This window comes from Perna viridis, chromosome 8 (genome assembly GCF_037379345.1).
Source record: "Perna viridis isolate PV_CMFRI_1.1 ecotype Kerala chromosome 8, ASM3737934v1, whole genome shotgun sequence".
NCBI lineage: Eukaryota > Metazoa > Mollusca > Bivalvia > Mytilida > Mytilidae > Perna > Perna viridis.
The window spans coordinates 19,102,018-19,390,375 of NC_142452.1; the positions used below are offsets into that span (position 1 = coordinate 19,102,018).

General features: G+C 32.9%; 6 protein-coding genes and 7 long non-coding RNA genes across 37 annotated transcripts in view; 9 read left to right on the top strand and 4 right to left on the bottom strand.

Moving 5' to 3' along the window:
• Positions 1-18,473: 18,473 nt before the first annotated feature.
• Positions 18,474-34,591, bottom strand: LOC148609656 (uncharacterized). 4 transcript variants are annotated; one of them, XM_088541260.1, is made up of 11 exons: positions 34,501-34,591; positions 32,864-33,202; positions 32,671-32,758; positions 31,804-31,911; positions 31,036-31,143; positions 29,723-29,833; positions 28,995-29,105; positions 26,516-26,623; positions 25,353-25,457; positions 23,760-23,908; positions 18,474-20,676 (listed from the first exon to the last, which is right to left on the bottom strand). In XM_088541260.1, the coding sequence occupies exons 2-11, from the start codon at positions 33,185-33,187 to the stop codon at positions 20,512-20,514; spliced, it is 1,377 nt and encodes a 458-aa protein (XP_088397386.1). In that variant the 5' UTR covers positions 33,188-33,202; positions 34,501-34,591; the 3' UTR covers positions 18,474-20,511. The 4 variants fall into 4 exon arrangements, with proteins under 4 accessions (XP_088397386.1, XP_088397385.1, XP_088397384.1 ...); XM_088541259.1 differs by having other exon boundaries at positions 34,489-34,538; XM_088541258.1 differs by lacking the exon at positions 34,501-34,591 and adding an exon at positions 34,196-34,480.
• Positions 34,592-37,923: 3,332 nt separating this feature from the next.
• On the top strand, positions 37,924-123,709 carry LOC148609657 (peroxidase-like protein). Its single transcript, XM_088540894.1, has 13 exons — positions 37,924-38,016; positions 105,470-105,618; positions 107,119-107,305; positions 110,382-110,590; positions 111,381-111,569; positions 114,906-114,957; positions 115,181-115,281; positions 115,482-115,580; positions 116,147-116,245; positions 116,731-117,424; positions 120,232-120,404; positions 121,214-121,316; positions 123,608-123,709. The coding sequence occupies exons 2-13, from the start codon at positions 105,477-105,479 to the stop codon at positions 123,672-123,674; spliced, it is 2,115 nt and encodes a 704-aa protein (XP_088397020.1). The 5' UTR covers positions 37,924-38,016; positions 105,470-105,476; the 3' UTR covers positions 123,675-123,709.
• On the top strand, positions 38,653-41,029 carry LOC148609658 (uncharacterized). The gene is made up of 2 exons (XR_015914605.1): positions 38,653-39,502; positions 40,663-41,029. It is a non-coding gene; the product is annotated as an uncharacterized LOC148609658 (long non-coding RNA).
• On the bottom strand, positions 84,355-88,632 carry LOC148609659 (uncharacterized). Its single transcript, XR_015914458.1, has 3 exons — positions 88,469-88,632; positions 86,787-86,873; positions 84,355-85,440 (listed from the first exon to the last, which is right to left on the bottom strand). It is a non-coding gene; the product is annotated as an uncharacterized LOC148609659 (long non-coding RNA).
• Positions 123,710-146,917: 23,208 nt separating the features above from the next.
• LOC148609660 (uncharacterized) lies at positions 146,918-149,608 on the top strand. The gene is made up of 3 exons (XR_015914460.1): positions 146,918-146,951; positions 147,211-147,309; positions 148,322-149,608. It is a non-coding gene; the product is annotated as an uncharacterized LOC148609660 (long non-coding RNA).
• A 1,612-nt stretch (positions 149,609-151,220) lies between these two features.
• On the top strand, positions 151,221-157,918 carry LOC148609661 (uncharacterized). The gene is made up of 3 exons (XR_015914503.1): positions 151,221-151,766; positions 155,386-155,522; positions 156,501-157,918. It is a non-coding gene; the product is annotated as an uncharacterized LOC148609661 (long non-coding RNA).
• Positions 157,919-163,462: 5,544 nt separating this feature from the next.
• Positions 163,463-167,419, top strand: LOC148609662 (uncharacterized). Its single transcript, XR_015914468.1, has 2 exons — positions 163,463-164,097; positions 164,379-167,419. It is a non-coding gene; the product is annotated as an uncharacterized LOC148609662 (long non-coding RNA).
• A 4,188-nt stretch (positions 167,420-171,607) lies between these two features.
• Positions 171,608-174,519, top strand: LOC148609663 (uncharacterized). The gene is made up of 3 exons (XR_015914469.1): positions 171,608-171,739; positions 171,999-172,091; positions 172,950-174,519. It is a non-coding gene; the product is annotated as an uncharacterized LOC148609663 (long non-coding RNA).
• A 15,591-nt stretch (positions 174,520-190,110) lies between these two features.
• LOC148609664 (uncharacterized) lies at positions 190,111-193,540 on the top strand. The gene is made up of 3 exons (XR_015914446.1): positions 190,111-190,863; positions 191,213-192,081; positions 192,363-193,540. It is a non-coding gene; the product is annotated as an uncharacterized LOC148609664 (long non-coding RNA).
• Positions 193,541-211,505: 17,965 nt separating this feature from the next.
• Positions 211,506-215,109, bottom strand: LOC148609665 (vitelline membrane outer layer protein 1 homolog). The gene is made up of 4 exons (XM_088543137.1): positions 214,965-215,109; positions 213,461-213,567; positions 212,217-212,408; positions 211,506-211,864 (listed from the first exon to the last, which is right to left on the bottom strand). Exons 1-4 carry the CDS (start codon positions 215,104-215,106, stop codon positions 211,622-211,624), a joined length of 684 nt encoding a protein of 227 aa, XP_088399263.1. The 5' UTR covers positions 215,107-215,109; the 3' UTR covers positions 211,506-211,621.
• Positions 215,110-225,888: 10,779 nt separating this feature from the next.
• Positions 225,889-254,949, bottom strand: LOC148609666 (ATP-dependent RNA helicase DHX29-like). Of its 2 annotated transcripts, XM_088540745.1 has the most exons (29): positions 254,807-254,949; positions 250,944-251,002; positions 248,413-248,526; positions 246,572-246,701; positions 244,734-244,873; positions 244,162-244,269; positions 243,191-243,317; positions 242,735-242,968; positions 241,988-242,156; positions 241,165-241,288; positions 240,626-240,727; positions 239,995-240,129; positions 238,838-239,098; positions 237,947-238,216; positions 237,539-237,715; positions 236,896-236,985; positions 236,513-236,608; positions 234,639-234,728; positions 234,154-234,293; positions 233,674-233,847; positions 233,196-233,324; positions 232,561-232,636; positions 232,006-232,227; positions 231,623-231,759; positions 230,768-230,858; positions 229,595-229,945; positions 228,430-228,561; positions 227,202-227,298; positions 225,889-226,606 (listed from the first exon to the last, which is right to left on the bottom strand). In XM_088540745.1, the coding sequence occupies exons 1-29, from the start codon at positions 254,883-254,885 to the stop codon at positions 226,557-226,559; spliced, it is 4,104 nt and encodes a 1,367-aa protein (XP_088396871.1). In that variant the 5' UTR covers positions 254,886-254,949; the 3' UTR covers positions 225,889-226,556. The 2 variants fall into 2 exon arrangements, with proteins under 2 accessions (XP_088396871.1, XP_088396873.1); XM_088540747.1 differs by lacking the exons at positions 244,734-244,873; positions 246,572-246,701; positions 248,413-248,526; positions 250,944-251,002; positions 254,807-254,949 and adding an exon at positions 244,576-244,713 and having other exon boundaries at positions 226,514-226,606.
• A 253-nt stretch (positions 254,950-255,202) lies between these two features.
• Positions 255,203-277,267, top strand: LOC148609667 (nucleosome assembly protein 1-like 1). 19 transcript variants are annotated; one of them, XM_088540749.1, is made up of 18 exons: positions 255,234-255,254; positions 257,464-257,614; positions 258,009-258,038; positions 258,402-258,466; positions 260,450-260,576; positions 262,134-262,275; positions 262,675-262,773; positions 263,020-263,101; positions 263,550-263,609; positions 264,745-264,827; positions 265,127-265,195; positions 267,169-267,308; positions 267,972-268,140; positions 269,497-269,616; positions 270,548-270,568; positions 271,388-271,441; positions 271,940-272,006; positions 273,548-277,267. In XM_088540749.1, exons 3-18 carry the CDS (start codon positions 258,022-258,024, stop codon positions 273,550-273,552), a joined length of 1,320 nt encoding a protein of 439 aa, XP_088396875.1. In that variant the 5' UTR covers positions 255,234-255,254; positions 257,464-257,614; positions 258,009-258,021; the 3' UTR covers positions 273,553-277,267. The 19 variants fall into 19 exon arrangements, with proteins under 19 accessions (XP_088396877.1, XP_088396883.1, XP_088396887.1 ...); XM_088540751.1 differs by lacking the exon at positions 257,464-257,614 and having other exon boundaries at positions 255,203-255,254; positions 263,565-263,609; XM_088540760.1 differs by lacking the exons at positions 257,464-257,614; positions 271,940-272,006 and adding an exon at positions 272,246-272,268 and having other exon boundaries at positions 255,208-255,254.
• Positions 277,268-286,213: 8,946 nt separating this feature from the next.
• Positions 286,214-288,358, top strand: part of LOC148609668 (kynurenine aminotransferase-like) — a 17,904-nt gene continuing 15,759 nt past the window's right edge. For all 3 annotated transcript variants that reach the window (XR_015914481.1, XR_015914482.1, XR_015914480.1), the window contains exons 1-2: positions 286,214-286,301; positions 287,508-288,358. The exon at positions 287,508-288,358 is cut by the window's right edge. The gene's annotated coding sequence lies outside the window, so the exon portion shown is untranslated. The remainder of the gene's footprint in view (positions 286,302-287,507) is intronic.

The window sequence follows — 288,358 nt, forward strand, 5'->3', positions numbered from 1 at the left end:
ATATGACAATGTCAGAATTTCATGTCTTATGTAGACACATGTCTGCAAACTTCGTCGCTTTGGGTATTACATGTTTCTATTTGAAGTGAATACCCAGTCAGTGCATATGTACTTTCTCCACGCTTTACTGATGCCATGGTCTCACCAACCACGTTTAATTGTGAATTCCAGGAGGATAAACACTAAAAGTGCAACCATTGCAAAGCTTTCAAAAGATATGTTTCAAAATCATATAATTCATGAGATGACGATTGAGTTTATCATAAAAATTGCTTGAAAAAATAATACTGAAAATCCATATTTTATATTTTCTACAAATTAACAGCAAATTATCGTTTACAATATTCATACAGTTTTGTAGTAAATTACAAATATGATTTTAAAGTAAACTGCTTTATATTGACTTCTCAAGTGGTAAGTGAAAACGTAATCAAGGGAACCAAAATTCTAGTGAAAATCAAAAGATGTAACTCAGGGACAAAGACCAAGCATGGAAAGCAGGCAAACATAACAAAGAACATAAAGTAACTACAAATTTGGAGCGTGGACCAAGTGCAAAGACAACTTTAACACGTTGAACAAATCAGTTTTCATTGTGCAGATGGATACACTGTAACGATCCACGAGTTCATGATGACTACAATAAAACGTCTGTAGTGATGACAATCTTGTAGCAAGATAACACTGTTCCAGAAGCCTATTTGTAAGAAATACATCACGATACAAAAAGTCTGCGAAGCTACGGAAGCTTTGGCATAACGTATGAGTTGTAATATGAAAATTCCATACGCATGTGCTGAGGGTATGTTGCCACAGATGAAAGGAAGGTTCTGAATTCTAAATGAAAAAATCATCACATTTGTCGTAAAGTTTGTTCAAAAGTTTTCCTCAACCCTCAATCTTGGTGTAGGTCAAGATATGAGGCTGACTTTACAGTGCCTGCAGTATCCTTTATCTCAAGTTCTTTGGGGTAGATGCAATTTATCAAATCCCCGAAAATAGGATTGTCTAACGATAATACGTCATCTATATAGCGGAAACTGAAATTAAAGGATCTAGCCAAACGATGTTCTTTCTTTGTTTTGGATCAGATCAGTCATAAAGTCAGCCTCACAAGAGTGAAGGAATAGGTCAGCAAGTAGAGGAGCACAATTTGTTCCCATTGGAATGTCGTCCGTTTGTTGCAAAACGCGTCCACCACACTTCAGAAATATGTCGTCGATAAAAAATTTCAGCGTCTTGAAAATATCTTGCTCTGTATATTTGGAAGATAATTTGGAATAATTTTTAGAAAGAATGAGGAATCCCTACCAAGAACTATATACTTGTATCTATGTGTACTATCTTTTTTGGAGCAACAACGATGTATAATGTTTTTGAGTCGGGATTTTAACTGAGTATGGGGAATAGAAGTATACATTGTTGAAAAGTCATAGGTTTGAATGATGTTATATTCTGATAATAATCTTGAATTGAGGGTATCCAAAAAAAGATCTTTCGAATTTTTCAGGATCCACATCGAATTAGTACCACTACGGGAGTAACAAGTGTTGTGGTAAGACTTGATACCCTCTCTGACAACTGTGAATATATAGGTTAAATCTGAGAGGTTCGTTGGTGCATTTTGCAGATCCAGCTATGAAACTTTGTTTTTATGGATTGATGTGGAGTAGGGGAATCCAGTTTATAGACAGTAAATCACAATCATCGTCCTCGGTACAGAGACCAAAAGAGGAAACCAATGTTACTTACTTGCTATTTATAGATGAAATAAGTTCTAACCTTTCCCAATACTATCATAAATTTTGAATAGCTGGTGCAACATCCCTATATCCAATTATATAAGAACCAATAAAATAAAGGGTAACCACTTAAAAACGCGTAAGGATAGGGGAAACAAAAGAAATAAGAAAGACCAAATTATGCATAAAACAGATATGGAGACGCGGAAAACAATATAAAAGTTACCTATACACCCTCAAATTCTGGATTGTAGATCATATTTGTTTGTGACTTAAGCTTTATCTATTTGTTTCCTGTTACAGACATATCAGGTCATGCTCTGGAGTATTTGGTAAAAGGGTGCTCCGAAAATAGTTATGCTTTTCTTGGGTGTATGGTGTAATGGTAATTGTTTTTCATTTTAGATGTTTTTGACTCTCAGACAGTAAATGGGGAAGTAGTGTATGCAGAATGGGGAACATGCAGAACATTGAATTGTTCTCTTAATCAAGTGAACAATACAAATATCAGATCTATCATATGGACTTTTCGTTTTTTGTAGTCGATTTACGTCACTAGAAAATTATGTTTAGAGACATTTCAGAACGGATGGATCAATGACGGACATATGGATTCCCTGTCGTCGTATACCCTTCATGTACTATATTTTATTACTAATGGTATAAATGAATGCAAGGTGGAGAAAAATGACAGTACCTGGTCCAATGCCGCGTATATAATCTCTGGTTTGTAATTTAGCTAGTATCTATACTTATATTAGTCCGATAAAAAAACATTTCCTCCATTGTGGGAGATTAAGACGGAATTACAAAGACGACTATTCATGTGGAGTCAGCATCAATGTGATACCAAAAATGTTCTTGCTGTTAACGGTTGTATTTTCTACATTGTATACCTCCTAAAGTTGTCGTTCTTTCTTCAATATCTTAAGCATTAAATAGGATATAGAATTATTAACCTTTCTTGATACTTGTATATAGAACTTCCTTCAAGAGTTGAAGTACAATGTCTCAATATAGAATACAGATTGTTTCACTTGCAAATCGTAGGTCATAACAGTGATTAGTTCTAGTTGCGCAATTTAAGGGTTTAAAACTCTTGTGATATTACCGTTAAAAGTTTGGACAGCATTATGATTCATGAATAAGAGGTTGTAGGATTATTGAAATTGTTGATAGATGTATTAAAAATAAAGAGCTAGTCAATGATTAAATGCCTATAAGTAGAAAAAAAAACAAGTCTATTCCAATCAGTCATCAAATTTTAAAAATATCATAATCGTAATATAGGTATTGTCTTTCTTTATTGTTATTTGTCATAGAAAAATCAAGCTGATTGATTTACATTTTTGAATGACGTTCCTCATTTGATAAAACTTTTCCAAATTCATGTTTGGTCTTTATCCCTGGATTACATTCTTTTGATAACGGCTAAAACCTTGCTTCCCTCGATTACTCTTTCAATTAAATTATACAGATTACAGAAAAAATTACCTAATTTGTATAATAATGGAAACATGAACATTTTTTCTTAAATCGATATAGTAAAAAAGCAGTCTGATTTTTTTCTAGAACCCATAATAGGCCATGTTGGCCTGAAATTGACACTTCGGTCTTCTCAGTGCAGAGGTATCAAACTTGCTAGATTAATAGATCACTCGAATGTTGATTTTTTTCTGTCACTTACAAACGGTACTATAAGTACCTATTTTTTACCTACTAACACTACTTTGGCTAATTTTAGACCGTATTTTATCTCTATTAATATTTTTCCTGAAATTTTGGTGGATACTTAAAAAAAAAGAACATCTCAGCATGAACAATACTTCGGCTTTCATAATAGATGTACTAATAAAATTATTGAAACTGGGGTAAAGTGGATGACCGTAACGGCCATTTCGGTCATCCCAAGATGGAAGAGTAATCAAGGGAACCGAGGTTATAGCGATAATCAAAAAATGTAATCAAAGGAACGAAGACCAGACATGGAAAACACACATGTACAACGGAGAACATAAAGTAACTAAAATCATACATACAAAGTAACGAAGGCAAATGAGAAACTCGGACTCCACTAAAAACTGGGAACATGGACCAGGTGCACCGGTAGGGTAAGCGTCCTCTGCTTTTCTAAAAACACCCGCCGAGTTGCTCATAAAAAGTCAAGTCTAGGGTAGAGAAACGAGGAAAGGAAAAATATGACCCGTTGAATAAATCAGTAATGATCCACGAGTTCGTGATGACGACCACAAAACTTCTGTTCTGATGACTTCAATCTTGTAGCAACATAACCCTGTTCCAGAAGCCTATTTGTTAGAGTTCTAGTGCGATACAAAAATTCTGCGTACTTTCAGCAAGCTCTTGCATAACCTATGAGTTGTGATATGAACACTCCATACACAGGTGATGAAGGGATGTTGTCACAGATGAAAGGAAAGTTGACAATCCTGAATAAAAACTCATCACGTTTGTTGTAATGTTTGGTCAATAGTTTTCCTTTACCATCGATTTCTAAGTGTAGGGCAAGATATGAGGCTGACCTTACAGTGTCTGTAGTATTCTTTATCTCAAGTTCTTTGGGGTAGATGCGATGTATCAAATCCCCGAAATTAGGATTGTTTAAAGATAATACGTCATCTATATAGCGAAAACTGAAATTGAAGGATCTAGCCAAACGATATTCTTTCTTTCGGATCAAATCAGCTATAAAGTCAGCCTCATAAGAGTGAATGAATAGGTCAGCAAGTAAAAGAGCAAAATTTGTTCCCATTAGAATATGAAAAATGAATTAAATGAATTAAACCGACGCAAATATATACGCAAACTTATATTTGGCAGCTTATTCAAGTGAATGGTTCGCGATTGAAGCCTCTTCTCATTGCACATAAGTAATATTCAACTTTAAGGCCAATAAAAAAAGCATCTTTGTTTAAGGTTTCATATAGAAATATGTTATAGGCAGGTAAAATCGTTTTATTTTTTTATTTTTCAATTATTTTTATCATGCATTTATATGTTTTTATAGTTCGTGTATTTATGGGAGTTTTTTTAACTTTAATAATGCTCAATTTTTATAGTATATTTTGTGACATGCATTCTGACACTTTTGCAATTTCACTTACTTAAAAAAATAGATTTGTAGCAAGTAAATTTACAACATGTGTCTGCTGAAACACAAAAAAACTCTACTACTTAATGTTCTCATATCACTTGATATGAACAAATGTTTACCTCTTGTGTCTATTTTATTATCATAGCTGTTTCTCATTTCTCTTATACATGTATGATCATATTCATAACAGTTCAGATCTCACACAAAAATATATTACGAAATTTGAAATTGTATGCCAGACATGCACTCTTTGCCGTATGCAAGCCAAAAATATTGTCATACATGTAAATTATCAGGATGTTTCTGCATTACTTAACACGGAGGTACATTTTTTACTTTGTTGTTCGGCTGTTGCGTGTAGGATTTTTGCTCCACGGAAAGATCAGGAAATTCGTCAAAGATGGGGTCGCCGAATTCATTGATTTAATGTGCTTAATTGTTTTCAGTATTATATACAAAATACCGCTTGTAGTAGAAGCCAATAAGAATGAATTTATCACGTATATCAATTTTAACATACTTCAGTGAAATGTTTTGCCATTCAACATTTGTCATTATGCTAAAGTAGAACTCTCATCACGAAATATTTTTGTTTCTAATGTTACGGACATCTGTTGTCGAATGCTAGGAATCCTTAGAAAAAGAAAAATTTTCGTTACGGTCATCCAGCCGATGTGTTTCCCTGGTAATTTCTTATAAAATCTAAATTTTACCCATATGCTTCCCGCTATAAATATCAAGTATAGGTGAATATAGCATATTTTTTTTGTTGAATAATTTGAATAGACAACTTTACTAAAGAAAAATATTACGATCCCGAATTTCCAACCTCAATCTAAGGATGACCGCTTTACCACAGTTATGGTATAAAATTCAATATATTCACTGTATCTAAGATATGGGATACAGAAAGGGAATACAGAGCTTAAATCTTATAGTGACTGGTATGTATGTGTGTCGATTTATGTTTAAATGATTATTGAATTATAAATAACAGGCGTGTGTTTATTCATGAATTAAAATGCTGATAATATCTATTTGATTTGTTTAAATACACACATAATATTAAAGATGCACTGACTCGGCATATTTATCGTTCTTGTACTATACTCGGTTAAGCTTATAATGTATCAATAAAAAGAGAAATGAAGAAGAGGTGTTTCTGGCCATGTTATATAGTGCAGATTTAAGGGAAAAAAATGATTAATCAAGCCTTAAATTAATAACAGCTTTTGCGTCATTAACTGAATTTATTTCAACAGTTGCTATTTTTGCTGATTTCAAACTAAAATATTCGCAGGTTTTTTTCACATTTTATAAAAAAACAAGATAAGTGTTTTTGAAGGGTAAGAAGGCAATTTCGCTATTTCCTGTTCATCGCAAAATAGCAAAAAAAATATTGAACACTGTGAAAACTTTATACGTTTACGATATTAGTTATTAGTACTAGTAATCATGATATTTGTTTGGTAAATGCGTTGGTATTGCTGTGCGTGTGTGAAGTTGGTCAATTTGACTCAATTAATTTTAATATTTACGATTGGTAAACTATTTTTTAATGTTCATATTCCAAAAAATAATCATGAAAGTCATGAAAATAAACATGTATTACAATATACAAAATTAGCATTTACTTTCAGAATAGATTTCCTGTCCTCAGAACAAATCTTGGAAAACTTCTACCTATATAGCATTGCACAATATATATTTAATAACAATAGGTATAAGCTGGAATATGATAAAAAAAAATGTCAGTGCACTGCGAATGTGAAAACTCGCATATTCGTTTAGTGTATTTCAAATATTCGTTTTGGGTCTAATCTGGCCAGTCCAGTACTAGCTGTTAGTTTTTATCTAGATTAACAGACGGATGTTACGATTAATTATGAAATGCCGACCACGTTTGCCATTCATACTAAAATGTTTTTCAATCCAAAACCTCTTTTTGAAAGAACATGGGAAATACAAAGGGCATAAAAATGGTATCTACAAATATTTCTTTGGAATACTGGATTTGGAGGTAGCAGATGCAGGCATTTACACTTGCTGTACTAAATATTCTTTAGCAGAACCGTCAGCCTCTGCATAGTTAAAAATAAGTCGTAGATTTATTTCCTTTTTTACATTTAGGTACAATATTGTATGTAACTAGTACTATTCCTATCATAAATGATTTTCAGTAATGGCAGAAACATACATGGAATAAAATCTTACGCAAGTATAACAGAAAGGGAATTAATAAAAACAAAATGTGATAAATAAAAATGCAAGACTTAAAACAACTTAAAATAGAATAAAATGCAAAATATCAGTGTACAAACATTTCAGGTTAGTTTGTTTAAGTTTATTAGATGTTAAAATATGACATTAACTACTTTATACTTTTACTAAAAAGGTAATCACCATTACAAAAAGTTTTGAGAACTTACTTGCCGGACTACTCAGTCTTATTTATAACTTGGGCCGAAAACAACGATTAAAAATGTGAAAAGCTTACAAAGCATATTATTTTGCACAGATCTGAAGCAAGTTAGGGACACAACGTACCTATATTGATATATTGATACATACAATGTTCCTTAACTGTTGAGGAGAAAACATTGTTATTTAGACAAAACATTCAGTAAAATGTCTTTTTACTATTTTCTATGATATCACATATATAAGAAAGATTTTATTGATGCAATTCAGCTATTTAAATCATGAAAGAAAATTTCTTTCTATAAATAAATGATAACTGTAACATAAGCAGCAACAATTGGTTTAGATGTGACTTGCATCCATCAAAATACAAATATTAATTACATTCATTACCATCTATTATTCAGCAAACATTATATTAAATAATGTTATAAAGTTAGTGATACAAACAAGCATATGCTTGTTCCGTTGCATGTAGTGCTAATATGCTAATTAGATGTTTAATACGACTATTTTTTGTTTGTTTGACCTGTGTGTGTTTTAATTATTCCAGAAACAAACATATGATGACATGCAAATTCATTTTATACATCTCGTCATCATGCAATTTCCATATCATTTGAGTAATCAAATATAAAGTAAAACTAAGAAATATTCGGACATCATATGAAGGAGTAATCAAGGAAACCCAGGTTACAGCAGTAATCAAAAGAATGTAATCCAGGGACAAATACTAGACTTTGAAAACAGACATATACAACAAAGAACATAAAGTAACTAAATTCATAAAAAAAACAAAGTAGCAAGATCAATAGTGTAACTCGGACTCCACTAAAAACTGGGAGCATAGACCAGGTACACTGGTAGGGTAAGCGTCCTATGCTTTTCTAGAAACACCCACCGAGTTGCTCATAAAAAGTCAAATCTGGGGTAGACAAACAAGGAAAGGAAAACTATGACCCGTTGAATAAATCAGTTTTCATGGTGCATATAGATACACCATAAAGATCCACGAGTTCATGATGACGACCATAAAACTTCTGTAGTGATGACTTCAATCTTGTAGCAACATAACTCTGTTCCAGAAGCCTATTTGTTGGAGTTCTAGCGCGATACAAAAATGTGCGTAGTTTCGGCAAGCTTTCGACTAACGTATGAGTTGTGATAAAAGCACTCCATACGCAGGTGCTGAAGGAATGTTGCCGCAGATGAAAGGAAAGTTCTGAATTATACAATGGCATGTATATAGAGTCAACAAACAATGCTGGAACGTCATAAACCTCCTTAATGACGTTACCCATAACGAAGTCAATTCAGTTATCCTGAAGAGTCCCTACAGGAGGATGAAATAGATAGAACTATAATATTGTTTTCTTATCTTACTACTAGTTTTATGAATATATATATATATATATATATATATATATATATATATATATATATATATATATATATATATATATATATATATATATATATATATATATATATATATATATATATATATATATAAATTGAATATTTCGGATAACAGATATCCTTCCTCGGCATAAAACTCATAAAACTATATGAGCATAAAACTCACAAAACTTAACGAGCATAAAACTCACAAAGTTCAAGATCAAAACAGATTCAGAAGCTGAATAGCGTGCGCTGTGGGTGATTGTACCTTTATCAAAGGCTCACATAAGCAACTGATGAGGAGCCTGAATGAAAATAACAAAGAGGGTATTTTTATCAAAGTTTCAATTAACTGTGGAAAGCAATTTAAAAAAATAAAAAGTCCAAATATAGTAGTAAGGCGTATTGGTGTATAGCAAGTAGTGCTGTACCAGCATTAGATCCAGGACCTAAAAATGAATTATTTTTTTTCTCGTTAATTCCATCTGGAGAAGTTGTTTGCAATTTCTTCATCCAAAAGCTTTCCCGAGATACTCTTTTACATTTTGACCAGTTTTTATTATGTTCTATGATCGTCACAACAATGTTGTTGAGATCCTCCTGGGTGTGTCCGGCAGATCTAAGGTGGTGACTCAGAGGGAGATCTGGTTTGCATTTGTAATCACTGCGATGACCATTCATACGCCTGTTGAAAGGTTGTTCTGTTTCGCCAACGTACTGCATACCACATCGGCACTGGAGAAGGTATATGGTATTTTCGGTTTTGCAAGTTACGTCCCAAAAAATGGCAAATTCCTTTCCAGTGCAGTAGCTTTTAAAAGTTTTGGTGTGCAGCATCTGGGTACAGGTCTTATATCTCTTATCTCCACAAGGTCGACACTGGCCCGTTGTATTTTGTTTAGACTGAGATGAAATTTCTGCCCTTACTAGGGCATCTCTTAGGCTCCTCGGTCTACGGAATGCCAGGACCGGGGCCCCCGGAAAGAGCTTGGATAGCTTGGGATGTTTTTGAATGCCTTTCCAATTTGAATGCAGTAACTGCGAGAGTTTCCCAAAGGCTGGATGGTACGTAAGTACAACAGGGACCCTTTTGTTCTTTTTCTTAGGTTTGTACTCGAGGAGATCTTTACGGCTGATTTTGTTAGCACGTTCAAATCCCCGATCTATATCTGTTGATTTATAGCCACGCGATAACAAATGACCACGGAGGTCATCTAGACGTTTGTTGGTGGTATCGTCAGAAGAACAAATACGCCGAATTCGAAGTGCCTGACTGTATGGGATGCTTTTAGTACAATGTTTTGGATAACAAATATCGGGAGATAAGTATTGGTGACTATCAGTTGGTTTGCTGTGAAGATCCATGGACACTTCCACGTCTTTTACAAACGTAGTAGTATCCAAAAATGTGATTTTAGTGTCAGAAATTTCATGGGTGAATTTGATTGATGGATGAACATTATTGGCATGTGTGATAAAATTGTCTAAATTTTGTTTCGACGCAGTCCATTTCATGTCAACATCATCGATGAATCGAAACCAAGAGAGGAGTTTCGATTAAGATGTTGAAATTATATGATTTTCTAATTTACCCATGAAGATGTTAGCATACGAAGGAGCCATTTTCGTTCCCATAGCTGTACCATTGATTTAAAGGTAGTGTTCGTCGTTGAAAGTGAAGTTGTTACACTTCAAAACTGAAGTGAGTAAATTAACTAGGCAGTCGGTATGGGGGTCCAAGATATATCGTGATTCCCAAGCTTCTCTGCAGGCTTCTATACCGTCATCGTGTGGGATATTAGTATAGAGTGAAGTGACATCAAGGGAGACCAGAAGTGTTTCGGGAGGTAAAGGATTCATTGATTCCATTTTCCTCAGATAGTCCGTGGTGTCTTTTAAATATGACGGGAGCTTTTGAACAAGGGGTAGGAGATGGTAATCCACAAATTCAGAAATTTTTTCGGTTGGGTGACTTTTAGCAGAAACTATGGGTCGTCCAGGGATATCTTTTTTGTGAATTTTAGGTAGAAGGTAAAAACGTCCGGGTCTTGGATCCTCTGGTTTTAAGTATTCGAACTGTTGTTCTGTAATGCTGCCGTCCTTGAACATTTTGTTCAGTTCTGAAGTGATTTTTCACTGAAAGATTAAGTAGAGTCACCGGGTAGCTTTTTATAAAATCTTTCATCAGAAAGTTGACGCGTAGCGTCTGAGATGTAGTTATTTTTATCCATAACTACTATGGCGCTGCCTTTGTCTGCTGGTTTTATAACTATATCGTCACGGTTTTTCAACGACTGTATTGCTTTTTTTTCATCGGGCGTAATGTTAAAGAAAGATGGAATGTAGTTGTTGGATAAGTGTTTGATATTTGATTTTATTTTGACAATGACATTTTCTAGCGTGCCACATTTATTTGATTTAGGAGCCCATTGATTTTTCTTTTTGAATTTTCGAGTGTATATATCACTTTCGTCATGGTCGGGGTCAGAACTGTCAGGGTCCATATCTTGGTCTTCATGTTTGTTAGCAAAATGTTCTTTGAGCCTGAGAGATCTATATATATACATATATACAACGTCTCAGAATGTGACGACTCTATTCTCTACACTGCTCCATCGGATCAAATTGATACAGGAAAGATAACGTAAACTTATAGAAGGGTCTGAAAAATTCCCAACGATGTTAGAACTGTCAAATTTACGAAGCATATAGTATATAGCATACTCAAGTTCATTCTGATATATGTTAAGGTATGATTTGATAGGTTTTTATTTGGATGGACGTAAATGCCACTGCCTTCTAGAAATTCATTGGTAAATTGTCTACGATATATCTTGTATATATTACTATATTTTTTTAACTTAACCCTACAAAGTTCTAGATATTCTATTTTTCTAGTCCAAAAGTCGTTTGCCTTTTTCATTATATTGAAGCTACACAGGTTTGTCTCATCTCGTCTAGTATTATACATCACTGAAGACAGCCAGAAAGCCAAAAATTTTATTCTACCTTTTGTTTTTCTTTTTAACACGCTTTACTTGTATTGTATACTATCTGATATTTTTATATTTGTAATTTGACTAATTTGAACATGTAATTATTCGCAATGGGTTTACATGAACCCCTGCTCGATACATGTTACATTTTAACGGCAACCTTTAAAATAGAATGAATACGTTTGTACACCTAAATAAAGATCGTACTTTGGTAAGTATCATGAAACGATTCGTTTTATTAAAAGCGCTTCTTCGTTATGAATATACACGAGAGTCCAAGTGGCTTAAAGCAATGCAGAAGGTTTGATATCAACATCATTCAGTATATTATCTCAATTACATCTTACATGCGTATATGAATAAATATCAAACTGTTTACTTAATACATGATAAAAAAATACAGATCTCATAAAACATCATAAAAGAGTAATCAAGGGAACCAAGGTTATAACGGTAATCAAAAGAATGTAATCAAGGGACAAATACCAGACATGGAAAACAGACATACACAACAAAAAGTAACTAAAATCATATATGCAAAGATACAAAAGCAAATGAGCAACTCGGACTCCACTAAAAACTTTGATCACTTGTTTTAGTTTACGTTTTACTTATAAATTAGTGATGCCTGTGGAGAATATTGTCAAAATGATTTAAAAAACGGATTCCAGACACTTCGATGCATTTCGTGCTTTTAATTTTATTTGTTTGTTTTCTTGTAGTCCTGACCGTATCGTGTAGCTTGATATATGGCTACCAGAATATACATGGAATACTCTACTTTAAATGTCGAGAGACAATATGTGGTGATTGTCCGCCACATCAGTATTTACCCTTGAGAAAATGCATAAATGTTATTCGAAAAAATTGAGTATGTATTTCATATTATCTTTTTTCACATGATCAGGAATAAATGAAACTGTTATTCTTGTATCATACTCGAGTATCATTTGAAGTGTTCTTACAAAGTATGAGGAGTCTCTACCAAGAACTATATATTTGTATCTAGGTGTACCACCTTTTTGGAAAAACAACGATGTATAATGTTTTTAAGTCGGGATTTTAACTGAGTATGGGGAATAGAAGTATACAGTGTTGAAAAATCATAGGTTTTAATGCTATATTCAGATAATAGTCTTGAACTAATTGTCTCCAAAAGATCTTTCTAATTTTTCAGGATCCACATTGAATTAATACCACTACCGGAGTAACAAAGGTTACTCCCGTAGAGGTATTAACAAGAATCAAAACTTCATGGATTTGATACATCGCTTCTACCCCCAAAGAACTTGAGATAAAGGATACTACAGACACTGTGAGGCCAGCCTCATGTCTTGACCTAAACTTAGAAATCGATGGCAAAGGAAAAATTTTGACCAAACTTTACGACAAACGTGATGACTTTTTTATGAACAACTCGGCGGGTGTTTCTAGAAAACCTACAGGTGCACCTGGTCCATGCTCCCAGTTTTTTAGTTGAGTCCAAATTGCTCGTATGCGTTTGTTACTTTGTATGTATAATTTTAGTGTTATGTATGTCCGTTTTCCATGTCTGGTCTTTGTTCCTGGTTTACATTATTTTTGACTACCGCTATAACATTGGTTCCATTGATTACTCTTTGACTATCGCTATAACCTTGGTTCCCTTGATTACTGTTTGATTACCGCTATAACCTTGATTCCATTGATTACTCTTTGACTACCGCTATAACCTTGGTTCCATTGATTACTCTTTGACTACCGCTATAACCTTGGTTCCATTGATTACTCTTTGACTACCGCTATAACCTTGGTTCCATTGATTACTCTTTGACTACCGCTATAACCTTGGTTCCATTGATTACTGTTTGATTACCGCTATAACCTTGGTTCCCTTGATTACTGTTTGACTACCGCTATAACCTTGGTTCCCTTGATTACTGTTTGATTACCGCTATAACCTTGGTTCCCTTGATTACTGTTTGACTACCGCTATAACCTTGGTTCCCTTGATTACTGTTTGATTACCGCTATAACCTTGATTCCATTGATTACTCTTTCACTACCGCTATAACTTTGGTTCCATTGATTATTCTTTGACTACCGCTATAACCTTGGTTCCATTGATTATTCTTTGACTACCGCTATAACCTTGGTTCCATTGATTACTGTTTGACTACCGCTATAACCTTGGTTCCCTTGATTACTGTTTGACTACCGCTATAACCTTGGTTCCCTTGATTACTGTTTGATTACCGCTATAACCTTGGTTCCCTTGATTACTGTTTGATTACCGCTATAACCTTGGTTCCCTTGATTACTGTTTGACTACCGCTATAACTTTGGTTCCATTGATTACTGTTTGACTACCGCTATAACCTTGGTTCCATTGATTACTGTTTGACTACCGCTATAACTTTGGTTCCATTGATTACTCTTTCTAATAGCAATATTATTTGAATTTGTTGATTCCTTTGTTTCAGGAACAGATTCCAAACAAGATTTACACAAGATAAGATAAATAAAAACAAACACACGCGCATGCAAATCATTTTATTTGATTACCATTTTACTTTTTAGGTTTAAATATAGGAGTAATTCAACATTCAAAATATATTGTAAATATTTTGTACAATAAAATATTTACCCATTCCTCGTTTCGAAATCCTTAAACTTACCAACATCCGACATCATGGTTGACGGTCTCATTTTGAAAAGGGAAAAAAGCAACTTTCTTTGAAACTTTCAACTATTTTCTCTTCGGTTAGTACCGTAATGATTTGAAATAAGTTATTTAAATATACCCAAGTAATTTACTCTTATAAATTGAATTTTGAAGTCTACTGCTGTCCAGTGGTCCAATACACAGTAAAACAGTCAGTTGGATGGCAAATTTGTAGAAAGGTACTCCCCTGTGATTTAAGTCTTTAAACAAAGTCAAGGTCCGGAATATGAAAAAGGACTATTGTAATTGGTGCATCCTTTGTCCTCACGAGTCCGTACATGTTATACTGATGTTTCTAGCATCAATATCCTTTATTGTGAAATATTATATGTAAGGGCAGTAGGTAATGTAGTTAATGTCAGAATTTATTTATATGATATGGTCAAAATTCCTGGTAAAATTTTTGTAAAATTTGTTTTGTCTCCTTGGGGCAACAGTGGTAAAACGCTTAATAAAGAATTTATCAAGCTCTTGAGTAACTGTAGTAATTTCCCGCTTAATATTTTTGACAATCTCGGGAACATTTATTTATCTACAGTGATTTTTGCCATATCCTGTGTGCAAATGGAGTGGTTTTTCTTTTTTTAACTTATGTGATATCACAGCAGTAAAACGTAAAAAAAAAACGTTAAAAGTACATATCATTATGATCTTATTTCAAAATAGTTTATCCATTGCTTTCTCTTAGACAAAAGCGTTTGAAATGCTCAGGGATTGTGATATTGAAGTAATACAGCAACCAACATGTCAAGAAAACATCTGGGCGACATATGAGAAGGGCAGGCGGAGTTTTCAAGATTCGGCCATCAAATACCTCAATGCATCCTGCCCAATAGATATCGTTGGTAGATTTATATGGTTGAAATTAAGACACAATCAATATCTCTGTCTTTGCGAGATTGGAGTCTATGGTCACATTTTTAACCAGCAGAACGATAAGACCTATAAGGATAATATATTATATTGTCTATGAGTTGTTAAGTTTTTTAATCGTTTATCTGATATTTTGATGAGAAGCTGGTAACAATGCAGCTCTAGTGTCAAAGCTGACATTTTGTTAAACAAATATGTAATAAGCAAATGTCACTCGCTCATACATAAAAGTAAATAGCGTATAAAATTGAGTCTGATATTATATTGGCTTCATTTGCAATTGTAGAAATTCTTGGTATCTTAAAAGTATTGATATGAAATTTTATTGGGTTTATTAATTCATAAACCTACTAGAATGTCTCTTTCCCATCAAATTTATAACCGACAGCAATCAATATTTTAATGTAATTGGTTTATTTATATGTATTTTTCAAAGACCTTTGATAATTGTTGAGGAACGTTCTTTTTTCCTTCAATTTATAATCGATAACAAAATGCTCGTAAACTTCTTCTACACGAAGATTTCAATTTGAAATAACTGTTTTGTTTGTTTGTTTGTGTTTGTTTTTGTTTTTGTTCTCAGTTTTTTAGAAGGAAAAACATTCTTTGACAAATGTAATCTTCTGAGGAACAAAGCATAAATATATATATATTAGCTATTGTCATATGCATTAAATAGGCTTCATAACAAATCCTTATCACATTTATCGAATATGTCCGGATGTAATACAGCAATTGGTGACTCCTGTGAACAATATTTGCACAAATAATCCGGAAGATGACAAACAAAATGCAAGTCTTCCATGCTGCGTCCATACGAGATATACGAGAAAAAAAGTGAATGAAAAAAATAATAAACAATAGTGATTTATATTTTGAATGAAGGAGCGACTAAGTAATATGATAATAGATACATCAAAAGAAAGTACTTACTAGATTTATTGTGCTGAAATTAATGGCCCCAAATCTATTGTCGTTCGGTCAACATTTTGAAAGGTGCTCAAAGTAAGTAGTGAATTCGCAAAAATATAATAAATATGAATTATATCCCTATCTTAAGACTTTTCTATTATTATGATACAGAAAAGAAAAGAATGCTTCAGGGAATACCTACCCCCTTTTTAGCTCACCAAAGTGAGATATGAGTTTTGCCATCACTTTGTGTCTGTCGTTGTCTGTTAACATGTCTTCAGACACCTTTTTCTCTTAAACTACCTGAGATTTTCATGTATTGGTATCAATATTTCTTAGGGTATCCGGCACAAAAATGCTATTGCATTTTGGATCAGTTAAAAAATGGTGCCATGGAACTTAGGAGTAAAGCCACTTATTTTAATGCATGTATCCAACTGCTCCATAAAAAATGAAGTATTCAAAGTGTCATAGTTTTCCTTTCCTCGTTTGAGTCTACCTCAGACTTGACTTTTTATTAGCAACTTGGCGAGTGTGTCTAGAGAAGCAGACGACGCTTATCCTACCGGTATACTTGGTCCATGCTCCCAGTTTTTAGTGGAGTCCGAGTTGCTCATTGACCTTTGTTACATTGTATGTATGATTTTAGTTACTTCATGTTCTTTGTTGTGTCTGTTGTTCATGTCTCGTCTTTGTCCCTGGATCACATTCTTTTGATTATCGCTACAACCTTGGTTCCCTTGATTATTCTTTATAACGGTATTACGAAAAGATAATAATAAAGTTGTCTTTACTCATACTGAAGTTTCTGTAAAGGGTTTCGTTTGGGTCAAAGTTGTAGAATGATTTCTTGTAGCGTTATTGCTCTTAAAATACAAAAAAAAATAAGATTCTGTAGTTGTAAGCAAATATCTTGAAAACTTTATTAGAAAGAACAATATTTCAATCAGTGATTATATTCTTACAAAACGGCAGTTGTAAAACAACTTCTGTTTAGAGTAATGTTCCTGTTTAATGTCATTTTCCTCTTGAAGCCAAAATCGTATATAAATGATTATATTAAGTCAGTGTACTGTTTTTATCTTTACACTGCAGCAACATAAATTTAAAAGAAAAGTACGTTTTAACAAAAACAAAAACAAAAACAAAAAAATAACAATTTTCTTCAAGGCGGACGATTACTTTGGCAACGTGACATTTGATGTATTTTTTTCTTGTCTGCTGAAATAGAACGATAAACTTTTGCAGTTTCAATATATATAGCGTGTCAATACGACTTCAAAGCTACATACAGATACCTTTGTTGAATAACTTTGTAAATAGTTGATAAATTGATGGATTATGATTTAAAATCCTATAGTAGATATTTCAGGACGATAACATTTGACCAATCCAACAGACTCTGCTTTGTGCTACACTTGTTTGACACTTTGAGTAAGCTTTTGTTTTGTCTGGCTAACATAAGCTTCAGTTGGAAGGTAGGCATGCCTACCCTCTCGGATACATTAATTATTGCCCGAGCCGACCTTTAGCCACCTTTTTCTTCGAAATACCTAGTGTGTATCACACTTGGGACAAGCACGCAGCCTTGAGACTGCCAATGAATTTAATATCATAAATAGCCGTGATGTTACACTACAAGCTGTATCTGTAGTAGGTGATTTTTTTTATTGCTTTGTATATTCCCAATGTTAGTCGAGGCCATAGGTTATTATTGATTATTTTGTTTTATGTTTATTTCTGCCAATTACTATTTATAAGAGTAGTTGTTCTCGTGTAGCTTATGATAATGTTTAACCCCACAGAATAGTGTTGCTTTCATTACTGATCATATCCTAATCATGTTATAGAAGATCATCTCATCACTGCAGTGCAAATGTCAAGACCACTTGTGGTTTTGGTGGGAAGAAATATGTTGGAAACACATTAAAGACAATTAATGCCAAAGGATGGATTGAGTGCATCAGTTGAAGCGTATTTCGTCTAGAGACTGGCATAGATTCTTTCTTGTTTTGAAGGTAAACTGTATTGTATCTGATGTATTTAATTGAATGCTTTAGTAATACGCCATTTATAAATAAAATATCTAAAATTTCCACCAGTTTGTGTTTTACTAAAATTAGCACACACTCATAATTACATACATCAAAACCAGATTACCTCAGTTCTTGGTTTATGGCATTTTATAGATGTATATAATATGCATGTCAACTCAAATAAATACCTTCCTTTCATGTCTCTGTTTTTCAGATATTAAACAAATTACATTAAATCAGTCGAACATATTTCAATATTTTTATTTTGTAATTGAAATAAACAAACCTTATAACATAACTCAGAATAACAAAACACATTCAAAACAACAAATAGGACACAATTGTATACAATTGTTTGTCTCTTCTATATGCAGTAACAACGAAAGTATGTCGTTCAATATTCCAATAAGGATATCATACTATACATTTGTAATAGTTTTTTATAGGAGACAGCAAAATGACTAGAATTTGAAATAAAAAGAAACCAAGAACCTATATAAGGGATAACAAAGACAACTGCAATATTTTAATATCTAAAATGTATGTAAAAAATACAACCACAAAAATTAACCAGTGCTTTTTCGGAGACACCAATTTGGCCAACTTTGTCATTGTAATGACTGTGCAATTGCTATGAATTTTATCTAAACATAATGTAATAGCTGCTAAAATTCGCATTAGGCAATGAGTGCATTAGATAGCTTTCTTCTTTTTTTTTAATCTAGATGATGTCCAGGATAAGAAATAAAGTACTTGTCAATGGAAGGCAAAGGGTGGTTTATACATTTTCATCCGAGATTTCATACTCATGTTTTCTAGCAATTGAATGTTGGTTTTATCTCATTAAAATGTTAAAAATGAAATATATACCATTATATATATACTAAAAATTAAGAATGAAAAAATACTTTGATTTTTTCATTATTTAGGTGATTTGTGATCTTTTAGGGAATTGTGAACATAAATTTAGAGTTATTCATATTTACCATATTAACCTGTACTCTTTGATGTCATACATGTAATGATTCTAACCAAATAAAAATGAAATAAAAATGATGGAATAAAAGTTACTCTTTGCCGCCTTTATCAAAGGAATTGCCTGGTTTCTATATGAGCAGTCTTTTTGTATGTGTAGTGTTCTTAATTGTTAGCCTTTTCGAATAGAGGTAGTCACTAAATCTATGACATTGCATGTGTATATTGGTTAAAAAGCATAACAGAAAACTAAAAATAAAGAGCTATACTAACTTGTTATTTTAAGGAGTAATCAAGGGAACCAGGGTTATAGCGGTAATCAAAAGAATGCAATCCAGGGACAAAGACCAGACATGGAAAAAAAGACATTCACAACAAAGAACATAAAGTAACTAAACTCATACATACAAAGTAAAAAAAGCAAATGAGCAACTCGGACTCCACTAAAAACTGGGCAAGGTTTAATTGTGACACACGTTTGTCGGTAAAGTCGGCAAATAGACAATTGGTGCTCGTCGTGCATGGAATATAATTGTTTGTTAAAACGCTTATCGACCCAACTGGGCTAGCATGTTGTTTCAAAACAGTGAACAAAGACTAATGTTTATATTTAGGTCTAAAAATGAATGTTTGAAGGGTAGAAAATGACTTTTTTTTCATTAAAAAATATAAGTGGCCATAAAACCCTGAACAATAGGCAATATTAAGATTTTTTTTTCAATTGCAATGAAACGGTATACTTTGTGTGTTATGCCACTAAATGTTTTTATCATTCCTTACAATGATAAAAAAAGCATAAATTGCACAACAATATTTTAAATATACATATATATTATAAAAATTACATATTTCATCAAATAATCGACTAATATATAATTTCAGAGAAAAAAGTTGCTCGAATTGCATACGTTTTACCGATCTTTTGTGGAATTTGAGTAGATTATGATGTTAATTTTTTATGGGAATTCATATTTAGCTACTGAACAATCAAAAACTTTAGTTTTCATTTATTTCAAATATGAAGTCTTCATATCGTCGAATAGTATATGTCGGTACAAGCCAATATACCCATAAAAAAATTTCAAATTAGTTTTAAGGGCATATCGAACAAACAAAATCGTTTTCTATTTAAAGGTCCAATGAAAATACACGCTATAACTACACTTATCGGAAATAGATTTATATTCGCTAAATTAGTAAATGAATGATATATTACCCATTTTCTTTTATAGTTCTGTCACAGGAGTATATGTGTATTCAAATTAATATTCAAATTTACCAATAACCTGGACAAAACATACGAAATACAATATTAAAAAAAACATACTTATTTAATTTTCTATATGAACCTAAATATTATAATGTCAAACCCTGTTTTTATCACGGAACCATCTGTTGTCCAGTGCAGAGTTACGTACTGACCACTGGTTACAATATCACCTCCTAAACTAGTTCCAGTTTTTGTCGCAAGCAATGGAGCATTTACATTACTTCCATCGTATATCTAAAAATGATACATGTACATGTTTTTATATGGTACTTTAAAATTTTATTCAATGTAAAATTCGCATTCTGTTTTAAATAGCAGTCTTTCTAACAATCAGACCGAAGGTGATTCATGCATGTCAAAAACCCAACCGAATTCAGTTTTATTTCTTGTTCAGAAATAGTTACTAATCACATAAAAGGTCTTAGTTTTTCATTTGGTTGTTGCGCTTTTGTGGTAAAAACTATATGGATTTTACATGAAATTGGTACTTTGCATGCATTATCGTTCTTGATTTGTTTCCATTCGGTTGATTTTGATGGGAGAGGAATGTGTGATTTTCTCAAAAGTGCAGATCTGAATACTGATATGATTATTGTTTTGTAAATATATAGCATATGTAACCTGAACTGAATAACCATCATTTGTTTGTTTTCTACACCATGAATCACTTCACCATTGTCAGTGTCTGAATACAGACTTGTACTTAAGTTTTTGGGTAATACAGATATCAAAAATGACAATTACCGCTGAATAAATGTTATGCTTATGACAAGACACAATGAAAACTTATGGTTTGAGTAAAGTAGACTCAGATATGTACGCCAATGGAATAAAAGCAAAATTGAACATTCACTTGAATAAAAGTGTGTCACTAAAGTTCCAAGGCAAACAATGCGAATACCGTAGTATTGACTAGATAAACAGGTAGAACATGCAACTAGTGATTGAGATTTATTTGTGTATAAATATCAACCGTCGTCAAGGTTGTTCATGTTTCGTTTGCTATAAAATGGAAAAAGGAACGGATATGGTAAAATGCCTCACACATGCACCAGCGTATAAACTAGACAGAAATTGTTAATTTATTCAGAAATCACAAAAAGTTCTTCAATTAGTGTTAACACACATTCAAGCTCTGAAAGTCCTCGGCAACAAAAGTTATAAAATTCACGGTAACAAAACGATGACACTGCTTCAGAATCAGTTAAAATTACAAAATAAGACATATTAATGACCAACATCTCCTGATTTAGACAGGTGCATGCATGTGAATATACGGTTGGGTTAAACCAGATTCATAAGTCATTAACCACCCCTCTTTTTAAACAATTACACCACAAAATTTATTTAATTACATCCAATTATCTTCATGGAGTACCTCAACATACACAATATATACAAAAGGAAATATCCACTTAAAGAACGCTCACAGTTACTGAAAACTTGCTCAGAATATATCGAAGAGTGACAATACCATGTACTCTACCAGCATTAGAAATAACCGTTCTCTACAATTCCAGTGGACTTGATTTGAAGTAGTAACTTCATGTACTGAATAGCAAAGGGTTTGATGCAGTGCAATTCTAAACAAGAGGTTTCCAGGAGCCCAAATCGCTCACCTAGTTCCTTTTTTTTGCCTTTAAGGGAAATACCTCTAACAAGGAGTTTTCCGAAAATTTTAAATGAAGAGAATTTGATAGAAATTAAAATAATGATCATTTAAGTATAAGACAGTTTCTAATTATCTAATTTAGTTTACCAGATATTGGCTGATAACTGTAAAAGAAAGAAGTCATTTTTCACCTTTCAAAGGCAATAACTCTAACAATGAGTCGTCCGACAAATTTGATCCAATGCAGACTTCTATAAGCCTAATAATAATAATAATTATCTTGTCCATTAAAAGAATTTGGCTAAACCTAATGGTTTTGTAATATATGACAAAAACTTCTGACCATACCTCTTTGTTCTATTCTTAGTACCAGCTGCCACGTTTTTCATGGCATGGAATAAAAAAATCCCCACATCAGATATATGCAGAATACTCGAAGAAATGCTCATGCTGAGTTTGGTTATAAATGGTCAGACAGTTTCAGAGGAGAATATTTTTGAAAGAAAAAAAATAGGAAAAATATTGAAAAACGCCAATATCGCCAACCTGGCTTAACAGATCAAAACGAATACAGATAGGTTTCATCATGCTGAACGCTTTTATTTTGATAGAATCAAGCTAAATCTAATGGTTTTGGAGGTATGATTGAAAAATTTCTGTCTGACCCCTACATTCCTTTTTAGTAACCACAGCAACGTTTTATCGACGAATCAAAAGTTCTATGCCGAGTACCCTAGGGAAGATTGAAACCAAATTTGGTTCTGATTGGTCTAGTAATTTCAGACGGGAAGAGTTTTGAAATATTGTTAGTGACGTCGACGGACGCAAAATGATGGCCAAACTTCACATGGCCTTTTGAGTCAGTTGAGCTGAAAATGACTTGGTTTTTACGTAAGGTGCAATTGGGGTCGAATATCTTTATTTGTGAAAACAAGGTTCAGTGATAGACAATAATTTGAATATTTTTACGAAGAAATCAACTTAAGACATTTGATAAATACATTTCCTCTGAAACAATGTGCATTCTGGACGATATAACCGTAAAAATAGGAGTGAACAATACCATTTTTAAATAAGTACCTGCAAATGCTATCATATTTTTTTGTAAAAGGAATATTGCTTTATTGTTTAATAAGTTACTACAACCCAGTAGTCAGAATTGTATCATATTTATTCTCCCTATTTATGAAATCTTGCATTGCATGTGGTAGAACCTCTCGGTGATAGATTTGGCTTTCTCTTTCGATAGTTTCGGTTTTGAATACTTCTTGTATGCAACTAATATTTTGATTATTATTTTCCTACATATTTGATTTTAATACTGCTGATGAGAGGTTACTCCTTATAACATGTGTACATCTTATCGAAATTTACAATATATAAAAGTGGTATTTTTGTATTGAATATGTTCTCAAAATGAAGCTAGACCAGGCTAACCATAAGACTTTAATATCAAAGTTTGAATACACGGATTCACAAACGCCAATTGGAAAAATAAAGGTGCATCTTTTCTCTTTCAACTGAAAAAATAATGACTTCACAATGTAAAATTATATTGTTTCTCAGACGTTAATGATCAGTTCAGAGAAAATTCTGGGTACCTTTGGAACAAAATGGCGTAATATAATCCATGTATTAGAAATTTAAAAAAAAAACCTTGTTTATACATACATATTTTTAGATTAAACATTTTAAGCGTTCTTACCTTCAAATAGTCATAATTTGATTCTGTGTCCATTCGTGTGAACCGTAGCGACGCCTTGTATCCTGTTCCTACATTATATGGGCCAAAAAGTCTGTCGGCATTGTTCGTATACCCACTGTATGTAAGTGATACCGTGGTAAATGTCTGCACTGAATGTAAAGAATAATTTTGTTATAATGATGATTCTTACAAGGATGCTGTGTCAGCTCGTAGTCGTGCAGACAAATTATGTTCATTTTTTTATGACTGGAATTTGTGAACATGGTTGTTTTTGGGGGTGATAAATGATAATGTTATGGCGGAACTTAGTCGGCGTAAATGTTTGTTTGTTTGTTGGGGTTTAACGTCCGAGCAGCAATATTTCAGCTATAATCAGACAATGAACATGAAATTGATGATAAAATGAACATGAAATGAAAAAGGGGTGGGTCGACAAATTTTGATTGCCACTGGAAATGGGGAGAGGTGGGTAGGGTCGGGCAATTTAGCCTCCTGTGGCGGAGCCCTATGGTTCCTACTCCGGGAGAATATCACAGGAGGGTTCTTTGACGTGCGAGGAACGTGGCATCTTTCCCAACACGGTCCACCACTATGGTTTTCGGTCAGGTTTTCTGTATTATAGCCTGACAACCCCAGCATGTAACACACCAGGGGTACCCCCATTCCACCACCTGGGGCACACATCCCAGTTGCTCTGTGGGCAGAGCGTCCTATCCCCCGGCTAGGGTTCTGAGCAATATTTAGTCGCCTTTTACGACAAGCTTAGCGCTGCTGCAGGCCAATTCTTTTAACACCCGGACCTGCACGGGGTTCGGCGTAAATGAAGAATTTTACTACCATATAGTAATTTCTTTTAAAGCCAGCACAACTTTAGCTTAATAGCAACGTATATGTACGTTTCACGAAATGATCTTAATTGATAATTCATAATAATGGCCATATTTTTGTCTTAAAACTAATATCAAACTAAAATCCGAACTTGATCTGTATTTCATAATATTCAATAAGCAAAGATAAAAATGGTCCTTCAATATCATCCGAAGTAATCATACGGAAACCGTCTGAGAACGAAAAACCGGACGGCTAGACAAACTTTTCTTAGTGTATCACATAATAGCTCGACACTACGTGTGACGGTTTATAAAAAACAATTTAGTAAACTTATACATCGTAACATTTTATAGTAATAAACATGGAGAGCCATTCGTCTTAATGGGATCCATGAGCAGTTAATAATGTGTTCGATTTTTGTAATGGTTTTAATAAAGAGCAAACTATGTAAATGTATTTCACATAAATCAATTGGAATAATTCTTTTATTTTAATATATGTAATTTTATTTTACTTTATGATAGTCGTGTTCCTTTGCTTGTCTCTGTTTCTTTTTATAAATATCTGTATTAATTCTTTTGGCATGATAATAAAGTTTTCTACGTAATTTAGTTGTTTTCAGTTGCCATTTAAAATGATATCGTGAAAGGTCAGAACAGGTTGCCCTAGCAGGGCTTATTTATTTATGCACATTGCATGCTTCCATTTTTTTAATAGTTGATAAAATTACAAACTTTCTAGTAGACACAAATTATACTTTACATTGACAGTTTGTTCCTGAGTATCCACTGGGACAAGCGCAGGTATAAGTTGAACCAGAAATGTGACAGGTCCCATAGTAACAAGGCCCAGAGGAACATGGAGTTACTGAAACAATCGAAGTAATCGCATTCATTCTATCAAAGAGTGCAGCCAAACAGTATTCAATTGACAGACAAAAATGTGAGTTTAAGGAAAATGCAATCTGCTTATCCTTTAGCGATTCACAATGTTAACCATATGAAAAAAAGCATTCTGAATTTTTTACTTTATGCAACAAAAAAACAAACTTTCCAACATCATCAAAATGGTGCAATTAACTTGATAAACTGATAAACCAATGTGTAAACAAGGACATTTCGAAATCCTACAATTTGTTTCATCTTGTAGTGAGCTTTACAATTATCTAAAATAAAATGACTATTTACCTACCAATGGTACAAAAGCTCAAAACTCTGAATTCAACAGAAACAGCTATAAAACTTTTAAATAATTACCTTTAATTAGAATTGGACATCAATAATATCATTTAACACTTATTAAAAAATAGCACAGGAGATTACTTTTACCGAGTATTTTAGTGAAATGCGCTTTTAAAGTGCAACAAGTAATGGATAACTTCGATATAGCAAATACCGACAACCCAAGAAAAGTACTTAGTATTAAAATAATATGCTAGCGTATATACCAAAAGAACGGCCGAGACACATCAGGTTTAGTTTTCCCTTGTCTTATATGTATTGAACATTAGTGACAATGTAATCAATGTAATTTAAACGTTTTTCTTTTCTTCTTTAAAAGCGTAATATACTTGAACTAACTAAGCAGGCATGTTTAAAACGTTACATTGCTTTAAATGTTAAAACAGGTATAAAAGCCTAAGAGTCATACATGTAAGTACACACACCAAGGGATGTTTAAATTGCAAAAGGAAAATGAGTAAATCAATAGCAAAGTGATACAATTGCTTAGTCGGAATTAAAGTAAACATGTCTATTGTAATTGACAAATTGATCAAATGAAATATTTGAACGCAACTTATTATATGAAATGGTTGTAGAAAAATGCACTTCTTGATACAAATCTCTATTTTCTAAAACGATATCGTTCCAACAGATATTTAATTTAAAATGTGATATGCGACGCGTTTAAAAAATAAATTATACTTTGGCAGTTAGTTCCGGAAAATCCTGATGCACAGGAACATTGGTAATTAGTTCCTGCTATAGAACACTTTCCTCCATATTGACAAGGCCCTGTACTACACGGTGTCACTACAAAATATAAAAGTGTATTAATCGGTGTCATTATAAAAAGGTATATTAGTTTTTAACAAAGTCGACCCTGAAATTTTTTTTCAGTCAAATCAGTATGGATATTCTTAATAATTAGGAGAAAATGTGATTAATTTGAGAGCAAAATTGATTGATTAATTGTTGGGATTTAACTCCTAGGCAGCAACGTTTCAGCTTATATTCATCTTTCCCAACACAGTACACCACTATGGTTTGCGGTCAGGTTTTCCGTATTATGTACTGAAGAAACCAGCATGTAGCATACATGTATCAGGGGTACCCCATTCCACCTCCCTGGCGAACACAACCCAGTTGTTCTGTAGTCAGAGCGCTCTGTCCCAACCAAGGCTTCTGAATACTATTTATTTGCTTTTTACGAAAAGCTTAGCGCTGCTGCGGGACTATTCTTTTGACACCTGGAAAACGGTTTGTTATTTATCTATGCAAATCTTGAACCTTAGTTCAAAATAGAGCCAAACTATGTAAATTCTGCCAAATTGTTGAAAAACACTTTATTACATTTCTTAGATAATAAGATATAAGGAGGTACTGACCACGTGCATCGACAACTTATACATTTCCGCCATGCAAGACAATTGCTTCATGAGATTTTGTAACAAAACATTTAGTTTGGCGATGCATGTTACCAATATGTCAAGATAAAAAAAAATCCCAACTATATTCATACTGCGTTAAGGAAACAATACTTTAAAACGTTGGTGATGTAACAACTCGGAAAAATTGTGTCTGGCTTAGGTCATATTTTAGCACAAAAGTATGCCAATAAGTCTTTCCAGTTGCAAGCTAAGTTTTCCCAAAGTAACAGAATAAGAAAATGGTATAAACGCAAATCTCTTGGTGTTTCTTTCCTTGTCTTTGTTTGTTTGTTTGTTTGTTTTTGTTTTGTTTTGTTTTGTGATTTTTTCTTTGTTTGTTTTCCTCAATGTCTTGCATTGTTTTCCAGTTATTAAACTTACGTCTATTTCAACGAAAGGTTGATGTATGACGTAAAATATATAACAAGAACATGTAGGTTTCTTTTTAGAAATAAAGGCCCGACATTATTTAAATATGCAAATCACTAATATTTGTTTTTTTTCTGCTGTAAACAATTTAATCACATTAAGGAAAACAAGGCCTTATTAGCAGGATGTATAGTCGAAAGAGTAATCAAGGGAACCAAGGTTATAGCGGTAATCAAAAGAATGCAATCCAGGGGCAAAGACCAGACATGGAAAGCAGACATACACAACAAAGAACATAAAGAAACCAAAATCATACATACAATGTAACAAAAGCAAATGAGCAACTCGGACTCCACTAAAAACTGGGACCATTGACCAGGTGCAGGGTAGGGTAGGGTAACAACCATTGATAGACAAGAAAACGACGGAACAATATTAATAAACAAAACACTATAGAAAACACATTTGATTGGCCTATCGATAAAGATACATTTTGTTTAAAGTAATTATGAATTAGTCAACCTAGTATGTTTGTATGCAACTGTTTGTTTGTGTTTTGATAATTTATTTTTTTTTAAAAACGCCAAATAGCAATATGATGTAATTTAGGTCTGAAAGTTTATTAAACATTAGGGCATGTATATTCGAAATGTATCGTGGCTGTGTTAAGTAATTAAAGAGAAAACTGTTACGAAAATTTGATATTTAAACCATATGGTCAAAATACTTTAAAATTCGTCACACAGTGGAAGTTGAAAACATTCGATTCTGTAATTTAATCTAACGATATGGCATACCATTATAAAACTGTTGTCAACATTTCACATGGATGTATTAAAGTGTGCAGGGAAAACTGTGTGGACTGACGAAAAAAAAAGACAGACATCATGATAACTATAAAGCTCGTGTTTCAAAAAACGAGGAGTATAAAACAGAAAGGATGATCACAACAAAATAATCACAATATCATCGTAAGCTAATGATAAATGAAAACACAAAATGTGTCTAATAGATCATTCATTTTCCATGATTTGGGACTAGTGTTTTTACATCCACGGCAACGAAGTAAAACGCATGCTCCAAAGATACATCTTTTTAGTCAATGACAAAATCTGAGAAATACTTAGGGTAAATAAAAAATCTGCAGGGATCAAAAATCAAAATAGTAGTTGCAGAATGGCATTATCTATTTTCATTCTCTGAAAATTTATTAAGCAGCATTAGAAGAGGTTTAGGGTAATACGCATTGACGGGTGTATTGGAAAGCGAAAAAAACAACACTAATCATCACCATATATATTATGCTTTAATTGTGTAAGTGTATAAAAGGTCAAAAGAATTGCATGTGATCAGGCTCTTCATTGTATGAATTGCAACAAATTTACCCTGACATTGTGTTCCTGAAAACCCCGAGGCACATGCACAACTGTAGGTGGTAGCCGACAAAGGAGTACAAGTTCCAGTATACATGCATGGAGCAGTATCACAAATAGATTCTGAAAACAATAGTACATATAGAAAGCGCTTTTAATGAACATGATCAATACGACAGTTCTTGCATAAATATTTGTAACGCTTTTAGCTCTACCTATCATGTTATACAGGGTAGGTTTGAAAACGTTATTGTTATCAAGGTGTATTCTCCACGAAAGACACTAGAAGTTCAAGTTTAGAAACCGTACATAAGTGCCATATGCCGAACTTTTGGAACAAGGATTATCCTGTGTTTAGCAATGTAAGATTTCTATTTCTCGCTTATCAATGAAAGGAAATCTCGTGACGCTTGTGATGTCATAATAACAGAACTTTAGCGTGTTGTAAATGCAAAACAATAACGACAATCGGGGTTAACTTAACTTAACTGATATAAAAACTAAAAAACATAAATAATGCAATATCTAAAAAATGAAAGACTAGGCGATTGCCGATGCCTTCTTGTCATTTTATATATCATTTCAATGTCCTCTTACTCAACAAAAAAAATGATAAAAACACTTTCTCATGGTCTCCTGAGATTTCATAGTCTAACCCTCCCAGTGTTACTAAACTTCTAATACCACTTTTTACATTGACTAAGAATGAAAAGTTTAAAAACATTGTAAATGATTTTTACCTGTACATGTTGTTCCTGACCATTGCGTTGGACATGTGCATTGAAAATGTCCTCCTCCAGTTATAGCACATGTTCCAGAGTTCAAGCAAGGATTTGGTGTGCACACGTTTACTGTTAAAGTTACAAATGTACATATTTATCACATAATTAGTACAATTATCTCGACTGCAGGTTTTGATGAGTTTTATTTTAATTGAACAATTTAGCATGTCTTTATTGCAACTACTGCTTAAATAGTAAATCGATGATTAAATTGTCAGCAAAGTTATAATGTCAAACGCACCATAAATCTCTTTTATATTTAATATCAAATTTGTTTCTAGAAAAGCAGAGGACGCTAACACTACCAGTGCACCTGGTCCATGCTCCAAGTGTTTAGTGGAGTCCGAGGTGTTCATTTATTTTTGTTATTTTGTATGTACTAATTTAGTTACTTTATATTCATTGTTGTGTATGTCTTTTTTTCATGTCTGGTCTTTTTCCCTGGATTACATTCTGTTGATTACCATTTATTTTGTTTACCCTTGGTTTGTTTTATTTATTACTCTTTTTTTGTTATTATTTTGTTATAGTTTTTTGTTAGTTCATTCATTTTTTAAAATTTTGTTTTGTTTTGTTTTTTGTTTTGTTTTTGTTTTTTGTGTTTTTTGGTCTTTAAATGCGTAATCGCATGTTTTACAATAAACATTATTTTTTATGGAAGGATGATAAGTGAAATACTTTAAAATTCTCCTTAAAAAAAATGTTTTTAGTACAGGACAAAAACAAATCTTAAATCCTGGTTTCGGGATTGCAAACATTGCAAATCTACCCCTAAAGAGCTGGAGATAATGGATACTACAGACACTGTGAAGTCAGCCTCAAAATGTTGCTACAAGATTAAAGTCATCACTACAGAAGTCTTATGATCGTCATCATGAACTTGCGGATCGTTCTGGTGTATCCATCTGCACCATGAAAACAAATTTGTTCAACGTGTCATAGTTTTCTATTTTTCTTTTGTCTTCCTCAGACTTGACTTATTATGAGCAACTCGGCAGATGTTTCTTGAAAAGCAGAGGACGCTTACTCAACCGGTGCACCTGGTCCATTCTCCCAGTTTTTAGTGGAGTCCGAGTTACTCATTTATCATTTACCTTTGTTACCGTGTATGTATTTTTTTTAATTACTTTATGTTCTTTGCTTGTCTGTTTTCCATGTCTGGCTTTTATCCCTGTATTACATTCTTTTAATTTTCACTAGCATATTGGTTCCCTTGATTACTCTTTAATACTCGTTTGAAAATCTTTTAATACGTTCCTCCAATTACTTACATTCACAGTTTGTACCAAAGTACCCCGAAGCACATGCACATGAATATTGGTCGCCAGAGAAACTGCAAGTACCACCATTTATACAAGGAGCAGGGGTGCATGGTGTTGCTAGAACATAACTTATCGATTACAATTTAGTAACACGAAAGGTCCGGGCTATATTATGTTACTGTGAAATGAAGTACTGTTGATTACAGTAGTAAAAATCATAAAAATGTTTAAAGATAAAACATATGCAATCAATTCACAATACTATATCCTTCGCAAAAGACAATAGATATATTATCATACTTATTTGTTCAAAACCACATTGATATGGTTTAAAATTTAAGAGATAGGTTTATAAGTAATTAGTTGATAATGTGATCAGATCAAAATCAGGACAAAGAAATGAGAATACAACATATTCACGAAAAAAATAAAACCCGCGTAAAATTTTGAAAAAAAAGATCTTTGACCGTAGCATTTACCCCAACTATAAATATCGCACCCAGCAAATGTAAACAATATCCTCCCCACCCAATTTCGACAATGTTCTTGTTAATACTAAGCAAGTAATGATTCTTGGAAAAAGCATGTGTGATTTCTCACATGTAGTAACGATTCATTTTTGAATTTAGATTCAGAGACAATGCAGTTAATGCAATAAATTTATTAGACCTATACTGCGGAATACTATCTTTCATCAGAATAATAGCATCATATCACAAATTTAAGAAAGCAGGTAAGTATGGAATATGATAGAACATTTTAAAAAAAGATAAATACTTTCGCAAAAGGTTCCGGACGTTCCAAAAGTGCAGAAACATTCAAAGGATGAAATTCTATTTGTACAGGTTCCTCCATGCTGACAATCAATATGGTCACAAGGCGTGGCTAAAATGTCAGAAAAAAATGATTGTACCTACGTACATGTACATAGACAGGCCGAAAATAAAAGAGTTATAGATACATGTATGTAACAATGAAGCAGATAAACAGTAGCAATCTTTATAAAATTCAGACAGGAGGTGATTCATGCATATCAAAAACCAACCAAATTCAGTTTTATTTATTATTCAGAATCAGTTACTCACCACATAACCAGTCATAGTTTTTTTCATTTTGGTGTTGCGCTTATAAGACATAATTTATATAGATTGTACATGAAATTAGCACTTTGTAAGAGTCATCGTTCTTGATTTTGGTCGATTTGGTTAATTTTAGTGAGAGATAAATATATAAATGTATGATATACAGATCTGAATATGGAAAGGACAAACTCTTTTGTCAAAATATAGCATACGCAGATTGAAAAAAGCATTGTTTGTTCGGTGGGTTTTTCGATTATTGAAAGAAATGAAATGTTTAATCTTTGAGAACAATAGGGAGCAACGATTTTTTTTAGATTATAGTTACATTTTGAACATTTGAACATTTTTTAACTTGTCACAGCCTTTGAATCATTTCCGCTACCCTAAAATGTAAACATAATTGATCAACCAGTTTGGGTTATTGTTAAGTGAATTTGCCATTTATTATCTAGTTGTCTTTGATTGAGAGTTATATGATTCATTTTTGTTTATTGGAAAAATGAATACTTAAGGAAAACCTATGGCATTATTATCGGATGATAGTAGGTATCATTGAACTTACTTATGGTTTGACAAAAATACCCGTTACTGGCTGACTTCAGACACTTCTGTTTTTCTGTGCATGGGTTAGGATGACACGAGTCTTTATCCTGTAGAGATATATATCGACGAATGAGTAATGGATCATATTTATGTTATACTTTCATAGAACAGATATCTTAGACATGTGATTTCAACAGAATGCATATACTTACCATTGTCCATGTATTGATAGGAGAAAATAAAAATTCAGTTACAGACTCCGATGTTCCTCCTGTTTCAAGTAATTCACATACAAGTGCCTCGGGGTTAAAGTTGACAGCTGAACATTTATCTTGGTATAGACAATTTCTTCCGCACATTTTTAATCCAGTTTTATCGCGCGCTATTATTGCCATTGCTTTTTGGTATGTTTGTTCTGTAATAGCTCCCAATTCCAAACTAGTAACAGGAACAAAGATGACTAACACATGTACAAAGAATCTAAACATCATCATTGGAATAATGTTGTTGTATATTATTCCGAAAATATCAGCCATTAAGGGACCTTTTCGCTATGATATAAAATATTTTTTTGTTATATAGATTAGCAATACCACCCCGTCACAATGTCAAGCGAAAAAATGAACTTGAACTAATCGATAATATAAGTCAGGTTTTGCAGCTTGATCGTAAATGGAAGATGTTATGGATCGTGGATAGCAACTAAATGATAGGTCACACATCAGTCACAAAGTAGAATTATAAGTCTGTAAAAATGAATTTAAATATACTTTATTTCGCAATAATAGCCGACGCTCGAAACCGCAGAATGTTCACATATTCGCTTAAGGTATGTTGCAACACGCGCGTTCAACAAATCACGTATTTTTTAATGCAAACAAAATAAGTATTTCGTTTTTTTTTATACTGAATGTAATCACATAACATATTTATCATTGACCCTTAATTCTAAGTCATAAATGGACATGTCCAATTAGTTTATTGAAACCATTTTTTATTAATCAGACAAAATAACACTCTGATGATCATAAAGAAGGAGGCAATGAAATTTGTAGATATGGAATATTACCGTGAATATTAAAAACAATATATATTCTCAGTACCAAAAACATACATTTACTTATCCACAAGAACTGAATACATTTCATGAAATGAATATCAAATTAATTTAAAGAATTCCTACAAACCTCTATGGCTGCAATTAAGTGTCATCATGACTTGCTGGATTTGTTTTACAAAAGTTTTTTTTAATGTTAAGTATTGTATTGTCTTTTGTTGTCCTATTTTTCACTACATTTTGATTGTAAACAAATACGTGGTTCACGAACCTTAACGTTCTACATTTCAAGCTGTAGTACTGTACTCATATTATCGATCTGTACTCTTCATTTTTCTCGCTTGACAATGTGACGGGAATAAAACATCAATCACAACAAATACAGAATTCAGAATCGACCATAGTCGATATTCGATATTCCTATTTATGCAAAAAAAATAATAATTTGCTGTAACTAAATTATTCCAACTCCTGAGCTAGCAAATACCGTGTCACAGGATTCTAATTATCCACGCGAACACTCGTCACTATAGTTGTATTTTTATTCGAAAAAGAAACATTTAGACGGATATATAAACTTTAATCTTCTTTTTACGAAAATGTCTAGAACTTTGAACTAAATTGATTCCATCTCTGTCGTCCTATCTAATATCATAACTTTCAATTTTCCGACCCAATAATCACTCTCAAAGGCAAAAAAAATAGCACATAAAATATTCAAGGCATAGTTCTTTAGCCTTCATCAACAGAGAAAATTAATTCATATTGAATATCTGTCACCTTAATAATTACTTATGTTCAACTATTGTTTTCTTGTTGTTTATGGTTATATGAATAATGGTAAACTAATCACTTTAACATGATTATATAATTAAGTCCCTTCAGTACGTTTAAAAGTGTATTTCATCAGCCGAACATTCTTTAAAATGTTTTGTCAAAAATGATATTTACCTAAATCGTTCATTTTGTAATCATACGTCATGAAGAATTCAACTTTTAATAACATTTGCCCGTAGTAAGTGATCTTTATCAATGCATTTCTACCATGATCATATATTATGTGACATAACTAATTAATTTTTTGTGTCTAATGTTTATATAAATTACTAAAACCCATCTAAGCTCAAAGCATATATAAGCATTCCCTAATAATGAGCTTGAAATCAACGAATCGAGATGTTCAAAAACAAGACGCTACCAGGAATCAGATTCGCTCATTTGGTTCAATATTTGCCTTTCAAGGGCAATAACTATAACTAGGTTGCCTGTCAATTCGGACTCAAAAGAAGACTCAGGTAGGATATATCATAAGGATCATTTTATCAATTAAAAATCAATTAAAATTATCTATTTCAGTTTTGAAGATACTAACTGAAAACTGCTAAAACATACTGTTTCACATTTCAAGGACAATAACTCAAACAAGGAGTCGTTTGACAACTTTTATCCAATAAACACTTTTGTAGGCCTTAAGGATCACTCCGGCAAATAAAAACAAGTTGGCTAAGCCTAACGACTTTGGAGATATATGAGGAAAAAAACTTTCGTCTAACCCATATGTTCTAATTGTTTTTTGTAACTGTGGCCAAAAATCGACTTATCAAAAGTACCCACATCGGATATATGCAAAATACCCTAAGAAACATTCATTCCAAATTTGTTTCTAATTGGTAAAATAGTTTTAGAGAAGAGTTTTGAAAGAAAAAACTCCAACATGGCTTCATAGATCAAGACAAAACTTTGACCACAAATAGATCTCATCGTGGTGTACACTTTTATCCCGTCGGAATTTGGTTAAACGATTATGAAGATATATGCAAAAAAACGTCTGTCTGACCCCTATGCTCTATAGCAAGTTGAGCTAATAAGATTCGTTTAAACTTATAACAATACGGTCATATAAGGTTATCTATGATCATTTAAATAATGAAACGGTACCCATGTAACAATTGAAATAGTACATTATTTAAACTTAATGTAACCGTCAACAAAGTAAGTCATTAAATAACTACTCCTCAGTTAGAAAATTGTTCATGCAGAAAATTAAACTCCACCACTCCATTTACTGACAATCCCTTATGACATACAGGCAAAGTCATTCCTGTCATGTATTGTAAGATAAACACATTCTAAAGTAGTGACGCACACTATATAAATTAGTGATTTAGTGAAATCTACATAACAATCAACTTGTTTTTGAATAATTTATAATTTTCATTTAGGAAACGAACTGCAGAGAGATAGAGTTCTTCTAAATTTCATATCATCAGGATATACAATTAATTATAACTGAAGTGTCTAGTTCGTATTCACAAGCAACTTCAACATGATTCTATAATATATAGTTCATAATTTAGGTTTGTAGCACCTGTGTCAAACGAAAACAGAAAGACAGCCTGTCAGTTAAATACACTGATATAATATAGATTATTTGATAAGGATATATATTTTTGTTAGTTTCAGTCTGACACTATTTAACTAACACCAAGTCAAAACACTTTTAACTTTCATGTCATGAAACGAAGTCAAAATGTTAAGGGGGATGTGTAAAAAGACGTTACTTAAGGAATAACTGTTGTACATTGTATTTTTTTTCGGTCTGTGAAGAAATAACCTCAATCTCGTAGTGTACACTAAATAACCTGCGTAGCACGTTATTTGAAAGTGTGCATCATGGACATTGAGGTTATTTCAAATAGGCCGAAAAATATAACAGCTATTCCTTATAATTCAGTTTAAGTACAAAAATGCAACGAGTAAATCATTTGATGATGTCACAGTCATTGCAAAAATTAGTCTATTAGATGTTAAAAGATATTTTTGTATCCAATCACAAACCGTGTTACTTCTGAAATTGAATAATTTATTGATGATGTTGAAATGACACTCTCTCCATTTTTTCCCTTTCACACGTCTTTTGAAGTGTGTGATATGTTGTTCGTCTCTCTGTCTATCGATAACATCATCCATCATTGCAGTTTAACACAACTTTAAACGGCCGCTTGGAATCAACATTTTATACAAAGTTTATCTTTTTGGAAGCACAAACTGGCAATTGGTAACGATGTTAAATATGATGACCTGCATTGCAATAATATTTTCCTTAATTTCAGAGTGCACACTTATATATGGTGTTGTCGTATTTTTTTTTTAAATAATGGAAAGAAGTTTATTACATGTAAGTCCATATGAAATCAAATGCAATTTTTTTTAAATTTTTTTATCTTTATTTTTATTTTTTTATCTTTATTTTTTATTTTTTATTTATGGTGTATCATTTTTTTTTGCATGTACTATATTTCTTTTCGGAAGAATAAAAAAAATTAATTTACGGTATTTTTATCATTTTTCCATCATTTTACAGATGCTAAATATGTGCTCAGTGCGTTTTCTCAAATGATGAAAGCTTTAGAAACAAAGCATTTCAGAAATTAATAATGCAAAAATTATATCGACGGAAAATCTAAGAACCAACAAACTTGACAAAAGGTCGGCTAAACTAGTGAACACAGTATAGTAATTTTCTGCATTTTTTAGCCTCATCCACACCTGTTATAAGACAAATTAGTGCATTGTCAATACGTTTAGCAAATTTCTAAATAAGAATTTATCAATAGGTCGTATCAACATACACGAAGATGGATTATAGTGCTATCACACAGGAATCGTGGTTTTTACTGATTGAAAACCATACACACTACTGTACACGTAAAAAACGTGGACTAGTTCCATAACAAACCTCACAATTATGTTGCCCACACAATGTTTGTGGGTAGGTTATAGACTTCTTACTTTTATCCCCATAAATATTTCATTATTCATTGAATCATAATAATGTACAGCCTAAATCGGCAGTTACCTATTCAACCTAACTTACGATTATGCTCTAAACAACTAAGCGACATGCCTTTATATAAATTTCAAAACACCAGGAACCATACTATAAATATGCCCGACCGTAGGATTTTTTAAGACATATTTCTAAATTCAAATAATGGACAAAACACCAAATGGATAAAATCCATGGTCTTATTCCCAATTTATCCAATGAAATTAATTGGGACTACGACCATTAATTTTCGCCCACTTGGTGTTTTATCCATTGCCAATAGAAAACTGAATCGCTATATTACACTAAACATTCAATACAATGCAATATTCTACGAAAATAGAGCATTTCATGGTCTTTTTCCAATGACTTATTCTGTAAGATACACTTACCGATAATCGATAATGTAGTGTTGAACTTGCACATGTTACTTGTATCTCGCTAGAAATATACAGATTTGGATTGTAAGCTGAATAAAGGTTCGTTTGATTTTAAATATGATATGTAATCAACATGAAAGTTTTCAAAACAGGTAACAGGTCATTATGTAGGCGTCTAAAACCATTTTTTTTACTTTTAATTTAACTTTATGTTTTAACTAACTATACAATTGTAAAAGTCTGAATTCATTCTTAATACCGGACACTAGAAAGGAACATCTATTGTTGTGAAATGCATTAATAAAGTTTCTTTTTGTACTCGTGTACTCCGACTACTAGAACAATACATGTTTTTTTAAGCGCATTTCAACTTTACGTTACACGAAGTGGTGAAGTATCAAAAGATCAGTTGCATGTACGTCGTCTTTCCGTCCTCCGACGGTTTCTATATGAAAACTTTAAAAGCTCTTGGAAGAATTTATTTTAATCTTTGTATAATAACCGAAAATCATAAATTCACATCAAGTTCGAATTTCAGTTTGGTCGGAATTTTTACACAGTTTGGACATTTTAAGATGTTTCTACCAAACAAAATTTGCAGTGCGGGGTTAATGTTCCATTAGACGCCAGATTTTTAACGTAAAAATTAAATTTACTAGCTTAATGAAAAAAGAGAGGATGATCATCTTACAATTTAGGTTATTACCCTTTATTATCTGCATGGATATATATATATATATATATATATATATATATATATATATATACTCGCCCTTGCCATTTTGGGCGAATACAAAATTTTTCCAACGTTAGGAGAATTGATTTGGTCGAAATTTTCCATCAAGTTATAAAGCATTTTTTGAATATCGGAGGTTGTATAGTATTAATTTTTGCTGGTCAATCGATTGGTCAGTTGTATTTTTTTAAAAACGTTATAAATAAGAAATTCCCCCGATCAAATTTCGCCCTTAAAATATAATACTCAAGTAAAAAAAGATGTTTTGAAAAATGAATAGGTCGGGGGAACCAGGAAAAGAGGTCCATTTTAAGGATAAGTGCAACTCATTCATCAACACCAGCATTTTCATTAGGATTTTACTATCATTTCAATGAAGAGAGACATTTACTTAAATGATTGAAGAGCTAAAATTTCTAATGAAAAATTCTGCGATTATTTGGGAACTTCAATGTTCCACAACAGAACCTCAAAAGAACAGCCACGCCCGAAAAGGATTTTTTTCTGACTGTTATCCGAACATAGTCGTTCCAAACAGGTAACCATCCTTTGCTATTAGGAATTTATCGGACCTTGTCATTATCGAGGACGATTAGACCTGAGACTATTTGTATGTGCAATGGCTGTACAAGTGGTAGTTCCAGGGGACTCAATCTTTCGGTTGCCGCCATGTTAAAATTTTCTGTATGACTTCAAGATTTTAAACACAACTTTTTCAAAATGTAATTTCTAGCGATCGAATGGACAGATTTACGTGAAATTATAATATATCGATTCAGAAAGTTGTAAATTTTGGATTTATCATAAGGAGATACACAAATTCGGTAGATATAAAAAGAAATTAACCAGGTTAGTGGAAAAGCCATGTTTATTATTGTCCTGGTAAAACCGAGCCTTGGTTTTATGAAAAAACTTGATTTTGCCCATTTGAACCTAATGTTTTCATAATTATGATAAGGTTTTACAATGATTTATCATCATTTATGATATTAATTTGCATTTTAGAGAAATCTTATTGATCTAGCTCACATTTACAGCTCATTCTACACATGCCTAGTTTGTAGTTCATATTTTGCTAGTCCGCCATTTCTTATGTTTGTTCTTAGGAACCTCCCATTAAAATACATAATGTATGAGATGCTGCGATCGTAAAAAAGATTAATTTCATCAACGATAAAAATTTGCTTATTATTGATGCAGTCACTAAGATAGAAATTTGATCATGAAAGGCAGTATTATGAAATTAACCTTCGTTTACAAAATGTACATTTATTTCAAACACATTACCAGTCAAGTTGTCTTAATTACAGTATTAAAAATATGCTTAGAAACTACAGTACTACAAACCAAAAATAACAGACAACAGTAAGTCAGAAATACATTGTAACAATTGCACTTTACATGTATGTGTATGCGTATGTGTGTGTGTTTTTTTGTGGGGGGGGGGAGGTATGCTTAAAAATGAAATAAAAAAGAAATATTGAAATATTCACTTTATGAAACAAAACAAAAACAAAAAAAAAACGGATCAATGATTGTCCTAATAAAATTGTTAAAATAATAAAGGCAGGACCTTTTTTTTCACAAAATAATAAGGCAGGATAGTTTACAAATGTAGCTCTTCCCATAAAGATCAAATGGTTGTTCCTTTTTCATTTTAATTTATTTCATTTAACCATTCAATTTTAAAATTATTTACAGAACAAGAGGAATCGAACCTCCTACTCATTGCTAAATATGACATGAGTCCACCAGGGAACTGTCATTAAACATGTATTTTCTACTTAACAATGTATTGAATACATACTGAAGTTGCATTATAAAACACAATCAAGTGCGGTATCACAGCTGTTACCATCCTTTTCAATCAGGTCTTAACAAAATAGTACAAGTACAATGTACATGCAATTTATAATCATATATAGATATTAAAAGCTTACAATTATGAAAAGCTTTCAATTTTTATATGTATTACATGTATATTGATACTGGTTTGTTTTAATTTTCAGCATCCTAAGCAGTGTGAATTGAATTAATAGACAATGCACATGTATATGAAGCAGAAGGAAACATGACTTGCATGTCAATTATTCAACTGATTTGACCCATTTCAACAGCATATTGGACACACAATGACTTAAATTCAGTAAATGTTTAGTATGGGAGAATCAACACATTATATTTTGAGCATGAGGAAGGCGCAGATTAAATATTAGATGTATTTACCTATTTCCAGTTATCTGTTCAAGACTGACTCTTAATATAAAAATGTAAAACAATACAGTTGCAAACGTTTTCAGTATCTGGTATAAGACATATTGTGGTAAAATGTGATATAACTGTACATGTATAATTAAAGAAAATTGAATACATTAAGTATGTTCTTGTTTCTTATATGTGGCAAAGCCCAGTGGAAATTTCATTATTCTGATATCGGGTACATTTACTATATACATTTGTGCATGCATATACAGTATGCATTAAGTTGTCTATCTCTTTTTTTCCACTTGTGTTTACACATGAAGCCAACACAATGGACAGTCCAATTAAACCATACTTTTAAATTTAAACTTAACCATTACTGTGAACAAGGATTTATATATAACTCTGTGCTGTGAACACAAATTTTGCATAACCAACCAGTTTATTACTTAAAGCAGTCTTCTAGGATTCCTATTCCTGTTACCCAGGGCAAGTGAAATTTGGGTCAGGGAAAGTTAGGTACTTAGTTACATTTACCCATGGCAAGTTAAAAACTTCATATGCTGTAAGGATTCGTTTTGTGCACCAAGAGGAATGAAGGAAAAATAGTAGCTTAGTATATTTTTTACAGGTATCATGATACATTTGTACTAGATAATAGTGTAATGATAATTGTTGAAAGTATTTGTATTCCTTGTATTTTAAATAAATGAAACAATAAATATATGTTGCCATTCTCCAGTCTTTTACCTTTACTTTGGGACATCAAAATCTATTGACTGTTGAAATTCTTCACAAAATTTACTTGATTAAATAATAATGAAAATCCATAATTTTACCCTTTCTGCTTACTGACAACATGGAGGCAAATTACCCACACATGTAAACAATATTCATACACTTTTATAGTATATTACATGTATGATTTTAAAGTACACATTCTCGGCTTTATTTTGACTAATTTTAATCAGAAAACACACAAATAATGCACTTACAATGCATAGGTCTAGGTTCATTGTGTTTTGGTACTACATAGAGGGGGTGGGGTGGCCATTTAACTCAGATGTGGTTAGTGAGTCCCAAAGTACTTGAAATATCATTTTCCTACCCATTTAACCATTTTACAATTCCAAAGATAACAATACTATGTTAAATATCATTTTTAAAACCAAATCATCCATGCTAATCACATATGATATGGACTGAACTCTGAACATGGTCATACTTCTTGAAATTGGACATTCGTACCAGAATCATACACGCTTATCACATGTGAATTGGTATATACCCTTGATATCGCAATACTACGTGAAAAAGCACTTTCCTACCTACATCATACATGCTCATCATATTTGATTCGTACTGTGTTCTATGTATAACCTCACGACTTGAAATAGCATGTTCCTTCCCAAAACATACATGTTCATCGCATATGTCGATAATTGTACTATAAACATGGCCATTCTACATGAAAGATCATTTTTCTACCCAAAATCATTCATGCTCATGGTAAGTAATACCCTCTCGTCCCTCTAAAATGACCATTTTATGATTTCAAAGATAGCAATACCATGCGAAATACCATTTTTGTATCCAAATTATCCATGCGAATCACATACCATGTGGATTGAACTCTGAACACAGTCATACTACCTGAAAAAACACATTGGTACTAGAATCATACCTGTTTATCACATCTGATTTGGTATGTACCCTTAATATTGCTATACTACGCGAAATAGCACTTTCCTACCTAAATCATATATGCTCATCAAATTTGACGCAAACCATATTATAAACATGACTATACCACTTTAAACATAAGCTTTATCAAACAAACATACATGCTCTTCACATCTAGTGTGAAATGTACACCTGACATAGTCATGCTACGTAAAATAGCAATTTCATACCTAAAATGTACTTGCTCATTACATGTGATGCCAGACTACTTTGAATAGCACTTTCTTACCTAAATTCATTCATTTTCATCACACCCGATTCGATGCCTACTCTACAAATGACCACCTTACTTGAAATTACACTTTTCAAACCATAGTACACTCATCACATCTGATCACAAATGTGCTGTTTCAAGTAGTATGGTTGTGTTCAGAGTAGAGTCTATTTCAGATGTGAAGAGGGTATATGTTTGATTTGGAAAGTGATACTGCAAGAAGTATGGCCATATGAAGAGTACAATTCAAATCAGATAGTTTCGTTTTAGTAGAAATTACTAGTCTCAGTAGTAAGCCAATTTATGCCAACACTCCGTATTATATGTGATGACTTCGTACTTTCCATTTCAAGTAGTATGGTCATGTTAAGAGTATGGCACAATCAGATGTAATGAGCATGTTTGATTTTGGTAGGAAAGTGCTTTTTCAAGTGGTATGGCTATATTAATAATAGGGTTTGAATAACATATGATGGGTATGTATGATTTTGGTTAGGAATTGCACTTTGAAGTAGTATGGCAATAGTTATAGTACAGTCCGCGTCAAATAAGATGAACATGTATATTTTGAGTAGGAAAATGCTATGATAGGTATTATGGCAGTGCTAAGAATACGGTACAAATGTGATGTGATGAGTCTGAATGTTTTGGGTAGGAAAGCGCCAGTTCATATAGTACCGATACATTATGAGCACATACGAAAAAGATGGAATCAACAAGTACACTTTTTGTATGAAAACCCGTTCTTACGTTGTCAATCAATGTTTAGAGTACATTAGGTATGGTTGGCTATATCAAGATCACAGTACAAATCAGATATAAGAACATGTATGAATATGTGTGAATCTGGTAGGAAAGTACTAGTTTTAGTTATATGCCCATATCAGCAGTAGGAGTCGGAGAAAATGTAATGACTATGAATATTTTGGGGTAGGAAAATGCTATTTCAAGTTCTTTGGCTATATTGAGATAGAAGTCGGCAACTGATGCGACAACCACATATGTGTTTGGTAGTTAAGTGCTATCTCAAGTGATTTGGCCATATGATGGGTACTGTCCACATCAGATGTGATGTTTTCGGTGGGAAAGTGCTATTTCACAGAGTATGACAATGTTATCAATAGGGTTCGAAACAGATGTGATGAGCATATACGATTAGGTACAAATGTATCAAATATAATGAGCATATATATTTATGTTGGAATGTGCTGTTTCAAGTAGTTTTGCTATATATTAGGAGTGCTGCTGGCGTCTTATGTGATGGGCATGTACAATTTTGTGAGGAAAATGCTGTTTCAAGTAGTATGGTTGTGTTCAGAGTAGAGTCTATTTCAGATGTGAAGAGGGTATATGTCTGATTTGGAAAGTGATACTGCAAGAAGTATGGCCATATGAAGAGTACAATTCAAATCAGATAGTTTCGTTTTAGTAGTAATTACTAGTCTCAGTAGTAAGCCAATTTATGCCAACACTCCGTATTATATGTGATGACTTCGTACTTTCCATTTCAAGTAGTATGGTCATGTTAAGAGTATGGCACAATCAGATGTAATGAGCATGTTTGATTTTGGTAGGAAAGTGCTTTTTCAAGTGGTATGGCTATATTAATAATAGGGTTTGAATAACATATGATGGGTATGTATGATTTTGGTTAGGAAATGCACTTAGAAGTAGTATGGCAAAAGTTATAGTACAGTCGGCGTCAAGTAAGATGAACATGTATATTTTGAGTAGGAAAATGCTATGATAGGTATTATGGCAATGTTAAGAATACGGTACAAATGTGATGTGATGAGTCTGAATATTTTGGGTAGGAAAGCGCTAGTTCATATAGTACCGATACATTATGAGCACATACGAAAAAGATGGAATCAACAAGTACACTTTTTGTATGAAAACCCGTTCTTACGTTGTCAATCAATGTTTAGAGTACATTAGGTATGGTTGGCTATATCAAGAGCACAGTACAAATCAGATATAAGAACATGTATGAATATGTGTGAATCTGGTAGGAAAGTACTAGTTTTAGTTATATGCCCATGTCAGCAGTAGGGGTCGGAGAAAATGTAATGACTATGAATATTTTGGGGTAAGAAAATGCTATTTCAAGTTCCTTGGCTATATTGAGATAGAAGTCGGCAACTGATGCGAGAACCACATATGTGTTTGGTAGTTAAGTGCTATCTCAAGTGATTTGGCCATATGATGGGTACTGTCCACATCAGATGTGATGTTTTCGGTGGGAAAGTGCTATTTCACAGAGTATGACAATGTTATCAATAGGGTTCGAAACAGATGTGATGAGCGTATACGATTAGGTACAAATGTATCAAATATAATGAGCATATATATTTATGTTGGAAAGTGCTGTTTCAAGTAGTTTTGCTATATATTAGGAGTGCTGCTGGCGTCTTATGTGATGGGCATGTACAATTTTGTGAGGAAAATGCTGTTTCAAGTAGTATGGTTGTGTTCAGAGTAGAGTCTATTTCAGATGTGAAGAGGGTATATGTTTGATTTGGAAAGTGATACTCCAAGAAGTATGGCCATATGAAGAGTACAATTCACATCAGATAGTTTCGTTTTAGTAGAAATTACTAGTCTCAGTAGTAAGCCAATTTATGCCAACACTCCATATTATATGTGATGACTTCGCACTTTCCATTTCAAGTAGTATGGTCATGTTAAGAGTATGGCACAATCAGATGTAATGAGCATGTTTGATTTTGGTAGGAAAGTGCTTTTTCAAGTGGTATGGCTATATTAATAATAGGGTTTGAATAACATATGATGGGTATGTATGATTTTGGTTAGGAAATGCACTTAGAAGTAGTATGGCAAAAGTTATAGTACAGTCGGCGTCAAGTAAGATGAACATGTATATTTTGAGTAGGAAAATGCTATGATAGGTGTTATGGCAATGTTAAGAATACGGTACAAATGTGATGTGATGAGTCTGAATATTTTGGGTAGGAAAGCGCTAGTTCATATAGTACCGATACATTATGAGCACATACGAAAAAGATGGAATCAACAAGTACACTTTTTGTATGAAAACCCGTTCTTACGTTGTCAATCAATGTTTAGAGTACATTAGGTATGGTTGGCTATATCAAGATCACAGTACAAATCAGATATAAGAACATGTATGAATATGTGTGAATCTGGTAGGAAAGTACTAGTTTTAGTTATATGCCCATGTCAGCAGTAGGGGTCGGAGAAAATGTAATGACTATGAATATTTTGGGGTAGGAAAATGCTATTTCAAGTTCCTTGGCTATATTGAGAAAGAAGTCGGCAACTGATGCGAGAACCACATATGTGTTTGGTAGTTAAGTGCTATCTCAAGTGATTTGGCCATATGATGGGTACTGTCCACATCAGATGTGATGTTTTCGGTTTGAAAGTGCTATTTCACAGAGTATGACAATGTTATCAATAGGGTTCGAAACAGATGTGATGAGCATATACGATTAGGTACAAATGTATCAAATATAATGAGCATATATATTTATGTTGGAATGTGCTGTTTCAAGTAGTTTTGCTATATATTAGGAGTGCTGCTGGCGTCTTATGTGATGGGCATGTACAATTTTGTGAGGAAAATGCTGTTTCAAGTAGTATGGTTGTGTTCAGAGTAGAGTCTATTTCAGATGTGAAGAGGGTATATGTTTGATTTGGAAAGTGATACTGCAAGTAGTATGGCCATATGAAGAGTACAATTCACATCAGATAGTTTCGTTTTAGTAGAAATTACTAGTCTTAGTAGTAAGCCAATTTATGCCAACACTCCGTATTATATGTGATGACTTCGTACTTTCCATTTCAAGTAGTATGGTCATGTTAAGAGTATGGCACAATCAGATGTAATGAGAATGATTGATTTTGGTAGGAAAGTGTTTTTTCAAGTGGTATGGCTATATCAATAATAGGGTTTGAGTAACATATGATGTGTATGTATGATTTTGGTTAGGAATTGCACTTTGAAGTAGTATGGCAATAGTTATAGCACAGTCCGCGTCAAATAAGATGAACATGTATATTTTGAGTAGGAAAATGCTATGATAGGTATTATGGCAATGCTAAGAATACGGTACAAATGTGATGTGATGAGTCTGAATGTTTTGGGTAGGAAAGCGCTAGTTCATATAGTACCGATACATTATGAGCACATACGAAAAAGATGGAATCAACAAGTACACTTTTTGTATGAAAACCCGTTCTTACGTTGTCAATCAATGTTTAGAGTACATTAGGTATGGTTGGCTATATCAAGAGCACAGTACAAATCAGATATAAGAACATGTATGAATATGTGTGAATCTGGTAGGAAAGTACTAGTTTTAGTTATATGCCCATGTCAGCAATAGGGGTCGGAGAAAATGTAATGACTATGAATATTTTGGGGCAGGAAAATGCTATTTCAAGTTCTTTGGCTATATTGAGAGAGAAGTCGGCAACTGATGCAAGAATCACATATGTGTTTGGTAGTTAAGTGCTATCTCAAGTGATTTGGGCATATGATGGGTACTGTCAACATCAGGTGTGATATTTTCGGTGGTAAGGTGCTATTTCATAGAGTATGACAATGTTATCAATAGGGTTCGAAACAGATGTGATGAGCATATACGATTAGGTACAAATGTATCAAATATAATGAGCATATATATTTATGTTGGAATGTGCTGTTTCAAATAGTTTTGCTATATATTAGGAGTGCTGCTGGCGTCTTATGTGATGGGCATGTACAATTTTGTGAGGAAAATGCTGTTTCAAGTAGTATGGTTGTGTTCAGAGTAGAGTCTATTTCAGATGTGAAGAGGGTATATGTCTGATTTGGAAAGTGATACTGCAAGTAGTATGGCCATATGAAGAGTACAATTCAAATCAGATAGTTTCGTTTTAGTAGAAATTACTAGTCTCAGTAGTAAGCCAATTTATGCCAACACTCCATATTATATGTGATGACTTCGTACTTTCCATTTCAAGTAGTATGGTCATGTTAAGAGTATGGCACAATCAGATGTAATGAGCATGTTTGATTTTGGTAGGAAAAGGCTTTTTCAAGTGGTATCGCTATATTAATAATAGGGTTTGAATAACATATGATGGGTATGTATGATTTTGGTTAGGAAATGCACTTAGAAGTAGTATGGCAAAAGTTATAGTACAGTCGGCGTCAAGTAAGATGAACATGTATATTTTGAGTAGGAAAATGCTATGATAGGTATTATGGCAATGCTAAGAATACCGTACAAATGTGATGTGATGAGTCTGAATGTTTTGGGTAGGAAAGCGCTAGTTCATATAGTACCGATACATTATGAGCACATACGAAAAAGATGGAATCAACAAGTACACTTTTTGTATGAAAACCCGTTCTTACGTTGTCAATCAATGTTTAGAGTACATTAGGTATGGTTGGCTATATCAAGAGCACAGTACAAATCAGATATAAGAACATGTATGAATATGTGTGAATCTGGTAGGAAAGTACTAGTTTTAGTTATATGCCCATGTCAGCAATAGGGGTCGGAGAAAATGTAATGACTATGAATATTTTGGGGCAGGAAAATGCTATTTCAAGTTCTTTGGCTATATTGAGAGAGAAGTCGGCAACTGATGCAAGAATCACATATGTGTTTGGTAGTTAAGTGCTATCTCAAGTGATTTGGGCATATGATGGGTACTGTCAACATCAGATGTGATGTTTTCGGTGGGAAAGTGCTATTTCACAGAGTATGACAATGTTATCAATAGGGTTCGAAACAGATGTGATGAGCATATACGATTAGGTACAAATGTATCAAATATAATGAGCATATATATTTATGTTGGAATGTGCTGTTTCAAGTAGTTTTGCTATATATTAGGAGTGCTGCTGGCGTCTTATGTGATGGGCATGTACAATTTTGTGAGGAAAATGCTGTTTCAAGTAGTATGGTTGTGTTCAGAGTAGAGTCTATTTCAGATGTGAAGAGGGTATATGTTTGATTTGGAAAGTGATACTCCAAGAAGTATGGCCATATGAAGAGTACAATTCACATCAGATAGTTTCGTTTTAGTAGAAATTACTAGTCTCAGTAGTAAGCCAATTTATGCCAACACTCCATATTATATGTGATGACTTCGCACTTTCCATTTCAAGTAGTATGGTCATGTTAAGAGTATGGCACAATCAGATGTAATGAGCATGTTTGATTTTGGTAGGAAAGTGCTTTTTCAAGTGGTATGGCTATATTAATAATAGGGTTTGAATAACATATGATGGGTATGTATGATTTTGGTTAGGAAATGCACTTAGAAGTAGTATGGCAAAAGTTATAGTACAGTCGGCGTCAAGTAAGATGAACATGTATATTTTGAGTAGGAAAATGCTATGATAGGTGTTATGGCAATGTTAAGAATACGGTACAAATGTGATGTGATGAGTCTGAATATTTTGGGTAGGAAAGCGCTAGTTCATATAGTACCGATACATTATGAGCACATACGAAAAAGATGGAATCAACAAGTACACTTTTTGTATGAAAACCCGTTCTTACGTTGTCAATCAATGTTTAGAGTACATTAGGTATGGTTGGCTATATCAAGAGCACAGTACAAATCAGATATAAGAACATGTATGAATATGTGTGAATCTGGTAGGAAAGTACTAGTTTTAGTTATATGCCCATGTCAGCAGTAGGGGTCGGAGAAAATGTAATGACTATGAATATTTTGGGGTAGGAAAATGCTATTTCAAGTTCCTTGGCTATATTGAGAAAGAAGTCGGCAACTGATGCGAGAACCACATATGTGTTTGGTAGTTAAGTGCTATCTCAAGTGATTTGGCCATATGATGGGTACTGTCCACATCAGATGTGATGTTTTCGGTTTGAAAGTGCTATTTCACAGAGTATGACAATGTTATCAATAGGGTTCGAAACAGATGTGATGAGCATATACGATTAGGTACAAATGTATCAAATATAATGAGCATATATATTTATGTTGGAATGTGCTGTTTCAAGTAGTTTTGCTATATATTAGGAGTGCTGCTGGCGTCTTATGTGATGGGCATGTACAATTTTGTGAGGAAAATGCTGTTTCAAGTAGTATGGTTGTGTTCAGAGTAGAGTCTATTTCAGATGTGAAGAGGGTATATGTTTGATTTGGAAAGTGATACTGCAAGTAGTATGGCCATATGAAGAGTACAATTCACATCAGATAGTTTCGTTTTAGTAGAAATTACTAGTCTTAGTAGTAAGCCAATTTATGCCAACACTCCGTATTATATGTGATGACTTCGTACTTTCCATTTCAAGTAGTATGGTCATGTTAAGAGTATGGCACAATCAGATGTAATGAGAATGATTGATTTTGGTAGGAAAGTGTTTTTTCAAGTGGTATGGCTATATCAATAATAGGGTTTGAGTAACATATGATGTGTATGTATGATTTTGGTTAGGAATTGCACTTTGAAGTAGTATGGCAATAGTTATAGCACAGTCCGCGTCAAATAAGATGAACATGTATATTTTGAGTAGGAAAATGCTATGATAGGTATTATGGCAATGCTAAGAATACGGTACAAATGTGATGTGATGAGTCTGAATGTTTTGGGTAGGAAAGCGCTAGTTCATATAGTACCGATACATTATGAGCACATACGAAAAAGATGGAATCAACAAGTACACTTTTTGTATGAAAACCCGTTCTTACGTTGTCAATCAATGTTTAGAGTACATTAGGTATGGTTGGCTATATCAAGAGCACAGTACAAATCAGATATAAGAACATGTATGAATATGTGTGAATCTGGTAGGAAAGTACTAGTTTTAGTTATATGCCCATGTCAGCAATAGGGGTCGGAGAAAATGTAATGACTATGAATATTTTGGGGCAGGAAAATGCTATTTCAAGTTCTTTGGCTATATTGAGAGAGAAGTCGGCAACTGATGCAAGAATCACATATGTGTTTGGTAGTTAAGTGCTATCTCAAGTGATTTGGGCATATGATGGGTACTGTCAACATCAGGTGTGATATTTTCGGTGGTAAGGTGCTATTTCATAGAGTATGACAATGTTATCAATAGGGTTCGAAACAGATGTGATGAGCATATACGATTAGGTACAAATGTATCAAATATAATGAGCATATATATTTATGTTGGAATGTGCTGTTTCAAATAGTTTTGCTATATATTAGGAGTGCTGCTGGCGTCTTATGTGATGGGCATGTACAATTTTGTGAGGAAAATGCTGTTTCAAGTAGTATGGTTGTGTTCAGAGTAGAGTCTATTTCAGATGTGAAGAGGGTATATGTCTGATTTGGAAAGTGATACTGCAAGTAGTATGGCCATATGAAGAGTACAATTCAAATCAGATAGTTTCGTTTTAGTAGAAATTACTAGTCTCAGTAGTAAGCCAATTTATGCCAACACTCCGTATTATATGTGATGACTTCGTACTTTCCATTTCAAGTAGTATGGTCATGTTAAGAGTATGGCACAATCAGATGTAATGAGCATGTTTGATTTTGGTAGGAAAAGGCTTTTTCAAGTGGTATCGCTATATTAATAATAGGGTTTGAATAACATATGATGGGTATGTATGATTTTGGTTAGGAAATGCACTTAGAAGTAGTATGGCAAAAGTTATAGTACAGTCGGCGTCAAGTAAGATGAACATGTATATTTTGAGTAGGAAAATGCTATGATAGGTATTATGGCAATGCTAAGAATACCGTACAAATGTGATGTGATGAGTCTGAATGTTTTGGGTAGGAAAGCGCTAGTTCATATAGTACCGATACATTATGAGCACATACGAAAAAGATGGAATCAACAAGTACACTTTTTGTATGAAAACCCGTTCTTACGTTGTCAATCAATGTTTAGAGTACATTAGGTATGGTTGGCTATATCAAGAGCACAGTACAAATCAGATATAAGAACATGTATGAATATGTGTGAATCTGGTAGGAAAGTACTAGTTTTAGTTATATGCCCATGTCAGCAATAGGGGTCGGAGAAAATGTAATGACTATGAATATTTTGGGGCAGGAAAATGCTATTTCAAGTTCTTTGGCTATATTGAGAGAGAAGTCGGCAACTGATGCAAGAATCACATATGTGTTTGGTAGTTAAGTGCTATCTCAAGTGATTTGGGCATATGATGGGTACTGTCAACATCAGATGTGATGTTTTCGGTGGGAAAGTGCTATTTCACAGAGTATGACAATGTTATCAATAGGGTTCGAAACAGATGTGATGAGCATATACGATTAGGTACAAATGTATCAAATATAATGAGCATATATATTTATGTTGGAATGTGCTGTTTCAAGTAGTTTTGCTATATATTAGGAGTGCTGCTGGCGTCTTATGTGATGGGCATGTACAATTTTGTGAGGAAAATGCTGTTTCAAGTAGTATGGTTGTGTTCAGAGTAGAGTCTATTTCAGATGTGAAGAGGGTATATGTCTGATTTGGAAAGTGATACTGCAAGAAGTATGGCCATATGAAGAGTACAATTCAAATCAGATAGTTTCGTTTTAGTAGAAATTACTAGTCTCAGTAGTAAGCCAATTTATGCCAACACTCCGTATTATATGTGATGACTTCGTACTTTCCATTTCAAGTAGTATGGTCATGTTAAGAGTATGGCACAATCAGATGTAATGAGCATGTTTGATTTTGGTAGGAAAGTGCTTTTTCAAGTGGTATGGCTATATTAATAATAGGGTTTGAATAACATATGATGGGTATGTATGATTTTGGTTAGGAAATGCACTTAGAAGTAGTATGGCAAAAGTTATAGTACAGTCGGCGTCAAGTAAGATGAACATGTATATTTTGAGTATGAAAATGCTATGATAGGTATTATGGCAATGTTAAGAATACGGTACAAATGTGATGTGATGAGTCTGAATATTTTGGGTAGGAAAGCGCTAGTTCATATAGTACCGATACATTATGAGCACATACGAAAAAGATGGAATCAACAAGTACACTTTTTGTATGAAAACCCGTTCTTACGTTGTCAATCAATGTTTAGAGTACATTAGGTATGGTTGGCTATATCAAGAGCACAGTACAAATCAGATATAAGAACATGTATGAATATGTGTGAATCTGGTAGGAAAGTACTAGTTTTAGTTATATGCCCATGTCAGCAGTAGGGGTCGGAGAAAATGTAATGACTATGAATATTTTGGGGTAAGAAAATGCTATTTCAAGTTCCTTGGCTATATTGAGATAGAAGTCGGCAACTGATGCGAGAACCACATATGTGTTTGGTAGTTAAGTGCTATCTCAAGTGATTTGGCCATATGATGGGTACTGTCCACATCAGATGTGATGTTTTCGGTGGTAAAGTGCTATTTCACAGAGTATGACAATGTTATCAATAGGGTTCGAAACAAATGTGATGAGCGTATACGATTAGGTACAAATGTATCAAATATAATGAGCATATATATTTATGTTGGAAAGTGCTGTTTCAAGTAGTTTTGCTATATATTAGGAGTGCTGCTGGCGTCTTATGTGATGGGCATGTACAATTTTGTGAGGAAAATGCTGTTTCAAGTAGTATGGTTGTGTTCAGAGTAGAGTCTATTTCAGATGTGAAGAGGGTATATGTTTGATTTGGAAAGTGATACTCCAAGAAGTATGGCCATATGAAGAGTACAATTCACATCAGATAGTTTCGTTTTAGTAGAAATTACTAGTCTCAGTAGTAAGCCAATTTATGCCAACACTCCATATTATATGTGATGACTTCGCACTTTCCATTTCAAGTAGTATGGTCATGTTAAGAGTATGGCACAATCAGATGTAATGAGAATGATTGATTTTGGTAGGAAAGTGTTTTTTCAAGTGGTATGGCTATATCAATAATAGGGTTTGAGTAACATATGATGTGTATGTATGATTTTTGGTTAGGAATTGCACTTTGAAGTAGTATGGCAATAGTTATAGCACAGTCCGCGTCAAATAAGATGAACATGTATATTTTGAGTAGGAAAATGCTATGATAGGTATTATGGCAATGCTAAGAATACGGTACAAATGTGATGTGATGAGTCTGAATGTTTTGGGTAGGAAAGCGCTAGTTCATATAGTACCGATACATTATGAGCACATACGAAAAAGATGGAATCAACAAGTACACTTTTTGTATGAAAACCCGTTCTTACGTTGTCAATCAATGTTTAGAGTACATTAGGTATGGTTGGCTATATCAAGAGCACAGTACAAATCAGATATAAGAACATGTATGAATATGTGTGAATCTGGTAGGAAAGTACTAGTTTTAGTTATATGCCCATGTCAGCAATAGGGGTCGGAGAAAATGTAATGACTATGAATATTTTGGGGCAGGAAAATGCTATTTCAAGTTCTTTGGCTATATTGAGAGAGAAGTCGGCAACTGATGCAAGAATCACATATGTGTTTGGTAGTTAAGTGCTATCTCAAGTGATTTGGCCATATGATGGGTACTGTCAACATCAGGTGTGATATTTTCGGTGGTAAGGTGCTATTTCATAGAGTATGACAATGTTATCAATAGGGTTCGAAACAGATGTGATGAGCATATACGATTAGGTACAAATGTATCAAATATAATGAGCATATATATTTATGTTGGAATGTGCTGTTTCAAATAGTTTTGCTATATATTAGGAGTGCTGCTGGCGTCTTATGTGATGGGCATGTACAATTTTGTGAGGAAAATGCTGTTTCAAGTAGTATGGTTGTGTTCAGAGTAGAGTCTATTTCAGATGTGAAGAGGGTATATGTCTGATTTGGAAAGTGATACTGCAAGTAGTATGGCCATATGAAGAGTACAATTCAAATCAGATAGTTTCGTTTTAGTAGAAATTACTAGTCTCAGTAGTAAGCCAATTTATGCCAACACTCCGTATTATATGTGATGACTTCGTACTTTCCATTTCAAGTAGTATGGTCATGTTAAGAGTATGGCACAATCAGATGTAATGAGCATGTTTGATTTTGGTAGGAAAAGGCTTTTTCAAGTGGTATCGCTATATTAATAATAGGGTTTGAATAACATATGATGTGTATGTATGATTTTGGTTAGGAAATGCACTTAGAAGTAGTATGGCAAAAGTTATAGTACAGTCGGCGTCAAGTAAGATGAACATGTATATTTTGAGTAGGAAAATGCTATGATAGGTATTATGGCAATGCTAAGAATACCGTACAAATGTGATGTGATGAGTCTGAATGTTTTGGGTAGGAAAGCGCTAGTTCATATAGTGCCGATACATTATGAGCACATACGAAAAAGATGGAATCAACAAGTACACTTTTTGTATGAAAACCCGTTCTTACGTTGTCAATCAATGTTTAGAGTACATTAGGTATGGTTGGCTATATCAAGAGCACAGTACAAATCAGATATAAGAACATGTATGAATATGTGTGAATCTGGTAGGAAAGTACTAGTTTTAGTTATATGCCCATGTCAGCAATAGGGGTCGGAGAAAATGTAATGACTATGAATATTTTGGGGCAGGAAAATGCTATTTCAAGTTCTTTGGCTATATTGAGAGAGAAGTCGGCAACTGATGCAAGAATCACATATGTGTTTGGTAGTTAAGTGCTATCTCAAGTGATTTGGGCATATGATGGGTACTGTCAACATCAGGTGTGATATTTTCGGTGGTAAGGTGCTATTTCATAGAGTATGACAATGTTATGAATAGGGTTCGAAACAGATGTGATGAGCATATACGATTAGGTACAAATGTATCAAATATAATGAGCATATATATGTATGTTGGAATGTGCTGTTTCAAGTAGTTTTGCTATATATTAGGAGTGCTGCTGGCGTCTTATGTGATGGGCATGTACAATTTTGTGAGGAAAATGCTGTTTCAAGTAGTATGGTTGTGTTCAGAGTAGAGTCTATTTCAGATGTGAAGAGGGTATATGTCTGATTTGGAAAGTGATACTGCAAGTAGTATGGCCATATGAAGAGTACAATTCAAATCAGATAGTTTCGTTTTAGTAGAAATTACTAGTCTCAGTAGTAAGCCAATTTATGCCAACACTCCGTATTATATGTGATGACTTCGTACTTTCCATTTCAAGTAGTATGGTCATGTTAAGAGTATGGCACAATCAGATGTAATGAGCATGTTTGATTTTGGTAGGAAAGTGCTTTTTCAAGTGGTATCGCTATATTAATAATAGGGTTTGAATAACATATGATGTGTATGTATGATTTTGGTTAGGAATTGCACTTTGAAGTAGTATGGCAATAGTTATAGCACAGTCCGCGTCAAATAAGATGAACATGTATATTTTGAGTAGGAAAATGCTATGATAGGTATTATGGCAATGCTAAGAATACTGTACAAATGTGATGTGATGAGTCTGAATGTTTTGGGTAGGAAAGCGCTAGTTCATATAGTACCGATACATTATGAGAACATACGAAAAAGATGGAATCAACAAGTACACTTTTTGTATGAAAACCCGTTCTTACGTTGTCAATCAATGTTTAGAGTACATTAGGTATGGTTGGCTATATCAAGAGCACAGTACAAATCAGATATAAGAACATGTATGAATATGTGTGAATCTGGTAGGAAAGTACTAGTTTTAGTTATATGCCCATGTCAGCAATAGGGGTCGGAGAAAATGTAATGACTATGAATATTTTGGGGCAGGAAAATGCTATTTCAAGTTCTTTGGCTATATTGAGATAGAAGTCGGCAACTGATGCGAGAACCACATATGTGTTTGGTAGTTAAGTGCTATCTCAAGTGATTCGGCCATATGATGGGTACTGTCCACATCAGATGTGATATTTTCGGTGGGAAAGTGCTATTTCACAGAGTATGACAATGTTATCAATAGGGTTCGAAACAGATGTGATGAGCATGTACGATTAGGTACAAATGTATCAAATATAATGAGCATATATATTTATGTTGGAAAGTGCTGTTTCAAGTAGTTTTGCTATATATTAGGAGTGCTGCTGGCGTCTTATGTGATGGGCATGTACAATTTTGTGAGGAAAATGCTGTTTCAAGTAGTATGGTTGTGTTCAGAGTAGAGTCTATTTCAGATGTGAAGAGGGTATATGTTTGATTTGGAAAGTGATACTGCAAGTAGTATGGCCATATGAAGAGTACAATTCACATCAGATAGTTTCGTTTAAGTAGAAATTACTAGTCTTAGTAGTAAGCCAATTTATGCCAACACTCCATATTATATGTGATGACTTCGTACTTTCCATTTCAAGTAGTATGGTCATGTTAAGAGTATGGCACAATCAGATGTAATGAGCATGATTGACTTTGGTAGGAAAGTGCTTTTTCAAGTGGTATGGCTATATCAATAATATGGTTTGAGTAACATATGATGTGTATGTATGATTTTGGTTAGGAATTGCACTTTGAAGTAGTATGGCAATAGTTATAGTACAGTCCGCGTCAAATAAGATGAACATGTATATTTTGAGTAGGAAAATGCTATGATAGGTATTATGGCAATGCTAAAAATACGGTACAAATGTGATGTGATGAGTCTGAATGTTTTGGGTAGGAAAGCGCTAGTTCATATAGTACCGATACATTATGAGCACATACGAAAAAGATGGAATCAACAAGTACACTTTTTGTATGAAAACCCGTTCTTACGTTGTCAATCAATGTTTAGAGTACATTAGGTATGGTTGGCTATATCAAGAGCACAGTACAAATCAGATATAAGAACATGTATGAATATGTGTGAATCTGGTAGGAAAGTACTAGTTTTAGTTATATGCCCATATCAGCAGTAGGAGTCGTAGAAAATGTAATGACTATGAATATTTTGGGGTAGGAAAATGCTATTTCAAGTTCTTTGGCTATATTGAGATAGAAGTCGGCAACTGATGCGAGAACCACATATGTGTTTGGTAGTTAAGTGCTATCTCAAGTGATTCGGCCATATGATGGGTACTGTCCACATCAGATGTGATATTTTCGGTGGGAAAGTGCTATTTCACAGAGTATGACAATGTTATCAATAGGGTTCGAAACAGATGTGATGAGCATGTACGATTAGGTACAAATGTATCAAATATAATGAGCATATATATTTATGTTGGAAAGTGCTGTTTCAAGTAGTTTTGCTATATATTAGGAGTGCTGCTGGCGTCTTATGTGATGGGCATGTACAATTTTGTGAGGAAAATGCTGTTTCAAGTAGTATGGTTGTGTTCAGAGTAGAGTCTATTTCAGATATGAAGAGGGTATATGTTTGATTTGGAAAGTGATACTGCAAGTAGTATGGCCATATGAAGAGTACAATTCACATCAGATAGTTTCGTTTTAGTAGAAATTACTAGTCTTAGTAGTAAGCCAATTTATGCCAACACTCCGTATTATATGTGATGACTTCGTACTTTCCATTTCAAGTAGTATGGTCATGTTAAGGGTATGGCACAATCAGATGTAATGAGCATGATTGATTTTGGTAGGAAAGTGCTTTTTCAAGTGGTATGGCTATATCAATAATATGGTTTGAGTAACATATGATGTGTATGTATGATTTTGGTTAGGAATTGCACTTTGAAGTAGTATGGCAATAGTTATAGTACAGTCCGCGTCAAATAAGATGAACATGTATATTTTGAGTAGGAAAATGCTATGATAGGTATTATGGCAATGCTAAAAATACGGTACAAATGTGATGTGATGAGTCTGAATGTTTTGGGTAGGAAAGCGCTAGTTCATATAGTACCGATACATTATGAGCACATACGAAAAAGATGGAATCAACAAGTACACTTTTTGTATGAAAACCCGTTCTTACGTTGTCAATCAATGTTTAGAGTACATTAGGTATGGTTGGCTATATCAAGAGCACAGTACAAATCAGATATAAGAACATGTATGAATATGTGTGAATCTGGTAGGAAAGTACTAGTTTTAGTTATATGCCCATATCAGCAGTAGGAGTCGTAGAAAATGTAATGACTATGAATATTTTGGGGTAGGAAAATGCTATTTCAAGTTCTTTGGCTATATTGAGATAGAAGTCGGCAACTGATGCGAGAACCACATATGTGTTTGGTAGTTAAGTGCTATCTCAAGTGATTCGGCCATATGATGGGTAATGTCCACATCAGATGTGATATTTTCGGTGGGAAAGTGCTATTTCACAGAGTATGACAATGTTATCAATAGGGTTCGAAACAGATGTGATGAGCATGTACGATTAGGTACAAATGTATCAAATATAATGAGCATATATATTTATGTTGGAAAGTGCTGTTTCAAGTAGTTTTGCTATATCTTAGGAGTGCTGCTGGCGTCTTATGTGATGGGCATGTACAATTTTGTGAGGAAAATGCTGTTTCAAGTAGTATGGTTGTGTTTAGAGTAGAGTCTATTTCAGATATGAAGAGGGTATATGTTTGATTTGGAAAGTGATACTGCAAGTAGTATGGCCATATGAAGAGTACAATTCACATCAGATAGTTTCGTTTTAGTAGAAATTACTAGTCTTAGTAGTAAGCCAATTTATGCCAACACTCCGTATTATATGTGATGACTTCGTACTTTCCATTTCAAGTAGTATGGTCATGTTAAGGGTATGGCACAATCAGATGTAATGAGCATGATTGATTTTGGTAGGAAAGTGCTTTTTCAAGTGGTATGGCTATATCAATAATATGGTTTGAGTAACATATGATGTGTATGTATGATTTTGGTTAGGAATTGCACTTTGAAGTAGTATGGCAATAGTTATAGTATAGTCCGCGTCAAATAAGATGAACATGTATATTTTGAGTAGGAAAATGCTATGATAGGTATTATGGCAATGCTAAAAATACGGTACAAATGTGATGTGATGAGTCTGAATGTTTTGGGTAGGAAAGCGCTAGTTCATATAGTACCGATACATTATGAGCACATACGAAAAAGATGGAATCAACAAGTACACTTTTTGTATGAAAACCCGTTCTTACGTTGTCAATCAATGTTTAGAGTACATTAGGTATGGTTGGCTATATCAAGAGCACAGTACAAATCAGATATAAGAACATGTATGAATATGTGTGAATCTGGTAGGAAAGTACTAGTTTTAGTTATATGACCATGTCGGCAGTAGGGGTCGGAGAAAATGTAATGACTATGAATATTTTGGGGCAGGAAAATGCTATTTCAAGTTCTTTGGCTATATTGAGAGAGAAGTCGGCAACTGATGCAAGAATCACATATGTGTTTGGTAGTTAAGTGCTATCTCAAGTGATTTGGCCATATGATGGGTACTGTCCACATCAGATGTGATGTTTTCGGTGGGAAAGTGCTATTTCACAGAGTATGACAATGTTATCAATAGGGTTCGAAACAGATGTGATGAGCATATACGATTAGGTACAAATGTATCAAATATAATGAGCATATATATTTATGTTGGAAAGTAAAGTGCTGTTTCAAGTAGTTTTGCTATATCTTAGGAGTGCTGCTGGCGTCTTATGTGATGGGCATGTACAATTTTGTGAGGAAAATGCTGTTTCAAGTAGTATGGTTGTGTTCAGAGTAGAGTCTATTTCAGATGTGAAGACGGTATATGTTTGATTTGGAAAGTGATACTGCAAGTAGTATGGCCATATGAAGAGTACAATTCACATCAGATAGTTTCGTTTTAGTAGAAATTACTAGTCTCAGTAGTAAGCCAATTTATGCCAACACTCCGTATTATATGTGATGACTTCGTACTTTCCATTTCAATTAGTATGGTCATGTTAAGAGTATGGCACAATCAGATGTAATGAGCATGATTGATTTTGGTAGGAAAGTGCTTTTTCAAGTGGTATGGCTATATCAATAAAAGAGTTTGAATAACATATGATGGGTATGTATGATTTTGGTTAGGAATTGCACTTTGAAGTAGTATGGCAATAGTTATAGTACAGTCCGCGTCAAATAAGATGAACATGTATATTTTGAGTAGGAAAATGTAATGATTGGTATTATGACAATGCTAAGAATACGGTACAAATGTAATGTGATGAGTCTGAATATCTTGGGTAGGAAAGCGCTAGTTCATATAGTACCGATACATTATGAGCACATACGAAAAAGATGGAATCAACAAGTACACTTTTTGTATGAAAACCCGTTCTTACGTTGTCAATCAATGTTTAGAGTACATTAGGTATGGTTGGCTATATCAAGAGCACAGTACAAATCAGATATAAGAACATGTATGAATATGTGTGAATCTGGTAGGAAAGTACTAGTTTTAGTTATATGCCCATATCAGCAGTAGGAGTCGTAGAAAATGTAATGACTATGAATATTTTGGGGTAGGAAAATGCTATTTCAAGTTCTTTGGCTATATTGAGATAGAAGTCGGCAACTGATGCGAGAACCACATATGTGTTTGGTAGTTAAGTGCTATCTCAAGTGATTCGGCCATATGATGGGTAATGTCCACATCAGATGTGATATTTTCGGTGGGAAAGTGCTATTTCACAGAGTATGACAATGTTATCAATAGGGTTCGAAACAGATGTGATGAGCATGTACGATTAGGTACAAATGTATCAAATATAATGAGCATATATATTTATGTTGGAAAGTGCTGTTTCAAGTAGTTTTGCTATATCTTAGGAGTGCTGCTGGCGTCTTATGTGATGGGCATGTACAATTTTGTGAGGAAAATGCTGTTTCAAGTAGTATGGTTGTGTTTAGAGTAGAGTCTATTTCAGATATGAAGAGGGTATATGTTTGATTTGGAAAGTGATACTGCAAGTAGTATGGCCATATGAAGAGTACAATTCACATCAGATAGTTTCGTTTTAGTAGAAATTACTAGTCTTAGTAGTAAGCCAATTTATGCCAACACTCCGTATTATATGTGATGACTTCGTACTTTCCATTTCAAGTAGTATGGTCATGTTAAGGGTATGGCACAATCAGATGTAATGAGCATGATTGATTTTGGTAGGAAAGTGCTTTTTCAAGTGGTATGGCTATATCAATAATATGGTTTGAGTAACATATGATGTGTATGTATGATTTTGGTTAGGAATTGCACTTTGAAGTAGTATGGCAATAGTTATAGTATAGTCCGCGTCAAATAAGATGAACATGTATATTTTGAGTAGGAAAATGCTATGATAGGTATTATGGCAATGCTAAAAATACGGTACAAATGTGATGTGATGAGTCTGAATGTTTTGGGTAGGAAAGCGCTAGTTCATATAGTACCGATACATTATGAGCACATACGAAAAAGATGGAATCAACAAGTACACTTTTTGTATGAAAACCCGTTCTTACGTTGTCAATCAATGTTTAGAGTACATTAGGTATGGTTGGCTATATCAAGAGCACAGTACAAATCAGATATAAGAACATGTATGAATATGTGTGAATCTGGTAGGAAAGTACTAGTTTTAGTTATATGACCATGTCAGCAGTAGGGGTCGGAGAAAATGTAATGACTATGAATATTTTGGGGCAGGAAAATGCTATTTCAAGTTCTTTGGCTATATTGAGAGAGAAGTCGGCAACTGATGCAAGAATCACATATGTGTTTGGTAGTTAAGTGCTATCTCAAGTGATTTGGCCATATGATGGGTACTGTCCACATCAGATGTGATGTTTTCGGTGGGAAAGTGCTATTTCACAGAGTATGACAATGTTATCAATAGGGTTCGAAACAGATGTGATGAGCATATACGATTAGGTACAAATGTATCAAATATAATGAGCATATATATTTATGTTGGAAAGTAAAGTGCTGTTTCAAGTAGTTTTGCTATATATTAGGAGTGCTGCTGGCGTCTTATGTGATGGGCATGTACAATTTTGTGAGGAAAATGCTGTTTCAAGTAGTATGGTTGTGTTCAGAGTAGAGTCTATTTCAGATGTGAAGACGGTATATGTTTGATTTGGAAAGTGATACTGCAAGTAGTATGGCCATATGAAGAGTACAATTCACATCAGATAGTTTCGTTTTAGTAGAAATTACTAGTCTCAGTAGTAAGCCAATTTATGCCAACACTCCGTATTATATGTGATGACTTCGTACTTTCCATTTCAATTAGTATGGTCATGTTAAGAGTATGGCACAATCAGATGTAATGAGCATGATTGATTTTGGTAGGAAAGTGCTTTTTCAAGTGGTATGGCTATATCAATAAAAGAGTTTGAATAACATATGATGGGTATGTATGATTTTGGTTAGGAATTGCACTTTGAAGTAGTATGGCAATAGTTATAGTACAGTCCGCGTCAAATAAGATGAACATGTATATTTTGAGTAGGAAAATGTAATGATTGGTATTATGACAATGCTAAGAATACGGTACAAATGTAATGTGATGAGTCTGAATATCTTGGGTAGGAAAGCGCTAGTTCATATAGTACCGATACATTATGAGCACATACGAAAAAGATGGAATCAACAAGTACACTTTTTGTACGAAAACCCGTTCTTACGTTGTCAATCAATGTTTAGTGTACATTAGGTATGGTTGGCTATATCAAGAGCACAGTACAAATCCGATATAAGAACATGTATGAATATGTGCGAATCTGTTAGGAAAGTACTATTTTTAGTTATATGCCCATATCAGCAATAGGGGTCGGAGAAAATGTAATGACTATGAATATTTTGGGGTAGGAAAATGCTATTTCAAGTTCTTTGGCTATATTGAGAGAGAAGTCGGCAACTGAAGCAAGAATCACATATGTGTTTGGTAGTTAAATGCTATCTCAAGTGATTTGGCCATATGATGGGTACTGTCCACATCAGATGTGATATTTTCGGTGGGAAAGTGCTATTTCACAGAGTATGACAATGTTATCAATAGGTTCGAAACAGATGTGATGAGCATATACGATTAGGTACAAAAGTATCAAATATAATGAGCATATATATTTATGTTGGAAAGTAAAGTGCTGTTTCAAGTAGTTTTGCTATATATTAGGAGTGCTGCTGGCGTCTTATGTGATGGGCATGTACAATTTTGTGAGGAAAATGCTGTTTCAAGTAGTATGGTTGTGTTCAGAGTATAGTCTATTTCAGATGTGAAGACGGTATATGTTTGATTTGGAAAGTGATACTGCAAGTAGTATGGCCATATCAAGAGTACAATTCACATCAGATAGTTTCGTTTTAGTAGAAAATACTAGTCTCAGTAGTAAGCCAATTTATGCCAACACTCCGTATTATATGTGATGACTTCGTACTTTCCATTTCAATTAGTATGGTCATGTTAAGAGTATGGCACAATCAGATGTAATGAGCATGATTGATTTTGGTAGGAAAGTGCTTTTTCAAGTGGTATCGCTATATTAATAATAGGGTTTGAATAACATATGATGGGTATGTATGATTTTGGTTAGGAAATGCACTTAGAAGTAGTATGGCAAAAGTTATAGTACAGTCGGCGTCAAGTAAGATGAACATGTATATTTTGAGTAGGAAAATGCTATGATAGGTATTATGGCAATGTTAAGAATACGGTACAAATGTGATGTGATGAGTCTGAATATTTTGGGTAGGAAAGCGCTAGTTCATATAGTACCGATACATTATGAGCACATACGAAAAAGATGGAATCAACAAGTACACTTTTTGTATGAAAACCCGTTCTTACGTTGTCAATCAATGTTTAGAGTACATTAGGTATGGTTGGCTATATCAAGAGCACAGTACAAATCAGATATAAGAACATGTATGAATATGTGTGAATCTGGTAGGAAAGTACTAGTTTTAGTTATATGCCCATGTCAGCAGTAGTGGTCGGAGAAAATGTAATGACTATGAATATTTTGGGGTAGGAAAATGCTATTTCAAGTTCCTTGGCTATATTGAGATAGAAGTCGGCAACTGATGCGAGAACCACATATGTGTTTGGTAGTTAAGTGCTATCTCAAGTGATTTGGCCATATGATGGGTACTGTCCACATCAGATGTGATGTTTTCGGTGGGAAAGTGCTATTTCACAGAGTATGACAATGTTATCAATAGGGTTCGAAACAGATGTGATGAGCATATACGATTAGGTACAAATGTATCAAATATAATGAGCATATATATTTATGTTGGAATGTGCTGTTTCAAGTAGTTTTGCTATATATTAGGAGTGCTGCTGGCGTCTTATGTGATGGGCATGTACAATTTTGTGAGGAAAATGCTGTTTCAAGTAGTATGGTTGTGTTCAGAGTAGAGTCTATTTCAGATGTGAAGAGGGTATATGTCTGATTTGGAAAGTGATACTGCAAGTAGTATGGCCATATGAAGAGTACAATTCAAATCAGATAGTTTCGTTTTAGTAGAAATTACTAGTCTCAGTAGTAAGCCAATTTATGCCAACACTCCGTATTATATGTGATGACTTCGTACTTTCCATTTCAAGTAGTATGGTCATGTTAAGAGTATGGCACAATCAGATGTAATGAGCATGTTTGATTTTGGTAGGAAAGTGCTTTTTCAAGTGGTATCGCTATATTAATAATAAGGTTTGAATAACATATGATGGGTATGTATGATTTTGGTTAGGAAATGCACTTAGAAGTAGTATGGCAAAAGTTATAGTACAGTCGGCGTCAAGTAAGATGAACATGTATATTTTGAGTAGGAAAATGCTATGATAGGTATTATGGCAATGTTAAGAATACGGTACAAATGTGATGTGAATATTTTGGGTAGGAAAGCGCTAGTTCATATAGTACCGATACATTATGAGCACATACGAAAAAGATGGAATCAACAAGTACACTTTTTGTATGAAAACCCGTTCTTACGTTGTCAATCAATGTTTAGAGTACATTAGGTATGGTTGGCTATATCAAGAGCACAGTACAAATCAGATATAAGAACATGTATGAATATGTGTGAATCTGGTAGGAAAGTACTAGTTTTAGTTATATGCCCATGTCAGCAGTAGTGGTCGGAGAAAATGTAATGACTGTGAATATTTTGGGGTAGGAAAATGCTATTTCAAGTTCCTTGGCTATATTGAGATAGAAGTCGGCAACTGATGCGAGAACCACATATGTGTTTGGTAGTTAAGTGCTATCTCAAGTGATTCGGCCATATGATGGGTACTGTCCACATCAGATGTGATGTTTTCGGTGGGAAAGTGCTATTTCACAGAGTATGACAATGTTATCAATAGGGTTCGAAACAGATGTGATGAGCGTATACGATTAGGTACAAATGTATCAAATATAATGAGCATATATATTTATGTTGGAAAGTGCTGTTTCAAGTAGTTTTGCTATATATTAGGAGTGCTGCTGGCGTCTTATGTGATGGGCATGTACAATTTTGTGAGGAAAATGCTGTTTCAAGTAGTATGGTTGTGTTCAGAGTAGAGTCTATTTCAGATGTGAAGAGGGTATATGTTTGATTTGGAAAGTGATACTGCAAGTAGTATGGCCATATGAAGAGTACAATTCACATCAGATAGTTTCGTTTTAGTAGAAATTACTAGTCTTAGTAGTAAGCCAATTTATGCCAACACTCCGTATTATATGTGATGACTTCGTACTTTCCATTTCAAGTAGTATGGTCATGTTAAGAGTATGGCACAATCAGATGTAATGAGAATGATTGATTTTGGTAGGAAAGTGCTTTTTCAAGTGGTATGGCTATATCAATAATAGGGTTTGAGTAACATATGATGTGTATGTATGATTTTGGTTAGGAATTGCACTTCGAAGTAGTATGGCAATAGTTATAGCACAGTCCGCGTCAAATAAGATGAACATGTATATTTTGAGTAGGAAAATGCTATGATAGGTATTATGGCAATGCTAAGAATACGGTACAAATGTGATGTGATGAGTCTGAATGTTTTGGGTAGGAAAGCGCTAGTTCATATAGTACCGATACATTATGAGCACATACGAAAAAGATGGAATCAACAAGTACACTTTTTGTATGAAAACCGGTTCTTACGTTGTCAATCAATGTTTAGAGTATATTAGGTATGGTTGGCTATATCAAGAGCACAGTACAAATCAGATATAAGAACATGTATGAATATGTGTGAATCTGGTAGGAAAGTACTAGTTTTAGTTATATGCCCATGTCATGTCAGCAGTAGGGGTCGGAGAAAATGTAATGACTATGAATATTTTGGGGTAGGAAAATGCTATTTCAAGTTCCTTGGCTATATTGAGATAGAAGTCGGCAACTGATGCGAGAACCACATATGTGTTTGGTAGTTAAGTGCTATCTCAAGTGATTTGGGCATATGATGGGTACTGTCCACATCAGATGTGATGTTTTCGGTGGGAAAGTGCTATTTCACAGAGTATGACAATGTTATCAATAGGGTTCGAAACAGATGTGATGAGCGTATACGATTAGGTACAAATGTATCAAATATAATGAGCATATATATTTATGTTGGAAAGTGCTGTTTCAAGTAGTTTTGCTATATATTAGGAGTGCTGCTGGCGTCTTATGTGATTGGCATGTACAATTTTGTGAGGAAAATGCTGTTTCAAGTAGTATGGTTGTGTTCAGAGTAGAGCCTATTTCAGATGTGAAGAGGGTATATGTTTGATTTGGAAAGTGATACTGCAAGTAGTATGGCCATATGAAGAGTACAATTCACATCAGATAGTTTCGTTTTAGTAGAAATTACTAGTCTCAGTAGTAAGCCAATTTATGCCAACACTCCGTATTATATGTGATGACTTCGTACTTTCCATTTCAAGTAGTATGGTCATGTTAAGAGTATGGCACAATCAGATGTAATGAGCATGTTTGATTTTGGTAGGAAAGTGCTTTTTCAAGTGGTATGGCTATATTAATAATAGGGTTTGAATAACATATGATGGGTATGTATAATTTTGGTTAGGAAGTGCACTTTGAAGTAGTATGGCAATAGTTATAGCACAGTCCGCGTCAAATAAGATGAACATGTATATTTTGAGTAGGAAAATGCTATGATAGGTATTATGGCAATGCTAAGAATACTGTACAAATGTGATGTGATGAGTCTGAATGTTTTGGGTAGGAAAGCGCTAGTTCATATAGTACCGATACATTATGAGCACATACGAAAGAGATGGAATCAACAAGTACACTTTTTGTATGAAAACCGGTTCTTACGTTGTCAATCAATGTTTAGAGTACATTAGGTATGGTTGGCTATATCAAGAGCACAGTACAAATCAGATATAAGAACATGTATGAATATGTGTGAATCTGGTAGGAAAGTACTAGTTTTAGTTATATGACCATGTCAGCAATAGGGGTCGGAGAAAATGTAATGACTATGAATATTTTGGGGCAGGAAAATGCTATTTCAAGTTCTTTGGCTATATTGAGAGAGAAGTCGGCAACTGATGCAAGAATCACATATGTGTTTGGTAGTTAAGTGCTATCTCAAGTGATTTGGGCATATGATGGGTACTGTCAACATCAGATGTGATATTTTCGGTGGTAAGGTGCTATTTCATAGAGTATGACAATGTTATGAATAGGGTTCGAAACAGATGTGATGAGCATATACGATTAGGTACAAATGTATCAAATATAATGAGCATATATATTTATGTTGGAAAGTAAAGTGCTGTTTCAAGTAGTTTTGCTATATATTAGGAATGCTGCTGGCGTCTTATGTGATGGGCATGTACAATTTTGTGAGGAAAATGCTGTTTCAAGTAGTATGGTTGTGTTCAGAGTAGAGTCTATTTCAGATGTGAAGAGGGTATATGTTTGATTTGGAAAGTGATAATGCAAGTAGTATGGCCATATGAAGAGTACAATTTACATCAGATAGTTTCGTTTTAGTAGAAATTACTAGTCTCAGTAGTAAGCCAATTTATGCCAACACTCCGTATTATATGTGATGACTTCGTACTTTCCATTTCAAGTAGTATGGTCATGTTAAGAGTATGGCACAATCAGATGTAATGAGAATGATTGATTTTGGTAGGAAAGTGCTTTTTCAAGTGGTATGGCTATATTAATAATAGGGTTTGAATAACATATGATGGGTATGTATGATTTTGGTTAGGAATTGCACTTTGAAGTAGTATGGCAATAGATATAGTACAGTCCGCGTCAAATAAGATGAACATGTATATTTTGAGTAGGAAAATGCAATGATAGGTATTATGGCAATGCTAAGAATACTGTACAAATGTGATGTGATGAGTCTGAATGTTTTGGGTAGGAAAGCGCTAGTTCATATAGTACCGATACATTATGAGCACATACGAAAAAGATGGAATCAACAAGTACACTTTTTGTATGAAAACCCGTTCTTACGTTGTCAATCAATGTTCATAGTACATTAGGTATGGTTGGCTATATCAAGAGCACAGTACAAATCAGATATAAGAACATGTATGAATATGTGTGAATCTGTTAGGAAAGTACTATTTTTAGTTATATGCCCATGTCAGAAGTAGGAGTCGGAGAAAATGTAATGACTATGAATATTTTGGGGTAGGAAAATGCTATTTCAAGTTCTTTGGCTATATTGAGAGAGAAGTCGGCAACTGATGCGAGAATCAAATACGTGTTTGGTAGTTAAGTGCTATCTCAAGTGATTTGGCCATATGATGTGTACTGTCCACATCAGATGTGATATTTTCGGTGGTAAGGTGCTATTTCATAGAGTATGACAATGTTATCAATAGGGTTCGAAATAGATGTGATGAGCATGTACGATTAGGTACAAATGTATCATATATAATGAGAATATATATTTATGTTGGAAAGTGTTGTTTCAAGTAGTTTTGCTATATATTAGGAATGCTGCTGGCATCTTATGTGATGGGCATGTACAATTTTGTGAGGAAAAAACTGTTTCAAGTAGTATGGTTGTGTTCAGAGTAGAGTCTATTTCAGATATGAAAAGGTTATATGTTTGATTTGGAAAGAGTATGGCACAATCAGATGTAATGAGCATGATTGATTTTGGTAGGAATGTGCTTTTTCAAGTGGTATGGCTATATCAATAAAAGGGTTTGAATAACATATGACGGGTATGTATGATTTTGGTTAGGAATTGCACTTTGAAGTAGTATGGCAATAGTTATAGTACAGTCCGCGTCAAATAAGATGAACATGTATATTTTGAGTAGGAAAATGCAATGATAGGTATTATGGCAATGCTAAGAATACGGTACAAATGTAATGTGATGATTCTGAATGTCTTGGGTAGGAAAGCGCTAGTTCATATACTACCGATACATTATGAGCACATACGAAAAAGATGGAATCAACAAGTACACTTTTTGTATGAAAACCCGTTCTTACGTTGTCAATCAATGTTTAGTGTACATTAGGTATGGTTGGCTATATCAAGAGCACAGTACAAATCAGATATAAGAACATGTGTGAATATGTGTGAATCTGTTAGGAAAGAACTATTTTTAGTTCTATGCCCATGTCAGAAGTAGGAGTCGGAGAAAATGTAATGACTATGAATATTTTGGGGTAGGAAAATGCTATTTCAAGTTCTTTGGCTATATTGAGAGAGAAGTTGGCAACTCATGCGAGAATCACATATGTGTTTGGTAGTTAAGTGCTATCTCAAGTGATTTGGCCATATGATGTGTCAAATAAGATGAACATGTATATTTTGAGTAGGAAAATGCTATGATAGGTATTATGGCAATGCTAAGAATACGGTACAAATGTGACGTGATGAGTCTGAATGTTTTGGGTAGGAAAGCGCTAGTTCATATAGTACCGATACATTATGAGCACATACGAAATAGTTGGAATCAACAAGTACACTTTTTGTATGAAAACCCGTTCTTACGTTGACACTCAATGTTTACAGTGCATCACGTATGGTTGGCTATATCAAGAGCACAGTACAAATCAGATATAAGAACATGTATGAATATGTGTGATTCTGGTAGGAAAGTACTATTTTTAGTTATATGCCCATGTCAGCAGTAGGGGTCGGAGAAAATGTAATGACTATATATTTTTTGGGGCAGGAAAATGCTATTTCAAGTTCTTTGGCTATATTAAGAGAGAAGTCGGCAACTGATGCAAGAATCACATATGTGTTTGGTAGTTAAGTGCTATCTCAAGTGATTTGGCCATATGATGTGTACTGTCCACATCAGATGTGATATTTTCGGTGGTAAGGTGCTATTTTATAGAGTATGACAATGTTATGAATAGGGTTCGAAACAGATGTGATGAGCATGTACGATTAGGTACAAATGTATCAAATATAATGAGCATATATATTTATGTTGGAAAGTGCTGTTTCAAGTAGTTCTGCTATATATTAGGAGTGCTGCGGGCGTTTTATGTGATGGGCATGTACAATTTTGTGAGGAAAATGCTGTTTCAAGTAGTATGGTTGTGTTCAGAGTAGAGTCTATTTCAGATGTGAAGATGGTATATGTTTGATTTGGAAAGTGATACTGCAAGAGGTATGGCCATATGAAGAGTACAATTCCCATCAGATAGTTTCGTTTTAATAGAAATTACTAGTCTCAGTAGTAAGCCAATTTATGCCAACACTCCGTATTATATGTGATGACTTCATACTTTCCATTTCAAGTAGTATGGTCATGTTAAGAGTATGGCACCATCAGATGTAATGAGCATGTTTGATTTTGGTAGGAAAGTGCTTTTTCAAGTGGTATGGCTATTTTAATAATAGAGTTTGAATAACATATGATGGGTATGTATGATTTTGGTTAGGAATTGCACTTTGAAGTAGTATGGCAATAGTTATAGCACAGTCGGCGTCAAATAAGATGAACATGTATATTTTGAGTAGGAAAATGCTATGATAGGTATTATGGCAATGCGAAGAATACGGTACAAATGTGATGTGATGAGTTTGAATGTTTTGGGTAGGAAAGCGCTAGTTCAGATAGTACCAATACGTTATGAGCACATACGAAAACGATGGAATCAACAAGTACACTTTTTGTATGAAAACCCGTTCTTACGTTGTCAATCAATGTTTAGAGTACATTAGGTATGGTTGGCTATATCAAGAGCACAGTACAAATCAGATATAAGAACATGTATGAATATGTGTGAATATGGTAGGAAAGTACTATTTTTAGTTATATGACCATGTCAGCAGTAGGAGTCGGAGAAAATGTAATGACTATGAATATTTTGGGGTAGGAAAATGCTATTTCAAGTTCTTTGGCTATATTGAGAGAGAAGTTGGCAACTCATGCGATAATCACATATGTGTTTGGTAGTTAAGTGCTATCTCAAGTGATTTGGCCATATGATGGGTCAAATAAGATGAACATGTATATTTTGAGTAGGAAAATACTATGATAGGTATTATGGCAATGCGAAGAATACGGTACAAATGTGATGTGATGAGTTTGAATGTTTTGGGTAGGAAAGCGCTAGTTCAGATAGTACCAATACATTATGAGCACATACGAAAAAGATGGAATCAACAAGTACACGTTTTGTATGAAAACCCGTTCTTACGTTGACACTCAATGTTTACAGTGCATCACGTATGGTTGGCTATATCAAGAGCACAGTACAAATCAGATATAAGAACATGTATGAATATGTGTGAATATGGTAGGAAAGTACTATTTTTAGTTATATGACCATGTCAGCAGTAGGAGTCGGAGAAAATGTAATGACTATGAATATTTTGGGGTAGGAAAATGCTATTTCAAGTTCTTTGGCTATATTGAGAGAGAAATCGGCAACTGATGCAAGAATCACATATGTGTTTGGTAATTAAGTGCTATCTCAAGTAATTTGGCCATATGATGGGTACTGTCCAAATCAGATGTGATATTTTCGGTGGTAAGGTGCTATTTCACAGAGTATAACAATGTTATGAATAGGGTTCGAAACAGATGTGATGAGCATGTACGAATAGGTACAAATGTTTCAAATACAATGAGCATATATATTTATGTTGGAAAGTGCTGTTTCAAGTAGTTTTGCTATATATTAGGAGTGCTGCTGGCGTCTTATGTGATGGGCATGTACAATTTTGTGAGGAAAATGCTGTTTCAAGTAGTATGGTTGTGTTCAGAGTAGAGTCTATTTCAGATGTGAAGAGGGTATATGTTTGATTTGGAAAGTGATACTGCAAGTAGTATGGCCATATGAAGAGTACAATTCAAATCAGATAGTTTCGTTTTAGTAGAAATTACTAGTCTCAGTGGTAAGCCAATTTATGCCAACACTCCGTATTATATGTGATGACTTCATACTTTCCATTTCAAGTAGTATTGTCATATAAAGAGTATGGCACAATCAGATGTAATGAGCATGTTTGATTTTGGTAGGAAAGTGCTTTTTCAAGTGGTATGTCTATATTAATAATAGGGTTTGAATACCATATGATGGGTATGTATGATTTTGGTTAGGAATTGCACTTTGAAGTAGTATGGCAATAGTTATAGTACAGTCCGCGTCTAATAAGATGAACATGTATATTTAGAGTAGGAAAATGCAATGATAGGTATTATGGCAATGCTAAGAATACGGTACAAATGTGGTGTGATGAGTCTGAATGTTTTGGGTAGGAAAGCGCTAGTTGATATAGTACCGATACATTATGAGCACATACGAAAAAGATGGAATCAACAAGAACACTTTTTGTATGAAAACCCGTTCTTACGTTGTCAATCAATGTTTAGAGTACATTAGGTATGGTTGGCTATATCAAGAGCACAGTACAAATCAGATATAAGAACATGTATGAATATGTGTGAATCTGTTAGGAAAGTACTAATTTTAGTTATATGCCCATGTCAGCAGTAGGAGTCGGAGAAAATGTAATGACTATGAATATTTTGGGGTAGGAAAATGCTATTTCAAGTTCTTTGGCTATATTGAGAGAGAAGTTAGCAACTCATGCGAGAATCACATATGTGTTTGGTAGTTAAGTGCTATCTCTAGTGATTTGGCCATATGATGTGTCAAATAAGATGAACATGTATATTTTGAGTAGGAAAATGCTATGATAGGTATTATGGCAATGCTAAGAATACTGTACAAATATGATGTGATGAGTCTGAATGTTTTGGGTAGGAAAGCGCTAGTTCATATATTACCGATACATTATGAGCACATACGAAAAAGATGGAATCAACAAGTACACTTTTTGTATGAAAACCCGTTCTTACGTTGTCAATCAATGTCTAAAGTACATTAGGTATGGTTGGCTATATCAAGAGCACAGTACAAATCAGATATAAGAACATGTATGAATATGTGTGAATCTGTTAGGAAAGTACTAATTTTAGTTATATGCCCATGTCAGCAGTAGGAGTCGGAGAAAATGTAATGACTATGAATATTTTGGTGTAGAAAAATGCTATTTCAAGTTCTTTGGATATATTGAGAGAGAAGTCGGCAACTGATGCGAGAATCACATATGTGTTTGGTAGTTAAGTGTTATTTCAAGTGATTTGGGCATATGATGGGTACTGTCCACATCAGATGTGATGTTTTCGGTGGAAAAGTGCTATTTCACAGAGTATGACAATGTTATGAATAGGGTTCGAAACAGATGTGATGAGCATGTACGATTAGGTACAAATGTATCAAATATAATAAGCATATTTATTTATGTTGGAAAGTGCTGTTTCAAGTAGTTTTGCTATATCAATATTAGGGTTTGAATAACATATGATGGGTATGTATGATTTTGGTTAGGAATTGCACTTTGAAGTAGTATGGCAATAGTTATAGTACAGTCCGCGTCAAATAAGATGAACATGTATATTTTGAGTAGGAAAATGCTACGATAGGTACTATGGCAATGCTAAGAATACGGTACAAATGTAATGTGATGAGTCTGAATGTTTTGGGTAGGAAAGCGCTAGTTCATATACTACCGATACATTATGAGCACATACGAAAAAGATGGAATCAACAAGTACACTTTTTGTATGAAAACCCGTTCTTACGTTGTCAATCAATGTTTAAAGTACATTAGGTATGGTTGGCTATATCAAGAGCACAGTACAAATCAGATATAAGAACATGTATGAATATGTGTGAATCTGTTAGGAAAGTACTATTTTTAGTTATATGCCCATGTCAGCAGTAGGAGTCGGAGAAAATGAAATGACTATGAATATTTTGGGGTAGGAAAATGCTATTTCAAGTCCTTTGGCTATATTGAGAGAGAAGTTGGCAACTCATGCGAGAATCACATATGCGTTTGGTAGTTAAGTGCTATCTCAAGTGATTTGGCCATATGATGTGTACTGTCCACATCAGATGTGATGTTTTCGGTGGGAAAGTGCTATTTCATAGAGTATGACAATGTTATGAATAGGGTTCGAAACAGATGTGATGAGCATGTACGATTAGGTACAAATGTATCAAATATAATGAGGATATATATTTATGTTGGAAAGTGCTGTTTCAAGTTGTTTCGCTATATATTAGGAGTGATGCTGGCGTCCTATGTGATGGGCATGTACAATTTTGTGAGGAAAATGCTGTTTCAAGTAGTTTGGTTATGTTCAGAGTAGAGTATATTTCAGATGTGAAGAGGGTATATGTTTGATTTGGAAAGTGATACTGCAAGTAGTATGGCCATATGAAGAGTACAATTCACATCAGATAGTTTCGTTTTAGTTTAAATTACCAGTCTCAATAGTACGCCAATTTATGCCAACACTCCGTATTATATGTGATGACTTCGTACTTTCCACTTCATGTAGTATGGTCATGTTAAGAGTATGGCACAATCAGATGTAATGAGCATGATTGATTTTGGTAGGAAAGTGCTTTTTCAAGTGGTATGGCTATATCAATAAAAGGGTTTGAATAACATATGATGGGTATGTATGATTTTGGTTAGGAATTGCACTTTGAAGTAGTATGGCAATAGTTATGGTACAGTCCGCGTCAAATAAGATGAACATGTATATTTTGAGTAGGAAAATGCAATGATAGGTATTATGGCAATGCTAAGAATACGGTACAAATGTAACGTGATGAGTCTGAATGTTTTGGGTAGGAAAGCGCTAGTTCATATACTACCGATACATTATGAGCACATACGAAAAAGATGGGCTCAACAAGTACACTTTTTGTATGAAAACCCGTTCTTACGTTGTCAATCAATGTTTAGAGTACATTAGGTATGGTTGGCTATATCAAGAGCACAGTACAAATCCGATATAAGAACATGTATGAATATGTGTGAATCTGTTAGGAAAGTACTATTTTTAGTTATATGCCCATGTCAGTAGTAGGAGTCGGAGAAAATGTAATGACTGAATATTTTGGTGTAGGAAAATGCTATTTCAAGTTCTTTGGCTATATTGAGAGAGAAGTTGGCAACTGATGCGAGAATCACATATGTGTTTGGTAGTTAAGTGCTATCTCAAGTGAGTTTGCCATATGATGTGTACTGTCCACATCAGATGTGATGTTTTCGGTGGAAAAGTGCTATTTCACAGAGTATGACAATGTTATCAATAGGGTTCGAAACAGATGTGATGAGCATGTACGATTAGGTACAAATGTATCAAATATAATGAGCATATATATTTATGTTGGAAAGTGCTGTTTCAAGTAGTTTTGCTATATATTAGGAGTGCTGCTGGCGTCTTATGTGATGGGCATGTACAATTTTGTGAGGAAAATGCTGTTTCAAGTAGTATGGTTGTGTTCAGAGTAGAGTCTATTTCAGATGTGAAGAGGGTATATGTTTGATTTGGAAAGTGATACTGCAAGTAGTATGGCCATATGAAGAGTACAATTCACATCAGATAGTTTCGTTTCAGTAGAAATTACTAGTCTCAGTAGTAAGCCAATTTATGCCAACACTCCGTATTATATGTGATGACTTCATACTTTCCATTTCAAGTAGTATGGTCATGTTAAGAGTATGGCACAATCAGATGTAATGAGCATGTTTGATTTTGGTTGGAAAGTGCTTTTTCAAGTGGTATGGCTATATTAATAATAGGGTTTGAATAACATATGATGTGTATGTATGATTTTGGTTAGGAATTGCACTTTGAGGTAGTATGGCAATAGTTATAGTACAGTCCGCGTCAAATAAGATGAACATGTATATTTTGAGTAGGAAAATGCTATGATATGTATTATGGCTATGCTAAAATAAGATACAAATGTGATGTGATAAGTCTGAATGTTTTGGGTAGGAAAGCGCTAGTTCATATGGTACCGATACATTATGAGCACATACGAACAAGATTGAATCAACAAGTACATTTTTTGTATGACAACCCGTTCTTACGTTGTCAATCAATGTTTAGAGTACATTAGGTATGGTTGGCTATATCAAGAGCACAGTACAAATCAGATATAAGAACATGTATGAATATGTGTGAATCTGTTAGGAAAGTACTATTTTTAGTTATATGCCCATGTCAGCAGTAGGAGTCGGAGAAAATGAAATGACTATGAATATTTTGGTTTAGGAAAATGCTATTTCAAGTTCTTTGGCTATATTGAGAGAGAAGTTGGCAACTGATGCGAGAATCACATATGTGTTTGGTAGTTAAGTGCTATCTCAAGTGATTTGGCCATATGATGTGTACTGTCCACATCAGATGTGATGTTTTCGGTGGGAAAGTGCTATTTCATAGAGTATGACAATGTTATGAATAGGGTTCGAAACAGATGTGATGAGCATGTACGATTAGGTACAAATGTATCAAATATAATAAGCATATTTATTTATGTTGGAAAGTGCTGTTTCAAGTAGTTTTGCTATATATTAAGAGTGCTGCTGTTGTCTTATGTGATGGGCATGTACAATTTTATGAGGAAAATGCTGTTTCAAGTAGTATGGTTGTGTTCAGAGTAGAGTCTATTTCAGATGTGAAGAGGGTATATGTTTGATTTGGAAAGTGATACTGCAAGTAGTATGGCCATATGAAGAGTACAATTCACATCAGATAGGTTCGTTTCAGTAGAAATTACTAGTCTTAGTAGTAAGCCAATTTATGCAAACACTCCGTATTATATGTGATGACTTCGTACTTTCCATTTCAAGTAGGATGGTCATGTTAAGAGTATGGCACAATCAGATGTAATGAGCATGATTGATTTTGGTAGGAAAGTGCTTTTTCAAGTGGTATGGCTATATCAATAATAGGGTTTGAATAACATATGATGGGTATGTATGATTTTGGTTAGGAATTGCACTTTGAAGTAGTATGGCAATAGTTATAGTACAGTCCGCGTCAAATAAGATGAACATGTATATTTTGAGTAGGAAAATGCTATGATAGGTATTATGGCAATGCTAAGAATACGGTACAAATGTGATGTGATGAGTCTGAATGTTTTGGGTAGGAAAGCGCTAGTTCATATAGTACCGATACATTATGAGCACATACGAAAAAGATGGACTCAACAAGTACACGTTTTGTATGAAAACCCGTTCTTACGTCGTCAATCAATGTTTAGAGTACATTAGGTATGGTTGGCTATATCAAGAGCACAGTACAAATCCGATATAAGAACATGTATGAATATGTGTGAATCTGTTAGGAAAGTACTATTTTTAGTTATATGCCCATGTCAGTAGTAGGAGTCGGAGAAAATGTAATGACTATGAATATTTTGGTGTAGGAAAATGCTATTTCAAGTTCTTTGGCTATATTGAGAGAGAAGTTGGCAACTGATGCGAGAATCACATATGTGTTTGGTAGTTAAGTGCTATCTCAAGTGAGTTTGCCATATGATGTGTACTGTCCACATCAGATGTGATGTTTTCGGTGGAAAAGTGCTATTTCACAGAGTATGACAATGTTATCAATAGGGTTCGAAACAGATGTGATGAGCATGTACGATTAGGTACAAATGTATCAAATATAATGAGCATATATATTTATATTGGAAAGTGCTGTTTCAAGTAGTTTTGCTATATATTAGGAGTGCTGCTGGCGTCTTATGTGATGGGCATGTACAATTTTGTGAGGAAAATGCTGTTTCAAGTAGTATGGTTGTGTTCAGAGTAGAGTCTATTTCAGATGTGAAGAGGGTATATGTTTGATTTGGAAAGTGATACTGCAAGTAGTATGGCCATATGAAGAGTACAATTCACATCAGATAGTTTCGTTTCAGTAGAAATTACTAGTCTCAGTAGTAAGGCAATTTATGCCAACACTCCGTATTATATGTGATGACTTCGTACTTTCCATTTCAAGTAGTATGGTCATTTTAAGAGTATGGCACAATCAGATGTAATGAGCATGTTTGATTTTGGTAGGAAAGTGCTTTTTCAAGTGGTATGGCTATATAAATAATAGGGTTTGAATAACATATGATGTGTATGTATGATTTTGGTTAGGAATTGCACTTTGAAGTAGTATGGCAATAGTAATAGTACAGTCCGCGTCAAATAAGATGAACATGTATATTTTGAGTAGGAAAATGCTATGATAGGTATTATGGCTATGCTAAAATAAGGTACAAATGTGATGTGATAAGTCTGAATGTTTTGGGTAGGAAAGCGCTAGTTCATATGGTACCGATACATTATGAGCACATACGAAAAAGATTGAATCAACAAGTACATTTTTTGTATGACAACCCGTTCTTACGTTGTCAATCAATGTTTAGAGTACATTAGGTATGGTTGGGTATATCAAGAGCACAGTACAAATCAGACATAAGAACATGTATGATTATGTGTGAATCTGTTAGGAAAGTACTATTTTTAGTATATACCCATGTCAGCAGTAGGAGTCGGAGAAAATGTAATGACTATGAATATTTTGGGGTAGGAAAATGCTATTTCAAGTTCTTTGGCTATATTGAGAGAGAAGTCGGCAGCTGATGCGAGAATCACATGTGTTTGGTAGTTAAGTGCTATCTCAAGCGATTTGGCCATATGATGTGTATTGTCCACATCAGATGTGATGTTTTCGGTGGGAAAGTGCTATTTCATATAGTATGACAATGTTATCAATGGGAGTGTTATTTCAAGTAATATGGTCATGTTGAATCAGATCATATCGGATAACCAGCTTTAAATAGGGTTATAACCTTCTTTTTTGCATTGTTAGGTCGTGTTAAGTGGATGTTCGAATTAGATTTTACGAGCATGAATAATTTGGGTAGGGAAGTACTACTCCAAGTAGTATAGCTATGTAAAGAGTATATAATAAACATGTTGAATTGGATTAAATTGATATTTGAAGCAGAATGACTATGCTAAGAATGCGATTAAAATATAATGTGATGATATGGAAAGAAATGTGTTTTCAGTAGTATGGATGTGTTGAGAGATCGGTCATCATTAGATATGATGTGATATTATGATTTTAATAAGAAAGAGCTCTGTCAAGTAGTATGGCCATATTTAAAGTACAACCCACATAAGATGAAATTAGGATGGACGTTTGAGTAGGAACGTGCTATTGTTATGTTAATAATATGGTATTAGCCTTATGTTTTGGGTTGAAAAGTGCTAGTTTACGGTAAAGCTATGATAAGAGAAGAGTTCAAATCAGTTTGATGAACATGAATGATTCTGAGTTAGAAAGTGCTCTTTCAAAGAGTGTGGTCATGTCAGGAATGTAGTTCACTTTACGTCAGATTTAATAATTATGTATGTTTTGAGTTTGAAAGTGCTATTGCAATATTTAGATTAAAGTTTTAATCTGCTGCAATTATCATGTGTACAAAAACTTTATCTCACCAAGTATGTGGTACGGTTTGCAACAGATATAATAGGCATGTACTATTAAGATAGGAACGTGCTATTTAAAGTTGTTTGGTCATGTTAAGAGTAGGTTTCGAAGCAGATGTAATAAGCATGGATGCTTTTTGTAAGAAAGTGTTGCTTCAAGTAGTATGACCATACTAAAAGTACGGTTAAAATCAGGTGATTTTATGTGTAAACATGCTATATAATAAGAACGTGTTAAGAGTACAATACGCGACAGATGTGATAAGCATGCACATTAGGGGGTAGAAATTTGCTCTGTCAATTAGTGTCGCTACATCAAGAATATAGTCTTCATCAAACTTAATGAGCATATATGTTTTGGGTAGGATAGTTTTTTTTTTCAAGTGAAATTAACATGTTCAATGTAATATTCGAATAAAATATCATGAGCATGAATAATTATGCGTATGAAATTGTTATTTTAAAACGTAAGGCCATATGCAATAATCATGCAAATTAAGGGTATGAAATTGCTTTCCAAATAGAGTGACCATTTTAAGAGTAGCGTTTGAATCGGATCTGATGTAGGAAGATCATATTAAGAGTATCAAATATGGTTAGCATGTATAATTTAGGTAGAAAAGGACGTTCGTAAGGTGATTGGCCAAATTCAGAGTACATTCGATCAGATGTGATGAGCATGCATTTATTTGGTAGGAAAACGCCATTGCACATAATGTTGCCATATACCGTCATTATCATATGTAATTATCATTTATACTTTTGGGTAGGAAGTGCTATTTCACGCGAAATGGCCATGTTTATAGTATGTTTCCAGTAAGATGCGATGTACGAATATTACTTGGGCAGGAAAGTACTATGAACATTTCAGAAGTACTGTCTGTATCAGGTATGATGAAAATGTATGTTTTGGATAGGAATTTTTTTTCAAGTAGCATTGAATATTGCGGATACAAACCGCCTCTGATCAAAAAAGCATGTTTGTTTTCAGTGGTATTATGTTGGTTTTTTTTTCATGTGGTATATGTATTTCATTGTAAAGAAAAAGGTTTGCAACAGATGTCATAAGAATGCACGTTATTATGGTCATGTTAATTGTACGGTTTGCAACAGCTGTGATGTTTTGGGTAGAAAGCGCAATTTCATGGAAAGAGCACGGTACGAATCGAGTGTGAAGAGCATGTATGATAGGTAAACGCTACTTCATGAAGTATAGCTATCTTAAGATTGATTGATTGATTGATTGATTGATTGATAGATTTAATGTTGGAGTCTAACCACTGAGCAGCGACATTTTAGGTATATCCAGGCGATGAACATGAAATGAAGAATGGGACGGGACACAAGGATGATAGGGTCGGCAAAGTTTGATTTCCTCTGGAAATAGGGAGAGGAGGGTAGGGTTGGGCAATTCATCCTCATGTGGAGGAGCTCAATATTTCCTATCCCGATAGAATGCCATAGAAGGGTTCTTTAACATGCGAGGAACAAGGCATTTTTTTCAAACACGTCGCACCACTATGGTTTGTGGCCAGGTTTTCCGTATTATTGGCTGACGACTCCAGCATGTGGCATGCCTAGGGTACACCATTCCATCAATCGGGCTCCACTTTAGACTTCATACAATTATGCCTCTTGAACAAGGGTATGTTGCTACAAAATACTCCAATGTCAGATTATTTAAAAGTAAACATTATAAAGATGCTAGCAATGTTCCGCGTTAGTGATCATAACTTGGAACTGGAACATGGTAGATATAAAAAATATACACCGTTAAAAGAGAAGTTGACAAATATGCAAAGTTTTAGATGAGTTTTCAATTGCAAAATAAATGAGGGGTTAAGGGCAAATTATAAAAAAGTTTTGTCAGATAAATTCCCAGATTTTCGCAAGCTCTTGACTCTTTTGATAAACTTATTCTTATTCTAAATTAAGATATGGGTGAATTACCCATTATTGTAGATTTAATGAAGCAGTCTTTAGAAGTGTGAAAATGAGGTCCACATTGGTTAAGTGCATACGTATTTAATCATTTTTCATTTCATTTCTATGTTTCAATAGCTTAATATGATTTAGTGTTTCTTCTTATATTGTATTTGTTTCTTTACTTATCCTATAAGGGTTTATATTCAATAAAAATACTATAAAATTAACTAAATCAATAAAATGATAATTTAAATATACATTTTATTCAGTTATATGAAATGCTCTTTTGTAGAAACTCTTTTGAATTCTGAACAAGATTAATCTAATATTGGTCTGAATTGAAACTTGTAATATTAATATTACAGTGCAAGGCAAAATATACTTAACTCCCCATAGTGCTTATTATTACCAGATATCCTCTTTTGTAACCTACTAGGTGTTTTACTATTTTACAATTTGACCTTCATATGAATGATGAGTGATTTCATATCATTGCAAGCCTCGTTATTTTTATTTTTGGAAGGAAATAGCTGTCAATCAACATTTAAGCTTTGAATTTCAGTTCAACAATGAACGTATGTGTTTGATTTACTACCACCCTAAATAATAGTTGACTGGTGTGTCGTAATTCATAGTTGTAGGTAGAATTTTACTATCTCGTTACTACCAATACATGTGAGTTCAAAATTTGTCATTCATTCAATTGCTTGCTTTACTTGAGACTGTTAATCACATCTTCTTATCAATTGCTTAGACATGAAAATCAGTTCAATATTTGGTCTGGTACACAAGTTACAGAAAAATCATTTCGTAAAAAGGTTAACAGTTATTGACTCTTGAAACGCACACAAGGGCCGATTGCAGTGTAAGTTTTATAATTCAACAAGGACATCACAATTTGCAAGTATACTTGCAATCTTGGTCGGCCGAAGATTTGGACAAAACTGGCATAACGACATGTATCTGCAAATGGTGTTTCAAAATGTGAAAACAAATACTATGTGTGTTAACAACAAGTGGGTTAAGCAGGGTCTTCTGCAAAACTTTGTATTGTACACCCAAGGAAACCACAATTTAATATCCATTGGAGGATGTTGCTACAAATTTGAAATAAAAGACAGGATTGAAATTATCGGACAATAAAACGTCATGACAGTCATAAAATAAAGGAAGGCAGGACGGATTATTGTTAATATACATTTTTGTCTATATTTAAAAATTTATTCATTTAAGAGCCAACGTAACATGTAAGTTTGACTGTACGATTCATGCAAAATGGTATAATTTCCGTGTGCGAAATGTAATTTAGTAATCTGGTGAGAAGTGCACGAAATATCGCAGATTGTTCAAAAGTTTTACAATATTGTTTGATGTTAATGATTTGAATCGTTTCGTTTAACAACCACTTTCACATTGAAAATACACATTTATTTTTATAGTTAAAGTAAAATCAAAATCAAGGCAGATATGATATATTGAAAATGTAAATATAAACAAGCTTAATTTCACCTCTGTTTTGTCCCAGATTTTGGGTTAATAAAAAGTAGCACGGATGGTTCGATTGATTGTAGCACAGTTCGTATGCTTGTACTACCTGATACAAAGATACATTTATTAAGATCCTTCAAAACATCATTAATAATTCTCTTAATGTTAGTGGTGCGTTTTTTTTTATATTAAATTGCATGATTTTATACTAAAACAAACCGTCTGATATCTCACAAGCTGTCTTTGTAAATGACACTTGTATATAGCTTTTTAGCAGGTCGAATGCACTGACAAAATGTGCAATACCAATACTATCAGTGTGGTCGTCTTTTATAGGGAATGAGGTTATGAGTTAAACTTTGAAAGAAAGTTAACCGCACAAAACACCCTAAAAATGCAAACGGTCTTATTAGGTTTAGGGAGCTTCATTCACTGGTACTTGGCCCAATAATATAATTTTTATAGCATATATTAAATCTCTATTCGCACGACTTCCAGCTATAAAGAACAGCCAGTATGATGTTGCTGTTTTATTAAAACAACATCAACATTATGGCAAGCAGCTATCTTAACAAAATCTGGCGCACATGCATGTTTCAAAATTTCAAAGATGGGTCTCATTCAAAATTGTAACACTTATAGTGCAGACGAGCTTTGCTATGTGCAAAAGAAATAATTTCAAGTATCTAATCAACATATGGTCTGTTGGGGAGCGTTCAGTCATCTGCCATCAGTAATTACATTAAGGTTGTATTTACAGAGGCCAGTTATTCATTCCTTAAATTATAGTGTAGACATGTTGTGATTAGAATGACAAGTGAAATGTCATCAAATACTTCAGCACGTTTGTTTTTAATGATGTTTTTACAGGGTGTTAAATGTTAAATTCTAACCCATTGATTTCTCATTATATAAATGGAATACCACATAGTTAAATTTTTAGTAAATGTCAAAATGTTCAGTCAACAAGCGAAAAATTACGATTTCAATCATTTAAATAAAACGTTACAAATTCCATTATTTAACTATAATTGAAAATGTAAATATCCATCGAGTCCAATGTACTATTCAACACTTAATTCAAGGTACAAATGTTTGTACAGAAGTCTAGTATTTAAAGAATTAAAGCACTTTTATAAAATAGTTAAAAAAAAAACACTGATGAGTCGATTAAATTAATTTGAGTGTAAGAAACCTAGCATTTAAGTACAAAGTCAAAAATATTCTAAAAATACTACGATTGTTCTGGACCAATTTACAAAGCAATGCATCATTAAAGAGTCGCGAAAAAGAGTACTTGTTTGGTTATAAAGTCTAGAAAAAATCATATATTAAAATAATATGTTTACAATATTACTACTTTTATATTTAGCAATAATAATCAAACAAGTATAATAGTAGCTAGAACATATTCACCTTGAATGTAATAAGCATATATAGCATTCTAACACCCCCTAAATACAAATCAAAATACTATAAAGCTTATAAAATTGTAAAACATGCTTTTTCAATATTAATTTCTACCTATAATATGGAATTGGTTGGTCAACAAGATCTGGCTTCTCCTTGCACAGGACAGCTCCAACTTAAACGTCGCTTGCGTCTACAAAAAGTATGAAAACATTTTCTTAATCTGGAGATATTAGGACCGGAAAACTAGTCAACAGTGATTTTATATTTTCAACAGTTATCTTGCATTTGCCATTCGACCGAAAGATGGGATTCTCCCTAAGACTAAGACGTTGTGTTAAATGTTCAACGGCAGTAGCAAAATTAGAAAACAAATTTCTAGAGAAATTAAACATGACCATATACCTCATTATTTGCGTTGGAGTAACGAACTGAACAATTGCTTCAACTTTAGCAATAAGGGTTAGACATGTTCTTGACATCTGCACCATGAAAACTGATTTATTCAACGGGTCATAGTTTTCCTTTCCTCGTTTTTCTACCCCGGACTTGACTTTTTATGAGCAAGTAAGCGGGTGTTTCTAGAAAAGCAGAGGACGCTTACCCTACCGGTACATCTGGTCCATGCTCCCAGTTTTTAGTGGAGTCCGAGTTGCTCATTTGTTTTTGTTACTTTGTATGTATGATTTTAGTTACTTTATGTTCTTTGTTGTGTATGTCTGTTTTCCATGTCTGGTCTTTGTCCCTGCATTACTTTATTTTGATTACCGCTATAACCTTGGTTCCCTTTATTACTCCTTGACCTATAGTATGCATTAAGTAGTCAACTGTTGATTTTCAAATTTCGAGATTAACAGTGAGATTAGCAGTTGATAACTTATCAGAAGTTCCATCTAAATATTTGATGGGATCAGACCACCTATAACCACATACAATTAAATCATCAATATACATGGTAACTTACACACTGTGCATCAAACAGTTACATGTGACGTGCTATTAGTATCTAATATTTCCAATAGTCCAATGACCATAAAGGGACGACAAAAGATTTTCTCCAACTAGTCAAAAAGGAAAGATAATAGTTGACCGACGCAGAACATAACATAGTTCTATCAGATGCTCTTGTTTCCGTTAAAAAGGTGATTTATTGTCATTAAACAGTCCTAGTTTGGGGAATTTTATACATCGCATCTTCCCATAAGAACTTGAGATAAAGAATACTACAGACACTGTTGATTCGGCCTTATATCTTGACTTACACTTACAAATCGATGGTAAAGGAAACTATTGACAAAGAATACGACAAACGCGATGACTTTTCTTTCCGTATTGGTGTTTTTAGAAAAGAAGAGGATGCCTACCCTACCAGTACACCTGGTCAATGCTCCCAGTTTTAAGTGTAATCGATAACATTCTTTTGATTTCCGCTGGAATCCTGGTTCAGTTGATTACTCTTTATAAGCATTTAAACAGTAGAAACCGTATTTCAATTGATTACAGAAGAGCTCACTGAATGTGTATTAATCTGATACTTACGATGTTTTATACTAGCAGTTACAAAACCTTATGAAACCATAATTCAACTCAAAAAAGTATAATTTGAGGATTTCTTTCGCCAAAGTCCTGAAAAAAATTCGATATTTATATAATGCCGTTCTATTCCAGAATTTATTGAAAAGGAAATTCATAATCATTCTGATAAAAGTTTAAGCACTGTGTTAACAAGATGAGTTTATGTTTAATATCTAGCTAAGAATGACATACAGTAAAAAGAAACAATGATTAACCCGAAATGACTGAAAGGTGAGATAAAAATGCAGTCACAAAATACTTTTTTGTTTATAACAACACCTTGATTCTGCACATCTAGAGCAAGTACATGTTTTTATATCAGTTTCTCCCAAGAAGGTATAGTGTGAATGCAACATTTTATTTTCAAAAGCACTTAACAATAATTTATTTACTACCGGTCAGATGCCATTTTTAAATACAAATAAGGAATGTCGGATAACTTTTATGAAATCATGTATACAGAGGAAGATGCTCCTTTACTTGTTGACCTATTCCGTCACTCTTATGAGGCTGACTTTATAGCTGATCTGATCAGAAAGAAAGAATATAGTTTGGCGAGATCCTTCAATCTCAGTTTCCGCTATATAGATGACGTATTATCTTTAAACAATCCTAATTTCGGGGATTTGATACATCGCATATACCAAAAAGAACTTGAGATAAAGGATACTACAGACACTGTGAAGTCAGCCTCATATCTTGACCTACACTTAGAAATCGATGATAAAAGAAAACTATTGACCAAACTTTACGACAAACGTGATGCCATTTCGTTCAGAATTGTCAACTTTCCTTTCATCTGTGGCAACATCCCTTAGGCTCCTGGGTATGGAGTGTTCAAATCACAACTCATACGTTATGCCAGAGCTTGCCGAAACTACGCAGACTTTTTGTATCGCGCTAGAACTCTAACAAATAGGCTTCTGGAACAGGGTTATGTTGCTACAAGATTGAAGTTATCACTACAGAAGTTTTATGGTCGTCATCATGAACTCGTGGATCGTAATGGTGGAGCCATCAGCACCATGAAAACTGATTTATTCAACGGGTCATAGGTTTCTTTTCCTCGTCTGTCTACCCCGTACTTGACTTTTTATGAGCAACTCGGAGGGTGTTTCTAGAAAAGGAGAGGACGCTTATCCTACCGGTGCACCTGGTCCATGCTCCCAGTTTTTAGTGCAGTCCGAGTTGCTCATGCACTTTTGTTACTTTGTATGTATGATTTTAGTTTCTTTATGTTCTTTGTTGTGTATGTCTGTTTTCCATGTCTGGTCTTTATCCCTGGATTAAATTATTTTGATTACCGCTATAACCTTGGTTCCCTTAATTACTCTTTCATAACGAATCTTTGGCTTTAGTAGAAAACAAAGAAAATAAATAGTCAAAGAATTGTCCCTAACTCTTAGCAATAACACTTTCAAATAAACTCATATTTGCCAATGTAGAAAACAGCTTTTTCGTTTTCTTATAAACTTGCTATTATATAATGATGTTATAACATACAGTGCAAAAAAATTTATACATATATGTTGGCGATTCAGAACATCTCAAACTGTCATGAATATGCCTTTTTTCTGTTCAATAACACATCAGAATAAAGGAGGTTGCAGTTGATTTCTGCTGTAGTGTAAAAGACGGATACTTACGTTTTGATACAAGGGTTGTAAAAACATTCATGCTCATCTTTGTTTCGCCCGAAAGAGTCTATTTTGAGGAACGATTTCGTCCAAGTCCTTAAAAAATACAGGATATTCATATAATGCCTTCACTATCCGATACTTGTTTTGAGAGAAATTTTGTATACACTGATAGAGCTGCCCGCTGTAAAATGATTTGTTTTTACCTTAATAATATGGCAACGAACGATGATTCTCTCTATGATATGTTTAAAATTTAAAGTAAATACATGTATGCAATTAATCTTACGAAACTATGTTTCACCTAAAAGGGCACATTTTGAGTATTTGTTTCGCCCAAGCTCTGAGAAAAAATACAGGATATTTTCATAAGGCCGTTGTATTCAAGAATAATTTGAAATGAAAAATATACTAATTATGATATAAAGTTAAACATTGCATTAAAAACATGAGTTTGCGTTTAATATCTAGCTAAGAATGACCTCCAGTAGAAAGAGACAATGATTAACCCTTCAGTGGCTGAAAAGTAAGATAAATACGCAGTGACAAAATACTTTTTTGTTAAAAAGAACATCGAGATTCTACACATATAGAGAAAGTCCATATTTTTTCTTGATATCAGTTTCTCGAAAGTAAAGATATAGTGTGAATATAGTATTCTATTTTAAAAAGCGCTAAACAAAGATTTATTAACTACCCGTCAGATGCTATCTTGAACTACAAATTAGGAATGTCGGATAACTTTTATAAAAAAAAGTGTTTTCATTACGAATCCAGGGCTTTAATAAAAAAAGAAAATAAATAGTGGAAGAACTGTCCCTAACTCTTAGCAACTACTCTATCAAATAAACTCATATTTGCCAATGTAAAAACAGCTTTTTCATTTTCGTATGAACTTACCATTATATAATGATGTTATTACATACAGTGCACAAATTTTATACATTTATGTTGGCGATTCAGAGCATCTCAAACTGTCATGAACACATATTCCTTAATAAAGTGCTTTGCAGTTAATTTCTGCTGTAGTGTAAAAGACGGATACTTACGTTTTAATACAAGGGTTGTTGAAATTTTTATGCGCATCTTTGTTTCGCCCAAAAGAGTCTATTCTGAGGAAAGATTTCGCCCAAGTCCTAAAAAATACAGGATATTCATATCATGCCTTCGCTTTCCGATACTTATTTTGACAAAAAATATTGTATTTACTGATAGAGCTTCCCGCTGTAAATTGATTTTTTTCTTTGATCTTAATCAAGTAGAAATTATCATATGGTAACGAACGATGATTCTCCATAAGATATAATTAAAATGTAAAGTATGCAATCAAGTTAAAATACTTTCTTCTGCAATATTGAAATTCTATACATAGTGTATACATTCTTGCTACTTTCATTTCAAAATTTAGAAAATTGCTTCGAAGCCAATAATCGATAATTACCTACTCATAACAGATGAAAGTTTGAATTCCTCATTACACACACATATCGGGATAATGTAAATTTAAAGAAAGTCTAATTATCTCTACGGCTTGTGATTATTCATTTCTACAAAGAAATTTAGCAATAGAATTTTCTTAAATTCTAAAACATTCACCATTACATGCCCGGACAATTATGTATTCATCAACCTCATATCTTTCAGCATCCGTCAACAACTCAATTCATAACTTCTAGTACAAGCTATACTTGAAATTTAACGCCTATTGTTTTGTTATAAAACCTACAAAAACTAATGCACAGATATGGGATCTTCTAAGAGAAGTCACTCGGATCAAAGAAATATTTTTTTATCATTACATGTATGTCATCTCCAAGAATCATGAGCTCGAACGAATCGATACAAAACCAACATTTTATTGATCAAACACATATTGTCGTTAACGGTTTCGGCCATTCTTAACATCTCAAATTTTTATGAGAACGCAATGTTTCTGTGCATTAAAGCATTAGAAGTCATCTAAAATAATATGTGCATTGCAGTTGATCTGTGCTGAATTGTGTATATGTATGATACTTATGCTTACATTTAAAAGCTGTTCAGATATATTGTAAAAATATGTTTCGTCCGAAAGAGCGTATTTTAAGGAGAGGATTCTCCTAACTCATGAAAATGATACAATATATTTTTTTTTTATAATTTCATGAAAACGCAATGTTTTTGTGCAATCAAGCATTAGATACCATCTTTAAATTAATTGCAGTTGAATTTGACGAATGTGTAATATTAGGATACTTATAGTTTAAAACTCACAGTTCACTGGGAAGATTGTTCCATAAAGTGGCAGCTGCCTTGTCGAACCTACGATCACCGTACGATTTCGTTTTCACTCTTGGCGTTTCAAGTGTCACAGAGTTCTGGGAGCGTAGTGATCTTGATGGGCGGTATAGACTCAGAAGTTTTTGGAGATATGCTGGAGCTATACCATGCAGTGCTATAAAAAAGCATAAGATAAGTTTGCATTGACATCGGTATTCAACAGGTAACCAGTGTAGGTCAATTAAACCAAGTGCTATGTGGTTATATTTTCTGCGCCGTGATATCAATTTGGCGGTAGCATTCTGAACTCTTTGAAGCTTGTTCAAGCCACTAGATTTCATGCCATATATAAGGGAGTTGCCGTATTTCAATCTCGATGTTAGAGTTTTGCAAGCACTGTCCGTAATGTAACAACGAATTCGGCCAATCTTTCTGATTGAAATGAAACATGACTTGGATACCGTGGAAATATGGTGTTCCATGTTTAATGACTTGTCCAAGTGTATCCGATAGGCTAAGAAAATATACAATAAACTCTGGACCCAAAAACCAGTCCATGCGGAACGCCAAAGTTTAATTTGATCAAGTTGGATTGGATGGCTCCCACGGATACTTGTTGAGTCCTTCTTTCTAAATACGAGAGAAACCATGAAAGAGCAGAATTTGCCGTAACGTCGTAATGTGCACGTATTAATAATGGGTTAATCATTGTTTCTTTTTTACTGTACGTCATCCTCAGCTAGATATATAATAAACATAAACTCATGTTGCTAATGCAATGCTAAACTTTATATCAGAATTAATATACTTTACATATCAGTAAATTCTGGAATACAACGGCATGATATAAACATCCTGCATTTTATTTCTCAGGATAAGGGCGTAATAAATCCTCAAATTGTGCTCTTTTAGTCGAAACGTAGTTTCGCAGGGTTTTGTATCTGTTAGAATACGAGTTTATTGATCTATTCTATCACTGGCATTTTTAACGCAGTAATGTTATGTTTTGAATTTTCATTTTTCAATGGAAATATTTTTTATTGTTTTTAATTCTTATTTCATTCAAATGATAAATATATCAATTTCTAGATATTTTTACTTTTGCTATAATTTTTAGATTCAGTAATTCATTCTAATCTTGGTTTAGCTTTAACAGATTGCTCGTCATCCATGAGCTGATGTCCTCAACACAAGCTTCAAGTCGTGTGGATATTTCGGAGCAGTTGTCAATTAGTTCAATTACTAAATATATCTGCGAATCATTAGCGTAACAATGATAAAGCATGTCATGTTGTCTGAAAATTTCTATCTAATATTTTTATACTATTTAAATAATGTTTTAATACTTAATTATGCTTTAATTACATAGTTTATAATTATTTTTTGTTTTTGTTTTTGTTCGTCTTTTCGTTTTTTACTTTACAAATTTCTATATCTTAGATACATAATTACTGTTCTGAAAAATATTTCTCTTTTCACATTCTTTTGTATAATTTTAGGTGTTGATTACTACGTACTTTGTATTGTGCATCATTTATATGCTGTAAAGCGCTTAGAGTAAATGCTGTTTAGATTGGCGCTATACAAATATTGTAAATAATAACTAAAAAAAATGGTGTTGTCATCACCAAGCTAAAAGCTTGGAAGAATGATTTAGTTAGTATGCCTTAGAAGAAAACTCGAATAATAAACAAGAAAAGTCTGATACATTTGATTACAAAGAAATAATTATATCAGTACGAATTTGTGGATAATAATGCATTACAAAACATGATTTATCCTACTTATTTCTCCATTACATTCCTGAAGATTATTAATCAACCTCATAATTCGTTGACATGAATTTGATATTTTTCTGGTACAAAAGGAAGTGTAATCAAGAGAACCAAGATTCTAGCAGAAAAGAAAATAATATATACCAGGGACAACAACAGACATCAGTAACAGACACACACAACGAATGACATGCAATAACCAAAATAATACTTTACCCTTAACGAAATGTTTTATCACATATACTGCAACGACTAATGTAACTGTAGACTTGGTTATAGAATTTAATCAATCATAAATCGAAAAAAAAAATCTGATAAAATTATGTTTGCCATTGTTGAATTGATATCATACTTGATATATTTGTGGAAAACGAATGCTTTATTGATTATACCTATCTGATCAGTATTGCATTTTATTATTCATCAAATAAAAAAGAAATAAATAAGTTTGGAATGCAATAACGGGACAGATTTTTATTCTAACAAAAAAAACTAATTAAACACAAATGCCCATTTACATTTGTATAGGGAGCAGCAGACGATTTGACATTCTTTCAATCAAACTTGTGAAGGATCATTGTCTGATACGTAGTTATCTAAAGAAGAAGCATATACATCCCCGGGTTGTATCAACCATAGTATTGTAAATCGTTTGTTTGACCTCTTATAAGTTACAAGTAATGATAATGCGACAGTAAACGACGCCTACATGATTCAGAAATGCCTCAGTATATCTGCTTGTAACGACACCGAGTCATCGATCTCAAGTTTTTTTTCTCCGTGTTTATTGAGTAAAGTGAGAATTTTCCTACTAAACAATGGATTCCTACAAAGCCCGCAATGTAGCAATTGGTTAAATCTTGCAGTTTATTTATACACCTGTCATCTCTGGTAGCCTTGATGAAGAATAATATGAATTTTTATCTTATATGACAGAAGTAGCTAATATTTTGACAAACATTTCTCCTTAATTACTTCTTCACATACCGACTTTACACGCTATGCAGTTTGATGACTAAACTGTTTAATGACATTACTTTCATTATTAATTATTTCAACAATTCTTTCTGTATCTATTAGAAGGTATAACATATCTGTGACATAACATCCTGTTGTCAGAAAACAAGGACAAAAAGGAAATTATGTGTAAATACAACACGTCAATATTTTATAAATTTTGTTTAACTAGGTCAACATAGTACATTATAGTAAATTTTGTTATTAATGTCTATGTCCAAATAAGGACAAAACGTCATTTGTCTGTTAGATATTTCCAACCAATCAAATTGTGTTGTAATGTATTTTACATCGGTTAACAACTGTCTCTACAATATATATATATATATATATAATAAGAAAGAAATTAATGAATTTGTAAAGTTCGTTCAATGACGATTATTCACGTATTGACGATATAGGCAGGTATCCAGATGAAAGGGCATTAAACCGAAACGGGTGACTAAATCAGTTTCAGGTTAAGATACGTTATAAATTGGCATACTGGGTATTCACATGCAAAAGAAAAAGGAATATAAGTTTCGCCTAAAGTCATATATTTTGAGTGAAATTTTTCTCTCAAATTGACAAAGGCGCATATATATATATTCGCCCTTGGCTTTTTGGGCGAATACGATATTTTCCGATATTGGAAGAATTTGTTTGGTCGAAAATATTTATTAAATTATGAGACATTTTTTTTAATATCGGAGATTAAATAGTGTTATTTTTTGCTGGTCAATCGATTGGTCAGTTGTATTTTTAGTTTAATTTGATAAAAAAAAAGTTCTCCCAATCAAATTTCGCCCTTATTATATAATACTCAAGTGAAAAAAGATGTTTTGAAACATGGATAGGTTGTGGGAACCAGGAAAAGAGGTTCATTTTTAGGGTAAGTGTAACACATTATCAACAACAGCATTTTCGTTGAGATTTTCTCACCATTTCAATAAAGAAAGACACTTATTCAAAGGATTGAAGAGCAAAATTTTCTCATGAAAAATTCTACGATTATTTGGGACTTGAATGTTCCAGAACAGAACCTCGAAAGATGGCCACACCCATACATGCGTTTTTTCTGACTGTTATCCGAACCTAGTCATTCCAAACAGGTAACCATCTTTTGCTATAAGGAATTTATCGGACCTTTTCATAATTGAGGATAATTAGACCCGAGACGATTTGACAATCTTCTTCAATATTAATTTTTACAAAAAAATATGAAATTGGTTGGTCAACAAGATTTGGTGTCTCCTTGCACAGGACAGCTCCTACTTAGTGAAATTAGCACTTGATAACTCATCAGAAGTTTGCTCTAAGTATTGATGGGATCAGACGAGTACTACATACAATTGAATCATCAATATGCATGCTAAACAAACTTACACACTGTGCATCATTTAGTGACGTGCTATTAGTATCTATTATTTCCAATAGTCCAACGAGCATAAAGGGACGAGTAAAGATTTTCACAAACTAGTGAAAAAGGAAGGATAATAGCTGACCGACGCAGAGCATAACATCGTTCACTCAGATCCTTTTGTTTCCGTTATAAAGGTGATTTATATTCATTAAACAATCTAGTTTTATACATCGCATTTACCCATAAGACCTTGAGATAACGAATACTAAATCCACTGTCAATTCGGCCTTATATCTTGACCTACACTAACAGATCAATGGTAAATGACATTATTGACAAGCAATACGACAAACGCGATGACTTTTCTTTCCGTATTGTCCACTTTTCGTCTAAGGCAACATCTCTTCAGTATTTGCGTATAAAGTTCAAAAAGCAAAAGTCATAAGTCAGAGCTTGCCGTAACTACAACGACTTTTTGTATCACGCTAGAATTCTTACAGTAAGGCTTTTGGAACAGGATTACTGATGCTTCAAGATTGAAGTCATCACACAGTTTCATGGTCGTCATCAGGAACTCGTGGATAGTTACTGTGTTATCTGCACCATGATAACCTATTTGTTGAACGTCTCAAATGTCCGTTTTTCTTTTGTCTACCTCGGACTTTTAATGAGCAACCCAATTGATGTTTCTAGAAAAGCAGAGATGCCCATCCTACCAGTGCACCTGGTCAATGCTCCCAGATTTAAGAGTAATCCGAGCTGCTCATTTACCTTGTATGTATTATTTTAGTTACTTTATGTTCTTTGTTGTGTTTGTGTGTTTCCCATGTCTACTCTTCGTGCATTGATAACATTCTTTTGATTTCCGCTGGCATCTTGTTTCTATTGATTACTCTTTCTAAGCATTTAAACGGTAGAAACTGTAATTCAATTGATTACAGAAGAGCTCACTGAATGTATATTTATCTGATACTTACGATGTTTTATACTAGCAGTTACAAAACCTTGTGAAACCATAATTCATCTCATAAAAGCATAATTTGAGGATTTCTTTCGCCCAAGTCCTGAACAAAAAATATAGAATGTTTATGTAATGCCGCTGTATTTCATAATTTATTGAAAGGGAAATTCATACTCATTCTGAAAAAAAAATATTTGCATTGCATTAACAACATGAGATTATGTTCAATATCTATCTGAGAATGACATATTGTAAAAACAACATGAACAATGATTATCTCTAATGATTGATAAGTAAAATAAAATATACATGCAATGAAAAAAAATCTACTTTCTGTTTACAACAAAATCGTGATTCTGCACATAAAGAGCAAGTCCAGGGTTTTTTTCTCCTAACAGTTTCTCCCAAAAACGTATAGTGTAAATGCAACTTTTTTATCTAAAGCACTAAACTACAAATAAGAATGTCGGATAACTTTTATTAGTGGTAACAAAGAAAACAAATAGTCACTTATCCCTAGCTCTTAGTAATTACTCTATCACATTTCCTAACGAGAAGTAAGTATTACATAAATTCATATTTGTCAATGTAAAAACATAGCTCATTCGTATTCGTACAAACTAACCATTATATAATTATGTTATTACATACAGTGCAAAGATTATTCTGCGTATGGAGTGTTCATATTACAACTCATACGTTATGCCTTGGCATTCCGAGACTACGCACACTTTTTGTATCGCGATATAATTCTAACAAATAGGCTTCTGGTGCTACAAGACTGAAGTCATTTCTACAAAAGGTTTATGGTCGTTACCATGAACTCGTGGGTCGTTACGGTGTACCAATCTGCACCATGAACACTGATTTGTTCGACGTGTCGTAGTTTTCCTTTCTTCTTTCTTCTACCTTCACTTGATTTTTTATGAGCAACTCAGCAGGTGTTTTCAGAGAAGCAGAGGACGCTTATCATACCGGTCCATGCTCTCAGTTTTTAGTGGAGTCCGAGTTGCTCATTTGCTTTTGTTACTTTGTATGCATGATTTTAGTTACTCTATGTTCTTTGTTGTGTATGTCTGTTTTCCATGTCTGGTCTTTGTCCCTGGATTACATTCTTTTGTTACCGCCATAACCCTTGGTTACCCTTTCAAATTATATGTAGAAAAGCAATGGAAATGGCCACAAAATGCCGCATGACCCTACGTTTTGAAAGTTATCTTTGTCTCATGAACCTTAAGGGGTGATATATAAAACTGCTTAATTTTTAAAGGTTTATTCACAAGGGGCATCACTTAAAACATGGGTTTGCATTGGAAGCGTTGGGTGTTTTTTACTGAATTTATTCCTACAAAGATAATTAGATATAGAATGATATTAATTGCTAACACGTTCATCATTACCCGCCGACATGATAATGTATTCATCAACCCCATTTCTGTCAACATAAATACAATATGAGATCTTCTAGTACAAGAAATACTTTAAAGTTAACGCCTATTATTTTATTATATATACCGCAAAAAAAACTAATCCACAGATAGGGGATCTTTGAGGAGGATTGTAAGAGGAAAATATATTTTTCATAAGTATTTCATCTCTAAGAATGAGCTTGATTGTATCATTATTAAGATACAAAACCAATAATTCTTTGATCAAACTCATATTGTCGTGAAAGGTTTCGGCCAATCTAACATCTCAAAATTTCATGAGAACGCCATGTTTCTTGCCTTAAAGCATCAAAAGCCTTCTGAAATAACAATTGTATGGCACACGATATGTGTTGAATTGTATAAATGTATGACACTTATGCTTACATTTAAAAGCTGTTCAGATATATTGTGAAATATGTTTTGCACAAAAGAGCGTATTTTGAGGAAAAGATTCGCCTAATTCCTGAACATGGAACGATATATTTTTATAATTTCATTAATACGCAACGTTTTTGTGCAATGATGCATTAGATGCCGTCTTTAAATTTATTGCAGTTGAATTTAACGTATATGTAATAAGATACTCTCAGTTTCATATTCTAGCAGATTCAAAACCTGGCGAAACTATGCTTCACCTAAAAAAGCTTAATTTGAGGATTTGTTTCGCCCATTTCATGAGAAAAAAATACAGGATATTATATATTGCCATTGTATTCCACAATTTACTGATATGAAAAGCATATCAATTCTGATGTAAGGTTAAGCATTGTATTAAAAATATGGATTTATGTAAAATATTTACCTAAGTATGTCATACACTTAAAAGAAACAATCATTAACCCTAAAATGAATAAAGTTAAAATAAATATGCAGTGACAAAATACTTCTTGTTGACTACAACATCGAGATTATGCACATATAAAGCAAATCCATCTTTTTATATCAGTTTCTCCTAAAAAGGTATAGAGTGAATCCAACATATTTTGTTTAAAACACTAAACAATAATCAATTTGCTACCCGTCAGATGTTATCTTGAACTACAAATTATGAATGTCGGATAACTTTTTATAAAATAATATCTTCATTACGAACCGTTGGCTTTAGTAGATAACAACGAAGATAAATATTCAAAGAATTGTCCCTAACTCTTAGTAATTACTCTATCACATAAACTCATATTTATCAATGTAACAAATGGCTTAATCGTTTTTTTTATATATATATTTATCATTATAAAATGATGTTATTACATACAGTACAAGGATTATTATACATATATGTTAGCGATTCAAAACGTATCAAACTTTCATGAAATCGCAATGTTTCTGTTCAATAACGCATAATAATTCCTTAATCACGTACATTGCAGTTGATTTGTACAGTAGTGTAAAAGACGGATACTTACACTTTTATACAAGGGCTGTTTAAATGTTCATGTCATCTTTATTTCGCCCAAAAGAGTCTATTTTGAGGACAGATTTCGCCCAAGTCCTAAAAAATACAGGATATTCATATAATGCCTTCGCTTTCCGATACATACTTGGAGAGAAATCATTGTATACACTGATAGAGCTGTCCGCTGTAAATGAAAGTTTTTCTTTCACCTTAATCATATGGTAACGAAAGATGTTCCCCCTAAGATATAATGAAAATTTAAATTAAATACATGTATGCAATTAAATTAGAATACTTTCTTCGGCGATATTGAAATTATATACTTAGTTTATACGTTCTTGGTACTTTCAATTAAAAATTTATACTATTTCGTTGAAGCCAATAATCAATAATTACTTACTCATAGCAGATGAAAGTTTGAATTTCCCATTACACACAAATGTCGATAATGTACAGAAAATGAAATAGTAAATATCTCTATGGCTCGTGATAATTCATTCCTACATAGAAAATTAGTAATATAATGATCTTAATTTCTAACATAGTTACCATTACACGCCTAGATGTTTATCTTTTCATCAACCTCATATCTGTCAATATCCATCAACAAATCAATTCATAACTTCTAGTACACGATATACTTTAAAGTTAACACCAATTGTTTTATTATGAAAAACACAAAACAAATGCACAAGTATGGGATCTTTCATGAAATTTCATTCAGATCAAACGAAAAACATATTTTATAATTACAGTTGATTTTTGCTGAAATGTGTAAGTGTATGATAATTATGCTTACATTTAAAAGCTGTTCAGATATATTGTAAAACATGTTTTGCCCGAAAGAGCGTATTTTGAGGAAAGCATTCGCCTAATTCCTAAACATGAAATGATATATTTTTATAATTTCATTAATACGCAATGTTCTTGTGCAATGATGCATTAGATGCCGTCTTTAAATTTATTGCAGTTAAGTTAAACGTATATGTAATAATAGGATACTTACAGTTGCATATTCTGGCAGATTCAAAACCTTTCGAAACTATTTTTGACCTAAAATAGCACAATTTGAGGATTTGTTTCGCCCAAATCATGAGAAAAAAATACAGGATATTTATATATTGCCATTGCATTCCAGAATTTACTGAAATGTGAAGCATATCAATTCTGATATAAGGTTAACATTATATTAACAATATGGGTTTATGTATAATATGACATACAGTTAAAAGAAACAATGATTAACCCTAAAATGATTGAAAGGTAAGATAAATATGCAATGACAAAATTCTTTTTTGTTGACATCGTGATGATGCACATAGAGAGCAAGTCCATATTTTTTGACAACGAAAATGAATGAACAAGTATGGGATTTTTTAAGAGAAATTATTCACATCAAACGAAAAATATATATTTTAATTACAGTTAATTTGTGCTGAATTGTGTAAATGTATGATACTTATGCTAACATTTAAGAGCTGTTCAGATATATTGTGAAAATATAATGCACCCGAAACAGCAAATTTTGAGGAAAGGATTCGCCTAACTCCTGAAAATAATATAATATATATATATATTTTTAATTTCATGAATACGCAACATTTTTGTGCAAGTAAGCATTATATATGTCTTTAAATTTAATGCAGTTGAATTTAACGAATGTGCAATAATAGGATTCTTGAGGTTTTATATTCTAGCAGATAAAAAAACCTTGCAAAACTATGTCTGGTCCAAAAGAGCACAATTTGAGGATTTGTTTCGCCCAAGTCCTGAGAAAAAATACAGGATATTTATATAATGTTGTTGTATTTCAGAATTTAAAATAATTTTAAAGTATATTAATTCTGATATAAGGTTTATCATTGCATTAAAACATGAGTTTATATTTAATATCTAGCTAAGAATGACATATAGAATGAAGAAACAATGATTAACCCTAAAATGATTGAAACGTAAGATAAATATGCAGTGAATACTTTTTTGACAACATCGAGATTATTCACGTATTGAGCAAATCCATCTTTTCTATATCAGATTCCCCCAAAAAGGTATAGTGTGAAATGAATATTTTTTTTTCAAAAGCTTTAAACAATAATTTATTTGCTACCCGTCAGATGCTATCTCGAACTACAAATTAGGAATATCGGATAACATTCATAAAATAATGGCGTCATTACTAATTGTTGTTTTATTAGTAACAAAGGAAATAAAAAGAATTGTCAAAACTTGTGAATTTTCAACTCTTTATACTTCTATTCCCCATACTCAATTAAAATCCCGATTTAAAAACATTATGCATATTTGTTTTTCCAAAAAAAAAGATGGTACAAATATATAGTTCTTGGTAGAAATTCCTCACACTTTGTAAGAAATATTTGTCCAGTGTCGTCGACGCATTTTTTCAACAAATGGTCGGTATTCCAATGGGAATAAATTGTGCTTCTCTACTTGCTGAGCTATTACTTCACTCTTATGAGGCTGACTTTATAGCAGATCTGATAAGAAAGAAGGAATATCGTTTACCTAGATCCTTTGATCTCAGTTTCCGCATTATAGAAGATGAATTATCTTTAAACAATCCTAATTTTGGGGATTTGATACATCGCATCTACCCCAAAGAACATGAGATAAAGGATATGACAAACACTGTGAAGTCAGTCTCACATCTTGACCTACACTTAGAAATCGATGGTAAAGGAAAACTATTGACCAAACTTTACGATAATCGTGATGACACTTCATTCAAAACTGTCAACTTTCCTTTCATCTGTGGCAATGTCCATTCAGGACCTGCGTATGGAGTGTTCATATCACATTTCAAAAATTATGCCAGAGCTATCCAGACTTTGTATATCGCGCTAGAATTCTAACAAATAGGCTCCTGGAGCAGCGATTATGTTGTTACAAGATTGAAGTCATCACTACAAAAGTTTTATGGCCATCACCATGAACTCGTGGATCGTTACAGTGTATCAATCTGCGCCATAAAAATGATTTGTTCAACGTGTCATAGCATTCCTTCCCTCTTTCGTCTACCCCGGACTTGACTTTTTGTAAGCAACGCGATGGGTATTTCTAAAGGGGCAAAGGACGTTTGCCCTACCAGTGCACCTTGTCGATGCTCCCTGTTTTTAGTGGAGTCCGAGTTGCTCATTTGCTTTTGTTGCTTTGTATGTATGGTTTTGGTTACTCTATGCTCTTTGTTGTGCATGTCTGTTTTCCATGTCTGGTCTTTGTCCCTGGATTACATTATTTTGATTACCGCTAGAACCTTGGTTCCCTTGATTACTCCCCAACTCCTAGCAAATACTCTATCACATTTCCTAGCGAGAAGTGAGTATTCGTCACAATCATATTTGTCAATGTAAATAATAACTAATTCGTTTTCATGTAATCTTAATTATATAATGATGTTATTACATACAGTGCAAAGGTTATTATAGGTATGTTGGCGATTCAAAACATCTAAACATTACGACAAAACGCCATGTTTCTTTTCACTTACGCATAATGATTCCTAAAAAAAATGAGTATTGCAGTTTATTTGTGCTGTAGTGTAAAAAAAACCTAGTGTGTTCTCCCATAATATCGAGATTGGATTACGGCATCTTCCTTTTATATGGCGTGAAATCTTGTGCCTGTAACAAGCTTCAAAGAGTTTAGAATGCTGTCGCTAGATTGATATCACGACACAGGAAATATGACAACATAACATCTGTGTTAATTGACATACACTAGTTGACTGTTCCATTCCGATGTCAATACAAACTTATCTTATGCGTTTTTTAAAGCACTGCATGGTATAGCTCCAGCATATCTCCAAGAGTTTCTGACTCTATATCGCCCATCAAGATCACTACGCTCCCAGAACTCTGTGACACTTGAAGCGCCAAGAGTGCAAACGAAATCGTACGTTGATCGTGGGTTCGACAAGGTAACTGCCACTTTATGGAATAATCTTCCCGGTGAACTAAGAGTTTTAGACAATGTTAACATTTTTAAATCCAGACTTAAAACTTCATCTTTTTAGGACAGCTTATGGTGCTTTTTTTTTTAAATTTTGACGTTATTATGTTCTATTGATGTTCTATTTTATCAATGGTATTTTTAACACACTATTTTTCAAATGGTAACATTTCTTATTGTTTTTAATTCTTATTCATTTAAATGATAAAGTATTTATATATAAACTATTCTCTAGATATTTTTTTACTTCTGCCATAATATTTAGATTCAGTAATTATCTTATTTTTTTACCATTGAAATAATGTTTTGATACTTAATTATGCTCTAATTACATAGTTTGTAATTTTTTTTTGTTCGCCTTTTCTGTTTTGGTTTTAAAAATTTCTATATCTAAGATAAATGATTACGGTACTGCATAACTGTTTTATTTTTACTTTCTTTTGTATAATTGTAGGTGTTGATTACCACGTACTTTGTATTGTATATCATTTATAAGCTGTGAAGCGCTTAGAGTAAATGTAGTTTAGATTGGGGCTATACAAATATTGCAAATAATAATAAGAATAATAAAAATCAGATCAAAAATGATTTATTTATATTTATGTTTGTCATCACCAAGCCAAAAGCTTCGACGAATGATTTATTAAGTATGCTTCAGAAGATAACTAGAATAATAAACAAGAAAAGTCTGATACATTTGATTACAAAGAAAGTACTATATCAGTACGACTTTGTGGATATAATGCATTACAAAAACATGATCAAGGGATGTATCCTACTAATTACCCCATTACATTCCTAACGATTATTAAACAACCTCATAATTCGTCGACATGTATTATATGTTTTTTTTTCTGGAACAATAGGAAGTGCAATCAAGGGAACCAAGATTCTAGCAGACATCAAAAGAATATACACCAGGGACAAAAGCAGACATCGAAAACAGACACATACAACGAATGACATGAAATAACAAACAAATAATACTTTACTCTTAACGAAATGTTTTACTACGTATACTACAACGACTAGGGTATGTTTAGTCTTAGTTTTAACATTTAATTAATTACTTCTTCACATATCGAGTTTACACGCTATACGGTTTGACGACTAAATTGTTTAATGACATTCCTCTCGTTATTAATTATTTCAACACTTCTTTATCTATTTGAAGATGTAACAAATCTATGACATAATATCATGTTGTCCGAAAAGAAGGACAGAAATCAAATTATGTGTAAACAAAACATGCCAATATTTTATAGATTTGTTTATCTTTAACTAGGTCAACATAGTGCATTATAGTAAATTTTGTTATTAATTTCTATGTCCAAATAAGGACTATACGTCATTTGTCTGTTAGATATTTCCAACCAATCAAATTGTGTTGTAATCCGATACACGCACCAAAAAGTATATGTTACATTTTGAAACTTTATATTTTTAATAAATTTTATTGCTTTTGTGTTTTTTTTGGAAAATCATTACGGAATTGTGATTCTATATTTAACATCCATTAACAACTGTCTCTACAATATATATATATAAAATAAGAAAGAAATTAATGATTTTGTAAGGTTCGCTCAACGACGATTATTCACCTATTGACGATATAAGCAGGTAAGCAGATGGAAGGGCATTAAATCGAAACGGGTGAATACACCAGTTTCAGATTAGTGCATGTTATAAATTGGCATACTGGGTACTCACAAGCAAAAGGAAAAGGCATACAAATATGTAAAAGAAGTTAAATTGTACACTTGAAAATTAGGGCGACACCACTTTTTTCGCCTAAATAAAAGTTTCGCCTAAAATCATATATTTTGAGTAATTTTTTTCCCCCAAATTGGCAAGGGCGAGTATATATATATTTATATATATATATATATATATATACAAAGTCTCAGAATGTAACGACTCTATTCGCTACACCGCTCCATCGGATCAAATCGGGAATGACCCGGCCAGCTATGTTTTTATATAGCCTAGCTGACCGAGTGGTCTAGGGTGCTGGACTTCGTGCAGGCGGTGTTGCCATAGATGTCACAGCAGTACAAGTTCGAGTCCCGCGGAGGGAACGACCAAAAACTTGCATCGCAAATTTGACAGTTCTGACATGGTTGGAAATTTTTCAGACCTTTCTATACGTTTACATATCTTCCCTGTATCAATTTGATCCGATGGAGCAGTGTAGCGAATAGAGTCGTCACATTCTGAGACGTTGTATAATATTGATTTGTTGTGACATGCATCATTAATTTGATCCTCTATCCTACATAATAACACCTAAATGAACTGTCCCGTACTACCATTCATCGTGTACTAAGTTACAACCCTAGATTAATCCTACAAGGAGGAATGACCCGGCCAGCGAAAGGTAATTTTTATACAGCCTAGCTGGCCGAGTGCTCTAGGGCGCTGGACTTCGTGCAGGCGGTGTTGCCATAGATGTCACAGCGGTACGAGTTCGAGTCCCGCGGAGGGAACGACCAAAAACTTGCATCGCAAATTTGACAGTTCTAACATCGTTGGGAATTTTTCAGACCTTCCTATATATATATATATATATATATATATATATATATATATATATATATATATCCAAACGTCTGAAAATGCGACAACTCTATTCGCTACACTGCTCCACCGGATTATATTGATACAGGGAAGGTATATAAACGCATAGAAAGGTCTGAAAAATTCCCAACGACGTTAGAACTGTTAAATTTGCGATGCAAATTTGTGGTTGTTCCTTCCGCGGGACTCGAACTCGTACCGCTGTGACATCTATGGCAACACCGCCTGCAGTAAGTCCAGCGTCCTAGACCATCACATTTATATTGAACAATTAATTATCTTTACAGGTAAAAGATGCCCAACTACTTTAGTATTTGTATCTTATTCTACCTATGGTGCATTTGCTATGGACAAAATCTAGAAGAAGCTGCCAGAAAAGCTGTTACAGATGCTGCAAAGAAAATTCCTTTTGCATCAAAAAGGCAAACTGAAGAAAGTACGTCAATACACATTGTGACCTAGGTAGTTTTAGTATAAAGAAGTGTAATAGGTCGAACAAACGCTTTAGAAGTAAGTTTTCTGCCATTAAACCTAAACCAAACAGGCTTTAATGATAAAACACTGTAGCAAAATATTTCAGTCATGTTTGCTTGTAATCACTCAGATACAAATATGAGAAAAAAAAACATAATTTTAGAAAATATTCAATGCTTATTCTCCTATGAAGGTATTAAAGATTGGTCGTGTAATGCACAACTTGTGATATATTTATCCATGAAAACTTAGACAAATCCTCGATTATGCTTAGTAAAAATATGTTAAACATATAGCAATGTGTTGTTGCAATCTATTCATATATGTATATGGATTTATCGTGTCACTTAAAACTGTTTCATGTGAATTAAACATCGTAATTCTTTTATTATGAATATAATGAAAATGACATGTTTGGCAATATAAATGGATATCTGGTTTCATTTCTAAGTGTACAAATAATTAAGAAGATGATCATCTTACATATAGATACTTCCTTTTACACCAATTAAAAATAATTAATGCAAAGTATATATGAATTCACTACTTTTAGAAAATCAACTTTTTATTAAAAAAATATTCTTTTCCATTATTATTGACCGATTAATTCATCACGGTATCTTTTTTTCAAAACTCTTAAATTGTACGAAGCAGTATTTATATGGCTTTAAATGTCCCTTTATGATTTTGTCTATTTGAAAGGTGAGCTTGGAAAAAGTTCATAAATTAAAGACCCATGGTTGGCCTTGAGCTGACTTTTTTTTTTTATCCCAATGGGGTTGTTGTCTTTTGACATATTCACCATATTCATTCTTGTCATAGTTCATCCTGGATTTAAAAAAAGAAACAATTCACGGACGCCATTATGACCTTTTCGACTTGTCTTGCTTGTCCGTCTATTAAGTTTCTTAATTCAGTAGACTATTTATTTATATAATGCTAATTAACCGTAAAAAGATATCTTGGATTCAGAAAATAATGGGAGATTTATAATAGCGTTGAAGGGAAGAACCATGGTAATACTGAGATAAAGGACGTTTCTTCTCTATGGTGGGGCATTGAAAAACATCGTAGAGTAAGTATGGTTTGATAAAAATGAGATGACCTAATTCAATAATTTAGTATGTATAAAAGATATGACTCATGTGTTACAGTTGTTTTGCCGCAGTATGACAATAAGAAGTCGATGAGGTGTATAAAGGGAAGCAGATAATCTGGGAAATCCCCATCCAATCGACCCATCGGGCTATTGTACTTCATTACAACTGAGTTGGAAATTTAATTGTTTGCATGATTTGCATTAGGTTCTGTGTGTGTGTGTTTTTTTAATGACTTAAATGTATGCATTCCGTACTAAAGGAACGATTTACAACCATTGCTACATGCAATTTCTTTTTTTACATAATCTTCTATTAAAAATTTGAAAGGTTCGCGGATCTTTAGATATATATACATATTTCAGATCTAAAGAACTTCTTTAGAAATAGGGAAGCTCTACAAACAACACAAGGTACAACAAGAAGTACGACAAGAGGATCTACAAGGAAGGCGAACCTATTCGGCAGGTCCCGTCCACGATCAGACAATGCAGTTAGAGCTACACGAGGAGCACAACTGTCAGAAGGAGCAGCTGCAATTTTGCAAAACCAGTTTAGTAATTTTATTATTCTATAATTATTATTTTACCCTTAAACATTTTAACCCTTGAACATTCGAGTCTATGTTATATTTGTATCGCTATTGCTTGAATTCGTATCGTAATGCCAAAATATAAATAACATAAAACTGACAGGACAATAGAGCACTTTGTAAGACCTAAAAATTCGTTGTAATTTCGAGACGTAGCCGAGGGTGACAATGTTTTTTTTCAAGGGTGTAAGAAATTCTCTATCACCCTCTAAGCTATATGTTATTTATGTTATTATCGAATGTTCAATTGTCTTTCTTCTTCAAAGGAAGCCCTTACAATCAGTTGTGTATGATTGTCTATGGTTTTCATTTCCATAATTTAATATTTTTCTTTCTTTTAAGTTTGCATTCATTGGAAACTGTAAATGTAAACTATGCTTCACACCCCTTTTTGTGACCTTAATTCAGCTCATCGGAATGTTTCTCTGCTAACAAAAGACCGTCAAAAGATGATTTTGTTTATTTGTTTACTTGTTTTATTTCTTTTTTATCTGTTACAATGCCTGTAAGGGATAAACTTTCCATTTTATGGGGTATGGGGCAATGGGGCATAGGGCATGGAGTATGGGGCGAGGGGAATGGGGAATGGGATATATGAATGGGACAATGGGGAATGGGGCGAGATAATAATTTTGATTGGTCAATCGAAAACAATGTACCTATAATATTTCTATGACAGCAATAATAAGAGTTTTAAAAAAGATCTTTTAGAATATTGTTTAATCATTACAGGAGTCGCAGTTTATTATTCATTGACATTTTTGTGATATGTTGTATAATATTTAACTTCTGGTCATTATAGATTCAAAATGTTTGTTTTTTTTAAATGTGGGCTGAAACTAACACTAACATGATTTTAATATTAACATATTAAACATATTGAGCAGTAATAACAAAACCATTTTTTGATATTGAAAATATTGTTTCTCTTTACATTGGCAGAAATATATGATTAATGTCGCATCCACGAAATGATACTAATATTGCCATTTTTAAACAATAATTTTGGACAATTATTGAACTAAACCGTTTGCACCCTTACAATCTATAGAAAGAGTGTCATTTTGGAGAAATAAGACTGAAACTAATGTGTCAAAGCCTATGATGCTTATTATGACATTTTGTTTTTAAATTAACCAATATATAAGACTATTAAGGAAGTTTCAAGTATTCGCACTCATTCAATTTGCAAAAATATCTCATTTTTAAGAATTTGGTCTACAATATATGTACCACAGCCATCAACATATACTTAAATTGAAAATTTGAACATTGTGTACACAGGTTTTAGACTGATAGGAATATTGAAAGTGTTCGCACACATTGTAAAAATATGTTATTTTAAAGATTTTGGACTGAAATATGAATTGCGCAACAACTAACCGGATACATGTATTGATATTTTTAATATCCTAAATAATAATTTCGCACCCATACAATTTGCAGAAATATGACATTTTTGTGAAAATTGGACTGAAATAAAAGTTTCGAAGCCACACTTATGATGCTTATTTTGACAATTTCTTACATGTTTTATAACTATAACACAAATCCATTAAGAAAATTTCAGGTGTTCGCATCCATTCAATTTGCAAAAAAAAAACATGTCATTCTTAAAATTTCTGTCTGAATATATGTATCAAATTTACTAACATAATACTTATATTAACAATTTTAACATTTTATACAATAGTTTTAGACTGATAGCTATATTGAAAGTGTTTGCACACATACACTTTGCCGAAATATGTCAGTTTTTAAGATTTTGGACCGCAATTTGAGTGTCGCAAACACCAACTGGGTACTGATATTGCCATTTTTGATATTTCAAAAAAATAATTTTGGACCATTATTGAAATTAAAATTGTTCGCTCCTATACAATATGGACGAAAATGTCATTTTTGAGAAATTGGACTAAAATAAATGTGTTGCAGCCACACATATGATGCATATTTTTACCTCTTTAAAAAACAACAATATAAGACCATCAAGGAGATTTCAAGTGTTGGCCCTCATTCAATTTGCATAAATATCTCATTTAAAAGAATTTATCCGTTATTTCGTTTATTCCCGAACCGGTTTTGAGATTCTAAAATCAATATAGATTGCACAAAACTTTGTGCATCCTTGTGCATTATATATATTTGATAAAACATTTACTTTACTTGTTTTTTTTCTTTTTGGAATGGGGAATAGGCATTGGATAACAGGAATTAATACAATGCAATGGGGGATGGGTCAATGAGGAATGAGGCTATGGGAATTGGGCATTGGATAACAGGAATTAATACAATGCAATGGGGGATGGGTCAATGAGGAATGAGGCTATGGGAATTGGACATTGGGCAATGGGGCAATGGGGTTATGGGACTATGGGGAATGAGGCATGTGACAATGGATGATGGAACAATGGGGAATGGTGTAAGTGGGTAGTTTACCCCATGCAGGGACTTTATACAGTTATTTAATCAAACTGTTACCGTAAGTCTTAAGAAGGCAGAATAATTGACAACAACAAATACAAAAAAAAAAAAACAAAGCAAAAAAGATCAAGAATGCAGTGTATGGAAATTTATCAATAATGGCAGTTCTCCGTTGAACACTTTCGTTTAAAGTTTCAAACTCAGTCACTTTTTTTTAATTTGACAATACAATTAGAAATGTTTGGGTACAGACTTGTAGTAGATTTTGCCTTTTAGCTTAAAATGTACTTAAGTCTGCTGAATTTCATTTATTCATCGATGTTACATCAGTTATTGATATGGACAATGCGCATATTGATTATTGACAACGATTGAACTGGTACCTAATTTTGACAGGAACCAGTTTAGGTTTTCACGAGAGGGGGGTAGAAAAAAAAGCTATCACCCTCTAAGACATGTGATAGAGCACAATATTACCCTCGTAATTAACCAATCAATTAAAATTCAGCAAATTGACTTAAAGTATAATACAAATTATTAATAAAAGAAGAACACAAAATAGGTATATGTGTGTAATGACATATCTAATTTTATTTGCTTTCCGTTTTTAAGATCATTTCCATTAAATGATAAGTTAAGACGGGCAGTATCAGAAGCTGTACAACAAGATAAACAACTTAGAGGGGCACCACGGGTAGCTTTTCTTTGTGGAAACGACAGATACAGAAGACCTGACGGACGATGCAACAACAAGCTGCATCCGTTTATGGGTTCAGCAGGAACACCACAATCACGATTTGTGCAGCCTGAATATGGCGACTGTAAGAATGTTACTAATTAGAGAAAATATTCTGCATTACAATGAAAATTCTTTGCCATTGACATGATTAAGCGATTTATGGAATTATATATGACAAACTTCTGAAATAACGGGTATTTGTTTTCTTCGTTAGTTGTTACTCTAGTAATACAAAAGGGGGGTCAAGACGGGATGTCATCGTCAGATTCTTTATATTGAATGTTCTTATATCGGTTCGCGCTGGATAACTGTAAATTATTTCTTTAAATTCTGCCTTTTCGATGTTGCAAATGAAGACACAGATTCATTTTTTTTGTTGTCCAAAACCATACTATTCAATGAGACGAGTCGACCTGATTCGATTGTACAGTTTGATACTTAATGTATTATATTTTAAAGAAGAAACACCACTGTTTTAAAGAACTGTGCTTTAATTTTTTTAACACTGTGTCTTTGTATGGCATTGGATGTCGTCTTTATTTATGAATATATTAATGAACTTTTGCTATCACACAATGCAGCGATAAGAAATTATCATTCTAAAAATGCACTGAAGTTATAAAGCCTATACATTTAATCGGCACCGTCTGTCCTCAATGTACGAACGAAATTGTTTCAGTTTTTGTGTTAAGATTTTCAATAGAAAGAAACTTGGAAAGCCTAGGTTGCACAGTAAGAAAAAAAATGGAACAGAACATTATATCAATCATATTTCATCCTTAACATAAAAATACAATTTTGTTAACTGAAAATGCAAAAAAGTCCATACAATAGTTTAATAATGGTTTAAGATTTCAATATGTCTTTTTCAGTATGGAATCTTGGATTTTTTCCTCGAATTAAAGGAAAAAATGGGAACATTTTGCCCAGCCCACGTGACATATCTAATGCTGTTTTCAAACCAACTGGGCAATCACCAAAAAGCCAAAAGTTCAACATAGCTCTTACTCATTTTGGACAGTTCATTGATCACGACGTCATAGCCACGCCCATTTTTGCAGGTTACATCTATAAATGATCATTATTAAGAAATATGTTTTGTTTAATTTTATATTAATTAAAGACTCATATTATGCAAATTATTTTTTTTGTGGTAAGTAGATATCAAGTGGTAAACAAAAATAGGATTCAGGTTACAATATAACTATATATTAAATATTTATTGAAAAATTTCATCGGTAATTGATAAATAAAAATAATGACTCACTAACGTTTTATTTTCCAGAATCGAAAACCCAAACCAAAATTTTCATCTTAATATACACTCAACTGCACTCAATGTAAGCTTTTTGGTCATTTGTTCGTTACAATGAAGTGCAACGGTAAACACATTGAGATGTGTGGATCAATTTCATTGACCAATCTAACCACTGATTACTTTCAGTTACTGCAAATTGAAGGTTTTGTAAAAGATTTCCAAGATACTTTATTGGTTAGGTTCTAACTTCAGTGTATGTATTTTAATTTCCACTACATGACTTGTAAAACTAGGTATCTGTCATCCAACTGTACAATCATACAACCTGTCTGCCGGGGCATTTTTGTGTTTGGCTCAATATTGGTTATATAAATTGTATACACTTGTAGTTAATTTGTAGTTTATCGAACATAACTTTTATCGTTTATATTTTTCATAAAATATCTCGAAATTCTTTAAAAAGATAATGTACAAAGATGCAGACTTCATTTGGTACCGCAAGTACAGTAACGTGCAATTAGTATGCTGTCTAGTTTTAATCCTTCTCACTGTTTCCATGTAAATCCTGTTTGACGGTGTGCATTACCAATATTTTGACAGGCAAAACATTTATTGTTTTGTTTCTTATTTGAACACACAATTTTGTCATATTCGATCATATAACGGTATCCGGCCAATTTCAAGATAAACAAACTTTGGCGACGGTTCAATCATTCTATATAACGTTACTATTGCTGGTAAAATGTCTTATCAAAATCTCGTCCACTTCACTATGTATGGACTCGGCATTAAATCGAACTGTGAACTTACAAATTATCGAAAAATAGCTTTTAGTATATGCCTACATAAAGACATACTGGGATACAATTTGTCAAAATGAGGGGGAGGATTCACATTACATTTTTTTTCATTTTGTTGATGTTGTTTTGTTTATTTGTTTTGAATTTGTTTCTTCTTTCGAAATATAGTATCATTGCAAATGCATGAATCGCCGAGATCTTAAACCATATCATAGACCTGTGACCTGTTGTCTGTTTTAAAAGGAGCATTTTGTCTTTTTTTAATTTTTTTCTTTCAAATCGTTCGAGTTTATTTTCTGTATTATTGTTTTCTAATAATACTGTTCCCTTGTAAGATGCAATAGTCCCAAATGTTCAGTAACATACAATACTTATAGCCGTTTAGTTTTGAACTTTCACAATGTTTGTATGCAAGAGTAATCAAGGGGAATAAAAATTGTCGTGGAAATCAAAAGAATGTAATCCCGGGACAAATACCAGATATGGAAAACACGAACACAACAAAGAACTTAACATAATCAGAATAATACATACAAATTAACAAACGTTAATGAGCAACTTGGACTCCACTAAAAACTGAGAGCATGGACCAGGTGCACCAATAGGGTAAGCCTCCTCTGCTTTTTTTTAGAAAAACCTTCCGAGTTGTTCATAAAAAGTCAAGTCCATGGTAGACGAAAGAGGAGAGGAACACAATGACACGTTGAACAGATGAATACGAAGTAACGATCGACGAGTTCATGATAACAACCATGAAACTTCTGTAGTAATGACTTCAATCTTGTAGCAATATAACCCTGTTCCAGAATCCTAATTGTAAGAAGTCTACTGTGATACAACATGTCTGCGTAGTTCCGGCAAGCCCTGACATACCTTATGAATTGTGATATGAACACTCCATACGCAGGTGCGAAAGGAATGTTGCCACAGATAAAAGAAAAGTTGACAATATGGAATGAAAAGTCATCGCGCTTGTCGTATGGTTAGGTCAGCAGTTTTCCTTCACCATCAATCTCTAAGTGTAGGTCAAGATTTGAGGCTGTCTTCACAGTGTCTGTAGTATCCTTTATCTCAAGTTCTTTGGGGTAGATGAGATGTATCAACTCACCGAAACTAGGATTGTTTACGATAATACGTTATCTATATAGCGGAAACTGAGATTAAAGGATCTAGCTAATTATATATAAACGCTGTTCAACTATAAAGTCAGCTTCGTAATAATGAAAGAATAGGTCAGCAAGTAGTGGAGCACAACTTGTTTCCATTGTTCTACCGGCCGTTTGTTGAAAAACGCGTCCTCCGCACTGGAAAATATATTGTCGATAAAAAAATTTCAGCATATTGAAATCATCGTCTTCGATATATTTGGATGATCTGGAATATTTCTTTCAAAGTAGGAGTAATCTGTACCAAGAGCTACATATTTTTATCTAGGTGTACCGTCTTTTTTAGAGTAACAACGATGAATAGTGTTTTTGAGGCGGGATTCTAATTGAGTATGGGAAATGGAAGTATCAAGAGTTGAAAAATCATTGGTTTTAATGTTATTGTATTCTGATAATAATCTTTAATCGAGGGTTTCCAGGAGTTCTTTCGAATTTTTCAGGATCCACATTAAATTAATATCAGTACGAGAGTTACAGGTATCGTATTAGGAGTGGAGACCCTCTTTGGCAACGGTGAGTAATGAAGTTAAACGTAAAGTCAAATTTACGGTGTGCCTGAGCGATAATGTGAAAATTATGTAGTTTCGTTGTTTATTTCATAATAAAATAATGAATTTGTGAAGTTCGATCATATCACGAAATCCGGATAAAAGGAACCAAAATTGGACTATTTCACATTTACACTACATGTACGAATCATCCCTTATTCATACATTTTGTACATAATGACATACATGTTCATGTATTGACCCGTTATGACCATCATAAGGATATCTTAATATCGATGGTCTTAAGGATAGCTTGTTTGGATGACCATAAAACTATTCTTATCAATGTCTTATGTCATGTCTCAGGATATACATGTTAAACAGGTCAATGGTTTACTAAACATGACTTTGACAATACAAGCGATAATCTCCTACCGCTGTCGTTTCTATATTTTGGGTTCCATTTGGGCGATGTTTACTGACGTATGACTTGTTTAATAAGATCCATGTAATTAATAGCCAATGAAACGTTTGTTCATTTGGAAAATGTTAATAAGGTGGTTTTCTTAGGGGAGCTTTCACTAAATTTGACTGCAGTTGATTGTATATATCTTTCTGAAAAGGTGACTTTAAAAATGACCATTCTTGAAGGTAGCAATTTTTTCTTGTCAATTACTTTCTTCAGAGTCTGATGGGAGTGATATTGAATGTTGTAACGGAAACTCTATGATTTTCAGGTACGTCTTATATGTTTGTTTATTACTCAAGTGTTTTACTTATGTACTATGCAGTTTGATCAAACGGTTTAGTGAGTTCCTTTAATATGCATGTTTATAATGCTTTTAATGATAGAGAAATACAAAAGCATTACTGGATGCACGAATTGGCCTACTTTTATTGTTTATATCTAACACTGCTAAATTAATCATTATATTAATTTTCGTTTATTTACGTTTACAGGCCTGAATGTTTCCCATTTAACACACCACCAGGGGATTTCAAATATGCATGCATGAATTTTGTGAGATCTTTACCTGCATCAACGTTCCCGTGGTTTCCAGGTTTGTAAGTTACTTGTTTCGCTAGAGGAGGGGATACTATAGCTCTGTCTTTTTTAATTAATTCAATTCACATGAAAAAATGCAGAAATTCATTTCTTACTTAAGGATGAAATATTTATCAAAACAAAAGAAAAAGATTCATAAATGTTAATCTCTTAAATTTAATTATCACAAGTAAGACTTATATTCTCAATATACAGGCCCAAGGCAACAATTGAATGATATAACTTCATGGCTTGATCTTTCAAGTGTGTACGGAAGCAGTAACGATGAACTGAATCTCTTAAGAGGAAGCAATGGTAAGCTTAGACATAACCAGTAATCTCTATATTAGGCGATTAAATATAGATAAAAAAGGAGATGAACTGTTCAGATATATTAAGTCAATACATTTTCAAAAACAGTGTATACGTATCATTGATTACTTACCTAATATTAGTTATGGCTCTGCCTATGAGGGATGGAGTTATAAATACTCTGATGACTTCGTTTATAATATAAGGAAAATGAATAAACATGTTCATTAGCTTATGTTGGTATATTGTTGATGTCTCTACCAACGGGAATGCGCAATGCTTCATAAACCACAAGTTGTACGTCTGGCTTAAAAGTTAACACAAAATCCCATTACTGCAATAGTCATTTAAAAAAAAATAGTCTGACAGTACTTTTTTGAGATGGTCATATTTCAGAACATTAACATAAAAGGACTTCGCTGATTCTACACCCTTATGATTTGAATTCTTTTTTTTTTTTTTTTTTTTTGTTAACTTAAATAGCATACTTGTTAAGATGTATAAATATGTATCGAAAAGAAGATTTATTTTTATTATTTTTATTGACTGTTATCAAACAATATTTAAAGGAAAATTAAAAGAAGGAAACAACGGCCTCTTACCAAACGAACCTACAGGAATAAATACTTGTGAAAAAGAAGGTGCTCAAAATTTGTGTTTTCTCGCAGGTAAGAGCATATGTATTATTCGTTAGGATAAGAAAAGAAAAAAACACAACACAAAACTTCTCAGTAAAAGAAGTGTATTTTAAATTCAAATTTATTCCAAAAATTGTCAAATTATGTTTCTGTATGTAGTCATGACAATATAGATTATGACCTCTTGCTAGACTTGTCATTATTTCAAAGTATTTTATTCATAATCAGTTGACTAAGCGTATAGTTATAGTCTCTTCCACAGTGAAAATGAATTCAAATTTATAGAACAATTATCGAATTTTTCCTAAGTAGTTTTGTGTTACAGAAATCGAATCATATTATCACTAATCAAATATTTTAAGAAACATTAAAAAATATCTTTTTGTAAGGTGTGAACAAGTAAAAATGATTTCTGATAGACATTGATTTTAATCAAAAATGATGAAGTCTAAATAAACTATAAAAAAGTATAAAAAAAGTAAAAGACATGACACAAAGGCATTGGTTTATTTAAGGTGACCATAGAAACTCAGAAGTTCCCCTTCTGACTGTTTGGCATACAATTTTCATGCGAGAGCACAACAGGATTGCTGATCGTTTGAAGTTTGGAGGGATAAATCAAAAGACGTTTCAAGAAGCTAGAAAAATATTAACTGCAGTTTATCAACATATTGTATATAACGAGTTTCTTCCAGTCCTTCTAGGATTTTCATTCTCAAATGCAATCGGGTTGATTAGCAGACCAGAAGGTCATATTAGTTTTTACTCCCCGTTTCACGATGGATCGACACGAAATGCATTTGGGGCAGCTGCCTTTCGGATGGGACATTCCCTTGTTGGAAATTTTGTAGGCGGTTACAATAATAAACAGGAAAGACTACAGGACACATTTTTTGAAACTGCAACAACACGTGACCAAACTGATTATGGGCCTTCTGGTATTGGAGAATGGATGTCTGAAAACTTTGGTAGACAAATGGACAGATTCATTTCCGACCAACTAAGAAACCACTTATTCGAGACAGCACACGGAGAAGGTCTTGATCTTGGTGCTTTAAATGTTCAGCGTGGTAGAGATCACGGTTTACCTGGATATAATAAGTTCAGAGAATTCTGTGGACTTATTCCTGCAGGTTTCTTTTCCAATACTCCCGGTGGTCTTGTTGATCACAGCGTTGATGCCGTAAACAAATTAAAAAGTGTGTACTCGTAAGTAAATTAAAATGGTTATTCCTCACCCTCAGGACAGATAAGCTGCTTCATCAAACTCCCAAATTTAAATGGCTTCACTTACCACTTTATTAGAAATTCATCCCTTGATCACTGTTGTGAACTTAAAACAGAGTTGACAATATCTGTATCAAAAGCAATTGCACAGAACAAATATTTTTAAAATTAGATAAAATAAAACTATAGTAGACCTTCTATATCTTCTTTAAGAGTAATTTATTGTACCAAAATTCTAGCGGAAATAAAGAAAATGTAATCCAGGGGAAAAGACCAGACATGGATACACAGTAACGACCCAGGAGTTCAAGATGACGACCATAAAACCTCTGTAGTGATGACTTTATTCCTGTAGCAACATATCCCTGTGCCAGAAGCCTAATTGAAAGAAGTCTAGCGCGATAAAAAAAAGTCTGCGTAGTTACGGCAAGCTCTAGTATAACGTATGAGTTATGATATGAAAGCTCAATACGCAGGTGCTGAAGGGACCTTGCCACGAATGAAAGGAAAGTTGACAATTCTGAATGAAAAGTCATTACGTTTGTTGTAAAGTTTATTTAATAGTTTTCCTTTACCATCGATTTCAAGATATGAGGCTGACTTAACAGTGTCTGTAGTATCCTTTATTTCAAGTTCTATGGGGTGGATACAATGTATCAAATCCCCAAACCTCGATTGGTTAACGATAACACGTCATCTATATAGCGGAGACTGAGATCAAAGGATCTAGCTGAACGATGTTCTTTCGTTCGATTAAAAATCTGTACCAAGAACTATATATTTGTATATATGTGTACCATCGTTTTTGAAAAAAAAACAACGATGTATAATGTTTTTGAGTCGGGAGTGTCGGGAATAGAAGTATACAGTGTTGAAAAATCATAGGTTTTAATGCTATTATATTCTGATAATAATCTTGAATTGAGGGTCTCCAAAAGATCTTTCGAATTTTTCAGGATCCACATTAAATTTATACCACTACAGGAATAACAAGCGTTATGATAAGACTGGAGACCCTCTTTGACAGCTCTGAGTATAGAATATAAAAGTTTTGAAAGAGGTTTGGTGGTACATTTTGCAGATCCAGCCAGCTATGTAACGTTGTTTGTTTAGATTCTTGTGGAGTTTAGGAATCCAGTATATAAGCGGTAAATCACAATCATCGTTAGCACAGATTTATGGTTATCCACTATCTCTTCTTTGGAGAGCGTAGTGGCAGTGTAGATCTTATCACTGATATTATTTTCCACGTCTACCTCTGATGATAAACATATGGTGTGATACGTTTTTCAGATAAAAACAATGTTGTTTTGGGCTTTGTCTGCTGGTACGATAACATATTTGTCATGTATGCCTTCTTGTTCTCGTTTTATCCATTTTCTTGCGTAGTCCTCCACAGCATCCATAAGTACTTCAAAGTTATAATTCCAAATTATGGAGCGTGGTTCACGGTACTTGGGACCTTTAGGAAGGACCTTTCATAGCGATTCGTTTCCGATGATGCTTTAATCCCCCGTAACGACGTGACTGGAAGGACAATTTTTGAATGGAGAGTTATTGCAGGAACAGTCGGGTGGTTAGCCTTGAAGTCCTCAATCTCAAAGTTCTGCAATAGCCTTTTATCATTGAACATTTTGGATGCAATAGAAGTATAGGAATATGAAAAAAATCTGTATTTATTTGTCTTTGAAATATAAGGGAATTTTGTTGGTAACGTTTTTGTGATGGAGGATGTTGGCCAAATCAATTGCATTTATACCTTTGTTGACAAAGAAAGTTGATGAAAGAAATGATCGTTTGTCTTTCTCTTGACCTTTTACAAAAACTGATTAAAGAGTCTGTGGAACCAATAATGGCAACATCCATCTAAGGTGACGTATAGTGGCGATGGCCATGACTCCTTTCCAGTCTTGGATTTTTGTCAATTAATCACATTTATGCTATTGTTATATTGGTTTGAAAGCTTTCCTATACTTTTGATGTTTTCATTGCACCCATAATGTATTGCAGTACATAGTCTGCGTATCCAGTATTCCTTTGTTTCCCTACGATAGTTTTTACTTAAGTCGGGACTTTTTGTTGGATGGTAATTTTTTTCAAGAATACGAATTTTCATAGAGAGGATTCAATGATCTTGTTGATTTAAATATTGATAAACTGTCGGGAATTCGGTGGTATTGAATACCAAACGATGACCGCGCATTCGTTTGTTTAATCGTTCTTGTGTTTCACCGGCATATACCAGATCGCATTAGTTACATTCTAATCCATATATTAAGTTAGTCGATTTGCAAACTTAAGTAATTGAAAAACGAACTCATAGCTTGCGTGTATATGTATATTATGTTTTCACGTAGACATATCAATCCATTCCAATTTGGTGGCAATGTCTTAGTGCCTGTTTTTATGCAGTAGATTTGGGAAGCAATAGACCGAAATGAAAGCAGGGTGTTTGGCACGTTATAAAAACTTGTAAACACGCCAGTTCCGACGGAAATGTCTGTAGCAATCAGGGCTACTTCAACGCTGCGGTGTTTGCTTTATTATTGCCATTTGGTATATGGACTTTCTTTATTTTAGTTCGGTAATTTCATCACCCTCTAATGGTAAAGCATGTCTTTCGATAATTTGATGCAATTAACTAAAGTGTCTGCTGGACCATGACCCACTTTTAAACGCTGTGTGTTTACATGTAATAAAAAATAATGCTTCAACAATATTTTATTTCGTTGAAGTGATTGTGTCAGTAACTGTTTTTGACAAAATAGCTCTAAAGTATTTGTCCATAGGAACGTTGACGACATCGACCTTTATGCAGGAGCTATTTCAGAGAGACCAAAGTCACCAGATACTATCCTTGGACCAACGTTTAGATGCCTAATTGCTGTACAGTTTCTTAATTATAAATATGGTGACAGATTTTTCTACGAAAACGATTTTAGCCGCACTGGATTTACTAGAGGTAATCAAAATCTTGATAATTTTAAAATGAAAGATCTTCTACCTTAACTCCAAAAAGACAAAGTATCGTCAAACACGACCAATTTGTTCAGGGTCAGGTAGAGTCAACATACGAACCAAAAAGTTTCAGATGAAAGTCTTAATCGAGATCTATCGTATATTAACATGACCATGTGTTGAAACACACCAGGATTGCCCCCCTTTCACACCAAACATGAATATTGATTAAGTTTGTTTATTATTTCAATAAACGGGAACTCTACAATTAGAAGGAATTTAATACAACCCCGAAACTTTGTATCATGTCTGTTTAAAATTATATTTAGCCCATTTGTATTTGTAACGGAAATAAGAAATATTTTGGCACATCTATATTTTGTAATTAACATTCACGTCTGAAAAGTTCTGAAATAAACCCACAACTATCTATGACAATATGTATCATTCAGCGTGCAGCGGAAACTACTAACTTTTTGCTTAAGCATACTGCATTATAGCTTACACGTTTCTTAATATCTATATTAGTCTCTTTTTACACGTTAAGAAATTACTGTTTTTGTAAAGATAAATAAGTTGTTCACTTTCTTCTGCTTGTATAAAAAACTTTGTTGCAATACATGATTTCAAAAGACGGAAATGCTTGTCTTGAATGAGATACAAACATTAATGCAGCAAAAACACAATTAGATATAACGTATGCAAAAGCTATAACTATAATATTGTGATAAGTTGCGTCCTAGATCTTGCGTTCAGGTGAACCTTTAACACAAGACAGCAACCTATTCACGATTTTTTTCAAATGTTTTACAGAACAATTAGATGATATAAAGAAACAGACACTGGCTGGAATATATTGTAGAACCCTCAAATTAGACAAAATCCAACCAAAGCTGTTTTTGAATCCAGACAACACGTAAGAACAAAAACATCTATTAAAATTAGTGTTGTACATCTTGTTTGGCACACGGATATATAAAAGCTGCAAACATTAACTTCATGGTTTACGAAAGGTAACTGTGGTATATTTGGAAAATCATCAAGAAAAAAAGAATATTGTATGCATAAATCATTTAAATTTTGTTCTTTGCAGTCTACTTCCCGTTAAATTGCAAATGTATGCACGTAAAATGTTCAGAGAGAATGCCTGTAACTTTTTAAGACTCTTTAATTTGTAAATAATTTCTACTAGAAAAAAAACCTTTAAACTTGAAACATATTTTACCTTATCCTTCAAAATTACAAAAATCCTGGCCCCCTTTTGGGCTAATTTTATGTGCCTACTTATGTACAGAACTATAAATATGCATGATTTCATGTATTGATTGAGCAATATATGTGTCATATATTTCGGGGTGATATGACAAGTTCGTAGGCATCCGTAAAAAGTTATGTCTTTAGACAGAATACAGCATTTACATTCGTGGAAATCTAACATAAACAAAATAAGTTTGAGAAAAGGAAAACGAAGAATGTGTTTATGATATATTGTGAGGTTAAGAGTACAAATTCCGAATTAGTAATCAAAGAAACCAAGGTTATAGCGGTAATCAAAAGAATGCAATCCAGAGACAAAGACGATACATGGAAAACAGACATGCACAACAAAGAACATAGGGTAACAAAAATCATGCATACACAGTAACAAAAGCAAATGACCAACTTGGACTCCACTAAAAACTGGGACCATGGACCAGGTGCATCAGCAGGGTAAGCGTCCTCTGCTTTCCTAGAAACACCCGCCGATTTGCTCATAAAAAGTCAAGTCTGGGGTAGACGAAAGAGGAAAGGAATTTAGGATAAAGATTGTAACATTCGTGTACAGCTAAAAAATCTATCTGCATAAATATACTGATTATATGTTTGTATGATATATTTAAAAAAAGGCCAATACACTGTAAGTATGATTGGTTCTTACGTGATAGAAAAATGACCAGATATGGTGAAACGCAACAAAGCACCATCGTATAACCTTTATAAAAGAGTAGGGTGAAGATTAAAGATCGGGTTATCTTTCACGAGTTTCAGAAATTCAAGTTGAGCGTAGCAAAATGAGTGAAAAGACCAGGAATCACTGTAACGAGTGAAAACTTAGCGGATCTTTGATCGTCAACGATTATCTGTTTCGACCGTGAATAAGTATATTTTTATTCGTTTTTCTACTTTTCTAAAAATATAGTAAATTGTAACGTCAAATTGTCTTTTGATTTTGTTTTGAATATATTGTTTAGAGAATGAGTTGACGAGCGCGTGTGACCTCGTCTTACACGGGTCGTCTCAACTCGCAAAGGGCAATGTATAGAAGAATGTATATGTTTTGCTTGATATTTTTTTAAATCATTATCGTGATAATATACCCTAAATGGCAATTGATGGCACATCATAATTCTCCATTTTTGGTCTTTTTGTTTTGAAATGTATTCAGTACATCTAGAAAACAGCACAAAAGCTATTCAAATTTGCCCTGAAGCATCTATGACGTGAATACTTTTTGGCTGCTAATAAAGTGAAAAAGTGGGGGGGATCAATAGCGCATATGTGACCTAGATGTATATCAATATCCTAAAAAGGCAAAGTTGACAAACACTTTGATAGTTATTTCTAGAGGATATGAGGTATAATTACTCGGACATTGCAAAAATATCTCTACTTTTTTATTCATGTGCCACACGTTATACACATTTTGCCTGATTCTTAGTCAGAGAGAAGTACTTAAAAGTATAAAGCTTTCAAGTATCACTGCACCAGTCAAGTGTATCATTAACATATGTGTATGATAGTTGCAATCATCGTCTGAATGAGATTGAACGAAACAAATAGAATGTTTTCATTGATCATGTGTTAAACATATACATATATACAAGTTTATCGGCGGGTGTTTCTAAAAAAGCAGAGGACGCTTACCCTACTGGTGCACTTGGTCCATGGTCCCAGTTTTTAGTGGAGTCCGAGTTGCTCATTTGCTTTTGTTACTTTATATGTATGATTTTAGTTACTTTATGTTTTTTGTTGTGTATGTCTGTTTTCCATGTCTGGTCTTTGTCCTGGATTGCATACTTTTGATTAGCGTTATAACATTGGTTCCCTTGATTACTCTTATCCTCTTATTGTACATGTTTCAAAACATTTTTTTTAATTTCAAGAAAAAAAATATTATTATACGCATCAAACCTAAGACAATCGAGTATTCTTTTTTTTTTTTTTCAGAGAAGAGCCAATAAGCAAAGTTGATTGTACAACCCTACCAGATTTGAACTTTGATCTTTATCAATAATTTGTGTTGGTTATCAATAAAAAGTGCCAAAGTCATGTCAGCGGCTGCTTATTGTGTTTTAATTTTAGTGATTTACATACAGACGGCGAACATCAAGGGCTTGTTAAAGTCATATTGTAACTGACAGATGACAATTATATAACTATAAGCGTTAGAAATAAGCAAAGAGATTTCTCTATAAATTTCATAAATTAAATCTGGGCTCCTTTTTCCCATCACATTCCCGTCAATAGTTTTTTATCAAACCTGATATCTTAGAAGACTTAAGTTCGATTATTTTCTTTGGCTTAATCGATATGTTTAATAAATAATTTAAAGCAATCCCAACAACATTGACACATCAAGTGTTAGTTCCTCGATCCAATCCGATGACTGAACTTGTAACAAATATTTATTACATTTATTTCGTCATCAGTTGATGTTAACGTGCCCTGAATAATGAAACATGATAGGAATAATGAAATAAGGAAAGACAAACCGTTTATTTATACTCGACCATACAATTTTTGTTTTGTTTTGTTTCGTTTTGTTTTGTTGTTTTCATTGAATTGGTTGACTTGCATATTCATACCACAAAATGAATCCTCCGTAGAGTATGGATTGTTCAAATCTGATGACATTTAAATTCAGCATGTAAGTGTTTACATCTTGACAATTGGTCCTGATTTATCACAATCGATTTCAGTTGTAAGGGTTTTGACAATAACCATGTTTTACCTCCTAATCTGGTGTCAAAAATTCATTTAAAGGTCATTGTTCATTCCATATGATCGTTTAGTCTTTAATTAGTACGAAATTACATTTTTGTCAACACAGAAATTGAGAAATACAATAATTAGTATCTTGTCAACAGTCAGCACTTACAATGTAGCAACAGAAATAGCGAATAAAAAGTTAGTTTTGATTAAGCACATGAATCGTGGTTACTGAAACGCATAACAAATAAAAAGAAAGACAAAAAGCTACCTCGTTAATTGAACGTCTGGAGGGGAAATATGGTTAACCAATATGGGGCTTACACCGACATCCCGAATGTTATCATACTGTAGACATACTGTAGACAGAACTAAACTGTCAAGCTGTCAAACTGTTTTTATGATAACAGAACAAATTATGACACGTAAGGATAAGGAGCCTAGCTTTTATTACATCTTCAAAAATCTACAATTTTTCTTATTTATTCTAAATCGAAAAAATAAAATACATATATTTTGCAAAAAGTTTAATTAACTCATGAAATGCAGTGATGTTTTCTGTATGCACAAAGTTGAAATATCTGATGATCCGTTGCCAAGTATATATCAATTATATGATCTAAAAATATGAATGAAGCATACATGGGAAAAACTTGTTTAAACTTAGTCGATTATGGTAAGCAAGCTGTTTTTCTATAAGATAATAAATCTAACATTACAGATCTACAAATATGACTAAATTCGTTTCCCTAGAAATATCTGACATAATTTCTATAGCAAAGGAATTTCTTGTCATTAGGCATAGATTTCCAATCCCTGTAATATTGCCATTTTGCTTCCTTATCTGTAAATTCATTATAAGGTTAAGAAGAACAACTTAGACCCATTTACATTTGTTGTACGTCTTTAAATAGAAACAAAAACAAAACAAACCTAGAAAGTGTTTTCGAGAACTTCCTCACGGGGTTTCGTTAATACCTTGATATCTTTCTTCAATTTTGTTTTTCATGTGATAGTTAATTATTACCAATGACCTTTGATGTTTTTGTATATTATTTCCATAGAGACGATAGTGAGCATTTTAACCTTACTACCAATCAGTTTTTTTATGATAAAAACAATATTCTCTCGATTATTTCATACATGTTTTATTCTAATTACTATTGTAGTGACACATTGTAATTTTGTTTATGGATTGTCCTTGAAATACTTTGATATTGTAATTGTTCTTGGTTTTAACTCGTGCGAGAAGAACCTTAAATTACCAACGGCTTTAACTTTTTAACAAATTAAAAGCGTAAATGGCTGTATTATCATCTGAATCCATTATACTAATGATAAAATAAAGCATCAATGTCCAGTTTGTAACTTCAAATCCAGGAGCTAGAAAAAGCAGCATCTTGTGTATACTCAGTAAATGTGATTTGAATTAAACCAGTCAATGAAAAAATTCGCTTGCTTTGATGATTTAAAAGAAATCGAATCAGTTTTTTTTTCAAGAGACAGCATGGAGATAACTATTTATTCCAGTGAATTACCTTAAAACGAAAGATAAACTTGATTTAGATCATTACAATAGGTTGATTGATTGTTGGGGTTTTACGCCCAAACAGCAATATTTCAGCTATATGCAGGCTACATTATAATTATAGGCGTGTATTAGGACAATTTAAACGTATATCAGGAACAGGTTGGAAGGTTATTTGAATAATAAATCAAGGCTGACAAAATGAGTGGCGGTATTAATTCATGTTTTTCGGAAGCATTTCAAGTTTCACCTGTCTTATATAAAGTCAAAAACACATAAAAAAGGCTGGTTACTCTCATTCTAGATTTGTTTTTTATTCGGAATTTCTACTGTTAAAACTCTAACAAATAGGCCTCTGGAGCAGGGTTATGTGGCTACAAGATTGAAGTCATCATTAGAGAAGTTTTATGGTCGTTATCATGAACTCGTGGATCGTTATGATGTATCCATTAGCACCATGAGAACTGAGTTATTCAACGGGTCATAGTTTTCCTTCCCTCGTTTGTCTACCCCGGACTTGACTTTTTATGAGCAACTCGGCGGGGGTTTCTAGAAAAACAGTTGTTACTTTTTATGTATGATATTAGTTACTTTATGTTCTTTGTTGTGTAAGTCTGTTTTCCATGTCTGTTCTTTGTCCCTGGATTACATTCTTTTGATTACCGCTATAACCTTGGTTCTCTTGATTACTCTTTCAATTGTTTTGAACGTATATAGGATACTTCAGTTTTAAAGGGAAATAACAGTTTATCATTACATTTCCGCTTCCGGAATTAATGATATAAGTATAAGTAAGGTAAGGTAAGATGTTCGTCCTTCTGTCAATACTAATTCTGTTCATCCTATCCGAAAGAAAGAATCAGTTATCCAAACGTTGCATGTTTTGTAACTTTAGATTCCATATTTTGATACTGTACAAACTGGTTTTCAATCATTGTAGAAAGATATATTAAGGTGCAGATGGACACACCATATCGATCCACGAGTTCATGATGACGACCATAAAACTTCTGTAGTGATGACTTCAATCTTGTAGCAACATAACTCTGTTCCAGAAGCCTATTTGTTAGAGTTCTGGAGCGATACAAAAAAGTCTGCGTAGTTTTGAAAATATACAGAATATCAATGTTGAAATTGAAATGCCTTAAATAAATAGTATGATTCTTCATATGCTAATACTTAATATGTGAAAGTAACACCGTGTATCACATAGTAAAGGCAATCAAGGGAACCAAGATTCCAGAGGAAATCAATATATTCCAAGGATAAAGCATAGACAGGAAAATTCGACAAACACTACAAAGAACATGAAGTACACAAAAGTAAACGTTAAGAGAAACAACGTAAATAAGATACTTGGACTGCACTAAAACTTGGACTATGGGCCTGGTTCACCGGTAGGTTAAACATTCTCTGCTTTTCAAAAAACACTCGCAGATTTGCTGAGAAAAAAATATCGTCCGGTGTAGACGAACTTTGATACGGTCAACAAGTCGGGTCTCATAGAGCAGATGTATACGCTGTTAAAATAAAAGAATACGTGATAATGACAAAGAAACCTTTATAGTGAATCTTGAATCTTGTAGAATCAAAGCCTTGTCTTAGAACATTAGTTGTTACACAATGTCTAACGATACAAAAAAAGTCTGCGCAGTTTAGGCAAGCTCTAGTATAACGTATGCGTTGCTATTTGAAAACTCCAATCGTAATTGGTCAAAGATCTAGAAATCAACGGTAAAAGTGTCAAATATATTAGATATAAATTAGTTTTGAAAGTGATTTTGATCTTCCGCATTTGTTTTTGTAATGTTATTCCGCAATTCCAAAATTTGTCTCATGAAAAAATTATTTTAATTGATATTGTACATGTAGGGTTGCTCCGAAGGTTTTACAAAGTGTATCCGTGATATAAATTATTGTCAACTAGATTTTACTCACCTACAATGTGGCGCAAGTCGCGAGCCAAGCAGGACATTCGTACCTTTCCGGAGCAACTGACGTCATTCTCAGTTTTCTTCGTCCGTATTGCAAATGCTTAAGTTCATTATGAACTGTCTAGTTTTGCTAATCGTTTTCTTTGCGAGTGATGGTTAAATAATATTACCGTGATGTGTCCCTTGTCGCCGAAACGGCATAAAAAAAAACAACCAATCAATCAGGTTTTCTTATCAAATGATATTTGCTACATTGTGAATGTAGATCATCTCTGTTTTCTGTGTTCGCGTTTTGGACATGATCTTTGATTTTAGTGTCTCTGTTTTGTCTTTTATTTTCATATTTATTTTTGCCGATATTTACACCGACTCTGTATCCTTAAGCGTTTTGGTCACAATTGCAGTTTTGAGTGTCATGCCAGATTCATGTTGATAACTCATAAATATCAGTCAGAATTAACGATACTGACTCTAAAAATATGCATACATCGACAGTGAGGAAAAATAGGGACATGTACACTGAACAAGATTTTTTACTTTTTATATAAGTGCAAACTCATTTTTTTTCCATTCTACACGTATATTTGCTTGTATCTGGCCTACAACAAAGTGCAAATTATGATGCTGGGTAGCACGCTAATTTGATAAAATGTTATTTTAACTTCAATTTGTACGAAACGGTGAAGTCCCACCAACAAAAATTATTTTATACATGGAGTCCATGTTTTAAGTCAATTCAAGTAAAAATCACAATTATTTCATGTGAAATTTACATATATTTCATGTTAAGCTCATTTTACATGGATTTCACATGTACAAAATTTATCTGTGCAATTGCTATGATATACATACGAATGTGACTGTATAATCTCTGAAGAACATTATGTCCTATAGCAGGTTCTGTTCCAGAAGACAACAGCTCGAAATCCTCATTCGACACACAATCTCTTGATGTCGCATGAGTTATTTCACAACACTCATAAGTCAATTTATTACAATTTATTGAGGCTTTCCCTGGTTGGAAATGTTTTAGGCTGTTACAATTCAAACAGGAAAGATTCCACGACACTTTTTTGAATCTGGAACAGTACATGACCAAACTGATTCTTCTGGTAATGGGGAATGGATGTCGGAAAACTATATTAGACACATAGGCAGATTCATTCCCGATTAATTTAAAAACCAATTATTCCCAACAGCACATAGAGAAAGTCTTGACCCTAGTATTCTAAATGTTCAGCGTGGTAGAGATCAAGGTTTACCTGGATAAAATAAATTCAGAAAATACTGTGGACATAACATTTAGATACCTAATTCCAGAAGATTTTTTTATTCATACATATGGTGTCAGATTTGTCTTCGAAAACAGGTTTAGCCGCACTGGATTTACTAGAGGTAAATTAAAATCCTGATAAATTTGTAACGATAGATCTTAACTAAAAAAAAAGTATCGTCAAACGCGACCCATTTACTTCAGGGTTAGTCAACATACGAACCAAAAATTTGAACGTGAAAGGTTAAATAGAGAATTATCATTTATTGACGTGATGTACGTACCTAACATTATAAACATGTCCATGTGTTGATTGTTCGGTGAAATACACCAGGATTGTCTCGCTTTTACATCAAACATGAATATCGATTTAAGTTCGTTTATTATTTTTAAAATAGTTATTGACTTTGTTTTCTTTGTATAAAAACATTGTTGTAATACATGATTTTTCCCAAAAGATGGACAATACTTGTGTTGAATGAGATGTAAACATTGAAGAAGCAGACACAATTAGATATAACGTATGTAAAATCTATAACTTTAATATTTTGATAAGTAACGTCCTAGATCTTGCGTCCACTAGGGCTTTTTACACGCGATATCAACCTATCCACGAAATATGGTACGTTTCCAATGATTTACAAAACAATTAGATGATATTAAGAAACTGATTGGAATATACTGTAGAACCCTCAAATTAGACAAGATCCAACCAAAGCTGTTATTGAATCGAGAAAACACGTAATAACAAAACATTTATTAAAATTAGTTTTGCAAATCTAGTTTAGCACATGGATAAGTAAAAGCTGCAAATACTTATTTGTGGTATACTTTGACCAATACATAAAAATTCAACTTCCTAAAAGTACCGAATATAGGATGAAATATTGGAAAACTGCCAATACACAGTACGTTTAATTGGTTGTTACATGATAGAATAAGGAACAGCTATGGTGAAACGCAATAAAGAATTATCGTATAATATTTATAAAAAGGAAGGTAAAGATTAAAGCTGAGCGTAGCAAAATGAGTGAAAAGACCAAGAATTTCTCTAACAAGTATAAATAAGATTCTTCTGTATATGGCAACAGGTGGAACATCATAATTTTCCATTTGGTCTTTTTTGCCTCAAATATTTTCATTTCTTCTAGAAAACAACTGAAAAGCTAATCAAATTTACCCTGAAGCATCTGTGACACAATATTTGACTGCTAATATAGGGAAAAAGTACAAGAAAACAATGTCAAAAAAGCAATTCAAATAAATTTGACCTATCAATGAGATTGAACGACAGTAAAAATGTTTTCATTGATCATGCGTTCATAATATGCATGTCTACAGGTTTATCCTGTTATTGTATATGTTTTAAAAGCAATTTACTTAATTTACAAAATCAAAAAAAGCATTTATTATCCGCATTAACTCTAGCACAATCGAGTATTTTTTTTCAGAGGAGAGCCAATAAGCAAAGTTGATTGTACAACCCTACCATATTTGAACTTTGATCTTTATCAATAATTACTTTTGGCTATTAATTACACACTTTTGTCCGCGGTTGCTTATTATTTTTATTTCAACGATTCACATACAGACGGCGAGCATTTAAGGCATGGTGCAATTATATTTTAACTGACAGATGAAAACCATACATCTATATCCAAAACGCCACATATAAAAAAAATTAATGTCATAAGTTAAAGATGGGCTCCCACTTTCCATCTCCTAGTTAATATCTTTTATCATAACTAATGTCCCAAACGAAGTAAGTCTGACCATTGCTGTTAGGCTTATTAGATATATCTGGTAAATATTTCAACAACCTTAAAACATCAAATGTCAGTTCCCCAATGCAATCTAATCACTAAAATAATTGTATAAGTAATGTTTCTTCTTCTTTTTTTTTATTTATTTTTTTTCTCAAACATGTATCAAACAGTTATTGAATTTCTTTCGTCGTCAGTTGATGTCAACATGCAATGATATGAATAATGGCACATGAAAAGACTTACTTATACTCGGCTATATAATTATATTGACACTTACTTAAGGAGAATCATGAGTGATACAAATACATGTACATTTATACAGAAACCTTAAAATTGATCAACAGCTCTGTCAAGTTAAGGTGTCGTTCATGTTTATACTATTTATACTATGTACATGTATTTGATTTCAAAAGCCATTTAAACTTGATCATATAGTACATACCGGATTCAACAAATGTAGACTTGAAGGACCCATTGTATCTGTACAGATTATCCTACATCAACAAAACTAATCCCGACACTTTAGTATTGTATATTGTACAATGATGTGTAGCTTCATCTTATTAGTAACCTTGTCTAATTGTTAAATTCTTAAATTTAAACAAAAACCTGTTGATAAATTGGTGTTGCGCCAGAGCTTCAATATTTCAGATATATACAGGCAATGAACAAACAAAAAATGTTAACTATAATTAGTTACATAGTCATTTATTGACACGGTATGGAATTTACCCTGGCCAATACACTTAATACCTTACGAGGCGTATTTATCCTACATATACAACACATATAAGTTATTGAAATGATTATCTCTTTGACACAATCTGTTTGGTTGCCATATTGTTTTGACTAGAAACGATGAAAAGATAACTCTAGCATTGACCGGTTATCGCTGAATTAGGACTAGGTATAAGAAAATTGACCGGGTAAATGAAATATACCGTAATGATGTGACGCTTCTGTGGGTTGGAGATTTTTTCATAGATGAGGTAAAGTATTGTACTAGATGTTTTGTGGTAAAAATCTTGAAAAGAGTAATATTTTCATGTACATTGTATATGTATGAGGTAGGTTAATATTGTATTTTTATGTACATGTATAATGTGTAAACTTCACTTATTTATTAGGCACAAATTCATAGACAAAAAGTGGGTAAATTAAAAATTGTTTGAAGACTTGTCAGAACTTACTTTCCCTAATCTGCACAAATGGCAAGACTGAAAATCTTTGGACCTTTTCATTAGTGTATTAAAATGTACAATATGTAACTTTACATGTATATACCATGCATAGTATATTGGACAGTTATTGGAAATCAAGGACTCCATTTTACAGTAATGGACAACTAACTTTACAGATTCCTCGATGGCACATGTTGTGCAACAAAACGCAGAAATAACCTACCGTTTATATACATGATATATATGTACCTGTATTGTAAATCAAATCCCAACTATGAAGGAACCAAAGAAGTGTATAAAGGCCCTATTTAACCTTTCGTTGGACTCAACATTTTTCTAAGCAAAAAAGAAGCATGAATCATATTCAAATGTAAAATCCAATTTGAAGAATCTGCCTACCTGCTGGGCTGCTTTCTGTGCATATATTTTCCATTAAAAATATGAAAATAATTCAAAATAAAATATATTACATATCACATAGGGACTTATAAAAGTGATTTTATGCATGATAAACTGATGAAGCGGGCCTCGAGGACGTTAAGAAATCTTTCATATATGTATATCAAATATATATAATGTCACATATGAGTGCAAATCGGATGTAACAGTATCGAGTATATATCTTTGCGAGAAAACGGGAATTATACCAAGTAGAAAAACAGTCAGCTGATGGTCAGCTTCACTCATATCGTGCAATTGGTTAGTTAACAATGCGTTACAAAACATGTGTGGGGGTATTTTGTGTTTATATCCACAAAGAAAGTCAAAGTATATGCTAGATTTTAGATTTGTAATGAACGAAATGAAGTGTGTAACGAATATACAGAAAATGCTATATTTTCAATTTTATTGTTACAGTGTTATTTTATTCAATAATCTGCACATTAATATCACAAAACGAATCCTCCGTAGAGTATGGATTGTTCAAATCAGATGGCATATTAATTCAGCATTTAAGTGTTTACATTGTCAAATCGGCCGTGATTAACCAAGACGATTTCAGTTTTTAGTATATGAGCACAACCATGTTACCATCTAATCTCGTGTCAAACATTCTTTTGAAAGTCGTCTTTCCTTTTCCTTTTCATTTTTTCAATTCGTGAACAATTGACTTTGTTTAAGCACAGATATTGTTAGAATTTTTCAACAATCGGCACTTAGAGACAGAAATGGCAAAAAAATGTTTTATTTAAGCATATGAATCGTGAGTACTGAAACGCATAACAAATAAAAAGAAAGACAGACTGCATTGATAATTGAAAGTCTGAAGGGAAAACATACAACTTATTTCAACATTAATGTCACTTTGACATTTTTAATCGTTTATTTTTTGTGTTTTTTGCGTATACTGTTCAGCTGGATATGATAACGTTGATATCGTACATTTGTTTTATTTGTATATTTCTCCAATGATGAATTTGAATCATATTCTATGGGCATTTATTCACCTGAGAGGAGCCACTCGTATTCTTTCTTTTTTAAAATCAAGATTTCATATATGTATGGTCTAGGGCGCTGGACTTTGTGCTTGTGCAGGCGGTGTTGCCATAGAAGTTACTGCGGTACGAGTTCGAGTCCCGCGGAGTGAACGACCAAATATTAGCATCGCAAATTTGACAGTTCTAACAACGTTGGAAATTTTTCAGACCTTTCTATACGTTTACATATCTTCCCTGTATCAATTTCAACCGATGGAGCAGTGCAGTGAGTAGAGTCCTCATATAAAGGAAAGTTGTCAAACTGTTATGAAATGTAAAGATAAGGAATATAGCTTTCATCACATTAAAAAATTATAATTTATCTTATCAATGTTACATCAAAGAAATAAATTCTATACATTTTGCAAAAAAAAAAATAATTAACTCATGAAATGCAGTGATGTCTTACTTGTTTTCATTGCTATGTAGTACTAATAAATATGGGGAAATATTTAATATGTATTACATTTGTTTTGTTTTTTTCTTCTTCGGGGAGTGTGGTAGCAGTATGGGTCTTATTACTGCTTTTATTTTCTACTTCTACCTCTGATAATAAACATTGGATTTTATACGTTTTGGATACGAAAAAACGTTGTTTTGGCTTTTATCTGCTGGAACGAAAACATACTTGTCATTTTCTGAAACAATGTTTTTGCTTCATCCGGGTCTTTAAAAACTGGTGTAGGACTGACATTCATAGACCTACTTAAAACTGTCCTAGAATACGTTTATATCGGTATGTCGATTTTGAAACGAAATGCTAAGTGTAATCAAAAGAATGTAATCCAGGGACAAAGGCCAGTGTTCATGATGACGACCATAAAACTTTTGTAGTGATGACTTCAATCTTGTAGCAACATAACCCTGTTCCAAAAGCCTATTTGTTAGAGTTCTAGCACGAAAAAGTCTGCGTAGTTTCGGCAAGCTCTGGCATAACGTGGAAGTTGTGATATGAACACTCTATATGCAGGAGCCGAATGGATGTTGCCACAGATGAAAGGAAAGTTGACAATTCTGAATGAAAAGTCATCACGGTTGTCGTAAAGTTTGGTCAATAGGTTTCCTTTACATCGATTTCTAAGTGTAGGTCAAGGTATGAGGCTGACTTCACAGTGTCTGTAGTATCCTTCATCTCAAGTTCTTTTGGGTAGATGCGATGTATCAAATCCCCGAAATTAGGATGGTTTAAAGATAATACGTCATCTATATAGCGGAAACTGAGATTAAAGGATCTAGCCAAACGGTATTCTTTCTTTCTGATCATATCAGCTATAAGGTCAGCCTCATTGGAGTGATGGAATAGGTCAGCAAGTAAGGGAGCACAATTTGGTCCCATTGGAATGCCGACCGTTTGTTGAAAAACACGTCCACCACACTGGACAAATATGTTGTCTATTAAAAATTCCAGCATTTTGTAAACATCTTCCTCTGTATATTTGGAAGAAGATTTGGAATTCCCAAAAATGAAAAATAAAAGTTTTAATCACATTATGTGTATTTTAAAAGTGAGTTTTAATTTCTATCTGCAATCGTAAATCAAAATAGTGACAGAAATATTATAGTTGGTATAATCTTTACATTTAACTATATAGGCTTATATAAATAAATAATTCTATAAATTTTAAATAGCCAAGTGCGCCTAATCAGTGGACACCGGAGTTTTATTATCATAAGGCATAATGCATGTATAATAGCGCAACAATGCGTACTAAAGCAAGTATATAAATGACATCGTAAATAACATATATATGGTCATATTTTGTATTTCACGATACAAATAATGTGTAGCGAAGCATTATTTATCACGGGCAGCCTCGCTGGCCAGGAAAAACCACAAAACACAACTTCTAGGTTGTTAAACTACCTTATATGTAGGTCCTGTGGAAACCTGTGTCCATACCAAATGCAAAAGACCATTCTCAAGAGTCATATATGGACGAAGTATAATTTTAGAATATTGGAAAACATAAAATAGTACCGTTAATACAATAATTTCCTACAATACTATCGAAACGGCGGAAATTGTACCAATATCTAATAGCAAAACTGAAAACTAGAAATTAATTTCCAGCAATTTTTCAAGCTGCTAGCTCTTCTAATGCCCATTGGGATTATTTCGGTTTTAGGGGAATTCGTGCCTGGTATGTGACGCGACTATAAATCGCAGGAACACTATGGTTTACAATAATGTTTATTGATAGCTTATAGTTAAAATTTTTGCTGTTCTGTTTTTTTTCTTTTTTTTCTGCTTCTGTCGCGTATCAAGGCAGTTTTTTGTCTGTGCGTAATCACTAACAAGGCTATTAAGTCGCACTATGTGATCTTGTGAGTTCACAAGAATGGGTCCCAACCTCCCATTCAAAAACACAGGAGAGGTTGTTCATAGATTAATGGTTGCAATTCGGTCACCTCTTATGTATAACTATGGTGATAAAAAATGTAATGCTGAACTATCTTTAAAATATCATAAATTCATTTGATAACTTACTTGACAGTCGGGTAACTCTGCAGCGTATTGTTGTACTCGAGGGTAGCAAACTTAATTCGAGTCGGTCTTAAATGCATGCTTTAAACATGTTTTAAAAGTAGGAATTACGATTAAGAGAACAAATCTAGAACAAGAGTAACCAGCTTTTTTTCTATGTGTTTTCTAACTTAATATGAAACAGATGAAACTTGAAATGCTCCCGAAAAAGCATAGATTCACTCCACCTCTTATTTAGTTAGCCTTGATTTATTATTCAAATAATCTTCGAAACTGTTCCTGATGTACGTTTAACTTGTCCTAATACACGCTTGTAATTATCATGTAGCCTGGAAATAGCTGAAATATGACTGTTTGGGCGTTAAACCCCAACAATTAATCAACGAATTGTTATGATACTAATTAATTGTTTCCATTGGTACAACATATGGAACCTACAAACTGCAAAACGTATCTAAAACTTTCTTCCATTTCATTTCATTCTGTTTCATTCTGTTTCACTTGTTTTGTTTTATATCCATTGTAATTCGAATTGATTCATTTCATAAGTCTCGAAGAATTATGGGATAAAGGTTATTCACTGGAATACAAAGTTATCCAGTCGGTAATCTTTGAACAACCGGGTCCTGTGTGTCATACTGTCTCTTTTTGAAAAAGCTATGATTCGATCTCTTTTAAATTATCGAAGCAAACGAATATTTTCCTAGACTGCTTTGATTCCAATCAAATTTACAAAGTATACACAAAAGAAGCTGTTTTTTTTTCTTTTGAAGATTTGAAGTTACAAACTTGACATTGATGTTTTTTTCTGGCCATTATTATAATGGACTCAGATGATAATACAGCCACTTACGCTTTTAATTTGTTAAAAGTTTAAAGCCGTTGGTAATTTAGTGTTCTTCTCATATGAGTTTAAACCAAGAGAATTTGTTTATTTTAACTTTCAGAACAATTGTAATATCAAAAGATATCAAGGACAAGCCATACAAAAAATTTAATTGAGGGAATAATGTATTCATAATAAACGGATCGGTAATGATGTTAACATGCTCATTATAGTCAATATGGAAATGAAGCAAAATCATCAAAAGTCATTGATAACAATTCATTATCAATTGAATAACAAAATAAAAGAAAGGTGTCAAGGTATCAAAGAGACGGCTTGAGGAAGTTCTTGAGGAAAACATTCTATGTTTTCTTGCTTTTTATTGAAAGACAGGTACTAAATCTAAATGGGTCAAAGATGTCTATCTTAAATTTATAATTAATTTTGAAATAAGGTACGAACCGAACGAAGCAAGTTACAAAATTACAACGATTGGAATATTATACCTAATGGCAACTGATATTCTTGGCTATTGACTTGCAAAACGGCTCATCAAATATATCAATTTTGTTGAAAATCATCAATGAATGCACCGACATAAACACGTGTTTAAGTTTCAAAACCTATGGAACCTACGGACAGATGGTAATATGTTGCTGTCCAATTGTGGTTTTAATGATTCATGCTTGATTTATTGTTAGATCATGATTCGGAAAAGATTTTGTGTCTAGGAAAGCAGGAGATTCTTACCCTACCAGTGGACCTGGTTCATATTCCCAGTTTTTAGTGGAACCGAATTGTTCGTTAACTTTTGTTACTTTGTATGTGTGAGTTTGGTTATTTTATGTTCTTTGGAGTGTCTGTCTGCTTTCCATATTTGGTCTTTGTCCCTGGATTCCATTCTTTTGATTTTGGTTCCCTTAATTACTCTTTGTACATGTTATTTTGTTTTTTTTCTTGTTTTTTTGTTGTGTGTGTCTTTTTTCCTGTCCAGTGCTTATCTTTGGAATAAGTTGTTTAGATTACTGCTGTAAGCCTAGTTTCCTTGATTACTTTTTTTAGGTTACCCCTTGAAACAGCATATCGAAATCTGCATCATATATAATTTGGATTTTTGTATTTTATTTGATTATATATTTCCACATTTCATAGTTTTCCTTTCCTCGTTTGTCTACCCTGGACTTGACTTTTTATGAGCAACTCGGCGGGTGTTTCTAGAAAAGCAGAGGACGTTTACCCTACCGGTGCACCTGGTCCATGTTCCCAGTTTTTAGTGGAGCCCGAGTTGCTCATTTACTTTTGTTACTTTGTATGTATGATTTTAGTTACTTTATGTTCTTTGTTGTGTATGTCTGTTTTCCATGTCTGGTCTTTGCACCTGGATTACATTCTTTTGATTACCGCTATAACCTTGGTTCCCTTGATTACTCTTTTGTATGCTTGTTTGTTTGATTGTTCTTGTTTTTTTTGTTTTTTTATGTTTTTTGTTTTTTGTTTTTTGTTTTTGTTTTTTGGTTATTGTTTGTTTTATATCTTACATAATAAATCTTCGTTTTAACATTTATAGTTTCCCGGTTATAGACAGATTTTCTCGAGCCTTTTAATAACAATTAGTAAAAGATCTATAATTAAATGAAAATTAATGATTTACATTCATGAAAGTACTGTCGACAATTTAGACAACACACTTGAACGCATTAAACCTGAGAAGCTACAAACAAGGTTTGCACGAATAATTTAACATTGGTTTCAATATTGATAAAAAAAATATTCTTCATACGAAACGAGTTCAGTGTAAAAGATAATTGGTTGTGCACTCATAATAAGTAATAATCTGCATGTTTTACTTAAGTTATCGATTTGGGTCTTGTGAATTTTGACTGGACATATTAAAAATATTTTACGAAGACGGGATTTCAATATTTTATACTGGGTATCAATATACTGGATTCGGTTATAGCACTTCATTATTGTCATGCACGAGTCGTTAAGCACGATGGCAGAGAATATAAATTTAAAAAATGTAGGCACTTTAATATATTTAAAACGAAACACCAAAATGGACAAAATTAGAAAAAAATGTCATTATGGCGACAAACAATGTTGTAGACCTGCAATAGAGTCGTATGTACTTCATAAGCATATCAAGTGAACTTTGATTGAGGCACAAAAAGAATAACCGAATATGTTTTAATAGCCAAAAATTCTATTCTTTTTTTCAGTAGGAAAATGATTTCCACGTGTGGAGGAATGATTTAAGCTTTACTATTACTGTACAAGAGTTAAAATTATTGATACGAAGTCGTTGCACCAGATAGAGATGAATGTTTAATTTTGCCTTATATGGGAAGATGAAAAATTGCAAGTAAATGTAGTGGTCCACAGTCGGGGAATAAGAAATAAGCTTCAGATGGATGGTGATAATCCTTACATAATAACGGAAGTATACTTCAGCGTTTAGTAAATAGATTGAATTCCCTTAAGTAATTGAAATTTGAATTGCTAATCATTAATGACATCAATATTCGCGTGTACACCTCACACTTTAAATTCAGAAAACAGATTTCTCTTATCTATATTAAATATTCTAAAACTCAATAACAAAGTTGTCCATCAAAACCTCTCTAATCCCCTAAAACAAATTGAGTACAATGTTAAATAACATATTTGATAAAAATGTCACTCAAGGTCGATTTTCAACGTCAAAATGCGTTGAAATCGTAAATAATTAATTTTAAAAGTTAATCAAGACTATACACTTTTTTGCAAGGTTCTCAGATAAAAAATCTCTTTTCGGTTTCATAGTTAGCATGATTTTTGCCAGTGATGGGCCCATATGCTCTATATTTGTATGTTATATCGCTAATTTACATATATTCAATATTCAACAAAGTATGGCCATGTTTTCGAAGCACAGGAGAAAATAAAAAAGAAATTTTGAACTGCATTTCTTTTATTTTAAGAGTTAACTAAAGTTGTTGTTACATAAAACGAACAAATACATGGGCCGTTATTAAAAAAAGCTAAACCGTATTGAATTTTTCCTATTTAGCGATGGACAGTCAAAACTGATATTAAATACTTTATCACGGGAGTCACAGTTGATACCCGCGAATATGGTCACTTCGAAAATCGACAGTTTACAGTATAACAACTTTGTACCACAATGCAGCCAAAATTAACATTCATATGCAATAATCTATTAACGGTCTTATCGTCATTTTAAATCATATACAAATAACATTTTTATTTATGTTGTTATGTCATTATTATCAAGAACAGACGAGGCTTTAAACATTTTCTTTGGCCGTGTTGGTATATTCCCTTCTTTTGAATTTTCATTCCAATGGCATTTCAAAGGAGGTGAATACAAATCGTGCTTTAAAATGTTTAACTAGGTATGCAGTGTGTGCATTAACCGATTAAATTATTTAAAAGTAGAATTAGGACTTTTCTTGCTTATTATTATCTGTCGGAAATTCCATTCCGATGTTTTGGAAATTTTCAGAACTTCATATAAATGCAATCAGCTAGGATTTGATGAATTGTCTTTTAGAAATCATGTGCGCAAAGGGCGGTAAATAATAATGAGATTTTCGAAAGTCTTACCAGTCAGTGTTAGGGGCAAATTAAGAAAAAGTATTAAGATGTTGCCTTAAAAATATCTTTTTTAATCAGATTCCTTAATAATGCCTATTCTGTCTTTTTCTAATAAAAATAAAAATATGACAAAATCAAGCATTATTTGATATGTCATATCAATGTTTTAATCGAGAGACTTGTGGAACATTATAATATTAACAGACAAACAGGAAAATGTTTACATTGATTGGTTCTGTGGCTTTTATGTATCCCTAACAATACCTCATTGGTTAATACATATGTTAATTATACGCTAGAAAGGAAGAGAATGGTCATTAATTCAAAACCTAATTTCATTTCTTTTGATTGTATAGATTTTACGACTGAATAAAGAATAAAGAAATAACAGAACAATTAGCTATGCTAAAAAGGTAAAAAATAATAATTACGTGGCAATTTTATGCTTACACTTAAGGTAGTTAATACCTAATACATGTATTGTTTATCAGTTACCCTACTCTAGAGTTAAAGATGGTTATATATTAAAACTTTAAGTGAGATTCTTTGTAAGAATCATGCAAATTCTGTAATATGAGATTAAGGTATTTAATGGGTGTGTAAAATAAATGTACATGTATAATCATTCATTCCAGTCTGTCTGTTTTTTAGGATATAATCAACAATGAAAATGTATTAGTCTCTATTGTATTTTAGTGTCATTTACTAAGTTACTTTCTTTTTTATTTTTATATTGCATTCTTAATAAATTATATCTCCGAATATCAATAGCTATATGAAAATCCGCATGTTCATTTCTGTTTAAGATATAATTTTAAACAAAATCTCAAACATAAAAATATGTGGGCTTTCAACCATGTAAGACTGTATAAAGTATACTGGACTTTTCTTCATAAAATTTTCACATCATATCATATTAAAGCCGTTTTCTTGGAGTTTTGAGGTTTATTTTAATAAATGGCATGTTATATTATAACACGATATTTTCTTGCCAATATCAAAAAATATTCGATCATTGAAAACTAATGTTTCTATAAGTATTTCTAAGGTGATAATACATGATGTTTCTTGTAGTAGGTATGAACTACCTTTTACATCCTTCCAAATTATGCTAAAAATAGTTTTCATTGCCTCGACTTACAAAGGAATTTTAACATCCTCAGTATAACGCAGTTAAGCAAAGACCAGGTAGTGGTATTAGATGGCACATGACAAATTTTCTTTTAAAAAAGTTTAATGTTAGTAGTGTTGAAATAATTGCAACGATAAAGCAAAATAAAAGACATTGAAAAGCACTTAGATTAATTGAAAAGGGGAGATAACTCACTGGGTAAAATTTTGTTGTTTTGTTATGGAACTTAAAAGTTATTTTTTGAAACATGCTTTAGCAATTTTGAAAAAAATTCTATACTATTTGATATATAATAAAAACATTACATTTTTACAAACATTCAATGGGATAAAATTGACATTGTGCCACCCATATCGTCAAAATTACCAGAACTTTACATGGATAACCTCTTAAAACGTATATTAAAGGGCGCGTGTGTGTTTTTTTACAGACTTGAACAGTATATACGTGGAGTGACCGTCCACATTATTGAACCATGGTGTTTCATCAGCATTTCTGATCTAGATAGAATCAGTGCAATAAAATACCTTCAGATCTCAAGAAATATTATAGTGAAGAATTTGAAGAAGTATGTTTGTAGGAAAAAATATGATTCACCTTTGCTGGTTTAATTCACATTAGTTTATCCTTATTAACATTAAAATATTGAAAAAGTCTTTTTCTTTTCATTTATTACAGGACAGATTGGTCGGATAAACGTATGGCACTTGCAGTTGTTAAATGGATGTTGGGCTCCAGTTTCATGTAATTAAAACATCCATGTTTTACAGGTGTCTTTACGTGCCTGGACCATTCATTTACATTTAAAAGCACCCAAAAATATCTATCTGATATGTTTTTTTTTATGTTTTGTTTTTATTTAATACTTGTAGATTATGTTAATTGCTAATAGGGTCATTTTTATACTGCATAACTGAACTTTGATCCAGGTGAAAGTTATATGCCCTTGAAGATGTTTCACTTCCTAGTTTTTTAGTATAATTATTTGTCCAGTCTTTGATTTTAAACTTGACCCCCAAAACTAAAATGGATGGCTAAGTCGTACAAAAGTATTCCATTAATATTTGCATCAAGTACACTTGTCGAAGGCCACAAACATAGATAACAAATCCATTCAGATCAAGATCCTCATGATAAATTTCTCTTTCAGTCATATGATGTCACAAACAAGGTCATACAAGTTCGGGAACTACAGTGACCAACAATCACGCCAAAATACACATTGTATCTATAAAGTGATGTTACAAGCATAATACAAATGAATTTTCACAATCATAACACCAAGTATCAAGTTCGTTATTTTTTTTTTTCTTTTGATTTGGTCTAAGCACTGCCTGTCAGCCCACATGAAGTACGATACATACTTTTCGCATTCCATTTCTTGATTTAAACAGAAGAAGTCAAGCACTTTCTTTATTTTTTTTCTGCAGCTTACATATATATGTTATGATAAAATGTTTAAATAAACGAATTCCTGTTTATTGGTCTTTTTCATTTCAGGACAATGTCGATTTTTTATTGCTTTATGAGCACCACAAGCTTTGGGAGTGTCTTTTAGATAACTGTAAATTTGGTAAATTACTGACCACCTTAATCATACAAACAAACACATGTAACATTCCGATGTGCATCAGCTGTTTTCATTCATTTCAGCAGCGTGAATGTGTATCAGATTCATGTTTAATAACACATGTTTAACGTTATTATAGTTGTTTAGAAAAGTAATATTATATTCTGTAGAAATCACTTACACACCTACGAGGTAGCAGTCGCCACATGTATGCCACATGTATGCCGTATTCGCTATCATGTGTGTGACTTGTTTATAGACTGTCTTTGTATAATGTCAAACAAGCTTCTAAGTCAGTGGTCACTGAAAATGTTCCATATTCGTCATCTCAATTTGGCTGACCGTTATTAAGTTTCTATCTAGCAGGGTAGTCAACCCCATGCCCTTCCGAGATTTTTTGTCCTTTTTTATAAGTCAATTCACAATATCGGGAGTTTTTGTTTTACTAGGCTAAATTTAATCAGAAGTTTTCAATAGAGTGTTAGAAAAATGAGGTCATTGAGTTATATGCCCTTTAAATAATGTTCATTTACAGTGTATTTCAGTTGAATTATATTTAAAGGCACCAACATGACAATTGTGTTTTCCCTTGATACTAATAGTACAAATAGTCAATTTACACCATCAAAATAATTCTTACAACGACTGACACTTGATAGTCTATAGTTAATACTGTCTTACAATAAGATATCATTAATATGTATGTTATATGATATCTAAAATGCTAAATGCATTTTAATTTTTCAAATCATTTTGGTTTATCTGCTGCTGCTGTGTTTCATTGTGGTATCTTTCTGTGCGTATTTGCAATCCCCAACAAGGTTGTTAAGTCTCATAACGTGACCTTGTGAGTTCACGAAAATGGGCCCAAAACTTCCATTCAAAAGTATAGAAGAAGATGTTTATAAAGTTATGGTTGATATTCTGTCATCCAAAACCTCTTATGTATAACTATTGTTATTAAAAAGTGATGCTCAAGCATCTTTTTACTATAATAAGTTTGGCAATTATGCTGAATAGAAAATTCTGATAACTATGCACCATATTTTTGTACTCAAAAGTAGCAAACTAAATTCGAGTTGCATGTTTTCAACATGTTTTCAACAGCGGAAATTCTGGATAAAGAACAAATCTAGAACCTTTTTATACGTGTTTTCTGATTTAACATTAGACAGATGAAACCTGAAAAACTCCCGAAAAATAAATACATGCCGTCTCTCATTTTGTAAACCTTAATTTATTGGTCTAATAACCTTCCGAGATGTTCCTTACGTTTGATTTGTCCTAATACACCCGCAAATTGCTTTGGTCCTTACTGTCTTTGGGTCAAATTGTTTCCATTGATAAAAATACAGTACCTTCAAACAAAAGATTCTTTTATTTCACTTCGTTCTTTTTCTTTCTGCTTGGACTTGTTAAGTATAATGGACCCAGCTAATACTACAGCCATTATAATTTGTTCAATGCTTTTAGCCGTTGATAATTTTAGTTTTTTTCTCATATGAGTTAAAACCAGGGGCATTTGTTTAATTTGATGTACAGAACAATTGCAATATCAAAGGATATCAAGGACACGCCATACAAAAAACATTAATTTGTCAGTACAACAATAATTAAAACCAAACAGATATCTAATAATTGAGGGAAAAATGTAATCATCATAAAAAACTGATAGGTAGTAATGTTAACATGCTCGCTATCGTCAATTTCGAAATAAAATAAAAACGTCAAAAGTCATTGGTAACAATTAACTATCTCTATCACATAAATAATAATATAAAATGAAGGTGTCCAAATATTAAAGACACTCCTCGGGGAAGTTCTAAAAATCAATTTCTCTTTTCTTGTTTTCTATTTAAGGAAAGGTAATAAATCTAAATGGTCCCAGTTTTCTCTCTTAATCTATAGTGATTTTACAGATAAGTTACTAGGAAATTAGAACGAAAATTACAGGGATTGGAAATCTATGCCTAATGACAACAAAGATTCTTTGTTATAGGAATGTTGTCAGGTATTCCTTTCAAAACTAATTTAGTTATATTTGATTTACTACAGGCAAGGCAAAAAGTTTGATAGATCTGTAATGTTAAATTTTTCTATCTTATAGAAAGACAGCTACTCGTCAATCATTCTCTTTTAAGTTACACGCATGTTTCATGTGACAACAGATTTATTTAAGTCTACTGATTGAAATAAGTGCATATGGTTATCTGATTCCCCATGAACGCTTCACTATGGAAACGCATATGGTACACCCCTTGTAAGGATACTTTGTGGCAAATAAGTCAGAATAATAAGTTCTGTTGTGCGTTATAAGCTGGAATCAAGTTATCATGTTGAAGATGACATGTCGGAATGATATAAAAAAAACGTGAATTACAATGTCGACTTGCTAATAATAATGTAATGACATATTAGTAAGATGTCGACATGTTGAATTCAACTTGTTTATTGATGATGTCAACATATAACGTCAAATTGTTCATCTTGTGATATATCATGTTGAAATCAACATGTCGGAATAATAAAGCAAAAATTGAATTTACAATGTCTACTTGCTCATATAAATGCAATGACATAAAAACAAGATGTCGACATGTTGATTTCAACATGACAATTTATCATTATATATATACAAGTTGACATAATAAATAAACAAGTTGAATTCAACATGTCGACATCTTACTAACATGTCATTACATTAATATTAGCAAGTCGACATTGTAATTCATTTTTTTCTACATCATTCCGACATGTTATCTTCAACATGATAACTTGATTCCAGCTTATAACGCACAACAGAACTTATTATTCTGACTTATTTGCCACAAAGTATCCTTACAAGGGGTGTACCATATGCGTTTCCATAATTTTCCCTCTCTAGTCCTTATTTTCTTATATATATTCTTTTGATTGCTGTTCAAATCCTTGATTACTTCTTTAAGGTTACTCCGTCATGAATATTCGGTTTAACAATACTAGTTTTACCATCATTGATAAAGTTTATTCTCCATACTAATCGAGTTGAGTGTAAACGATAAATTGTTGCACGCTCATGTGATATTTTTTTCTGAATATGTTAAAAAATTAAGAGCTTTTACTTGGTATCGGCTACATCAGATTTGCTTATTTAATGTCATGCAAAAATCATTCAGCCATTGAAAGAGAATGAATATATATTATAAATTGAAGAATTTTCCTGTGTTAAAATGACAGGTCAAAAGAGACAAAATTAGGGCATTGTGGTGACCATCAATATAGTCATGTCCGCTTGACGTAACATTCATTTAGGCACCAAAATAACTAAAAATCTGTGCTTATCAACTGCCTTAAACTCTTGTCGAATGAGGCAAAATTAACAATTCAAAGTCGTTACGCTTGCTACATAGGAAAGTTGAATTCTGTCTCACACGGGAAGACAAAAAGCGCATAAAGTGCTCTTCAGCCGGAGAATAAGAAATAGCCTTATTCGTGCTGCATAAGAATGTTGACAATCCTGACATGATAACGGAAACATACTCAAGACTTTAGGAAGTATAATTTTTCCATTTGTTTTAATTTTCTACAGCCATTACAATTTGCATAGCTAATCAATAATGAATAATTGTGTGTACACCTAACAATTTAAATTTAGAGCATGGATTTTTCTGGTCTATATTTAAAAACATTTAAAATTAGAAATGGGACTTTCCTTGAATCCCGTTAACTTTCAAACATGGGTTTGGGGGATTTTCACAACTGCATATAAAAGAAGCCATCTGGGATTTGATGACTTACCTTTTTTCGAATAATAAGTTACACTGAATGTGGTAAGTCCATTAAATTTTAAGGTAATAATCATTTTCACATAAAAAAAAATGCGTTCAACTCATTTATACTGCTGACAGTTGTTCATTGCAAAATTTTGTATTAAAAAAATGCGACAATGAAATACCGCATCATCAAAAAAGAAGGACAATTCAGCAAAATCTAAGTACATTATAAGGAAAACAAGGAACCACACACAATTGAAAGTACTTCCAATATAAATTATCAATGCAACTTTAATATCGTTTCTTTGTATTATAGATTTTGCGACTGAGCCGTTTTTGCAGATCAAAAGAATCGGAAATAATTTAACGAAGAAGAAACGGGAAAGGGAAAACAACAGTTATCTTTAGTAAAATGGTAAGAAAAATAATTAAATGGCAATTCTTTGTGTACACTTATTGAAAGAGTAATCAAGGGAACCAAGGTTATAGCGGTAATCAAAAGAATGTAATCCAGGGACAAAGACCAGACATGGAAAACAGACATGCACAACAAAGAACATAAAGTAACTAAAATCATACATACAAAGTAACAAAAGTAAATGGACAACTCGGACTCCACTAAAAACTGGGAGCATGGACCAGGTGCACCGGTAGGGTAAGCGTCCTAAATAAGGTAGTACATACCTATTATATGTATTGTATCCATTGCCTTACTTTCTTCCAGTGATGAAAATGGATGGTCATACATTAGAATTTTAAGTACAAAATTATAGGTCGGTGAATTAACTTCCAGTCTTTTAACGTTGATGTTGAATATTTTTCTCAAGATTTTATAAAGTATACTGGAATTAAAAAAATCTAGTGCATGGATTTTGTAAAATTCAAAAGGATAACTGTTAGATATTTTATCTTATTTCATAAACATACGAACTATTTTTCTGGTAATAATCAAATAATTCAAATTAAAAAAAAACCGTATCTATAAATCTCCTTTTTGCCTATTTTTTTCCTTTAAAAAGGGATTTTAGTAATAATTTATTTTAAATAAAATCAATGTCAGTGTGCACCACGTGATTAAAGTTATTTCTTCATAGACCGAAAGAAAATAACTGTCATATCTTAAATGTTTCAGCATTGAAAACAAATGTTTCTATAAGAATTTGTAAAATGACAGGAAATTATTATAAAACTTGAACATCTTTCCCAAATATAGTATAACTAATTTCTGTTTACTTTAACTCACAAAGTCCTTATATCTTCTCGGTATAATGTAGTTGAAACGATAATTCACATGATGTTATTTAAGCATTTTTTCATTATATTACTCTTTTGAATTCAATAATGTATAAAAAGCCTATATTTGTTCAATTTGCATTCTTGTATTTGTTTGACATTTATATACTGAATAAGTCTTTGTTTTATTACAGGACAGGTTCGTCGGATCAATTTATGGCACTTGGAGTTGTTAATTGGATGTTAGGCTCCAGTTAAGTGCAATGGAAACATCCAAGTTTCACAGGTGTCTTTACAGACTTGCCTGGACAATTAACAATTATTCTAGAATTATTCTAGAAAAAGTTTAGAATCAAGAGATGAAGTGAAATGCATTAAGGGGCCGGTGATTATTTATTACCAGGGATTGGCCGGCAAAAAGTAGGGGGGTGGGTCAAAGAAAAAATAAAAGTATTTGAAGGGGGTTGTGTATTTTTTGACTAATTGATTAGGAGGGTGGTCATGATTTTGTTTTAAAGAAAAAATCATTTACACATGTACTTGTGCAATATTGTTGTGATCACTTTTGTATAAAATTTACCGCTGGTTGTAATAGTGGTTTGCATTTGTTGCATTATACCATATCTTGTTTTTTTTGTTCAATGGCATGAAGTGTATGTGTACATAGCAAAACACAAGAAAATATTATTTCCAAAATTTCTTATAATGTTCAAATCATAATAAATGGAATATTGAATTTATTCATAGCTATTTTTATTTTAAACTTCATTTTAAATAAAGTTATTTGTTATCAAATGTTTTCAAAAACAAAATATGTGATCTAAATTTATCAAAACATGAACCATAATTTGAACTGTTTATGCATCAAAAATCATCCCAGGCTGGTGCACCAAATTCTCAATAAGGTCCATGGAAAAGACTTATAATAAATTTCAATATTCAAGCAGTTGCATTACAGTTTTGATTACTTTATATCCTGTTCGTGCTTAGATAATTTTTGGACAGAAATACAAGAAATTTTTCGTGTATGTAACATGAATTTTGAGATTACTTTAAAACATCTTGTTTTGGGATATAAAATATTTGATGAAACATATTTTTGGTTAAATCTCTTATTAACTATAATAGGTTTTTCTATTTATAAAGCATACTATGTATCTGAACATAGAACCAAACATGTTAATACTTTTGATATCTTTGTTAAAGAATTGAAGACTACAATTAACTCAGTTAATAGTAGTTCAAAATTAATATTCATCAAAAATTATGTATCAAACAACTATTAGAAGTGATATTGTATGTTAAGTTGAATGTATTTATGTATTAGTAAATTTATGTTTGAAATATTTTATTTTGACACTTTTTACTACCCTGGGTAACTATTGATTATGAACAGGGAGCGTCAGAAGGTGCTTGGACTTCTGACGTAAATTGTAACAAGCTTTATTGATAATAAAGAATATTATTTGTTGTTAAAAAAACAGTTTTGATTACAAATTAAATTATAAGAAATGTTTCCAATATTTGAACAGGTTATACAATATAACCTGATTTTGGGCAGTTTACGCTAAAACAAAGACGGCGTCCTATTAAGCGTAAACTGCCCTTTCCATTCAGCAAAATTCCGAATTCATAAATGTGTTTAGCATGGTAAGATCTAACTATGGTCATTTTTTTGTGTAAATCTGTTAAGCTTTGATGGAGTTATTGTCCCTATTTAACATACTTTCATTACTTTGAATGTTATCAGTTTTGTAACTGGAGTCGTCTGAATGTGCAAGTTTCTCAGTTAAAATGGCACTTCGAAATGTACAATACGTAATAAGATTTCTTGTATAGTGTACGATGTTTAGTGTGTGCAAGCGTACTGGTCATTTAATGCTCTCTGTATTATACAGCTGTGTTTGCTTTTCCAGATTTATGTGTCAATATCAACTACCTATATACTGACTTAGTAACCTCATAAAGGACACCATATTGTGTGGTTCGTTTGTGCACTGGGCTCTGTAACACTGTCTAAATGAAATCTCCTTTAGAAACACATAGTTTATTAGATACAACAATGATAAAACAATGATGCACATCGCTTTTATATGCCTAACGCTTAAAACCTTCAAAATAAACCGATATCACAATGCAACTGAAGTGACAGGCAGTAATTTAACTCCCTAGCGTTTTTTTACCACGCCATATTTGAAGCTCGACAGAAAACCGGCAAAAAATAGTATCATGACAATTTAGCTTATAAGGAAACCTAAAGGTTCAAATAAATCTAAATCATTCTCCAGGAAAGTTACATTCCTGTGAGAATACGGCATAACCGTAGATTATTTAGATCAGCTCACTACTGCTTATATCCATAACAAAATTATGTGATAATCACGTGATAGTAGCTAACCACGTGTACATGTTATCAGATCAAAATCACTTTTGTTACAATTTCAAAGATCGTCTGACACTAGTAGACCAATTAGAAACAAACTTTATATGGTTTATTGTTTATTAGACAACAACAATATTCAAGAACAATTTCGAATGGAATCTTGTCTCTGCGGTGTGGGTCGGCAGTTGTCAGTCATCTTTTCAATACGTTTTGCCCCATATTATTATATTGTTGACGTTTTAGTTGTATTTTATTTGTATGTAGTTCCTTTTTACCTTTTGAACTAGGCAATTGTTCACTTATTCATTAAAATTAAATTCTGTAAAGCCATGTTGGAATTATTACCTTATTGCGACGTCTTCTTCGCTATTTCAAAGCTATTTCTTTCAACATTTTTCTTCACAGAAACAATTGGCCAGAATTCATTGTTAAATTCACATGAATGATACTAAGGTATGATTGCCAGGATATTGTATCCAAGAAAAGATATGGCCCCTTTATGCGAACAAAAAATAGAATATTACTTATCAATCCGGGTGAGCTATTCATGCTCTCTAGAACCTCCATCTGTTTTATTTTGCTGTTGCAACATTCATAGCTCAGTCCATGGATATTTCTTATATAATCATATATATATACAAACGTCTCAGAATGTGACGACTCTATTCGCTACACTGCTCCATCGGATCAAATTGTTACAGGGAAGATAATGTAAATTCATAGATGGGTCTGAAAAATTGTCAACAATTCAAAATGTTTAGTAGTTCCCTCCGCGTGAGTGGAATTTCCTCAAAATTTAACAATATTTTTTTTTTTTTATAAAGGGTGATTAAAATATCTATTGAGCCAATCGAAAATACTTATTATGAAAGGTTGCATAATTATGGCTGATGGACTTTTTTCAAACTATCGAGATAACCTTGTGAAATAGCTTGCGTTGTTTTAAAAAAGTACACATATTATTTGAATAAACAGTATCAAGAATTACGTAATATACAAATCTATATATATACATGTGCATATACATATTTATGTGAAATGACTGGATAGCTGTACTGAGACATGTTTGATCCACATTAGTTCGTTTTGCCCCGAAAGAAAGGAAACAGCCATGATTCGATAGAGCACTGTAACCAATATCTAGAGTCGTCACAATTTGAGACGTTTGTATGATATACAGTTAATGTGACATGTGTCGATAATGTGATCCTCTACACAGATGAGCAGACCTGTAATGCTTTATATCATATATTAAGGTACAAACCTAGATTACAGCATTAGAGCATTAATCACCAGGCAAGCTAAAGTTATTGTTTATATAGCGTAGCGGCCCGAGTGGTCTGGGACGCTGGAGTTAGCGCAGGCGATGTTGCCATAAACAACATCGCGGTATGATTTCGAAATTAAGACGCTGTCTTTGAGAACACTACGCACAAACTCATTTTTTTCAAGTGTTATTACTACATTGACTGAAAATTTATGTTGAGGTTGAAGGTAGTAAGTTGAGATTCCGTAAAAAAAAACGCTAATGAATCTTGTTAAACATTGTTCTATTTATAGTAATAGTCATTTTTAAGTATTTACATATATTTTTTTGATTTTACGCCATTTTTCATCATTACATTTGGACTGTTTTTTTGTTGAAAAATTAAAGTGTTTGAATGTTAAATCAAAATAATTTTGTAAAAGTGTAAGAACAACACTCCTTTAAGTTTAAGAAAGTCAGCTTTATAGTTTAGTTTTGAAAATTGGCACGCTGCCAAGTAAATGAAGATTTGTAGGGGTTTTTCTTCTGTTTTGACATGGGCAACCCGGAAGCATGTCATAGCCGAAGTAACGCTTCAATTTCATTATAATTACTTTTAAAATATCAGCGTTGCTTTACATTACTTATTTGTAAATGTCGAGCTGGGATTTTTACATTTTCATGACTTTTTATGCACATGAAAAAAAAAGTATTTTTCGTAAAAATTCGAAATTTGTTGAGCAGTTCCTTCATATGTTATATATGCCACATGCCAATTTTAAAACAATTTATACATTAAAGGCAGTCAACTAAAAGATTGAAATTACAAAAAAAAACTCTGATTAGCATTTAAATACAAGTTGGAAAACAATATACAAGAGATTACTTTGGGCCTATTTGGCCAATTGAAAAAATTAGATGTTTCCATCCCCTGCATTCTGTTCCTTCTTTATTTGTTTGGAAAACGTTCATATTGGTCTCAATATCGTATTAATTTCCCATAGACTTCTATAGTGAAGTGCATAGGTTTAGAATTTTTTTTAAATATGTAAATTGATTCAATAAAACTTTCACTTATGTAGCTTTTCTAAAGACATGTGAAAAAATAATTTCCCGCAAAGAAAATAGATTGAGTCCACGAAGATTGGACAGAAAAGTAGTCTTGAACTATAAATAGCTACTTTTTCTACTTTCACTTTCGTTTTGCACACATCAAACCAACCTTTTCAGTGAAACATTTCTGTTATTATGTTAGGTTTTCATTTTAAAAAAGTTTGTCATCTTATAATGTGATGTTTGCTCTATTTCGAAGTCTTTGTTTATATCTTTTGACAAACCTTAGTTTGTAGAGAGGCAAACAGAAAATGCACTATATTTTTATAGCATCCATGTTTTGACGTACACCCGCTCAGGGATATGCAATGCGATATTGGTACCTATTACTAATAAACATTTCAATATAATTATAAAAGTTGTGGTTTTGCTGCTAGAGTATTCATTTTCATACTGAAAATCCAGAATATCATTGCCCTGCTACAAACATTAATTTTTCTATTAAAATTTTTACATAGGTACCCTATTCCAGGCCTAAGACTAGTATCTCAATGTTTGCCAGAAAATATCATTTTTGATAAAAAGCTGCTGCATTAGTCAAACTAAGCAAATTTGTGGTTTATTCTGACATGGTAGATACAGTAGCTGTACTATGAGTTCCAAATCATTATTTAATCTCCACTTGTGAGTTCCATATATGGAATTATTAATATCCGAACCTCCTTTTTTGTCTTTAACACAAGGGAGCCGCTTGTTTAAGGTAAAGTATATGTACCGGTACAACCAACTGTTCTAAACTATAGATATGGTCATTTCAATTATAATAAATTGTGAAAAAAATCATACCAATATCATCGTTTGGAAAAAATATTGCTATTCGTATGCAGAAAATACAGATTTTAAGCCATTTTGGTACCACAGGCAGATACAAAACGACCTCAATATGACAGGACAAGGATTTTTCTTTAAAACAAATAGCTATGATGCAAGAAAAATAGCTTATAGGTACAAATATCATAGTAACATTTGTCTGCTTTAGATACTTTTTGAAAACAAATCAGTTTTTATATGAAAAAACACCATTATATTTCTTGCCGCATTAGAATCTGTCCATTTGAACCACTAAAATAGTCCACCAAAAAAATTGGCTATTGACTTTTGTTTACATCAATCACACAGTTATATGGCAACTCATTTTAGCTATTTATTTGAAAGAAAAACAAAAAGTAATAAAAAAAAATATTCATTTTTTTTTAAATATAAGAGGCAATTTATGGAAAATGATTATTTTCAAGTCCTAACCACATACTAAAAATATGTTGTAACTTGAAACCTATCCTTTACGCAAGAGTACTGCTTCCTTCAGGTTACCTGAATATAGATAAGCTCATCATAAATAATCAAGATAAAAAATCTATTGAACTGATATCCTACAAATTCATGAAAACAAAATGCATTTCCAACTTTGGTAAAGATTAACCATAAATGCAAAAAAAAAACTACCATAAAAAATCAGGTTCAAAAGATGGCTAATTCATCTTAAAAGTGTTACCTGCATTGGGGTACTACTTTTTCAGCTGGTTAAGACCACTTGCTAAATATTCAACTTTACTTGAAAAACTGGCTTAAAAGGTCGCAGTATCGTATTAATTTTCCTATAGACTTCTATAGTGAAGTGCATATTTTTAGGTGTTTTTTTAAATATATAAATTTATTCAATAAAACTTTCACTTATGTAACATTTCTCAGGACATGTGAAAAATATAATAGGATGAGTCCACGGAGATCGGACAGAAAAGTAGTCTTGAACTATAAATAGCTACTTTCTCTACTTTCACTTTAGTTTTGCACACATCAAACCAACCATTTCAGTGGAACATTTTTTATGTTATTATGTTAGATTTTCTTTTAAAAAAAGTTTGTTATCTTATAATGTGATGTTTGCTCTATTTTATAAGTTTTTATTCATATCTTTTGACAAAACATTAGCTTGTAGAGAGGCAAAAAGATAATGCACTATATTTTTATAGCATCCATGTAAGAAACTAATGAAACTTACACAGCTTAAAAAAGATGATTAATTCTTTCTTGAATACGTTTTTATCGGAAGGGTCTGTATCTAACTTCTTCACTAACAAATATCGACGTAATTATGGGTAATAATGCTGGACTAGTAGTGGAGATTGTGGATTGTTATGAAACACTGCCTAACTAATCAACAATTTGGCTACTAGCCTAACGCAGACTGTCATTTAGCATGAATTATAGCGGTGCCTTGGAAGAAGACAGAACAACAGTTTTTTTAGTGTTGCGATATATGGGTGTAAAGGATTGACCAAAATGATGTATTGATAAATGTTGGACAGAATCACGGAAACTTATGTTTAGTCTAAAGTCAGTAATCATGGATTCAATAAAGACAGGTAAGACAAATGTACGGGTATAATCATTATTTTGACAAAAATAGAAATCAAAAAGCCCAAAACATTTCGGTTACTACTAAATAAAGTACAAATGTACAATTTTGAAGTTGCACATGAACAAAAATTAACAAAAAGTCCTTTTTCATATTTTAGACTTTGGCTTCGTTTCTGAAGATTTTTAGGAAAGGGGAGTAACTTTTGTACAAATTTGTCATCTGACAGACTGGTTTACTGTCAAATTTGAGCAATGGATAGCAGTAGCCTTCAAATTCAAATATTCAAGAGCCGTGGTAAGTACTTTGATTCTTTTGCATAACTTATTTCAAACCATTCAGGTATTTACCGAAGTGAAAATAGTTTAAATTTGCAATAAAAATGTTTTCTGTTTTCCCTTTCTCCAATGAGACCACCAGCCAGGTTGTCAGATGTCGTGGGTTACGTCCCTTTAAACAAAACTTGCCAAAAAAGCTTCCATTTCGTAAATATGACAAACGTCTATAAGCCTGATTCCTAATGTGGTGAATACCTTTTGTATGGCCGTATACAGTACAACCTAATCCCTTTGAGGATTCAGTGTCCGGGCTGTTTTCTGATTTGGCCGCCAAATGGCCTAAAGGAATAAAGTACAACCTACAGGAAACACTGATAAATACCGACCATATTTTATGATTGGTTAATATAATTTTAAAATTGATTCATACAAATAGTTTTCCTGTTATGCGTTCATTAGAATTTTCAATAGTATCGGCGGTCAGACCCTTGCAAAGCTTGTTCCCTGCTTTAGTATCTTGAAAAATAAGACAAAAAGTCACAAAACATATTCCTAAAACTACTTTGTCTGTAAAAAGCTGAATAACTATAATATTTATATTTGGAGTTGCTTATAAAATGGAACAATGCATGTATGTCCAAATTACTTTATTTTTGTTGTTGAAATGAATAAAATCCTTAATCCTTTTAATTATCTTAAATATGTCATTCGCAAGGATTTACAAGTGTGAAAGAATACAAGAAGGTGATTGAAGCATTGCAGTTTCCCGTCTATCATTTCCTTTATCAAATAATAAATGTTCATGATGTTTTCTTCTTACTATACTTGTACATGTACATACATTTAAAGGTGATTCCTAGTATTCATTGAAATTCTGAGTAATAAATTTATTCGTTAAACAGTATTGTTTGAAAATTATTAAAAGATGTCAATAAAGAGAGAAATAATTTTTTTGAAACTGTCATGAAAATAACGAGCTTGTCAATTTCTATTGCAGGAAAAGGAGTCTTCTAGTAGAGTGTGAGGGTGCAGAAAGTGTTGACACGCTAAGAGCCTCCAATTGAAAAAGAACCAAATGGATAAATCCAGACTTTGAATCGCATCTACCCAAAAGAACTTGAGATAAAGGATACTACAGACACTGTGAAGTCGGCCTCATATCTTGACCTACACTTAGAAATCGATGGTAAAGGAAAACTATTGACCAAATTTTACGACAAACGTGATGACTTTTCATTCAAAATTGTCAACTTTCCTTTCATCTGTGGCAATATCCCTTCGGCTCCTGCGTATGGAGGCTTCATTTCACAACTCATACGTTATGCCAGAGCTTGCGGAAACTACGCAGACTTTTTGTATCTCGCTAGAACTCTAACAAATAGGCTTCTGGAGCAGGGTTATGTTGCTACAAGATTGAAGTCATCACTACAGAAGTTTTATGGTCGTCATCATGAACTCGTGGATCGTTATCCATCAGCATCATGAAAACTGATTTATTCAACGGATCATAGTTTACCTGTTCTCGTTTGTCTACCCCGGACTTGACTTTTTATGAGCAACTCGGCGGGTGTTTCTAGAAAATCAGTGAACGCTTACCCTACCGGTGCACCTGGTCCATGGTCCCAGTTTTTAGTGGAGTTCGAGTTGCTCATTTACTTTTGTTACTTTGTATGTATGATTTTAGTTACTTTATGTTCTTTGTTGTGTGTGTGTGTTTTCCATGTCTTGTCTTTGTCCCTGGATTATATTCTTTTGATTACCGCTATAACCTTGGTTCCCTTGATTACTCTTTGAATTCTGGAGCTTATGATGGGAAATAGAAACAAAATGGACAAAACATTACAAATCTTATTAAATAATACAAATGTACAAAATGTTTTTTTGTGTTTGAAATTCATATATTGCATATATACACATACATGTATGAGTTAAAGTTACATATACATATGTACATTGTACATGTATGTCTGCAAATGAGGCTGTCTAACGGTAATGCATAAATGTACGTGTATGTCATGTTATGGAAATTAAAGTGAATCTCTTTTCTCAGCAAGATATTGGCATGATATTTTAATTCTAAAGAAGTTAAGTAGGTTGTCAGTGAGAGACACACGTTGTACAGCTCTCTTCCATAACGAAACTGCTATATTTTTCATAATCCATTCTTCAGAAATTATCTCCCCTTAAAGGACACACATGCTATTATTAAATATTCATTGTCAGTCTTAATTGATGTGCCATATATGATATTAGTGCTTTTGTGTGGAAAATATTCCTAATGATGATGAATGCTTTTGGTCTTTTGGTTGATGTATACATTTATGAATGATAACATCTTTTCTGGTGAACATGCTGGCAGAATACCTAAATTGGGTATTTAGTGTTTTACCCCCTCCCCAGCTTATATTTTACTATTATATGTCAGTACATAGCAGTTACTTATGTTATTAACATAAAGTGTGAAGTTGCAAATCTTTTTCGAGATTTTTCTTTCTTGTAAAGACGCTTTAAATGAAGTAAAGGATCAGGGATCAGAAAACAAAATGTCGGCCATATCTCGGCCATCTTGGATTTTACGGAAAAAATATTTTGCGCGTTTTTTTTTTTTTTGTTTCACATGGGGTCCTACCCAATGTGCTATTAATTATTAGTAATTGCTGAAATCACTTTTGGGCGATTTTGCATGGTTTTCTCACAGACAGTATCTTAATAACCAATGAATTCAAAACTTACATACATAAATAATTGATTATTCAAGGATGAAGTCATACATTATCCATGTAGATAGTCGATTAGACTGCATACAGGCCCAAATTTCATATTTTGTTGAAAGAAGCATGCGTGAAAACGCCATTGTGACAGGTATGAGTGACTGCAGTGGCTAAACTGAAGTCCATCCCTAATAACAATTTGAAAATAACTGAAAATATAATGATTGATTGAGCACACCGCATAGACCTATTCACATAATCTGAAAATCCAAGACCATGCAATTGTAGAGAAATTCATGGTCACAATGACAAAGAGCATATACCTAAAACTGCTATGAAAATATCTAAAAGCGAGAACAGTCAATTAAAAGGAATCTACATAATACTTCAATCCCATGTGAAAATGCGGGAAACGGCTAATTAAGGTTCAAACAAAGTATAACGATAGAGAGTTGGGGAAAAAAATCATAGGCAGTTATTTAATTTTTACTCATAGTGGTGCAAGGTATACAAAAAAGATGGTGATACCAAAAGCCAGTAAGTGAAGTTCTTTCTCAACATCAAACTCGTCAAGGAACTTTTGAGATAGTAACAACAAAAGCGATAAATGTTAAAAGGCATAGTTATTTTGCAAGCTCCGCTCTGTTTACAACGTATGCCGAGATGAGAGAGGCAATATTCTATCCCTGACAAAAAATGTATAACACGCTTGTGCAACGATTAGTTGATAGAGATGGCCGTATACATGATGGTTTTGACGACGACAGAGGCACAGGGGCTAGAATTCTAGTTTACCTTAAAGAAATTGATCTTAGGAATGTGATTATTATCTCGTCTAGAACTCCACCGCCTTGAGTCCAACATTGGATTCAGGAAAAAACATCATGATAATAGACAATATAATATCCGTTCTTAGAAAGCTGTAAATTGGTTCTTTCCGAATGTTTCAAGATGTAAATTAGTTAACAAAAAAGCACATTGTTCTACGCTTTTTTCAAGTGCACTATTATGATATCTTAGATTAATTTCTATTACGTGCAATAGATATTTTGTCTTATGTTTTCCTGACTTTCTTCATGTTTTCTTTCCTTGGTTGTACATTTGATATATTTTTTAAAATAGAATTTAGTTCAATTTTGTAACAGGATATATCTAAGTTTGTTTTTATTTTACTTATCTTGTGTTTTGGGGTTTTTTTATCTTTTGTGTGTGTTTGTTTGTTTTGTTTGTTCTGTTTTTTTATTATTTTGTTTGTGTTTGTTTGTTTTTGTTTCTTCACCCTTTTCACATCTAGGATAAACATCTGAATCGAATTTCACTAATTTCTCATCGACAAACTGTCAAATGAACAAATGTTCTTGATGTTTGATAAACACCTATATCGTGAATATGATTAGTTCTACCGAATAGCTGAAAATAACAGCTTCCGAATTTGATTATTATCATAATGATGTGTTAAAGTGCTGCTTTGATATACAATGTATCCACAATTATGCACAACCAATACACTACAACGCAAACAAGTGTTATTTAAAAAGCAACTATTTTGATTCGTATGGTCTAGTGATATACGGGTACATTTTTGTCTGAGTCAAGGCTATTTTTCGCACCAAAAGGAAAATAGGTAACTCTGGCTTAATTTATGGAAAAGACCAGACGAACAAAGCACTTTTTTTATTTTTGGTTGTTTAATATGAACTCTTATTTACCATTTGTATTTTTTGTTGGGGTTTTCCCCTTTATTTCAATTTTGTATTTTGTTGTATTTTTGAAATGTTGTTTTATAGTATAATAAAATAGTCGTTTTGTATGTTACTTTTGTACTTTTATACAAATATATAAGTACAAATTACAATTTCTGTCGTTGAATGTAAATTATACGGAAGATATTTTAAAGAGTAATCAAGAGTTACCTGGTATAGGTATTCTACTTTTTAGTTGTTTATTCTAGTCAGGTATTAATTTTTGACGGAAATTTAGTAATGATGGCTGGTCATTATATTTGTAATATTTTAGAATTAAAGTTATCTAATTATTTAACACTTTCATTTCACATGCAACATTTGCATGAAGCTTTAGCTTATTGATCAGTGCAGTTGAAAGACCAGAATTATAGAGGCGTATTATACCAGAAATCATGGTAAGTCATATTCCTCATTTTGGCTCTTTGTCCTGACAGTTTATAGAAGTATGAATTACTATTCACAACATCAGTCTCAGAGTAAGTTTTCCTATGTCCTGAGTATTACTGAGATGTAGTTTTGGTGCTGCATGTTTCCTTTGTATGAGCCTAATGTGAACGAGCATTGTCTGAGTGTTCGATTTATTCGACAGCGACCTTTGATCTTTTTGTCTTTTGTAATGGGTCATAAAGAGAAATGGAATGAGCTTAAGACATATATTTTATTTTGACTTCGTTATATTAAAACACTTTATGTTGTACGTATTTTTGAAAGGTTTATATGATCTATTGAATCTTGTATTAACTGTTGTGCTAATGTTTTGCAGGTGCTTATAACTCTAGTGTCTGTGTAAGAATTGTACTGCTAGTTTTTGAGTATAATGTAGTTGATTGTATTATCTTATTTACGATTGGCTTGACTTACTGTGACAGATATTTCATATTTATTTTCCGTAGTTTCTACTAGTGATTATCTCCCTTTGTTTTAGGATCATATTTAATAATAGTGATGTGCTTATTGTTACTTATGTCGGGTTATTTTTTGCCATTACTATAAGTATGATCAGATACGTTTAAATTATCTGTATCGATAATTTGGTGTTAAGCCGATGAAAGTTATTTGCAAGAAGTAGTTTGTTATTTATTGTGCAGAACACCTCGCGGAATGTTCTTGTATGAAAAATATACATTATTTGTGTATTTGATGTAGATAATTATCGGCGTAATGTATGTCGTATCGAAATGAATAGACCATGTCAATGTCATGGCTCGATGGGAGTTCATGTCATTTGTACTTTAGGGAGATTTACTTACAGCGTAAATTACTTATGTTTCATATATCTTACTTATAGAAATACATAGTCTTATACAATTATTGTATGTATTTGTTATTACAGGGCTTTGTACTCTACGTTTATATTTGGTTGAATCAAGTTACGAACCCTAAATGTCTGGGTTTTGTTGTCAACTATAAAAAGCAGGACTGTTATAGGAATATGAATAATCGGCAAGTACATGTAGTGGTGCTCGATCGGACAATAAGAAATAACCTCTTTTCACGCTGCATATGGATGGCGAAAGTCATAATATGATCATAAATAAACTAAATTCCTTAAGTCATCAAAATTTGAATTGCTAATCATTCATGATATCAATATTCGCGTTTACACGGATTTTTCTGGTCTATATTTACATCTTAAAGATTCTAAATCTCAATAAAAATGCTATCCGTCAACTCTCAAATCCCCTTAGCGAATTGAGTACAATGTTATACAAAAAATTTGATACAAAATTCAGTCAAGGTCGATTTTCAATATCATAAATGCGTTAAAATCTCTTAAATAATTGCTTTTTAAAGTATATGAAGACTTCATAGTTCTCAGATCGATGATTCTGGATTCGGTATGATACATTGTAGTTCCCATAGTTTTTGTCAGAGATGCATCTCTATACTCCAAATATGTATACTATCTCGTTAACTTACGTATATTCAATATTCAACAACATAAAGCCATATTTCCGCAGCACAGACGAAATTGAAAAAGAAAATTTGAACTGCATTTTCTTAAGGATTAAATAAAGCTGTAAGGGGTCCTGAATTAACAAAACTAAACCGTATTGATTTTTGTCCTATTTCTCAATGGACAGAAAAACGGGGAAAAAACAGTGCACGTTAAACTGGTTAAACTGGTTAAACTTTTAGATTTATACTGTATAAATCAAATCACAGTTGAAAGAAAAAAAATAATACCAGCGAATATGATCACTTGACAGAATCAGCGAAAAAAATAATACGTTTACAAAAAAAAAAGGAATATATACTTTCAAATGCAGTAATTTGCTAACGATCTCTTCATCATTTTAAATCACATTCTGTACAAATGACTTTTTGTCATAGACACAGGGGGCTTTAACACATTTGTTTTCGTCGTAGTGGTATATTCCCTTCCTTTGAATTTTCAATTTAATTACATTTCAAAGGATGTGAATACATCTGCACTTTTAAATGGATAAGTATGTTTACAGTGTGCACATTAACCGAATAATCATTTAAAATTAGAATTAGGACTTTTCATGCCTATTTTTATCTGTCGAAAATTCCATTCAGAAGTTTTGGGAATTTTTAGAACTTCATACTAAAGCAATCAGTTAGGATTTGATTAATTATCTTTTTTTGGACTAGAATTTTGCAACAACAAAAGCGGTACTTCAATCAATTATGACCCCTGTCACAGATACTTGTGCACACAATTTCTACTGCAAATTTAATATTTTTTTAGAATATCGGCAAAAACCTAAGACGTGATATCTTTCTGCAGATGAGATAGAATCTTCATATTGGTTAGTTACATCATCATGACGCATAATAGAATGTATGTAGCGATATAAACAGAGGCTGGATACAGCCTGCTTTGAAAGCTTATACTTAACAGTGTTCTCGTTTAATAAAGAATGTGCATATCAAATCAACGGACCTACGGTAAAATGTATAAATAATTTTCTAAAGATTAAATATGTAGTCCATAGGCTGGTAGTAAATATTTAATCTTTAGAAAATTAATCCTATAAAACATTTAAACTAAAAGACAATGTTATTCAGAAATGGATTTTTTTAGTGTCGTATACAAGAAGAAGCAATTTGATTATAATAAGAAATACGTTCTATTAATTCCTGACGTGATATAACTATAACAAATATTGTTAAACATTTAGAAAAAAATATTGAATTTGGTAATCAATGTTAAACAAGAATTAACTTTTATTTCTATTTAATTACTTCTTTCTTTTCTAAAGACATCACCTGCAAATTGCAAACACCTGTTTTCAGGAATGTTTTAAGCCTTATTATTGCTGTGAAAGCGTTGAACCAATTAATATGAAGTATAGAAGAGTGCTGAATTTTGTTTCATATGGGAAGATGAATAATCAACAAGTACATGTAGTGGTCAAACTACATGTAGTGATCCGATATCAACGGATTTTTGAGCATTAAATATAAATGTATTTATAAGAATTTGTAAGATGACAAGAAATGATGTTTCTTGTAGTAGGTATGATATAGTTTTAATATCCTTCCAAATTATGTTAAGACAAATTTATCTTTGGCCTTTTACATTCTCAGTATAAACAGTTAAGCAAAAACTTGGCAGTGGGTCGGTGGCACATGGCAATACATTTTTTTTTCTCAAAAATTTTCACCCATTTCATATCATAAATGCATCCTTTTTTAAAGTTGGATGTTAGTTCTGGGTTAACCAGATAGAAGAGAAATGATTTGCATAGAAATCAGTGAAATTCATTGATGAAAGGATAACTCTTCAATATAGCAAAGTTTGGTTGCTATGTTATTATCTGAGCAACCTATTGTCGATTTAAAACACACTTTATACTATTTGATATATGATAAATACGTTACATTGGTACACAATATTCAGTAGGATAACATTTACACTGTGCCACCCATATCATAGGATCAGCCGGAATTATACATGGACAACCTTTTAGAATTTATGTAAAAGGGCGTTTGTATGTTTTTTATAGACTTTAACTGAAGAGACATGGAGTGACCGTGCACATTATTGAACCAGGGTATTTCATCACCAATATTCTGTTCCAGGTAGAATATGCAGCACCTACATGGCTCAATACAACACATTACCTACAGATCTCCAGACATTATGGTGAAGAGTTTTTAGAAGAACGTAAGCTAGTTAAATGCATAATTACACCACATTGGTACAAAATATTTAATGGGATATAATCAACACTGTACCTATCATAACATGGGATGCCTGATTGTTTACATGGACAGGTTCTTCAAACGATAATTTGAATAAATTAAAGAACACATTCGTCGGATAAATGTATGGCCCTTTTAGTTGTTAAATGAATGTATGGCTCCGGTTTCGTGTATTGAAAACATCCACGTTTCACGGGTGTCTTCCAGACATGCCTGGAGTTTTTATTTATATTCATATTTCAGCACGGCGTTTGTTAATCTACAGTGACCAGTACGGCGTGTGTTAATCTTTATTGACCAGCATGGCTTGTGTTGATCCCCAGATTCCAGCACCGCTTGTACATGTGTTAATCTTCAAAGTCTAGAGTCTAGCACGTGGTGTGTTAAACTTCAGAGTTCAGTATTGATAAGCAAGCACTATGTCATGTGTGGGGCTTCAGCTACTAGCACTGCGGGTGTTAATCTTTAGTGACCAGCACGGTATGTTAATCTTCTGTCACCAACTTGTTGATCTTCAAACGACCTTCAATCAACAGCAAGATGTGTTTTGATCTATAACGAGCACCATAATGTGTATTAATCTTCAACAAACAGCACATCGTGTGCTAATTTTCAACCAGCAGCACATCGTGTGTTGATCTTCAACCAGCAGCACAAGTTTTATTCATCTTCATCACACAGCACAATGTGTGTTGATTTTCAACAAGCAACAAAGCGAGCATTGATTTTCACGGCATGTGTTAATCTTCATAGTCTCGCACGGCATGTGTTAATCTTTAGTGATCAGCACGACGTGTGTTTATCTTCAAAATCCAGCACGGTGTCTGTTAATCTTTAGAGTTTAGCACGGCGTGTGTTAATCTTAAGCGATTAGCACGGCGTGTGTTAATCTCCAGTTACCAATATGTTGATCTTCAACCAAAAGCACGACAAGTGTTGATTTGCAACAAAAGCGGCATGACATGTGTGGATTTTCAACCAACAGCACGGCGTGAATAATCAAGGGAACCAATATTCTAGCGGAATTCGAAAGAATGACACGTTGAATAAATCAGTTTTCATGGTGCAGATGGATACACCATAACGATCCACGAGTTCATGATAACGACCATAAAACTTCTGTAGTGATGACTACAATCTTGTAGCAACATAACCCTGTTCCAGAAGCCAAATTGTAAGAAGTCCAGCGCGATACATTAAGTTCGTGTAGTTACGGCAAGCTCTGGCATAACGTATGAGTTGTGTTATAAAAAACTTCATACTAAGGTGCTGAAGAAACTAATTACATGGAAAGCACTTGGAACGTTAATAGTAAAATACGTTTGGACGATATGTTGACTCTTAACACCGACGACTATAATATTCAAACCAAAGATATAAATTCTGTAGAAATTTCTTTATAAAAGGCAAATACTGATAATAAACAATGTTCGTTTCTTAATCTTAGTATTCATATCAATAATGATAAATTTATACTAAAATTTATGATAAAATGAATCATGTTTCATTCCTTATTGTTAACTTTCCGTTTTTAGATGGTGACGTCTTCTTGTCACCATCACATGGTGTTTACATTACACAATTTGTTAGATTTGCTTGTATTTGAAACAATGTTTCGGATTTTAACGAAATAAAACTTTATATAACCGAGAAACTATTACATCAAAGTATTTCATATAAGAAGTTCACAAAAAATTCACGAAATTTTGTCAAACGATACAACAAACTCATTCTCAACACAGATGTACTTGTAAAAAATTATGCATGCAAGGATCTAAACTACACTTTCAGGTAATAATCTTCACAAATCACGGAAAGCTCAATACTAACCCAATAAATTGATTATTGTGTTGAATAGATTCATTCGTAAGGGGTTAAGTTATAATACTGATGTCAAATCGTTCAAGATAGCAATTTTAATATAAACATTGTTACTCTCGTAAGTTTAGTACATAGTAATTAACACACTATATTTAAAAGCAGTTTTGATATGACACGGGTTGTGTCCTTATTGTGTGGCTTATAATGAACTATATATCTTAACCCTGCAAACGGAGAATTATGATTAAATTGCATACGATAAGGACATAACTTTTGTAGGTTAAAACTGGTCTAGATCTGGCATGTCAGTTAACTGCTAGTAGTCCTTTAATTTGTTTGTGCATTTGTGTTACGTATCATAAGTTTCTTTTTGTCTGTTTTACCAAAGGACTTAGAACTTTTTGAAATGATTTTTAGGTCAGTACAGTTGTGTTGTATTTTTCTACAGTGGCCAGTTAGAAAAGGGAAGGTTGTGATTACTACGAAGTAATTAAGCAACGTCGTAAATTTGTGCCTGTCCCAAGTTAGGAATATTTTGTCTCTGTATGTCTTGCTTCGCTTTCACTTTCAGTTTTCTTTTATGTAGTTTAAGTCCATAGTTTATTTAATTATTCTCTTAATTACATACTTACTTACTGTTCATTACGAACTTCTTTTAATGATGTTCTTGCTCGTTTCTTCTTGATTGCATCCATTGAGGAGGTCTTTATTCGTGATCTTATTTCACCAAAATATTCGGAGGATCACCCTTAGGCGCCTTGTTTGAAATGCGGAGAGTTTTTGTTGGTCAGCCTCAGTCATTTTTCAGCTCTGAACCATCCAACGCATTAGGTATAGCACATATCTTGTATAGCTTCAATTTAATGCGTGTAGTGTACTATATACATGTATCCAGATTTCCATATCTTCTGCAAGATGTTGACAAACTTTGTCGAATTTCAATACCAGCAACTGTATTGCCGAGATATGTAATTGTATCTGCCTGAGGTAGTGCTTGCCCATTTAGTAGTTCTGTTGAAGGAGAAGACCATGTTATTGTTCAAGTCATGAATATCGAAACTAGTCTTTTAAATGTTCATGAAAATTGAATTGAAATAAAATTATTTTCTTTTCTTAACTAATTAATCGCGATTTAAAATTAGGCAATTTGAATTTCCCGCGTCTATAGGAGCCACCATGATCGGTTGAGTTGTGACGTCACGAAGTCGGTTTGAACAGTGAAAGTTTTTGTATCATAAGAGTCGAACTTAATACAAAGGTGGTCTTTCCCTTTAATGAGTTGAAATTGAAGAGAATCATTACCAGATTGTCTGTCTTTGATTCGTAAGCTGATTTGATTGGAACAAGTTTGTATTGTTGGTTTTTTCTTTGATATGTTAATGAGTGTGCGATAGTAAGGCAATATCATCATCAAAAGCAAGTTCTTCTGAAGTTGAAAAGATCACCATCTGAAGCCTCTTGGGTTTTTATACTCTTTTATAGGGATGTCAGGTGATACTTTTTGTTTTCCGCAAATCAATTTTGTTATTCGTTCCTTGCTTCATTCTATTTCGAGCTTCTATTGTTTTTTTTTTACTTTTTTTTCAAAACATCTATGTTATGATCTTTGATATTTGCCCTTTTTTATCTGCTGTGTCTTCTTCCAAATTTTGGAGCATTTGGAGTGCAGTTTTGTTGCTTGACTCTGAAGGTTTTTTATACTGGGGTTATTTATCTTGTCTATATCAAAGTGCCTCCTCGGTGATATTTTCTGCCAGTAGATCTGAGTTTATGTTTGATCATAGTTTTTACAAGTTTGCGATTACTTCATTATTAGCTACTCTTTTCACTTTTACATCTAGTGTGGACCTTCTCCGTGTGTTATTGATAATAAAGTGGTCAATTTGATTATTGTTCTCTATATTTGAGGCATACCAAGTTATGTTATTAAGATATCGATGGATAATAATATTAATGTGCCGCCTATGAATAAACTGTAGAGCAGAATTCCACAAGTCTTTAACCGTTTTCATTCATTGTTCTACATTCATGTTTTTTTTTTTATTTTTTCTTTTATATCAAGCATTATTATTGCCCACTCTAGCACATAGATCACCCATAATGAGTTTGATGTCATGGTTATGTGTTTTATCAAGCATATGTTGCAGGTGGTCGTAGAAAGCGTTTTTTATTTGTTGGAAATAACCATGTAAAATGTTGATATAGGTGTATTTCCACGTAGTCTTGTACTTATCGGTCTGTAATTAGTTGGTTTCCATTAAATCAGTGCCCTTTTCAAGCCATTATTGAGAGTGGTCTTTGTCACTGGATTACATTCTTTTGGATTCTGCGATAATCTTGGTTTCCTTGATTACACTAATCCTAACCCATAAACCTAAACACTAACCCTAAACCCTAACCTTGATCCATGCACTAATCCTAACATTAAACCTATACCCTAACCCTAAACACAAACCCTAAACCCTTACCCAAATCGATACACTAATCCTAACATTAAACCTATACCCTAATCCAAAACACAAACCCAAAACCCTTACCCTGTTCTATACACTAATCCTAACATTAAACCTATACCCTAATCCAAAACACAAACCCAAAACCCTTACCCTGTTCTATACACTAATCCTAACATTAAACCTATACCCTAATCCAAAACCTAACCCTAAACCTACACCCTAAACTCCGAACCCACACTTTCTTAGCCATATCTTCTTGATGATATTCAACTTCACGACTGGAAAAAAGAAGCAATTCTTATGATGCTGTTACTATTCTTCCAGATTCATTCCACCTGCTTTCACCGATATCCAATATCTCGAAGATGTACCGTTTCATTTCTGCAACTTTGATTTCTATTTAGTAGTACTTGTGTACAATGTTGCTTTTGGGACCAGCTGCAACCAGTCCAGTGATGTCACAATATCCATTTTTGTTATATCTTTGATCTGTTCATAATACAGTTAATTTATAAGAGGTCTTTGAACATGTGCTCTGGGTTGTCTACTTTCGAAGACAGATGCACGTGCACGTTCGTTTTGTTACCATGATCAGTTTTTTTTTTCTTTTTCGAGACAATAATCAGTTTATCATTTCATTAATATTGGAACGAAAGCATTGATGTGATGTGATAAAAAAGGGTTACTCTTATTTATATTTTTACCAAACAAAGTGTTTATTACACACAAAATTATATATATTTTATATATTTATTTTTTTTTTATTTTTCATCGATATAGACGGCCATGTGCCTTAGATATCTACAGTTACTTTATCCAGGCAAGCATATACAGTGGATCAGAATACACAATATGTATACCTGATCGTTAAGTATAATTTTCCAACTTATGCATGCCAAAGAAATCATGAATCTTTTAACTTGCGTTTAAATTAAGAAAGAGATAACATAATCTTTAGTATAGGACACAAATCTGAATGTTGAAAGGTGCAAATACATGGCACACTTTATATTTTAATGTAAGGATGAATTAAATAAAAAGCAATATACCACTTTTTCCAGTTTTATCTTATATCAATAACCAGTTACATTCTGCAAAGATTCGACACTTTAAATACCTTAGTTGTTATAATATAATGCATTGAACTTTCAAATCTACCTGAAGAGTTATACATTTTGTAATTAATTGAAATCACATAAAACTCGGAAGACGCAATAACTGGTACCGTAGTGCGGTAACAAGGTGGGCTAGGTCTTTACATGGGTGTCCGAAAGTGAGACGTTGTATTAGAAAAAAACACCAATTAGGGTAGTGCAACTCAGAAATATGCCAGAGATTGTCATATATCATATATATTCATAGATTGTTAATATTCTGGTATTTGGAAAATCGTTTAAACCATTAAAACTTTAAAAAGCCAAAATGCGAAACAGATCAGAACTGTCCAGTATCAATGATAAATTGAGCCAATATCTTTCATTAAGTGAGCGAAAGTTTCTTAATATGATGTGAAGTTTTAATTGATATATCAGCAGTATAAAGCTATAGGTGACTAACAAGAAGTCTAACAAATAGGCTTCTGGAACAGGGTTATGTTGCTACAAGATTGAACTCATCACGGCAGAAGTTTTATGGTCGTCATCATGAACTCGTGGATCGTTATGATGTATCCATCAGCACCATGAAAAATGATTTATTCAACTGGTCATAGTTTCCCTTTCCTCGTTTGTCTACCCCGGACTTGACTTTTTATGAGCAACTCGGCGGGTGTTTCTAGAAAAGCAGAGGACGCTTACCCTACCGATGCACCTGGTCCATGCTCGCAGTTTTTAGTGGAGTCCGAGTTGCTCATTTGTATGTATGATTTTAGTTACTTTATGTTCTTTGTTGTGTGTGTCTGTTTTCCATGTGTGGTCTTTGTCCCTGGATTACATTCTTTTGATTACCGCTTAAATAGGTAGTAATGTTAACATGCTCGCTATCGTCAATTTCGATATAAAATAAAAACGTCAAAAGTCATTGGTAACAATTAACTATCTCTATCACATAAATAATAATATAAAATGAAGGTGTCCAAATATTAAAGAGACTCCTCGGGGAAGTTCTAAAAATCAATTTCTCTTTTCTTGTTTTCTATTTAAGGAAAGGTAATAAATCTAAACGGTCCCAGTTTTCTCTCTTAATCTATAGTGATTTTACAGATAAGTTACTAGGAAATTAGAACGAAAATTACAGGGATTGGAAATCTATGCCTAATGACAACAAAGATTCTTTGTTATAGGAATGTTGTCAGATATTCCTTTCAAAACTAATTTAGTTATATTTGATTTACTACAGGCAAGGCAAAAAGTTTGATAGATATGTAATGTTAAATTTTTCTATCTTATAGAAAGACAGCTACTCGTCAATCATTCTCTTTTAAGTTACACTCATGTTTCATGTGACAACAGATTTATTTAAGTCTACTGATTGAAATAAGTGCATATGGTTATCTGATTCCCCATGAACGCTTCACTATGGAAACGCATACCGTACACCCCTTGTAAGGATACTTTGTGGCAAATAAGTCAGAATAATTTTGTGCGTTATAAGCTGGAATCAAGTTATCATGTTGAAGATAGCATGTCGGAATGATGTAGAAAAAAATGAATTACAATATCGACTTGCTAATAATAATGTAATGACATGTTAGTAAGATGTCGACATGTTGAATTCAACTTGTTTATTGATGATGTCAACATATAACGTCGAATTGTTCATCTTGTGATATATCATCATGTTGAAATCAACATGTCGGAATAATAAAGCAAAAATTGAATTTACAATGTCTACTTGCTCATATAAATGCAATGACATAAAAACAAGATGTCGACATGTTGATTTCAACATGACAATTTATTATCATATATATACAAGTTGACATAATAAATAAACAAGTTGAATTCAACATGTCGACATCTTACTAACATGTCATTACATTAATATTAGCAAGTCGACATTGTTATTCATTTTTTTTCTACATCATTCCGATATGTTATCTTTTACATAGTGATACAATTCCAGCTTATAACACACAATATAACTTATCATTCTGACTTATTTGCCACAAAGTATCCTTACAAGGGGTGTACCATATGCGTTTCCATAATTTTCCCTCTTTCTGGTCTATATTTAAAAACATTTAAAATTAGAAATGGGACTTTCCTTGAATCTTGTTAACTGTCAAACATGGGTTTGGGGGATTTTCACAACTGCATATAAAAGAAGCCATCTAGGATTTGATGCATTAACTTTTTTTACCTTTTCACCTTCTTTTCGCTGAATGTGGTAAGTCGATTAAATTTTAGGGTAATAATCACTTTCACAGAAAAAAATGCATTCAACTTATTTATACTGCTAATAGTTGTTCATTGCAAAATTTTGTATTAAAAAAAAAGGCGACAATCAAATACCGCATCATCAAAAGAGAAGGACAATTCAGCAAAATCTAAGTACATTATAAGGAAAACAAGGAACCACACACAATTGAAAGTACTTCCAATATAAATTATCAATGCAACTTTAATATCGTTTCTTTTTATTATAGATTTTGCGACTGGGCCGTTTTTGCAGATCAAAAGAATCGAAAATAATGTAACAAAGTAGAAACGGGAAAACAACAGTTAGCTTTAGTAAAATGGTAAGAACAATAATTAAATGGCGATTCTTTGTGTACACTTATTGAAAGAGTAATCAAGGGAACCAAGGTTATAGCGGTAATCAAAATAATGTAATCCAGGGACAAAGACCAGACATGGAAAACAGACATACACAACAAAGAACATAAAGTAACTATAATGATGAAAATGGATGGTCATACATTAGAATTTTAAGTACAAAATCATAGGTCGGTGAATTAACTTCCAGTCTTTTAACGTTAATGTTGAATATTTTTCTCAAGATTTTATAAAGTATACTGGAATTAAAAAAATCTAGTGCATGGATTTTGTAAAATTCAAAAGGATAACTATTAGATATTTTATCATATTTCATAAACATACTAACTACTTTTCTGGTAATAATCAAATAATTCAAATTAAAAAAAACGTATCTATAAATCTCCTTTTTGCCTATTTTTTTCCTTTAAAAGGGATTTTAGTAATAATTTATTTTAAATAAAATCAATGCCAGTGTGCACCACGTGATTAAAGTTATTTCTTCATAGACCGAAAGAAAATAACTGTCATATCTTAAATGTTTCAGCATTGAAAACAAATGTTTATATAAGAATTTGTAAAATGACAGGAAATTATTATCAAACTTGAACATCCTTCCAAAATATAGTATGACTAATTTCTGTTTACTTTAACTCACATTGTCCTTATATCTTCTCGGTACAATGTAGTTGAAACGATAATTCACATGATGTTATTTAAGCATTTTTTCATTATATTACTCTTTTGAATTCAATAATATATAAAAAGCCTATATTTGTTCAATTTGCATTCTTGTATTTGTTTGACATTTATATACTGAATAAGTCTTTGTTTTATTACAGGACAGGTTCGTCGGATCAATTTATGGCACTTGGAGTTGTTAATTGGATGTTAGGCTCCAGTTAAGACGATGGAAACATCCAAGTTTCACAGGTGTCTTTACAGACTTGCCTGGACAATTAACAATTTCTCTTTGATATTTTGATACTGTAACAGCGTGTTAATTGCTGATAGGGTCATTATTATCCTGCATAGCAGAACGTTGAATTATTCTAGAAAAAGTTTAGAATCAAGAGATGAAGTGAAATGCATTAAGGGGCCGGTGATTATTTATCACCAGGGATGGGCCGGCAAAAAGTAGGGGTTGGGTCAATGAAAAAATAGAAGTATCTGAAGGGGGTTATGTATTTTTTTGACTAATTGATTAGGGGGGTGGTCATGATTTTGTTTTAAAGAAAAAATCATTTACACACGTACTTGTTAAATATCTAGAATTTTATACATAATGTCCTGTGTAAAAAAAGCTTTTTTTATGTTTGATTCAGTCATTGTCTCTAATTGTCTGTTGTATTCTTTATCTATGCATAGAAAATGACAATACTTAAATCTTTACTTGGGACCTTTCAGAGCTCACTACTAGATGAGGTTATCCTCATAATGAAGGTCTTGCTATGATCGCTTTTGTATAAAATTTACCGCTGGTTGTAATGGTGGTTTGCATTTGTTGCATTATACCATATCTGTTTTTTTTTTCAATGGCATGAAGTGTATGTGTACATAGCAAAACACAAGAAAATATTATTTCCAAAATTTCTTATAATGTTCAAATCATAATAAATGGAATATTTAATTTATTCATAGCTATTTTTATTTTAAACTTCATTTTAAATAAAGTTATTTGTTATCAAATGTTTTCAAAAACAAAATATGTGATCTAAATTTATCAAAACATGAACCATAATTTGAACTGTTTATGCATCAAAAATCATCCCAGGCTGGTGCACCAAATTCTCAATAAGGTCCATGGAAAAGACTTATAATAAATTTCAATATTCAAGCAGTTGCATTACAGTTTTGATTACTTTATATCCTGTTCGTGCTTAGATAATTTTTGGACAAAAATACAAGAAATTTTTCGTGTATGTAACATGAATTTTTAGATTACTTTAAAACATCTTGTTTTGGGATATAAAATATTTGATGAAACATATTTTTGGTTAAATCTCTTATTAACTATAATAGGTTTTTCTATTTATAAAGCATACTATGTATCTAAACATAGAACCAAACATGTTAATACTTTTGATATCTTTGTTAAAGAATTGAAGACTACAATTAACTCAGTTAATAGTAATTCAAAATTAATATTCATCAAAAATTATGTATCAAACAACTATTAGAAGTGATATTGTATGTTAAGTTGAATGTATTTATGTATTAGTAAATTTATGTTTGAAATATTTTATTTTGACACTTTTTACTACCCTGGGTAACTATTGATCATGAACAGGGAGCGTCAGAAGGTGCTTGGACTTCTGACGTAAACTGTAACAAGCTTTATTGATGATAAAGAATTTTATTTGTTGTTAAAAAAACACAGTTTTGATTACAAATTAAATTATAAGAAATGTTTCCAATATTTGAACAGGTTATACAATATAACCTGATTTTGGGCAGTTTACGCAAAAACAAAGACCGCGTCCTATTAAGCGTAAACTGCCCTTTCGGTTCAGCAAAATTCCGAATTCACAAATGTGTTTAGCATGGTAAGATCTAACTATGGTCAATTTTTTGTGTAAATCTGTTAGGCTTTGATGGAGTTATTTTCCCTATTCAACATATTTTCATTACTTTGAATGTTATCACTTTTGTAACGGAAGTCGTGTGAATGTGCAAGTTTCTCAGTTAAAATGGCACTTCGAAATGTACAATACGTACTAAGATTTCTTGTATAGTGTACGATGTTTAGTGTGTGCAAGCGTACTGGTCATTTAATGCTCTCTGTATTATACAGCTGTGTTTGCTTTTCCATATTTATGTGTCAATATCAACTACCTATATACTGACTTAGTAACCTCATAAAGGACACCATGTTTTGTGGTTCGTTTGTGCACTGGGCTCTGTAACACTGTCTAAATGAAATCTCCTTTAGAAACACATAGTTTATTAGATACAACAATGATAAAACAATGATGCACATCGCTTTTATATGCCTAACGCTTAAAACCTTCAAAATAAACCGATATCACAATGCAACTGGAAGTGACGGGCGGTAATTTAACTCCCTAGCGTTTATTTACCACGCCATATTTGAAGCTCGACAGAAAACCGGCAAAAAATAATATCATGACAATTTAGCTTATAAGGAAACCTAAAGGTTCAAATAAATCTAAATCATTCTCCAGGAAAGTTACATTCCTATGAGAATACGGCATAACCGTAGATAATTTAGATCAGCTCACTACTGCTTATATCCATAACAAAATTATGTAATAATCACGTGATAGTAGCTAACCATGTGTACATGTTATCAGATTAAAATCACTTTTGTTACAATTTCAAAGATCGTCTGACACTAGTAGACCAATTAGAAACAAACTTTATATGGTTTATTGTTTATTAGACAACAACAATATTCAAGAACAATTTCGAATGGAACCTTGTCTCTGTGGTGTGGGGCGGCAGTTGTCAGTCATCTTTTCAATACGTTTTGCCCCATATTATTATATTGTTGACGTTTTATTTGTATTTTATTTGTATGTAGTTCCTTTTTACTTTTTGAACTAGGCAATTGTTCACTTATTCATTAGTCTGATTCAAAGTTGGTATGAGCATTTCATAGGGTATTTTGCATAGAATGAAAGTAAGGATATTTCATCCGTTTAAAAACATGGATGTCATTACTAAAAATACATAGGGGTCAGATGTTGTTCAAAATCTTTTCGCATATATCTCAAAACCCCATTCTGACTAAATAAAAGTGTTCACCATGATGATATCTATCTATGATCAAATTTTTTTGTGTAATTCTGTAAAGCCATGTTGGAATTATTACCTTATTGCGACGTCTTCTTCGCTATTTCAAAGCTATTTCTTTCAACATTTTTCTTCACAGAAACAATTGGCCAGAATTCATTGTTAAATTGACATGAATGATCTTTAGGTATGATTGCCAGGATATTGTTTCCAAGAAAAAATATGGCCCCTTTATGCGAAAAAAAACTAGAATATTACTTATCAATCCGGGTGAGCTATTCATGCTCTCTAGAACCTCCATCTGTTTTATTTTGCTGTTGCAACATTCATAGCTCAGTCCACGGATATCTCTTATATAATCATATATATACAAACGTCTCAGAATGTGACGACTCTATTCGCTACACTGCTCCATCGGATCAAATTGTTACAGGGAAGATAATGTAAATTCATAGAAGGGTCTGAAAAATTGTCAACAATTCAAAATTTTTAGTAGTTCCCTCCGCATGAACAGAATTTCCTCAAAATTTAACAATATTTTTTTTTTGTATTTTATAAAGGGTGATTAAAATATCTATTGAGCCAATCGAAATACTTATTATGAAAGGTTGCATAATTATGGCTGATGGACTTTTTTCAAACTATCGAGATAACCATGTGAAATTGCTTGCGAGGTTTTAAAAAAGTACACATATTATTTGAATAAACAGTATCAAGAATTACGTAATATACAAATATACATATATACATGTGCATATACATATTTATGTGAAATGACTGGATAGCTGTACTGAGACATGTTTGATCCATATTAGTTCGTTTTGCCCCGAAAGAAAGGAAACAGCCATGATTCGATAGAGCACTGTAACCAATATCTAGAGTCGTCACAATTTGAGACGTTTGTATGATATACAGTTAATGTGACATGTGTCGATAATGTGATCCTCTACACAGATGAGCAGACCTGTAATGCTTTATATCATATATTAAGGTACAACCCTAGATTACAGCATTAGAGCATTAATCACCAGGCAAGCTAAAATTATTGTTTATATAGCGTAGCGGCCCGAGTGGTCTGGGACGCTGGAGTTAGTGCAGGCGATGTTGCCATAAACAACATCGCGGTATGATTTCGAAATTAAGACGCTGTCTTTGAGAAAACTACGCACAAACTCATTTTTTGTCCAAAAGTCATTACTACATTGGCTGAAAATGTATGTTGAGGTTGAAGGTAGTAAGTTGAGATTCCGTAAAAAAAACGCTAATGAATCTTGTTAAACATTGTTCTATTTATAGTAATAGTCATTTTTAAGTATTTACATATATTTTTTTGATTTTACGCCAAAGTCAGCTTTATAGTTTAGTTTTGAAAATTGGCACGCTGCCAAATAAATGAATATTTGTAGAGGTTTTTCTTCTGTTTTGACATGGGCAACCCGGAAGCATGTCATAGCCGAAGTAACGCTTCAATTTCATTATAATTACTTTTAAAATATCAGCGTTGCTTTAAATTACTTATTTGTAAAATGTCGAGCTGGGATTTTTACATTTTCATAACTTTTTATGCACTTGAAAAAAAAAGTATTTTTCGTAAAAATTCGAAATTTGTTGAGCAGTTCCTTCATATATTATATATGCCACATGCCAATTTTAAAACAATTTATACATTAAAGGCAGTCAATTAAAAGATTGAAATTACAAAAAAACTCTGATTAGCATTTAAATACAAGTTGGAAAACAATATTTTTATAAACGCATTATTTGGGACGAGATTACTTTGGGCGTATTTGGCCAATTGAAAAATTAGATGTTTCCATCCCCTGCATTCTGTTCCTTCTTTATTTGTTTGGAAAACGATCATATTGGTCTCAGTATCGTATTAATTTCCCATAGACTTCTATAGTGAAGTGCATAGGTTTAGGATTTTTTTTAAATATGTAAATTGATTCAATAAAACTTTCACTTATGTAGCATTTCTAAGGACATGTGAAAAAATAATTTCCCGCAAAGAAAATAGGTTGAGTCCACGAAGATTGGACAGCAAAGTAGTCTTGAACTATAAATAGCTACTTTTTCTACTTTCACTTTCGTTTTGCACACATCAAACCAACCTTTTCAGTGGAACATTTTTATGTTATTATGTTAGGTTTTCATTTTAAAAAAGTTTGTCATCTTATAATGTGATGTTTGCTCTATTTCTAAGTCTTTGTTTATATCTTTTGACAAACATTAGTTTGTAGAGAGGCAAACAGAAAATGCACTATATTTTTATAGCATCCATGTTTTGACGTACACCCGCTCAGGGATATGCAATGCGATACTGGTACCTATTACTAATAAACATTTCAATATAATTATAAAAGTTGTGGTTTTGCTGCTAGAGTATTCATTTTCATACTGAAAATCCAGAATATCATTGCCCTGCTACAAACATTAATTTTTTTATTAAAATTTTTACATAGGTACCCTATTCCAGGCATAAGACTAGTATCTCAATGTTTGCCAGAAAATATCATTTTTGATAAAAAGCTGCTGCATTAGTCAAACTAAGCAAATTTGTGGTTTATTCTGACATGGTAGATACAGTAGCTGTACTATGAGTTCCAAATCATTATTTAATCTCCACTTGTGAGTTCCATATATGGAAATATTAATATCCGAACCTCCTTTTTTGTCTTTAACACAAGGGAGCCGCTTGTTTAAGGTAAAGTATATGTACCGGTACAACCAACTGTTCTAAACTATAGATATGGTCATTTCAATTATAATAAATTCTGAAAAAATCATACCAATATCATCGTTTTAAAAAAAATATAGCTTTTCGTATGCAGAAAATACAGATTTTAAGCCATTTTGGTACCACAGGCAGATACAAAACGACCTCAATATGACAGGACAAGGATTTTTCTTTAAAACAAATAGCTATGATGCAAGAATAATAGCTTATAGGTATACATATCATAGTAACATTTGTCTGCTTTAGATACTTTTTGAAAACAAATCAGTTTTTATATGAAAAAAAAACACCATTATATTTCTTGCCGCATTAGAATCTGTCCATTCGAACCACTAAAATAGTCCACCAAAAAAATTGGCTATTGACTTTTGTTTACATCAATCACACAGTTATATGGCAACTCATTTTAGCTATTTATTTGAAAAAAAAACAAAAAATTATAAAAAAATATTCATTGTTTCATATATAAGAGGCAATTTATGGAAAATGATTATTTTCAAGTCCTAACCACATACTTAAAATATGTTGTAACTTTAAACCTATCCTTTATGCAAGAGTACTGCTTCCTTCAGGTTACCTAAATATAGATACATCATAAATAATCAAGATAACAAATCTATTGAACTGATATCCTACAAATTCATGAAAACAAAATGCATTTCCAACTTTGGTAAAGATTAACCTTAAGTGCAAAAAAAAACTACCATAAAAAATCAGGTTCAAAAGATGGCTAATTCATCTTAAATGTGTTACCTGCATTGGGGTACTACTTTTTCAGCTGGTTAAGACCACTTGCTGAATATTCAACTTTACTTGAAAAACTGGCTTAAAAGGTCGCAGTATCGTATTAATTTTCCTATAGACTTCTATAGTGAAGTGCATATTTTTAGGTGTTTTTTTTAAATATTTAAATTTATTCAATAAAACTTTCACTTATGTAGCATTTCTAAGGACATGTGAAAAAAATAATAGGATGAGTCCACGGAGATCGGACAGAAAAGTAGTCTTGAACTATAAATAGCTACTTTCTCTACTTTCACTTTCGTTTTGCACACATCAAACCAACCTTTTCAGTGGAACATTTTTATGTTATTATGTTAGATTTTCTTTTAAAAAAAGTTTGTTATCTTATAGTGTGATGGTTGCTCTATTTTATAAGTTTTTATTCATATCTTTTGACAAAACATTAGTTTGTAGAGAGGCAAAAAGATAATGCACTATATTTTTATAGCATCCATGTTTTGACATACACCTGCTGAGGGATATGCAATGCAATACTGATACCTATTCTAAGACACTAATGAAACTTACGCAGCTTAAAAAAGATGATTAATTCTTTCTTGAATATGTTTTTATTTTCACGAACAAATATCGACGTAATTGTGGGTAATAATGCTGGACTAGTAGTGGAGATTGTGGATTGTTATGAAACACTGCCTAACTAATCAACAATTTGGCTACTAGCCTAACGCAGACTGTCATTTAGCATGAATTATAGCGGTGCCTTGGAAGAACACAGAACAACAGTTGTTTTAGTGTTGCGATATATGGGTGTAAAGGATTGACCAAAATGATGTATTGATAAATGTTGGACAGAATCACGGAAACTTATGTCTAGTCTAAAGTCAGTAATCATGGATTCAATAAAGACAGGTAAGACAAATGTACGGGTACAATCATTATTTTGACAAAAAATAGAAATCAAAAAGCCCAAAACATTTCGATTACTACTAAATAAAGTACAAATGTACAATTTTGTAGTTGCACATGAACAAAAATTTACAAAAAGTCCTTTTTCATATTTTAGACTTTGGCTTCGTTTTTTAAGATTTTTAGGAAAGGGGAGTAACTTTTGTACAAATTTGTCATCTGACAGACTGGTTTACTGTCAAATTTGACCAATGGATAGTAGTAGCCTTCAAATTCAAATATTCAAGAGCCGCGGTAAGTACTTTGATTCTTTTGCATAACTTATTTCAAACCATTCAGTTATTTACCGAAGTGAAAATAGTTTAAATTTGCAATAAAAATGTTTTCTGTTTTCCCTTTCTCCAATGAGACCACCAACCAGGTTGTCAGATGTGGTGGGTTACGTCCCTTTAAACAAAACTTGCCAAAAGGGCTTCCATTTCGTAAATATGACAAACGACTATAAGCCTGATTCCTAATGTGGTGAATACCTTTTGTATGGCCGTATACAGTACAACATAATCCATTTGAGGATTCAGTGTCCGGGCTGCTTTCTGATTTGGCAGCCAAATGGCCTAAAGGAATAAAGTACAACCTACAGGAAACACTGATAAATACCGACCATATTTTATGATTGGTTAATATAATTTTAAAATTGATTCATAAAAATAGTTTTCCTGTTATAGGTTCATTAGAATTTTCAATAGTATCGGCGGTCAGACCCTTGCAAAGCTTGTTCCCTGCTTTAGTATCTTGAAAAATAAGACAAAAAGTCACAAAACATATTCCTAAAACTACTTTGTCTGTAAAAAGCTGAATAACTATAATATTTATATTTGGAGTTGCTTATGAAATGGAACAATGCATGTATGTCCAAATTATTTTATTTTTGTTATTGAAATGAATAAAATCCTTAATCCTTTTAATTATCTTAAATATGTCATTCGCAAGGATTTACAAGTGTGAAAGAATACAAGAAGGTGATTGAAGCATTGCAGTTCCCCGTCTATCATTTCCTTTATCAAATAATAAATGTTCATGATGTTTTCTTCTTACTATACTTGTATATGTACATACATTTAAAGGTGATTCCTGGTATTCATTGAAATTCTGAGTAATAAATTTATTCGTTAAACAGTATTGTTTGAAAATTATTAAAAGATGTCAATAAAGAGAGAAATAATTTTTTTAAAACTGTCATGAAAATAACGAGCTTGTCAATTTCTATTGCAGGTAAAGAAGTCTTCTAGGAGAGTGTGAGGGTGCAGAAAGTGTTGACACGCTAAGAGCCTCCAATTGAAAAAGAACCAAATGGATAAATCCAGACTTTGAATCGCATCTACCCAAAGAACTTGAGATAAAGGATACTACAGACACTGTGAAGTCGGCCTCATATCTTGACCAACACTTAGAAATCGAAAAGGAAAACTATTGACCAAACTTTACGACAAACGTGATGACTTTTCATTCAAAATTGTCAACTTTCCTTTCATCTGTGGCAATATCCATTCGGCTCCTGCGTATGGAGGCTTCTTTTCACAACTCATACGTTATGCCAGAGCTTGCCGAAACTACGCAGACTTTTTGTATCGCTCTAGAACTCTAACAAATAGGCTTCTGGAGCGGGGATATGTTGCTACAAGATTGAAGTCATCACTACAGAAGTTTTATGGTCGGCATCATGAACTCGTGGATCGTTATCCATCAGCATCATGAAAACTGATTTATTCAACGGGTCATAGTTTACCTTTCCTCGTTTGTCTACCCCGGACTTGACTTTTTATGAGCAACTCGGCGGATTTTTCTAGAAAAGCAGAGGACGCTTACCCTACCGGTGCACCTGGTCCATGGTCCCAGTTTTTAGTGGAGTCCGAGTTGCTCATTTACTTTCGTTACTTTGTATGTATGATTTTAGTTACTTTATGTTCTTTGTTGTGTGTGTCTGTTTTCTATGTCTTGTCTTTGTCCCTGGATTATATTCTTTTGATTACCGCTATAACCTTGGTTTCCTTGATTGCTCTTTGAATTCTGGAGCTTATGATGGGAAATAGAAACAAAATGGACAAAAAATTACAAACCTTATTAAATAATACAAATGTACAAAATGTTTTTTTGTGTTTGAAATTCATATATTGCATATATACACATACATGTATGAGTTAAAGTTACATATACATATGTACATTGTACATGTATGTCTGCAAATAAGGCTGTCTAACGGTAATGCATAAATGTACGTGAATGTCATGTTATGGAAATTAAAGTGAATCGCTTTTCTCAGCAAGATATTGGCATGACATTTTAATTCTAAAGAAGTTAAGTAGGTTGTCAGTGAGAGACACACGTTGTACAGCATGTACGGGTAAATCCAAAACTGCTATATTTTTCATAATCCACGCTTCAGAAGTTATCTCCCCTTAAAGGACACAAATGCTATTGTTAAATATTCATTGTCAGTCTTAATTGATGTGCCATGTATGATATTAGTGCTTTTGTGTGGAAAATATTCCTAATGATGATGAATGCTTTTGGTCTTTTGGTTGATGTATACATTTATGAATGATAACATCTTTTCTGGTGAACATGCTGGCAGAATACCTAAATTGGGTATTTAGTGTTTTACCCCCTCCCCAGCTTATATTTTACTATTATATGTCAATACATAGCAGTTACTTATGTTATTAACATAAAGTGTGAAGTTGCAAATCTTTTTCGAGATTTTTCTTTCTCGTAAAGACGCTTTAAATGAAGTAAAGGATCAGGGATCAGAAAACAAAACGTCGGCCATATCTCGGCCATCTTGGATTTTACGGAAAAAATATTTTGCGCTTTTTTTTTGTTTCACATGGGGTCTTACCCATTGCACTATTAATTATTAGTAATTGCTGAAATCACTTTTAGTCTCAAGTCAGTAATCATGGATTCAATAAAGACAGGTAAGACAAATGTACGGGTACAATCATTATTTTGACAAAAAATAGAAATCAAAAAGCCCAAAACATTTCGATTACTACTAAATAAAGTACAAATGTACAATTTTGTAGTTGCACATGAACAAAAATTTACAAAAAGTCCTTTTTCATATTTTAGACTTTGGCTTCGTTTTTTAAGATTTTTAGGAAAGGGGAGTAACTTTTGTACAAATTTGTCATCTGACAGACTGGTTTACTGTCAAATTTGACCAATGGATAGTAGTAGCCTTCAAATTCAAATATTCAAGAGCCGCGGTAAGTACTTTGATTCTTTTGCATAACTTATTTCAAACCATTCAGTTATTTACCGAAGTGAAAATAGTTTAAATTTGCAATAAAAATGTTTTCTGTTTTCCCTTTCTCCAATGAGACCACCAACCAGGTTGTCAGATGTGGTGGGTTACGTCCCTTTAAACAAAACTTGCCAAAAGGGCTTCCATTTCGTAAATATGACAAACGACTATAAGCCTGATTCCTAATGTGGTGAATACCTTTTGTATGGCCGTATACAGTACAACATAATCCATTTGAGGATTCAGTGTCCGGGCTGCTTTCTGATTTGGCAGCCAAATGGCCTAAAGGAATAAAGTACAACCTACAGGAAACACTGATAAATACCGACCATATTTTATGATTGGTTAATATAATTTTAAAATTGATTCATAAAAATAGTTTTCCTGTTATAGGTTCATTAGAATTTTCAATAGTATCGGCGGTCAGACCCTTGCAAAGCTTGTTCCCTGCTTTAGTATCTTGAAAAATAAGACAAAAAGTCACAAAACATATTCCTAAAACTACTTTGTCTGTAAAAAGCTGAATAACTATAATATTTATATTTGGAGTTGCTTATGAAATGGAACAATGCATGTATGTCCAAATTATTTTATTTTTGTTATTGAAATGAATAAAATCCTTAATCCTTTTAATTATCTTAAATATGTCATTCGCAAGGATTTACAAGTGTGAAAGAATACAAGAAGGTGATTGAAGCATTGCAGTTCCCCGTCTATCATTTCCTTTATCAAATAATAAATGTTCATGATGTTTTCTTCTTACTATACTTGTACATGTACATACATTTAAAGGTGATTCCTGGTATTCATTGAAATTCTGAGTAATAAATTTATTCGTTAAACAGTATTGTTTGAAAATTATTAAAAGATGTCAATAAAGAGAGAAATAATTTTTTTAAAACTGTCATGAAAATAACGAGCTTGTCAATTTCTATTGCAGGTAAAGAAGTCTTCTAGGAGAGTGGGAGGGTGCAGAAAGTGTTGACACGCTAAGAGCCTCCAATTGAAAAAGAACCAAATGGATAAATCCAGACTTTGAATCGCATCTACCCAAAAGAACTTGAGATAAAGGATACTACAGACACTGTGAAGTCGGCCTCATATCTTGACCAACACTTAGAAATCGAAAAGGAAAACTATTGACCAAACTTTACGACAAACGTGATGACTTTTCATTCAAAATTGTCAACTTTCCTTTCATCTGTGGCAATATCCATTCGGCTCCTGCGTATGGGGGCTTCATTTCACAACTCATACGTTATGCCAGAGCTTGCCGAAACTACGCAGACTTTTTGTATCGCTCTAAAACTCTAACAAATAGGCTTCTGGAGCAGGGTTATGTTGCTACAAGATTGAAGTCATCACTACAGAAGTTTTATGGTCGTCATCATGAACTCGTGGATCGTTATCCATCATCATCATGAAAACTGATTTATTCAACGGGTCATAGTTTACCTTTCCTCGTTTGTCTACCCCGGACTTGACTTTTTATGAGCACCTCGGCGGGTGTTTCTAGAAAATCAGTGGACGCTTACCCTACCGGTGCACCTGGTCCATGGTCCCAGTTTTTAGTGGAGTTCGAGTTGCTCATTTACTTTTTTTACTTTGTATGTATGATTTTAGTTACTTTATGTTCTTTGTTGTGTGTGTGTGTTTTCCATGTCTTGTCTTTGTCCCTGGATTATATTCTTTTGATTACCGCTATAACCTTGGTTCCCTTGATTACTCTTTGAATTCTGGAGCTTATGATGGGAAATAGAAACAAAATGGACAAAACATTACAAATCTTATTAAATAATACAAATGTACAAAATGTTTTTTTGTGTTTGAAATTCATATATTGCATATATACACATACATGTATGAGTTAAAGTTACATATACATATGTACATTGTACATGTATGTCTGCAAATAAGGCTGTCTAACGGTAATGCATAAATGTACGTGTATGTCATGTTATGGAAATTAAAGTGAATCTCTTTTCTCAGCAAGATATTGGCATGATATTTTAATTCTAAAGAAGTTAAGTAGGTTGTCAGTGAGAGACACACGTTGTACAGCTCTCTTCCATAACAAAACTGCTATATTTTTCATAATCCATTCTTCAGAAATTATCTCCCCTTAAAGGACACACATGCTATTATTAGATATTCATTGTCAGTCTTAATTGATGTGCCATATATGATATTAGTGCTTTTGTGTGGAAAATATTCCTAATGATGATGAATGCTTTTGGTCTTTTGGTCGATGTATACATTTATGAATGATAACATCTTTTCTGGTGAACATGCTGGCAGAATACCTAAATTGGGTATTTAGTGTTGTACCCCCTCCCCAGCTTATATTTTACTATTATATGTCAGTACATAGCAGTTACTTATGTTATTAACATAAAGTGTGAAGTTGCAAATCTTTTTCGAGATTTTTCTTTCTTGTAAAGACGCTTTAAATGAAGTAAAGGATCAGGGATCAGAAAACAAAATGTCGGCCATATCTCGGCCATCTTGGATTTTACGGAAAAAATATTTTACGCTTTTTTTTTGTTTCACATGGGGTCTTACCCAATGCACTATTAATTATTAGTAATTGCTGAAATCACTTTTGGGCGATTTTGCATGGTTTTCTCACAGACAGTATCTTAATAACCAATGAATTCAAAACTTACATACATAAATAATTGATTATTCAAGGATGAAGTCATACATTATCCATGTAGATAGTCGATTAGACTGCATACAGGCCCAAATTTCATATTTTGTTGAAAGAAGCATGCGTGAAAACGCCATTGTGACAGGTATGAGTGACTGCAGTGGCTGAACTGAAGTCCATCCCTAATAACAATTTGAAAATAACTGAAAATATAATGATTGATTGAGCACACCGCATAGACCTATTCACATAATCTGAAAATCCAAGACCATGCAATTGTAGAGAAATTCATCGTCACAATGACAAAGAGCATATACTTAAAACTGCTATGAAAATATCTAAAAGCGAGAACAGTCAATTAAAAGGAATCTACATAATACTTCAATCCCATGTGAAAATGTTGGAAACGGCTAATTAAGGTTCAAACAAAGTATAACGATAGAGAGTTGGGAAAAAAAATCATAGGCAGTTATTTAATTTTTACTCATAGTGGTGCAAGGTATACAAAAAAGATGGTGATACCAAAAGCCAGTAAGTGAAGTTCTTTCTCAACATCAAACTCGTCAAGGAACTTTTGAGATAGTAACAACAAAAGCGATAAATGTTAAAAGGCATAGTTATTTTGCAAGCTCCGCTCTGTTTACAACGTATGCCGAGATGAGAGAGGCAATATTCTATCCCTGACAAAAAATGTATAACACGCTTGTGCAACGATTAGTTGATAGAGATGGCCGTATACATGATGGTTTTGACGACGACAGAGGCACAGGGGCTAGAATTCTAGTTTACCTTAAAGAAATTGATCTTAGGAATGTGATTATTATCTCGTCTAGAACTCCACCGCCTTGAGTCCAACATTGGATCCAGGAAAAAACATCATGATAATAGACAATATAATATCCGTTCTTAGAAAGCTGTAAATTGGTTCTTTCCGAATGCTTCAAGATGTAAATTAGTTAACAAAAAAGCACATTGTTCTACGCTTTTTTCAAGTGCACTATTATGATATCTTAGATTAATTTCTATTACGTGCAATAGATATTTTGTCTTATGTTTTCCTGACTTTCTTCATGTTTTCTTTCCTTGGTTGTACATTTGATATATTTTTTAAAATAGAATTTAGTTCAATTTTGTAACAGGATATATCTAAGTTTGTTTTTATTTTACTTATCTTGTGTTTTGGGTTTTTTTTTATCTTTTGTGTGTGTTTGTTTGTTTTGTTTGTTATTTTGTTTGTTCTGTTTTTTTATTATTTTGTTTGTGTTTGTTGGTTTTTGTTTCTTCACCCTTTTCACATCTAGGATAAACATCTGAATCGAATTTCACTAATTTCTCATCGACAAACTGTCAAATGAACAAATGTTCTTGATGTTTGATAAACACCTATATCGTGAATATGATTAGTTCTACCGAATAGCTGAAAATAACAGCTTCCGAATTTGATTATTATCATAATGATGTGTTAAAGTGCTGTTTTGATATACAATGTATCCACAATTATGCACAACCAATACACTACAACGCAAACAAGTGTTATTTAAAAAGCAACTATTTTGATTGGTATGGTCTAGTGATATACGGGTACATTTTTGTCTGAGTCAAGGCTATTTTTCGCACCAAAGGGAAAATAGGTAACTCTGGCTTAATTTATGGAAAAGACCAGACGAACAAAGCACTTTTTTTTTATTTTTGGTTGTTTAATATGAACTCTTATTTACCATTTGTATTTTTTGTTGGGGTTTTCCCCTTTATTTCAATTTTGTATTTTGTTGTATTTTTGAAATGTTGTTTTATAGTATAATAAAATAGTCGTTTTGTATGTTACTTTTGTACTTTTATACAAATATATAAGTACAAATTACAATTTCTGTCGTTGAATGTAAATTATATGGAAGATATTTTAAAGAGTAATCAAGAGTTACCTGGTATATGTATTCTACTTTTTAGTTGTTTATTCTAGTCAGGTGTTAATTTTTGACGGAAATTTAGTAATGATGGCTGGTCATTATTTTTGTAATATTTTAGAATTAAAGTTATCTAATTATTTAACACTTTCATTTCACATGCAACATTTGCATGAAGCTTTAGCTTATTGATCAGTGCAGTTGAAAGACCAGAATTATAGAGGCGTATTATACCAGAAATCATGGTAAGTCATATTCCTCATTTTAGCTCTTTGTCCTGACAGTTCATAGAAGTATGAATTACTATTCACAACATCAGTCTCAGAGTAAGTTTTCCTATGTCCTGAGTATTACTGAGATGTAGTTTTGGTGCTGCATGTTTCCTTTGTATGAGCCTAATGTGAACGAGCATTGTCTGAGTGTTCGATTTATTCGACAGCGATCTTTGATCTTTTTGTCTTTTGTAATGGGTCATAAAGAGAAATGGAATGAGCTTAAGACATATATTTTATTTTGACTTCGTTATATTAAAACACTTTATGTTGTACGTATTTTTGAAAGGTTTATATGATCTATTGAATCTTGTATTAACTGTTGTGCTAATGTTTTGCAGGTGCTTATAACTCTAGTGTCTGTGTAAGAATTGTACTGCTAGTTTTTGAGTATAATGTAGTTGATTGTATTATCTTATTTACGATTGGCTTGACTTACTGTGACAGATATTTCATATTTATTTTCCGTAGTTTCTACTAGTGATTATCTCCCTTTGTTTTAGGATCATATTTAATAATAGTGATGTGCTTATTGTTACTTATGTCGGGTTATTTTTTGCCATTACTATAAGTATGATCAGATACGTTTAAATTATCTGTATCGATAATTTGGTGTTAAGCCGATGAAAGTTATTTGCAAGAAGTAGTTTGTTATTTATTGTGCAGAACACCTCGCGGAATGTTCTTGTATGAAAAATATACATTATTTGTGTATTTGATGTAGATAATTATCGGCGTAATGTATGTCGTATCGAAATGAATAGACCATGTCAATATCATGGCTCGATGGGAGTTCATGTCATTTGTACTTTAGGGATATTTACTTACAGCGTAAATTACTTATGTTTCATATATCTTACTTATAGAAATACATAGTCTTATACAATTATTGTATGTATTTGTTATTACAGGGCTTTGTACTCTACGTTTATATTTGGTTGAATCAAGTTACGAACCCTAAATGTCTGGGTTTTGTTGTCAACTATAAAAAGCAGGACTGTTATAGGAATATGAATAATCGGCAAGTACATGTAGTGGTGCTCGATCGGACAATAAGAAATAACCTCTTTTCACGCTGCATATGGATGGCGAAAGTCATAATATGATCATAAATAAACTAAATTCCCTAAGTCATCAAAATGTGAATTGCTAATCATTCATGATATCAATATTCGCGTTTACACGGATTTTTCTGGTCTATATTTACATCTTAAAGATTCTAAATCTCAATAAAAATGCTATCCGTCAACTCTCAAATCCCCTTAGGGAATTGAGTACAATGCTATACCAAAAATTTGATACAAAATTCAGTCAAGGTCAATTTTCAATATCATAAATGCGTTAAAATCTCTTAAATAATTGCTTTTTAAAGTATATGAAGACTTCATAGTTCTCAGATCGATGATTCTGGATTCGGTATGATACATTGTAGTTCCCATAGTCTTTGTCAGAGATGCATCTCTATACTCCAAATATGTATATTATCTCGTTAACTTACGTATATTCAATATTCAACAACATAAAGCCATATTTCCGCAGCACAGACGAAATTGAAAAAGAAATTTTGAACTGCATTTTCTTAAGGATTAAATAAAGCTGTAAGGGGTCCTGAATTAACAAAACTAAACCGTATTGATTTTTGTCCTATTTCTCAATGGACAGAAAAACGGGGAAAAAAACAGTGCACGTTAAACTGGTTAAACTTTTAGATTTATACTGTATAAATCAAATCACAGTTGAAAGAAAAAAAATAATACCAGCGAATATGATCACTTGACAGAATCAGCGAAAAAAATAATACGTTTACAAAAAAAAAGAATATATACTTTCAAATGCAGTAATTTGCTAACGATCTCTTCATCATTTTAAATCACATTCTGTACAAATGACTTTTTGTCATAGACACAGGGGGCTTTAACACATTTGTTTTCGTCGTAGTGGTATGTTCCCTTCCTTTGAATTTTCAATTTAATTACATTTCAAAGGATGTGAATACATCTGCACTTTTAAATGGATAAGTATGTTTACAGTGTGCACATTAACCGAATAATCATTTAAAATTAGAATTAGGACTTTTCATGCCTATTTTTATCTGTCGGAAATTCCATTCAGAAGTTTTGGGAATTTTTAGAACTTCATACTAAAGCAATCAGTTAGGATTTGATTAATTATCTTTTTTTGGACTAGAATTTTGCAACAACAAAAGCGGTACTTCAATCAATTATGACCCCTGTCACAGATACTTGTGCACACAATTTCTACTGCAAATTTAATATTTTTTTAGAATATCGGCAAAAACCTAAGACGTGATATCTTTCTGCAGATGAGATAGAATCTTAATATTGGTTAGTTACATCATCATGACGCATATAGAATGTATGTAGCGATATAAACAGAGGCTGGATACAGCCTGCCTTGAAAGCTTATACTTAACAGTGTCCTCGTTTAATAAAGAATGTGCATATCAAATCAACGGACCTACGGTAAAATGTATAAATAATTTTCTAAAGATTAAATATGTAGTCCATAGGCTGGTAGTAAATATTTAATCTTTAGAAAATTAATCCTATAAAATATTTAAAATAAAAGACAATGTTATTCAGAAACGGATTTTTTTTAGTGTCGTATACAAGAAAAGGCAATTTGATTATAATAAGGAATACGTTCTATTAATTCCTGACGTGATATAACTATAAGAAATATTTTTAAACATTTAGAAAAAAATATTGAATTTAGTATTCAAAGTTAAACAAGAATTAACTTTTATTTCTATTTAATTACTTCTTGCTTTTCTAAAGACATCACCTGCAAATTGTAAACACCTGTATTCAGGAATGTTTTAAGCCTTATTATTGCTGTGAAAGCGTTGAACCAATTAATATGAAGTATAGAAGAGTGCTGAATTTTGTTTCATATGGGAAGATGAATAATCAACAAGTACATGTAGTGGTCAAACTACATGTAGTGATCCGATATCAACTGATTTTTGAGCATTAAAAATAAATGTTTTTATAAGAATTTGTAAGATGACAAGAAATGATGTTTCTTGTAGTAGGTATGATAGAGTTTTAACATCCTTCCAAATTATGTTAAGACAAATTTATCTTTGGCCTTTTACATTCTCAGTATAAACAGTTAAGCAAAAACTTGGCAGTGGGTCGGTGGCACATGGCAATACATTTTTTTTTCTCAAAAATTTTCACCCATTTCATATCATAAATGCATCCTTTTTTAAAGTTGAATGTTAGTTCTGGGTTAACCAGATGAAAGAGAAATGATTTGCATAGAAATCAGTGAAATTCATTGATGAAAGATAACTCTTCAATATAGCAAAGTTTGGTTGCTATGTTATTATCTGAGCAACCTATTGTCGATTTAAAACACACTTTATACTATTTGATATATGATAAATACGTTATATTGGTACACAATATTCAGTAGGATAACATTTACACTGTGCCACCCATATCATAGGATCAGCCGGAATTATACATGAACAACCTTTTAGAATTTATGTAAAAGGGCGTTTGTGTGTTTTTGACTTTAACTGAAGAGACATGGAGTGACCGTGCACATTATTGAACCAGGGTATTTCATCACCAATATTCTGTTCCAGGTAGAATATGCAGCACCTACATGGCTCAATACAACACATTACCTACAGATCTCCAGACATTATGGTGAAGAGTTTTTAGAAGAACGTAAGCTAGTTAAATGCATAATTAGACCACATTGGTACAAAATATTTAATGGGATATAATCAACACTGTACCTATCATAACATGGGATGCCTGATTGTTTACATGGACAGGTTCTTCAAACGATAATTTGAATAAATTAAAGAACACATTCGTCGGATAAACGTATGGCCCTTTTAGTTGTTAAATGAATGTATGGCTCCAGTTTCGTGTATTGAAAACATCCACGTTTCACGGGTGTCTTCCAGACATGCCTGGACTTTTTATTTATATTCATATTTCAGCACGGCGTTTGTTAATCTACAGTGACCAGTACGGCGTGTGTTAATCTTTATTGACCAGCATGGCTTGTGTTGATCCCCAGATTCCAGCACCGCGTGTACATGTGTTAATCTTCAAAGTCTAGAGTCTAGCACGTGGTGTGTTAAACTTCAGAGTTCAGTATTGATAAGCAAGCACTATGTCATGTGTGGGCCTTCAGCTACTAGCACAACGGGTGTTAATCTTTAGTGACCAGCACGGTCTGTTAATCTTCTGTCACCAACTTGCTGATCTTCAAACGACCTTCAATCAACAGCAAGATGTGTTTTGATCTATAACGAGCACCATAATGTGTATTAATCTTCAACAAACAGCACATCGTGTGCTAATTTTCAACCAGCAGCACATCGTGTGTTGATCTTCAACCAGCAGCACAAGTTTTGTTCATCTTCATCACACAGCACAATGTGTGTTCATTTTCAACAAGCAACAAAGCGAGCATTGATTTTCACGGCGTGTGTTAATCTTCATAGTCTCGCACGGCATGTGTTAATCTTTAGTGACCAGCACGGCGTATGTTTATCTTCAAAATCCAGCACTGTGTCTGTTAATCTTTAGAGTTCAGCACGGCGTGTGTTAATCTTAAGCGATTAGCACGGCGTGTGTTAATCTCCAGTTACCAATATGTTGATCTTCAACCAAAAGCACGACAAGTGTTGATTTGCAACAAAAGCGGCATGACATGTGTGGATTTTCAACCAACAGCACGGCGTGAATAATCAAGGGAACCAATATTCTAGCGGAATTCGAAAGAATGACACGTTGAATAAATCAGTTTTCATGGTGCATATGGATACACCATAACGATCCACGAGTTCATGATAACGACCATAAAACTTCTGTAGTGATGACTACAATCTTGTAGCAACATAACCCTGTTCCAGAAGCCAAATTGTAAGAAGTCCAGCGCGATACATGAAGTTCGTGTAGTTACGGCAAGCTCTGGCATAACGTATGAGTTGTGTTATAAAAACTTCATACTAAGGTGCTGAAGAAACTAATTACATGGAAATTTCTTTATAAAAGGCAAATACTGATAATAAACAATGTTCGTTTCTTAATCTTAGTATTCATATCAATAATGATAAATTGATACTATAATTTATGATAAAATGAATCATGTTTCATTCCTTATTGTTAACTTTCCGTTTTTAGATGGTGACGTCTTCTTGTCACCATCACATGGTGTTTCCATTACACAATTTGTTAGATTTGCTTGTATTTGAAACAATGTTTCGGACTTTAACGAAATAAAACTTTATATAACCGAGAAACTATTACATCAAAGTATTTCATATAAGAAGTTCACAAAAAATTCACGAAATTTTGTCAAACGATACAACAAACTCATTCTCAACACAGATGTACTTGTAAAAAATTATGCATGCAAGGATCTAAACTACACTTTCAGGTAATAATCTTCACAAATCACGGAAAGCTCAAAACTAACCCAATAAATTGATTATTGTGTTGAATAGATTAATTCGTAAGGAGTTAAATTATAATACTGATGTCAAATCGTTCAAGATAGCAATTTTAATATAAACATTGATACTCTCGTAAGTTTAGTACATAGCAACTAACACACTATATTTAAAAGCAGTTTTGATATGACACGGGTTGTGTCCTTATTGTATGGCTTATAATGAACTATATATCTTAACCCTGCAAACGGAGAATTATGATTAAATTGCATACGATAAGGACATAACTTTTGTAGGTTAAAACTGGTCTAGATCTGGTATGTCAGTTAACTGCTAGTAGTCCTTTACTTTGTTTGTGCATTTGTGTTACTTATCATAAGTTTCTTTTTGTCTGTTTTACCAAAGGACTTAGAACCTTTTGAAATGATTTTTAGGTCAGTACAGTTGTGTTGTATTTTTCTAAAGTGGCCAGTTAGAAAAGGGAAGGTTGTGATTACTACGAAGTAATTAAGCAACGTCGTATATTTGTGCCTGCCCCAAGTTAGGAATATTTTGTCTCTGTATGTCTTGCTTCGCTTTCACTTTCAGTTTTCTTTTATGTAGTTTAAGTCCATAGTTTATTTAATTATTCTCTTAATTACATACTTACTTACTGTTCATTACGAACTTCTTTTAATGATGTTCTTGCTCGTTTCTTCTTGATTGCATCCATTGAGGAGGTCTTTATTCGTGATCTTATTTCACCAAAATATCCGGAGGATCACCCTTAGGCGCCTTGTTTGAAAGGTGGAGAGTTTTTGTTGGTCAGCCTCAGTCATTTTTCAGCTCTGAACCATCCAACGCATTAGGTATAGCACATATCTTGTATAGCTTCAATTTAATGCGTGTAGTGTACTATATACATGTATCCAGATTTCCATATCTTCCGCAAGATGTTGACAAACTTTGTCGAATTTCGGTACCAGCATCACCATTTACTCTAAATGTACTGCCAAGATATGTAATTGTATCTGCCTGAGATAGTGCTTGCCCATTTAGTAGTTCTGTTGAAGGAGAAGACCATGTTATTGCTCAAGTCATGAATATCGAAACTAGTCTTTTAAACGTTCATGAAAATTGAAATCAAATAAAATTATTTTCTTTTCTTAACTAATTAATCGCGATTTAAAATTAGGCAATTTGAATTTCCCGCGTCTATATGAGCCACTATTATCGGTTGAGTTGTGACGTCACGAAGTCGGTTTGAACAGTGAAAGTTTTTGTATCATAAGAGCCGAACTTAATACAAAGGTGGTCTTTCCCTTTAATGAGTTGAAATTGAAGATAATCATTACCAGATTTTCTGTCGATGATTCGTAAGCTGATTTGATTGGAACAAGTTTGTATTGTTGGTTTTTTCTTTGATATGTTCATGAGTGTGCGATAGTAAGGCAATATCATCATCAAAAGCAAGTTCTTCTGAAGTTGAAAAGATCACTATCTGAAGCCTCTTGGGTTTTTATACCTTTTTATAGGGATGTTAGGTGATACTTTTTCTTTTCCGCAAATCAATTCCGTTATTTTGAAACGCGTTCCTTGCTTCATTCTATTTCGAGCTTCTACTGTTTTTTTTTTTTTTTTGTTTTTTTTTTTTACTTTTTTTCAAAACATCTATGTTATGATCTTTGATATTTCCCCTTTTTTTATCTACTTCTTCCAAATTTTGGAACATTTGGAGAGCAATTTTGTTGCTTGACTCTGAAGTTTTTTTTTATACTGGGGTTATTTATCTTGTCTATATCAAAGCGCCTCCTCGGTGATATTTTCTGCCAGTAGATCTGAGTTTATGTTTGATCATAGTTTTTACAAGTTATTATTGCCCACTTTAGCAAATAGATCACCCATAATGAGTTTGATGTCATGGTTATGTGTTTTATCAAGCATATGTTGCAGGTGGTCGTAGAAAGCGTTTTTTATTTGTTGGAAATAACCATGTAAAATGTTGATATAGGTGTATTTCCACGTAGTCTTGTACTTATCGGTCTGTAATTAGTTGGTTTCCATTAAATCAGTGCCCTTTTCAAGCCATTCTTGAGAGTGGTCTTTGTCACTGGATTACATTCTTTTGAACTCTGCGATAATCTTGGTTTCCTTGATTACACTAATCCTAACCCTTAACCCTAAACACTAACCCTAAACCCTAACCTTGATCCATGCACTAATTCTAACACTTAACCTATACCTTAACCCTAAACACAAACCCTAAACCCTTACCCTGTTCTATACACTAATCCTACCACTAAACCTTTACCCTAACCCTAAACACAAACCCTAAACCCTTACCCTGATCTATACACTAATCTTAACATTAAACCTATACCCTAATCCAAAACACAAACCCAAAACCCTTACCCTGTTCTATACACTAATCCTAACACTAAACCTTTACCCTAACCCTAAACACAAACCCTAAACCCTTACCCTGATCTATACACTAATCCTAACATTAAACCTATACCCTAATCCAAAACCTAACCCTAAACCTACACCCTAAACTCCTAACCCACACTTTCTTAGCCATATCTTCTTGATGATATTCAACTTCACGACTGGAAAAAAGAAGCAATTCTTCTGATGCTGTTACTATTCTTCCAGATTCATTCCACCTGCTTTCACCGATATGCAATATCTCGAAGATGTACCGTTTCATTTCTGCAACTTTGATTTCTATTTAGTAGTACTTGTATACAATGTTGCTTTTGGGACCAGAGCCACCAGTCCAGTGATGTCACAATATCCATTTTTGTTATATCTTTGATCTGTTCATAATACAGTTAATTCATAAGAGGTCTTTGAACATGTGCTCTGAGTTGTCTACTTTCGAAGACAGATGCTCGTGCACGTTCGTTTTGTTACCATGATCAGTTTTTTTTTCTTTTTCGAGACAATAATCAGTTGATCATTTCATTAATATTGATGTGATGTGATAAAAAAGGGTTACTCTTATTTATATTTTTACCAAACAAAGTGTTTATTACACACAAAATTATATATATTTTATATATTTATTTTTTTTTATTTTTCATCGATATAGACGGCCTTAGATATCTACAGTTACTTTATCCAGGCAAGCATATACAGTGGATCAGAATACACAATATGTATACCTGATCGTTAAGTATAATTTTCCAACTTATGCATGCCGAAGAGATCATGAATCTTTTAACTTGCGTTTAAATTAAGAAAGAGATAACATAATCTTTAATATAGGACACAAATCTGAATGTTGAAAGGTGCAAATACATGGCACACTTTATGTTTTAATGTAAGGATGAATTAAATAAAAAACAATATACCACTTTTTCCAGTTTTATCTTATATCAATAACCAGTTACATTCTGCAAAGATTCGATACTTCAAATACCTTACTTGTTATAATATAATGCATTGAACTTTCAAATCTACCTGAAGAGTTATACATTTCGAAATTAATTGAAATCACATAAAACTCGGAAGACGCAATAACTGGTACCGTACTGCGGTAACAATGTGGGCTAGGTCTTTACATGGGTGTCCGAAAGGGAGACGTTGTATTAGAAAAAACACCAATAAGGGTAGTGCAACTCAGAAATATGCCAGAGATTGTTATATATCATATATATTCATAGATGGTTAATATTCTGGTATTTGGATAACCAGAAAATCATTTAAACCATTAAAACTTTAAAAAGCCAAAATGAGAAACAGATCAGAATTGTCCAGTATCAATGATAAATTGAGCCGATATCTTTCATTAAGTGAGCGAAAGTTTCTTAATATGATGTGAACTTTTAATTGATATATCAGCAGTATAAAGCTATAGGTGACTAACAAGAAGTCTAACAAATAGGCTTCTGGAACAGGGTTATGTTGCTACAAGATTGAAGTCATCACGGCAGAAGTTTTATGGTCGTCATCATGAACTCGTGGATTGTTATGATGTATCCATCAGCACCATGAAAAATTATTTATTCAACGGGTCATAGTTTCCCTTTCCTCGTTTGTCTACCCCGGACTTGACTTTTTATGAGCAACTCGATGGGTGTTTCTATAAAACCAGAGGACGCTTACCCTACCGGTGCACCTGGTCCATGCTCCCAGTTTTTAGTCCAAGTTGCTCATTTGTTTGTATGATTTTAGTTACTTTATGTTCTTTGTTGTGTGTGTCTGTTTTCCATGTGTGGTCTTTGTCCCTGGATTACATTCTTTTGATTACCGCTATAACCTTGGTTCCCTTGATTACTCTTTAATTTGATGCATACCTAAGTAATGTAAAAATAAAAACTAAAACAGAAATAGATCGTCTCGGTAAGTTACATGCTTCCTTGTAGAAAACTGTTAACGATATAAGGTTGTCAATTCAGAAATCATATGCGGAACAAATGGCTAGTAGTCCCCTAATAGAGCCCCAACTACGTCTGATAAATCACAAGTGAACACGAATTCAAATACCAGCAATCGACACGATTGTATGTGAAAACACAAATGAACTCATCGGTAAACGATCAATGGAACGGATCACCAAACAGTGATGAACGAAAATCTCACGGTCAACAATAAATCCCTCCGAGTCATGGACTATTTTTATACGACAACAAAACATTTCAAACTCTTCTCAACCATGAGCCTATATCTAGGTTCGAATGCGATGATTATATATACTTTGTTCATTTGCCACTGGCATGTTGCATAATGTGTCCCCAACTTCAGCCGATCGACAATACTACTTCTTAAGTAATGCATAACGTGTCATTTGCAAATCATTTATTTGATTATTTATTCTTTTTGAGATCGCATTTCATATAGTTTATGTGATATATATGTAAACTTCGTCATTTATTGTGTTTTGTTCTCCTCGCCTAGGTTTAGTGTTATAATATAATGTTTATTGTTTAATCTAATTTATGAGGAAATAAATTATCCATTGTGATAAGAAAAAAGCACGGCGTTAAAGAGTTCTACTTCGGATTATTTTCTAAAAACGACAATGTTAATTAAAAAAGAACAATACTAAAAATGAAAAGGTATAATTGTTTAATTTCAATATGTGTATTTCGAAAATGAGAGTGACTTGTACATATAGAATAACAAAACTGACAACCAGATTTTTTTTGTCTGTTAATAAAAGCCTTGATTTTCATAAAAGAGTAATCAAGGGAACCAAGGTTATAGCGATAATCAAAAGGATGTAATCCAGGGACAAAGACCAGACATGGCAAATAGACAAACACAACAAAGAAAAAAAAGTAACTAAAATCATACATACAAAGTAACAAAAGCAAATAGACAACTCGGACTCCACTAAAAAACTGGGAGCATAGACCAGGTGAACCGATAGGATAAGCGTCCTCTGCTTTTCTAGAAACATCGCCGATGTTGCTCATAAAAAGTCATGATACCATTATAGTCCGTTCCAAATACCACAAATTTTATTGAGAGATGTTTGTTTGTTTGTTTGTTTGTTGGGGTTTAACGCCCGAGCAGCAATATTTCAGCTATATTCAGGCAATGAACATGAAGTGGATGATAAAATGAACCTGAAATGATGATGAAATGAAAAATGGGACGGGACACAAGGACATTGGGGTCGAGAAATTTTGATTACCACTGGAAATAGGGAGAGGTGGGTAGGGTCGGGCAATTTAGCCTCCTGTGGCGGAGCCTTATGGTTCCTATTCCAGGAGAATACCACAGTAGGGTTTTTAACGTGCGAGGAATGTGGCATCTTTCCCAACACGGTGCACCACTATGGTTTACGGTCAGGTTTTCCGTATTATAGCCTGACAACCCCAGTATGTAACACGCCAGGGGAACCCCATTCCACACAACCCCGTTGCTCTGTGGGCAGAGCGCCCTAGCCCCCAGCTAGGGTTCTGGGCACTATTTACTCGCCTTTTACGACAAGCTTAGCGCTGCTGCAGGCTTATTCTTTTGACACCCGGATCTGCAAGGGTCTTATTAAGGGAACACATAAAACAAATATATAAATTTGTAATTAGAATTTTACTTTTTCTCTTTGTAGATTTCACGAGTTACAATACCAAAACAAACAATGCAGTTAGAAAAAAATCAACGCTAAAACATTCAAACAATGATTTATAAATAGAAATTCTGTGACTGGAATGTAAGAACAGTATTCAGGGTGGTTACTGGTATGACTGTTTTTATTTGTGTTTTAGCTTTTTTCCTAATATTGTAATTGATTGAATTATCAAGATATTATCACGAGGGCCGAAGAACGCCTAGATTTAACGCGCATGGTTTTAATCCTCAAGCGTTCTTGGCACGAGTGATCATATTTTGGTTATTCACGATAACCAATTGATTATTCTGAAAAATAGATTTATACATAGATTGGATGACTATTTGCATTAGAATCACCCTTTACTATAAACAATAGTAGAGGGTTAAAGTTGACAGGACGGTTTGTGATTTAATTTACCTCAGTTGGGGTGTCTTCTTTTCATATTGAAATGTTACCAAGGTAGTTCAAATATCAGTATCGGAGAACAAGTTCAGTAGTTACTAATTAAGCAAAATACAGAAAAGATTGTGTTTCAATTCACTGAAATTCTATAAAGAAAAATGTTTAATTCACCTTTGTTGTTAAGTACAATGCATTAGGCCGATACACAAGAAATACTGTGATACTGTAGACATACATCAAAAATATATTTACCTTGTTCTTCTGTTTTTGAGAGATTTGTCGGATAAAGGTGATTGACGGGACATGGAGTTGGTGAGTGGATGTTCGGCTCCAGTTTTATATAGAAAATACATCCAAATTTCACAAGTGTCTTCAGACGTGCTTGGACCTAAATTTATGTTTCTTTTGGTGAAATTTCTTCTATGATTTCTTTAGAATAATTATTATTTGATTCTTTAAATTGGATATTGCTTAATTGTCATCGGTCATCATTCAAATGGAAACAGACTGTTCTCCCTTACGTCCTGACCTATTCCTCATTCTTCTGAGGCAGACTTTATAAATGATCGGATCCAAAAGAAAGAACGTCGTTTAGCAAGATCATTTGATCTTCATTTCGGCAATAAGGATGACTGAATATTTGTTATGTATTTCGATTTTAGTTTGGATTTTAAACATCGCATTTACCCAAAGAACTTCAGATCAATGACACTACAGACACCGTCAACCTCATATCCTGATCTACACTTGGAAATCGATGGTATATGAGAACTTTTTGACAAAACTAGTAGACAAACACTAATATTTTATATAGAACAATTAAGGCAATCTAGACTTGTAATACACGAGTACCATTTAGCTATAAACCAATTTACAAATCTTTAGTTTAACTCCACTGAGTCTGTTTAACCCTGTTATAGAAAGACTTGCCTTTGCCTTTTATTTGACAAACTAATTGAAAAGCCATCTTATCAAATGAAAAATTAACCTATATTCATAAATATTGCTAATAAAAGATCACGACACACAACCTTCCCGCCTTAAACACAGGACGTTTTTCAAGTTTTCCCTATATTGTTTCAAAAACAAAACCTGCAATGTCAGTCTGCAGAAATGTTAAACATGATTTATTATTGATAACAAAATTATTCTACATAATCTCCAAAATAAATAACCATATTGCACTTAATGTAGAAAGGAAGCAAAGCAACAACACTAATTCGTTTCACCACCTACTCGTCAGTATTTTAAGTATCGCATGGCAAAAAAGATCCTTAATATTCTAAACGAACAGCTTATAACATACTGTCAGCTAAATGAATAGACAATACAATAATGTAACAGTCCGTTTATCTTTACAGACTGTTTAAACAGTCCTTAAATTCATTTATATGTTTAAAAGATAATTTGTTAGCTCTCATTAAATTAAGTGGTATGCATGTTTTACTTCAATCATCGATCGATATCTTATGAACTAAGTTGGGATACGATATTTTAAAAATGGTTTACACAGATGGGATATGTTCTGTTTGTGTAAATCATTCCCATCAATGGTTTGGTTGATGTAACTGATATAGTCAACAACGTCAAAGGAGAAAAAATATCTATCAAAAAATGACACGCCAAAATCAAATTACTGATAACATTTATCAGTATATCAAAACCTGAAATAAATAGACTTATTTTAGTCATATTCCTTATTTTGATGTTAGTTTTTGTTGAACTCTGTATTTCATGGGAAGACCAAATTCGAAGAATGAGATTTGCTCCCAATTTACATTTGGAGGGTGATAATACGTGATAGTACGTAATTGATAATAGAAACTTTATTCAAATTTAATTTTTTAGTTTATACAAAGACAAGACATGGAAAACAGACATACACAACAAAGAACATAAAGTAACTAAAATCATACATACAAAGTAACACAACAAAGAACACAAAGTAACTAAAATCATACGTACAAAGTGACAAAAGCAAATGAGCAACTCGGACTCCACTAAAAACTGGGAGCATGAACCAGGTGCACCGGTTGGGTAAACGTCCTCAGCTTTTCTAGAAACACTCGCCGAGTTGCTTATACAAAGTCAAGTCCGGGGTAGACGAAAGAGGGAAGGAAAAATATGACACGTTGAACAAATCAGTTTTCATGGGGCAGATGGATACACCGTAACGATCCACGAGTTCATGATGACGACCATAAAACTTTTGTAGTGATGACTTCAATCATATTTCTGCAAAAATTATGAGTTTGCACTTTTCATTTCCATCATGATGTAAACAAAATCGTTAAAATGCTATTTTTTTTAATATTACTGTCATGTGGGTGACTGCGACATATATTTCATATCAAAATTCTTCAGAAATATCCTTGCCATATTCTTGCAAAATGTATGAGTGGGAACATATTTAAGTTTTTAAAAAGTCATTAAATTATGTATAAAATGCCTGAAAAAGTCAATATAAGTACTTTGTATCATTCTGGTGACTGCGACAAATACAAATTCTTTTAAGTCAGGGGTGTACCACCTGGTATAACAGGCAATATTTTTGTTGGTACTTGTTGAAAACTGAAAAAAAAAAAGTTAAAACATAGCAAGCTTGCTTCCTTCCCTTCCTGGGACTAAGTGTGGTTTTATTAGTCCCAGGCCCGTCGTACGAATCGGGATTTGTGTGCAATATATACGTTTTTTTCTGATACACGTACATGTACTGTATGTAACTCAGTCAGAGAAGTATTATCTAGCTAGTGACTGTCAGAATCTGTCAGGAACTCTACTAATCCACGTCTCAGTTCTACCTAGAACATTTCCTAATAGGAGAGCGTCACGACGTTAAATTAAGACAGAGCTTGTCCAAAGCCCTGACAGACCCTGCATGACAAGGTGTGTCGCGGGTCAGAACAGTTTCTGACAGTTAAGAACTATTCTATGACAGCATCGAAGGGAGGTAAGAAGTAATCACAACTGTATTTGTTCTTTGGAGAGTGTGGTAGCAGTATAGGTCTTGTTACTGCTATCATTTTCCACGTCTACCACTGATAATAAGCAGTGGATTTAATACTCTTTGCAAACATAAACAATGTCGTTTTGGGCTCTGTCTGCTGGTACGCAAACATATTTATCATGTATAGTAGACAGTGTTTTTGCAACATCAGGGTCCTTGAAAACTGATGTAGCATTGAAACTCATTGACAAAATTTTTAACCTCACAGCCTTTACCCACTCTGAAAGAGAATCAATGTCTTCTTGTTCTCGTTTTCCTGCGCTGTACTCGAAGGCGTCCATAAAAACTGTAAAGTTATAATTACAATTCATGGAGCGTTGAAAGGTTGTCCACTTGCTGATAAATTCAATATTTAATTGAGAAAAAAAATGCTTCTCTGTAAGCAGGTTTACAGAGATCAATGAATACAGCTTTCTAAAACATTGCAAATGCAAATAAAGAAAATCCACGGATAAAGTATTTATTAGCATACTTAAAAGACATTTATATTTCTATTGTCCTCTAGAAATACTAGTAAACTGAAGAGTCAATAATATCAAGTTAATTTAATTGTTTTATTGTAGCTTTTTCGACTGTGAGGTTTTGCCAACATCGTGCATCTATAAAGAAATATTGAAAGAATAAAGAATGGTTTACAAACAGAAAGGATCAATTAGCTTTACCAAAACAAAAAGTCAGAAAAACTACAACGTGGAAAATTGAGACTTTGATTGAAAATTTAAACGTTGAGCAGCTAATTCTAAATACTTTTCGTTAATTTTGTGGACAATTCCACTCTATAAGTAAAAAATAAAGGTTTTACATCACATCACATTCAGGCAATGTACTTGAATTGTGACTATTTTGATCATGAATTGTCTATTTGTCACGTTTTGGTATTTTCATGTCAATACTAAAGTATAATTGTGCATTGAACACAAATGTTTCTATATGAATTTAAAAGATGACCGGAAACAATGTGTCGTGAAGTAGATATGATCAACCTTTAACGTATTCCTTAATGTTTTAGTAATTTTCGTGTCTTTTCAATTCCACTCACAAAAGTCTTTTATTTACTCGGTACAAAACAATTGAAACGACAATTTACTTAATGTTCTGCCATGGTTTTTCTTTATTTTTTAAAAATCTTATTACACTTTTGAATTCAATAATATATAAAAAAGGAAAAAACATACATTTTCACTATTTTTACACTTTTAATTTATATTGAATAAATCTGTCCTTTTTTCTTTGTTACAGGACAGATTCGTCGGATGAATGTAACTTATGACACGTGGAGTTGTTAAGTAAATATTCGACTCCAGTTATGTGTATTGAAAACATTCAAGTTTCACAGGTGTCTTTACAGACGTGCTTGGATCTTTAACATTCAAAAGTACTGACAATTTATATTTGATATAATTTTGTTCTGCTATAGAATATGCTAATTGTCAAAAGAGCAATTTTGGACGGTGCAAAACATAACTTCGTAATATTCTATTGCATCTTTTCGGTAAAATTTGGAATGTATTTCTTTGGTACTGTGGGATTCGTGCTTTATTTTCTTATGTCGGATCAACAAGCACCGCTATTCCTTTCTTTGTACCGCCAGTGTTGTTAATTAAAATTCATATACAAAATAGATGAAATTGCTACATAATTCATGCGTGTTCAATCTTACTAAGATAAAGGGAAGAAACTAATCTGGTCAATGAACTACTAACAGCTTACTTAACAGATTTGCATTCATAAAATATGTTTCGTTTATATTTGTCCAGGGGGGTCAAAATCAATTGCAAAAAAAATGGGCACTTTTCTACACTTTTCCGATAGCCATGTGACATTTTTGCTAAATACCGGTGAAACGTTTTCAAAAAAAGTAGACATATCAATTCAGCCGTGATCAAGTATATGCAAATTTTCTCCAGATCGCCTGATTCTGCTTTATGTGAAACAAGAATGTTCATCGTGGATGCTGCATTTTCTCTCTATGATAGATTGCTTGGCCCGGAAAGAAGGTATCTAATTTTCGACTTGACTGCGGTTGGGCCTGATTATCGTATTTTCGACAAAATCCCAATATTCAAATAAGCCTTTCCCTAGGAGTGGATAGGATAGTTTCAATCCAATATAAATAGGTAGTCTTGTAACCTCGGTATTGTATGTTGATAAAGATGATACGGGTATGATTATTACGTTCATTTGACTGTAATCTCTATTATCTCTATGTTCTTGTATGTGTGCGGTTGTTAAGTGTCGAACTTTGTCGTGTTTACCTCCAAATCCCGAAATTGATATAACATCGTTTCCACTCGCGGTCAGTTCAAGTCCTTTGTGGTAAATAAGCGCCGTGTTCCCTATCCGAAAAGAATGTTTGCCTCTTCACTAATATTAGAAGTTTGAATTTACTGTGACAATAGCGGTTTTCAGGATAATTTATGATGCAGTAATACAATGCATTAATGCATTGCTGTTGTGGATATTTCTTCTTCTGTCTGTGTGTTTTTTATTGCTGTGGGTTTGCCATTTTTATGTTGACGTTGTGCACTCTGTTGTCTTTTGGCACTGTCACGAATGGTATGGCGTCTACGTCAACATTATTTGCAAGTGACCTTTGATCGGCAATTTGTAACGCAGTGGTTGCCTAAGCAGTTGAAGCATTTGTTTCTGTTTCAAAATATTGAATCTGTCATGGCAGTCGATATATTTATTACACGTCGTTGGATTATTTGCCCCTTCACAAAAAAATAATGCTAAGTCTCCGTCTTGCATCCGACGCACTGTTTTTTGTAGTGGTGGTTTATTCTTAATTTGAACGGTACTAATATTTGTCAGATAGACAGTACTTTATAATGAGGGTTCACTGGATTGCACGCCTACTGTGTGTTTGCCATAGTCTAATCATGTAAACCATAATAACGTGTAAAATTCCCTTGGATTCTACACGGAATTTTGTTGAGAATGACTTGTGTGAAGACAGCTCCGTCAAATTTTGTATCATATATTTGAGTCATAATGCTCTCTGATTGGTCGTAAAAATATCTGCAAGTCTATACTGTACCAAGTGGAGCTAGTAAATCTAGGGTCAATTGTATGTATGTGTGCACTTTTTTCTGATGTTGCCCGAATTGCTGGTGTAAGAGGTCTATGAATCAGTTATAATTTGCATTTGTAAGGCCGAATCCCGATACTGTTTTTATGGCTTTATTTTGGAGCAAGGACTTCAGATAGTTGATTTTGTTGGAATCTGTGCGTGATGTATTTTTGTATATCGCCGTATCGTACGAATCCCAAAACCCTTCCCAGTGTTGCCGTCAAATTTTGCTACCTCTAACAGGAAGTTTATGAAACTTATTGCTAATACTAGGGCAGAGTTCATATGTAAAAATACTGAGCAGTGTAATTGTTGATGTAGAAGCTTGGTTTCTGTTACAATTTTTCAGCTAAATGATTAAATATTGTCTAAGGAACTGAGTCAGGGCGTGCAATGGGTATGCGTAACATACATATTTTCAATTTCCAAGTTGATGGAATATTCATCTGTTTCCATAACTTCTTCTTCAACCTCAAATTCTGTTGTTTAACTCAATATATGATCGTTAACAGTTTTTCCACAATGAATCTCAACATTTGCATGGTCGTATAGTATAGTACAAGTAAAACGTTACAGTAGATATGAATCACAATATAATTGATATTCCCTTTATATTTTAGATTTTCAAAACCGTTATGAAAAGAAAGCTGATATGTAACGGTTCCTTTTGTATTGGTACTTAAACTGTATAAAATAATTTAAAAGTGCCTTTTTAATTTTTTTTAAATGTTAAAAATGATAATGATATTGTGATTATTTCAAAAACGTCAGAAAACGTTTTTTATTTTTTTATTTTTTTTTTTTTTTTTTGGTTAATGAAATTATTTTTGAAGTTGTTAAAATTTTTGATAAAACTGAAAAAAAGGAAAAACCCCTGGAATTTATTTGATACCTATAGAATCATACAAAAGTGAATTTCTGTTACATCTTTTGCATAAGATATTAAATTTATGCTTTGAATAAAGTATTTTACCTACAAAGTGGGGTAGGAGTTTGATAACCCCAATCCATAAGTGTTCAACTTCTGACTTTTCACTTTTACAAAGCAGTTTCATACGCATGTTTGGCTAGTCATCAGCTATGGTTCTACATTATGGGTACCATAATTTATTCTTGCATTAATGCTATCGAGGATATGGCTATAAGGTTATTTATGGGAGTGGGCAAGTATACGCCTAACGATACAATAAATGGTTACATGGGCTAGAAACCACCATGTGCAATATTATGGGTGTATGTATTCAAACATTGGAAAAGGTTCATTTTTATGGATAGAGACTGGGTCACTTTTAAAATTTTTGATTTGATGATTTGAGTTCTTATTTTGAGAAGAAATATTGGTGTTGTAGAGTTAAAAAAAGTTAAATAGTGGTAATTTGAATGTTTTAGAAATATAAATAAAGATTTATCAAAACAGTGTATTGTATATTTGGAAAGCATATTATTTGAAAAAATAAAAAAACATTAGTCGAATAATAGAATTTTAGCTCAAGGTATTGGTCAAATTTACGTACATATAATTATTTGAAAGTTCCTATGGTCCATATAAATGCAGAAGCGCTCTCGCCAAATTTAGGTGTGGAGTGGCACCACTCAGAATTGAGACAGGTAGATTTGAACAAAAAAGGGTTGATGAAAGTGTTTGTTTTATTTGTTATAATACCAATGAAAATGAAAAAAAAAACATGTACTTTCATGTCCATTATAAGCCGATCTGCCATTCAATTTATACAGTAAAACAAGTTAAATTGATTCATCTTTTAACCTTTTATCTCATTATGATAAGTTCACTTATCCTTTTAATACAGATGACTGTTTTAATAACGCTGCCAAAACCGGCTTTATTATGTTAAGTAGAAGAAACACCTTTTTTTATATTCTTCAACTGTAATTGTGATTTTATGTAGTATGTTGTAGATAAATGCATTTTTATAGTCTATCATAATTCTATTTATAGAATGGCTTTAATAAAATATTAAATCCAAATATAAATCCAAAATATAAAACAGAATGTTATAAGCGCTCTTCCATTGTATCTGGTAGATGAGTGATGAATTAAATAAGTGTACGACTGTATAAACTATGAAATATTCATATTTATTTAGAACAATACTTTGGTTAATTAAACTGTATATTACCTGTATCATTTTTTAAGTAATACTATGATGTAACTTTAATTTGGTTAAATGTCAATTTTATAATTCATGCTGTAAATATGTATATATTGCAAGACCATATCGTAAACTAGTAATGTAACTTTATATGTCGTCATGGTTAAGTAAAGGATCATATTATTTATCATTGAAGTTTGTAGTAGTTTCGTGTTTGTTTTTATGTTTTGTTTTGTTTACTTGTTTGTTTTTTTATCGTTTTGTTTTGTTTTGTTTTTATATGAATATATGGTATCCATCATGACTCAGTACATTCATTATGCAGAGGGTTACCTTTCACTTACTCCTCATACACCTCAGAACAAAATTAATGTAATCTTCACAGAATACTTACTTAATATTTCAGGGGTGATGAGGTCCATTAAAAACATATTATTATTATTATCTATAATAGGAATCTCGTACTTTAAAATACTGGAACATCGACAATAAATTTGTCCAATGTAGTGGACGCGTTTTTCAACAAACAGTCGGCATTCCAATGGGAACACATTGTGCTCTTCTTCTTGCTGACCTATTCCGTCACTCTTATGAGGCTGACTTTAGGTTACAGACCACCAATTCAACCAATGAGCATTTGGAACGTACGCAGAAATTACCCCTGTTCCTCATAGTGCTGTGAAAAAAGTTCTCATCTTATTTAACAAATTTAAACAGTTTCTGAAAGGAAAAACATTTCTGTACATTTTATAGGTGCATTTTGCTTCTTGTGATGTGAAGCCTAATCCCCATAATGATTTCTAAATATATCCCTATCTTATGAAAACACTAGAATTTCCCATGCTATTTATAGATACTTCACTTCCGGTGACCAGTACTGCACTGCAAGTCTGCTAACCCCACATGCCATTCTGAGCTGACATATGTGGAATCATGCTGATATATAGTCCTCTGCAGGTTATAGTTAAGGTAAAGTCAAGAGAAGCCATTGAATATTGTGAAATTAGCATAGAAGCCTATGAGAAGTGGAATTAGTGGTTTCTAGCCTTTATTGCTGATCAGATCCGAAAGAAAGAACGTTGTTTATCTAGATATTTTATTCTCAGTTTCCTCTACATAGATGACGTACTATCTTTAAACAATCCTAGTTTTGTGGATTCGATACATCGCACCTACCCCAAAACATTTGTGATAAAGGATACTACAGACACGGTGAAGTTAACCTCATATCTTGATCTACAAGATCGATGGTAATGGAAAACCATTGACAATACTTTACGACATAATAACATAATGAATTTTCATTCAGAATTGTCAACTGTCCTTTCATCTGTGGCAACATCCCTTCAGCACTTGCTTTGGAAGTTTTCATAATACAACTTATACGTTATGCCAGAGCTTGCCGTACATACGCAGATTTTTTGTACCTAGGCTTCTCACAAGGCTTCTGGAACAGGGTTTTGTTGCTAGAAGATTAAGTCATCACTACAGAAGTTTTATGGTCGTCATCATGCACTCGTAGATCATTACGGTGTATCCATCTGCATCTTGAAAACTGAATTGTTCAACGTGTCATAGTTGTCCGTTCCTCGTTCGTCTACCCTGTACTTGACATTTTATGTACAACTAGGCGATTGTTCATTTTATTTTGTTACTTTGTGTTCTTTGTTGTGTATGCCTGTTTTCCATGTCTGGTCTTTGTTCCTTGATTACATTCTTTTAATTTCCGCTAGAACCTTGGTTCCCTTGATTACTCTTTCTCTCGTGTATTTTGTTTTACAGTGTTATCTCCCTGAATTTTGAATTCTGCAGTACATTTTTTATGATTTTTTTTAATTGTTTTGAACGTGTATAAGATACTCAAATTATAAGGGGAAAGAAAAGTTCTTCATTAGACCCGCTTGAAAGGTGGGCCCTCTTTCAGTCAGTACTAATTATTTCGTTCTTTACTGATAAAAATTAATGAGAAACTTCCACAAGTTATTGGTGATGTGCACCGCACATTAGATAATTTGATTTATTTTTTTAGGGTTTTCCAAAAAAGAAATTATGAACTTCGGCGTTCATCGGGGTACCTTTCTTTTATTCTTCACGCATCTAATCCCACTAAAAAGAATTCTAAAGACACCTTTTTTTTACGGAATATTTATTGAAAATTAGCGCATCTCCTATTTGAAGTTTTGTTGATTAGTTTACTGGATTTTTGGGGATTTTTTTTGTTTTTTGTTATTGTTTTGTTTTGTTTTGTTTTGTTTTGTTTTTTTTTTTGTTTTTTGTTATGTGTTCTTAGGTTGGATATGGATATATATACTTTGCCACTTATAATTATGCGCTACCGATTTTGTATCGTAAAACTCCTCCGACACCATTGAATTGTCTTTCGTAAAACTCTACAAGATGTTTATAACATGAATCTATTATACACAGAAATCAAATATGAGATTTCAGATAGCAAAACATTGACTTATTCATTAGCGAATATAGGGTACCCATATCTTAATTATTACTCCTAAAAAATCACTGAATGAAATTCAAAGAAGTATTCAATAAATAATAATCAAATACTGATTTTGATCCGAATATTATAAGGTTTCATGTAACTTTTATAACATATGGTACCCATCCAACTTTCCATAATTCCGTTGTCCAGACGATTGCACTTCTCTTATCCATTACTTATCTTTTCATCACTGAAATTAAGCTGATTAAACTTTCACACAATATTTATCTAATGCATCTCTAAATCCTTATTTAGATCAACATATTATTCATTGGCATGCGGGCAGGTTGGATAATATAGTCTTTGCCCTTTATGAACATAGGGTTACCATCTCTTATCGCAATTTTCTGATACTACTGAAAAGGATTTAAAATTTCATAGAATGTTATTTACATATTCCATTATGCACCACCTATAAATGATAACTATCCAAACGATTTGTAGAACAGAAGGTGCATACCAGGGTTTGCAATTCAACTATCACTGCTCAGATTTATGTTTAGTTTATGTTTACAATTGATGAAATTGGATTCAGTTTATGTCAATCATGGATTCATGTATTCGTATTCTGAAACAGTCTTATACGTTACAAATATAAACACTTCAAAGAGAAATCAGTAACATTTATAATCGTCTATCTATTTTATGACATGAGTGTCATACTACCAACAACAGAAAAGCTTCACATCAGTTACACCCATATCGTCCCCGAAAAAGCCTTGGTCTGGTTCAATTCTTGTCTGTATTCCACATACAGCGCTACCAAGTGGACAGCTGTCGCTCCAATCACCATACGATCCTCTATATCCACCTCCTGTTATTTCAAGGTCGTTTGTTTCCAGTGAGTCATAGAAATTTCGACATTGAAATTTGGCAAAATTAACTCCAGAATCATCATGAAAAGACTACAATTGAGAGCTTTATAAATGTAAGTTTATACATGAAGTAATGATGTTTGCATAGTTTGATAGCAAACTAAATCCTTTCGTAATAGAAATAAATTTTTTATAATTTGTTTTTATTTTTTCAAGCACCCAGAGTATCAATTTTTATTTGAAAATCTGCATTTTTCAGTGATGGGGAATTATCCAAGGGATAATTATTTTTTTCTGTCTATGGGAGAGTAAAGGTTTTGTTTCTTTAGATTCGGAAATAACCCCTAAAGACCACAGTCCCCTCGCTTATAAAGCGATTGGTACATTACAATCCTGCCAAGACGAATCGACAGTACGTTTTCCCTTCCATAATACTACTTACACTAGGTTGAACTTGGAGATTGAATGAGACCAAAACAGATTTTCCTTGACAAAACGTCTCCCTGTCCCATTCAATCCATGGCGTACTTGCAGATGAGGCTCTATCTCCACATTGCTCTCCGTAACGGGACCCACATATAATTTCTATCAAATTCAGACCTGTGTAATCCAATGTCGATGACAATATTTCTATCTATGATTAATACAAAAAGAAATATACCTGAATTGAGTGAAGCTGAATTGTGATAATCCCTTGTCTAATAGCTAACACAACTATAATTCCACATCTAGCGGTAATTTCCTTATCTTCGAACTACCATTACATTATATTAGCCATATCCGGAACTAGTCAAATTTCCACTGTAGTGTTTTTGGAAAGTTGCATATGTCTTGCATGTTTTCAAGATGATTATTCTTTTGATTACCGCTATAACCTTGGTTCCCTTGATTACTCTTTCAATAACGCAACAAACGTGTAAGAGTGTCAATATAAGACAAGGATGCATTCCATTTACTATCATTTTCTTTTAAACAAGTTCAAGCTGTTAAGTCAGGTGGGCCGGTATGGTAAGCGTCCACTGCTTTTCAAGAAATATCTGTCTTGTTTCTCATAAAATGTCACGTCTGTGGTGACAAAAAGGGAAAAGAAAACATGATACGATGAACAAATAGGTTCTTGTAGTGCAGACAGATAACGACCACAAAAAGACTTTATTCTTGTTGCAACAAAGCCTTGTTTCAAAATTATCACTATGAAACATTTTTATACATGTATTAGCAGATTTTGTGCATGAAGTGCTCCTCCGATGGCTTTGATATGACCTCTTTAAGACTCCACCTTAACCAAGTTTGTCGGTGGAGGTACATTATTGTTAGCTAGATTTTACTCACTTACAATGTAACGGATGTCGCTGACCGAGCAGGTCATGCTTACCCTATTCGGAGCAGCTGACGTTATTCCCACCTTTATTTGTCCCATACTGCAAATGCTTTCGTTTTTGGGTGCTGTCTTTCTTTTCTTTTCTTTGCCTTTTTCAATGTTTCATGGTGGTTAAATGCTAATGCCGTGATATAGCCTTGGTGCCGAAACGCCATTAAAAAACAATAAAAATTCATTTGTTGTCTTATCCTAAGTTTTTATGTGTTGTTTTCTTTGCTACATTGTGAATGGAGATGATCTGTTCTCTGATTTCCCGTTTGTGATGCCTTTGCATTGTCTATATTTATATTTTTGCTGATAGTTACCCCGACTCTGTATCCAATAGCGTAGTGGCCATTTTTGCAGAATTCAGCGTCATGCCAGCTTCCTTGTGATAACCCATTACTGACTGAGAGGCTTGACGCTATTGTCTCTAATGTAAAGGCAATCATCGTTAATGAGGACAAAAATAGACGTGAACATGGAACAGGATTTTGAATTTGTAAATACTAGTATTAACTCATTGTTTTTTTTTTCTTTGTGGAGTCCCAATAACCATAATTATAGATTTATTTTATAGATTAAAAAGGAAAAAAAGTGAAGATAGTATGGCTAAGATTTATAGAAAAAAGTATGATATACAACCCTCGCTCTCAATTGATATTCATTACAAAAATTAACCAATAAAGTAATAAACAAAAATCCAGCAACGATTTATAGTCATTTTACCAATTGATTAAGATTGTTCCATACAAAATCCCGAAAATTTGACGTATATATGGTGATGCTTTTTACGGTTAGATGATGATGAGAAAAGGCCGAAACAAGCAGTATTTCTAGCCCTAATCATTTGACAAAATAACTTGATGATACACCATACATAAGTGTGACGATGGTGAAAATTTGATTTTGATTTTATAGTGAGATTTTATAGGCATTTTCAGAATTCGGCTGACCAATCTTGGAGCCTATGTCTATCAAAAGCTAGAAGATACCAGTAGATAATAAGTTGGAAATGGCAAATATCATCATTATATCAGGATCAAGCAACCTAAAATCTACTCAATTTTGAGTCCATAAAATAATGATATTGAAATGTTCAGAGTTGTCCTGACTAGAATTTCATGGATTTCATATGTTCTTTGTTGGGTTTGTCTGTTTTCCTTGTCTAGTTTTTGTCCCTGGATTCAATCCTTTTGATTTCCGTCAGAATATTGGTTTCTTGATTCCTTTTAAATGATGTAAAAATGATATGTTTCAAATATTTCAAATTAATTTTCACATGAAAATTAGAATGGTAAAATTAAAAGCGTCATTAAAAAAAAAAAAACTCTTTCTAAGTGGATCTGGAGATAATTGGCGGGAAAATTGAAATGTATACGGAATTTCTGTATTTACATGGCAAGAAAAAGACTAAGGTTATCCCCAATTTTCGTTTGAAATATAGAAGAATGCCAGTTAAGTATTTTTTATATAAATTTATAAAAAATTCTATCTACCAGTTTTTTTAGAAGTTTGCGAAAATTGAAAATTCCCTACATAATCCATATAAAATGTTGTAAAATTTCGCTTTAGTAAGGCTCTGTTATCTCAAAATCAAGTCAGGTGACCTATGTTTTATATTAAGATTCTTAAGGATAGGATGTTCATTCAGGGTCATCTTTGAGAAAAACTAGGAAAATGTATCTACTGGAAATACCTTAAAGGAATTCATGTGAAAAACATATTAATTTCATGCGAATTTCACATGAACTTCATTTGAAGCTTATTTTTACATGGATTTCACGTGAACAATATTTGTCTGTGCTGCATTTGCGATGATATACATACGAATGTGACTGAATATACTCTGAAGAACATTATATCCTACAGCAGGTTCTATTCCAGAATGACAACATCTCGACATGCTCATTCTACACTCTCTTGATGATGTCACATAGGTGATTTCACAACACTCATACGCCAGACACATTGCTGCACACTGAAATTTGGAAATGAAACCAACACTGCTTGTTCTTGATAGTTTATGATTACTTAAAGTCCTGTACATCGACTTGTGGGACTTATAACCGCAAAGTGACGGAAAAACATGTAGATAAACATTGATCATTAGGAAAACGTTTATCATATTTTAGAAAAAAAAATGTTCGAATCCTTTTTTGACGAAATTAAAACTTTCCTGTTATCGCCAATATATAATAATGAAATAACAGGTTTATAATTAATGTAACATCCAATTCAACAAATCAAATATCTGTGACAAAACTCAGATAGTGCAGTAAGTAGGTTGTTCGATTAATCTGCAATTAACAATGGTTTTAAACAGAGAGGGAAAAAATAAATAAAACAAACAAATTTGACGAAAATAAATGTAGTTGTTTACTTACTGTAAAGGACATCATGGCGGTTGAATACAATTCCTAACACTGTAAACATTTTTTAAACTACCTTCATTAGGATATGAATAGGAAAAACTTTAGTTAAGTATTTTTAAGTCTAAAGTAAATATTTACTCTTGAAATATAATGCTACAAATGCTATTATCCAAGTAACTAATAAAGGAGTAAGTACATGGAAGTAAGCCATTCAAGGTGATTTTGTATAATGATAGGTACTCTATTTAGTTGCAATATTTTCAAAATCTCATATTTCCCCCTTTAAGTTCTTTGTAGAAGGCTGGGTCTAGCTGTTTTGATTTTGTTTCTTTATTTTTTTTCGATATGTATGCGTCAAAGATATCTTATTTTCTTTAGAAGACTTGACATTTAACAATCAGAAAATGTTTTTGCTTAACATAGAATATGAGAACCATTTGGATGATATGGATTAAGCTTAAATAAATTGTCTCAAGTCTCAAACAAATTATCTCTCAAATGCATGTACAAGATCTGCGTTTTGGAATGGTCTTTTCTATAGAGGAGCGGTGTTTGCTTGTATTGCATATTACTCCATTTTGACTTCAAATCTATCAGCATAATAAATATTTACTTACCATAGATTCAAAAGAGCATGGTTAATTAAATAGAAATAAGCCCCTAATTCTTTAGTGTTTTGTCTATATCCCTGTTTATCCAAAATCCAATAAAACAACCCTTTGAATTATAAAACCTTGTGTTATGCCTCTAATAGAAGTCCATTACTTAAGATTTTGTATAAAACAATAATTGTTTTAGCTAAACATTCCTAATTGCATAAAGTCACAACCCCCAATATAAAGTTCAGATTTTCTGTTGTTGAATGGCACATTGAGGTACAATGTCGAAGAAATATATACACTTTTAATAAAATTATTGATTGGATGTCTGGAAAATGCTTGTTTTGGTCCCTTATTCCTTACAATTAAGTAACAGCCCCAAAACTTAACCCAGCTTTCCTTTTGTTTAAAACTTGTACCTTGTTGTTCAAATTTATCGTCCGGAAAACAAGTTTCTACAAACACATACTGAATTATTAAAGAACACATCATTTTCAGTTTCATAGATATTTATTTTTTTTATGTGATTTCTGTGTGTAACTTTCTATTTCTTTACGTTTATGTGTTGTAAATTTTAGTGTTCCTGATGCTATCTTGTAAAAGGACTTCCCGCCATTTCTACCTTTTGGTATCAATACTTATATCGCAAGTTATTTGTAGGGAACAAAAACAGAAACAGAAGCTACAAAACTGTAAGCGAAACGTGGCCTTATCTCTATGGCCTTAATATCTTTTGTCTTTTTTATGTATGGATTTATTGCAGACATATTCGATTTTGTTATGTTTAGGCATATTATGTCATTGGGTGTATTGATTTCAATACGTCTGAGTATTAGATATCGACTAATATGACACAATCAGACATGTAAGACGAGGAAGTTTTAAGCAAGATATGGATGACAACAAACCAGTTGTTTCACAAGTTAAGATATGAAACTACCTTACTCTACATTCAGTTTGTTTTTTTTTTCTCTTACAGAACTATTCGGTCATTTTGCCAGCATTAAGTCCATAAATCCTGGAAAGTTCCACCGAAGGTTACTTCCAGTAAGACTGAAATCAGACTTTCAGTACTTCTAATGTAATATTTTAGATTTGTCGTAAATACCGTACGCGGACTTCGTTCCCTATCGATGGATACCTCTGATAAATAAAACGTAACGAACCACAACATGGGCTTTAAGTGGATTTTCATATAAAGGCGACAAAAGACGAAATAAATCAGTCATAATTTGTTTTATTCAAGAACCAAACACGCATATTAACTGAAGTACAAATTGTATGAAGAAGGTTAAAGTACATTGTGAACAGTTAACAAATTCACAAACCATATTACATGTAGTAGCATATACTTCATTACATGTATAAGAACGATTTTCACATGCTTTCATGACTAGTTAACATCTTATGGAAATAAGATCTGCTATAAAACAAGACTGCACAAGGTCTCACTAACCACTTCTAACGTTTCCATTACTTTACATGTTAAAAAAGTAATTTTCAAAGTCTCACTGTGAATTCCCAGAACAAATGACATCTTAAAGTTGCATACCGTTGCAAAGCTTGGAAAATATGGCTTCCAAAATCATTATGCTAATGGTACGATGATAGTAGAAATTCTTCACAAAATTTACTTGAATAAATAATACTGAAAATCCACATTTTTACCTGTTCTGCTAACTGAGAGCATGGAGGCAAATTACTCACACATGTAAAGAATATTCATACACTTTTGTAGTTCATTACTTAAGTACACATTCTCAGCTTCATTTTGACTACTTTTAATCATAATACACACAAATAATGCACTTACAATGCATATGTCTAGGTTCAGTGTGTTTTTGGTACTACATAGTGGGGTGGCCATTTGACCCGGAAGTGGTTAGTGAGACCCAAGATTCACATTATGGTGGTTCTATCCTCAGAACTTGGAGACAAGTCAGGCTTCGTCAGACATCATACAAGACAAAATATATAAGAGTTTAGACATAAAACATTATCATTATAATACTACAATTTAAACTGTATAATTGTGAAACTCATTCATTTTATATATAAGAGTCTATGTTTAGCTTTTATTATACCCTGATATATTTAATCTAAGAATTATCTAGATCTTTAGTTGTTTTAAAATTTATTACTATGGACTAATATGAGTACTGAAAGAAGACTTCAGTACCCCTTTTTCAGTAAGCATTATTCCAGTTACCAAGTTCCACGTGGATTTTTAACCAATACCAGTACAAAACATAACTAGGTTGGAGCTACATGTACAAGTGACTGTTATTGGAGACTTTGTCAGCTTTTATTACATGCAATTTTCATTGTACATGTACAACAGACCTGTTAAAAATGATAGGGTGTCAATTATTATAGTGATTGTTATGAAGTTAATGCACAAACAGGAAAACATTTTCAGATGTTAAAAGTTCCAATAATTAATCTTTTCTTAATTCCAATTTTAGGGTCACTATACTGAGTCCTTCAAAATGAAGTGCAGTATTTCATGGCACTGAATGAGATTTAAAACAGGGTAATTTTGGATGCTATTGAAAAGCTGTTTGAACAACTATAACATATCACCAAATAAAAGTGTCAATTGGTCTTACTATAAAAATTAGTACAAATACATTAGCACTGCATCTTTTTTTTATTGTGCAGATTTTCACTTCTGTCAATTTACAGAAGATGAAGAAAAGAGAGGCTGCGATTCATTGGTTGGAAAAAAAAACTGATCAAAGATTTATTTAAAAACAAAAGAACTTGAATCTGTAATTATTCTTCACGTAACAGTTAAGTGTCAACTAATGGGAAAGTTGGTAAAAACAACTGTAGATAATAAGACTAGAATTCTCTATATAGGAGGGAGATAGCAAGTAGGATCGGTAGCTAAATGATCTTTGTGGAAATGTTTTTAACTTTTTGAGAAAAAAATAACTTCTATCTGTAAATTTTCACAATCATTAAAAACATCTAAGTTTATGATAACATATCAAATACAGAACCATTATAATTTCATGTATCTACTAATTTGATAGAAGTAATGAAATTCTTATTTTTATCAATGACAATATTTCATATCAATGTTTCAGAACTTAATTGTGGTGAAACAATGGTTTCTGGGCAAAGCAGGTATCAAGTTTCACAGTGTTCATTAGATGATTACAAAAGACTGAAATTGACTTAAGATAACATTCTCCACTTGAATTGTACTGCTTACAATAGGAATCATAAATGAACATCCCAATTTCAACAGTACTAGAAAGTTTTTTTGTTTTTTTATATTATATTCATTGCATTAATAGTTCATGAATTACAAACAAATAAAAAACGCAAGTTCTGTAAAGCACAGCTGTTACTACAAAGCATGTGATTGTATTACATGGGCTTAATTGATAAAATTTACATCACAGCTAATTTTACATCAAAATTCTACACTTGTATGTACATTGTGATTGAAATAATATATATTAACTTCTGAATTAACCAACAACTGTCGATATAATGACCATGGCATCAAAATAGACAGACATAATCTATATTTTGTATATAAAAAAAAAAACTTTTAGTACTGCTTTCAATACTAATATAAAATAAAGCACAAGTCATTGCATCATGAACTGAATAACGTATAAAATCCATTTATCCAAAAACATCATTAACAATATTACAATAATTATGTATAGAGTTCTTGAAGTTCATGACTTTTCAAATATCATACACTTTGATCAGTAAAGGACTATAAAAATTCAATCTTTTTTCCAGTCAAAATATCCATTTTTATTATTTCAAAACATCTTTCAACACTAACTTCTTTGTAAAGCAATAGAAAAATATTCAAAAGAAAAATACATACAAACAAATATTCCATCAAAGAATCTTTTTCTCTTACTAGTCAAAAATATAATACATGTGTATTAGACAAATAACATGTAAATCACTCCACTGCTTCCTCTCAAATACTTTAATTAGAAATCACAACCCAGAACAAAAAAATTCTGGATATAAACTTCCTCAGAACTTGGAGACAAGTCAGGCTTCGTGCACATTGATAAACAGAAAAAAACAGGCCAAGATTTCACAAAGAACATATATAAATTGCATTTAATTATAACCTGTTCATTTTATCTTTTTTGTGGCTAGAAGAAAAGATAATGCTGATTCACAACACAGAACAAAGACTCTCTCAGAACTTGGAGACAAGTCAGGCTTCGTGCACATTGATAAACAGAAAAAAATAGACCAAGATTTCACAATGAACATATATAAATTGCATTTAATTATAACCTGTTCATTTTATCTTTTTTGTGGCTAGAAGAAAAGATAATGCTGATTCACAACACAGAACAAAGACTCTCTCAGAACTTGGAGACAAGTCAGGCTTCGTGCACATTGATAAACAGAACAAAATAGACCAAGATTTCACAAAGAACATATATAAATTGCATTTAATTATAACCTGTTCATTTTATCTTTTTTGTGGCTAGAAGAAAAGATAATGCTGATTCACAACACAGAACAAAGACTCTCTCAGAACTTGGAGACAAGTCAGGCTTCGTGCACATTGATAAACAGAAAAAAATAGACCAAGATTTCACAAAGAACATATATTAATTGCATTTAATTATAACCTGTTCATTTTATCTTTTTTGTGGCTAGAAGAAAGATAATGCTGATTCACAACACAGAACAAAGACTCTCTCAGAACTTGGAGACAAGTCAGGCTTCGTGCACATTGATAAACAGAAAAAATAGACCACATTTTCACAAAGATACCCCCCCCCCCCAGTATATATAAAATGCTTTTAATTATTTACTGTTCATTTCATCTTTTTTGTGGTTTGAAGAAAAGATGGTGCTGAATCACAGAACAAAAACACTCTCAGAACTTGAAGACAAGCCTGGCTTTGCGCACATTCATAAATTTTCAATTTTATTAACAATTGTAGTTTATTTTTATTGAGCATATTACCTGCAATATCAATTTATTTATAATCAACCAGTTTTACTGGTAGGGGATTTAAGATAAAACCCCTTAAAGAACCTCGAGCATGTTAGCCTCTGTTTGGATTTTATAATTCAGTCAGATAGATTTTCTAAGCTTTGGTTCCACTGTTTTGTTCAGATAGAAAAAAATAAAATATTTTAAGTGCGATTTTATACAAAATATGAGGTTGCCTCCCTAGTAAATTACGATGAATTTTCTTCATAAAACTATAATATTACAGTAAATAAGAGTTGCAGGTCAGTGGAAATGAAATTTTTTTTCAAAATTTTCCTTTGTGCTGTTCAAAATGGCTCCAAAAAGAACTCTATTGGACATTAACAATCCAGCTAACTGAACTGACACAAAATTAAAGGAAGAGCTAAACAAATCAGGAATAAAAATTAGTGGATCTATTAGCAATAACCTGTTAAGACAAAATTATTTGGACAATGTCAACAAGGATTGTGCTACATTGCCATCAGACAATAAACAGGCTAGGGATATTAACATTGTGTTTCAGACAAAACAAAATGGCTTTCCATCCACAGCTAGCGATGTTTTTAACTCTAGAATAGAAATTTAAGCAAATGTGCCGACCTCAAGTTCAATGACAAACATAAAAACTGACAATACGCCATCGGGTGAGATCACAGGAGCGTAGATGAATATATCAATTTGGACAACACCTGTAGTCAATATGCATGCTGTATATATAATATATAGCGTGGCATCTAAAGAACAGCATTTCTGAAAGTCTCCTGCATAGTACAATTCAATTATTTCACATGTCTTTAAAACAGTTGAACTCCAAATCAAACGATATTAAGAGCATGCTTTTCAAATCTTTTTGTTCAAAATTCAACAAAAACAGAAGGAAGCAATTTTTTTAACAATTTTGATTTGGTATAAATATATATAAATAAATAACAATAAAATTTTTGTCAAGTTGTAGCAGATTCTTTTAGCTTTCAATGCTTGTACATTTTGTGTACATCAAGTACATGTACATACTGACAAATACAAGATCAATAACCCAATAACTAAAAAAGAAGATAATTCTGCTGCTGCTGTTGTTTACAACTGTGCAGCTAAAAATAAACATCAGATATTTCACTGTGTGGCTAAATGGGTTAGCAATATCACAAAGGAAAACTGCAAGAATATAGAGATGTCAAGGTATCACAAGTGTTTATGACAATCAACAGATTTTAATATATTCATTTCAATCACTTTAGTATAAGATGATATTTTAACACTGTAAGGAGTACAGAGTTGTATAAGAAAACCAGTATAACTAACATGTATACAATTTATCAATGTCTCCACCATCCAGATCTAGTAACAAAGATCTTACTAACTTGAAAAATTTGAGGGATTTAACTAAAGAGTCAAATGCTGATAATCCCTCAAAAATATTCATACAAGTAACCTGACAAATAGCATACATGTATATTAAATAGAACAAGGTAGAAAACTCTAAAAATGTAGTTATACATATGAACTATAAGTCTTTATGGTACATAATATAATCATTTTCTTTATAAGTTACAGTGTACAACTTAAGAGTACAAATTAATTTTACCAGTTACATTAGAGCAAAAAAGGGTTCTTCAATAATATTTGTTTTTATTAATATACTGTGTATAAAAATCAATTGCACTTGAAGATAAGTATCTATATTGAATCACAAAACTAAGAAAACAATATTATAAACTGTGAATCAACACATCATATGACATGACATAGCGTTAAGAATGTCCGCTGCTCATGTTCAGCCATTTTCTCACATTTTTGTTTTTATCCATTTCATTGCATTGACATTTTTTGCCCAGTGACCCCCCACTTTTATTTTCATAATTTTATTAAACACATCTTAAATGTTATTTAGGAAATTTTTTAATGAAATCCTTGTTATTTCTTCGGAGCATTTAACAGATAAAACCTATTATGACAAAACTTATGTAAAATCAAGAAAAATACTTTTCCCACAAAATTTTCAAAGGCTTAAATAAAAAAAAAACGCACAATGACCCATCAAAGTATTTCTATGTTCAAGTATAAAAGATCTTAAAGGATTTCACAACCCTCTGAAATCCTTATTATCTTTAAATAAAGCAGTGAACATCCTTAAGGAAGAAAACAAATAGGATTTTTTTCTTCAGACTAGCTATAATATTCTTTCTAAGCTGTAGGTTCATGACCTTGTAAAAAGTTTAATTCATGTAGACTGAATTTCTATCAGTATATTTCAGATTATCAAGTAAATGGAGAATTTTACACTTCTCAAGTTTTAAGACAGAGGAGGCAGGAGAAGTTTTGTGCAGATGGGCTCCATTTAAACAAAAATAAAAGATACCAAAAATACTATAAACTGATGTCAGAGACACAAGGAGAAGTTTTGTGCAAGTGGGCTTCAATCAATTTATAATAAAGTATATCCAAAATACTTTTAACAGTTTACTTGCAGTCCTAGTGACTGTAAATTGTGTACCGTATTTTCTGGTGAATAAGGCGCACCGGACTATAAGCCGCAGGGTCGATTTTTGTGGAAAATAAGGATAAAATCCACATATAAAGCATATAAAAAACGCACCTAAATTGACGATAAATGTGGCTATTTTCAGATACATATGATACTATTTACGTTTCTTTTTCAGGTAATTTGACAAAAGGGAGTGGGGAAGTAAAGGTTTATAGGGTTTTATTTTCAATCAAATTTGATATTATGCATTATAATTGTCAATAAAATTATGATTTTCTCGTATATGTCGTCTTATTTGTTGTTTGAAGTTCGCGATGTTGACTTTCACCCCACGCTGTACTCATCCAAGCTGTCGCCCATTTTAGTGTCGTTGAGTAATAAATTTGTTTTGTTTACATTTAAAAGGAATATGATAGCCTGGTTAGCAGAGTGCTATGTTAAGAGACCAAATGGTTTTTTCCACACCAGCCGTGCCATACTTGTTATGGACAGCATGCGGGCCCACATCACAGATGAAGTAAAAGATGCCCTCGAGAAGATCAACACAACACCAGCCGTTATACCCAGGGGAATGACCAAGTTGCTTCAGCCCCTTGACATCAGTGTCAACAGAACCTTCAAGATGGGCATGCGAGCCGAATGGGAAACCTGGATGACATCAAGGGAAAAGTCGTTCACCGCTACCGGCCGACTTCGCCGTGCTTCACTACCAGAAGTAGCAACCTGGGTCGTAAAGTCTGTTAAATCCATACCAAAGACTTGTGTCCTGAACGGGTTCAGGAGAGCAGAATTCCTTCGAACTGATTCCGAGGATTCCGACTCCGATAGTGAAGACGACGAGCCGCTCGCCAACTTTGACACCCGCTTGACTCCTGAGTTAGCAGAGCTGTTTCACTCCGACACAGAAGACGAGGATTTCGATGGTTTCAGCGCCCTGAGAGTGACGACGAGTATTGAACTATTTCAATAGACTTTCCAGATTACGTAGTGCTTTCTAGTGACACTTGAATATTTATGATAAAACTTTCGTGATTAATATTTAGTGCTTCATAATAATGTTTTTAACCTGCTTGTTATCTTATGTTTAAATGTATTTACATATTAAAATTATAAAATATCAACTGTCATTTTCTTTCCATTTCCTTAAAAAAAATAAATGTTAGTTTAAATCATTTCTTTTTCTTTTATTCTGTCGAACAGAATATTATAAAAAGAAATTATCTGAATTTGCACTTGTTTAAAAACTATCTGTCCTTACCCAAATTGACAGCCTCAAGAATAAAACCAGATACAAAATCTAAAAAAGTGAATGTGCTGATTAATAGGGGGAAAAAACAAAACCCCTTTATTGTACCTCTTGATAACTCTAAAAATACTTAACAATATATCGCCACGTGACCAAATTATTGATCGTAAAGACACAAGTCATGAAAACTTCGTCATTATTATACATTTTATTCTTTTTAATCAAATAAGCAACAAAACAAACATAAATATTTATTCAGATGAAAACAAGATGTATACATTGCAAGTTCCTGTCATAGTCGGCTGTTCAGATCATATAAAATAATGTCAACAATGTATTTCCGGTCAAAATCAGATCAGCTGATCTGGTCTGAAAAAAAAAAAATATACACATATAAAGCGCACCTGTGTATAAAACGCAGGTAGAAGTCACCTGAAAAAAATAGCGGCTTATACACCGGAATATACGGTAAGTCATTTTATTACAGCAAGACTTATTTGCCTAGCCAATTTCGACTTTAAGTGCAATCACTTTCCTTTTGTTTTTATAACAAGTTTAAAATTACAAGTTTTTTTTTTTTTAAAGTAATAGTATATGATACTCCAATTATTACTCAACACAAGTTAACAGATGTACCAATTGAAGACATAAAGATAAACATAACAATGAACAGTTCACAGTGGGGAGGATGCTTTGAAAAATGTTCAAACAGAACTGCAGCAGGAATTTATAAAAGCAGGGCCATGGGCAATATGCCAGTTGAAGCTGAAAGGTCATATAGAATGTTAAAAAAATACCCATTAAAATCTTGAATATTTGTAAAAACTGCTGAAAATGAAATCTCCCCCATGAGGTAATTAGTGTTACAGGCAAACAAATACCATTAACACATGTCTCTAAGATGCTTTCCCATATGGACCAACCAATTTGCTAATATGATCTTTCCAAAAAAAAATAGATATTTCCTTATAGTTTGATAGAAACACCAAGTTTTTACAGAGTAATCCCTGGCAAAATATATTTCTTGAAAATGGTCTTGCAAATACCAAGTAACAATGCCAGAAATAAGATTTTAACCGACTATATTTCATACACATTCTGAGTCTAGATAAGGCTCACTGAAAATTATAACCTCTTGTCTTTTCTTTTTTCCCAATCTTCATCTGTGTCTTCATCTTCTTTATTCATACTTTAGCACAACCTTGGTTTGTCAATAATATATGATACATGTGTATCTGCATTAGTCATTCATTGTCATCATATTAGCAGCCCCATGTCAAAATGACACAACAAATATTCATTCAGTGAAAATAATTAATTTCACTCAGTATACTTAGACTTCCATCACTATAAAATTTTCGAACTGTACACTGAATGCTTACCACATGACCTTGCAAATTTCTTAATTTGTACAGTCACATTGCTCTGTCGATGTGTTGTTTCAAGAATATGAGTTTCACTTTAATCATTAACTTCTAATGCTCTCATCCACTTAGACCTGATAACATGAAATGAGTACAGAGCACTTGATCAACTAAAGATTTAGTATCAGTTTGTAGTTCGTTTAGTATCAGTTTTGCTTCATGCACGAAACAAACTTTCCTTTCCTTCTTTTAGGTTTCATATGGACCATGAGGAACATAGTTGATGGTTTATTTATATTCATTATTTTTCTCTTTCTTCATCTTGGTTTTGTTTTTTTTTTTCCCTTTCACCAAAAAGTATCTGAATATTCACTTTTCACTTTCAATCAACTTGCAAATTATCTGTATAACATTGTGATCTGAAAAAGAAAATGACATTCATCTTCCCAACAGTCATTCAAAATTCAATATGTAAACAGGGCAACCAAAACCATTACAAGAAATGCCACATACCAAATTTGAATTCAATATGTCCAGTGGAAGCCATCATGATTGTGCCAAAATATAGGCAGACAAACAGACAGATGGAATGAACAGACAAATAAGGTGATTCCAATATACATGTGCCACCCACTCTGCGAGGAGAGTATACCAAGTGCTCCCTCAAGATAGTAGCAAGGGTTCAATACTTTCAGATTATTTCTCTGAACTAAATTTCAATGGAAATACCTTAGCCACAATGTCACATTAGTATGTTAGACAGTACCAAAAAGTACTAATCTATATATATATTTCTGGCACTGCCTATGAAGAGGTAATTCATGGTGTAGAAAAATCCACTGAACAAACGATGACTATTTGGTCTACATATACAATTTTATCCCAACAGGTAAACAACCAAATGAAAATTTATTCTGTAACTGGATGAGAAATGAAAGTGTATTTGGAGAGTTTTTGACATGCATTAACCATTTCCTGTTTGGTTTATATCAAGACAACAACATAGTCACATACCTAAAAGATTAACTGATGGTTTATCTAACTTTTGATCCAGTAAATCATCTAAGAGTTTCCTTAGTTCTCTGAATATAACACCAGTTTTGGCATAGGTCTACAAAGTCAACAGACAATAAATAAAATCAAATATTTTAACTCAAAATCTATAAAAATGAATAACATCACACAATTCATTAGTGAAAATAAGACAATACAAATTATTACAAAAGCATATCTACGATTCTTGGAAAAAGAAATCATGTTTAGGAGGAATCCTTAACAATATCAAACCACGGGTATTCTATCTAGAACTGTTTACATGACACTGAATGTTTCAACTGGAGTTGAAAACAAGACTTAGAAATCATTAGTTAACTTTTAAAATTCACCAGTTCCAAAAAGTGCACCATAGTGATGGCAAACAAATCAACTCCATCCTCTTTTATTTGGGAAGATATGGGTCATATTTTTAAAATTAAGTAATTTAAAGTGCAATCATTACACCATTAAATCTGCTAAAATTTAAGATTGCCATCTTTCTAAATGTATATAGACGAACATCCTTTCTCAAAATATGTCACCTTGCAGCTCTTACTTAACAGAAAAGAATATTCCTATTTTTAGCCATGTGAGATTTCCTTTTCTCACTAAAGAGACAATGTTTTTATCAAATTTTTAGCCATTTGAGATTCCATTATCTACAAGAAGCATTTGTGACCTCACAATACAAGTAAATTCAGAGGATACTTCAGCAAGCAGAGTGTTATAAATCGCGCACTAATAATAAAATCGATTTGAGAAAAAGAATCAAACACCACCAAAAAATACTAGACTAAGAAATCTCAGACACCCTCGATAAAGATTTGATGTGAGCCTTGTATGAGAACTTGAATGTCTGAGATTTCTCTTCTTGCACTGTCAGTGGTGTTAGATTCTTGTTAAATATCTGATCCATGTAAGAGATAGAACACATGCTTGTGATGTCACAATTAAGCATTTTAGGACATCTTGTAAATACAAAGGAATTTTGGCACACAGGGAATACTGGACTGGCATACTAATCACAAAGTTAATGTTCAGTGAGAAAAAGAACCAAATATCACAAGAAACTGCAAAACTAGGAGATCTAAGACACTCTTGTGTAAGATTTCATTCTCAGCAGTGTAACATTCTTAATATCTATGCATAAATTTAAAATGGTAACTAGATCAATCTTACAATAACACAAGGTTTATTCACACTTTACCTGGAATTTAATTCTATCATCAACTGACACGAGTTGAGCTGTGTGTTGTACATGTATATCCCCTCCAAACAATAATAAGGAGAATGGAGATACTAGGGTTGTCTCTCTTAGATATATTTTGGAGGTTGTCACCTGAAATGTAGAAAATTACGCATTCATTGATACTTATTGGCCAAAATGATACACAAACACATACAGCTTTGGAAAGACAGAAGCAATATTTTCTTAATATTGAAGATTCAAACATAAACATAGCATCAAAATATGTATGACAACAATATATTAAGCAAGGCCATCTATACTCAACGTCATATACAACACATTTTCGAATTAAAGCTCTACTTTTTAAACCGTCGGGACTTACCGCTAGAGTTGTCTCTCTTTTATTTAATATGAAGATAGTTCGCATATATGCATGACGTGTTAGTACCAACGAGTCGCTTATTAGCTTAAATCATGCCTAACAAATCCTTACGGGAAAATCCCATACTAATATCCGCCATGTTGGTTTCTACAGGACAATTTGTTTACAAACGAAGTTCATAAGTTCCCGTCGAACTTTGGTGACAATCGTCTGCTTGATCAACTTCTCGGTATTGTATGTTGTTCGCGTAAAATAAATATGAGATATCCGAAATAATGCCGAAATGCATTCTGGGTTCTTCGGTTTTTGGACAAACCATTTAAACGTAAACAACATCTCCTAGCAATCTGATCACTGTAAACATGGCCGACTTTTCACAATGTAAATATTGGCACCAAGAATTAAAATCTGACCGGAATTTAACGAATCAATGTTTAGGGAGAAGCCGTTTGGCTAAACGAATGAGCAAGTCATTTAAGACAATTTAAACGACCATAGGTGTCAATAAAGTCATAGAAAATACTTTTATTCAAATTTTAACAGTATCTTATTTATGTGACGCCGAGTATAGAGGAGCAGTAAAAATTTAAACAAAACAGAATATACATGTGCATGTATTTATAGCCTACTTGTTCTTATAGTCAATTTCAACTGTTATTTTCTTCATATTCACTTCACAGTTACAGGTAAATTCAATTAATTACTATAATCAGGCATAGAAGTCATCCTTTAAGCAGATTTCAAAATAAAGATACCTGAAATCATACAAAAAGATTTTGTTATAGGCTATTGAGTATTCACCTTTTCTTGGTAAGCAATCCACCCATTGGCTGCAAGGTTCCTGTTTACAGATGATGGGTGAACATGTGCTGGTCCTTGGGCAGTTTCACCAATGCAGGCATGCTTTCTTGGGTTTACAGCTGCATCAAGAGGGGCATCATATGTTACCTTGGCAACACTAGGGTACAGACCAGCAGATATCACAGCTTTCACCATGGCAACCATAGTTTTGTTTAGGTTGGTATCAGTAGTAACTACAGACTTGCTTATGTCAAGGACTTCTCCGTATTTCTGGTTAGCTTGCGATTTTGACTGAATTGTCTCTGAAAACCCTATTGAATTGACTAGCTTGATCAGATCATTTTTGACGTTCTGAAAGATAAAAAAAATTGATCCTAAAACAAAATACAAATATATGTGTAGGGATTTTCCAATGTATTAACTCCTCTCCAAATCAATTTTCAACTTTTAAATTTTAAAACAAGATGTTGCATACTATATCTTGCTAAGAAAATTCTCCACTGAAACATTTTTGTCAAAACTGAAAAGAAGAGACATGGTACAAGTCCTCATGCAAAGCAATATACCAAATATCTAAGCATTTCGTTCAATAGGAGTTGCAAAGTAACAAAAAGGTGTAACAGATGGATGGATTAACTGACTGACAAGGTGATTGCAATAATAAAAACAAGACATTAAGTAGCTGTCTTTGTAAGAATCATGCAAAATCTGAAAAATGTGATACACCCAAAAAAGGCTACATATTTTTATTTTTGTAATTAGGTTGTTTTATGGGTCTACACTATGAAATGAGTAATTATTCATTCAAATATGCCTGCTCTTAGGAGATAATCCACATTGAAAATCCAGTAGATTCTATTGTATTTGAGTGTCATTTACAGAGTTATCTCCCTCAATTTTGAAATCTACAGTGCCTTCTATATAATTGTTATCTCCTATGAGCACAGGTTATTGGAAAAAACCACATGTTAAATTCTGTTTACTATGACATTTCAAACAAAATATCAAAAATAAAAATATGTAGGCTTTTTATCCACAAATCACATTTTGCATGATCCTTAGCTGGAATCATACTTAATATCATTGAATTTAAAAAGGTATCAGAAAATTATTATATATTAGTACCTTCTTTATGTTCTACAAAGATATTATGTTCAAAATGTTATATCATACCTCAATTTCTAATAACGTATTTCTCTTCAGAAAGTTCTTCTGACAAAATGACTGTTCTGATTGGTACCCCTTTTCCTGTGCTGCCTTCCACCTGTAACATGTATAAAGTACAACTTAAGTTATAACAAGCTTTCTGATTGCTTGGATCTCTGAGCAAATCAAGTTATTTCTGTATAACTTGCTTTGGTATTGTGTCGATCAGTCTGCGCTCTGCCATTCAACTAATTCAAAATGAAATGAAGTTTTGATAATGACCAAATTAATAATATTTGGATAAACTTGAATCCATTGGATCAGTTTACACTTTGCAGTTTATAAGTGTAAACTGCCACAAACCATGTTATTTCCTACATCCTGCTAAAAAATTAAAAACATTCCTTAAAAATCATGTACAATGAATTGATTACCTACAGTGTTATAAACAAAATTGACAAGGAATAGTAGCAATAAAACTTTTGAGACTTTTCTGCTGACTGAAAAAAAATGATTTTTTACATGTGTGAATGACATTAATAAAAACATGAATGTATCTCAAAACCTTATATCGCAGATTAACTTTGACAATTTCAAATCACCAAGTCCTAAATAAACAATGAATTTACAGTTTTATAGTATTGCTCTTGATATCCCATTTCCTGCATCCATGGAAAGTTGATTAAGCCAAGAGAAAGTTATACATTGTAAATTTTACAAATGAGTTTCCACTAGGTGAAAGTTAGGTATGATGCAAACTATTCCATGGAAAGCAGAAAATTTCTTAAATTCTAGAGCATTGTGAGCATGGAAAAGTAATGAAATTTATACATTCTGACCAAAGTATTTTTCTGGTGCAATAATATTGATCTGTTGACTTACCCAGTGTATGCCTTGTATAATGTGAGGTGATCTGAGCAGGAACACGCCATTGATGACTTGGCAAGGTTGGCAAGATCCAGTTTGTCTATGGGTGCCATAAATGGAGATTTAGTAGTCATTGCAGCTGCTATAACAGCCTAAAACAATGAAAATGGTTTCAATTTTCATGGTTTAGCATGACTTGATTTTATGAATTTCATTAAAAATTTTACAATGAAAAAAAAAATTTCACCACAAATTGACCTACAAATCAGCGTATGCTGGTCATGAAAGTTTTATTCAAACTCATCAAAGCTAACAAATAATTTTTATCTTAAATCAATCATGATGTATCATTTGTGAATTCAATATCACATGTACTTAAAAAACAGTTCTTGACTTACCACTGGTTCTAGGTATCCAAATATAGCACCAAACAAGAGCATTTTGCCTATCCTAGCATGCACAGGTAGAGCGGCCAAGTGATGACCCAGTGGAGTGAGACTTGCCACACCCTTACAGGCCCCTATCTCATACAACAGGCTCATGGCCCTGGCTATAACCTGAGGTCTAGGAGGGTCAAGACATTCTGATAAGAAACTCTCAGGCTCACCAAGGTCACATTTCTGCAAAATAAAACTCAATTTGAAATAAAAATCCCCATATACATCTAAAAAATATGTAGTGAGTTCTTTAGACACTTCAAATTTTTCTCCAACTAATTTTCAAAGAATTCATAATATTATAAAAATTGTCATTGCACTTTAAACTAGAGACAGTAAAACTGACAGCAAACCAAGTATTCCTGCAGTCCAAAGTTTCACAACAAAAATGTCCATTACTTAAAAACAATAATACAGTAATCATGAAAATCAATATAGATCTTCTGTTAGAAAGCAACATGCTATGTATCTTAATTTGAAAAAAAATCTTTCATACTTTTGGTCACAGCAACTTACCATTATATGTAAACACAATTCTTCCAATGGAACCCTTTGTATCTCTGGAATGGTGTAGTCTGCTAAATCTTTGTACCTGAAAACAATGGCCACACATTTTAATGATTCAAAATTTCTTTCAAGCTGATCAAAACAATATTGTTTCTGGGACTATTCCAGTAAAATTTCTCTGGAGGGGTGGAACGCCACTTAAATACTTAAACCTTGGTTGGGAGTATTTCTGATATTTTACACAATTTAATGCATTGCAAAAATGAAATTAATTCTCTTGGTGATACACCTTATGAGTTGTGGTGTTCCATCCCCTTCAGGGAATTTTTACTGGAATAGTGCTTATGCCTTTAGTCTGCTGCCTAAGTCTTGTATTAAGTTGTAAAAACAAACTCTGACTAATCAATGGCTGGGTTAGAACTCTAATTTGTACCAGCTGTTTTCATGGGCCTTTTGGTCCATCTGTTTCTAATTGAATAGACAGAATAAAATGGATATAAAGTCTATAGTTGTGACTGTATGATAAATATATAAATAAGAATAATGATGGCCCAGTTATGAAGGTTTCACTCTTCAGTTTGTAATTCGTTGATCATGATCAACTTTTTTTTGAAAGTCATATGCATGTAAATACAGTCACTCACTTTTGATTGGTATAGAGTCTAAAACAGAATCCTTCTCTCACACGACCAGCTCTGCCCTGTCTCTGTTTAGCATTTGCTTTACTGATGAAAACTTCTTTCAAGGAACTCATTTGACTAGTCTCTATATATCTGTCATATGTATAAAGGAATGTATTAACAGAAAGCTTAATGAAATTGCTATGCATGTAGGGGTAAAATGATTCCACCAAATTATGGTTCAATACACATGATGATTCATAAGTAACCCTAACCAACAGATTTGTTTATTGATGAAATTGAGCATTAAATTTTAAAATTAGTCACAAAAAGTAATTAGGAAATTTGTACTCAGTTGTACCATTTTTTCATAATAAAATGTACATTGATGAAACAGATTTGCTCACGCTTCAAGTTTTCTTTAATGTAAAATCATTTCCAAAATTGGATGTAAATCACTATTCACTCCATAACTGGATAGTTAGTAGACATAGTAACATACCTAGTCTCCTTGACCTTTCCAGTGTCGATAACGAACACAACATCAGGTATAGTAATTCCTGTTTCAGCTATGTTGGTTGCTATAACAATCTTTCTGACACCAGGGGGTGGCATCTTGAATGCAGCACTTTGGTCAGAAGAGGAAAGCACTGAATGCAAGGCTAATATTTGGAACCTATAAAGGATAAGTATTTAATCATTTTTCTTCAACAGAACAGAAGAATTTTTTCAAAAGCAAAAGATAGTCACACTTAAATAATTACTGTGTTTATGCTGATATTAACATCAACAAAAAGTTGATGAACTACTAAGTATGAAACACTAAAATCCAGACAGATGACCAGTAAACAGTACAAGTAATGGAGACAGAGTTAATCAAACAATACAACCACTAGTGTTGAAGATAAATGTACACATTTAATGACTACACTTTTAGACCAGAGAAGCACATATGCATGCATTTTTTTTTACTCGGCCTCACCTCTTCTGGTCAGAGAATCTTCTATCACTCTGCAGTAGTTCATAGACCTCCTGTATATCAGCAAGACCTGGCAGGAAAATCAAAACTGCTCCATCCACTGTTCTGAACTCTTCAGATTTCTCCAGGTAAAGCAAGGTTTCCTGAAACAATGACCATTAAGATACAAATGTACATCACAAAGAAGTTTGTAATAGCATGATTTCATCTCATTTGTTTGGGTAAAAGTATGAACATTTCTATAGATGAAATAATTTTTAAGTCCTAGCCTAGTCCAAAATATTTTGCACAATTTTGATAAACTCAAAAAGAGTAAAAATATGACACTTTAAATATTGATATACTGATATTTGTTTCAGTACCAAATGTTGAAAATAAATGACATCATATGTGTAGAAACATTTGAACAAGGAAGAATGCTTACATAACCAAACAGATTAATATCATAATGTCTTTTACACAAGTTAATTGTTCATAGAAATACCTACAATGATCAGATCAAAATTAATCCTACTTTCGTTCATTCTTGTAACCGTGTTCCTGGTCTTTAGACAATATTTATCTGGTGATAAGGTGGTCTGTAAAACAATGATAAGAATTTACTTTAATCATGTTATTTTATTGGCTGGTATTTTGATTAACAAAATGCACCACCACTTTTTTTTAAAAGATGAAAAGTCAAAATCCCTTTCATCAACTAACCAAATTTACTGCTGCTAAAGCCTTAAAACTATGTTTTATAAAAAAAATTCACCATGTCATTTCCATAAACTAACTGGTAATCCACTGGACCCTATAAAAACATCTATCTGCCAACCTGGCACATAGCTATTTGCACATTAAATTCTTCAGAGAAAGTTACAATCAAGGTTCCAGAAACAGTAAAAAATGCCGGTCATTGACTGACAAAGTTTGCAAATGACTGACGACCATTTTCCAATATCAGACATAGAAAATTTTCAATCCTTATACATTACAGTCTGTGTGGTTTTATTAGTGTATAAACATCCTGTCTACCTGTCTCCAAATTGTTTATTGGACATTAATTGACAGGTGTGTGTCAATATTAGCTGATGTGCAGCCACCTGTAACTGATTAGTTAATTGCATAATTAAATTAATGGTACATGTGCAGCACAAAATTATTTGAAGTGACTAATAGAATTTTCATACATTTATTACCTGATTTAAGAGAGAAAAAGATTGGCAAGTCCATCATAATTTATCAATTGAATCTTTTTATCACAGAAGTCAACAACCCATTTAAATCAATATTCAAAATGTATTCGCAATTTTCTTTTATAAATATTCAACATTTTTTACATCACTCAGAAGTTTTCGGCAGTTTGCCGATGTAATGAAAAGTTCTGAGAAATACAATGTTTTGTTTACATGTTAGAACATCCACATGTGGTTGAAACCAAAATTGTTCACTCATTCAGATATATATTATACTCCAAGTCACCTCAGATTGTTTGCGTTTTTTTGCGTTTATTTTTGTAATTACTCTACGGTTCCTTTCAAAAACTTGCCATTTTATTCATGTCGTTCTGTACTACGATTCCCCTACAATTAATTTTTTGTTCTTACCTCCGAGATTGAAAAAATTCAAAATTTATTTTTCCTATGAGAATTTTGCACTGAATGTTGTTTATCCACCATCTTGTTTCTATGGATATTTTGAAATGTTCCCTATTATCTCACAATTGAATAGCTGAAATACCATGATTTCCTGCCATATTTCTGCTCTTTACCTTTAGTAAAAGACAAAACCAGAAGTTCCGAATGAAAATGCTACAACTGGTACTTAATGAGAGTCTTACCACATAAAGTAATAAATTAGCAGGGAACCAGAAATATGGCGGGAAATCATGGTATTTCAGCTCTTCAATTGTGAGATAATAGGGAACATTTCAAAATATCCATAGAAACAAGATGGCGGATAAACAATACATTCAGTGCAAAATTCTCGTAGGAAAAATAAATTTGAATTTTTTCAATCTCGGAGGTAAGAACGAAAAATAATTGTCAGGGAATCGTAGTACAGAATGACATGAATAAAATGGCAAATTTTTGAAAGGAACCGTCGAGTAATTACAAAAATAAACGCAAAAAACCGCAAACAATCTGAGGTGACTCGGAGTATAATAGAAAAAGTATGTGATGCAATAACACAAATTCCAATATTTATCTTTAAATAAGTATAAAAAAAGGTTTTTTTTTTTAAGTTTAGTCTGGATCTTAGCATTTAAAAGACTGACACAAACATATGCTGATGTTTGACAAAATGACCGACATTGGCTGTCAAAATTTCCAGATCCTTGAAAACAATATATAATACACATGTATTTATAAGTACATACAGTATCTAGTTTAGATATGCTATCTTTGGTCCAGAACAAGTCCACTTTAGACTGATCTCCTCCTTTCTCTGTTACAAACACGCTAGTTTGTTCCTCCTAAATGGAGAATATATACAATGTAACACATCTCTCCATTTATAAACCTTATGCACAAGATTATGAAAGCTATTGAGAAGAAAAAAAAACTATGACATGATTCTTCAACTAAATTTTGAAGGTTAATCATAATACGTAGGATTATCATTGAATTAAGTCAATAAGATATAAGAAAAATTACTTAAAAATTTATGAACAGATTAAAAGAACAGAACTTTTGAAAGTTGGTCAGATATATGGAAGTACAACAACTCCTCTTATAAGATATATATATATAACCTAATCACCTGTATAAGTTGATCAGATCTAAGAGAGTATGGTGAATCCTCTTCAAGAGCATACCCTGTTCTCTCTATCAAATCCTCCATGTAATGAACCTAAAACAAAGTAACAGTCTATTACAGAGGACATAAGGATCATTCATATGAATTTAACCTTTAACCTATGGATCACCAAAAGTTATCATTTAGATAGACTGGAAGTAGCAAAATCATGCTCAAATATGTGCACGAGCTTCAATTAGACCTTTAAACTCCTCTACTAAACTTCAATATACACATTTGGTTACTAAATTTTGAACTGCTGCTTTCAACTGCAATATTGATTTACTTTTTTTTAAATCTGCATTTGTCTCCTATTGATCACAAAGGATGTAACTCCTGATGCAAGCATTCTGTTTCTAGGTTCACTAAGTTTTACTTGACAGAGCAAATTTACATGTAGGCTTCTGTGTGAATATACTTTTCTACTTGCATTTGCTCTGTGTGTTACATGTATTTAAAAATTAGTAAATACATGTATAAAGTAAAATGTTTGCAATAGGCTAATAAGCTACAAAAATTTCTAATGTATAATAGAAACTTCTACATGAAAATTAAATAATTACAAATATCACCAATATTACAGTACTTCTATAATAAGATCCTATACCTGCACTGGAAATGTTCTTCCGGGGATGTTGATCACAGGACAATGTTGGAAATATTCTGAAAACTTTATACTGTCTAGGGTAGCACTCATCAATACAACTTTTAGGTCTGGTCTTTTATTCAAAAGTCTCTTGAGAATTACCAACAGGAAGTCAGACTGTACACTTCTCTCATGTACCTGCAAGTTTTGGCAAATGTCAGTATGGCAAGTCGAAAATTTCTGCAAATCTCTAATTTCAATTTGAACTTTGTGCTGACAAACGATTTGAAAAAAAAAACTGGCAAAAGATGTGGTAAAGAAATTTTTTGCAGTTAATTAAAAAAAAACAGTAATTGCAGTATCAGCTAAAGTGTTCACTTTGCATAGGTAATTTATCTTGGAAAGTTGGAAATTGTTACATGCAATTACCTCATCCACAATAACATGAGTTACACTACTGAGACTGGTATCACTCTGTAACTTCCTCAACAGGACACCAGTTGTACAATATGTCAGCCTTGTATTGGGTCCACACTTTGATTCAAATCTGATCTGATAACCTACTAGAGAATCTCTCTTCCCTATACCAATCTCACCCATTTCATCAGAAACTCTCTGTGCCAGGCTGATTGCTGATATTCTTCTAGGTTCTGTACAGATTATATTACACTGTTGTCCTTTTCCATCCAGGATACAACTCTTCAAATAAAATTCAGACTCAGCATATAGGTTTATGTATCATTTTGATAGAATGTGATCACATTTGCTCTATGTGTAAATACATGAATATTTGTCATCAGCTTCTAATCGCATCTAGATGTATAAATGTATGTTGAACAAAATTATTAATAAATATCTCAATGAAGGTGGTCATTTAAAAATCATATACCAATGATTGGGAGTAAAATTTCAATATTATGCCATTTTCTAATGACACTAAGAATTTCAATTCGACTTATTTAAAAACAAAATATATATGCAGTGAATGTTCTGCTGGAATATGTATATGGAGTATGCCTGCGATAAATCAAAAAGATCAAAATACTACATGCACAAATATAAACAATTATATCGTAAATGGTATAAAAAAAGCTTATACTGATTGTTTGCTTAATTTAAATACCTTACATGCATCAGTCAGACCATAGTCTTTGATACCAATGATCACATAAATACAAGATTTAAAACTCAAAACACCTAACAGAAAAAGACAAAATTTATGACAAGAAACTAAATCCTTATTTATCAATTACTTTCAAAATATTCTCGACATCCTCTTAAAAATGGAAAATGACTTTAAAAAATCACAGTTAATATTACTTCTAATAAAAACTGAGGAATTTGTGTACTCTTCCCACTGCCAGTTTCTCCAGCAACAACAGTAACACTACTCCTCTTTATCTGATCCACTACAGAGTCACGGTGCTGGAAAACAGGAAGTTTCTGTCTAGACTGGTATAAGGACTGGTACCTATCTGTATGGTGTCTTTTGGAAAGTAGGGATATCAGAGCCTGACTGTCCATTGTTGAGAGGTGCTTACCTGACTTCAAAGGCTTATTAGGAATGAATTCTATAGATTCCTGCAATATAATCAAATACATTTAGATATACACATGTACATCAATGTGCTTTTTTTAAAATCAAAAATAAATGTAAAGAATGATAAATGGGTAGAATATATATGGACTTAATTCAGAAATAAACATCTAAGTCAACAATTTATCAATGTTTCATAATAATATTTGTAGGCCTCTTGCATGTATAGTTGCACATACATTTTACATTACATTTTTTACATCACTATTTCCAAACACTTATGCATTTATCCTTAAATGTTAAATCATAATTATATTCAAATTAAAGAATCTTAGTGAGCGCGCTCACATACACTACGCGTCCCCATGTTGGATATTCAATTAAATTTGTTTGTGAAAGAAATACAAGTACAAGGAACCCCATCAAAAAAGGAATTTTAGACCTTCATCTTCTAACTAAATTATGTTACTCAGATGGTAGTTTCTAACTCCAGACTGTGATTCTTTGAGTTTTAGTTAATCAAAAGTAAATATCATCATAGCAAAACAAAACGTACACTTGACCTGTAACTTATCACGGTGAACTTATATACCAAAAATCCTGTCAATATCTGCAAGCCTTAAAAAAAAGTCCCGAAAACTCTTTTTTCTGTGAATTTTGCTAAGTTCAAGTCCTGTAATTTTGGTAAAAATCTTCGGAGCGGAACAAAACATACACTTGATCTGTAATTAATCATGGTGAATTTATATATCAAAAATCATGTCAATATCTGCAAGCCTTTAGAAAAAATTTCTGGAAAACTGAAGATGGACTGACGGACAGGTCAAAAACATTATACCCTGCACAACTTCATTGCCTGGGTAATAAATATGCATCACATTGATCGTTTTAACATCTTTCTACAGATAAGATGATCATTAAGAGCATCTGGTACATGAACCTCATCTTCCTCCAAATTTTCCCAAGAGTCAACAGTATCATCATCGCCAACTCCCTCGTCTACTGACTTTTCGTTGCATGCTTTACTACTGATCTGTATCTTCTTCATCAGCTTGCTGATTAGCTGATCTCTTGGCTAAAATTACAATGCCATAATGTGTAGGTTAAGGACCAGACAGATATAACTGTGATACTAGCATAGTTTCCTGTTTTCCTCTTCAATTAAAGGTAAATAACCATTTTCCATAGGCTTCAGCCCAAGTATCATCTTCTTCATTTAAATTCCTTTGAGAAGGTATACACGTAAGTACAATAAAAAATATCTTTTTATTGGCATTTTATTGTTCAAGATTATTGCAGACATGTGATCGCAATATAAGAACAACCACTGAAATTCAATAACAGTAAAATAAAGCAATAGCAATGACCACTTAGTTTCACAAAACATTTCAAACTGAGTCTTACACCTTTTAGCCACTTTGCTTCCTGGATAAACCTTATATTTTTCTTTCACAAATTCAGAAAAACTGTGGTTGGCCTATATTCAAAATCCTAGTTGGCAAACATACCTAATTACATGTACATCAATAAATATACAAGTCACAATATTTTGGTCATTACATTAGATCTACCTTATTCTCAGTTACTTGAGCTGCTTTAGCTTGCGCCCTTTCAGCATCTTGCCATTCTAACCAGACATCTCTGTAAGGTGGTGGCAAAAGTTGATGTACAGACTGGAAAGAAACGAATGTTAGCATTGATATTAGGTGCAATTGCCATCTAAATACACGTACTATGCATTTCAAAAATTTATATACAAAATTCTTCATAATTTCTCGTTTTGTGGTTCAAAAAGAAAGCAATTTACCATTCTACACAGGACATTTTGGAGGGAAAGTCCCGGCATTAGGTTTCCCAAACTCATGATAATAGAGGAAGAAAAAAAAGGAGAAATTGGAACTTGCACAGAAGTTGAAATTAATGTGATTCCATGGTCACTAACCTTCAGTTTCTGATCAAGTACTTTTATTTTTTTCTAGGTCATGGACATGATTTACGGTTTTTTGGTTTGCCTATTAGAGGACCTTTAATTAAACACTTAAAAAGTCCACGATTATAAATAAATCTTGAATGTAAATCAGAACACCTGTTGCATTACAAACAATCCTACCTGTCCTTTACAGAGAGTATATAATGCTAAGGTGCAGCCCAGGTGTTCAGCCTCCTTCACATTCTCACATAAGATATCTGGGGTAACATCTATATCACTTTCCTTTTTCCTAGCAATAGTCACCCTAAATTAACACAAAGAAGAAAAATAAGAAATGACAAACAATTATGGTAAAACATGCTTAGAGCTGTTCCATTAAAAGATATGAGGTAACCGGGGGAAGGCACTTTTTCACTAGTGGAGTCACCCATAGAAGTTCTAATAATGTTTTGTACTAAACTCTGTATTTTGTCAAGAGACAAACAAAGAATAAAAAGGCCTTCCCCCTTCCCTCATGTTTTAATTGAATAGCCCTTACTCTATCAGTTCTATTTCAAGTCTTCTTGAAATATTTAATCATAGAGAGGACATATATTCCCAAACCAAATAAAGACTGTTTCTTCCATAACAATAAAAACTTAAGACTTGCTTACTTCCAAAAGCATAGCCTTCTATTTCACAATTTTTGTTCCAAAAAGCAATATCTATTTTATAATTAAAAACGTTTTGGCCATGTCTCAAGCCCAACAGTCTACCAACAAGAAATAGAAAAAATACATATTTTTTGAAACAGACTCATTTAGTACACCTATAGGTAAATGCAACATTTTCACCTACAAATATGAAGTGTCCAACCTCAACTTCACAATAAAATGTTTCATTTAGTCTGTGGAAGTATAGTCTGAGTCTGCTCATATATAGAAAGAAATTGTCTATTCACCTGCACTTCCAGTGAAAGTATAGTGTGAGTCTGCTCATAAATAGCAAGAACTTGTTTATTCACCTGCACTTCCAGTAGTTCCTGAATGGGTTGACTTTGTGATACTTAGGAGCATCTACTTTATGTTTTCTACACCAATCAATCAAGAACTGTTTGGGGGATTTCCCTGTCCACTGCTGTCTTGTGTATTCAAACTGTCTCACATCAAGCTGGCTTTTATCAACCTTTGCTTCTGTAAGGTAAAATTATTGTCTATGTAAATGTACACATTATCTTGGTATGATCTGTATGTAAATACAAAAGAATGAATGCCAATGACAAATATTAATCTGAAGAAAAAACTAGCAATCCATCTCATCAGTTGACACATGAAAACTAAGACAAATTTAAGCACAACAGGGAAATAACCTATTATGTGGCATACTTTTGTAATTATTTTTGTAAAACTGTATGACGGATGTAAATTTGAGTAATTTGAGGCAAAAATATTTAGTAGTTTGTTTATTTGGTTGATGCTATGTAGTGCACAAAGTACTTAAGCCCAGAGTAAATATTTTGTGAAATTTATTTTGGTGCTTTTAGAAATCGCTATAAATACCCCAAAATTAGCATCCCATGAAATTTGCTATATGGTATTATAATTACGTTTAAAAATACAGAAAAAACATATCTGGCACTTTCAGCAAAAACAGATGGACAAAATACATATCCCTTTTTCCTTCCTTAATGTGCCACTGAAGTCATAAAAAATCGCTGTCAGATGTCAAATAAATAACACCTTCAGTTGTGATTCCAAATTTTAATACAGACCTTTTGGTTCCTCTTGAGCAGCTTGGTTTTCAAACATTGAAAAGGAGTCTCCAAAATCTAATGGCTCATCCTCTTCCTCTTGAGCATGAGCACCTAGATCAGCTGATTGGCTCATCTCAGAACTGCAGTCTGGTTTGTTGTTTTGTCCCACAGCACTGTTGTCCTTCTCCTTTTCCAACCCATTGATCTTTACTGCTGGATTAAATTGACTATCCTTTTCTAAGTCATTCATCTCTACAAAAAATATATCAAAAGACAAAATAATAAAATCCAGTATTCAACTTCAAATTTGAAAACACCTATTAATACAAGTTCCAGTTTCTTTGAAAATGAAATAAAAACTATGTGTGAAATATCTATAATTGCTTCCTTTAAAAAGCTTACAATAACGCATCAACTGGAACATTTTCAAAATAAAATCAATGAATAAATAACACACCTGAAGAATCGATTTACCTTGAATTAAAATTCTAATAGTATTAGAGATCTCTTTCTGTTTAAATTTATCTCCCTTCAGTTTCGCTTCAGCTGCTGTTTCCTTGGCATCAAGAAGTTTAGCTGTCAACTCCAAGTATTTCTCATTCTAGAAAGAGGAAGAAAATGCTTAGTATCATATATATAGTAGTACATGTACAGCTTTCAAGTGTGTGTGTAACCTAGATAAGGAGACCAATGTCATTATGTTTTCAAAATTCTTTTATTAAAATGTTTTATTCTAAAAACATTTCCAGATCTGTTTATACTACTTGATGACAATCCATATTTTTCACAGTATTCTATGGAAATGATTTGTAAAATCCTGAACTTTCTAAAATTTCAACAAAGGTACTAAGAAGATATTCACAATCCGCAGAGCGCAATTAGCAGTCAAAATCCATAGAAAATACAGAAAATCTGTATAAGTAAAAAATACCTCTGCATTTCAAAACTAGAAAATCTTTCAATAAAGCTCACTAGATGATACCCCACTCCCCTCTTCAGGAACCATATAGGAAACTTTAAAAGTCATTCAGGTGGGGAAAAAAAAGAATCACAGGGTGCACTACCTTTCACTCTGTAATGTTAAAGCAACAGCTTGAAATTCTTAAATACCATATTGGGACATTATAAATATATAACCCTGGGAAGCAAAAGCCAACCATAAATACTACTGTATATAGTCACATATAAAAAAGATACACAAAATACATTTAAAGGCAACATCACAACAGACAAGTTGAAGATTATACTGGAAAATCAAATAGACTACTTATCCTTCAAATATCATAGAAAATCCAACAAAAGGAAGGGGAAGTCTAATATGTATTTTAACTTATTACATATATGTCTTTTCAGCATGATCATTAACTGAATGTTGTTGTGTAGAGTAGAAAACCTACTTTCCTACTTCCCAACAAGTAATTTTTGTTCATAGTTAACATATTTACAGGGTCAAACTGCTCAGGTTCCTCATCTTCATCAGATTCTTCTGAACTCATTTCAGCATACTGCAGTATCCAATCCTTCATCCCTACTTTTGCTTTCCTTTCTGGTTTCTGATAAAAGCTTTATGATTAATATTTCATTTTTCATGTATTAAAACATGGAAATTAGTAAGTTTTTTTTCTAATTGCATGTCCTTTGATTGCTAGTAAGAATTTGTGTGATGGCTTCTTAGTTTCATGTTAGATTTAAGAAGTACACTTGTATTTAACATGAAATGATTATACAACTGGACAGGTAGCCAACTTTAAGCAATAATTACATGAACATCACCTTAGTTATTGACAACTTTTAAATAAAAGCATATTGTACAGTATGATTTTGAAAAAAAAAAATAAAACAAACTATTAATCAATTACATGATATACACAATGTACATGTCAAAGCTATCAATATCCAATTTTCCTTTTCCTTTTACCAACTCATACTATAGAACTAATTTCATGGTAGTCATATATCTTTGTAATACTATGTAGATTCATTTTTTATCATATTTCATGTGTTTAGAGAATACTACTGGTGCTGGGTTCCTGTCCTGATTCTTTGGATTATTCAGGACTGACGGCCTAGATTCTAACAGCTGAGAGTCAAACTTGGGTCGACTAGTAGAAGCTTCTTCCTTTTCCATTGTTTCTGAGAATCCTTGAGGCAACTTGTCTGCAATTAATATTCTATGTATAACAAAATGTAACAAAACTGCTACACGTGGCCACTAAAATCAATTTTTAACACAATATAATACTAATCATTTATTTTGAAACCTTGATATTTGATAACCATGCATATGTTCATTTGACAGAATCCACTGTCATTAGTAACTGCAAAAATTAGTTATGTTTCAGTATATGTATACATGCACTGGTTGAACGTGTCACAATGGAAGGTGTTACATGTAGTTATAGACCTATCGGAGAATCTACCCATCATGTACCAAATGTACATTTGTAGCATAAACAAAGTGTAATTTACACTACAGATCAAATGTTCATTAAGAGTTAACAATTAACGTGTCAATTAATTGTCACATTAAAATCACTTTTCTTTTCTGTTGTTTGAGTTTTTATACTAATGTATTGTCTAGTCCTTTATCATAATCCACAGATCCCCCATCAGTTAGACTTTAACTTGTCTGTTACAGTAGTTTATCACAAATGATAGGAAAGAGTATTTTTTTTGTTTGGCTGCAATCAGATTTTGGATTTTTTTTGGGGGTGCTTCAGGACCAGATAATATGACTCCACTATTATCAATATTTTCAATAGAGGGTTCAAACCGTGTCCAGCTGCCAAGTTAGTTTCTATAACAATTGCAGTTTGATTCTGGTAATTACCGTCATTAATATTTTTTTGGCCTTGAAAAAGATAATTTTTAGGTCTAGCTTAAAAATGTCGTTGGTGGCAATTTCAATTTCAAATGTGACAGCCAGTCCATGCTTTCCTGATATTATCAAATTATTTATATTCTTTAAAACAATGTTTATTATTCTTTCAAACGGGTAAGCGATCAAGAATATGTAATCTAAAAAATCGACAAAGTACTGTTTCATTTCCCAGTCTTCAAATCCCCTCGAAAACGTGACGATCAAACATCTGCCTGCAGCTAATAAAAACATTGTTAAAAGACAAGTTCAGGCCTTTTTTATTGTCAGAAGTAGTGGACAACACTACAACATCAATGAAGGAAACTTAATGCACGCACATGACGCGACATTCAAGTCACTCAATGCCCTATTCTAAGAGGAAAGGTGACAATGGCGCATGGTAATCCCAATCACTAAAAGTGGAATCCAAGACCATGACAAACTCCTTTTCACTTAGCTACAAGCCTGTACATGATCTTGTTTGAAATTTTGTACAAAAATTTGACACCATACCAGTATGTAGTTGATCAACCGCCATTTCAATTTGAGAAATTTTGTGCCAGTTGTGTACTTAATGATTGTGTGCTTCCAATTTAACCAGCAGTTATGGCCAAGTGAAGCAAATATTCTTTCCTATTCTTTTATTTAAAGAAAATGAATCAGTTAAATTTTGAAAAGAAAATCAAAAATCGAACTCTTCATTTTAAGCCAAACTAAAGTAGAATGTTTTAATTATATATCAAATGAAAAACCAAATGTTAAGGTAAGATAAAGTTCAACACACTCTAAAAACAGCAGCAGAATTGTTTAAGATTAATACAGACAAAATTTGTCCAAATCAATGTTTCATTCATACCAAAGGAGTGTATCTCAATTACATCAATTCATGTTGTATTGAATTTAGTTACTAGCCATAATATATTTGAAATAGTAATATTTTCTATCAAAAATATGGAAGAGAGGCACTTCAGAAATTATTAAAAATGCATACAAACCATTAGCAATATTAAGACACAGCCAGTCTAAGGCATCAATCAGGTCTCCACCATGTAAAACAGAATTGTTCAAAGCCTGTTCTATTTGTGTATGACTGAAACCAGCTTGGATTAAACTAGTGTACATGTCCTGTAAGTAAAAATCATTTATCAAAAGTATATAAGTGTTTAAAAAAAAGTTACTTTTATGAAGCATTTAATAATGTTTCTAGTATTATTTTTTTTCACAATATCATTAAAAGAAAAAAAAAACAATGGAATAAACTTCAAGTTTATACAGTTTCATATTGGACTGTTAAGTGTAGTATCATACCTAAGGGTCACATTCCTTATTTATACAAGGGTAATACTTTTCCATTTGGGTGATACTATAAATAGAAAATTGTTCACTGTATAGAATCAGAAATATATAATGATTTATCACTCCACTGAATATATATTAATTTTTAGGTACATGTATACCGGGTAGCAAGACTCAGGCTTGGCTTTTATTTTTATAAGATTGATAAAATTTGAGATAGTTTTGACTTCATAGCATTGTTTGGGTGTATATATTGTTGTTTTATAAGGAATTTAATGTTACATTCATGAGTTCATTAAAACAAGATATAAGAAAACACTCAGGCCCTGTTTCTTGATAGACCAGTTTGCAGTTTTTAGGCTCCACAACTCCGATATCCTCATACAAGAGGCTCCCAGAAGCCTGAATCGCTCACCTGAGTGAATTTTGCCTTCCACAGGCAAAAAATTAAACAAGAAGTTTTCCAACAATTTTGATTCAAGAAAACTTTGATAGGACTTATCATAAGGATTATTTCAGTAAATGAAAGTCTAAATATATCATAGTTTTCAAGACATTGGCTGAAACCTGTAAAAAAAACCTGTCATTTTCTCCTGTCAAGGGCAATAACTCTTTTAAGAAGGTGTCTGACAAATTTTATGCTTGAAGACTTTTGTAGTCCTACAAATAAGGATCATTTCAGCTATTGAAAGAATTTGGCTAAACCTAACGGTTTTGGAGATATATGTGAAAAACTACTGTCTGACCCCTATGTTCTATTTTTTTAGCAACAGTGGCCATGTTTTTCAACGGATTGAAAAAACACACTTCAATTCTATGCAGGATACCCCAAGAAACACTTATACCAAGTTTTGTTACAATTGGTAAAATAGTGTTAGAGGAGAAGATTTTTGAAAGAAATAACATAAAAAATAGCAAAAAACATTGAAAAAGGGCAATAACTCCAACATGGCTTAATAGATTAAAATGAAAATTTGACCCCAAAAACATTGTACATCTCATCATGCTGAACACTTTTACCCCATCAGAATAAGGCTAAACCAAACCATTTTGGAGATATATGCGAAAAACTACTGTCTGACCTCTATGTTCTATTTTTAGTACATGTAACAGCGACCATGTTTTTCGACAGATCAAAAATCCCCACATCAGTTCTATGCAGGATACCCAAAGGAACACTCATACCAAGTTTGGTTCAAATTAGTCAAGTAGTTTCAGAGGAGAAGAGTTTTGAAAAATTGTTCATGACGATGACGGATGCTACGTGATGGCAATAGCTCACATTGCCATCGGCCAGGTGAGCTAATAAAAACCACATTTTTTCAGAAAATACTCATTTAAACTGTCTAAAAGTTAGTAAATATGTTCAAAATATTCTAATGGTTGAACAGAATGAATGTTTTTATTTTTGAAAGTAAGAATGCATCTCTTTAATCAGCATTATCTTGTCATCTAAATCAACTTAAAGTTCATCATGCTGATTTTCCCACTAGTGAGAATATTACATTTTCTACATTTCCAATAGTTATTTGTAGCTTACCATAAGCTTTTTATTTGTTAATCTGTTAGATAGTTCTTTTGTGATCTTTTGCTTCTTGAAATCCTCCTGGATTATTGCTACTAGCTCATTCTCAAGACTCTGTGGTATTCGGATCTAGAAATAAAAACATCCTTTGAACTAACTTGCTAAACAAAAGATTGAAATAGAAGAAGGGCAAGATGGTTATTCAGATTCCATGTTTATTTCATTTCCTATTAATATGAAACACTGACAGATTTTATTCATACAACTGCAAGTTGAATACAAGTATCACACAGGTACATTTAAGTCTACCGGCCAACTGAATACCACTTACAAGAAAATGACTAAAGACAATGCTTGAAAAGAGAAAGTTAGAACTGAAACCTGACTAATGCAAATTCTAATTCTAAACCAAAAATAGACTAAACCATTCACTTTTTTTTCAATAGACGACTTTCTCATTTCCCATTTATGTCAAATCTGGTAAAACTGGTTTATGATATCATACTAGACAAGATACATAACTAGTAATATTTAATGTATATGGAACTACATGTACAATGTAACAATGTACATCTCCGAACTGTATTATTTAAAAATTCTTTGCAGTAATTGGTTCAAGATTCTGTTCAATTGGCTCCCATTGCAATGTCTCTCATCTTACATTGTAATTTGAGATTTTTTAAGAAACCCAGCCCAGAGGAGGATCAGGTAAGACAGGTTTTGATATTAACAAGATACAACTGAGATGAAAGCAATCTCTAAGGACCCCTTCACAGCCTAAATGAAGAGAATTACAAACATTTTTGGAGGATCAAAATTAAATAGAAAATTTAAGCTGATCAACCCTCAAGCCAAAATACCAAACACTCACACCAAAAGACAACAAAGTTACAGCTTGGACATGAATCTGTATTTCAAAATCAATAGTATGACCTTGAAGTTAAAGTTCAGTTTTAAGTCAAAGCTCAACAACCATGGTATACGATGCATCCTCTTGAGCTGATCTAGACCTCATGCTAAATATCAAAAGCCTACACTAAAGACAACGAAGTTACAGTCAGGACAAGAATCTGTATTCCAAATAATTATTATTTTTGACCTTGAGGTGGAAGTTCATCAAGCATGGTACTTCGCAAATCATCTTGAGCTAATCTTTCCTCATGCCAAATATCAAAAGCCTACACCAAAAGACAACAAAGTTACAGCTTGGACACAAATCTGTAATGCAAAATCATTAATTTGACTGTAAGGTCAAAGTTCAACAATCATGGTACAGGAGACACTGCATTTAGCTGATCTGTCTTCATGCCAAAGATCAAAAGACTACACCAAAAGACAACAAAGTTAAAGCCTGGACACAAATTGTTATGGACAGATGGACTGATTATTACAGGGCTTCTGCCACACCCGAATTAATTAATATAATGTTATTTATTCGTACACAGATGCATATGAATAAATACCATTATATTCAAAAACATGTTTATTTGTCTAATTTCTTGACTGAATATTAAACATTCTTTCCATGAAGTACATACTACTTCAAATATGAAATGTTTACAGTGTATTGGTAAAAACAAACAAAATGTCCAGTTTTACTAATTCTCAGAATATTATGATTGTGTTGATTGGAATACATGTACATTACATTGTATCTCAATACAGTTAAAGCAAGAAGAATATTGAACTTCAAGGTATAAAGTTGGTCACCTGAAAATTGATGAATTTCTCAGGTTGTTAACTGTACAAATAATTGACAGGAATATTTAAACTATTAGATATGTACATGTACAGACTTGCCTACCCCTTTCTGAGAAATATAGAAAGGTGCACCTAAAAAATAGTAATTTGATATTAAAAAATCATAAGGTTCATTTTCTGTCACAAAAAGCTGATTTTATGGACATATACCACACATATTGTGGATGTATATTGTATATTCTATCTTGGCAGGAACTTCACATTTTCCTTCAGAACTACATTTGGAAAAAAGTTTCTGTATTTTTTACACCAGAAATAACCAACAATTCAATAGTTACTACATGTAAGTCATATTAAAAAAAAGACAGAATGAAACAGAAGAAATCTGGATACTGGAAAATTTTCTAAGAGTATGCCAAATCTAAGGGAATTTGACAACAATTGGTAGTGCGTAAGATGGTCTTAAAAATCTTGAGCCTTACACAAATTATAAGGGTAGGCCAGGCCTTTCATTAGGAGGTGGTACCAGGTACTTTTACCCTTCTAAGCTACTGAAAGGTACCTTCTAAATTTCATTTATGTTAATAAAAGAAAATAGCGAAAAGTATCTCCTACAAAACCAAAAGATACCTGCATTGCAAATAGCTAATGAAACCCCTGGTAGGCAACTCTGCATGTAGATACACATGTACTAATAACTATGGAACAATAGAACATTTATTTGGAATTTTTATTTCAATTGTCCTCTTAATTAAGACATTTCATAAAATAAAGGCAATAGATCAAGGGAAGACCAACCCATGAAGTTAACAGTTTTCTCCCTGTAAATTAGACAATGATTTTACCTTGATTTCATTTTCACAACTTTCAGCTTTAGATGATTGTAAAGAATATGTCTTCTTGCCTGTAAAATAAAAACTTATGTAAAATGTCAGTGTTTTAGAATTTCCTGTCATAATGGGCAAATTAAATTCTGGCCTGGGAAAGTAAAACTATCAGTTAACTTTCTATTGGAAAGGATTTTCAAAAATTATTGGTAAATTGTAATTTTTTTGTGGAAAATTGAATTTATGAATATTAACACAGTAATTTTGGGAATACGTATTTGTAAGTTCGGCATCAGTTTTCAATTCCAGATAGGCATATCTGGATTCTGTTCCTCGTACCATATATCCCCCTTGTTCTGAAAATACATGTACCTCACATCTCGAAGTATTACATGAAAAAACTAACAAGAAAGGATGCCAAACCTACTAACAACTGAGAGAAATAGACTAACAAAGAGAAACTTAGATGCTAAGATGAGGATTTGCCATTGTTATAAAGCGCTGTCTGAACAAGATTTGGACAATCTTGTTTTTCAGTTCAAAGGACTCGAAGACAGAAGAGTTTAATACCTTCTTGTGACCTTGGTCTAGCAAAAATAAAAAAACTAATTCATTAAACAACTTGTCACTGTGATTTAAATATGGTCACCGTATATTTTTAACAAAGTATCTTCATTTGAAATATTTTCCCAATATGTTGAAAATATGGCAAAAATTTCCCAAAAATAAAGGGTTGGGACTGCTTTTAAAACAAGGAACAAATTCACTGTCCCTGAAGGCCCATGGATCACTCATGTATGATACTCAAATCTCCCACATCAAGGTAATTTAACCAGAAAAGACCAGTCATTCACACATTTTTTTTAACAACAGTTTGATAGTCAGCTGTTAAAAGCATTTTACTACAAGAAAGGACATTATGGTCATACATGTATAATAATGGTAAAGGCCAAGGAAATGGACATTGGACTATTGGACAGTATCTAAAATTACAACTTATGCCCTTCTGTATATCTGTATAAAGCCACACACCAAATTGAAATCAATCTATTAATTGGGAGTCATGGTTATTCAAAATGAAATTCAGGTGTACAAGGGAATTTCAACATTCCCCTCCCAGTCGCTGAGTAGGGATATAAACAACTGTACATGGATTGAACTTTAGATTTTTTTTTCACTAGCTAAATTTAGCAAGTACTGAAAATTTACACTCACTTAATTTAAGTTTTTTGGGTTATTCCTCGACTTTACCTATATGACATATAGAATTCCACTAGCAAATTTTAGCAAGTATTTCCCCTTTAAATTGATCACTGTGTTACATACATGTATGTCACTGGGTTACTATCATATCTACTTTTAATATGAAAATGAACGGTTTCATTTTATTGCTTTGTAAATCTTTTTCTTCTAAATCATTAAAACGACGTATTATACGAATTCAGATTTTTTTGGTAATTTTGAAAATCAGTGCCTGAAATTGCTAACCACCTGCCCATCAAATGTGACCAGTTTTGTAACAGGGTGAATACAAATTCTCAAAAGACATGGGATCGGGCCAAAAAATAAAATGTTTAGGCAAAGGCTCCCTTGTCCTAAAAAATATAAAAATCATCATCATTTCTTTATTAAGTCAGCCTCATATCTTGGCCTATACTTAGAGATCAATGGTAAAGGAAAACTATTGACCAATCCTTACGACAAACGTGATGGCTTTTCATTCAGAATTGGCCCCTGCAGGTCCGGGTGTTAAAAGAATAGGCCTGCAGCAGCGCTAACCTATACTTAGAGATCAATGGTAAAGGAAAACTATTGACCAATCCTTACGACAAACATGATGGCTTTTCATTTAGAATTGGCCCCGTGCAGGTCAGGGTGTTAAAAGAATAGGCCTGCAGCAGCGCTAAGCTTGTCGTAAAAGGCGACTAAATAGTGCTCAGAAACCTAGCCGGGGGCTAGGCGCTCTGCCCACAGAGCAACTGGGATGTGTGTCCCAGGTGGTGGAATGGGGTACCCCTGGCATGTTACATGCTGGGGTTGTCAGGCTTTAATACGGAAAACTTGACCGCAAACCATAGTGGTGCACCGTTTTGGGAAAGATGCCATGTTCCTCGCACGTTAAAGAACCCTGCTGTGGTATTCGATAGGAGTAGGAACCTTGGCGCTCCGCCACAGGAGGCTAAATTGCCTGACCTTACCCATCCCTCCCTTTTTCTAGTGGCAATCAAAATTTGTCGACCCTACTGTCCTTGTGTCCCATCCCGTTTTTCATTTCATCATCATTTCATGTTCATTTTATCATCCGTTTCATGTTCATCGTCTGAATATAGCTGAAATATTGCTACTCGGACGTTAAACCCCAACAATCAATCAATCAATTCATTCAGAATTGTCAACTTTCCTTTCATCTATGGCAACATCCGTTCAGCACCTGCATATGGAGTTTTCATATCACAACTCATACGTTATGCCAGAGCTGGCCGTAACTACATGTATGCAGACTTTTTGTATTGAGCTAGGACTCTTACAGTTAGGCTTCTTCAACAGGGTTATGTTGCTATAAGATTGAAGTCATCACTTCAGAAATTTTATGGTTGCCATCATGAACTCATGGATCGTTACGGTGTATCCATCTGCTCTATAAACTGATTTGTTCATCATGTCAATAGTTTTCCTTTCCTCTTTTGTCTACCCAGGACTTGACTTTTTATGAGCAACTTTTGGGGTGTTTCTAGAAAAGCAGAGGATGCGTACCGTACTGGTACACCTGGTCCATGCTCCCAGTTTTTATTGGATTCAGAGTTGCTCATTTGATTTTGTTACATTTGTACTTTGTATGTATAATTTTAGTTACTTACAGTGGGGTCAACGCTGATTTTAATTTCTCACCTAAACGCGGTTGAGGCGGAGTTGCGTTGAGAATGGGCCTCCACAGCTATCACCGTTTCACGGTTGAGTCGCGGCTGAGCACCGGTTGATAATCAGTGATGTGATAGCGTTGAGAAATGATTCATCGTTTAACAAAAAAAAATCAGTTTGACGTAATATCAATGTAATAATTGTTCGTTTTTTAATATAGGATAATTGTATTTACGTTTCACCTCAACTTACTTATTTGATTAGATTGTTGTACTTTTTTCCTTCAAACTTGATTGAAGTTAATTTCTACCCGTTGAGCTTCATCACGATGTTTCTTAACTGTTTACAGGTAATCATTAGCTGTAAAATTTTACCCTGCAGGTGTTCTAATTACGTGATAATTACTTCCAAATCAAAACACGACAATTAACATCACATTCAAACATTCGGACCGTTAATTGATCTTCTGCTATTAAACATGTGCTGCATTTTCACAAGTTTTGAAAAGTGTAAAAGAATGTAATGTTCTTTGTTGTGTATGTCTGTTTTCCACGTTTGGTCTTTTGTTGACAAAGGTTGATAATTTAGGTAATGCCACTAATGGTTCATTTGCACCTGTGTGACTTTGACCATAACATGCATGCACTAAGAAGTACATTTTAGCAATCATGGTAACAAATCAAAGGTCACAATTAAACATGGGCATGGAGAAAGAATGCATTAAACTGTAAGGTGGCTTGAACTGGGAAGGGCTCATAGAAGAATGAATGAGATGTTTAATACAATTTTTCTACCTTTAATTTGCCAGTATTTGCCACTTGAGTCTTATTTGCCATTGCAGTAAATGCCTGGGTGGAATTTACCAGTGCCATCCGACCTTAACATTTAATGTTTGACACTGCATACTGCACTGTGCACACATCATCAGACATCACTCACTATGACTATGTCTATATGTAATCAGTGAATGTCAATACATTAATTTGATCTGAACAAAAATGTTCAGTGAATCTAGCGCATACCTTTTTCATTTCTTTCCTTAACCGGTCTTTCAGGATCTTGCACTTTGAAATGTTGAGCCTGGGTTTTCTTCTTTCCCATGATGAAATGTTAACTTTCAGGGGAGTTAACTAAGGTAGAAGTATGAGTTATTTCCCTTACATTATTTTCTACTCGTGATTTCGCCTTTATTTGAGCCAAATCTTGTATTTTCTTGGTTTAAAATCTTAAATACATTTTATTATAAAAAGAATGAAATAGACTGAATGGATTTCATTCCACTATTTATCTCTCAATTAAATGCAAGCATCTTGCAGACGAAAATCCCGCCAACACCCGAATACCACTTTGTGAGAAGATAAATGATTGGTTAGAATTTTTCATTGCCTAAAAAAATGAACCAATCACAACGCATTTTTCTCAAGACTTTCTTTTCCACCATATTCCCTCGTGTTCTCGGCACAGTCTAAGGTATGATGAAGATGAATTTCTTTTATTTTCAATTGATAAACTTGCTATATCCTATAATCCACGATTTTCTTAAACTTCTAATTGTCATATTTATTGAATATATAACTTATTTGTGCCCTTGATTTCATTTTATCAGACCAAATACCTCCGACCGCAGTCCGTCATTTTTCCCGTAAAATTTTTCTGCCATGCGTAATGTCACCTTAGTGCTGAAATTAAAGTGTTTCGTGAATATGTTATGATTCGAGATATTTTCACTGGATTTCGAAGATACTCCTTCAGTCGACTGATTAACGTAAATCATTTACCACGAAACTAATGGACAATTTCCTGTTCAGAATTGGAAATTAACAATTAAAACTTGGGTCCACAGTAAGATTCGTAATCAAGACAGTGTCCACATCAATGATAAATAATTCTTTCCAGAGTTTTAAAGATCTAGACCCTACCGAAAAAATTGATATGGTTAATGAGTAATTAAGTTGATAAATGTTTCATTGTTTATCAGAATTTGTATTTTTATCAAGAAATATGATAAGTTTTGATGGGATTAATGGTTTTTTTATCACTTGAAAACACAAATTTCCTCGTAGGGAGTTTAAAAGCTCCGTCTCTTGATGAATCTAGCACAGTAGCAATGTTAACCCCTTGCTGCTGTGCATCATTCATGATCAGAACCACTACTGGGAATAATCTCATTATACCATCTACAGCTAGTTCTGAATTACCACCCCATGATGATCTCTGCATTGTAGTGATGTAAGTTCCTTGATGCTGTGCACAGATCATGAGAACTACTGCTAACTAGAAACTTCATTTCTTGCGCTATTATTTCCTGTTAATAAATAATAAATTTTATATGTTTTCTATCTACTTATGAAGCCGACCTCAGGACACTTAACGCTTCATAGTGTAATAATATCCTATATTGTTCACATTCTTCTTACTTATTTCCTCGTGTATTGTATAATGAAAAAAGTACTGTATTCTTTTGCGTATTACGCGCACCTCTTTTGGCATGGGAGATTGACGAAAAGTTAGTTGACATCTAAAACGTTCACTGGGAAGTGAGGAAAAATCACCAGCAGAAGATGACATTGAAATGAAAGGATTCCAGTAAATTCCCTGAAATGTGTATCCTTTCATCAATATTTCAAATAAAAGTATTTTTCTATGTTTCCCTGCATTTGCAAGCCATGTGCAGCAATGTATTGGATATTGCAAATCAGGTATTTCACAGAAACAATGGCATTAAGTTTTGACTGTTTATGAAAATATGTTTTAATTTGTCAAGTTCTGTATTGGTATTTGACACCTAGAAGCAGTTCACCAAGCGAATTAAAAGATTGGTGACAATTGTTTTCATCCTTAGATTGATCTTTTGTTATTTGATAATTAAATGACAATGGGCCCGAGGACAGGTTGACACACCCGTTACTGTGCATTTAACACTCCACAGGACACAATAATTACAACAGTGTGTTTTGAGAGAAAATAAGAAGCTAGTCATGGTTTTTTGTACAAATTGAAATGCAAGAAAACGGCATTGATGGATTGTTCGAACCTTTTTTGCTGAAATGGGGGGGAATTAAGTGCATATGGACTTATCTACTTCTTGACACCCTAGGGGCCTACAAAGTTAGAAGTAGGTTTACATATATATATAGAAATCTGTCATTCCTCTGTCCATGTATTTAATAAAACCCACAAACAAACTAAAAAATTACATTTTGTATGTTGATTTTACATGGGTTATTGACTTCTGTGTTAAAAAGATTCAATCGATAAATTAATAATTACAAACTATGACTGATTCGTACTTTCAACACCATGTGCTTTTGTTACCACTGAAAGATATGTGGGATAATGATGGATTTAATTCATTAAATCAAGTAATAAATGTATGAAAATTCTCAGAGTTCTCTGTAATCAGTTAAGGTAAATTGCAGTCACGGGTGGCTGTGCATCGGCTAATGTTGATGCACACCTGTCAATTAAGTCCCAATAATCAATTAGGAGACAGGTAGACAGGATGTTTATATACTAATAAAACCAAGCAGATGGTAATTAATAAGGGTTGACAATTTTTTATGTCCAGTATTGGAAAATGGTCGGTGGTCATTTGCAAAATTTGTCGGTCAATGACTGGCATTTTTGACTGTTTCTGGATCCTTGCTGCTAAATTGGTGATGGGACTTTAATTTTGTAGGAAAGTGCAACTGATGTGGGTTTGCATAAAGGAACATATGCCTGCAAATGGAGATAAATCCAACTTGGGGTTTGCAATAAGGTCAAGTCTGAAATCCTAAGCGAATTTTCAGCATCATTGGTAGATGTGCAGGAAGGAATATAATAACATTGTAAGATAAACAATATACATGCCTGGTTTCCTGTTGCCGAGTTAGGAAGTGGTTGGGATTTAATTATTATACCCTTGCTTAAAAAGGGAAAGGTACATTTGTATATAATGATCATCCTACAAATTTACATACATTGTTCGTGTACATTTATACATCTGTACGTGTGCATGTTGGCTTTCATCAAGTTGGCACTTTAAAACATGGAAGAACAAAAAATCCAAGCTGTTACATGTAGCTTCTATAAGTTACAAAATATTTACTGTGTTCAGTTGTGGAGAAAACAACTGCTTTTTTCATTGTTGATTAATTCAATGTGTGAAAACTATGAAAACTGATTAAACATGAAGCATTTTTAATTCAATAAAATAGTGATCAATATATTTGTTGATTTTAGGGAGCAACTAGCCATGGCTGATCCAGAAAGGTAAAAACTTGAGAAATAACGAGTACAGACATTATAAATTACCGTCTGACCGACAGTCATGTCAGTCAAAAACTTCAGTTGGTCAGACATAAATTTTGGAAGTTTTTGACTGCTAAAGGTTGAATTAGGGTTTTAGTCAGACAGCTGGAAAAATTTATTTTGTAAAGACTTGCAGTAACTTCATCTGATTATTTTCCTTTTAATGTTTTAAAATGAATAAAATCTTAAGGTTTTGTTGTTTTATACTGAAGTTCAAAATTGTAAAGTACAGTGAAAGTTAATTAATTAGTTATTGAGAATGTTATGTAATGAAAAGTAAGTTTTGTAATTATTGATTCTACATTGATAAATATCTTCCCACAGTAACCCAACAACAATTGATGAAACTGAAGCTGATGTTGAGGAAGTTGATGAAGTAGAGGAAGAAGGTAATGAAATTTACAGGAAAGAGAAATGTTGTCACTTGTGGATCAAATGATATTTTGTTAATATTTATTTTTAATATCCAGTTTCTAATTATCAGAGAAATTTTCTTCCATTTGGTATATATTGGCTCCCTAGTATTTCCTAATCAACAGGGGATGCTCTGGCTTCAAAAATTCTGTCGCCAGAAATATCACCAGCTGCCATTTTTTGTCGCCAGTTTTCAGAAATTAGAGCCAGAGGGTGCCAAAAAAATTACAATTTAAAAAAAAAATAGACAGTATTAAGTTCACTGATGAATTATCTTTGTCAATTCATCAAAATAACCTCTCCATTCATGACATGCATGTACCCAAGGTTCACTCTTGATGCATGTATAAAGTAGGTTTTTAGGTTTTTTAGTCTGTCATTTTCATATGCATAAAATATTAAGTACTACTCCAGAAACAGGTATTTTACTTCTATGAAAGACTATATTACTATTCTCATACAGTCCCTGATTTTAAAACATGTTCACCCTTGTCTTTTATGGTCTAATTTATCTAATACAATATAATTAACTTTTTTATTATTTTTGACAAGCTTGATTCTTTCTTTTTTTTTTTTTTTTTTCCAAGTGATAAAATTTCTATCAAACTACAGTTTGTACCATGGACCATTAATCGGGTCTTGATATCTGAATAGCATCTCCTTAATTAGGCTTTGGGAATCCCCAGATATTTTGTTTACCGATTTTCCCGCCAAAAAAGTCACATGGCAGAAGTGTAAACAAATGTCCTCCATTTTCTTTTATCAATTCTTTCATTTCGAAGTATTTAGACACTTCCTGATGGGATATAATCATTGTTAATTGGACTTAATTTATTCTGTTATTAGGCAAGTTGTTTCTGAATGTATTACATGGTTAAATAGGGCTGTGCAACTTGTGTGTAGCCACGTGCACATGGCCTTAATTGTGTTTACCTTAGACCAGATGATGAGTGTTTTGATTGGCTCAGTAATATATTTACATTTGATTGACACCTCCCATGAGGATATTGTCAGTCCAGTCGCCTGGTCTAATTACCTTTAATTGCCTTCAGGCATAAATTGGTCATAGTCAATTAACTCTGACCAGGTGTCAACACAATTGTTTAAGTAGAGAGAATATCTGTTGCTGATAAACTTCCTATCAGTTTGAATGTACAAAACCTAGGCGCCAAGAAAATCGCCAACGGGCTATTTTTGTCGCCAGATAAAATAAAAAATCGCAAATTGCGACATTGGCGAAGCCCAGCGCGACCCCTGATTTATAACGTTATCTTTTGAAGGCTGAAAGAGTGTTTGGTTAAAATATAAGACTGGAACACAAAATCAGTCTTGTATCTTAGTTAATCATCTACATATAAGTGATCAATGCCCAACATTTTAAAGGTGCTATCGATATAATCCATTTTATTATTCCCCATGCAACAAAGTTGCAGAGGGTATAATGTTTTTGACCCATCTGTCAGTCTATCTTCTGTTTTCCAGAATTTTTTTTTTTTTGAAGCACTTGGAGATATTGACATGATTTTTATTATATAAGCTCTGATAATTTTTACCGAAATTACAGGCCTTGAACTAAGCAAAGTAAACAGCAATAACTTTTCCAGACTTTTTTCTGAACACATGCAGATATTGACATGATTTTTAGTATATAAGTTCACCATGATAAACTACTGGACAAGTTGATGATTTTTACTTAAATTACAGACCTTGAACTTAGCTAAATTCACAGAAATAACCTTTCTTTACCTTTTGTTCAGCTACAATGATATTCACTTCAGATTAATTAACTCAGAAATAACAGTCTGGAGTTTCAAACTTTTACATGTATTTCTCTTGCAAATAAATTTACTTGAGTATCCAACATGGGGCCATACGGGGTATGTGAGCACGCTTACTAAGGGTCTTTAATTCAGCTAATTTGTAAATATATCATTGACACCAGCCTTTATATTTTGTAGATGGCTCTCCTGCCACTGTCCCAACAATAGGTCTCGCTAGTCAGCTGATGCAAAATCCAACCATTCTGGCAGCTCTTCAATCCAAGATGGATGGAATCATAGGTGCTCCATCTGGATACATACAAAGGTAGTCACTAAGGAACTTAGATTTGTTGGGAAATCCCTTGACTCACTTTTATCAGACTTACAAGTTACATTACTGTGGCAGGACATATTAGTCTCATTGTAATTAGTGTGCAAAATATTATATTAAGGAAGTACTAAATTCATCAACATATACTCAGATGTTATCATAACTCTGAGAATATGGTTTTAATAATTTTTGTAGCCATGCATAAATGGCACTAATATTTCAACAAGCCATAATCTGTATTGTTTTAATGTAGTAATGATTGAAATGTCAAGCCCTGGTGTCTCAGAAGTGCTCATTTGTCCACACTTATTGCAAAATCTTTGACAGACTTTACTTATTTTAATTTTTTTGGTGCCATTATGGAAGAAGCTCCACTTGGGGATTGGTCTAATAATTCTATTACAGACATGATTTTTTTCTGTTTTGGCGGAATTCCACTATTTCAAATCCAGATTTTACTGCTACATTTCTTATTTTACTGTATATTTACTAATGATTTTTCAATTTCCCCCTTGTTAAGTACACTACTGCACTCCCACGCGACCATCGTACTTCTGCGTCCCATCACAGTTCTGAGTCTTACATGTATAAAGCAGGTTTTTGGCTCTACAGTCTTAGTCAGGATCTAAAACCATAAGTCACTTTTCATATGCAAAATAATAAAGTACTGTTTTATTTATGTCAAGGACTTTATATTACTATGCTCATATAGCCCCTGATTTTAAAACATGTTGACCATTGTCCTTTGTGGCCCAATTAAATTTATCTTAAATGTGATTTAATTTTTTGTTTATCAATTTTTAAGAAACTTATCCTTTTTTTCAAGTGATAAAATTTCTATCAAATTACCAAAGACCATTAATTGTGTCCCTTTTTTATTATCTCTTGTTCTCTTATACTTCTGCTTTATATCTGAATATTATGACTTAATGCCTTCAGTATTCCCGTAATTAGATTTTAGGAATCCCAATTCCATTTGTTTACAGATTTTTCCCACTGAAAAGCCATGTGGCAAAAGTGTAAACAAATGTCATCTATTTTCTTCCATCAATTCTTGCATTTCAAAGTGTTTTAGACACTACCTGGTAGGATAATCATTGTTAATGGGATTTCATTTATTCTGTTATAAGGTGAATCTATTTTTGAATGTATTGTATGGTTTAACAGGGCTGTGAAGCTTATATGTAGCCAATAAAATCCCAACTGATCATTTTTGTCGCCAGATCGAATAAAAAATTGCACATTGTGACATTGGCGAAGCCAAGCGCAATCCTTGTCTTAACGTGATAACCTTTATACATGATTAAGTTTGATTTTTTAACAAAATCCAAAATCATGTAGTTTATTAGAGTTAGGCCATTTTTTACATTTTGCCATCCCCTTTTATCATCATAATGTGGCTGGGTAACTCTGAATGTTCCATTAATGCCCTTCAAAAATACCACAGAAGAAAAATAAGTAGTATGATTCGAAAGGATCAAAGACCCTCAGAAGCAAGCTGCACAAACCAGTGAAAAAAAATGTTGTCATTGTTTTGTTTTGTTATTTCAGCTTGCCTAAGTCAGTGAAGAGGAGAATCAAAGCCTTGAAAAAAATTCAGTTTGAGTCTTCAAAAATTGAGGGAGATTTTTACAAAGAGGTTCATGAATTAGAGTGCAAATATGCTGCCAAGTATGCTCCCATGTTTGAAAAAGTAAGTAGTTACTGAAATTTTTAGTACTTACAGGCTAAATAAACTGGCTACATCAAACTAATATAGATTGACATATTTCTTTTCGGTGGGTCATGACCAAACCGAATACATAAACATATCATTATCAATAGCCCTTCTAAAAATTTCAAACCCTTGAGAAACAACATTCTCCAACAATGAACTTTTGACTTGCCTTGGTACCAATGTAGCCAATAAGAAAATTGAGAACCTATCAAGATATAAACTGAACTTAATTTTGAATGTTGTGAAAATTCCATGTGAAAGTGAACAGTTTTAATATATATTTCCAGTTTCCAAAGAATTAAAATTTTGTTGAAAGATCACTTAGTATTGTTGCTTCCACTATGTCCAGGTAAAGTTGTTTCTATTCATTTACAGAGGACACGTATTGTATCAGGAGGAGTAGAGCCAACAGATGAGGAATGTGAATGGCCAAGTGATGATGAGAAAGAAGATGAAAAGGTGGCTCAGCTTTCGGTAAAGTTGTCCTGACAACTTTTACTGTATCTCTATCAATGCATTATTAATTAATATTGAAAAAAACTAGATTTTTATAACTGTAGTTTAAATTTGGTATTTAATTTAGTTCAACTGATATCTGCTGTTAAACCTGGAATGGAATGTTAAATGGACTTTTAAGTCCATACAATATTCCATAGAAATGGAACTATTTGAAGACACTGTTGAACTTTCTTTTAAGTCCTTAATTTGAATTTATTTAAGGATGAAGTGAAGAACAAAGCTAAAATTGGAGACTCTGAGAAAGAAAAGGCTGAATCAGAAGGCAAAGAGAAGAAAGAAGATAGTAAGAATCTTGCATTTTGTCATATTGTTAAAAAGTATCAGTGTTTAAGATTTTCAAATAGTGTTTTCTTTGTAGTGGTATGTTGTTTTTCTGATTGGGTTTGAGAAATTATTAATTGATTATTCTCATTTATACATAAAAGGTAAAGTTATAAAGATTTATATGAATCAGTGTCGTTCCATCCCTTCTTAAATGGGTTAAAACTGAACAATTAAAAACCTGAAATCTTGCTTAAGTTCATCCCCAGTATGTGTAATTCTAAGAGTTTCTTGGCAACTGTAATTTTGTAAACAATACATGTAGGTGTTGGAATAGTAAGCTGTTGTGTTCACGCTATTGTTCGAAACATGTTTATTTTATTTTTATTTTTATTCTTTCACTGTTGTCACAACCTCTATTACATATTTTTGTGGACAGTATTGTAAGTGAAAACTATTAAATTATCAAGAGTTTATATTAATAGCAGAGGATAAGCCAAGTGATCAGGGAGATGGTGCTAAGAAACTAGGTATTTTTGTTTTTGTTCATTGGAATTATCAATGGCTTTGTTAATTTTTAAATGCTTTTAGTTTGTTTTGTGATTTGGTTTAATGATTCATTAAATTGACTAGTTTTCTTTTTGTTGAAAGTTGGTGTTAGTATTTTTTCTGATTCAGTGTTCTCCGACAAAAATATTAAAGTATTAACGGAAGATTGACTTTTTTTATGGTCACCTTTATGTGTCTATTTCTAAAAAATTTCATTAAAAAGTCCAAATCTACTAGGTGACATACTAATGCTGCTAAGGGAGATAGTTTGCACTTATATAACTTAGGAAGGACTGTACTAGATAAACACTTTAGCATGTGCTTTCATTTGATATTGTTCTTTCTTTTTTTTTCATTAGTCTATCTTTTACATGAATATTGCCAGTGTTCTCTCCATAATTTTTAAATAGCACAGTGCTTTCTGGCATAGTATAGCTCTTGTGGCCTTCCTCCAAAATTATAGCACAATGCCCTTAGTGCATTCTAACAAAAGTTAATTAGTGATAGCACAGTACTAAGAAATCCTAATGCTGCTAAGTACATAATGTTATAATGGCTGTGGGAGAACACTGATGGCTACTTTTGGTATCTGAGCTTTGCTTTGAATAACCAAATAAACAAAGTCAGTTTTATTGTAGGGACTTTACATGGTAATTTATCAATATAATCTCATGATATCCTGTTTTCAAATGGCATGAGCAAAATAAAGCCGTAGGTGTAGTCCTTTTTACCAATACTGATTGACCTCTTAAAAGGACAGTCATGATTTAATAATTTTCTTTAATAGATTTAAGGAATCAAAAGTATATTTTTACCAGCAGCTTATTAATACAGTATATTTGCAGTAAAACAATAATATGCAAGCATTTGCATCAACTCATATTAAATATCATTAAAAACCAATACTCAAGAGTCAAAATGTAGTAATTAAGTGTTTTTTTGGTTTTTTTTCCATATCCACCAGAAATTGGAAAAGAATTACATTTGTCTCTGTGTTGTCGATTTTATATTATTTGCTGTGGTTTTATGACATGTGGTCATTTTGTATTATTGTATCCACTAAATTAGAGGACAGGAATGAAATGACATTTTGTATATATTATTTTCTTTTTTCAGATGAGGGAGCAGATGTGAAAGGCATTCCAAATTTTTGGTTGACAGTATTTAAAAATGTAGATATGTTGTCAGAAATGATTCAGGTAATGCGTAGTAATTCACAAATTTGTGTATTAAACATTAATTCTGAATTTTACAGGATAACAAGTCTCTGTTTCATAGGATGTAGACTTTAGTGTGAAGTCAGAAGCATTTTGAACTTAAATCTAGGAAAAATAATTTATGATAAATAGTCATCTTTAACATGAAGAGTTACAATAAGGAACCAGTTTTCAAATGTTCTGTTATGCCACCATAGCAAAGGTAGCTTTGTACAAGTTAATTTCTTTAGTCAGTGATTTTAAATATGACCTGTACTTTATTGTTTACTTACATATTGCAGGACCATGATGAATCCATCCTGAACCATTTGCAAGATGTTAAAGTTAAATTCTCTAGTGCACAAGATATGGTATGTTAATATAAAAGCTAACATGTCTTTTGTCCCTTCCTCACCCTCTCTTCTGCAAAGGTAATGAAATGGTATTTTCTATCATTCATGTTAGGGCTGTTTCAGTAAAATATACATGGGACGGGGGGAAGGCACTTGAAAATTGGGGAAACCTCTTATAGAAGCGATATTTTTCCACTCCTACCTACCCATAAAAGGTAAAAACCCAAGCTTTATACACACCAACAGAAGCAAATAAAAATTTATATATATTCTTAAACAGTATTTCCATGATATTTGGTATATGAAGAGAAATAGAAGATAATGAAGAAGTTTTATTGATCCACACTGTACAACAGTGACTGTATATGAAGCTGGTGTATTTTTTTTGTATCTCATCTAACCAGTTGAAATTTCTGTGTGTATCCATATGATTGCCTTTATAGTTGTGTGAAGTTTCCTAAAATCCATTTTTTTTTTATCGGGGATCAATGATTTCAAGAAAACTTCTGTTCTTGTATACCTAGCACTTTCAGCTGGAAATCTGCTATATTTAAGCATCACCCAAGTTTGCATGCACTCTGAAGGTTAGGAACAAGAGAGTATAAAGTAATATTGATGTTTATCAATATAAAAAATTCTGTTCATTTGCACACTTGGGGCTATCTTGTTTAATGGTATGGAAATTTTGTCCATTGTTGTAGACTCTGACAATTTCTAAGATGAAGAACAGAAGTAAAAGCCCTGTTCTTTGATAATTTGGTGCTTTTGTCACCTACACATTCACTCCATAGCCCATACCCTTACATTTTGAAGTTTTGGAATGGGTTATTCTTGATATCAATATGCAATGACTACATAGTGATTTAACAACTGTTCAAATTCAGTTTCAAAAGAAGTTTAATTGTGGAAGAGTTGTTTTGATGATAATTCAGACACACTGAATAGATATAAGATGTGGTATGAGTGCTAATGAGACAACTCTTCATCCAAGTCAATTTATTTAAAGTATAAACCATAATAATAAGTCTAAGTACAATCTTCAGCACGGAGCCTTGGACCACACCGAAAAGTAAGCTATAAAGGCCCCCCAAAATTACTAATTTAAAACTATCCAAGCAGGAAAACCAACGGTCTAATCTACATAAATATTGAGAGACGAGGAACACTTATGAACCACATCAACAAATATAAGTTGACATCTTTTCTGATGTTTGGGCGTCTGGTCGCACCATTGCTCCACAGCAAAACCCAGAGAATACCGAAAGAATAATGTCAAAACAAACACGGAGCGATTTCTGGGCGAAACACCTGTAAAAATGGAGTGAACTTCCTTCAACAAAAGCGTGTAACTCAACTGTACTAAAGATTTATACAATGACAGGGATTCATTTTGGACCATTTTGAGAAAGTAAAAAAACAACTTTCAACAGAATGTTCCTTCATTTTCCCAACAACCACTCAGAGAAGCGAATTTCCAAGCCCAGTACCATGCCAAAGGTGCATTTTCCACCAACCCACAACCAAGTATATATTTTTTTTTTAATGCCGTCCCTGGGTCTCATGTATGTTTTGCTGGAACAGCCCTTATAGTCCCAAAAATATGGTACAAGTTTAGCAAGGAGTATAATTTTTCCATTGATTCACAAGATTTTTGCTTTTACAAATTCATATTTTACTGTTTATTTACTTTTAATTTTGTAAATTTCTACCTCCCTGTTGTTTCTCCAATTAACAAAGTGTTCCAATGGCTAAAGGACAACATAACAAGTAAATTCACTATTTCAATGGTGCTTTATTACATCTATTTTTGATTGTTATTTCTTCTCATTTAAGGATTTTGAAAATGGTAGTGGGTCCTTGGGAAAAGCTGCAAAAGAAAGCTGGACCCTGTACTATAAAATGTAGTTTAAATGTACTGTCAAGTGGCAGATTGCTTTAATATTTTGCTGTAAAAAAGTCAGTATTTAGATTTCACATATTTGTCATTTCAGGGTTTCACATTAGAGTTTTATTTTGAAGCCAATAAATATTTCTCAAATACAGTGTTAACCAAGCAGTACACAATGAGATCAGAGCCAGACGAAACTGATCCATGGTCATTTGAAGGTCCTGAAATTATCAAATGTAAAGGGTATGTTTTAGTAAAGTACAAAATGAAGGAAGACAGTAAAATCACAAAATATTAAAGTACTATCTTCAAGCATACTTGTCTGTTGGGTAAAGTTGTCTTTTTCTCAAGCTAATGATTAAATGAGTGCTGTGTTTTTTTTTAATTGAATATTAATTGGGCATAAAATGTCTTAAAGTGAACTTCACAACTAATAATAATATACTAAATAATATCTTGTTTACCAGTGAAGTTGAGTCTTAAAAAAAAAATATTTCTGTCCATGGACATGTATGAATCATAACATCAACATTAACCAATAATTTCCACTAATGAAGCATAAATAAGATTAATTAATAGCTGGTGAAGATAGATGTATTAAACAAATCTTTAAATCAAATATTGAACTGGCAGATTTTAAAGTGATGGAATCTATGATTGGGTTAAATTCTTTGAATATCGGGGTGTTTTGTTTTGTTTTGTTTGTTTTGTTTTTTTTTTTTTTTTATTCAAACACACATTTATGCAGTAAGATGGTCTTAGTCAGACAGTAACTTAAATATGAAAATACTAAAAAAAAAAAATTATTTTGTTTCTAATTTTCCTAATGTTGGTTGATCAAAAAGAACAAGTTGTTATCTTAATTCAGAGAGTGATTATATCATTTTTTAAATTTACTTTATACAGATGTGAGATTGACTGGCAGAAAGGACAGAATGTAACGGTGAAAACAATTAAAAAGAAACAAAAACATAAAGGAAGAGGAACAACAAGAACAATAACAAAAACAGTTCAGAATGATTCATTTTTCAATTTCTTTAGTCCTCCAACAGTACCAGAGGAAGATGGAGAAATGGTACGTAATTTAATCTAGATTTGATGGTGTGTCATAATGAAGCATACAGAATGAAAAGATTATTATTTGTGTTTTGTTTTGTTTTGTTTGTTTGTTTGTTTTGTTTTTGTTTTTTTTTTTGTTTTTTTAGCGCACCTGGCCAAAGGCCATGTGAGCTATTGCCATCACTTGGCGTCTGTCTCCGTCGTCGTCATTAAGGATTATACAAAACTCTTCTCCTATGAAAATACTTGACTGATTAGAACTAAACTTGGTATAAATGTTGTTCAGAATATCCTGCATAGAAATGTTGTCGGGATTTTTGATTCGTCGAAAAACATGGCCGCTGTTACTAAAGATAGAACATAGGGGTCAGACAGTAGATTTTTGAATATATCTCCAAAACTGTTAAGCTAAATTCTGACATCAGGTAAAAATGTTCGGCATGATGAGATCTATCACTGGTCAAATTTTGGTTTTAATCCGTTAAGCCATGTTGGAGTTGTTGCACTTTTTCAATGATTTTTTTGTTATTTTTAATGTTATTTCTTTCAAAAATCTTCTCCTCTGACACTACCTGACCAATTGAAACCAAACTTGGTATGAATGTTTCTTGGGATATCCTGCATAGAACTGTATTGGGGATTTTTTATTTGTCAAAAAACATGGCCACCATTACTAAAAATATAACATAGGGGTCAGACAGTAGTTTTTCACATATATCTCAAAAAATGATGTTTAACCGAACTTTCAGTTGCTGAAATGATCCTTATTATAAGGGATTCAAAAGTCTTCAGGGGTCCAAGTTGTCAGGGACTCCTTGTAAGAGTTATTGCCCTGGAAAGATGAAAAGATTTTTTTTACAGTTTCAGCCAATATCTTGAAACCTATGATAGATTGAAAGAAACTTACAGTTGCTGAAATGATCCTTATGATATATCCTACCAAAGTTATCTTGAGTCAAAATTGCTGGACATCTCCTTGTGAAATTAGACAAATTTTAACAAGGGGAGCAATTCAGGCTTCTGGGAGCCTCTTGATTTTATTTATTTTTTTTTTGCTTATATCTTCGGAGCTAGAGCAGTTGTCAGTGGGAAACAGACAACTTTAAAAGGAATTTGCAGATGTTGTGTAAATAAATAATTTTGAAATGAATATACATGATTAGGGTAACTTCAATTCCATGGATAATATTGAGTAACACACTGAATTTGAGCCAATATGAATCCTGAAAGATGTGTAATGAAAGTAAGGCAATTTTTGTGATACTGCAATTGCATTTCCATTGAAATAATGTATTTATTTCTAAATTTTGTAAACAATGTATGCAAATGCAGCCAAACAATATATAACTACAATCTTTTTTTTTTCTTTTAGGATGAAGATTTAGAAGCATTATTAGCAGCTGATTTTGAAATAGGACATTTTATTAGGGAAAGAATAGTGCCTAGAGCTGTGTTATATTTCACTGGAGAAGCTTTAGAAGAAAATGATGATGTAAGTTACAGTGATTGGGATTAGAGGAGGCCATGCACTTATCACATTCCAGCTGAAAATGTCCCATTGGAATCAGAAATTTTTACTAAGAATGTTAAAGAATGGCCCATTAAAAATCTCAAGATCATCAAAATATGGCACATGTGCAAAATTTTGATCCCTATCACTGAATTTAAAGCCTGTTTAGTATTGTATTTTAATCTGAAGAGCGAATTAGGTGTTTTTGAATAAATATGCAGCTAGTAACATGACCTACTGAAGACACACTGAAAACCTTATGGAATAAAGGTAATGTCGAGCTATAATTTTGCGATTAATTCATATATGGGTGAAACAATCAAGAATGATTTTCTTCCGTTTTTTAGTGGATTTTCACTATTTCAAATCCGGATTTTACCGTTACGATACTTTTTTTTTTTACTGTATATTTACTTCTGAGTTTGCCAGTTTCTGCTTTGTTGACCTCGTAAAATAATTTCTGCACAATACTCAAAGGTAATTTCATCATTTTCATAGTTCACTACAGTGCAAGTTACTGTATTTCCTACTAAGTACACACTGAGGGCCAGTAATACTTTTTTTTTTTTAATTTTCTTAAGAAATGTTAAAGGGCAGAGATAAAATAGACAAAATGACAACATTGGATAAGTGTTAGGTCTTACAAAGGAAAGAAGCCTTAGAAGTATGGATTCAAAAGTTTTAACTGAACATTTCCACAAATATCATTTTAATCCTTAAATATTAAAATGTATTTGTTTTCAGGGTCATCATCACATTGAGTTCATTTCAAGTATTTTACATGTCCAGTCATGAGATATACATTTTAGCTATTTATGAAAGTATCAGAGTATACAATTTCATATATCTTTCATATTTAATTTTGAAAAAGTTCAGTCAGTTTATATCATTTATTCTTATTTTTGCTTTGTAGTTTGATGAAGAAGAGGAGGAGGTATGTTATTACTTGATTATTGAATCCATAAAGCAGTAGTAATAATCCCTTGCTGTATTTTAGAGTACCAAGACTGATTACTTACCTTATCTTTTAGCCATGAAAACAGTAAAACATGTAAACTTAATACAACATTTACCACTCAATGAGTGGGTGGTATATTGGAATCACTTTGTCTCAATTATTTTACTCTTGTGGATGGATTGATTTCAAATTTAGTATGTGGTTTTAAGTTAGATGGGGGCATATGTTATATGTTATGGTTGCTATTTAATATCAACTTCCTGTTCCTTTGGATTGCAATACGAGTTGGGATATACCTAGCATGAAAATGTGTACAACTTATTAATGTTCATATCTATGGAGTACATTGCATCATGTTTTGTTGTTCTGAAAGTAGTTATTTGGTTTCTGCTTGAAAAATAAAATGCTATGTTATGTTGAAATTGCATAAAAATAGATAGTCAGCTGTTTTTTGCATACTTAGATTTAATGCTACACTAATAAATTCTTTGTAAAAGTCATATTCAAACAGTATAAATCCAAAACACAAGAAAAAACACCATGAATTGCATTTCATTCATCAACTCATTACTTCTACCATTACAAGCTTATTTTGAATTTCTTACCAATCCTCTTGAATGTCAATTAGACAACAGAAAATACATATTAGCAGTCTAAGGAGAAGAAATACTTTACAGCAAAATCATTTACTGCAATGCATTTACATGTATGAACATCCATATTTCCACAATTTACTGTGGCAGATGGACTCATTGGACATACCTGAATTGAAAAATAAACTTAATGACATTGTAGGGTGAAGAGGAAGGTGAATATGATGAAGATGCTGATCCAGATTATAATCCACAGGTATGATTGATAGATCTCTTCAGTGCCAAAAATTGCTTAAGTATACTGAAACATTCTACACAAAACTGATAATTCTGGCATATAACACCTGAAATATTGCATTTAGCTGTTTATTTGTTTTGTTTATCTAGTAATTATAACTTTTTTTCTTTTTTTTTCTTCAAATCCACTCCAGCCAATCATTCCAAACTATATCACAGTGATATTGAGTATTAAATATTAATCAATTTTAGTTTGGTGATAATTGCATTTACTGTTCAGGAGGATAGTTCTTTTTCACTTGAATATGTGCCATCTGGTTTTATTATGTTTTTCGTTTTCTTTTGTCTGCTTAGAGGCCACTGAATTATTTGGATTACATGACATTTTCAATGTCCTATTTCACAGTAGAAAATTTGTGCTGTAATACTTTTGCTCTATGCAAGATCAAAAGATTATTTTTGATCACTTGCAGACTGTCATGTATTCTTCAAAAAAATCTTGAAAATTTTATATTAGATAAAAGTAGAAGATTTGGACTTATATTATTGGCTAGATCAAATACAGACTGCCATATTCAATCGAAGTAAGATTGTTCAATATGGGTTTATCATTATTGTTCAAATCATCTTTTACTTTTTGCATTATGACAGTTTTAGAGATGTTTACATTCCAGATTTTATTGAATTAATGAAAATGCCATTTGACTGAAAGGGATTCCATATTCTAATCCATTATATTTTATGTTCTTAAATATCTTGTAAGTGAAAAAAAGTAACCTTTTAGAATTACTACATTAAGTCTACCTTGGAATTGTTGTTTTAGCAGGCAGCTTAAGGAAATGCTGGGTAATTTTTTTGGAATTTTTCCAGACCAATTATAGAAGGGAAGGAATATGTGATCTTGCAAAATGTGAAAAAATCAAGTCTTGTTTAAGGGTCTAAACAAGTATGGTTCAAAAGACGAGCTCAAGCAAAGATTCATCTCTTGGAAAGAAGAAAAGTCATTGATGGAGAGAAAATGTCCATTAGACCTAGTAGTAGTTTGTTTCATAAGACACAAATTTGATTAAAGTGTTGTAACATTATCATGCTGAATAATTATAAGAGTAATAAAGTTGTATGGACCTCTTAGGGCTGTTCCATGAAAAGATATGAGGTACCCGGTAGGGCACTTTTTTACCAAGGGAGCCACCCGTAGAAGTTCTATTGATGTTTTGTATTAATCTCTTTACAAGAGACCCATGTACAAAGAATAAACATGCTTTTCCCCGTCCTTCATATGTTTTAAGGAACAGCACTCAGTTGAAACAATTGAATTAATTGAAATTTTTGCTGTCATGAAGACATTCAATTTTCTTTGTTCCTTTTTTTTTCTTTTTTTTTTTCCTTCTCTCTCTCCCTCTGGTGGAGTATTGTAATTTTGGCAAGTTCACACATTCCTTAGGTTAGAGTGTGTTATCCTTTTCAGTCGATCAGTGTTAATGATCGTGCTTTATTTGTTGTAAATGCATGAATGTGATTTTTTTGGAATGATTTTTTTTTCATCCACATTATACTAAATATTACCTACCATGCCATTTCTAAAACAAAACTTGGTTAAATTTGAGTAATAAAAAGTGTCAGATTACTTGGCACTCCCTTTGAATGTGTTGTATTTATTAACATGCTTTTGCCATTTATTGTATAAGCATGGATACATGAATATATCAAAAAAATAAAAGATAAATATCAGTTTTCAGAGATAGTTATACTAGCTGCATGCCAGTGGTGGATTTATCTACATGTACATGTGTATTTGTTGTGTTGAAATGATTTTTTTTTATTCTTACCAATGAGCTTTTTGTTGATAGAAGTATTGATGCCTTGACATTTGAAAAAGAATCTGTCATATTTTAGTGTAGAATTACATAGGATTACTTTAATAAGCACATATAAGCTTTTTTATTGATCTGGGTGGAAAAAAAGAATATACTTGTATTTCATTATTTACAGTGTCTTGAAAGTTTTAAATGAGTGTTCATATTTTAACATATTTCCTAACTTGTTTCAGTGTAAATATTTTGGTAAACAGATTTGATTATTCTTGTTCGTGATCACTCTTAGAAAGTTTTCTGTTCTTTTTCAGGCTGATGGTAACAAACCAGAAGAATGTAAACAACAATGAAATCTTAGAACAACATAGTCATCATTTGTTTATAAATTTCACATCATCTTATCAAAAATTTATTTCAACATGTTCCAAGTTTGACCATTTGTAGTGCACTAAAACAGCAGCCTGAAGTCAGCTTGCTAACATCAATGGAATTGAAAGATTAGTATTTAGAAGTGTCATATGAGATGATTTCTACACCATTCTTGCCTTCTAAGAAGAATCATTAACGTAGCTTCATGGATAAGATTTTCACAAAATGCATTCAGAATTGCAACAAGTGCATTTTGAGCTTCTGTTATGTGTTGGATGCTGTTTACACAATTATTTCATGTGTTGTGTGATAGATTTGTTCTATTTAAAGCCTTGAATTATGTGCAATTGTGATATTAATGTTGGGGGATTGAAGGTATACTACAGTTGAGACAATAATAATGTTTAATAGTACTTTTTCATTTTGTTATATACATGGATTGAGTTTCATAAGTTCAATTGTTAACTTTGTTTGTCTACAAAGACTTTTATTAGAATATGGCTCATGATTGTCAACTACATGTATTATATAGAGGGTTTTAAGGTTTTGGCCTATTTGTTCTGGAAAAAGAGTTTACACATGTCCCTTTTTGATTGTTTACTGACAAGTCTACAAGTGTTCATTAGTCTGAAAGTAAACATCAAAAGTATGCACAGAAAAAAATGTTAGTCACTCTAGTCAGGGAATTCTTAAGGCTGTCATTGTTATAAGAGTTCAGTGAAATCTCAATATGTCTGTTTCTCAAGATCTTCCTAAATTAAGTTGATGAGCAATTCTGGATTGGAAGAAGACTCATTAGAATTTTTTTTAAGAACAAGGCCCATTAGACTGTATGGCTGTATATTGAAGACACGTGAGGCATAATGTCTGAATTATTGTATTCAAACAATTTAGAACACCAATTTGTGAGATATCCTATTCCTTAATTAAGAAAAATCAATATTCAATCATAAAGCCATACATATCTATGCATGGGAAATTCACTCTGAATAGTTGATGTTAAGCAAGCCTTATATTTGAGGAAATAAAAGTGCTTCATAAATTCTGTTGATTATTTGGGAGTAGTATATTGTTTTATAGTATAATTACTACCTTTTCATAAGTATTTGAAGTCATTATGGTCTTATGCAGTTACATTAGTGGGATATTCCATTTGTATGGAAGGAATGTAAAATTAATCCTATCATTGCAGTGTGGTGTGGAGTACAATGATCATTGCATGGATTGTTAGGTTTTTCTTGCTGAATTTTGCTTTAACAATTTAATTTGTATTCCTTTGGTTGGGTTGATTCATTTTATTTTATATCATTTTTTGTATAGAAAGACAACTTGATAGGTTTTCCCCTTGTTACATGATTTCAGAAAGTATGTAGAAGGTCGTAGACTTTTCCAAGTTTTAAATCAATATTCTACTAAAGGAAATTCAAAATTCCTTGTTACTGTGTCAGTGAAAAAGGTTTCAAGTCCAAGACTTAGGTAAATGAAGTTTTATAGGTCCTTAATCAGTAATTGAGTGTTTCTAAACTTGGACTTGAATTTATATCTCTGTTGTATTAGCACTTCGGGTTTTGTTGAATCTCTGTTTGTGCCATGTATTTGTTAATTTTGTAGTGGTGAACAGGGTTTGACACTTAACTTTTCTTGCTACTATTTGATAGATTAATTAAGTGGTCCTCAAAATTATTTTGCAGTCCTTTCTTAGGACTAATAAAATTTTGAGAATTAATTCAGGGTGCCCTAAGGACTACCAATTTAAATTTCAAGGTTGTCCTTAAAATAAGGTAGGCACGGGACTTCTGGACCACTGCTTAGTGTCAAAACTTGATGAACTTATTTAGTTTCACAGTGAATTTAAGATAGAATGATAATATGTTGGGGTGTAAATTCTCTAGTCTCGATCAATGGAATAATAGTTAGAAAGAAAGAATCGTCCTATTATTCATTTAATTTGCTGATATGACAAAAGAATCTCATTGGGAAATTGCTAAGCATATTGAAAATAATCTTAATAATACATGTACATCATCCCAAACTTTAATTCAATCAAAATATATTTCTAGAATGTGAGGAAACTTGAAAAGGTGGGCATTGTCTGTTGCAAGTGAAGTTTTCAATTATATTTCTTTATGATTGTGTTCATACAGAGTTGGGTTTATTTTTATATGCTTTTTTAGACTATACACACAGCTGTCAGTTGATCACATCAGTTTTCGTTGTTCATTCATTTACATTTTATCTTTGTATCATTTAGGTTATATGTTTTGTGCCTCTTGAATTAGACTACAATTAAGTGGTTAAAAGATTTTTACCTGTAATTGGCATTTGTTTATGTCCTTTTCAAATAAAAGGATGCATAGTTCTAAAATTGAGATTAATCTATTTCAGTTGATGTGGTCAGATTCATTCTTTTTTTTTTTTTCTTTTTTTTTTCATTCATTTTGTTACACTTTCCATCCTTGTACTATGAAATCATTATTGTAGTGTATAGTGTATATAGAAGAGTTCTACCAACCTTTTAATATTTGTTTATGAATGTTAATTTATTTTAAGCATTTTGTCGAGTTATACTTAAAATGATAATACTGTCTGTCTTTTTCACCAGGAAAAGAGAACACAATATATCAAGAAAAGAAATTGTGTCTACATTTTGGTCCTTCCAAATATGTCTTGTTTGTGAACTCTGAGAACTTTGATGAATAGATTAATAATGACAAAATTTGGCTTCTCTCTCAACAATGAAAGAAACTTTTCAAAAAATCATTTTATAGCATTATGGCTATGTTTGAAAACTTGTATGTGTATTATGGAGTTTTAGAGTTGCTGGTTACGTATCAAAAATGATATGTTTCATGTTTATTCTATTTATTTTTTTTTATTATTACCTCAAGTCAAATGCAGCTACATGTATAATGGAATATTATGTAAATTTTTACTTGGGACCGGAAGCATTACTAAAATTTCGGTACTTGTAGCATTGGCTACTAGGGCCCGTCCAGCTTCTTTCTTGTTAAGTACATTGTACCTATCATTCATGATAAATTTTTATCGATAACAGCATCAACACTCTAGTTTAATTCACATGTAGAAGGGAAATTGGACATGAAGCTGTGCTGCTAATGATAATTTAAACTTAAAAAACTCAACCAAAATAGTTATGTCATTTTGTTCATCCAGTTCTTTAATTTAAAATGTTTGAGTTAAACTACCTATTACATTTTTGTAATATTTTGGCTACTAATCTTTGATTATATTACAAGTTAAAACAGCAAATTATCCCATTTTATCATTTATGCTGCTGGAGTTGATGTTTTATGTAGTGTTACTCAGGATACAACATTAATTATAATCCAATTGTAAGTTGGGTTGTTGACACTTTTATCTTTGTGGGTTCATCATTAAGCCAAATGTTAGCTTATTATTAAAATTAAATGAAACCAAAACAAAATTGAATATTTGTGGATTAACCCATGGTTCACAAAAGAATTTTGAAGTTACTTTGTAAAGGTGGTTAATTGTAGCCATTCACAAGCATGTTGGCACAAGTTATGTTCATATTTTTTTTTTTTATAATAGATGTGTATCTGCTCTGTTGCTATTTGAAGCCTGAATGAACTTGTTAACATTTGAGTCAAGGTCTTATTAAAATAATATCAAGTGTTTCAGCTTTTGTGTGTGTGTGTTGCATATAGTTTTTATGCCTGAGCTACAAAGAAGGAGCATATAGTGTCCCACTTTTTACTTGTGAACCTCATCCCTCCAAAGTACATGATGGAATTGTGCTTATAAATGGTGTACATGAATGGCAGAATTCTGATTTGTACTTAATCATATTTTTTTTATTTTCACAACTTAGTAATGTTGTAGATGTTTTGAAATTACCTAAAGTTTTTGATAAAATCACAATTGATGGATTAAATTTTATATGTCTGTTTTAAAAGATGGGGCGATATCCTGTGGTAACTGTTGTCCGTCTGTGAGTCAATCACAATTGGTACAATAATTAAAATATACTGCCAACATGTTCCACAAAGTTTACTTGAATCATGTTACTCTACTGAAGTAATCATCAGTTGTTATGATACACTACATTGCCTTGCATCAGGGAGCTTAAGGTAGTCTAACATATCACAACAGTTGATTTTAATCAGATTGCTGAGGTTATCTCCCTTCAAAATTTTGTACTGCCAAAAATGTGGTTGTGTAATTGGTATGGCACAGTTGTCGCTGTCATCGTGTGGGAACTTATGTTTTATGTCATACGTCACAACCGTTTTTGTATTAGTATCCAAAATAAAGCATTTCATAGAATATAACTCGGATAAAAGCAAATAGATGTCAGTTAGATTGTTACACAATATTCTATACCACAATGGTTAAGACTGGGATTTTTTTAGGGGTTAAGGCTACAAAAAATACCAGTCATACATGTTGTACACATGTTTCGATATGAATAGCTCTCATCAGCAACAATAGATATGTAGGAAAGGGTAATCAACCAAGATTCTAGCAGATTTAGAAAGAATGTAATCCTGGGATAAAGAAAACACAACCTGGAACAAAAAAAAAAAACAATATTACAAAGTAACAAAAGTAAATGGGCAACAAAAACTGAAGGAAATTCATAATCCAAAACTTAGTTCTATACGAGAAGTGCTGAAAACCAAAACTAGTAGGAAGCAGAATTTCTCAGGGAGAGGTTCAAGAATGTGCTACACAAGGACTGAAACCTTCATGTTAATAAGTCTTGAAATTTGTAATACTGCAGAATTTGATTAACCTGATGAATAAAGTCTGATATGTTTTGGGGTCAGGAAAGTCTGATCACTTGGGCAATTAAGGAATAAGGGACCGAAAATCCCCAATTCCTTGATGCCTGGATGGATAACAATTTTGGAATAGTACTACAAAGGACAGTTGGGAGTGTATTTTAATGAATTAAGGGCAAAAACCAAACATTTAGGTGCAAGGACCACATTGATCCTGGTCAAATTCTAATATGTTTTAAATATTCAGTAATTAAAATGGGATTGAATGGTGTATTCATACTTGCCCATCAGTTAAGGTTTGTACCTTTGGTTGCATCAAGGTTTGCCCTGTGAGTCATTTTATGACACTACTGATGAGATCGCAAATATTTATTATTTTACATTTCGGAGTTCAGGACTTCATTCATGATGACACTTTTAGCAGTTTCAAAAATTCTTTGGAGAGTTGTTTATTTCTATAGCTTCTATTGATTGATTTTTTATGGTTTAACACCCGATGGCATATATTACATCTATTTCAGGATTAACCAATCGAACATACCCAGTTTTGTACTAGTCCAACACACAGCTTGAATTTTAATTATGCTAGTTCACAGAAGCAATAGCTCGCAGGCCCACGCGGACATATTTTACTTTGACTCCGAGCCAACCAGTCGTTATTTAAATCTCTCTAAAATACCGCGTGCTTGGCGGAGCAGCAGTGAGTACCAATTCTTGAAGTCCTTGGTGTGACTCGGCCGGGGGTCGAACCTACAATGGCATCGGAAAAGGGACAAGGTGGTTAAGGTGTCGAACTTGTAATCATAATGTCAACATTGCTGTGGTTCCGTGTCCGGCATGTTTCCAAGGATCCACCCTAGCCCGAAGGGTACACGAACTTTCCAGTCTGGAATATCGGGCTTTCTAACCTCACAAACCTGGCGACCAACAAGAAAATAACTCTAATTTTTTATTTGAAGTACACGCATGTGTATCCGCCAATGTTAAATATAATTTAACTACGACCAAGACGGCCGAGGCGCGGTCTATAAAAATAATACCAATCATAAATATTGCAAATTTCGGTAAGCTGTACATGGGTTTCAATATGAGTAACCTCTCATCGGCAGCATTAGAATCAAAGACATAGAAAGATTATATATAAACTTTTAAAAGCTACTGCACTGGAAAGGAATTTGCCATTTTTTGCGACGTAACTTGCAAAACCGAAAATACCATATACCTTCTCCAGTGCCGATGTGGTATGCAGTTCGTTGGCGAAACAGAACAGCCTTTCAACAGGCGTATGAATGGTCATCGCAGTGACTACAAATGCAAACCAGACCTCCTTCTAAGTCGCCATCTTAGCTCTGCCGGACACACCCAGGAGGATCTCAACAACATTGTTGTGACGATCATAGAACATAATAAAAACTGGTCAAAATGTAAAAGAGTATCTCGGGAAAGCTTTTGGATGAAGAAATTGCAAACAACTTCTCCAGATGGATTTAACGAGAAAAAATAATTCATTTTTAGGTCTTGGATCTAAAGCTGATACAGCACTACTTGCTATACATCAATATGCCGTACTACTATATTTGGACTTTTTATTTTTTTAAATTGTTTTCCACAGTTAATTGTAACTTTGATAAAAAGACCCTCTTTGTTATTTTCATTCAGGCTCTTCATCAGTTGCTTATGTGAGCCTTTGATAAAGGTACAATCACCCACAGCATACGCTATTCAGCTTCTGAATCTGTTTTGATCTTGAACTTTGTGAGTTTTATGCTCGTTAAGTTTTGTGAGTTTTATGCTCATATAGTTTTATGAGTTTTATGCTGAGGAAGGATATCTGTTATCCGAAATATTCAATTTAAAGTTTACCATCTTCTGGTGATGTTCATATATATATTGTATACCAGAAGCACTCAGAGCCAAAACTATCTAAAGAGATAGTCATATTTTAGCATGTTTTCATGAGTAAAATACAGAAAGTCGGACTACTGGGATGGTGAATAGACTCGAGGACACAAGCTCATCACTCGCTCTCCTTGTGCATGTAAAATTCAGAGACCAACAAAAGCCTTTGTATAATGGTATGGTGGAAGGAGTTTTCACCAGATATTTGTTTTCAGAAAAATGATTTGGAAATGAATGTAAAACAGAAGAAAAGTTTTTGATTGATTGGGAAGATTTAACTCCAGCTTTTAGAAAATAGTTGTATAGATTACATTATTTCGTGACCAACTTGTAATTATATAAGGTGATTTCTCGTCAGTTCTTGTAGTAAGAGATCTGATATAATGTGCGTTAATTTTTTTTTATTTTGACATGGTCTTCAAGATAGTCAAAATCAAGACTGTCGTCGAATCTTGAGGGTTCTTGGATATTTAGGAGCCTTTTCAAAGTGACTCTCATATACACGTCCAAATGGTCCAAGGAAATCGAAAAGTAATAAAGCAGAACGTAATCTACGGACCAAGGAAATAGATACACACGATTAACACATAGAAACAAAAGTAAACCTGGACACAAACTAAAACCTGGGAGCATAAACAAGATGCACTAGTAGGGTAAGCGTCCTCTGTTTTTTAAGAACATCCACCGAGTTGCTTATAACATGTCACGCCTGGGGTAGACGAAAGAGGATAACTGAACAAATCTTTTCTCATGGCGCAAATGGCTACCACGTAACCAAACACAGGAGTTCATGCTGAAAACCATTAAACGTTTAATGTTGCAGCAACATATCCCTGTTCCAGAAACCTGGCACATGATTACACTTTGACTTCAACAAAATGAATTCTGAGATTCTTCAATGTGCCGAATCGAACGTTTTGAAGATTTTTGCTCCCGTTATCAAATTGATCCAAATGGAGGTTCAATGGGTCTAAACAGATTTTACCAAAAACTGAATTCATCAAGTTAATTCTTCAATAAGCGGTTACAACCAAGTATTTATAATTTTGGTTATTTTTTTTTATTATTATTGATTTTGGGTCGTAATAGGCGAATGTTCCTGCGTCAGTTACATATGCTGCATGTGTTAAATATTTAATCCAAATAAATTCAGAACTGCCACAATTGCTCAAGGTCCAAAATCCGGTCAAGTCTACTTGCTACTTGCCTGATAACTGCTAATGAAATGGAATCGGCAATCAAAGAAAACGACCTAGAAAAGGTAAAGAAATTTCTCGAAGGCGGGTATGGGGTAAATGTACAGAATGAAGAGGGTGACACACCACTCCACCTTGCAGTAGCAAATAACAACGATAGAGAAATTCTTGAGCTGTTGTTGCAAAGTGGTGCCGATTCCAAAATTCGAAACAAACGAAACATGTCTCCATATGAATGTATTGTACAAGGAGCTATCAAACTAATTGAGAACATTTTGATTCTTGAATATTCGTTTGACCTCCGAAGGTAATAGATGTTTACATACTATACTTACGTTCAAAACAAGGTTTGTTACCGACATTCATCAATTTTGGGCAATGGTAGAAGAAATATCATGTAAAAAGATTGTTATAGATTTCAATCTTCAAAACAAATTCGGCGATACTATTCTAATTGCAGCGGCACGTGCTGTAATGCTACCAGGTGTAAATGAACACATTGAATTTATCATGGAAACGCTTCAGAACATCGATGTATTTAAAACTAATCAACATGGTGACAATTTTCTCCATATTTTATGATGATCAATAGCTATGGAATCGAATTCAGGACTGTTAGAAAGGATATTAAAAGGACAATTTAAAAATTGTCCGGAAGCATCGGTGCAGAAACTTTCATCTAGTCAAAATTACGTTCTTGATACTCCATTCCTTCAGTTTCTACAGAACACAAACAACGTACTAAAGGTCGAAACAATCGAACTATTTGTTGATTGCGGAGCGGATGTCAATAAAAGTAATATAAGAGGGGAAAACGCTTTACACAGAGCTGTCCTCAGAAGCGAGGGGGAGTTCAGTTTTGAAGAAGAGAATTATGCCGAAAACATTTTATTTTTAGTAAAGGTAGGTGCTCATGTAAATGGTGAAGACATAGCATCTTCTACGCCCATAATGCTCGTGAACCAAACTGATACGCTAACAGCCCTCATTGATGCCGGAGCCAGCGTGAATAAGCCAAACAAACTCAGACAAACACCTTTAGTTGTCAAGTTATTTGCTGATGAAATTAATTTGGATGCTATAAACATTTTAATTTCGAAAAGTGCTAAAGTTAATGCTGTAGATAATAACCAAAATAGCGCTTTACATTATATCGCATGGACGCGTTTGGGAGAAGAAATTGTTAGTCTGTCTTTAGATGCTGGTGCTCAAATTACGAAAGACAAATTGAATCAGCTGCTTTGTCAGGTTGCTTACTTTTGCAGAAGTCCAGAGGTATTTCATCGTGTCGATGTCATGCACGCAACCATTCCGACATCGAAAGAAACTTTAACTTCATGAGCAGCATTGAAACTCTATCTTCCTTGGAAACAAGTGATCTTGTCGGGTGCTTTAAACCATATTGTAATCGGATGAAATCTAAACTTTTATATCTACCAGATATTGGTCAGGTATCTTTAGATAATGAAACCAATGAAATAAAATCGTTCGTTAGTGGTCTTGTTTACAAGCTTTGTGAGAAGGTTAGAGAAAAGGACAAACTTTTCTCCGCTTTTGTAATTGAATCGGGGAGCATAGGAGAAAACACTAAAGTTCAAAAACCAAATGAATTCGACTTCGTTTGCATTTTGCAAAAGTTCAGTGAAATTTGCGAAGTCGACGAAACCTTAGCAAACTCAAACCCAGGCTTTGCTTTTTTTGAAATTGAAGGATAAAAGTAAACGCGATTGCAACTTTGAAATTGCTGAATATTTTGACTCTTGTGGCAATTTCGAAACGTTCATAGTGTGGCAAAAATGGCAAATTCTAATTCAGGAGATCTTGCAAACAAGTGACCTGTTCTGTCATCCGAATGTCATATTCAGCACAAACCACAGAACACCGAACAACACAATTATGAGGCCAACAATTCAATTTAGTTTCTGTTGGTCAGGTCCATTCTTTAAACATCTAGAAGTTGATGTGGATATCGTTTTAGCGTGCCAAATAAACGGATGTTGGCCTCAGACAGTCAAATTCGATAGTCTTCCGGTTCACATTAAACATGAGTTACACAAAGATGGATGTATTCTTATTTTGCAAACCGAACATGAAATCTATCAAAATCATCAACTAAGAATATCAGCATTAAATGATGAAAAAGCGTTTATGAAATGGCTTCCGAAAATTGCAAGAGATAGCTACAATGTATGCAAAATCCTATGTGACGACAGAATTTGTCCGGGTGTCGAAAATAGTGAAGATAGTTTTTACTGCAGAGAGTACATAACAAGTTACGAGTTAAAAACATGTATGTTTCACGTTTTCCGTGAAATGTGTGATAAAGCAACAATTCTGTCTCATGATGACTAAAGTGAAGCCGAGCTGCATGACTTTGTTGTTAAAATATTTCTAAAGCTTAAACAATCCATAATTCAAGAAAAGCTAGAGTCGTTTTTGTTTCCATGGCAGAATGTTTTTACGTTTTGAACATCATTTAACATACAAGATAATGATGACTTACTCCACGTATTTTGTTCTATGAAAATGTTATTTTTAGTGGTTATGCTAAACTTAATCGGTGTACTTCAGGAACCGAATGAGGTTGATGTGAAAAGCATAGAGGAATACTGGACTGAAATAAAAGAGGAGCAAAACGGCGATGTGATCCCACTGGATGACTATTGGGAGAAATCGGAAGAAATACTTTCAGAAAGCAATATGTAACCACTCACATATGCAAAGTCGTTAGTTTTCCAAATATTCAAGTATCCATTTCACAAAATCCCTTATCTGAAATGAACGAAAGGTTGATAATTCGATTGTTCGAAACATATTGTACTCCAGAATCAATATATGAAAGTAAATGGCACACAATTGTATTTTTGGCAAAAAAGTATTCATCACAGCATTTAAAGTAGTTTTATGCAAAACATCAACAATAAAAAAAGCTTAAAACACTAATATCTGATGAAATCAATGAACATGAAAGAACCATAAATGACACGTACGTGTATAAAAAATTCAAAGTATATGAGCAACCCGTTCTCCACTAAAACTGGGAGCATGGATCGGGTGCACTGGTAGGGTAAGCGTCCTCTTTTCTGTTAGAAACATCCGCCTAGTTGCTCATAAGATATAACATCCGGGTAGACGAAAGGGGAAAGGAAACCTATGACACGATGGATCCATAAAACTTCTGTAGTGGTGACTTCAATCTCTTAGCAACATAACCCTGTTCCGTAAGTCTAATTGTAAGAAGTCTAGCGTGGATATGGCAAGCTTTGGCATAAAGTTATATGAAAACTGCATGCGCAGGTGGTAAAGGGATGTTGCAACAGATGAAAGGACAGTTGACTATTCTGAATGATAAATCATCATGTTTGGTCAATAGGTTTCCTTTACCATCGATCTCTAAGTGTAGATTAAGATATGAGGCTGCCCTCACAGTGTCTTTCAAGTTCTTTAGGGTAGGGGCGATGCATTAAATCCTCGAAACGATAATACGTCATCTATATAGCGAGATTAAAGATCTAGCTAAACGAAGATATTTCTTTCGGATCAGAGCAGCTATAAAGTCAGCCTTATAAGACTAAAGGAATAGGTCAGCAAGTACAGTAGCACAATGTGTTCCTACTGGAACGCCGACCGTTTGTTGAAAAACGCGTCCACCACATTGGACAAATATGTTGTCGATCAAAAATTCCAGCATTTTGAAAACATCCTCTATATATATGGAAGATGATTTGGAATTATTTTTTACAAAGTATGAGGAATCTCTACCAAGAACTATATATTTGTATCTAGGTGTACCATCTTTTTTGGAGAAACAACGATGTATAATGATTTTGGGTTGGGATTTTAACTGAGTGTGTGGAATAGAAGTATACAGTGTTGAAAAATCATAGGTTTTAATGATATTATATTCAGATAACAGCCTTGAACTAATTGTTTCCAAAAGATCTTTCGAATTTTTCAGGAATGAATAATCATGAATATTTGTATAAAAGCGATTTCATACTGTTGTACGAATCATTTTTTATGTATTTGATCCCGACTCGACATGAACAATTTGTTTGGTTATTTTTATATTCAGGTTTAGATTTAACTATTTGCAGCAGGTAAAGTTGGGTTAGGCTTAAGTTTCAAACATATCGACGTCTATACACAAAGAACATACTGACTCAACGTTAAGCCATATTCTTCTGTTCATCTGACATCTGTCCTTTACATATGTTATTTTTTAGCGGTTTGGGGATCGACAATTTTCATAACCACTCATTTTGTAAATAACTGAATTTGACTTGTTTTTTTTTTATCTTTGGATAAAATCTCTTATTACCGCGAGATGAGGGCAAATTTCTACAATATCCGTGTGTAAATGTCAAGCAGATGATTAGAGTGTATAGTATTTTAGTTTAAATGACTAAATACATGGAATAAGTGGAAATAAGTGGCGTATTTTCTACCGCTGTTTATTATAAATAATCTTTGTAAACTATTCGAGCCCAGTTCAATCTAATTGTTTAAAACTCATAATTACAGTAGGTGTTTATGCTTTAAAAAGCGTTATTGGTTATCACACATGTTTATTTTTATTATCATATAAAATCATATAATTAGTTTGTTTATTTGGTGTTCGTGTATTTATTGAAAATGTTATCCTTCACGCGGACACCACTTTCCTCGCCCCAAAAAAATGATCATAGAGGTTATACCCCTTGGTAGTAAATTGTACACGTCACTCATGTATTAAAAGCAGTCATCCGTTTATTGGTGGTTTAAAAATAATACCACATGTATTAACACATTAATGATGAAGCTCGGATTTCATCGATCTATATATCTAAAAGCAGGTAAGTTATAAAAATGTGTCATTTCTTGTCCATCGTGTAACTCTTTCATATTACTTTAAAAAAAATTATAGTACTAGTATATGTTTCGTGCTAAGAATCCTTTGAGTATCTTTTAATAATACTTTGTTATCACCAATATTGAAATGAACATGCAGGTGGCAATAATATGTGTAGAGTAAGCACTGAACTATAACTACCGATTTAACAAACCTAAACTACTTCTATTGATTTAAATCTTCGTCTTAAAATATAGTCAACGCAGTGTTATACACGTATTTGAATGGTGGGTATTAAGGTTAAGTCTAGACTCCTGGATATATTCTATCAATACCAAAACTACACGCTCATATTTATACCGGTTGAAAAAAAAGCAAACGAGACAGAGAAAATAGCTCAACATTATTTCAGTGGGATCTTTCCGATATGTTTTATAAAAAAAGTTGATTTTCATACTGAAACAAGAACAACTTTTTTTTCGACAACAAAAAGGAGAGCCACGAAAATTGTGTGGCACACAAATAACACATTCGGCAACTCTACATTAAGTAAGATGTAGCATTATTGTATATTTGTTGAATTACGAATACTTTGTACCTGACACCCACTATAAACATTTAAGAGGCTGTCTATGTAGAAACCAGTCAGTTCCTATGATATGGATGGCACATGGTGAATTTCATCCCACGGAATTTTTTGCTTCAGTGATTTTTTTTTATCATATATATATGTCCATCTATTTATTTCTCTTTAACAGTTGCAGTTGATTAAAAAAAAACAACATTCAACTTTGAGAAAGGATGAATTGCAATATGAAATAGACGAAAATATCTTTAAAACAACATTTGCATGTGTCATCGCACTGCCTAGTTTTTGCATAAACGCCCCCTTAATAAATCCATGTGTTTCTGTCTGTACTTAATTTGGGTAAAGTCGGTCTTGATATTGTTTAATCAATTGGAAAAATCAAAGGTAGAGGTATATATTTAATCAATATCTGTTTCGAGATAATTTCAAATTCTAATATGACGTGTTTCAAAGCTCTTTGGACCACAGCCATGGTGGTAAACACTTAACCAACATTTCGTGCACCACATAGGCTGCGTCTTTTCACAAAAATTATTAAAAAAAAAAAACACCACTTTTACGGTTGATCTATAGATGCATTCTTGCATGTTAAATATTTAAGAACATATACTTTTGTTTCAGGAGTCTTGAGATACAGTTAAATTAATTGTATACATGAATATGGAGTCTGCTATTAAGAGTAATGACATCGCAAGAATTAAGGAATTAATAAGTGAATGCGATATCAATAGTCGAAATGAAGCAGGAGACACTCCTCTCCATATAGCAATAGCTAATAGCAGTAACAGGGAAATTATAGAGGTATTGTTGCAAAACGGTGCCGATCCTAAATTTCTAAACAAGAGGAATATGCCTCCATTACATTGCATTGAACAAGGAGATCTTAAAACAATTGAGAACATTTTGACACTGGAAAATAAATTTGACTTTGAAGACTCAGAAGGAAATACTTGTCTCCACACTATTCTTAAGTTCAGAAAAAGATATGTAACTGATGTAGGTCAATTTTGGAGATTAGTTTTTAAATTAAAAAATACATCTGTTGGCTATTTTGACAAACCAAACAAATACGGAGACACCATATTGATGGCCGCAGCACGTGCTGTAATGCTTCCAAGTGTGAACGAACATCTAGAATACATATTGGACCACATTCCAGACATCAATGTTTTTACAAAGAATCAGAGTGGAGAAAACTTTCTCCACATATTATGCAGATCGTTTGTAATGGAATCTAATTCCAGCCTGATAGCTAATATATTAGAAGGCAATTTCAAAAATTGTCCAAGATGGTCCGTAAGAAAACTTCTCTCGGAAAAAAATAGTGTTCGTGATACACCATTCCTTATTATTATGCAGAACATGAATAACATTTTAAATTTAGAAATATTAAGATTGTTTATTGCGGCCGGAGCAGCAGTGAATGATAGCAACATTAGAGGAGAAACAGTATTACATCGAGCTGTTCTTAG

Excerpts from the sequence above, each read along its gene's own strand:
- LOC148609656 (XM_088541260.1), bottom strand. The coding sequence starts at position 33,187 with ATGGCTGATATTTTCGGAATAATATACAACAACATTATTCCAATGATG. Across the intron at positions 31,144-31,803 it reads GTCCGGAACCTTTTGCGAAA|CAACACCATGCACCCCTGCT; the intron begins GTATTTATCTTT and ends GTTATGTTCTAG. Across the intron at positions 20,677-23,759 it reads CAAATTATGACTATTTGAAG|ATATACGATGGAAGTAATGT; the intron begins GTAAGAACGCTT and ends TATCATTTTTAG.
- LOC148609657 (XM_088540894.1), top strand. The coding sequence starts at position 105,477 with ATGCCCAACTACTTTAGTATTTGTATCTTATTCTACCTATGGTGCATT. Across the intron at positions 115,282-115,481 it reads AACGTTCCCGTGGTTTCCAG|GCCCAAGGCAACAATTGAAT; the intron begins GTTTGTAAGTTA and ends CTCAATATACAG. Across the intron at positions 121,317-123,607 it reads TTTTTGAATCCAGACAACAC|AGAAGAGCCAATAAGCAAAG; the intron begins GTAAGAACAAAA and ends TTTTTTTTTCAG.
- LOC148609665 (XM_088543137.1), bottom strand. The coding sequence starts at position 215,106 with ATGTGTCTGGCGTATGAGTGTTGTGAAATCACCTATGTGACATCATCA. Across the intron at positions 213,568-214,964 it reads GAGTATATTCAGTCACATTC|AGACAATAGCGTCAAGCCTC; the intron begins GTATGTATATCA and ends CCTTTACATTAG. Across the intron at positions 211,865-212,216 it reads ATCTCCAAGTTCAACCTAGT|TCTTTTCATGATGATTCTGG; the intron begins GTAAGTAGTATT and ends TCTCAATTGTAG.
- LOC148609666 (XM_088540745.1), bottom strand. The coding sequence starts at position 254,885 with ATGGGAAAGAAGAAAACCCAGGCTCAACATTTCAAAGTGCAAGATCCT. Across the intron at positions 248,527-250,943 it reads GTTGTGAAAATGAAATCAAG|ATCCGAATACCACAGAGTCT; the intron begins GTAAAATCATTG and ends TTTTATTTCTAG. Across the intron at positions 234,729-236,512 it reads GCATATCTAAACTAGATACT|ACCACCTTATCACCAGATAA; the intron begins GTATGTACTTAT and ends ATTGTTTTACAG.
- LOC148609667 (XM_088540768.1), top strand. Across the intron at positions 267,309-267,971 it reads GAAATTATCAAATGTAAAGG|ATGTGAGATTGACTGGCAGA; the intron begins GTATGTTTTAGT and ends TACTTTATACAG. Across the intron at positions 268,141-269,496 it reads CAGAGGAAGATGGAGAAATG|GATGAAGATTTAGAAGCATT; the intron begins GTACGTAATTTA and ends TTTTTCTTTTAG.